The sequence below is a fragment of the Rhinopithecus roxellana genome, chromosome 18 (genome assembly GCF_007565055.1).
Source record: "Rhinopithecus roxellana isolate Shanxi Qingling chromosome 18, ASM756505v1, whole genome shotgun sequence".
In the NCBI taxonomy this organism is placed as follows: domain Eukaryota; kingdom Metazoa; phylum Chordata; class Mammalia; order Primates; family Cercopithecidae; genus Rhinopithecus; species Rhinopithecus roxellana.
Window position 1 is genome coordinate 45,911,484 of NC_044566.1, and position 238,848 is coordinate 46,150,331.

General features: G+C 40.4%; 1 protein-coding gene across 4 annotated transcripts; it reads right to left on the minus strand.

Moving 5' to 3' along the window:
• Positions 1-14,857: 14,857 nt before the first annotated feature.
• LRCH1 (leucine rich repeats and calponin homology domain containing 1) lies at positions 14,858-226,391 on the minus strand. 4 transcript variants are annotated; one of them, XM_010358097.2, is made up of 20 exons: positions 225,813-226,391; positions 126,449-126,593; positions 106,894-107,020; positions 93,728-93,833; positions 89,381-89,517; positions 87,459-87,586; positions 86,249-86,312; positions 76,280-76,385; positions 73,921-74,045; positions 69,566-69,633; positions 67,351-67,437; positions 63,466-63,555; positions 63,320-63,356; positions 56,782-56,835; positions 56,023-56,095; positions 52,958-53,062; positions 44,778-44,887; positions 38,861-38,998; positions 33,884-33,961; positions 25,960-26,257 (listed from the first exon to the last, which is right to left on the minus strand). In XM_010358097.2, the coding sequence occupies exons 1-20, from the start codon at positions 226,132-226,134 to the stop codon at positions 26,051-26,053; spliced, it is 2,307 nt and encodes a 768-aa protein (XP_010356399.1). In that variant the 5' UTR covers positions 226,135-226,391; the 3' UTR covers positions 25,960-26,050. The 4 variants fall into 4 exon arrangements, with proteins under 4 accessions (XP_010356401.1, XP_030778001.1, XP_010356399.1 ...); XM_010358099.2 differs by lacking the exons at positions 25,960-26,257; positions 52,958-53,062 and adding an exon at positions 14,858-17,385; XM_030922141.1 differs by lacking the exons at positions 25,960-26,257; positions 52,958-53,062; positions 225,813-226,391 and adding exons at positions 14,858-17,385; positions 179,515-179,758.
• Positions 226,392-238,848: the final 12,457 nt, after the last annotated feature.

Here is a 238,848-nt window from a genome sequence, read left to right on the forward strand (position 1 = left end):
AAAAAAAAAAAAAGTAATTTAGCCCAGACTCCTCACCTTTCCAGACTTTAAGCCTCTGAAGACATGGACTGTCTTTGTCATGTTCATTGTTGTATCTCTAGTGTCTAGCAAGTGCTTGATTTCTAGTGGGTATTTAATAACTGTTAGCTACAGAATAAGGAGGTAGGCTCAGAAAGGTTAAATGGATTCCCCATCATTACACAGCTATTTGTGGGATATTAGAAGACAGATTATCTTTTCTTACCTATTGAGCCTAATATATTTGTGAACATTGGTTTTTGGGCATATTGAGGCTCTCAAGAATTAAATAAGATTCGATCTGAAAATGGCTAAACAAGGAAACATTAATTTCATGTTACTGTAAACATGAATATTTTCCCATAGTCGCAAGCAGAGATTTAACTTGGTGAGCTCACCAAGAAAAGTAATGTCTCTGTAAATACCAAATTATTTTTCTTTAAGAACTTAATAGACACACTTTTTGAAGTAGATAAAAGCCAGTAAAACATGATAGAAGCCAGTAAAGCCTGGCTGCTTTAAAAATACATATTTTTTTCTGTTAAAAAATAAATTTTAAACATTCAATAGGAATGCATATTATGATAATTGAAGAAAATGACATTAGGTTCTTAAAGTTATAAAATTAGTATTATTTAAATACCAGTAGTCAAGGTTGAGCCCCAGAGTGAGCTATAGACAAAATGATTGTCATCTCAACAGTCTTGTGTCTTCTAATAAGGAAGATCATTCTTAAACATTTTACATGCTGGTAATTTATTTGTGAAGAAAAACAATTGTATTGTCCCTAAGATCATTTGAAATTGAGGTTTACACCAGAGAAACAAAACTAGTAGGAGATATATACATTATGATTTAAAAAAAAAAAAATGAGGAATCGGCATACCTGATTGATTATGAGGGCTGGCTAAGCAAGTCCAAAATCCATAGAGCAGCAGTCAGGAAGGGACAGGCACAAGCAGGATGGACTCTGCACATGGGCTCAAGCTGTTGTCCACAGGAGGAATTTCTTCTCTCCTGGTGAGGCCTCAGTCTTGCTTTTAAGGCCTTCTGATTAAGTGAGGTCCGTTGGATTGTCTCTTCCTCTTTAAAGTCAGTTGATTAGGGACTTCGATTGTATCTGCAAATTCCTTCATAGCAACACCTAGGTTAGTGTTTGAATAACAGGGGACCGTAACTTAGCTAAGTTAGTTTATCACTGTAAGAAAATAGTTGCTTTGCTTTTTTTTTTTTTTTTTTTTTTTTTTTTGAGACGGAGTCTCGCTCTGTCGCCCAGGCTGGAGTGCAGTGGCCGGATCTCAGCTCAGTGCAAGCTCCGCCTCCCAGGTTTACGCCATTCTCCTGCCTCAGCCTCCCGAGTAGCTGGGACTACAGGCGCCCGCCACCTCGCCCGGCTAGTTTTTTGTATTTTTTAGTAGAGACGGGGTTTCACCGTATTAGCCAGGATGGTCTCGATCTCCTGACCTCGTGATCCGCCCATCTCGGCCTCCCAAAGTGCTGGGATTACAGGCTTGAGCCACCGAGCCCGGCCTGCTTTGCTTTTTTGCATGGTAAATGCAAAACATTTAAATATGCATTAAGTAATTGCTGATGAAATAGCTAATGTTGGTAAAGAGAAAGACCTTTAGTTAAAACACAGAAATGACTGTTGAGGATAATAAACCAATACATTTGAGCTTGCTTTTTTGTGCTACAAATGCTGGCCTGGGGAGGGATGAGTCCTTATCAATGCCTAAATGTAACATAAGTTTCCCCAACTAGAAAGAGTTCCATCTCAATGTCTCTTATATTGTAAGGTTCCATCTCAGTGACCTAATTAATAATAAATAACCTAAACATTAACTCCCAATGCTTGTTTAGAGTGTTTCTAGAAGTCACCTGACAATCAGGTATAAAAGGAGGTAAAGGAATCTGACATTTCCTGGGTTATGTTCAATGTAAAACCCTTGTGAAGATTATGTTCTTGAAGAAACATAATACTGTAAAACTACTACCATCAAGAGTGAAAGTACAAGCCACAAAGTAGATGCAGATGCTTGCAATACATATATCTGACAAATAACTTGTATCTAGAATGCATGAAGAACCCTCACAAATTCTTAAAAACAAAATTTGGCAAAAAAAATTTTGTACTTAACAAAGTAGGACAAGTATAGCTAATGAATGCATGAAAATGTGCTTAATAAGACTGGGGAACTATGAATAAAAACTACAATGAAATGAAACTACACACCTACCTGAATGGCTAAAGTTCAGAAAATGGAAAATCCCACATGTTGATAAGGATACATGGCGACCTGAATTATACCGCTAATAAGGTGCACACTGGCAGGGTCCGCTAAAGTCTAGTTCAACCTTAGCAAACTGCTAAGGTCTAGTGAGGCTTCAGACCCTACTTGGCACGTCTCCTATAACCTTTAAATGCATGTTTCTGTACTTAACAGGAACATTATGATTATATGAGAATATTTAGAGCAACACCATTCATGATAGCCAAAATCTAGAAATAACCCGAATGTCCATCTATAACAGAATGAGTATAATTGGAGCATATTCATACAATGGAATATTCTACATGAATAAAATGAAGGATGCAGCAACATGGATGGGGTCTCAGCCATAATCTGAAGTGAAAGAATCCTGACACCAAATTATGTGCTATATAAATAACTTGGTGCCATTTCGTATCAGATTCTAGGCCAGGCAAAATTGATTCGTATTGAAGTCAGGAGGTGTTACACATAGCAAGGCAATGGAGGGGGCTGGTGGGGGCCATTCTGAGGGAGAGGCAATTGGAGCATGGCAGGAGAGAGTACTAGTGATGCTATCTTTCTTCATCCAGTTGCTTGCTACATGAGCATGTCCACTGAAAATTCATCAGGCCATGCACGTAAAATTTATAAACTTTTTAGTATGTGTTATAGTTCAATAAAGCTTACATTAAAAGTATATTAAGTAGTTACGCTGTGAGGATCATAAATATACTACTGCATGAAGAATGTAAAAACCCTGATGTTATTACAAACAATACTTATCTTGGGGAATACAATTTTCAGTGGCTGCATCATTTATCAATTCAAGTAATATTGTATCTCAAACCACTTAGAAGTGAAGGTGATGTGAAAAGTTGCTGCAAAAAGTGGCTGTAGGCTGGGCACGGTGGCTCACATCTGTTATCCCAGCAATTTGGCAGGCCAAGGTGGGTGGATCACTTGAGGTCAGGAGTTTGAGACCTGCGTAGCCAACATGGCAAAACCCTGTCTCTACTAAAAATACAAAAATTAGCCGGGTGTGGTGGCAGGCACCTGTAATCCCAGCTACTCAGGAGACTGAGGCAGGAGAATCGTTTGAACTCGGGAGGCAGAGGTTGCAGTGAGCTGGGATCGCACCACTGCACTCCAGCCTGGGCAACGAAGTGAGACTCTATCCCCCTCCCCCCACCAAAAAAATGGCTGTAGTGATGTTAGTGATATTAACGATGCAAATGAGTTAAGATAAAACCATGTCATAAAATCTTACAACAGAATATTTAATATTTCCAAGCTGACATCTCTCAAATATTTTTAAAGTATACATATAAAAACTGTGACAAGTAGGCATGAATTATATATTTTAAAATGTATAAATGTATTCGAATTAGTCAAACTTTTGGATGTTATCATTAGAAAAATGCAGATCCAGACCAGGTGCTGTGACTCACACCTGTAATCCCAGCACTTTGGGAGGCTGAGGTAGGCAGATCACAAGGTCAGGAGTTTGAGACCAGCCTGGCCAACATGGTGAAACCCCATCTCTACTAAAAATACAAAAATTAGCCTGGCATGGTGGCAGGTGCCTGTAATCCCAACTACTCGGGAGGCTGAGGCAGAAGAATCGCTTGAACCCAGGAGGCAGAGGTTGCAGTGAGCTGAGATCGTGCCACTACACTCCAACCTGGGCGACACAGTGAGACTCCATCTCAAAAAAAAAAAAAGAAAAGAAAAGAAAAAAGAAAAAGAAAAAGAAAAATACAGATCCTCTCATGTTCAAGGTTGTCTTGTATTTAGGTACACTGGGTATATATAGTATATAACAGATTACATTGTTTTATCAAACTTCTGAAATGAAAGCCACTTTAAAACAGCCAGATTTTTTTTTTAAGCTTTCATTTTTGAAGCCTAGTCTCCAATAATCTGAAGAATTGGGGGTTCGGATGAAGAAATGAAATGTCACCGTTGGTGTTCCAGTGATGGAGATAGCAATAGCAGTAGCTAAGAAGACATTGGCAGAGGTTACCAGGGGGAGGGGAGGGGGCAAGTAAAGATGCAGCAATGACCACAGCAGCACAGGGGACCATGACATAAGAACCATCCACTACAGTTGAGATGGAGGACGAAGTGTTAGAACCAGTAAGAGTTTCGTAAAGTGGCTAGAAATAATATAAATATCTCAAAATTAGTAATTTTTCTATAAGTCTATGTTTAACAAAAATTATTTTTAAATGATCCTATTCACAGCAGCAACAAAAAACTACCTAGAAAGAATTCAAACGAGAATTGTGTAAGACCTCTAGTAAATAAAGCAAGTCTTAAACAAATGGAAAGCAGTATCATATTAATGGAAGAAAACTCTCAATATTGTAAGGCTACAAACATACCCTACATTAATCTACAAATGCGATATAATCTTAATCAAAATCTCAAAGTTGTTCATGGAACTTGACAGGCTAATTATAAAATTTATATGGAAGAATATGCCAAGACAGCTTGAGAGAGAACAAATTGCTCTGCCAGTTGTCAAGACAGATTATAAGGCTGTGATAATTAAAACTGGTTTGGACTCAGAAGAGTTCAATCCATCAGAAAAGTCCTGCCACAGACCCACACAGAAATTTAGTGTATGTTAATGGCAATGTCTCAAATCAGTGAGGAAAACATGGGTCTTTCTGTAAATGGTGCTTCCAAATTATTTCTCGGCAGCTTTGTGGAGAAAGATATACAAAAGGAGGCCTGTGTAAAGGCGTGCATTGCAGGCTTGTTTGTAATAAATATGAAAACAACCCCAAACATTTAAGAATAAAAGTAAGTTGGTGAAAAAAATCACATAATTTGACACTGTTTACGTTTTCACAAGCCATCAAAACAATATGTATTTTTCTATAGGTACAAATATATTTCATGGGAAAAGTTCTGAATGGAAATAATGAGTTACTTCTGGGAAAGAGGAGGAGGGCACCAGAGTTGAGAATAACAGCCAGAAAAGCTTTATTTTTGGCGGATGATATCATTTTTACAGAAAAAGTTATTCATGTATATTTTCAGTTGTAAAATGTTAATTTTAAACACTAATGTTTATTTAGTAAGTGTTGAAAATCGGAAAGAACAGTGCTTACACTCATCTGTGCCAAGGTCCAGAAACACATCTTCATGCTTCTTACTTTGTTTGTATTTCTGAGAACTTAAGTTCTGGTTCAAAAACACATTGGAATTTACAAAAAAAAAAAAGAATTAACATAGCTTACTGTGTGAATAATGAGACTTTCAGGAGAAGAAACCCTTGTAAGGTCCTGCCTCCCAAAGGTACTTCAGGAAGGTCATTGCATCTTTCAAAGGCCAGTTCCTCATTGGAAAGCAGAGTAAATAAACAAAAACTCCTACGCTAACTCCCAGGGCTGTGTAGCAAGACAAGATACCCATATGAAATCTCTGTCATCTTATCCAGATGTTAGTGACTAGACGCATTCGGGCCACACTGAACTTCAAAGTGACCCATGCCGTCCTTCAGGAGTGTGCAAGACCATCCAATGGACCGGATTAGAGCTTCTGTCTATATTTACTTTTATTTCATCCTGTCATGTTAAAATTTCTATTTTTGTGCATGTCTTATAATATACATAGCATATTGGGATGCTAATGTATACAATTATAAATTAAAAGTCATATATTATGGGCGTGTGTGGCAAATGTGCCTCCCAAATTTCTTTTTAAACTTACTTTTTAAACCACAACTTTTTTTTTTTTTTTTTTTTTTTTTTGAAACAGAGTCTCGCTCTGTCGCCCAGGCTGGGGTGCAGTGGCCGGATCGCAGCTCACTGCAATCTCCGCCTCCCGGGTTCACGCCATTCTCCTGCCTCAGCCTCCCAAGTAGCTGAGACTACAGGCGCCTGCCACCTCGCCCGGCTAGTTTTTTTTGTATTTTTTAGTAGAGACGAGGTTTCACCGTGTTAGCCAGGATGGAACCACAACTTTTTGAGTAAGCAGAGACAACATTGTGAGCACCAACACACAGAATATCTATTGCGCTATTAAGTTTCTACTCTGCCAGTACCAAGAATGGTTGGCTATAGAAATAAATATTTTCCTCAAAGAGAGAACATAGTTTGTAAGTTTCTCATCCTTTCATAGCCCTGCTAGTCCAAGAGAAAATGTCTTTTGGTCATCAGAGATTTTTTTTTTTTAATTAAAGGAATCCATACTCTTGTATTTGGCTCAACTCTGGGACTCCAATCCGTGACCAGTGAATTTTCGATTTTATTTGTGTCTCTTTGGCACCAAGTGGCAGCCTCTGTCTCTAACGTCACTTAATGAGCTTCACTTTCTGGTGATAGTACGTAAAGAAAATAGAGTCCTAGCACTTTCTTTTTCGGATGATAATGGTATACTCAATTAGCCAAATAAAGTAACATTTTCATCTTATTGGGCTTATTGGAAAAATTCAAACATCCCTAAAAATGAGGCATGGGGCTGGGAAGTGGGTGAGGCAAGAGACTTTTTTTTTTTTTTCCAATTTATCCCAGATATTATTTCGGGCATTCTGGTTTTGCAGTGTATGATTGTGTGTGTGTGTGTGCATTTAAACCCTGCATTTAGAGTTGTAATATTGACCCTAGGCTGTTCAGGTGGTTGATTGAAGGCAGATTGCCTTATTGGTCATTACTGGTTCAATGGGATTAATATTCCTGAAAGAGGAAAGCCTTTTCTTTTTGGGTCTCTTCTGAAAACATTTGAGTAAAAACACTGCCACCCAGTGTTTCTTTTTGGAGAAGCACAATAAATATACCATGCACGCTTAAAAAGTTTTCTAAAAAGGATGAAGAGTATATCACCCATTTTCTTAGTTATATTCAAATAAGGCCTGACAGACTACAGAACATGCCCTGCTTTAAATGTAAAACAGTCTGGGCTCAGTGGCCTCCAACTGCAATCCCAGCACTTTGGGAGACTGAGGCAGGAGGGTTGCTTAAACAGGAATTTGAGACCAGCCAGGGTAATAGTGAGACACTGTCTCTACAAAAAATAGAAAAAAAAAAAAAAAAATTAGCTGGGTATGGTGGCGTTTGCCTATAGTCCCAGCTACCTAGGAGGTTGAGGTGGGAGGATTGCTTGAGCCCAGGAGGTCAAGGCTGCAGTGAGCCACAATTGCACAACGGCACTCCAGCCTGGGTAACAGAAAAAGACCCTGTTTCAAAAATAAAAATCAACTATTCCAGCCCATATCATGCTACATAATGCAGAGAGGCTATCCCAGATGTTGGAATGATTGATTTTCAAGCATGAATTCTAAGACAATCCTGCAAATATTCCAGACTTATGTAGTCATTCTGACCTGGATCATGGCAAAAAGACCAGGCTTAGGGCTTTGTCACCATTTGAATCCTTCCTCAACCTTTCTGCCACAGTCACAGTCGTTCTCATCCAGCCCTCAAGAAGTGCTCTCCAGGCCGGGCACCATGGTTCACACCCGTAATGCCAGCACTTTGGGAGGCCAAGGCAGGTGGATCACTTGAGGTCAGGAGTTCGAGACCAGCCTGGCCAACACTGTGAAATCCCGTCTCCACTAAAAATACAAAAATTAGCTGGGCATGGGGGTGAACGCCTGTAATCCCAGCTACTGGGGAGGCTGAGGCAGGAGAATCACTTGAACCCAGGAGGCAGAAGTGCAGTGAGCTGAGATCGCACCAGCCTGAGCAACAGAGCAAGACTCCAACTCAAAAAAAAAAGTGTTCTCCAGTACAGTTCAAAGCAGCCTTAGGTAGCAGCTCCCTCTTACAGGGTCCATATCTGGAGAAACCTGTCCTCCCGCCTGGTCTCTTTGCCCTGCTACCCCACAGGCGGTGCATTTGTCCACCTCTCCTCTTCTACCCTCCTCATTCCCAGGGGAGGGGAAGGTGGGCAAATGCACAGCATTCCAACATCTTTCTCTGAAAGTTTCTGGCCTCCTCACCTCTTCTTGTATTTTTCATAGCGCCTGTTGGACAGAAGTGGGATTTGCACCCTCTTTGCGATGAATGAGCACCTTGTTTTGGAAGGTGGTGGAACAGAGCGCCCATTACTTTGGGACCTCTGCTATAACCATAACATCGTTTTACACACATAAGTAAAAGAGAGCTAATGACAGTAGGACCTACATCCCAGGGTCATAGAGGATCAAATGAAATAACCCAAATAAAGCCTTGAGCTATTTACTCATCTTTTTTTAGTTATTAGATATTTGGTCAGTGACTTGGTAAACAGAGCAAGAGGTTACAGCACCATCGTTAAAAGTGTGGGCTCCAAGACAAACTCCAGGAGTTGAATCCCAACTATGCCACTTAGTATTCATGACATCTTGAACAACTGACCTCCCTGTGCGATGCGGATAATTGTAGATGCTATCTCACAGGGTTGTCGTAAGAGTTACAGGCATTGCTACCTGTACACCTCCTGAACAGTGCCAATTAGGTAGTAGCCACTCGTATTACTCAGGGTTCTCCAGAGAAACAAGATCAATAGGATATATATATATAGAGAGAGAGAGAGATGGATGACAGGGGATTTGTTAGAGAGATTGGCTCGTGTGACTGTGGAGGCTGAGGAGTTCCACAATATGCCATCTGAGAGCTGGAGAACCAGAGGAGCTGGTAGTGTGACTCAATCCAAGTCTGAAGGTCTGAGAAGCAGGGAAGCCAATGGTGTCGCTCTCAGTCTGACGCCAGAGACTGGGAACCTGGGGGACTGCAGGTGCAAGTCTTGGGGTCCAATTGTAATGTAGGTCCTATTGTCATTTTCTCTCTTTTACTTCTGTGTGTAAAAGGATGTTATGTTGGGTCTCCTTCTATCCTAGTTCTAGCAGGGGGCTGGAGAACTTGGAGTTCCGGAGAACAGGAGAAGCGGGTGCCCCAGCTTCAGGAGAAACAGAGAATCCACCTTTCCTCTGCCTTTCTGTTCTATCTGAGCCCTCAGTCGATTGGGTGGTGCCCGCCCTCATTGGTGAGAGCAGGTTTTATTTACTCAGTTCACTGACCCAAATGCCAGTCTCCTCCTGGAAACACCCTCACAGACACACCCAGAACTTATGCCTTACCAGTTATCTGGGCCTCTCTTAATTGAGTCAAGTTAACACCTAAAATCAACCATCACACCCTTTGATAAGCATTGGGTATTGTATTTAGTTTTCTTCATCACTTATATCCATGACTTCCCTTATTTAGATTCTTATAAGAAAAATGAAGTATTGTGGGGTCTTTTCATGCTCTTTCCCCATTGAAATTAGTATTTGTCTAATATGAGCTCGATAAAAGAGGTTTGTTGAGAAATGAATATTAAAATGCAGACACAGATTATTTTTTCAGGGGTACCAAGGTGGAAGACATAATCTGGAGGGGATGGGAAAAAAACTCACCAAAAAGGAGACATTGTCTTGAAGGCCAGGTAACACTTCATGAAGTCAAGAAGAGGTGAGTGGGTATTCCAAGCAGCAGGCATAGCACAGGGAACAAAGACATGGGAGCACCTGGAAAGAGGAGACTGCAGTGGCTGCAGCAGAGGGTGTTAGCAGTAGAACAGGAACAGTCTGGGAAGGGCAAGCATGGCACCAAAATCACTTGTGTGAGTAATAGTAAAGTGCTGAATATGTTTCCAGTAGGAAGGAGACATGGTAAGACTTGCTTTTGCCTCTCTCCTTCCTTCCTTCATTCCTTCCTTCCTTCCTTCCTTCCTTCCTTCCTTCCTTCCTTCCTTCTTTCCTTCCCTCCCTCCCTCCCTCCCTCCCTCCCTCCCTCCTTCCTTCTTTCCTTCTTTCCTTCCTTCCTTCCTTCCTTCCTTCCTTCCTTCCTTCCTTCCTTCCTTCCTTCCTTCCTAGGAGTCTTGCTCTGTCACCCAGGCTGGAGTGCAGTGGCGCGATCTCGGCTCACTGCAAGCTCCGCCTCCCAGGTTCACGCCATTCTCCTGCCTCAGTCTCCCGAGTAGCTGGGACTACAGGCGCCCACCACCTCGCCCGGCTAGTTTTCTGTATATTTAGTAGAGACTGGGTTTCACCATGTTAACCAGGATGGTCTCGATCTCCTGACCTTGTGATCCACCCGCCTTGGCCTCCCGAAGTGCTGGGGTTACAGGCGTGAGCCACCGCGCCCAAACAAGACTTGCTTTTTCTAAATATTGTAGCAGCAGAGAAGGGAGAAAGAAGAGGAGGGAGACAAGGTGACAAACGAGTCATTGACTACTTACCCAGGGTGAGCCGATGAGGGCAGGCACTAAGGTAGCAGGGAGGAAGAGGAGATGCTGGGGCTGAGAGATATTTCTGAGGGAGGATCCGCGGGGCTTAGTGACGGACAGAAAAGGACAGGAACACATCAGTGATCATCCTGACAGGCATCCTGATAGATCAACCTGATAGGTTGGGGAAGTTCTCCTGGCTGAACTTCCAGTTATTTCTGAACACTGAAATATCCTGCACAGTGTTTTCCAGCTTGGTTCCATTCTCCCCGTCACTCTCAGGTACACCAATCAGACGTAGATTTGGTCTTTTCACATAGTCTCGTATTTCTTGGAGGCTTTGTTCGTTTCTTTTTACTCTTTTTTTCTCTAAGTTTCTCTTCTCGCTTCATTTCATTCATTTGATCTTCAATCACTGATACCCTTTCTTCCAGTTGATTGAATTGGCTACTGAAGCTTGTGCATTCATCATGCAGTTCTCGCACCATAATTTTCAGCCTGGCCAGCATTTTCTTTCTATTTTTGTTTTGTTTTGCTTTTCAGCAATCCCTACCCTAAATTAGACATTAATATCATTAACGTATAGCCAATGTTTGTTTGGATATGCACACAGTTACATGTTTATCTTTTGGCCACTGATTTTTTTTTGGGGGGGGGGGTAGGGTTAGAACTTCCTTCTCCCTGAAATACATCATTCAGTGAAAGTGTGTTGATAGTGAATTAAGTTTTTGTCTCAAAATATTAAGTAATTTTCTCTGTTCTTTCTTTTCTCTTTTTTTCTTTTTCTTTCCTTTCTTCTTTCTCCTTCCTTCTTTTTCTTTCCCCTTCCTTTCTTCCTCCCTCCCTCTCTCCCTCTCTCTTCTTCTTTCCTTTTCTCCTTCCTTCCTTATTTCTTTCTTCTCTCTCTCTTCTTTATTTCTTCTTTCTTTCCCTTCCCTTTCTTCCCTTTTTCTTTACTTTTTTCTTCTTTTTCTTTCTTTCTCCTTCCTTCCTTCCTCCCTCCCTCTTCTTTCCTTCTTTATTTTCTTCCTTCCTTTCCTTTTCTTCCCTTTTTTCTTTTCCTTCTTTCTTCTTTCTTTCTCCTTCCTTCCGTCCTCTCTCCCTCTCTCTCTTCTTTCTTTCCTTCTTTTTTTTTTTTTTGAGACGGAGTCTTGCTCTGTCGCCCAGGCTGGAGTGCAGTGGCCTGATTTCCACTCACTGCAAGCTCCGCCTCCCGGGTTCACGCCATTCTCCTGCCTCAGCCTCCCGAGTAGCTGGGACTACAGGCGCCCGCCACAGCGCCTGGCTAATTTTTGTATTTTTGGTAGAGACCGGGTTTCACCGTGTTAGTCAGGATGGTCTCGATCTCCTGACCTCGTGATCCACCTGTCTCAGCCTCCCAAAGTGCTGGGATTACAGGCGTGAGCCACCGCGCCCGGCTCCTTCTTTCTTTTCTTTTTTCCTTCCTTCCTTCTTCTTTTTCTTTCTTTTTCTCTTTCTGTTCTTTCTTTTTTCTTTCTTTTCTTTCTTTCTTTCCTTTCGAGACTGAGTCTCACTGTATCACCCAGGCTTGAATGCAGTGGCACAATCTCAGCTCACTGCAACCCCTGCGCCAGGGTTCAAGTGATTCTCTTTCCTCAGCCTCCCAAGTAGCTGAGATTACAGGTGCACGCCACCACACCCGGCTAATTTTTGTATTTTTAGTAGAGACAGGGTTTCACCATCTTGGCCAGGCTAGTCTCAAACTCCTGACCTTTAGTGATCCACCTGCCTTGGCCTCCCAAAGTGCTGGGAGTATAGGTGTGAGCCACCACTCCCGGCTTCTCTCAGCACTTTAAACAGATTATCATTGATAGGCTTCTGATTGTACTGCTGAGAGATCTGCCGCCGTACTTTCTTCCCCCATAGGTAATCTGTCCTTGCTTTTAGAATTGTCTTTATCTGCAGTTTTAGCTCCCTCTTTAGAGACTGTAGGGAGTTCCCTAATTTTCTTATGATAAACAAAACATTAAAATAAGCATGTGTTTATTTTATTACACATTTCTAGGCGTGTTGTTGAGGGAAGTTTTCTTTGTGTGTGTGTGTGTAAATACGTCAGTTCTCTCTTGGGAGCTTGGCTGGGATACCTCTGTGGTATGAGACATACTGTGCCACCTCCCAGAGCTTTCTGCAGGGTGGGGCTTCAGTCACTCCCTGTGGAGCTGGTTTAGGAACACACCCTCTACTGGTCATCTTCTCTTTCCTGTAGTACCTCCTCACTCCACTGCTGGCTCCCAGTGCCCCTCAAAGACCTAAGGGCCCATGTCTTTATTTTAGGTCTGTATACTTGTAAAGGAAGCCTCTAAAATACTCTGTCAGTGCCTTTCCAGGGAACTCCACCTTTCCCTATAGTAAATAATACTACCCAGTGGGGGTTTGGGGGGTGCAGGGAATTTATAAAATCTAATATTAACAAGAAAAAAGGTCAATATGTGAAGTTGTAGCATGTAAAAATATGTAAGATGCCCAAAGAAAATATCTCAAAGCTTTAATCATTCCCTATAAGGTGGAATTCTGGACAATTTTCCCCAACTTCTTTTATACCTGCCAAAGTTACTATATTAAGCATGCATCGCTTTGATAAACAGGGATAAGATTCCAAAATAAAACAACAATATAGTAATATTGAATTAAATTCAAGGAGAGAAATGGCATTGAAAGCAGAGGCTGCTTCTTCAGTAAATCCCTTTTATCCTGCTTTGTGGTTTGGCCTTGATACGTTTTAGCATTCAAACTAGTCCAGACAGACTCAGTTGATCAGGTTTTAGCATGTGAATGTGCTTGCTTTTCTAGGTTTAAACATTCTAATAATTGCCCAGGAATTTTTTTTTACTTTAGGAACTTCAATTGAGTCAACTCTGCTGGGAAGTCCTTCTGTGCAGTGAGGGTACAGACCTGACCTAGCTGAGCCTCTACCAGGTGGGCAGCGCTATGTGTGGGCCACAAACCCTTGTGGTATATGAGGCAGGAGTAGTTCCTACTCCTAGGAGTATGTGGTGTTAAGTGGACAGTCCCTTGGTGTCCACTACAAATCTCTTCCTTACAGGGTTATGTAAGTTTTTGAGTTAATGTACGTAAAGTTTAATTCACCTCTTCAGTAGACACTGCTGCACTGTTCTAGGCATTGGCGAATCAGCAAAGAACAAAACAGACAAGCAGCCTTGTTCTAATGGGGCACACAGTTGAGATATAACACTTGACCCACAGTAGCTACTCAATAAATTACACATCTCCCTGTTGCTCCAGCAAGTTTAAGATGGAAAGTGTCTGTGAAGAGCTGGACTTCTGTAATATGTAGAGGGACAACTAAGATTTTGGGATTTGGCACAGTTGCAGCACCTCAAAGGAAAACACCATGAGCTACGTATAGAGTGTCCTAACTCAATAAGGGAGGATCTTAAATGCAACAACGGCCCTGACACTGCTCCCTGAAGGCCCTGCTCAGGCTAGCGGTATCTGGTCTGTGTATATTTTATGTGGGGTGGGATGAGAACATGGAAATGATCTGTTACTATTTTCACTTGAATTTCTCAAGGCAGCTGCTCTCTACCCAAGGTAGGCTAGCCATGTAGGGAAAACAAGACTGGCCCAGATCTAGTGGTGTAATGGAGGCTACCACTTCATTCTCTGGGTGTCAGATATCACAATTGAGAAGGGAGGCCCAGATTCTGTGGTTTTTACAACATGGGCCAACGAATCTTAAGTGTTCTCAAATACGCCCAAAAAACAGGTAGTCATCACCTGAACCCCAAATCCATCATAGCAAATTTGCTACTCCTGTTATGTTATGCTGTAAGTTTTAGTTTAGGAGGAAAAAGAAAAGAGTATCGTGAGGGGTGTGTGTGTGTATTGACAGATAGCTGGAGTCATTCTTCTGATAGCTATACGTGAATATACAGTCATGTATCACATACCACCACTTTGGTCAATGATGAACTAAATATACAACAGTGGTCTCCTAAGATTATATAATACCATATTTTTACTGTACCTTTCCTATGCTCAACTATGTTTAGATACACAAATACTAACCATTGTGTTACAACAGCCTACATTATTCAGTATAGTATCATGCTGCGCAGGTTTGTGTCCTGGGAGCAACAGGCCACATAGCCTAGGTGTGTGGTGGGCTATACTACTAAGTGTGTAAATACACTCTATGATGTTTGCACAATGATGAAATCACCTAATGACACATTTATCAGATTATTGTCACATGATGCATTACTATATATTCTTTCTCCATACACACATACATACATATAACATATACATATGTGCACATATACATATATATACATTACATGATTGTGTGTGTGTGTGTATGACCAGGGTCAACCTTTTTGATGGGTAAGTCAATCACAAAGTGGTTTGTACAAATCTGAAGTTTTAATGGCTGTTAAATAATAAAGGAAGGATATTTGCACTATATACATTCTGTCCACTGATGGTACTGTCGGCTGGCCATGCATTTTATTGCACATATAAACAGTGTACAAGGATCTTAAAGACGTCTTAGCCATACACGGACTGCATTTAAAAGAAAAAAAAGCAATTTTACAAGACTGAAGCCATTTACATTACACAGCCAACTTCAAGAAAATAATAAAAATTAATATCAAAAGAAATACTTTAATTTTGAAAAAAAGTCTCTCGAAACAATGATTACAGAGCTTCATGCCACCATATATACACATAAAAAAATATTTCAGGACCCCGCATTCTGAATGCCCGTGAAGGTGCAGCAGGCTAAATTCCTACTTATATAGTCAACTTTTGAATGTTGCTTAAACTGTATATACACTCTTTGTCCAAAATGCTTCTTTACATCATTATGCTATTTGACAAAACAGGTATTTGTGCAGTACAGAAAAATACTAAAATACATTTTAAGTTAGGTTAAAGTGCACAGTACATCTGATAGGAAATAACTGCTAGCTGCCAATCCAAATTTCTGTTTTCAGAAACCTCCCCCCATCTTCCCAAGAGCAGAGGGCAGCCGTTGTCTTGGTTGATGTTGCTCTGTGCTGACTGCACACTGAATCCTCCTCCTGTGGTGTCTTTTCTCTTGCGTCCCCCTCTACATTTGTCTTACAAACTGTGGCTGCTGCTGCTCTAAAAACTTCCAATGGCTTTTCAAGGAGGTGAAAGTGCAGTCAGCATTTGCAAGACTTAGAAAGGTTAATTACTGGGACAGCTGTGATTGCAGCGTGAGTGCGCATGCCTGGAACTGCCTGCAGAAGGCTGCCATGTTCCGTGAAGCCATCTGTGAATCTCTGAGAGCAGCATGGGTTCCATTCCTTGGCTGGTTCTTCTCTAGTCCTATTTTGTTGCACTTGCTCCCTCCTCAGCCACTCAGCCTCACAAACTCCACTTACTGCACCCTCCCCTTAGCCTGCCTTGGTGGTACTGCCCACAGGCTCACAATGACTCACTTCTGAGGTTTCACACCAGAGACTGTGAATCTTGCAGGATTTTACAGACTACTTGGAAAACCACCAACCACCAAATTAAAATAAAATAAGCACATCTCAGAATCATTTCCTCTTTTAAAACTGGCAGTTGTAAGAAGTGCTGGTTTCCTGATTCAGGTCCTATGTGCCTTAAGTAATTTCTGATACTCAGTCAAAGCTTCCCTTCAAATCCTTTTTGGTTCAACAATCAACTTTTTATCATCTCCACTTTCCTATACCATTTCTTCATTATCTACCTTTGGTGCAAAGCTCTCTTTAATGTAACCCAAGTTACAGTGCAAAAGTATACTTCAAGACACATGATGCTAACACTTATTATTTCTTTGTGTTAAAACGTGAATGTTTTGTGCATAGCAAAAGAAGTATGAATCCAAAAAATAATTGTTCACATTTTATCTTCAAGTTTAATATGTCTTTTTTTTTTCCATCACAGCTATTTACAAATAACTTTGGGGTGCTCTCTTGATTTTAGTCAGTTTGTTATATTGGGGGACAGAGGGCTGCTGGAATGTAGGAAACTGGATGGAATGCAGAAATATAAATAAGACCAACGTTCCACAAACCAAAGTGTCAATACTGCCTCCCCAGAAAAGTTGTGTCCCAAAAGCACCTGTTTTTTGCTTTTTTTTTTTCTTGGAATCATATACACCAGAAACATGATTACTGAGACCTAAACTACTGCACACCAAAGAGGATAGAAAATAACTCAATATTTATAATATTAAAATAAAGTGTTTAACCACAAAAAAGCAGTAATAAAATAGTTTCCTAATTTACAATTTGCATCCAAAGGATGAATAACAACTCACTAATAAATAATATTTATATAAATATTTTGTATGTCGAAAATAGTTTTTTAAAAGGCAATGGTCTCAAGAAACTTCTTGAAAAATTTGGTGGTGAAAAACCTGATTGTGCCCCCCTCCCCCCTTGACTAAATACACGATGAGTTTGGTTTTAATAAAATGAATGCATCTTGCTGCAAAACGGTTGTGCTTGGCATTTTGGTAATGGCAGTTGGTGAGTGTGGAAAGGATGAAGGAGGGTGGAAAAGGCATTGATGTGCTGCTCAGTTTTTTCTTTTTCTCCAGCTCCCTCTCTGGTTTCAAGATAAATACCTGTCAAGTCTTAAAGTCGGAGGTCGGCTCTGAAAGGTAGAAAATCCTCCCTTAGACTGAAAATTGTTTCAATGTAACTGGAGTCAGTGAAGTGACAGGCAGTGGGTGGCAGAGAGGGTTAAACAGGTGCCTGGAGCAGAGTTCAGGATCCTGGATGAGAGCAGAGTCTGAGCCCCCAGTGGAGAAGGGGTAGTTTCATGTGAATAGAGCCTTCGTTATGGTGATGTCTAGTAATGCTTGAATGGTAATGCCCACTTTGACCAGGCCTTTTTCTTCAAGAATGTGGTGGGGTAGACATAGCTTTTCCTAAAAGGAAAAAGAATAAAACATCAATGTTTAGATGACAGTACTCTCATCATAAAATCCTGCTACATCATTGATGAAAGTTAGGTTGAACACTCTGTAGTATGCCTGTTTGATCACCTAAGCCAAGTTCCTTCCTTTGCTTTCAACCCACTGCAAAGACCTTTTCTATGTTTGCAGAGAAAATGATGATTTTTCACACATGCAGATTGTTTCAAAAAGGCTCCTAATCACCATGAAGTCTGCAGATCTAAATATTTAAGAAAGCTTTACACTAAATAACTTGAGCTAGAGTCAGAGAGCACACATCAAGAATATAATAGCTTCTATTCTTATAAAGCAAAATTGCAAATAGCCCCTGACACATTTTAAAGGCACTCAAATATTCATTTGTATCGACCACACATTGTTATACTGACCATAGACCTTCATTTAGTTCATTTTACTTCCTGTGACCTCTGAAATGCAGCAAGTGGGTAGACTGGCAGCCTTTCTTCGTGGTTTATGAACAGTCTTTATAAATTGGTAATTATAACTACAGTCCCTTTCAAGACTCTTTCATAAAACTGTCAAAAGCACAAACGTCCTGCTACTCTCTCATGTTGCATTTTTGCTCTTGGGAAATGTCCAGGACATACTATTTAAGAAAAACAGTAAGCGTGAGTCACTTCTTCTGTGTAGAGCCTTTCATGCTCCACAAACCAGTTTACAGAATAACACAATGAAGTAATTTTCCACCATTGTTATTTCACCCTGGTCTGATATCATTCAAGGGAACTTCTTCCAGGGTGTGTCTCCTTGGCTGGGAAAAGACACCACAGCAAATATTCTCTTATCTACTTGAGAACAGTGTGTTTTCCACAGCCCAATGTTTGCTTTTTCTTTTTTCTTTTCTTTGACAGGTAAAAAAAAAAAAAAAAAAATTGCATTTATTTATGGTGTCCAACATGATATTTTGATAAAAGTATACATTGTGGAATGGCTAAGTCAAGCTAATTATCATATCCATTATCTCAGATACTTATTTTTTTGGTAAGAACACTTAAAATCGAGTCTGTTCTCAATTTTCAAGTACAAAATACCTTATGATGAACTATAGTCACCATTTGGTATCCTTTGACCAATATCTTCCTATCCCAACCTCCCTACCCAACCCCTGGTAACCACCATTCTACTCTCTGCTTTTGTGAATTCAACTGTTTTAGATTCCACATATTAGTGAGGTCATGCAGTATTTGTCCTTCAGTGCCTGGCTTATTTTACTTAGCATAATATCCTCTAGGTTCATCTATGTTGTTGCAAATGACAGGATTTCCTTCTTTTTAAGGCTGAGTGGCGCTGTTTCGAAGGAGAATTTCAGTGGGATCTGCATCCAGCCCTAGGTGATGGACTCACTGTTCAGCAGGAAGCCAATTGGTGTGCTCTGCAAGGAAGGGCTTCCTTTCACGTGACGCTTGCTTGAGGAACCAGATCTTCTTGCTGCCTCAATGCACAACTCTCCAAAAATTACCACAGACACGGGCACTCTGGGCTTTAAAGACTTTCAAAGGACATGCCATGACATCTCCAATAACTTGTTCCACTGTCTCAAATGTCAGTGGGTCTTAACTCTCTCACCATCTTACTTCCCTACCTTGTAGCAAATTCAGAGAACCTCAGACTTTAACCTAGGCCTTAACAGATGGCCCCATGTCAACAGAAGACAGTTGATTCTTTAAACAACAATTTTAACCATGATTTCATGTCACTGCTGTGTATCAAACTAGGATTATCTTGTCAATGGCATATCAGGTGAGCATGCAAGTTCATGCTGCCTGGCAATTTATTAGCCAAGTATCAACCTGAGAAAGGATGAGGGAGTTCTGACTGAGTTGTGAGCTGTGAGCCAGGCTGTTAATGATGGTGCCTCCTTTTGTGACATGGTGAGGGATGTCTGTGGCCAGATGACAGTGTCCAGCCTCCCCTGGCACCATCTGCCATGGGCTTGTGAAATCACTTGAATCTGGCATTTCATTGTTAAGGCAGGTTCCCAAGGGCAAAGACATGTCTTCCTCATTCTATTGGCTCTGACAGCACCCAAGTCAACATCTGGCTTTGCAGGAAATTGTAAATGGCTGTTAAGTACAGTTAAGCTCCTGGTGCCAGGTATTACTTGGGGAAAATAAGTCTTCACTTCATACCATACGTTAAAATCAATTTGAAATGAAATAAAGAGTTGGATGTTAAAAAAAAAAACTACAACACCCCTCCCAATAACATAAAGATGAATATTTAGTACTTTTTTCTGATAAATGGATGGGGAAGGATTTTCTAAGCTAAAAAAAGCATTATGAAAAAGTCACAAAGGAAAAGAGCAAAATAATTGATTACCTAAATATTTAAAGTTTCCATGTGTTAAAAAAAGAAACCTGATTAATGAGAAGATAAGTAACACTTAAAAAAAAAGTGTTTGCATCAAATTACAAAGGAAACAATGTGCGTGATGGCTCATGCCTGTAATCTAAGTACTTTGGGAGGCTGAGGCTGGAAGATCACTTGAGGCCAAGAGTTCAAGACTAACCTGGTCAACATAGTGAGACCCCCATTTTTTCAAAACAAAGAAAATCAACTGGGCACAGTGGTGTGCACCTGTGGTCCCAGCTACTTGGGAGGCTGAGGTGGGAGGATCATTTGAGCCCAGGAATTTGAGGCTGTAGTGAGCTATGAGTGTGCCACTGCACTCCAGCCTGAGCAATAGAGCCTTGCCCCATCTCAAAAAAAAAAAAAATTACAAAGCATTTTATATGACACATAAGCTCAACAAATCAGCAGGAAAAACACTAAGAAATTAATAGACCACTGGGCAAGGAATGTGAATAGAAATTTTTGAATGAGGGATTTGCTTCAGGCAATGCAGCAAGACATTTTGCTTTTCAACCTCAGCGTTCAGTTATGTGTAGTCTAGAATGTGCCTGAATTCTAGCAGTAGTATTTCCATAGAGCCTAATTTCTGCGAACAACACAGCTTATATGGAGCAAGGTGTCCTATCCTATGTCCTGAAAAGACAGTGGCATGTGTCCTCCAGTGAGGGACTGACCCCAGTGCCTGATGAGCAGTGGCTCCAGTGGCCTGCAGGGTTCTGAGCTGAAGGCCATGTGAGGGAAAGGCTGGGGGCTCCACAGAAACAGGGATGGAGAGGTATCGAGGCCCCAGCCTCCTGCCAATAGGACATTTGGACACTTCACAGACTGAGTTAGGTGAAGGGCACCCTCTTTCCCAGGCCCTTGTTTTTTCAAGCAGTGTTTCTCGCCTTCCTGGTCTCCACATTCCAAGCCAGGTGCAGAGTCCAAGATCCTCCCTCCTGCTTGTATGGCTAGTGATGAGGAGTAAACAGAAGACACAAAAAGATACCCCTCGAATTCTTCCTGCCTCTTTTCAGATCTCCTGAGGAAGCCCAGAAGTGCCCTCAGATTACTTTGCTGAGGTTGGAGGAATGTAAGAAGACTTGCACAGGAAAATAGAAACCTTATACAAGCAAGGCCATTCTGGTTATTCTATTACAGGATTGGAATGAAGACTCTGGTGGGAATTACACCTTGAGGTGCTGGCTGGAAGGATGGCCAAGGGGAGGCTTCCAACCAGGAGGCGTCCCAAGAAGGGGTCAGGGCCATTGCCATCACACCAGCCAGGACACTGCATCTCCCAGAGTGGGGATCCTTGAAGTGTGCACAGAAGCTGGAATTAGGAAGGAATCATGGTAGGTTTACAGCTGGATAAGAAATGACTCAGACGAGAAGGGCCCTCTAAGGATCAGGCAGGTAAAGTGGCCCTTCCAGCCGGCCCCTTGTTCATAACGGACTTACAGCAGAGACAGCTGTACCTTTATATTGACTTGAAATGAATTTAAGTTGCACTGTTATAGGATCCCAGAGATTTTTGTGGAGAACATGACTGCAGACTTTTAGTTTGCCCATGAACTTTTTTTGTTGGGTTTCTTTTTAAAGTACCGAGCAGAGTCATGAAGTAGTCTCCTGCATAAAAATAATGCTTCTGACCACCTTTGAAGAACTCATGCTTCAAGTTACTTCTCCAATGGTAGAATCTATTAGGTTCACCCATATTGCCTCATCCACCCTTCTGAGCCACAGCAAAAGAAGTTGGAAAAGACAACAAGCCATAAAGACTAAATGTTAACTTTCAAAACCTTCTGGGCTACCTCCTACATGCCTGGCACCAACACTACAGATTTGCATTGGTGATTTCTTTATGATAACCCTGCAAGACAGACATTAATATCTCCATTTCACTGATGAGAAAACTAAGACAGAGACAGAGTTCAAGTAACTTTTTGACATTAAACAGCTGGTAAGTCCTGGAACCAGGGTTTGAACCACATGTATCTTAGAGCCAGGGCTCTTTCCATAACACTATGCCTCTTCCCATAAATCCCTTACTTAATGGGTGAATATGTTAGGTCTGTGGTCATGATATAGGAAGAGGTCCCATGGCCCCTGGAGTGTTTTGATGGCAAGTCCCATCAACTTCAATGTCAGGTGGGACCAGCGAATCCTCAATTTAGTGACAGGGTTAGCTCTGCCACTCAGCTCATCTTATCCTGGCAGAAAACACCTGGTGGGAACAGGATGAGCCGTCACTGCCTGGCTCTCCTCCTTCTACAGTTTCTTATGATCCTAAGGAGATACACACTTACTTCTAAGCCAGCCACTAGCCTAAAATGGCATCATCCCACCAGCATATTTCATTTTGTTCAGGCTCCTTCTTATATATAAAGTCCTGGCACTACATTGTTTGAGCCTTAGAACTATCTGTGCGTTACTTTGATGTATGAGAGCTTTAAGTTCCTGCATCAGTTTCTTCAGTGTGAAATGCAGACCATCCAACATCTTACAGAGATTTCTTGTTGCTCCTCCCTGGATTATTTACTTTGCAACCATGCTACCGTCTAGTCCATCCTCTCCCTAGAAAACTTCATTCTCTACACACACATATGCCTCAACCCTAGTCCCTCTCCCCTCCCCACTCCACCTGGCTATTCCTACAACTTCACTAAGTCTCGGTGGAAACACCACCATCCCAGGGTGTGTTCATGGTCCCCTATTCCCCATCAGGGTCAGGTCTCTCTTCCAGAATCCTGCACCTGTTCCACCACAGGTCCTTATCACCTGAATTCCTCTTTACTTGTCTAAGGACCCACTAGATCAAGGGTTAGCAAACTATGGCCTGCAGGCTAATCCAGCCCGCAGCCAGTTTTTGTAAATAAAGTTTTATTGGCACACAGCCACACCCATTTTTGATGTATCGTCTATGGCTGCATTTATGGTACATAAGCAGAACTGGGTAATCCCAACAGAATCTGCATGGCACAAAAAGCCTAAAATGTTTCCTCTAGGCCCTTTACGAAACAAGCTTGGAGACTCCTGGTATAGACTCTAAGCTTTTTGAGGACCAGGTTATGTGTCCCGGTAACTTTTTTATCCCCAGGGCCTTGCAGAGATTGCTCATTCAGTATTTATGGAATGAATGAATGAACACAAAAATGAACAAAGTTGCAGTCAAAAGCCAGGAAACTAGACTCTGACCATCTTAAAGAAGAAAAAAAGGGCACATTCTATATACCAAATTGATTGTTTATTGAGAACTAATTTTGAAATATGCAGCCTAATTTTTAAAAATCAAGTCTTCTGAAATAAAATCATATTAAAGTATTTGTCACCTAATCCAAAACAACTTTCAGTTTCCTAAAATTTTAAAATATCATCCCTACTTTTTCCCCATAGGCAAAGGCAAAAAAACCCTTTGTCCTTATGACTCATTCAGGCATCTACATGGGTTTTTGAGAGAGAACCCAGCTCACCACGCACTAGTTTTAATTTCTTACAAACAAATAGCAGCAGGCTATCAAGTGCCTTTATTTATCTCTCTCATTGATGAAATTGATACTCAATTGCCATACATTGTAGTTCTGCAGGGCCCCTTTCCACCAGCCCCATTTCATAAGTGTCTCCTCCTAAAAATAACAAACCAGAAATCCACAAATAGAAAAGATGATTAGAAATTAGGTGTCACACATTTTGGAAATTCTGACATTGAGTGGAGAGTTGCCACCAGTTGGAGAAACTGGAGAAAGAGAATACAACTGGCTATTTCAAAAACAAAATGTAAATAGATACTTGGCTCCTTTTATCTGACATTGGAAGGGAATACTGAAAAAATGGTCTTTCTTGTGAGGAGGAGATTTAGTAAGCACAGTAAACCACTCAATGACATCCCTACTTCTCAGACTCTAAGGAGGTCAGCCAGGTATCCCCAGTCAAGCTGCAAGGGCAGGCATCTGCAGGCATCCAGTTAGCATATGGGCTGGTGCACGGGTACCTTGGAGAAAAACCACAGAGAAGCTTAATATTCTGATTAGAAATTAATGGCTTGGCAATGGACAGAACAGTTCATTCAAATTTTTGCCTAAAGGACTAAATTGATTGTGTTCTGCTAGTTACCATACTACTAATGAAAAAATATCATCCAATAAATCCCAAGAAGTGCAGCGCATTAGAGTACAGACAAATTAATGACACAAAAAAATCGAAGTGTGTCCAAAGAATACTTTGGATGCCAGAATTAAAATATAAACATCTTTTAATTTGTCTTTAACATGTTTTAATTGAACTGTCAACACTGAAAATTAAATCTACTCTTACATGAGTGTCCTACTCAGTTTTTATTGATATTATTTTAAGGTGGCAACCCAGTAAGTTTTTTTTTTTTTCCCATTTTCTCACCAGAAAGAAGGGAAAAACCACCACAGTGGTGACCATTAAAGAGAAGCCTCAATGCACTGCAGAGCTGGATGGGAATTCTGAGAGCTCATGAATACATGTATCAATGGGCTGATCAAAACTTGGAATAATCACCCAAAATGTGTTTATTAGGCAATTTATGGCTCAGGGTGCTCATTAGACATTGTACAAAGGGATTTTATTGTGTTACAGATTGAAGAGTACAAGATAGCACCAGAAGTAATTCAGTACATCTGTGGGTTATTCATATACAACTGAGGTTAATCAGATAACTTCCACATACCCTGTATTTCACCAATCAACACAAAGTCAGCAGCAAAAAACAAACTCACATAACTCAAGATATTGTCATGTAAAGAATGTTTCCTGTTAGCAAATCTGATCTGACTTAGTAGCAAGGAATCTTTATAAATATATTCTTCTAACTATGTGGGTCTTCTATATTTTCAAGTCCCCTGGATTCATGAAAATGTTCAGAAAAATAAGATTTTCTTCTTAGTAGCCATCTATGAGGGCTGTTTGCATCTTAATAAACGAGAAATTTATCTTGAGGAAGCGAAGTCCATCATCTCCCCAAACTAAGAAACAGGATTTGGCAAACAGCATGTAAAATAAGGAGGCTGCCTTGACGTTGGAACAAGGCCCTCTCATATTATACAAAGATACCCCTGAATCCAGGGACATTCTGGCTAAGATAAAATCCTTTTTTTCCTTTTAAATGCAAACTGATCACATTGCTCCAAATGCAGATATAGTTACTATATTATCCTTTGAGCTGAGTTAAAAATAAAGCAGTCTGCTAGTCAAATGTCAGTGAAAATCAAGGCTCAATGAACATTTCAAATAATCAGAGAAACTACCTTCTTCTAAAATGAGAGTAATCTTCTTCTCGACTCCTGCCATCATAACCCAAGCCCCAGGACCAAGAATGTTCCAAGGCTCATGGCTTTATTTGAAAATGAATAGAGTCGAATCTGTCACATTCTGGACCGGCAGTTATTATGTGATGTGGCAAAAAAGCAACAATCCGTTCCATTGTTCAAAAATAGAAATCTCTCTGGAAAACGCTTTTCCAGGAGCCTCAAGAGAAGACCTAACGAGGAGTTAAGCAGCAAAAAAACTGGTGTTTAAGTGGCTCCTCCACATGAGGCTCTAACAGCAACGACACCACCTTCCCCAGAGTGGGCTCTTCTGCACAGGGCAGAGTGGCTTGCCAGGGTGGAAGTTGGCGGCGACAATGCCCAGTGCCCTTCGCGGCTCCTTTTTTAGGAAATTAGGAGGAATCCAATCGAATGGCCATCAAGACAGTGTGTGTGCTTGTAGACGTCCAAATAGTATTTCCAACTTGGACAACAGTGGTATTATTAAAGCTTTGTATAGATCGAGTTGGGCCAAAATGTTAGTTTTCTGTCTGCCTTGCAAGGTGGCCCCTATACAGCTCAACGGCCCAGACCTGAATTAGAATTCTAGTTCAATACTGACCCAGAGGAAAGACTTCCATATGCTAAATCCCTGTCCTCAACACTCCTGTCTGGAATCCTCCTCCCCTCTGCCCAGGGCAGCAGCTCACCGGGAGAGAGAGGAGGAACTGTGTGGCACTGCTGCTGGCACTATGTGAATGAGGAAGCATGCGGTGTGCATATACTCTGCAGTCGTCACTGTTTTTCAGTAAGTGAGAGGAATTATACTAAACTGTATTCTACAAAGTTTGTGCTTCTGGAAAATCTGATTTGGTAACGTTCAGTTTCAAAACTCGAGAGATTACTGAAGACATGACAGGGATGGAAGTTTGCAAGGCAAAGGATCAAAGGGAGGAAGGACCCTGCAAAGGTTGAGGGTGACAGAGAACAGCGTTTGGATGCACGTGCAGACGTTATGCGGACAGAGCATTCCAGTGGTAAGTGATATAGACCAGCACTATAAAGAGAATATGGACAAGACAGAAGCCTATAAGGTCCCTGGAGCGGAGGGCAGAAGTTGGTGGTGGGGCTTTCTCCCCGAGTGCCAGCAGAGTGTCAACAGTCTTTCGAATGTGACGAAAATCCAACTGCAGGATGTCATACGGAGAGCAGAGGTCAGCCTATTCCGAGGGCAGCCATTAGAACAGAAAGAGACAGTGCATACAATTAAAAATACACGGAGGAACAGCTAGAAAGAAGCACACATTTTTGGTTACTAGCAAATGGCAGGAGTAACCCCTTATTTCAAGCAGGTAAGACCCTTTCATCATCAAAGATTTTTAAATCCATTATAATAGGAGAACAGTAGAATACCTATTTTGTGCCAATGGGTCAAAGAAATCCTTCACCCACAATCTGGCCACAGAGGAACGGCATATTCTGCAATTTACACATCATTCTGCCATTCACACAGTTTTAATAGTCAAGGGATCATGTGCTCACCAGTGGCATAAAAATAAGAGATTTTCACTTAGGACATTTAAACTTAACCTTACTAAAGGAAAAACTATAAAGCTGACAATGTAATCCCCACCCTTCCTCTTCATTCTCTTAGTGCATCTTTTACCCTGGTCTATGTAGACTTGGATATAAAGTAGTTCTCTCTGAAAGTTAACAGACACATTTAATTTTTTTTTCATTTTACGCTTGTTGATAAACTCTGGGGAATGCTAGTTCTAAGTATGTCCCTACATGTGTCAGAAAGTACATTACATTTCATATTTTTGCAACAACACATTAACCAAAAGTCTAGGGAAGGCTTCTTGGATGTGTAGTGAGAGTAGAGAGTAAAAGTACACCCCTACATGGAGTTATTATGTAAACTGCTTCACTACTAAACAGGTTTATTGGGGCAGGGGGAGTAGACCTCTGTGTTTTATCTACTCAACAGTCACCATGTAAGGAAGCAGAACACCTACTTCTCAGCTAACTGCAAACTAAGAGGCTCAGTTTTCTGCGTTGACTTTCAGCAGCCTATTGCTGTCAGAAAGCAAACAATTGTCTCATATGCTAAATTCCTGAACCAGAAATGACCCTAGTTTAAAATTAACAGGAATTATAATTGATATATTAGCAAGAAAGAAAAGCTGTGGTTTTGTTTTCAAATTAAACAAAGATTGAAAATATGTGTGATCTATTTCATAAATGCAGTTTTATTTACAAATTAGGTGAGGCATTTAAGACAAATGTTACGTATATTTTACATACTTTGCTACAATTTTGTCCTCTATTTTGGCCTGACTGCTAAGCAGCTACGCATCATGGAGCAACTGAAAGATATTTCTAAGTTAGAAGTTTTGCCTCACTTGTGTCTGAAGTTAGCTCGATACCCTCAGTTAAGTAGGAATACTACAAAATTAGGTTGGTTGAATAAGATTAAAAACGTTCTAATTTTCTTTTATTAATGAAGTTAGAGATACTCTTAACAAAATATTTTTAAGATGAATAAATCATGTTATATGTATTCAGATGTTGCATCTTTTCTCAGTGGATCTGGAGAAATCAAGCTATCACTGTTAGAGTTCTCCCAAGAATGAAAACAGCTACACATAAATTGGATTTCACTGGGAGACAGATGCTGCTCATGGATTAATAGATGAGGAAACATCTAGGAAAAGTTTTCTATTGCAATAAGAATTTTCTGTTGCAATGTTGAGCTTGACCAGGGAAATCCAAGCAAAGCAGTCATAAGACAGAAGGCTGATAGGCGAACTGAAATGTGATTTTCACAAAACTAATATTTTCATGTTAAAAGCAGACGATTCTGTATTCAGCAAGTATTTCAATCCATTTCCCAGAACTCTAAGGAGCATGTCTGGTCTGCTCTCTGGCAGCACCATCAGACAACTAGAGTCAGATCAACTTTGCAGTTTTCAGTGTACACTCCTCATGGGGGCAGGCAACACACACCATTGTTCTCATACAGGAAAAAATTTCGTGATGCCACAGACTCTGGGCTTAATTAAAGTGGGTGAGACCTAGAGTGACAGCCTATAGTGGTTAATTTAAATTAAATCACAATCTCTAAAGAAAAAGGAATGGATCTAAGACTGTCAGGTAGGCAAAAATCGGAAGCACCATGATGAATGTGTGTAGTGTGAGCTGCTGTGGCCATCTGAGAACTGCTCTCTGATTCAACCCTATGTCACACAGCCAACACTCACATTTCAGCCCTTGAAATGGGGCCATGAAGCAAACCTGGGCTGAAATTCCTAATTTCTGACCTGGGAGGTTCTGCCCTTTGTGCTTTCCAAAATTTAGCCTTACTGAGAGGGACGTAGAGATTATACTTTATTTCTTTATGAAAATTAAAATTGGAAAATGCTAAAAAGAAAGGAAATTTAAAGAGGCAAAATTTCACCATGTGTTTACAGAGCATTTGTAATCACTGCAAGGCATTTATAAAACACAGTTAATTCACTAGAGTCCCCAGAGGCAAGTGTGGATGCTAGTGCCCATTATAGTAAACAAAAGTCACAATCAACAAAGGTTAAGAAATTCACTTAGGTTGCACACAACCAGAGTGTGTGACCGACATTACTACTGGATCAGGTTCCCCAAATGCTATGGACACAAAGAGAAATGTAGATAGATCAGGCAGTTCAGGGTGTACTACAGTCTAAATTCTAAGAGCTAAACATATCTAGGCAGAAGTTTTATTTAAAACTTTGGAATGTACTTTACTAATATAATTTTAATATAAAAAGTCAATATGCTTACAAAGTATTTTTTAATCTAAAATATCTTAATACAAGAATGTTCATCATCATTCTGCAATCTTTAAAGCCATAATTCAGCAATGAGGTATAATTTGGCAGGGAGAGGAGAGAGGTGGGGAAGGATTTCCAGTCTTCTCCAAATATATGACAACTAATTGCCAGTTTTATGGACTTAGAGAAAGCTAAATAGGAATAGTTTAGAAATCAGTTGCACCCTTTATAGCTAGAAAAGAGCCAGATTGGCTGTTTTCAATAAATTATGAATTTAAAAGTTGATGTTAATAAAACAATAAACCTGTCTGATTATTCACCCTTAGAATTAACCAACATAAATGGAAAATTAAAATAAATCTAGTAATAAGAATCTCATCCTTCCACAAAGTGTAGTTATGATTTAAATTAACACTAAAGTCATTGACTTGGGGAAGAAAAAGAGGTATAAGGCTCAGAGAAGATAAGGGACCCATTTCTCTTATTCTTAAGATTAAAACAAAAACACAGTAGCTTCCATGTATAGATTGCCTTTCAAAAACAAAAACCTCAATCAGTGGTATGTGTAATTTCCTAAACCCTCACAACAGGTGTAAAGTGGGAACGGTATTACGACTTTCATATATAAAACCTTTAACACAAAAAATGCAAATATGAAAGTTACAAAAGATAAGGAAAACTCAGTCATAATTCCACTTACATTGACACAATCATCATCAGCATCTGAATGTACTTTAGGGTTTTAAAACTCCCTTTGGCTGACGCAGAAGCTCAAGGATGCCAAGTGACCTGCCCTTGTGCATGTGGAATGGAAACTTTCTGCTTCCTCCAGCACTCTGAGCTGCCCAGATAGGCAGGAAGGAGCCCTAAGCTGTCAAGGAGTCTACCACTGTCAGTTGAGTTGTTGCCTTTAATCTTCTTCTCTATCTTTTCTCTGGAAACAGTAAAGAAGATGAAGGGCTGAACATTTACACAACAGAGTACATTTCTATTCTAACTCCCCTCATCTAAAGAGGGCAAGTCTGTTAAATTAAGGACCTCAAGCCTTACAGAAGTTTGAGACCAAAGTTACCTATGTAACACTGAGTAGAAAAATTTCCCTGGTGAACCAAATACATCTCTATTTCCTAATTTTTTGATGCTTCATAAATTAGATTTCTTTCAACCTGAGAGAATACTAATAAGAGCCCTAAAATATCCCTAAATTTGGATCCATTTGAAAACCTCCAACAGTCAACCATGAACTGTACCAACGATGAACATGTAGCCAATCTGCTACATAGAGGTTAGAGGTCAGGAATCTCCAAGAGCACTCAGAAAAGTCAAAGGAAGCCCCAGTGTGTCCATTAAGAGCCTCAGGGGGTCAAGGCCTAATTGGAGTCAGATTCTTAGGTGATGCAAAAAAGATATCCCAAAAAATTTGGAAGCCCACCAAGGCCTGTCTTCAAGATCAAGTTGATGCTTGCACTAGAGGTCGAAGACAGCTGCGGAGTCTGACCACTAAGCATCAACACCACAAAGAGATGTGCGATGGTACGTAATGCTGCTTATAATCCTGAATGTAGCCAATGTGAAAATGTTGCATTTACGATTCAGCCACACCAGAACTACTGTCTTCTACCCTGTTGTAAAAAGTGGGCTTAAAATACTACCAAGGGCTGGGCACAGTGGCTCATGTCCATAATCCCAACATTTTGGGAGGCAAAGGTGGGAGGGTGTCTTGAGCCTAGGAGTTCGAGACCAGCTTGAGTAACATAGTGAGACCTCGTCTTAAAAAATCATAATACATTTTTTAAAATGTCATGGAGGGATAGTCTTACCCATTAACCTTTACGATTTATTCGGTGAATTTAGGTAGCATACTGCCTAACCTGCATAGATACATTTCCTGGATATTAGAGAAACTACAGAGTGGTTCCAGCTGCGGAAGCACAGAGAAGTGTGTCATGAACCATGACCCACCCTGGAGAAAATGCCTGGGACTGTGTTTATGGGGACTTCTAAAGAAAATCATTTATTATTCTTTCCATCCCATTTTCTTACTTTACATGTAATAGTTTAACTAAATCTGCTCAGCTACTGTATTCCATCTATATGAACGTGAAAAAATTATACAAACTGCTGACCATGACTTTGGTTTGTAGTTTCAAACTGTGATTCTATTACATAGGACAACAAGTTTTAGGCTTAAGAACACAGCTGTGACTTTTCAATATCTACAGGATGATTTATCATCGTCAATTAGATATTTAGCTTCTAAAATGCAGAACTCAAGATTTCTGTGGCTTGTGTGTGGTTAGATAAGTTATAGATAGAGAAGTAGAAAAAGCTGGCAAATTAGAGGGAGGTAACAACACTGACTACTAGGAAATCAATGAGTATTTTATTTCTCAAATATTAAGCTTGATGCAACAAGAAAAAGTAATGATATGGGTCCTCTTTTTTTTAGGTCTTTAAAAATGTCTTTTAAAATGTCTAATTGTAGATGGAGAATTTCTGCAAGTGGTCTCGTGATATAATGATCTTTTTAGTGTAAATCATCAATTGTACTGTGCCACATACACACTCAGACATCATTCCCTCCTAGGTAGTGAAGGAAGTATAAATATCTAAGGTGGGGTGGGGAAGTCATTTGGTCCCTCAACTTAGTGTCGTATTCCTAAGGTAAAAACATTTCACGTACTCTATGAGATGAAAACATGTTGTTTTGAGTATACAGGAAAATGCCAATTGCCTTGCAATAGGAATTTCTGATTTGTCACTAAATATTCTTCACTTACTTTAACATTCTCATTAAATAAGTTCAACTGTTAATACAGTTTTTGTCTAGTAGCAGTGAATTTAAATTCTAGTCACCAGTAAAATGCTATTGGATTATCCATCAGGATAGATATATATGTGTACACACACACACAGCAAACGTGAAAATCACCTTGGCCAGGCGCGGTGGCCCATGCCTGTAATCCTAGCATTTTGGGAGGCTGAGGCAGGCGGATCGCCTGAGGTCGGGAGTTCGCAACCAGCCTGGCCAACATAGTAAACTCTGTCTCTACTAAAAATACAAAAATATAGCCGGGCATGGTAGTGCACACTTGTAATCCCAGCTAGCCAGGAGGCTGGGGCAGGAGAATCACTTGAACCCGGGAAGTGGAGGTTGCAGTGAGCCGAGATCGTGCCACTGCACTCCTCCAGCCTGGCCAGGCGACAGAGTGAGACTCCGTCTCAAAAAAATAAAAAATAAAAAGAAAGAAAAAGAAAAAGAAAAAAAAGAAAATCACCTCAAGCCTTAAAAATAATTCCAAAAATATACTAAATGATACTAAACATAGTTAAATGGGACACTGCCAGAAAAAGATCATTTACTGCCTGGATTTGAACCTTCTTGGGAGTTATAAATTGTACATTAGTGCCAGGGGCATCTGGAGAAATGATGATAAATTTTGCTCTGGATTTTTATAGTAATTTAATTTCCTTTTCTCCACTTTAAAAGGAAAGCTTAATTACCAATCTTTACTCACAATAATTGGTTAAGCGCATTTCCATTTTATTTTATATTACTGTAAGCCAAAAAAACATTGATGAGATTTAAAAACCACAGGGAGTTAGGTCATAACCTAATGACCTAAAGCACTGATGAAGTGCTTTCTAGCACAGACACGAATAATTTATCATCTGAAGCTTGCCTGAGAGTTTTGATTCACACATGGGAAATCTTACTAGCCCATGACAGAATCGAATCATTAGAAAAGGTATGCAAGTGCGTTCACATACATATTCAAAGCCAAGAAATGTATAGGCAATAGTAAAATGTACACACACAATAGACACGCAGATTATAACATTGCTGAAAGCAGAATAGATCACAAAGACAGTCCATTATATAAAATTCACACTCTTTATAAAATAAATTTGTAAGCTTCCTTGTATTAATGTAGCTCTTAGAGATGTTTTAAATAATGCTCTTCCTCAAATAAGATGAGAAGCCTACCACTATCCCCCACCTCTGAATCCCACCAAGCTGAAAGAAAGGAAGAAAGGACAAAAAAAGGAAGGAATGATGGAGAGAGACAGGGAAAGGGAAAAAAGCCTTTGTCAATCTCAGTAATTCCTATCACTGAGTAGAATTATATTGAAATATAATTCTTTATATACTCAAAAACAGTATCTCGTGTATTTTTAAAATTGCTTTATCCCTGGGATATTGAGAAAGAAGAAATCATAAGAAATAAACTTCTATCAATTTCTGTTTATCACAATGAGGATAAACTTCTCAATTTATAAGGCTACTCCATATTCTGAGTGGATTGCTTCATGTCTGCCTAAGAAATCAGTTTATGTTACTAAAAGCAAAGTCTTTAACAGCCCGCAGCTATCTGCCTGAGGCTGAGGCTGGGTCTGAGGTCGGAGAGAGAAAAAATAGCAAACTACATGTAATTGAACTGCCTATTGGGCTCAAAGCAAACTGAAGGCAAAAATGAAATGCAAATAATTAACAAACCGTAAAGCAACACACAAACACTGCTATCATTAATGATAATGATTAGTGCTAATAACAATAACCATAATATTTCCAATGTTGATTTTTTTAATCCACATATGGAAAATACAGCTACAGGGAATGATAATCAACAATCAGTAGGTCTTTGCTTAAGAGCCTGGGATAAGAAAACCATCAGCTCCAAAATTCTACTCTATGAAACCTGAGAGAAGATTCACTTGCAGCCTCAGCAACTTCTGTCCTTAAGAGAATCAAGCGGATTAAAAATTTTTTTTCAAGTCTGAAATTTCACACTTACTTCAAAATCTTACATTATTTTACTTTCTCCTCAGAATTGAACATATTGCATAGTCATTTTAATTTCAGTGAAATAGAGTAATTTAGATTAAAAGTTTATATAATTTATTCAACATTATTTCTCAAGAAAGGTTGAGACAAAAAAGCAAGTGCAAAGCTTTGCATCGATTCAATGGTTCAAATTCATATATTAAATAAAATTTTTACTAGAACACAGTTATATGAAGTAAGTTTGATTTTACCTCTGGTACTCCTAATTTTCGGCATGCTTCCAGAAAGTTTTCCACATTTCTTCTGCATTTGGCCATGCTAAGTTTGGGCTATAAATGCAAATATACAGAAATAATGTATTATTAAAAGAGAAACCATTTTGATAACATGTTAAATTTTAAACTTTCTAAATGGCACAAGCAATACATGTTTATTGGAGAAAAAGAAGATAACACATAAGCAAATAGAAGAAAACAAAATATCACCCAGAAACATCCATCTTAGATTAAAAACTGTTGATATTTTAGATTATATTCTTCCAGACATTGTGTTCGTATGTGCATAAATATACATATATGCCTGTGTATATATAGATGTATGTATATCATGTATATACACTGATGCATATGCATGCAAAATTTTCTGCATACATATGTATATATGTGTATGTTTATACTGTTTATATATATGTACATACACACGTATGTATAGTTTTTATGGGATCATACTGTTGTGTAACCTGTTTTAGTTTGCCTGAAGTACACCATAAACATCACTTTATATATATATATAAATATATACAAATATATTTGTATATAAAGGGTTTAAATTCACTAGACCAATTAACCTCCTTCCCACCAAAGCCATGGATATAGAGGCAATATCACGGTAAACACCACTGAAAATGGTGGATGCTCAGGACTTAACCAAAAGCTTCTCACAATTGTATTAACCTTGGCCTCTGAGGTGTTGGGTGGGTAACAGGCACATTTCACATATATACTACAATTTTTACATGGTATGTTTTGAACACTTTGCTGCTAAATTGTAATATTCCTCTACTATTTTCCTTAGGAAAGAAAGCAAGAAGCATGCCTGATTCCAACAGGGTAGGCGGAGGAGCCACAGTGATAAAGACTGGCCTCATCCTGCTAATGTGAGAATGACGGGATTCATTCCATCTTACAGGAGCACAAAGCAACTATCCCCAAAATCTAATTGTACATCATTTACTCAATACAAAAAGAAAAGCCCTGCTAAAACAGAAAGCAAGCCTGTTGTCCTGTGAAACAATGTAAGTTGAAAGCTAAACAAATATTCTCCATCTTGATTAGGGAGGAAGTCACGTCCCTCACATGGGTCCTGCAAAGTCGCCAGCAGCTGCTTGGCTGGTTTTGCCCAACCCCTGGCATGTCTCAGGACAAGGCCACTGCATGAAGCCTTGTGCAAACAGAAGGAGCAGACCTGAGGAACACGACATGAAGATAACAGAATGGTCATGGACCTGGCACATAAGGTACCAAGAGGCATTTCATCATGCCGAGACCCCAGCGTTTGTCTCTGATTGTTTGGGCCCGTTATCTTCCTTCATTTACTTATGATTTAGGTGAGTCTTTTCTGAAACTCCAAAGATGCCCAACATCATTCCAAATACTTAGGTCAGCCCCAAAGAAGTTAATGGAGACTGTGTTTCAAGCTACAGAAAGATAATTCTCCCTCTTTGGGAGTGAGGGAGGGCGTCTTCGAAGATTGCTCCCTAGCTTCAGGTAGAAAAGTACCTGTGACAAACGCAATGGTTAAAGCTTCAACCTCACCACTGGTCCAATAATTAAAAATTACACCAATTTTACCAATTGGAATGCCAATGTTTTGCTTATCAAATTGTCAGAGACTGAAAAAAATTATTTTTCTAAGGAACAGTCTTTAAGCATATTGACAATGATAGTGATTTTGTTCACTACTATATTCCCTCAGTTTGGCATAAAAAATGGACATTAGTTTCACGAACGAAGAATTAGAATGCTTTTGTTGGTGATAATACTGGTAGAAAAGATGCTCTCATCCACTCCTGCTGGCAGACACAGTTGCATTTATTGCTTTACTACATACGGGTCAGACACCAAACTTGGTGCTCAAGATACAACTGTGAAGCCAAAGACAAAATCCCCAGGCTCACTTACCTCTAGAGCAGCTGGAAATATTAGAAAGCTAAAGGAAAGTACAGTATAATACAGGATAGTTCTTAATTGTGATGGGGTAGGCGTGACGGAAAATGAACAAAGGAAGAAACCCAGTCCTAAGGGGTTAAGAATGGTTTGTTTTCTGGATGCTGAAATACAGAAGGAAAGGGAGCTAGAGATGCTGAACAACCAAGGAGATCTGGGGGGCAGGTGGGACGCGGCTTTCTAGGCATAGGGAGCTGCCTGTGCTGAGCCTGGGGCGAACAGCAACGGCACAGAAGAAGGAAGGAAAGCAGGTTCCACGGCTACAGCATGGCTGGACCTGGTCCAAAAGGGCATCAAGATGCTTGGTGAAGAATTTTTGATAATTGGACATTTAGAAGTGGATATTTAGAAAACAAACTGCATTTCTAAAGAGGAAAACTACAATACAATAAAATAGGCTAAAATATGTTATAGTTAGTAAATTAGGCATTTATGAAGAATTTTAGGCTGGGCACTGTGGCTCACACCTATAATCCTAGCATTTTGGGAGGCTGAGTGGGGGGCAGATCACTTGAGGTCAAGAGTTCGAGACTAGCCTGGCCAATATGGTGAAAACCCATCTCTACTAAAAATACAAAAATTAGCTGGGCGTGGTGATGGGCACCTGTAATCCCAGCTACTCAAGAGGCTGAGGCATGCCTGAACCCTGGGGGCAGAGGTTGCAGTGAGCCAAGCTCATGCCACTGCACTCCTGCCTGGGCGACAGAGGAGACTCCATCTCCAAAAAAAAAAAAAAAAAAAAGAGAATTTTAATGACATGGGGAAATATTTAGGTTTCAATAATACATTTTAAAAATTACTAGACTATACAAGAAGCTCACAATTTAAAAAAACAACTTAATTTTACCCCCCCCAAAAAAAGGCTTCTAGTAAAGAAGACATAATGGCAAAAGCAACAGTGATTGGTTTTGGGTAGGAAAATAAAGAATGATTGTTTTCTTTTGCTTTCCTTTATTTTCTCTTTTTCACAAGTCACTCATTGTTTCCTATTATTTGTTTAATTTTAAAATTTTTATTTAAAAAAAGCAAAAAGGTGAAAACCAAAAGATTTCTAAAACAATGTAGCATTTTTCCTGAAGATAAAGGTAAATGGGTACACAATTCATAATGTCCTCTTACATCTTGTAAAACGATCATTATACATTGAAATTGCAGGCTCAGGTCTGTTGTGTCTGTCTCATAATTTGGGAAAAATTATTGAGAATCTGGCCCAAGGCTCAGACGACTTTATGGCAGTTTGGACCTCATTTGTAAAAGATACTGGAGGGTTTCGTATTGGATCATGGAACAGAATTTACTGTCCTACATGAAGGCTGCTAGAGGTAGATTTGAAAAAGAAGATAAATTGGTCTTTTTGTCCCCACTATGTTTCTGAGGCTAAAAAAGTGATTGAACCTTTGAAAGAAAAAATATCTTCAATATGATAGATAAGAAACTAAGATGAAATAAGGTCATTGGCTAATTTTTCCTTCTGTCAAGAGAAAAGAAAGTAGGACAAATCATGCCACTATGAGGCACTCCTGGGGACAGGAGAGGGCAGAGGAGCTTCACGTGAGCTTCAGCCCAACACACTGAGCCTCTTACATTTTATGAACATTGCACTTTTAGGGGGCTCCAAATTTCGAAAACTTGCCATACAAACACTAATGATAATAATGGCTTACATATATGTGTATATTACATCAAGTATCTTAATTCATACTTGCAAGAACATTTCCATTATAGAGAAGAGCAAATCAAGTTCAAGAGAGGATTGCCCAAAGTTGCATAGCCTTTAGAATTTTAATCCAAACCTTACATTCTTAACCTCTAAATTCTTCTGCCTCTCCTAACAAACAGCAAAAAGGGTGAGCAGAGATTCTTTTTTCTCTATTTGTATAAATCCTGTGTCGGTTTCAAGGACAAGTTTATCTGTGATTCCTCCACTTTCATCTGAACAACCATAAAACTGACTCTTTGGCTCTCTTCTAGTTCAAAACATGCTGTGATATCTAGGAAGAGAACCCTGAGTGCAGGCTCTATCTCCTCTACAGCAGAGATGAGGATTTGGGGGGCATTAAGGAGTCTCATTCATGTTCCCCTCCCCACTATGTCCCCCGCATCACCAATGAGTCCTTGAGTGCAGGGACTGATCAAGAAATTGTTGAAGTCATGACTGCTAACCAACCCCTTGACAGGTTATTCATAATGTTTTTTATAGAACGCACATCTTTTCAGGGCTATCCTAAAATCCTCGATGACGAATAGAGGAAAAAGATTCAATTTAGAAGAGAAGTTACCAACTAAAAGAAGCTTTCTGAAAGACTTGTCACTGTTTAAATAACCCCTTGGGAAAAAGAAATTTTTATGTTCCTATAGTCTTAAAGTTAGCACCTTGATCAGTCAATCATTAATTTCTTTTTCTTTATTTTTTTTCTTTTTCTTTTGAGACAGGGTCTCACTCTGTCTCCAGGCTGGATTGCAGTGGCACAATCATGGCTCACTACAGCCTTGAACTTCTGGGCTCAAGCAATCCTCCCACCTCAGTCTCCCGAGTTGCTGGGACCACAGGTGGGTGCCACCATATCCAGCTAACTTTTGTATTTTTCATATTTTTGTATGGTGTAGTTTTCTGTTTTTTTCCAGAGGCAGAACCCCGTCTTTACAAAAAAATACAACTCCTGAGCACAAGTGATCCACCTACCTTGGCCTCCCAAAGTGCTGGGTTTACAGGCGTAAGCCACCATGCCCGCCCAGTAAGTTATTTAAAGTGATTTGCTTGATATTGAAATAAAATTGTTTCTGTCATTTATATATTTATTTTAAAATAGTCTCTCATTTTACAGTGAAAATGTTGCTTCATTCAGAGCCACTGTTTCATTCCTTTTCCGCCTTATAATGGTTTGGGGCCCAGCGGAAAAGATTTGAGCAACGTCCTACTGACACCATTGACATCCTAAACCAACAACAGTGACCCCTAAAAGTCTGTTTTATATCAGTTAGTTTCCCTTTGGTGTTACTTACAACTGCTGGTGACGGGACATGGATGCTTGCAACCGACCGTGGGCGGATGTGGTTGACCAGATGGCAGAGGACAACACCATCCATGAGTGCTGCCCCCAGGTCTTCATGTAGACTGACCTTCAATCTCATCTCAATGCTCTGTTGGGGAAATCAGAAGGAAGTCAGTTGCTATGAACACTGAGGTAACTGTGGGTAAAATACATTCATGGGTATTTATGAACTGAGGCACTAATTTCATTATGGGAAATTAGGATAACAATGCCTAGAAAACAATGACATTATTTAACTGTTTCCAAACAGTATCAAAATCCCTCTTTATAAAAACAAATGTAGGTGAGTGTAAACTTTTTAATAAACGGAATGAATGGAATAATGGAATCACTTTTTGAGTGTGATAAATAAAAACCAAATCTGACTGGTTCAGGCAGTCTGCATGGGGCAGAAGAGGGATTAAGAAATGTTTTTCTCTGGCTAGCCACTGCGCCTGGCCAGAGAAAAACATTTCTTAATCCCTCTTCTGCCCCATGCAGGGATTACAGGTCCAGTGGCCAAAGTGCCTGTAATCCCAGCACTTTGGGAGGGCAGATCACCTGAGGCCAGGAGTTCAAGGCCAGCTGGCCAACATGGTGAAACCCTGTCTCTCCTAAAAACACATAAATTAGCCAGGCATGGTGGCAGGTGCCTGTAATCACAGCTACTTGGGAGGCTGAGGCAGGAGAATCACTTGAACCCAGAAGGCGGAGGTTGCAGTGAGATGAGATCACGCCACTGCACTCTAGCCTGGACAACAGAAAAAAAAAATGCTTTTATCTTGGGCAAGGCGTGGTGGTTCACACCTGTAACCCCAACACTTTGAGAGGCCGAGGTGGGCGGATCCCTGAGCTCAGGAGTTTGAGACCAGCCTGGGCAGCAGGGCGAGACCCTGTCTCTACCAAAAATACAAAAAATTAGCAGGGCGGGGTTATGTACACATGTGGTCCCAGCTACTTGGGGGACTGAGGTGGGAGGATGTCTTGAGTCCAGGAGGTGGAGGCTGCAGTGAGCCAAGATCATGCCTTGGCACTCCAACCTGGTTGACAGAGTGAGATCCTGTCTCAAAAAAAAAAAAAAAAAAAAAAAAAGAAACGCTTTTCTTTTCTCTTAGACTATTTTTAATTGATAAATCAATTTTTGTTCTTCTTTTAAAAAATTTAACTTTTGGTTTTTGAGATAATTCTAGATTCATACGCAATTGTAAGAACTAATACAGAGACGTTCCATGTACCCTTTGCCCAATTTCCTTCAACAGTAACAACTTTCAAAATAACCAGAATATTGACATCGACAAAGTCAAGATGCACAAACATTTCCACCAGCACAAAGATCCCTCGTGTTGCCCTTTTATTGACACATCCTCCTAGCTACTCGGAAGGCTGAGACAGGAGAATCACTTGAACCCAGGAGGCAGAGGTTGCAGTGAGCCGAGATTGCGCCACCGCACTCCAGCCTGGATGATAAAGCAACAATCTGTCTCAAAAAAGAAAATAAATTATAGACACATCCCCTTCCTTCCCACCCCGAAGTTCCTCTTCTACCTTGATCCCACTCTCCTTTCCTTCTGGGCCTCCCATGACATGAATGCTGGATCATTTATTACACTTCCACAGGTCCCGAGGCTCTCCGTCCACTGATTTTTCAATCTGTTTTCTCTCTGTTGTTCAGATTAGATGATTTCTGTTGTTCTCTCTTCTAGTTTCATTCCAGTTCTTTCCTTTATCATCTCCATTCTGCTGTGGAGCCCATCCACTGGGCTTTTTATTTTCAATAATGTATTTTTTAGCTCTCAATTTCCATTTGGTTTTTCTTTATGTCTTCTATGTATTTGCGGAGATTTTCTAGTTCTCTGCTGGGGTATTCTTTTCCTTTCCTTTGACCATGTGCATCGTTGTTCATTGAAGCATTTTCATCATGGCTGGTTTAAAAATATCTGTCAAATAATTCTAACATCTCTGCTGTGTTAGTGATGTCAGCTGTAGATTGTCTTTTTTTCCTACAGTTTGAGATCTTCCTCGTCCTTGGAATGATGAGAGATTTGCAATGGAAACCTGGATATTTTTGTATTATGAGACTCTGGATCCTATTTAAATGTTTTAGTTGTTTGTTTTTTTTTTTTTTTTTTTTTTGATACTGCTCTAGCAGGGGAAGGTGGCTGCTGCCATCTTGTTACTGCCAGGTGAATGTAGGCATCTGGGTTTCCCACTGGGTGTCAACTGGCCAGGGAGTAGGGGTAGGGGAAGGTGCCTCCTTACTGCTGAGTGGATGTGGGAATCCAGGATTCCCATGTGGTCTCCACTGAAACTCTGGGAGCAGATGAGCTTCCTTACTGATCAGTGGGGATGAAATTTCTGGCTCCTGGCTTGGTCTTCTCTGACACCACCCCAGCAAGGGGAGAAGTCTCACCTGACTCAGCCCTTGCTGGTGTGGGTGATGGGGGGACCACAGTATTTCCTGTGGTGTTCAGCTGCAGCAGCACATTTATGGTCTAAAACTTTTCTGTCTTGCTGGGCTGTCCCTTTCCTGGTTATTTGGTTAGAGAAAGTCGGCTTTTATTGTTGTTTTTCTAAAGTCTGTGCCCATTACTGTTTCTGGGTTCTCAGCGACTTCAGCTCCAAGTCTGGATACATGAGGCAAAAAGAAAGTCCCCTAGAGCTCACCACTATGGCGTCCCTCAAGTCTCAAGGACCCTAATCAGTCTGTCTTCTCTTTACCTTCCAGAATGTTCTTATGTTTGTTTCATTTATGTCTAGGGGTTTTAGGTGTACTTAGTGGGAAAAATAGGGAAAAGTATGCCTACTCCATCCTCTTCGAAGCAGAAGGAGACAAATCAATTTTCAGACCTTAACTAGGGCTTTTGCAACAAAAACTCCTCTTTTTTTTAAATTATACTTTAAGTTGTAGGGTACATGTGCACAACCTGCAGGTTTGTTACATATGTATACATGTGCCATGTTGGTGTGCTGTACCCATTAACTCATCATTTACATTAGATATATCTCCTAATGCTATCCCTACCCACTTCCCCCACCCCACGACAGGCCCCAGTGTGTGATGTTCGCCTTCCTGTGTCCAAGTGTTCTCATTGTTCTGGATAACAGCCTATGAAACGATGACTTGATTTGGTGATTTTAATAAATGGAAACTTGAAAACAGTGCATGTAATAGTGTTATATAAATTTCTTTCAGAAGTGTCCCGTGTGTGGACAATTTTTTTAGGTACTCTTTCAGGCTCTAATTTTATATCACTAAATTAAGCCATAAAATGATCACTATGACCCATGCTTAAGATAAAATTGTAAGATATCACTCCCTACGGGGAATATCTCAGCTTCTGATCTTATTTGCATAGATTTTATAAAGTTCACCTTCCCAGTTTACATTACATCCAGATGGTCCCGGCAAATGACAGAGGTTTGACTTTCTCTTTGTGTTTGCTGAATCACCCCAGTGGCTTCAAGTGGTGGTAAGAGTTTTTTTGTTTTCTTTTTAAAATTACTTCCTCCTGACTCTTTGCTAAACCATATAAAAAGTATCATCTGCTCTAACAAAGAGGCTGACCTATCCTAATTTAATTTAATGTGAATTTTGTTTCTAGGGCTCACTGCTCATTTGTAGAACTCATCGCTCTCTGAAACTGTGTTTATTTGTTTCCGTCTTATTTACTGTCTCTCCCCAGTAGATTATAAGCTTTGGAACAGCAGAGACCTTTTTGTTCTCTCCTACATCCATTACCTAGAATACAGCCTGGTAGAGAGTGACAGTCAATACATATTTTGCTAATGAAAGAAGATTTAACATCGAATCTACCTCCTCCAAGAATCTTTCTTTCTTTTTTGAAAAAATTTATTTTAGATTCAGGGGGTACATGTGCAGGTCTGTTACATGGGTGTATTGTGTGATATTGAGGTTTAGGCTTCTAATAATCCTGTCACCTAAGCAGTGAACATAGTACCCAATAGGTAGTTATTCAACCCTCACCCCGTCTCTCCCCTTTTGAAATTCCCAGAGTTTATTGTTTCCATCTTTGTATCCATGGATACCCAGTGTTTAACTCCCCCTTATAAATGAGAACGTGGTATTTGGTTTTCTGTTTCTGTATTAATTTGCTTAGGATAGTGGCCTCCAGTTGCATCCATGTTGCTGCAAAGGACATGATTTCGTTCTTTTTTATGGCTGTGTAGTATTGCATGGTGTATATGTACCACATTTTCTTTATCCAATCCACTGTTGATGGGAGCCTGAGTTGATCCCACGTCTTTGTTTCTGTGAATAGTGCTGTGATGGACATATGAGTGCAGGTGTCTTTTTGGTAGAACAATTTATTTTTCTCTGGGTATATACCTAGTCAACGGGATTGCAGCATTGAATGGTTGTTCTACTATTAGTCAAGAAGCTTTCTTAGACTCTTTTAGTTCATAGTTATGACACTTTTTTTTGAACATTAAAAACTCATGCAGCAATTCATAATGTGCTGTCTTTAATAGCTATTACCAATGTTTTCTTCCTTGGTGATTGACTCCTATACTGTTATTTAACCTTCCATATATTTAGGTATGATCTTCCTAACCTGACAAAAAGACCATGCAGGTAGACAAATACCTACAGAGTGCCCACTGGGAACTAAGAAATATGACAAGGAATAAGACAGCCATGGTCCCCGCCATCTCCAAGTTTAAGCTTCAGTGACACCCAGCACAAGACTTCCTCTTTGGTAGAAACTCAAATGATTTGCCTATTAGATAACTGAGTTAAAATCTCTGGTCGGTTTGGGGTATAAAGTGAGGATAACTATAAACATTTTTAAATTAATGTAATACTGCCGGGCACAGTGGCATGTGCCTATAATTTATGCCAAGCTACTTGGGAGGCTGAGGCCAGAGGATTACTTCAGCCCAAAAGTTCAAGGCTGCAGTGAGCTATGATCATACCATTGGACTCTAGTCTGGGCAACAGAGAGAGGCCCTGTCTCTTAAAAATTAAAAATTGGGTTGGGTGCAGTGGCTCATGCCTGTAATCCCAACACTTTTCTACTAAAAATACAAAAAATTAGCTGAGTGTGGTGGTGCACACCTGTAATCTCGAATTATTCAGGAGGCTGAGGTGGGAGGATTGCTTGAGCCCAGAAAGCACAGGTTGCAGTGAGCCGAGATCATGTGACTGCACTCCAGCCTGGGTGACAGAGTGAGACTTTGTCTCAAAAAAATACACAAATAAATAAAAATAAAAAATGAAAATTAATTTAATATTATTAAGTAAATAAATGACAGGGCATTAAACTATGCCTGAATTGAAATAGTGCCAGCATTTATATGTATGTATGTATTTTTTATTTACTACTATCTCATATATTCCTCACAAAACTCCACTAAGGTCAATTGGAACCATTCTTTTTTTTCTCTAAGAGACAAGGTCTCACTGTTGTCACCCAGGTTGAACTGAAGTGGTACAATCATAAATCACTGCAGCCTCCCATTTCTGGGCTCAACAGATCCTCTCACCTCAGCCTCCTGAGTAGCTGGGATTACAGGCATATGCCACCACGCCCAGCTAATTTTTGTATTTTTAGTAGAGATGGGGTTCACCATGTTGCCCATACTGGTCTCGAACTCCTGGACTTAAGTGATTAGCCTACCTCCACCTTTCAAAGTTCTGCAATTACAGGCATGAGACAATGTGCCTGGCCAAACCATTTTTTTTAGTACATAAAGAAACAGACTCAGCATGGTTAAGTGGCTTGCCCGACATCCAGCAGTCAGTAAATGACCTGGCTAGATTTGAAATTAGGACTGCTTGCAATGTTTCAAAGTCTATTTCTTAAAAATATAGAATGTTGCTTAAATTCTGAAAATTCTCCTTTAGTTACATAACATTTCTTGGGTACCTCACGAAGTTGTTCCACCAGCTCTTTCTCTTCTCTCATCTGCTCCATTTTCCTCCGGATTGTAAACTGTGGGTCTATAGATTCCAAATTTCTCTGAGGTCTTAGAAACACTATAATAGAAAGGGAAAAATGCCTTCATGTAGTGCCTTGTCACATAGGGCTATTCATATTAAAATCGAACAGTATTTTCATTTATCCAAAATAATTCATTTACCACTCAAAGAAACAAAGAAATTCCAAATCCACAAGAAAAGCCTGGCTCAAGTATTTTAAAAGAGACTACATTTTAAATTATACTAGGTTGAGTGGACTAACAAGCTGTATTTTTTGGTGATAATAAACTGAACCCAGCCAGGGCAAGGTCTGGGTCATTGGGACCGTTCCAAGTCACTGGTCTGACAGATGTCCTACTTCACTCATCTTCCCACTGTTTTCATTCTAAGTTTTTATTTACACTCAATCCTTTCATTAAATTCAGATAATTTATTTCAAATAAGGTTTTAGAATTGTTGTACGTATTTAAAAAAGCACAAGTTAATGTTTTTGTTGGCATCAAGTTTTTCATAAGCCTGAGTTAAGAACTAAGTGATGATTACATATTTGAGGGTGCGGTGGAAAAATTCTGCCTTCTAGACTGTCACTGACAGACTATCTAAAAAGTCAGCTCTTTGGAGACGAGGAAGGACTCCTTTTAGGAAGCCTGTCAAGATTAGAAGTAGCTGAAGAGCTCATTGTTGGCTTCAGGTTCTTGAAGTTACGAACTCCAAGAACAGTAACAGCGATGCTCCCTCTGAAATGAGCTGAGGAAACACATGCCCTTCCCTCTGAAGAAAAACATCTTGTAGAGACCGATCAAGAAGGTAAACCATGTGCTATGTATTGGAGAATGACTACAGCAAGAGTTTTAATTAATTTTTTAATGATCCAAAGCCCAGGGCAGATTTAAACTTGAATTTTTTTCTTCCTAGAGATTTTTATCCTTGCACCTAAGATGGAAGAAAGAGCTGTTCAGAGCCTTGGTTCCCCCATCCCATAGACTTTCAGATTGAGGTAGGGAGGGAAAGTCTCTTAGAAAATTCTGGGCAGAGAACTCCAATGTTAGAAATCCATACCACATAGAAGGCTGCACAGCGTACTGCAATTGCAAAAGTTTCAATCATGATCATTTAAACGATGCTGAATAAGAAAGAACGTGTAATATTTATTCTACCCTGACATACATTTCCTGTGGACCACTTTAGAAACTATTTCAATATTTCAGATTCCTAGAAATTAAATATGATTTACAAATTGAATACTTTGGATACAAAGACTTGAGTCCACTCGGTGTAACCAAAAGTCCTGTGCTCGCCTAACTACAATATTTTAATTTCCATTTGTGCCTTTGAACATGCATTCTCTTTCTCACATCTCAGTATTTTCTTTCTAAATTAGTTCTAAGATACTTGATTTCACATTCTGATGCTCTATGGAAGACGAGAAAGTTGACATATCTTAAATCGTCGACTTAGAGTTAATGGAGAAAGAGGATGATTTAAGGTACACAAGGCCTGTCGCCTTCTGGAATCTCAGAGAGGAGTCAGCTTGTGGCCTGAGGCCTCTGCTGGAAGCCACTGAGGGAAATCACAGGCAAAGGACACCAAAGGCAGTCACAGGAGGACTGTCACCAAGTCCCACAAAACCCAAACCTCACAGGACGTAGAACCAATTGCCTAAAAAGTAAAGCCAAGGTCAGTAAAAGGACAGAGTGACCAGGCAGGGAAAGATGACAAGTTCACAGAGAAAAGGAACTGAGGAAAACTCTGACAAATTAGGACTCATGGAAGAAACTGGAGAATGCATCACATTTTACACCATTTCAAGCAAAACCAAAACAGAAATATACAAAAAATGTAAAATCTAGAACTAATTTGCACCACCAAATTTACCAAAAAAAGGTCAAGAAATGCAGATACAGTTGGATAATACATATATATGCCAGCAAGGGGCGCCCCAACACCGTTTAAACAAATCAAATGTTTTCTTTGGAGCTGTTATTTTCCTTTGCCTTTTTTCTGGGGGGTAATCTTATCTAATAATATTTTCAATATGTTTTTATTGGCAGATTTCAATCTGAATATGAAACTATCAGGAAGTGAAATGAACCATGAGCTTTTGTTCAACACCACATTGCCTTATTAGAGCCCTATGTAAGATACCAGGATAACGAGATGGTGTCTGGGTTTTACTTTCCTGGCATCATTTTTAAATTTTGCATTCCTTTGTATCTTAAAAATGTAACATGCATCCATGGGCATTTGCTCTATGAATGTTAAGCAATCAAAAGTGTTTTAAAAACCAACTCAAATGTATTTTTTTAAAATGAACACTTCAAATACACACAAAATTATCAGAAATAATGACTATATCACTATTAGTTTTCTAAATGTATTCATTACTATGACATATAAGAGAGCTTAAGGCAATCTCTTTAGGCTCATAGTAAATCTACCAAGTACAAAAGTGCTTGGTTACTTTGCTGGGTTTGTTACAACAGAATGGCTTTACTGGAACCATTAAAGTACCTCTGATTAAATTACCTACAGTTTTTTCTTTTCTTTCAAGTCCTATTTAATAAATCCAGTGACCAGTCTGGGTCCAGGCTTCAGGAAATTGATCTACAAAAGAATTATTCTGCTTTTCCTTAATTTCTTTTTTTTTTTTTTTTTTTTTTTTGAGACCGAGTCTCGCTCTGTCGCCCAGGCTGGAGTGCAGTGGCTGGATCTCAGCTCACTGCAAACTCTGCCTCCCGGGTTCCCGCCATTCTCCTGCCTCAGCCTCCCGAGTAGCTGGGACTACAGGCGCCCGCCACCTCGCCCGGCTAGTTTTTTGTATTTTTTAGTAGAGATGGGGTTTTACCGGGTTAACCAGGATGGTCTCGATCTCCTGACCTTGTGATCCGCCCGTCTTGGCCTCCCAAAGTGCTGGGATTACAGGCTTGAGCCACCGTGCCCGGCCACCTTAATTTCATATCACTAAATTTCAAGAGCTCCTTTACTCAATCCAGAGGAATAAAAGTTTAACTTGAGGCCATGAGACAATATTAAGAAGCAGCCCCCACTATGAGCAAATCTTTTCAAGTAAAATGCTCCTGTGACTGCTGAAGTGTAAATAAGAAAAAAGATGGGTGAGAGAGCAGAGTGAGTGTGTGTTATGAGTGTGTTGAAAGAGATGAAGAGGTGGTGATTGGTTTTGGGGGGTGGGGGGGCGAGTGGAGAGACACAGTCTCACTCTGTTGCCCAGGCTGGAGTGCAGTGGTACGATCTCAGCTCACTGCAACCTCAACCACCTGGCTCACGTGATTCTCCCATCTCAGTCTCCTGAGTAGCTGGGACCACAGGCCTACACCACCATGCCTGGCTAAGTTTTGTGTTTTTAGTAGAGGTGGAGTTTTGCCATGTTGCCCAGGCTGGTCTGGAACTCCTGGACTCAAGTGACCTACCTGCCTCAGACTCCCAAAGTGCTGGGATTATAGGTGTGAGCCATGGCACCTGGCCAAGGTAGGCAATTCAAGATGAAGGAAAAAAATAAGTTCTGCTTAAATTAAGCCTATAGTTTAATTTACTGAATGTTGTATAAATAACATTTATTTTTATTTTGTTTTGAGATGGAGTCTCACTCTGTCGCCCAGGCTGGAGTGCAGTGGCATGATCTCAGCTCGCTGCAAACTCCGCCTCACAGGTTCAAGCGATTCTCCTGCCTCAACTCCCCAAATAGCTGGGATTACAAGTGCCCGCTACCACGCCTGGCTAAATTTTGTATTTTTAGTAGAGACAGGGTTTCACCATGTTGACCAGGCTGGTCTTGAACTCCTGACCTCAAGTGACCCACCTGCCTCAGCCTCCCAAAGTCCTGGGAATTCAGGCATGAGCCACTGCATCCAGCATAAATAACATTTAAAGAACAGAAAAGATTTGCACATATACGTAATTTATTTAGCAGAAGAGATTAAGCATGGAATCTGCAGAGTATAATGAAATGCTTATGTAGAATATCAAATTCATCCTCACAGATATCAGTCAGATTCCACTGATCTTTCCATTATTTTCTGCCTTTTCCTTCACTCTTTTCTCCATCCTCATCTCTGAGCTGGGAGTAGTAATCTCTGTCTTCTGTGAGCATATAAAATTATTTTATCTGTGTCTCTCCCATGGCACTCACCACTTTCTGTCTTACAATAGAGTGATATTTTGCTCCATTATGGATCTGTAAACGTTTATGTCTGTTTCCAACTTGTACCCTCTACTCCTGCCCCACAAAGCAGTGAGTGGGGCAGAATGAGTTTGTTGAATGAGTAAACGAAACAAGTGTTTCAAACACTCCCTCATTTAAAGCTCAGTCTATTTGGAGAGTGTCCTTGCAAAGATTATTCTATCCTGATAATCAGTCACCTGAGTTTTTCCTCTTATGAATAATCTCCTAAACTTAGTTTCCAGGTCTGAATGCATTAGACTCTGACATAAATGTTACATGAAAGCAGAGAGATTTTGGCTGTCTCTTTCAGAGCTGCATCCATAGTGATGAGCATCGTGCGTAGCACATAATAGGCACTCAGCAGATATTTAAGGATGTGTACAAGAAACCATTTACGTACTTGTTGTGAGAACATCTTTGAGTTAAGCAAAGAAAGCCCTGTGCTCTAAAAATTGCCGAAATGCACTTTCTCATTTAATTATTGCATGAAATGCACTCTTCATATAAGAAATACTTATACCTAAATTTAACTCAATGAGAGGAGATTCCTTCTCTGTGGAAACATGAAGTTTTAAAATTTAGCTCTCAACTTCTCTTTGGAAGTTAAGAACCTGAACTGGACATGATTTTTAAGATAGACAAACTCAAAGGCAGCAATATCTTGGCTTTGAAAAAATATCACGAACTTTAGATCCAGGCTACTGTGAATCAGAATTCTCACTAGCTGATTCATTCATTCCCTTCTGGTGCCTAAAATTGAACTGGACACATTCTGTGTCCTCAAAATGCTCACATTTCTTCTCTGGTCTTAGACAATTTACTTAACCCAGTGACTTTCAACCTTACTTGAACACCACATAACATCACATAAGAAGTAAAACAAATGACCAGTGCTTAGACTCAATGCTATACCAAATAAATTAGCATTTCTGACTATGGGGCCTAAGTGGCTATAGTTTTACAAAACGCCCAGGTGATTCTAATATAAAACCAGAGTCGAGAGCCACTAAAATGCCTCTTATATCCTCAGTTTCTTCATTTTTCTAATGGGAAAAATAATACCCATAGTGCAAGATTACTGTAAAAAATTAAGGAAAATATCTGCAAATTGGTACAAGATACATGGTTACTTCAGAGACTAATGTAAACTGGTCCATTCATCCATTCTCTGGTGATAAAGATTAATTTTCAATAAGTATAAAGTAGCACCTACAAATTCACTGCAAACGAAAGAGCAAAAATTACCCCAAAGAAGATAGAAATGGTTTTTAACTTCAAAGTGAAGTGAAGAGGAAAGATTCAATAAGAGGACACAGAGCAGTGGGAAAAGCAGAAGTTAAACCATCAGGTTAAAAACAGAGGTTAAAGCTGTCCCATCCAGCTCCGGGGGGGCCCGGACAACCCTACAGACAAACTTCCACATCCTCCTTCATCCACCTCATGGGGCAGAACTTTGAGGACTCTGAGAACTCAAACTCTCAAGGACCTTCTACCCAGGTTGCCAATTTAAAAATATCTGTTTGAAGAATAAGTTTTAGAGAAATGGGGAATTTAAAATGAGATAGAATGGGAATAAAATATTTGAAAGAATTTAAATAAAAGGATAGTTTTATATAAAGCAAGACAGTGAGCAAGGTTAAAAAAAAAAGGATAACTTTACCAAAAATAATAACTAAAAAGTATAAATAAAAGTCAAGTTACATTATGTTAGGTTGAGCTGGTAATAAGATGATGTTTATTTATAAAGGTTATTTACAAAGATAGCAGCCAATATTGAATAATGGAGAAAATATGAGGAAACAAAACTGATGTAATCAGCTTTGAAATGCCAAGAGAGGCCCCTGAGTAGGATCTTCTGCTTAAGAGGAACCAGTAAGAACAACATAAAAAGTAGTCTGTGTTCCTTTCCCAACATTAGCTCATAGACTTGTGAACATACAGTGCAGCTTCTTTAACTAAAAAAAAAAAAAAAAAAAAGCATTAGAAAATGTATTCAATCACAGGTCAAAGTTAAGAACAAAGAGAATGAAGATAAACATAAAAGTCAGATCTGGGAAGCTAAACAAATATTTGTAAAGACTATTGCTGTACAGAAAATTTTCTGTTGCCCAGGGCATAATAGAGACAAACTGCAAATACGAAAAAATGACAGTCTTCAAACATCTGACATGATCGACTGAACCATGAGTATTGAAAATGATGGCTTTATTATTATTGCGGTACAGCGTAACAACTGCATGTGAATTCCTGGAATTTTTACTCATAGAAAAAATAATTTAATAACTATTACAAGGTTATTTTATTTTTAGAAAGATTTCCACAATGACTATTTTCTATGGAAATTTAAGGATTTTTAATCAAATGAAGGCAGCCTGAATGTAGATGCAACAGAGATGATTCCAGAGTTAGGAACCCTGGCGCGGCTTCACCTCCACCTCAACCCCACATTGTGACCCAGGCGGCTCACCTCACCTTTCTGGTTTTAGCCTGTTCATCTATAAAGACAGTAATTCTACTGCTACATAAGAAGTCTAATTGTTTCCCAGCTTTTAAAAATAAAAAGTCCTTTGGTTTCAGATATCATTCCTAAGGAAATACCAAACCACACATAAATCTTTCATTCTAGGCTTTATTTCCTTTAAACAACATTAGGCCCATAAATAGCTATACTTTCTGAAAAACAAAAATGCCTCCCCTCCATTAGAAAAAAAACTTAAGTAAAGAAAAAGTTTATCAAGAAAGTTTCCATTTAGCCCTCTTCAACTTCCAAAATTTAAAACCGGATGGTATAAGGAGGGCCATTTGTTTCATAACTCTTGTTTTTTAATCCTATTTATTTTCAGTTTAAAAATTTAGAAATCTATGAAATATTAAATTCCTTTTATAACTACTCTGCCAAAGTATACATTGTCCTTCTCCATAAGGAAACTGTAGAAGCATTTTTGGTTGAATTTTAACCAGAAATCACAGCAAGTGTCTTAAATATATATATATTTCTAGGTATTACATATAACATACTTAGATGAAAAGAGAAATATTATCAGAAAACGTATCTTCCCATTGTATCTGCATTGTGGCTATACCCTGTACCTCACTACTCTTCCCTATAAATCACATTCTCTGTTTCATTTAAATTGACTGCAATCACTTTGTATTCTGAAGTAAAATGTTTAAAATTTGAAGACTTCAAAAACTAGAATGAAATTAGACTAGAATGGAGATGAAGATATACGTGGCATGTAGATCTAAATAATTACATTTTATTATAATCTCTTAGGCTACATAAGATTTAAAATTAAAAGATATCCACATGAATACTAGGTGAGTATCCTCGATTTTTTATTTACACATTTGATTCTCAGGCCAAGTTACTATCCTTGAATGTCAAAAAGATGAACTTATACTCAAGAAGGTATCAAAAGTCAAAACATGCCAATAATTTGGAAAAAAGAAGGCAAATGATTTATCTTCATTTTTAGAAATTTCTCCACATTAACATTATTTTCAATGTAATACTCTAGGATCAGCCATGCTACATTTTAATTACCTTAGATTACACGGTAAGCATAAATAATAAAATATCAAACTCTAAAACCATTTAGTTCAGATGCAGGAACAAGCAAAGATAAATCCAAATGTGCAAACCCCAAATCTTTGTAAACAAGCAAACAAACCAAAAAACCCAAGCAGAAAAGGGTAGAGAAGAAAGTATTATAATGCCTACCCCACATCCAGAATAGTCAAGTTAACTAAACTGGAGTTTGACAAACCGCTAGAGAACAATCCACATGCACTTTTCTGGACTTTACTTTCCAGGCTTATACATTATTTCTCGTACCAAGCATGCAGGTCAATATACTCTATCTTCAGCTGCACAGAGAGGAATGTTCAGTATACGCATTGGCTTATTAATGAGAACATTGGAGAATAGGTACAAAGCCACCTACCATTGTCACTGTCTCCTTCAGATGGAACACTGTAGCTAGAGCTGTCCCATGTCTGTGCCTGTGTAAGTGTGTTGAAGGAGATAGGAGGAAGAATGAGGGCTGGGTCTGCAGGGGAGCCAGAGAGCCAGTCCGCGTACAGTTGCACAAGGACCAGGAAAAACCAAAGGGGCAGCAGCATTTCACAAATGGCATAGGGTTTGCATGGAAATGAAGAGTGGATTTCATTTATATGGGGTTTAATTTCAAATGCACAATATAGAAGAATGAAAGATGGTGCATGGAATAAAAAGAATGATAAAAACTGAGTGTTAGTACCCATCAATCATACACTTTGCATGCAGTTCATATTGTTAATCTTAACAGTTCTGCAAGCCCACAGACTTAGAGTACTAATGAATCAGGTCAGAGGAAAGAAAGAGTACCCAAAGGTTAGGTAGATAAAAAGGCAAAAGACCCGCCAGATACCTTTCTCAAAGACTTTCTAAAAAACTAACAAAATGCGATTCACACACAAAAATATTGGTGACATAGAATAAAACTTAATATGTGTAAATATATCTATTATTTAGAAATAAAACTATTATAGAATCGTCATTTACCATTAGTGATTTTTTTTCTGCAAAGCAATGTCAACTTTCTTTTTAAAGACATCTGTAGGTCTATTGGCATGCTTTATAGATAGCTGAATCTAGCTAATTCTTTTCTCAATCCTGGACATACCTCTCAATACTGTTTTCAATATTGCTCAGTTAAAAAACAAAAGACAAAAAATGTTGGAGACTAGTACAGTCTATTTAACAACAAATCCAATTAACCAACAGAGATCAATCAATTTCAAGAACTTCTGAGTTGGTCACTTATGAAATGATAACAACTCTTATTTTTGCACTAAATATCCATATGGCAATTTCATATTTAGGAAATATCTATATTATTTTTTATTCAATCATAAGGCAGGGTCAGTAAAATAAACGGATATAGTTCTAGACATAAATATTTGGGTATGTGCAGTTGTCTTCGTTTGGGAGGAAAACCCAGAAAGAAATGAAAGAAACTGTCAGCCTACTCTAAGTTCTTATTTCAACTTGCTAATTTAAGCAGTCTGTTTTTATTTATAACACAGAAATCACATAAATCCACATACTTTCAAAATAAAAATCAACTGGCTTTAAGCATTCTAAAGCTACTCGATCAAAAATGGTTTCTATCTTTTAAAACTATATGCTTTCCAGTTAAGATTACTGTATATATTACTTTCCAGAAAATGTGAAAAATACATTTAAGCATATATACCATAATATTTTAAAATTATTAAATCAAATGAAAAAAATCTCCGTACATAATGCAACTTTTATAAAGTTCCAACATGTCACTTGATGATCCTGAAGATAAATAGCATTATTTACAGCAACCAAACTCCATAGAGCTTTCAACAACAAGAACAATTTCCACATTGGTTAGTCAGCATTATAGAAAGTCTGGAAGCTTGAAGAGGAAATTAACTTTGTTTTCTGCTATTCAGAATGAAAGCTCCATTTATTTTTCACTGCTACAAAGAATGTGAAATGGTTTAACAGCCCCAGTACAATGTAAACCCGAACTGTAATAAGTTCAGTTTGGACTCTATAAAAAGAATAAAAAAGTCACCAAAATAATTCTACAATTCCAAGTTATATATTCAACAGAATATTATTCTCTGAAGATCCATTCAACTTTGATTCGCTCAATTATACCATACTTTTAAATTGTGTAAAACTGACTGTGAGGATTAGGAGACAGTCTGCAGCTCAACATGAGGTCCTCAGTGCGTAAAGTAAGTCTCCTGGCAGGTCGTCACTGAAGGCACAGATGCGGTGTGCCTGGACTCACCTCCATTCCTCCCAGGACACACCTGAGACCATGGAAATGAAAACCCAGCCAAGGGCCTCAGCCCAGAACTGATCACATTTGCTTAGTTCCAAACATGAGAAGACCAGCCATTTGAGCTTTATTTCATGTAAAATTTGGCTCTCCATAAAACACTCACTAACCCTTGTCACAGTCAAGCACTTTCTCAAATGGCTTTTTTTCCTACGGCCTATTCAAACTGCCAGGAAACCATTACACCTGGCCGATTGTCACCCATCAATCAACCTGCCCCAAGAATGAAAAACATTTCCTTTATTAAAGAATCATCTTTGTTTTTCCTATGGGTGCCTTTTTGCAAAATATACACATGTATAACCTCTACTGTTGTCAAAATGCTTTGCTGGAGAATTCAAGAACATCTGAGTTCTCTATCAGCTTTAAGAGCTGTCTGAATTCTTTATTAGCACTTGCTTAAAAGCATGAGTAATAAGTGTAGACTAAATACCAAAGAGTCAAAAACATTAAAACAAAGAAAGACCTAAAAGAAGGAAGATTAGCAACAGAACTTCAAATAAATGGAGAAATCAGAAGAATCAATTTTTTCTATAGAGTGCTTTCTTTTCAAAAGCAACCATTATTTTGTACATTGCTATAATTTACTTTTGTGAATAAACTAATAACAAACTAAAATAAAATTGGTAATATAAGCAGAATGCTTTCTCAAAAGACTTTTTAAAAAGTAACTCCTGACCACTCATGCAAGCCTTGAAATGACCACTCTGTTATGTGAGTAAACACACAGAACCTACCAGACTCAGAAAGCAAATGAGGATGTCTCAGAAAGGAGTCACTTTCCAGAGGCAGGCTGCCCCTTAACTCAGCCGAGCACCAGGAACCACTGGGGCCAAAGGGCAGCTATTTTATCTTCCTTAGGTAAAAAAAAATCAATAGAGTATTTCGTCCCCGCTTACATGCTCCCACCTTTTTTCTCTTTGCTCTGATTCAAACGAAGATAGGTTATCCACTACTGAGAACACAGACTTAGCTGATTCACTGAAAACAAAGCTACAAACTCTGGCCTCCCCTAGCTGTAGATGCCAGCATTTCAGCTCAGCAGAACTGACAACGATGTGCACATTGATAATGTATACACTTAAAAGGCTCAAGAGAAAGCAATGAGTTATTTAGTGTAAGAATGGGCTGAGGTTTTCATTTACCTGATCGAGGCTTCAGGCCAAATGGAGTTGTGTTGTTTGTGGTAGGAGAGACTGCAGGGGAGTTCTCTCTAATCTGTGGTATTGGAAGGAAAGGAAATTAGGAAAAAAGTAAAAGAACAAAAGAATAAAACAGAAGAAGAACTACATATGGTTTTCTATGTTCAAGGATTGTAACAAAACTAACTCCCTTTTCACATTTGCTGCTGTGTGATGAAGTCCTGGCTTAAAAAAAATAAATCACCTTGTAAAGAAGTTAAGTGGCATAATCAACAGAATGTTGTTTTAGAGTGACCCACTCAATTTGTTTTGCCCATTTTAAGAACATTTTACAATTATGTGACACTGGCAATCCTCTTGCACAGGTGTGTGCGTGGGTGCGTGCACACACACACATATATCCACTTATATTCAAAAGAGGGCACATCTGATGAGGAAACAGATAATACTGAACTCAGTAATATTGAATCACACACTGAATCATTTATGGAGAACAAGACATTCTAAATGTTGCCTATTTAAGTGATCTTCATTCTTGTAAAGATGTTCCCACATTTGGTTTTTAAAAATATATCTCATAAAAATAAATACTTAATTATGAATAAGACCAGATAAAGCTATGATAGCCAATGAGAGTTAGACAGATTCCCCTAAAGACTCAATTAATTAATCACAAGTCTTAGATTATATATTTCTGTAAAAGATATTCCAATCCAGCCATCAAGAAACACCTCACCTTCCATGAATCTTCAAGAAACTTACCTCATTTGGAGAATACTGGCTCCCATTACTCTGTAATGTTAGATCACTTTGCACCTTAAAAAAGAAGAAAAAAGCATGGTATGTTCCATTAGACTGTGAGACTGTTGAGGCAAGAACTGCATCTTTCTTACTGCCATCATGTCCCCAGTCCATGGGTACACAATGTATATCTGCTGAATTAGTTAGTGTGTTCAGTAGCTAGGTAGACCATACTCCTATGTTCTGAAAACATGCAGCTGTATTCATAGAAAAATACATCTAACGTATTATACAAACTAAGATAAAGAATTTCCCAGAGCAAGGAGTTCACTCCAAAATATCTGTGGATGTCAGCTTACCTTGCTAGGTGACCAAGCTGCCTGCTGGTTCCCATCCTCATTTTAATTATGGTTTTTAGAAATGGCTCAAGGTAGTACTTCCTAAATATGCAGAATCACATTGGGAGCATTCAATAAATACACGTCTGGACCCCAAATTAACTGGGCAAATCTCATGTTGTCAGTTCAACATCAGATTACTTTGGCAACTACTGGTTAAGAGAAAAAATTATAAATTTTTTTTCTGTCATAAAATGTGCAGGATTTATAACTGGTCGTGGAGAAAAGTCAAGATGACATCCTGATTTCCAGCAGGAATGACTGGGTAGATGGTAGCATCACTGAAAACCATAGAGAATACAGGAGCAGTTTAAGAAGAAGTTGATAGTTATCAGTTTAGCTATGTAGAGAAAGAGAAATTTGTGGGGCATGGAGATAAAATCTGACTACTGGGGTACAGGGGGGAACTTGAGGCATGAGCTACAGGTTTCGAAGTCATTATTATATATGGGGTGCCTGAGTCCACAAGGTGACCAGATGGTCCAGAGAGACAGTGTAGAAGTTGAGGAACAGTGGCTGAGAGCAAAATCTTATAAAACCAGCATGAAAGGGACACATAGAAACAAGTGGCCCACAAGGGACACACTCTAGTTTCTTACCCAGATCTGCCTTCTTTATAAGGTAGTCAAGAACCCCCTGATCCTCCCTGATAAAAAATTGGGTGTTAGCTTATATAAACACCTTCATATATGCCACCAAATTATTGTACATTTAAGATGCCTGTTCCTATTCATTGTTGAGGAATGCTATTTACAAACCTTCCCACCTTTGACACAAATCCAAGAGGAAACCATACTTTTAGAATAAAATGTCACCTGCTAACAAGTAACTTCAGGTTTGATTCTTTCTATAAGCTCTTTCCTCTAGTTTGCCCTATCATCTCCCAGACTCTTCCCCGTTGATATTATTTATGTATGAGCCATGCAATTTGCAATTCTTCCTGCATGGATGACAGTGCCACCCACACTTGATGTGGACAGTCACCTAAAGTATGTTTAAAGTCAGATCACGTGATGTGCCACCAATTACAAACCGCTTCATAATCTCAGCCTCCCTTTTCCGTGTGGCTCACACAGAGCTGATTCCCCATAGCCACGTTGTCTTGCTCAACATAGCCTCCTGGCCACAGGGCCAAACACCAAAATGCCCAAAGTCTAAGTTTACTTTCCTCTCCTTAAACTCTACCCCTTCCCCAGTGTCCCTGAGCACCTAAAACAAGCACAGGACTGCAGACCATCTTATTTCTTCTGTAAATTTTTCAACATCTAAATCTTCTTACTCCCACATTTAAAAGAAATTAATTAAAGTGAGGGCAACTTCACAGCCTTCATCTTCCAGTCCTTTACACAAAAACAAGGCCGAATCTAGCACAGGCACTCAACAAATACTGGCGAATTAATACAAGGCTATGATGAAAGATGTTACTTTCTGCTTGAGTGAGACAGAAGAAAGAATATAAAAATAACCAAATCATAAGTAAAGATCATATTTTAGCTCTACATAATCCTTATCACTGGCCCTGTGAATTCACCATTCTCTTTTCTTTTCCTTGTGACTTCCTTTTTCCATTAGAGCCAGCTATTCCCCCTCCCTTTTTAAAATCATAGAGATGTGTCTCCCAAGGACAGATAATTGCCCTACAGAAGGAAAACAAGGAGTGAGAATTCCTTATGCCAAATACTCCTCCTTCAACCAAAAAAGAAAAAAAAAAAAAACCTTATGTTAAAATAACACAAAACATTGTAAGTTGGAGATAGAATAAAAGTATATATATATATTTTTTTGAGGTTTTCTGTCCTCGAGGGACTCCCGAAATCATGGACACAGGTATATATGCATTTTTAAAACTATGAGAGTGAAAGTTCAAAGACATTTTAAGTAGCATGCTAAAATAAAGGTGCTAAGGAAGCTTGGACCTGGTACATTCTGTGAGTACAGAGGAGTAATACAATCTGCCCAATTAGAGCAGAAAATTCACTCTGGAGGCAAGGGTGCAGTAGCTGGCTGGGAGGCCCTCACAGCACTGAGCACAGAGCCTATGCAGAGCTGTAGCTCGACACCTATGGGCTTAATGGCCTTGGCTGATGGAACAAACAGACTCATCATTAGAGGGAAAGCTGGGCTGGCCCAACTGACCAAATGATTGATATATGACTTGGAAGTCAAGTTTCCTACTTTAGGAGGATATTAGGCTTTTCCACATAATATAATGGTAGCAAGCATGGTTAAACTTCAGGAAAAACCCATGAAGTTTTATGAGCATGTGGAAAAGTGTCAGATGATTTTCAAGTTAGACAAGCACAAGGAAATGAATTTAGAGGAACATAATATACACCTTACCTAAACAATGGAGTGTTTGCAGCTATCAGTTAAGACCCAGAGATCTGTACATCAAATAAGCAGTACACTGAAATTTTGCTTACCAAAGCCTAATCCTTATCATTTAATTTCCTATCTCTTTCTCTTTCTTCTTCCCTCCCTTCCAGGAATCCTCACTAACTACTCACTGAGTTCCAGGTACAGCTGGGTCCCACTTTGAGTGAGAATGCTAAGTGTTTGTGCTATGCAATGAGAAAGACAAACAACAGCAGAAATAAAGAGGAGATCAATAAGTAGAAATCCATTCTGAAAATCTAGAACTGACTACAAAAATATAGTTCATCTTTGCTGATGGGAAAATGGGAGGAAGCTCTACATAAAACAGTCTTGGGCTGATATTAAGGAAATGTGACATTTAAACATTCTTTCCCAAAACACCAAAATGTTTAAAATATCAGTAGCAATTTCTAATAACCACTGGAATTGGGTGATTAGTAAATCAGTGCATGTATTGGTATTAGATTAAAAGATGGGATGAGACTAGGTGCGGTGGCTCATGCCTATAATCCCAGCACTTTGGGAGGCTGAGGCAGGTGGATCACCTGAGTTCAGGAGTTTGAGACCAGCCTGGCCAACATGACGAAACTCTGTCTCTACTAAAAGTACAAAAATTAGCCGGGCATGGTGGCAGGTGCCTGTAATTCCAGCTACTCAGGAGGCTGAGGCAGGAGAATTGCTTGAACCTGGTAAGTGGAGGTTGCAGTGAGCTGAGATTGTGCCACTGCATTCAACCTGGGCAACAAGAACAAGACTCTGTCTCAAAAAAAAAAAGAAAAAAAAATTACAATAAATTTAAAAGAAGATGGGATGAAAACTAGACCTAGACAAAACTATGAACTGGGCTCAGTCTATATTTAGTATATACCCATCCCTTAGTCCTTCCATACCCATTCATATTATTGGAAGCATTGCTCATGCACACATAAGTATCATGGCTGTTCCTCTTCTGCCAAGATCTGTTCTGAAGAAAAGGTTTGATGCAATCAGGCACCTCTAAGGTCTGTAAGCATGACAAGACTTAGTGTTGCCACTAGTCTACAGCATGAAGAGGCAATATACTGCAGTACGAAAGCAGGGCCAAGCCTTTTACATGTAAGTGACCTGGCCAGTCACTTGATCTTGAGCTTCAAATCCTGCATCGCCACTCAGGTGTGATAACTCCCACTTTTCACTTATACCTTACCTAGAATGTAAACTCATAAGTGTAGTAGCCCTGTGTCTTTAATGCTACTTTCTCAGTGTCCAGCGTGGTGCTTGAGACACGGGAGGCAATCGACGAATATTTGTTGAAGAAATGAAATAACGGTAACGTATGTAATATACAAAGCACATGGTCTGGCATGTAGCAATACTTCCTTTTTTAAAAAAAAAGTCAGGAATTATACATTTTAGAAGACAAAATTATTGGAATGACCATCCAATTGTGTATTAAAAATGTACGGGATATATCTTTATTCTAGAAGTTTTGTGTCTTTCTTGTGCTCCTGAAATCACGTAAACTGGTGGCCACCTATTTTACTAGAGTCAAAAGTGGGTCTGCAGCTGGATGCTAAGATGGTCTTGAACTATCTCATCACAGACTGCTTGTTAGCTGCAATGAAAAAATAAAACAGCAATTACACAGTGGAGAAATGGAGTCATATCTTGATTGGGTGATCAAATTAACATCACCAAAGACGGACAGATGGATCTAGTGTGGCACCAAATGTAATGCCCTGAGTTGGTCACAACATTACCTGTGCAGTATTCTAAATCAGAATGCAGAAGTTCAAACTAATCATGAGGAAACATTAGACAGACACAAAATGAGGAACATTATATTAAAAAGGAGGAGGTTTGTGTTCCTCAAAATTTCAAGGCCATAAAAATCAAAGAAAGGTCATGGAAATGTTCCAGATAAAAGAAGGTTATAGATACTTGACAATAAAATGCAGTACCTGCAACTAGATTGGATCTTACACTGAAAGGAAAAAAATGCTCTGAAGAGCATCATTAGATCAACTGACAAATTTGGAGGATGGATGATAGATTAGATGAAAATATGTTATCAACATGAATTTATGAAGATGATAACTGAAATTGTGTAAGATAAAAATCCATATTCATAGAAAATACACACTAAAATGATTAGGGATAAAGGACTACGATATGTGAAACTTACTTTCCGAAAAAGAATCGTGTGTGTTTCAGAAAAAGAACTGTGTATATAGAGAGAGACAGAGAGAACAAACATAACAAATGTGATAAAATGTTAATAGTAAATCTAATTTTACAAGATTATTTTTGCAAGCTTTTGTAGAACATTGCAAAATTTTTTTACAATCTTTAATAAGTTTAAAATTATTTTCACTTGATTACAGGTGGCTCACACCTGTAATCCCAGCACTTTGAGAGGTTGAGGAGGAAGGATCGCTTGAAACCAGCAGTTTGAGACTAACCTGGGCAACAAAGCGAGATCTTATCTCTACAAAAAAATAAAATTTAATTTAAAAAATTATTTCCAGATAAGAAGCTAAAAAAGAGGTTAAGTCTGCACAGAACCAAAATCAACCTCAAAGGAAGAACTTGATGAAATGGGTTCAGGGGAGACTGCAAATAAAAGACTTCCAATGTCCCACTATCAGGTAATTCAATGATGCCTCTACCCAGGGAAGAAGTGGTACAGTAATTCTGTTTAAAGACCACACCAATAACAATAATAGAGAAGCAAGCTAATAACTAACATTTAGGTACTCTGTATTAGGTGACATTTTCTGAATCAAAATTCCTAATTCGATCTTAACAATAGGTATTATGATCCCAGTTACAGTAATGAATGTTGAGAGAGGTTAATTAAGTTCCCCACAGTTAGCCAGTCTTTGAGATGGGACTGACACCTAATATAATTCCAAGTCACTGCACTTAACAATGAAACCACACTCTCTAGCAACATGGCTCTTCCTTTTATAGTGACACTTTCTTTTTCCTTATTTCTTTAACACAGAGACAAAGTTAAGAGTGTGAAACCACTTTACTATAGTACATGTGCAAACCCCTCAGTGGGGCATCAACTGTTGGTACAAAATCTTGGTACCTAAATTAGCCATCCTAAATCCATTCAGGAAATGGGTTGTAACCTATGTTTCACTCCCAGATCGCCAGCTCAAACTTATCTCTCTCTGACTGGGGTTTTGAGACATTCTAAGACATTTGAGACATTCTAAGCTCATCTCTAGTTTTATGTCAAAACTGCTTTCTTTACAGACAGCCACCCACATTTTACTCCATGTAACTCTACCGAACCCATCCTTAACCTGTCTTCAAATATCCCCACCAGGTTCTCTTTATGATATTCTTTTAATCCTCCTCGACATTCCCAAATCATTTATTCTTGGCTTTCAGGTGTTTTCTAGCTAATTTCCATCTGGCCAATTCCCAGATTTTTTCTTGGCTCTAAAATCTACATTGAATGGTCCTCCTCCAGGTTCCGACACACAAGCAGATTCCCTATGTACTTTAGTTGCCATCACTTGGCTCAGCAAGATGATCTGTGGTAAAAAAATCTACAGAATCTAATAGAAATAGTCAACTCTCATCTTTAACAGAGGGTGAGGTATAGTAGAAAAGCAGAACTAAAGAGGCAAACGTACAAACAAGTTGAAAAATGTGTCTCGAACAAATCTGAATATTGGCCTCATTAATAAAGATGTTTCACTCCCTGACAAATCTTTACATAATGTGGTGGCCAGTATTCCATGGCAAAATATTGCACAGAGTTCTGGTGAATCCACCAGCAGCCTTACCTCACACACCGGAGATGTTTCCAGCTGTATTTGACCACTGTGGGAACAAGGAAAGAAAAAAAAGATATAAAGTGAAATTTAAAGCATAAAAATGTCAATGTATTATAAAAAGAGAAAATATAATTTGTTATAAAAGGTAAGCATACTTCAGTGCAGAATCTTGTAATTCTAAGGCTTCTGCTGATCCCATAGGATATAGGTTTAAAACACTTCTCTCTGTCATATCTGTGCTCAATCTAAACAGTAGGAAAAAAAAGATATTAGTAAATTTATTAAACTTTTATTTTTAATAAATTCTATTGGTCTTATTCAGTTCAAATTTTTAATTTACTAAAAAGTTATGTTTATCTTTAGGATTAAGTGAGGAAAAGTCTACGATGGAAATTTCAAAGTGCATGATATTTTCCCACCATATGCCAAAATACAATATTTCACCTGCTACTGGTAATACAATCAACTTGTTTGTAATATAATAGTAATTTCTAATAAAATCAAATTTTTCAGAGGTAGTATAGCATATACTCAATTTTATTTTAGAACTTTATGAATTTACAGAAGAAGTCAAGTTGCTGAGAGTATTACATTATAGTGTATGTACCATTGGCATTTGGTTTTAATAGGGAGATATACATTGTATCTCTCACTTAAAAAAACACAAGCAATTTGATATGCATTTTTACTTCTGAAATAGTCTCACATAGTTTCTAAATTTCTGCTATTTTAAGACATGAAGTTTTTTTTTTCTTAAAGACCTATAAAGCCAGGAATTTCTGTAAGTTACATAAAAGTTATAAAGTCATTTTAAACAGGGGTGCGTTTATATTATAGAGGCCTGTGAAGATGCTGTCGAGCTAAGAATCAGAAGGCCTTGAGAGAAGAAGCCAAGATAAAGAGAACAGCAATAGCCAACTAAATTTTCTGACACATAAAAGGTAAACTTTTAAAATTTATTCCTACAATCAATGGCTTCACTAAAAGAGAAAAAATTCCTGGATCTATGAAATGTGAGATAAAAGAAAAAACACAATGTGTATGTAAACTTTTTTATTACTAATATTCAGTCCCAAAGCAGTTAGAAATAAATGACATGTTGAAGTGTCCTCTCTATATCAGACACAAAACCAGGGCTCTTCATGACTATTATACTGGCTCACAGAAATATTATACAATTAGATGTCATATTATAAAAATTATTTCAGGATACATAACAATGATCTAAAGCAGCCAAAGTAGTGCATTATTTTAGAAAGACAATGAAATTCACACAAAATTTTACAACATAGTATTTTAAAATAGTGCTCCATAAAGATGCGAATCAAGTATCACTTGGAAGGTTAGTTGGGACTGTTTTCTTCCACTATCTTAATATATTTCCTTCCATCTTATTTCCTTCTTAAAATCCATCTTAATATATTTCCTTCCAGTTTTTCTAAATTTCCTGCACAACTGGTACCTAATTCTATCTATATAATTGGGATCAAACATTGTGCGTTTTTACATACTTTAAAAAAGTTATACACTTTTTTACAAGTATAAAAGCCTTCTATGATATCACTAGAAACTTTAAAAAACATTATATTGGTCATATCACATTCCATCTTATCAATGAGTATAATATACTTAAAGTATCCCCAAATTGTTAGATAATTTCTTGTTCCAAATATTTGCTATTAAAAATACCTATCCCTCATTCTCTACCCCAAATTGTTCATGTCTTCTTGTTTCTTAGGATAAGTTCTTAGATTTCACTCCAAAGTTTTATATAGGTTTCTAGACTTGGTTACATACTAAGTTACTTCTGGAACGGTTTTGCCAATTTACTTCTCTACCAGCAGTTTATGTATTATTTCAAATCCTCATAACCCTAAAAGGTAGGTACTTGTCACCCCATCTTATAGATGAAGAAATGGGATGCAGAGAAGTCATATAACTTACCCAAGTTAACTGATGCTGCAGCTATGTTTAAAAAGTTTCTAGCTAATTCAAAGTCCGTTCTTTCCACAAGCCACCCTACTTCCTGATTCATTATCATGAATACATACACACGTACACATGCCTACATGTACTTACATGTATGAACAACCATACACATGAATGCATACACATAAACACACATCCTTTCACTAACTGCCCTGGCTCAGGATGTAGAATTCAGCTCTTTGAACATACCTTGATTAGGTACCTATGCCATGAGCCAAATATAAAGGAGAATTAACATGAATAATCATGTTTAAACACCATCATTGCCTCCCTCTAAATATAAAATAAAATCTCAGCTCCTTAACAGCGTCCAAAGCCGTTGCCTGCATCATTCTACACTGTCTCTGGTGATTCTCAGTCCTGGCTGCACATCAGAAGCACTGGCTGACTCCAGTCCCCAAAGGAAGTAGCTGGTGTCTATTCTGAAAAAGTTCCACAAGTGATACTGAAGCACACTAGGATGGAGAGCCTCTGTTCTGCCTGAGATTTCCCCAACCTGGCTCCATTCATTCTGACCTTCATGTCTTTACCTAAGCTTTTCATTCAATCCAGAATTTCTCTTTATCTTGAAATTGGCAGTCATTAAAGGTCCAGGCCATTATCCTATCCTTCAGGAAGACCAGTCCACCCATCTCCCCTTTTCCTGAGGTTGGGCACTTGCTCAAATCTATCATTTTTACCTCCACTTGAAGCACTTGAATCAATTACAGTTATTTATTTATTTATTTTTTTATTATTATTTTTTTCAGACACAGTTTCACTCTGTCACCCAGGCTGCAGTGTGGTGGTGCGATCTTGGCTCGCTGCAACCTCTGCCTCCTGGACTCAAGTGATTCTCCTACTTCAGCCTCTTGAAGTAGCTGGGATTACAGGTGCGCGCCACAATGCCCAGCTAATTTCTGTATTATTAGTAGAGACAGGGTTTCACCGTGTTGGCCAGGCTGGTCTCGAACTCCTGGCCTCAAGTGTTCTGCCTGCTTTGGCCTTCCAAAGTGCCAGGATCACAGGCGTGAGCCACCGTGCCTGGCCCAATTACACTTATAAATAACTGCTCAAGGCAATCTCTATCTATTCTAGTTTAAATTCTCAGAAGGCAAGAGCTGTGTCTTGTCCATCTTTGCATCCCCCAAGGTACACACTGCAGATCTTCCCATACTCCAAGCACTCAATCAATGTCTGCAGAATTGAAATGCTTTTCAAATCAATTGCAAAGGATTTCCAGTTGTACTAAACTGATCTGCCACTATTCTTTCAGGGCCAGAAATCATAGGTGGTATATTCTCATTAGCATTCTGGAATACACTAACCACCATTTTCATAAATTTGCAGAACCCAACTGGGATTGCTGCAGTGTGATTCCCATGTTCATCGTATAGTAAGACCACATCAGTTTACCAAGTCCTCTAATTCTCTAGAGATCATGAAGTTATTACCTGATAAATGAAACCTGCTATTGTTTAGCTGAAAAATATTTTGTCCATGGGAATTCCATTACCATTAGTTAAGAAATAGAAAAATATTATCCACATATCCACTGCCTGTGGTACCGATTATTGATCAAGGCAAATTCAGATTTAAAAATTATCCTGTATCCCAAATCTTTAGAAATATATTCTTCAGTTAACATATATTTGGCACTACCCCAGATAAATATACTACTACTTGATATACCAATTCTTTCCTTTTTGGAAAACGTTTTCTTTATATTTTTTATAAATCAGGGGTTTAAACTTTAAGCAATATAAAATATGTACTTTTACCATATTTTTGTTTTCTAAGAATTATACCAAAAATTCCCATATGAATTTCATGAGGGATGAATGAACTCAATAAAGGGTGGTGAAAGGAGAAATTGATCTCACTGTCTCCAGAAGTTTGACTCTTTTACTTTTGCATCTTGGGAAAACAGGCAATAAACATGACTTTTCTTTGTAAGTAGCTGGACTGGGCCAAAATTATTTGTGTAGGTATTTTAGGAATGTAGACAATGTACTCAATACATTAGTATGCATTATTTACACACGAAACCTGGACCGAGGAGACATACATACCCATTGGGATCTTGCAGCAAATCTACCGCTTCTCTCAGCTGCTCGATCATTGCTATATCCATGTCCTGATCTTTGGATGAACTTATTCTGTAACATGAAACCAAGCATAAGAATGAAAATGATCAGCCAGGCATGGTGGCTCACACCTGTAATCCCAGCACTTCGGGAGGCCGAGGCAGGTGGAACACGAGGTCAGGAGATCGAGACCATCCTGGCTAACACGGTAAAACCCTGTATCTACCAAAATTACAAAAAATTAGCTGGGCGTGGTGGCGGGCGCCTGTAGTCCCAGGTACTCGGGAGGCTGAGGCGAATGGCGTGAACCCGGGAGGCGGAGCTTGCAGTGAGCCAAGATCGTGCCACTGCACTCCAGCCTGGGCGACAGAGCGAGACTCCGCCTCAAAAAAAAAAAAAAAGAAAAAAGAATGAAAATGATCAATACAACATGAATATCATCTAATTTCTTAAAAAGCAAACTTATAAAAATCCATCTAACATATAAAAATGATTTTGACAGATTCAGTGCTATGGTGAACATGTGTTTGTACCTTGTGGGGTGGGATGCCAGAGCATGGTGCAAAGAGCCCCTGAGTAGGGGAAGCCCAGCTCTGCTGCAAAGCAGCTCACATAAGATGTTTATGCCTGTGCACCCCTAACGGCTCCTGTGCACAGTCAGGCAATGGCCTAGATGAGAGGCTCTCACAGTTGTGCTTTACTGGGTTCTAGGAGGGTTCATGAGGGGGATCAGATGGATGAGTCTGTACTACTTCTGGGCCTTCCAACTCCCGTTCAACCAGTTTGATTACTTTAATGCATATAGGGTTTCAGTGTGGGACAGTGGTTCTCAGTCCAAACTCTAGATGCAGCAAAATCATCTGTGGAGCTTAAAAACCATGCCAGGCCCTATACGTCCAAGTGGGTCTGACTAGGGGTTCAGGATTTTATAAAGCTCTACAGATAATCCTGGTTTACAGCCAGGGTTGAAACCACTACGTATAAGATTGAGAATGGAGTTTCCAAAACTTTATATAGTTTAAAAACAACTGCCTCTTTCCCTATGCTTCTCTGATTGTATAACCAAGTTAGGCCTCCGTGGTCTCAGTAGCATATCCAGTGAGTAGCTGGTAATACAGACAGTGACCAGAGAGGAACTTCCCAATGTTTTTAAAGGGCAAGAGAAATTTGATCATAGCAAACCCTTCCTGCTACAGAATGTAAGTCAATGACTTTCTGTAAGGAGAAAAGTTTTAACAATGGGATAAATCCTCACTAAGAAGAAAAACCCTACAAGGTATGATGGAGAGTCCACACCTGCCTCCCAGATGATAGAAATAAAAATCCTGGGAACAAAAACTATACTCTATACCACATAGTCCAAACTCAATTTCCCTGGACACAGTTCATTGTCTGATGGGATCACACACCCCCTCCCCTGTAAATCTTGCTAAATAAATATGTATACATATTTAATTATAATGTATTTAATTATAATATATAATATATATATTTAATTATAACGTATAAATAATATAAATAAATATGTATACATATTTATTTAGCAAGTAGAGTAGAAGGATTATCTGTCTGGTACAAGATTCCTTGGGTTCAAATGCTGGCCCTCTGTGACCTTGCGGCAAGATAATCAATCTCTCTGTGCCTCAGCTTTGTCATCTGTGAAATGGGGGACAAGAACAGAACTTATCTGTTGGGAGTGTTGTAAAGATGAAATGAGTTACGGCCTGTGAAGTATTTAGGACAATGCCTGGCACATGATGTTGAATAAATGCTAGCCCTGGCAGTTGGAAGTCTTGGGACCAGAAGTCTATGGTGTTCTCAGATCTTGAAGGTGATGACTTGGGGTAAAGAAGGAGATCAGAGCTACAGGTCACTTCAGGTCCAGCTGTTGGCTTCTTCAGGCAATTGTATGGACAGTAGAACCTCCCATCTAGAAATTCTAGCTAATTCTCTGAATCACATGACTACCCATAGCCTCAAAACAAATAAGACTCAAGGCCAAGGAAGAGGTTTGTACTGCCCAATATCATGACAAAAAGCATCGGACAGAGAAAAACTGGCAACTTCGTATCAATATTGTAAGAATGTTAGTGTGCCCACAGAAAAGCAGGTCAAAATTCTATCACAACAGAACTGCCAGTCTGCTTGCAAAGTGGATTTTAGAGTGATGATGGCTCATAACCGAGGCCTTGATACTCACATGCCCTCGGTTTGCCAGTGTACATCCTCTTCTATCCGTAACAGCTCTTCACAGTCTTCTGTCCTTGCCTGTGGACAAAACAGACAGGGTTCCTGAAAACCACTGGCTACTCCTCAGTAGTCAGGAGCCAAAACCTGCCCAGCCCATGTTTATAACAGTGTTATTCACAACAGCCAAAAGCTGGAAACAAGCCGAACAGCCATCTATGGAGGGATGGATAAACAAAATCTGGTATGTACATGCACTAGAATGTCACTCAGTCTTAGAAAGGGGGAAGTTCTCACGCATGCCATACACACAGATAACCCTTGAGGACATTATGCTACATATAATAAACCAGTCACAAAAACACAAATACTATACTGAATACACTTATATGAGGTGCACACAGTAATCAAATTCATCCAGACAGAGAGTAGAATGCTTGCTGCCAGGAGCTGCCAGGAGGGAACGAGGGACTCGTTATTTAAAGGGTACAAAGGGTCAGTTTTCTAGATGAGAAGAGTTCTGGAGATAGGCTGCACAACGTGAATGTAGTTAAAACACTCTGAACTACATGTACATTTAAAAAATGGCTAAGGTGGTACATTTTGGAAGTATTTTCCCATAATTAAACATTTTTTAATTTAAAAAAATGTGGCCCAGGACCACAGCATCTGTTAACTTATCATCAGAAATTTAAAGCTTCACCAGATTTTCTGTTGCCCTTTTAGCACCTCCTTGTATTGTGAGATCCCTCTCCTGGGCTTGTGGGTCACCTGTGAAGATGCATTCTAGTGTTTGTGACAGCAGGGATGTGTGTGTGTGAGTGTGCACGCATATGTGTGCAGTGGGGAAAAGAGAAAGTATAAAATTCTTAACAGAAAAGTGCTTCCAATTGCATCTAATAGTTTTCATGTATACAACATCCAGAATTCACTCATATGTTCTCTCTGCACCATCACCCCACTTTTTCCCAAAGCGGCACTAGTGGCACTGGCTATTTAGAAAGGCAAGTCCCACCGTGAGCCTTCCACAGGCCTCCTTGCACGTTCATCTCTGACACAGAGAAATGCTGCTTTAACCCAGCTGATGGCTAGAACGAAAGCCAACCTGAACAGGGCCACATTTTCCTGGCTAGGAGAGAACACCAGCCAAAAGGACCATTATTGGTGTCAAGGTTCTGGCATATCATTAACTAACTCGGGACTAGCCAGTCCTCCAGATGTGTTGTTAGGACAAGACTTTTCCCGAAGACATGGTTAGCTGCCCAATGCTGGACTCTGACTGGGAACACACTTGGACTTTTTCTATGGTGTTTACACTTTTCACGTACAATACAGTCAGTGCATAAATGACTGTGCCACTCTCCACACTCCAAATGACAGAAAAATTCATGGGTAAAATATACTACTAGAAATGACCACGACAACATGTTCTCATTTTGTTTTGTTGGGTTTCAACCATAGGAGCAATGGGTATTTCTTTTTAATTTTTTGTTTCAAAACTCTAAGTAGCCAATAGTATCAAATGTCTCTTTTTTCATTAGGCAAAATAGGCTTACTGGGTTGCTTTTGCTAAGTTAAATGGTTATACAGTTGATCCTCATTATCTGTGGATTCTGCATGTGTGAGTTTGCCTGTTCACTAACATGTATTTTTAGTCCCAAAACCAGTATTCGTGGCGCTCTGGAGGTCATCTGCAGACATCTGCAGAGTGGTAAAACATTGGAATCCCAGGACGTGTATGTTCCCAGATGAGGTGGAACAAGGTGACACTCTGCCTTCTTCTTTCGGCTCTCTTACTGTAAATAAGTGTCCTTTTTCACAGTCTAGTTAGTGCCATGTTTTCACACTGTTGTGTTTTTTGTTGGTGATTTCACTTTAAAATAGCCCCAAACATAGTGCTGAAGTGCTGCCTCGTGTTCAGAAGCCCAAGGAAGTTGTGATGTCCCTTACAGAGGACAATACATGTGTTAGACAAGCTTCCTTCGGGCATGAGTTACAGTGCTGCTGGTTGTAATGTTCATCAAACAATATATGTTAAATAAGGTATCGTTGCAATGTTCATCAAAACAATATGTATTAAATAGGGTATTTTTAAACAGAAATACACACCAAAATCAAGGTTATGTGTTGATCGGTTGACAAAAACGTAGTGACCAGAGGCTTGCAGGAACGCAGCCCTCTATTTCCCCAATGAGTGATGGCTCAGTATTGGACAATTCAGTATGCACAGTGATGTCATACAATACAACTGCTGTGAATAATGAAAATTGACTGTGGTTGCAAAGGTCCAAGATGCTTATTCCGTAAAGAAAACAGGATTATGCAAAGCACAGAACTCTGTTTTTTTGAGAAAGGGTCTCATTCTTTCACCCAGGTTGGAGTGCAGTGGTGCAATCATGGCTCACTGAAGACTCACTCTCCCAAGCTCAAGTGATCTTCCCTCCTCAGCGTCCTGAGTAGCTGAGACTCAAGGAGCACACCACCACATCCAGCTAGTTTTTGTTTTTTTGTAGAGATGGAGTCTTAGTATGTTGCCCAGGCTGGTCTTGAACTCCTGGGCTCAAGTGATCCTCCTGCCTCAGCCTCCCAAAGTGGGGGATTACAGGTGTGAGCCATTGTGCCAGGCCAAGCACAGGTTGAAAGACTTAAAGTTGATGGATATCGAGCCTAATATGGGCCTGATTTTCAATGCATAATTTTTCCTTAACTTGTTGTAGATGTTTGTTTATCTTATCATTAGCATTTTTCTTTCGATTTTCCAAGAGAAGCATCTTCCAGAAAGCATTTGCCAAGTTGACTTCCACACCCCTATCTGCTCCTCTAGTTTCCATCTACAGGATCCATTCTGTAAAGCAGCCACTTCCACGAAGTCCTTGAAATCTCTGAATCCAGGGAAATTTGCTTTTCTGAAACAATATGCTTTATTTTTACTAACTGCTTTGTTTCCTCTAGAACTTAAACATGGACATCTTCTTAACACATTCTTCAGGGTTTCCATCTTTACCTTAGATTCTTAAGATGAATGCTTGATGTACTCCAATTTTCACATTTTCATGGAAGAATCGTCCCACAGAGCTGAGAGATAGGGTCTAAGCTGGGGAAGCCCTGTAGAACCAGGGGCCTGAGAGGAATGTCATTATATTTGTACTTTAGAAAAATGTTTGGTGGCAGAATATAAAGAGAGAGAGAGAGAGTGTGTGTGTGTGTGTACACACATGCATGCATGCACAGGGGGTGCAGCATTGGGTAAGAAGTGGAGTGGGTGGGGTGGTGCCTGAAGTAATCAAAGTGAGAAACTATGAGGCTCAAATGAAGCAATGTCAATGGAGACAGGGGACAGAAACAAGGCAATGGGTGTGACCTATTTTAAAACAAGGATGTATGGATTAATGACATTAAATACAGAGAGTAAAGAGTTAAGGCTCTGTGTTTTATCCTTCTATACAACTTCTGTAATCTAGAAACATATGTCAGGTTCATCATTTTTATCTTGACGCCATAAACATGTGCTGAACACACCAAGGTCTCCTACAGTGTAAAATCCAGCTGTTTTCCTCTCCATTTCCTTGAAGGTGATGCCCAGAGATGTTCATTTAGGCTGGTTCCAGCCATCAGGACACAATGCCCAGAAAATAAGGATGAGTACTTAGGGATCCCATTCTTGGCTTCAGCATAATAACTCAGAAGTTACCTCAGAGTCACAATGAATCTGAATTTTACAAAAACAATAATCTTTATGATTCGTGGGCGCCACAACCTGAACCAAAAGGGCTGACAGAAACATACCAAGCACCTACTCATGTTGTGAAGTGGAACCTTCACTATCTGCTTCAGTAAAGCGCTAGTTTTTCTGTCCTCCCTGTGTTGCTACTAAGATGAAGGTTTTCCTGACAACTCGGCAACTTCACCTGCCCTTTCAATGCCTCAGGGCACCTACAAAAGTTCAGGAATAAGTGTCCTCAGAGAGATCTTTCCAAGAAGGAAAGGCATTCATTTCTCAATTTTGAAAGTCTCCACTTTTGTCTTTATACTACAAATACATTCCCAAGAAAAGGATTTACCTAGAACATGTTGAAAAGAATGTGAAACTATTTCAGCTTTTACTGCATGGTAATAGTCACACTAATGAGCTTGCCAATTTGTACGCTGCACTGAGTAGTGGAAAGAAAATCAGATCCATAAACAGACAAATGGAGAGGCACACAGGACATCAGCAAATAGGCTGAGCGCTGAGATGTTTGGAAGGCTTCAGACAGGGTGCAGCAAGCTGGACGTTGAAGGGGATGGATTGGCAACCTTGAACATAAATTGTAAGGTGCCAAACAGAAGGAAATGAGTAAAAAATGTAGTTGATCCCGAAAATCTTGCCTTATAGTTCATAAATTCCGAATGGAGACCATCTGCTCTATCAGTAAACTGGTCTCTTTCTTCTCCTGAGTTGGTGCTGTCACCCAACAGGGAAGGCTCCGGTTGAAATTCCTGATGAAATTCCCCTGTTAGGAAAATATAGAGAGAGACAGAAAGCATGACTTCTTGAACAGAAGAGCAAAACACAGCTCATCTTCAAATATCATCTAGTCACTACAAGTCTTCTGTGTTCCCCATGAAGAAGGTATACGAAAAACCCAAGTTTTCTCTTCCCTGCAGGGAGGAAAAAATAAAAGTAAAATAACCCGAGAAAGCCCCAAACTGAACTTAAAAAGTCAAGGCCTCTCTGGGCTTAGTACCCTATGAGAAAAATAAGATTTTCTCTTACTTTTTAAGGAATGGAGAAAAGAAAGTATAAAAGAGGGCTTTTTTGCCTTCAGTAATGTGTGACTATGTATTTCATATTTAAAATCCAAACAAATATTGAGCAGCTACTAAATGGCAGGTATTATGCTAAACATTTTAGGGATTAAAAAATCAGCCAAATCTGACTCCTGTCCTTAAGCAGCAAATAATCTCAAGGAAGAATGTGGGAGGGGAACTAGGCAAGAGCTCCAAATCATAACAGCAAAAGAAGTGTCTACGAGAAGGGGCACACAAAGGTGACAGCATGCCCAGATGGGGCACATCCTCCTAGAATGTGTTCCAGGGGAGGTGGGGACACAAAAGGAACACCCTACAGAACTCTTCCAACTGTTCTGAAGATGAAAAATAACCATACTGGGCCACCCTTTAACACTCTGAACCAATGTAATACCCACATCTAGATGAGAGGCGGAAGACCCACTGGTAACAAATTATGTAATTCTTTTATTTGAAAAATGCGCCTAAAATACCGCCTCCTATGGTGCATAATATTACTAAGTTTATATGAATTAATAAAGTGGCAGTTATATTTGTATATAAAGCATACAGCTATGTTTTTAGACAACATATGGTTCCCACGATAATCTCAGGTAAACGGAAATGCTAAACTTAAAAACCTAAGCATAAGAAGTGAAAGCAAACACTAAGGTTTGAATGAACTTAAACAGCTCTATCACTCATAAGAGCATATTTCAACATTTATGAGCAGATCTGTATATTAATCCAGTTCTACACTATTCATACATTGTGAAATAGTCTCTGCCACAAATGAGTAAAACTAAATGTTTGTATTTTCCTTAAAAGTCATTGGGAAACAGGGGCAATAAAAAAAATTGCCATAATGTTACCCAATGAGGGCTTCTAACCAAGATATGAAACGTCTTCAAAGGATCTTAAAGGCACACAAGATACAGTGTTTAGTGGTCATTTGATGACTATTAAAGAGCCACAGAATTTTCGAGCTACACTGGACCTTTGATATTACCTAATCCAATCATCTCATTTACAGGTAAGGGAATCAAGGTCACCTGACTGGGCCAAAGTCTTTTTGAACACACACCTCAACTACATTTCCCACCCTCACATGCAGTGCGATGTGGCCATGGGATGAAGTCTAGCTTATCAGTGATGGGCACTCCTTCCAGGCCCAGTCCATAAAAACCTCCCATGAGCAAACCTCCATGCTCCTCTTCTGGTTTAAAACAGATGTACATGAAAGTTTTGGAAGCCCTGTGTTAAAGATGGAGTCATGGTATGAAAGGAGCTTGGGTCCTTAAATCAACACTCAGAGGGGAGTTGTCTGTCGATCACTAACTCCATCTGAACTTAATTTGGACTGTGTTGAGCCACGGAGATTTGGGAATCTTCTATTTTACCGCAGCTAGAGTTTTCCTAACTAATATATCTATCACATCAGTATTTTCTTTCCAAGAATGGATTTTAAAAATTAGCCGAGCGTGGTGGCAGGTGCCTATAGTCCCAGCTACTCAGGAGGCTGAGGCAGGAGGACCGTTTGAACCTGGGAGGCAGAGGTTGTGGTGAGCCAAGATCACGCCACTGCACTCCAGCCTGGGTGACAGAGTGAGACCCCGTGTCAAAAAAAAAAAAAGAATTTTATCTAAGTCTTCAGAATGAGACTAGTTCTACTATGTACTGTAGTAAGTAGACTACACACACATCAGCTGTGTGACCAATGGCAAGTTACTTAAACTCCCTAAGCCTTGGTTTTCTCACCTATAAAATGGAGATGATTAGAGTATCCATCTTAGACTTTTCACTTTTAAATGAGATCAACTTCCCAGATGAACAGAGTGCCTGGTACATAGGAAATACTCTAGAAAGATTATCACTGCCCTATCTGTGCACAGGTTATTTTAAATATAACATTTGAAACTGAAAAGCAAGCACTCTCTCCATATTTTCATTCTCAGACCTTTAACGGGGCTAAGGCGGTGGCACGAGTCCTCCTTGATGATCTGTTCTTCTTCCATGATATTCGACATTGGCACATTGAGGCTAACAGTGTCTTCGTCAGAAGGCTAAAAAGATGCAGTGCACTGTTTAACTCAAGAGAAGTGTTATCAATGTAGATAAGGAGAATGCTATGTAATAAAACAACATCCTGTGATTCTCACAAACATCATATTGAATATAAGTTGCCAGATACAAAGGTCAATTCCACTTATGTAAGTTCAAAAAATGCAAAACTAATCCATGGTATTTAAAATTAGGATAGAAGTTGTTCTTGGGGTCGGGGTGGGGCTTTCTAGGGTGCTAGTAAAGTTCTGTTTGTTGAACTGGCAGCTGGTTATACAGGTGTGTTCGCATTGTGAAAATTAATGGAGCCAACACTTATTACGGCCTTCTCTGTGTTCTCTTCTGCTTTAAGCTGAAATCTTGTCCGGTACTGCTATATGGTTTGGATGTATGTCCCCTCCAAATCTCACGTTGAAATGTGATCCCCAATGCTGGAGGTGGGGCCTGGTGGGAGGTCTTTGGGTCATGGGGGTGGATACCTCAGGAAGGGCCTGTGCCGCTCTTGCTATGCGTTCATGTGAGATCTGGTTGTTTAAAAGTGCACGGCACCGGCCAGGTGCAGTGGCTCATGCCTGTAATCCTAGCACTTTGGGAGGCTGAGGCCAGTGGATCACAAGGTCAAGAAATCGAGACCATTCCGGCCAACATGGTGAAACCCCATCTCTACTAAAAATACAAAAATTAGCTGGGCATGGTGGCACGCACCTATAGTCCTAGCTACTTGGGAGGCTGAGACAGGAGAATCGCTTGAACCCAGGAGGCAGAGATTGCAGTGAGACGAGATCACGCCACTGCACTCCAGCCTGGCAAGAGAGCAAGACTCCGTCCAAAAAAAAAAAAATAGTGCATGGCATCTCCCCCAACCATGCTGCTCTCTTGCTCCGGCTGTCACCATGTGACAGGAAGCACTCCCTTCACCCTCAACCCTGACTTCTGAGGCCCTTGCCAGAAGCAGTTTCTGGTCACATGCTCTCTGTACAGCCTGAAGAACTGTGAGCCAACTAAACCTCTTTTCTTTATAAATTACTGACCCTCTGGTATTTCTTTATAGCAACACAAGAATGAATTAATACAGGTGCCTGTCTTATTTCTCTATTTTAGGCTGAGGAAGCTGCATCACATATATAAAAGTGCTAAAGAGAAGATGGCCGGATAGGAACAGCTCCAGTCTCCAACCCCCAGCGCGAGCGACACAGAAGACCGGTGATTTCTGCATTTTCAACTGAGGTACTGGGGTCATCTCACTAGGGAGTGCCGGACAATCGGTGCTGGTCAGCTGCTGCAGCCCGACCAGCGAGAGCTGAAGCAGGGCGAGGCATTGCCTCACCTGGGAAGCGCAAGGGGGAAGGGAATCCCTTGTCCTAGCCAGGGGAACTGAGACACACAACACGTGGAAAATCGGGTAACTCCCACCCCAATACTGCCCTTTAAGCAAACGGGCACACCAGGAGAATATATCCCACACCTGGCCAGGAGGGTCCCACACCCACAGAGCCTCCCTCATTGCTAACACAGCAGTTCTGCAATCTAACCACAAGGCAGCAGCGAGGCTGGGGGAGGGGCGCCCGCCATTGCTGAGGCTTAAGTAGGTAAACAAAGCTGCTGGGAAGCTCGAACTGGGTGGAGCTCACAGCAGCTCAAGGAAACCTGCCTGTCTCTGTAGACACCACCTCTGGGGACAGGGCACAGTTAACAACAACAACAACAACAAAAGCAGCAGAAACCTCTGCAGACGCAAACGACTCTGTCTGACAGCTTTGGAGAGAGCAGTGGATCTCCCAACACGGAGGTTGAGATCTGAGAAGGGACAGACTGCCTGCTCAAGTGGGTCCCTGACCCCTGAGTAGCCTAACTGGGAGACATCCCCCACTAGGGGCAGTCTGACACCCCACACCTCACAGGGTGGAGTACACCCCAGAGAGGAAGCTTCCAAAGTAAGAATCAGACAGGTACACTCGCTGTTCACCAACATTCTATCTTCTGCAACCTCTGCTGCTGATACCCAGGCAAACAGGGTCTGGAGTGGACCTCAACCAATCTCCAACAGACCTACAGCTGAGGGTCCTGACTGTTAAAAGGAAAACTATCAAACAGGAAGGACACCTATACCAAAACCCCATCAGTACGTCACCATCATCAAAGACCAGAGACAGATAAAACCACAAAGATGGGGAAAAAGCAGGGCAGAAAAGCTGGAAATTCAAAAAATAAGAGCGCATCTCCCCCTGCAAAGGAGCACAGCCCATCGCCAGCAACGGATCAAAGCTGGTCAGAGAATGACTTTGACGAGATGAGAGAAGAAGACTTCAGTCCATCAAACTTCTCAGAGCTAAAGGAGGAATTACGTACCCAGCACAAAGAAACTAAAAATCTTGAAAAAAGAGTGGAAGAATTGACAGCTAGACTAATTAATGCAGAGAAGGTCATAAACGAAATGACAGAGATGAAAACCATGACACGAGAAATACGTGACAGATGCACAAGCTTCAGTAACCGACTCGATCAACTGGAAGCAAGAGTATCAGCAATTGAGGATCAAATGAATGAAATGAAGCGAGAAGAGAAACCAAAAGAAAAAAGAAGAAAAAGAAATGAACAAAGCCTGCAAGAAGTATGGGATTATGTAAAAAGACCAAATCTACGTCTGATTGGGGTGCCTCAAAGTGAGGGGGAAAATGGAACCAAGTTGGAAAACACTCTTCAGGATATCATCCAGGAGAACTTCCCCAACCTAGCAGGGCAGGCCAACATTCAAATTCAGGAAATACAGAGAACGCCACAAAGATACTCCTCCAGAAGAGCAACTCCAAGACACATAATTGCCAGATTCACCAAAGTTGAAATGAAGGAAAAAATCTTTCGGGCAGCCAGAGAGAAAGGTCGGGTTACCCACAAAGGGAAGCCCATCAGAATAACAGCAGATCTCTCGGCAGAAACTCTACAAGCCAGAAGAGAGCGGGGGCCAATATTCAACGTTCCTAAAGAAAAGAATTTTCAACCCAGAATTTCATATCCAGCCAAACTAAGTTTCATAAGTGAAGGAGAAATAAAATCCTTTACAGATAAGCAAATGCTTAGAGATTTTGTCACCACCAGGCCTGCCTTACAAGAGACCCTGAAGGAAGCCCTAAACATGAAAAGGAACAACCGGTACCAGCCATTGCAAAAACATGCCAAAATGTAAAGACCATTGAGGCTAGGAAGAAACTGCATCAACTAACGAGCAAAATAACCAGTTAATATCATAACGGCTGGATCAAGGTCACACATAACAATATTAACCTTAAATGTAAATGGACTAAATGCTCGAATTAAAAGACACAGACTGGCAAACTGGATAAAGAGTCAAGACCCATCAGTCTGCTGTATTCAGGAGATCCATCTCACACGCAGAGACATACATAGGCTCAAAATAAAGGGATGGAGGAAGATCTACCAAGCAAATGGAGAACAAAAAAAAGCAGGGGTTGCAATCCTAGTCTCTGATAAAACAGACTTTAAACCCTCAAAGATCAAAAGAGACAAAGAAAGCCATTACATAATGGTAAAGGGATCAATTCAAAAGGAAGAGCTAACTATCCTAAATATATATGCACCCAATACAGGAGCACCCAGATTCATAAAGCAAGTCCTTAGAGACTTACAAAGAGACTTAGACTCCCATACAATAATAATGGGAGACTTCAACACTCCACTGTCAACATTAGACAGATCAACGAGACAGAAAGTTAACAAGGATATCTAGGAATTGAACTCATCTCTGCACCAAGCGGACCTAATAGACATCTATAGAACTCTCCACCCCAAATCAACAGAATATACATTCTTCTCAGCACCACATCGCACTTATTCCAAAATTGACCACATAATTGGAAGTAAAGCACTCCTCAGCAAATGTAAAAGAACAGAAATTATAACAAACTGTCTCTCAGACCACAGTGCAATCAAACTAGAACTCAGGACTAAGAAACTCAATCAAAACTGCTCAACTACATGGAAACTGAACAACCTGCTCCTGAATGACTACTGAGTACATAACGAAATGAAGGCAGAAATAAAGATGTTCTTTGAAACCAATGAGAACAAAGACACAACATACCAGAATCTCTGGGACACATTTAAAGCAGTGTGTAGAGGGAAATTTATAGCACTAAATGCCCACAAGAGAAAGCAGGAAAGATCTAAAATTGACACTCTAACATCACAGTTAAAAGAACCAGCGAGGCAAGAGCAAACACATTCAAAAGCTAGCAGAAGGCAAGAAATAAGTAAGATCAGAGCAGAACTGAAGGAGATAGAGACACAAAAAACCCTCCAAAAAATCAATGAATCCAGGAGTTGGTTTTTTGAAAAGATCAACAAAATTGACAGACCGCTAGCAAGACTAATAAAGAAGAAAAGAGAGAGGAATCAAATAGACGCAATAAAAAATGATAAAGGGGATATCACCACCGACCCCACAGAAATACAAACTACCATCAGAGAATACTATAAACACCTCTACGCAAATCAACTAGAAAATCTAGAAGAAATGGATAATTTCCTGGACACTTACACTCTCCCAAGACTAAACCAGGAAGAAGTTGAATCCCTGAATAGACCAATAGCAGGCTCTGAAATTGAGGCAATAATTAATAGCCTACCAACCAAAAAAAGTCCAGGACCAGATGGATTCACAGCTGAATTCTACCAGAGGTACAAGGAGGAGCTGGTACCATTCCTTCTGAAACTATTCCAATCAATAGAAAAAGAGGGAATCCTCCCTAACTCATTTTATGAGGCCAACATCATCCTGATACCAAAGCCTGGCAGAGACACAACAAAAAAAGAAAATTTTAGACCAATATCCCTGATGAACATCGATGCAAAAATCCTCAATAAAATACTGGCAAACCGGATTCAGCGGCACATCAAAAAGCTTATCCACCATGATCAAGTGGGCTTCATCCCTGGGATGCAAGGCTGGTTCAACATTCGCAAATCAATAAACGTAATCCAGCATATAAACAGAACCAAAGACAAGAACCACATGATTATCTCAATAGATGCAGAAAAGGCTTTTGACAAAATTCAACAGCCCTTCATGCTAAAAACGCTCAATAAATTCGGTATTGAGGGAACATACCTCAAAATAATAAGAGCTATTTATGACAAACCCACAGCTAATATCACACTGAATGGGCAAAAACTGGAAAAATTCCCTTTGAAAACTGGCACAAGACAGGGATGCCCTCTCTCACCACTCCTATTCAACATAGTGTTGGAAGTTCTGGCTAGGGCAATCAGGCAAGAGAAAGAAATCAAGGGTATTCAGTTAGGAAAAGAAGAACTCAAACTGTCCCTGTTTGCAGATGACATGATTGTATATTTAGAAAACCCCATTGTCTCAGCCCAAAATCTCCTTCAGCTGATAAACAACTTCAGCAAAGTCTCAGGATACAAAATTAATGTGCAAAAATCACAAGCATTCTTATACACCAGTAACAGACAAACAGAGACCCAAATCAGGAATGAACTTCCATTCACCATTGCTTCAAAGAGAATAAAATACCTAGGAATCCAATTTACAAGGGATGTAAAGAACCTCTTCAAGGACAACTACAAACTACTGCTCAGTGAAATAAAAGAGGACACAAACAAATGGAAGAACATACCATGCTCATGGATAGGAAGAATCAATATCATGAAAATGGCCATACTGCCCAAGGTTATTTATAGATTCAATGCCATCCCCATCAAGCTACCAATGACTTTCTTCACAGAATTGGAAAAAACTGCTTTAAAGTTCATATGGAACCAAAAAAGAGCCCGCATTGCCAAGACAATCCTAAGTCAAAAGGACAAAGCTGGAGGCGTCACGCTACCTGACTTCAAACTATACTACAAGGCTACAGTAACCAAAACAGCATGGTACTGGTACCAAAACAGAGCTATAGACCAATGGAACAGAACAGAGTCCTCAGAAATAATACCACACATCTACAGCCATCTGATCTTTGACAAACCTGAGAGAAACAAGAAATGGGGAAAGGATTCCCTATTTAATAAATGGTGCTGGGAAAATTGGCTAGCCATAAGTAGAAAGCTGAAACTGGATCCTTTCCTTACTCCTTATACGAAGATTAATTCAAGATGGATTTGAGACTTAAATGTTAGACCTAATACCATAAAAACCCTAGAAGAAAACCTAGGTAATACCATTCAGGACATAGGCATGGGCAAGGACTTCATGTCTAAAACACCAAGAGCAACTGCAGCAAAAGCCAAAATTGACAAATGGGATCTCATTAAACTTAAGAGCTTCTGCACAGCAAAAGAAACTACCATCAGAGTGAACAGGCAACCTACAGAATGGGAGAAAATTTTTGAAATCTACTCATCTGACAAAGGGCTAATATCCACAATCTACAAAGAACTCAAACAAATATACAAGAAAAAAACAAACAACCCCATCAAAAAGTGGGCAAAGGATATGAACAGACATTTCTCAAAAGAAGACATTCATACAGCCAACAGACACACGAAAAAATGCTCATCATCACTCGCCATCAGAGAAATGCAAATCAAAACCACAATGAGATACCATCTCACACCAGTGAGAATGGCAGTCATTAAAAAGTCAGGAAACAACAGGTGTTGGAGAGGGTGTGGAGAAACAGGAACACTTTTACACTGTTGGTGGGATTGTAAACTAGTTCAACCATTATGGAAAACAGTATGGCAATTCCTCAAGGATCTAGAACTAGATGTACCATATGACCCAGCCATCCCACTACTGGGTATATACCCAAAGGATTATAAATCATGCTGCTATAAAGACACATGCACACGTATGTTTATTGTGGCACTATTCACAATAGCAAAGACTTGGAATCAACCCAAATGTCCATCTGTGACAGACTGGATTAAGAAAATGTGGCACATATACACCATGGAATACTATGCAGCCATAAAAAAGGATGAGTTTGTGTCCTTTGTAGGGACATGGATGCAGCTGGAAACCATCATTCTTAGCAAACTATCACAAGAAGAGAAAACCAAACACCGCATGTTCTCACTCATAGGTGGGAACTGAACAATGAGATCACTTGGACTCGGGAAGGGGAACATCACACACCGGGGCCTATCATGGGGAGGGGGGAGGGGGGAGGGGGGAGGGATTGCATTGGGAGTTATACCTGATATAAATGATGAATTGATGGGTGCTGACGAGTTGATGGGTGCAGCACACCAACATGGCACAAATATACATATGTAACAAACCTGCACGTTATGCACATGTACCCTAGAACTTAAAGTATAATAAAAAAATAAAAATAAAAATAAAAATGTAAGAACCAAAAAAATAAAAAATAAAAAAAAAATAAAAGTGCTAAAGAACTGTAGTAGTTAAAAAGAACTGCTCTGTGTGATTTTTGGAGTAAAGCTTTGACTTCATAATTGGATTAGTTTTCTCTGAGGGTTTCCTTTCCCACAGTAGCTGATGACGTTTATTCAGAAAACCTATGATTCTGAAATATGGAGCCTGGTTTATTTTCCTCTGTCTCCATTTTACTGTTGCTACTTAGGGAATAGCTTTCCAAATCTCAAAAATCAGGAACCTCCATAAAACACATTTCAGGAGATCATGCCTTGCTCCGAAATTCTTGAGGTATGGTTTTCAGAGTCTGTCCTTGTTTACTTATGGACATATGTACAGATTGTTTAGAAACTGGCAGAAATCAGGCATGCATTTCATTCATTCAACAAATATTCATAGAGTTCCACACTTTCTTTCCTGTTCATCTTGATAAAAAGATGTTTTTAATTTCTCAGTGACAAATGCTAAATCAATCATGACAGCAGCCAAAGAAAAAGAACGAGGTGTGATCCCTGAACCCCAAAATGTGATCTAAATGGGAAGTAACATCACCTGACCATAGATGGTAAAATCTTTGCCAAACCAAGTGAAAATAGGAAGCTATGTAAGATAATTCAGAAAGCTTATCATTCTAAAAAATAAATTTCTTGGAGGTGTACTTAGGAAAGGAGGCTGTAATGTAAGACAAGGAAAGGCCAATGGGAAGATGTGTGCATTTTATCCTGTTGTATACAATCTTTTCTGTATTCCTTTCTCTTTCTACCCACCTCTCATCTTTTTTTTTTTTTTTTTTTTTTTTTTTTTTTTTTGAGACGGAGTCTCCCTCTGTCGCCCAGGCTGGAGCGCAGTTGCCAGATCTCAGCTCACTGCAAGCTCTGCCTCCCAGGTTTACGCCATTCTCCTGCCTCAGCCTCCCAAGTAGCTGGGACTACAGGCGCCCGCCACCTCGCCCGGCTAGTTTTTTGTATTTTTTAGTAGAGACGGGGTTTCACTGTGTTAGCCAGGATGGTCTCGACCTCCTGACCTCGTGATCCGCCTGTCTCGGCCTCACAAAATGCTGGGATTACAGGCTTGAGCCACCGCGCCCGGCCTACCCACCTCTCATCTTAAAAATTCAGCAAAATTCCAAAGATATGCATCTAATTAAAAGGCACTGAATAAATCCTTGGGCTCGTTTTAGAATGATATTAGCATCCTACTTATGCTTAAGTGAGAATAAAAGGATAATGAAGTTCTTTATGTAATGTTTTATTAATGAGTTTAATTAGCCTTAGAAGAGAAAAAACAGGGTCTGTTTAATTTAACAGAAAATATGCTTAGGGTGAGTAATTTCTGAAACAATGGTCCATTTGCGAGGATTTAGAAGTTGAAGAGGATGAATTAAAATGCAACTAAAGAAATGTGTTTAGTATCCCCTCTCCCACTGAAGCACAGTAATGTGCCTTCCTATGGGTTATTTTCTTTATTGACACTGGCCTTCTCTGCCTACCAACTCTTCTTCCTTTCAAAATGTTCTACATTAGAAGGATTTTTAAAGATAAAGAATCCCACTTTTTAATATACTGCTATATAGAGCATTTTGTGAAAAATAAATTCAAATACCTTAGCTACCTATTAAAATTCAAAGACTTGAGGAGAACTGGAGAAAGGTTTTTTCCTGGAGTCATACATTGAAAAAATGTGAGTTTCTTTGATGGGATAATTGGCCTATTAACTGCAATTTCAAAGAATATTATAATGTTTCAAAACTCAGTAACTACAGAAAGTAACTTCCCTCAAAAAAAAGAAGAGCACCTGATACTTTTCCTACCACTCCTTTCTAGATCGCTGAGGCCAAGAAGCTCCATTTAATGGTACGTTAGTGTTAGATTTTGGGGACTCTAATAGAGTACATGTGAGATAATAAATCAGTTATCAAAGCATTATTTATAACCACTACAGGAAGCTCTAATGTGTGAGGCCTGTTAGCTTACAAGTAACCAAACTTTTATCCAATTAACTGAACAGAACAGAACACAATCTAAGAGTTTGAGGAAAAAAACATTGTTATAAAAACTATAGCTACTCATAAATGCATTTCCTGTGGGTCAATTACTAACATAAAATGTACAGTTGATTCCTTAACATTTATGCATATGTATAACAATGTTTTTCTAAATTACTCTATTACTGAAAAATAAGCATATTTATAAAAGTGCTTCATGAGCACTTGCATACTACTTAGCCACTTTGTAATATTTATTGAGCACTCAATAATATTTTAGATAATGTGTAGGAGAGGAAGATACAGACTCTACTCGAGGCATTTACAAAATATTAAAGATGCAGAATAAGCTAACAACAGCTAATATTTATACAACACTTCGAGGATTTCAAATCGCTTTTACGAATATCACACACTCTCATACAAATGAATCAATGCCTTTTAACAGAAAGGAGTTCAATGAACTCCTGGGAGATATGTCTAGAAGTATAGAAGGAAAAGAATCTGATCCCTAACTTTACCTCGGTGGCAGATAATCGCTTATCTCCATTGTCACTTCCAACTCCCGAATCAGAATCCTTCTTGCTGAGATAGATGCCATCAATATTGAATTCATTTAAAAAAAGATTAAAATCACAAAGTTCACACCAAGATACAGCAATTTACATTATAATAATAATTTTGCTATGCAAATTTTTATTATTACTGTAAGGCAACAAATCAGTCTAGTATTAAAGAATATTAAGACATGAGCCTAATGAAAATCCGACAGTAGCACAGTCTAAACACAGTATAAGATAAAATTCTTTGTGTTCAGGGTTTCATGGATTTATGTTCTAATCAAGTGGCTTGCTCTTAGATGTTACGGTGTTTCTTAAAAATAGTTACCAATGTTCTTATTTTACTGAATCTAGCAAACCACATAACTGCTTTTACCCCTTAGGTTATGAAATGTGATTACTTTCAATCATTCTGTAAATTTTTATCCAGGGATTAAGTACATAAAACAGTGGATACATATTTTAAGCATTATATAAAAGTAACATTAAGGTAGTCAGAAATTTTACATTTACTTATGTAGCAAAAAGTGAAGGAAAAGATTTCTGCATTGAAGGCTTCTTAAAAAGAACCTGCATTTCTGTAACTGCGATCAGTGTGGGAACGTTGTTTTTTGGAAGCTCAAGGCTTGATTTATGCCACAAGAAGCTCTAGGATGTGTGAAAAGGTTCTAACATTTCCATTTGAAACAGCAAGTGGCAAAAAAACTACACATATTGTATTTTTAAAAGACCAAAACTAAAGCTTTCATTTTTTTCTTAACGTTGTTCTGGAGGCATAGTCAACATTAATAATTGCTAAAACGCCATGTCTGGGCTCAATATAGTTATTATGATAAGTAAAAAAAAATCCACATTTGTATTCTAGATCTTATTTATAAGTATATACCCACTTACACAGGAAGAACTGATTATCGATTAGGAGACAGTAGATGATATTTGAGATATACCAAAATATTCTCAATAGCATCAGTTTTTGCTTTCATATCCCAATAGTTTCTCAACTTCTTGTTTTAAACACAAATTAGGTGAGTAAAGCAAATCGTTTTGTTTTGCTTTGTTCTCTGTAGACACCATGGTGACTTAAAACAAACAGATTTTTGAAGTCAGCTACCTGGAGGGCCTTGGCCTAGGCAAATTTTAAACGGGGGCTTTGAATGAGGGCATGACTCACCCGTCTTCCACGTGCTGGTGTAAATGTGGCCTCTCCATGGTGTGGAGATAAAGGGAGTCAGCTGTCTTAATCTGGCATGCTTGTATGCTCAGATACTTAAATATGTGAACTTTGCCCTTTGTGCAAATCTATGAAGAAATTAATAGTAATCATATTCATTTTTCAATGACAAAACAAAATCTAAGTATCAAATCCTTACTCTGTATATTTCAATTTTCCCGATTTCATTTCAAGTAACACCCTACCAACGTACACTAAATCCGTCCTTAGAATTTTGGGAATCATTCCCTCCAAATTCTACTTCGAACAGAAAACCATGCTTAAGTAAATTTCCCATTTTTTCTTGCACTAAACTATAAAAGTCTAACAAAAATGTATTCAAGTATATACAGTATAAAAAGTATAAAGTCAGATGACCAGCCTGGTGAAATTCCAATTACAAAAGATGAGAAAAGCACAATTATTTTCGAGCCCGTAGAAAACAATTTGGAGCCTAAAAATAATTGTAGATTTAAGAAGCTGTTAAATTATTTAAAAAGAAAATAAACTTCAAAATATTTACATGGTTAAGCATCTGAAAGCATAGTACTTCATTTTTCTCTCATGCAGTTTAATATCTGAGCTTGAGACCTGTCTCTAAATAATCAATAACCATGTTTAAATTCCATTTTCCAGCTAACATTCAAATAAGGAAGATATGGCTGGGAGCAGTGGCTCACGCCTGTAATCCCAGCACTTTGGGAGGCCAAGGCGGGCGGATCTCTGGAGGTCAGGAATTCGAGAGCAGCCTGGCCAACATGGTGAAACCTCATCTCTACTAAAAATAAAAAAAAATTATCCAGGTGTGGTGGCAGGCACCTGTAGTCCCAGCTACTCAGGAGGCTGAGGCAGGTGAATCGCTTGATCCCGGCAGGCAGAGGCTACAGTGAGCCGAGATCGCGCCACTGCACCCAGCCTGGGCGACAGAGCGAGACTCTGTCTCAAAAAAAAAAAAAAAAAAAAATCAATCAGTGTACTCCATGAAAAAAATTCAAATAAAATGATAAATAATAAGACATTTAATTCTGGAGTTGGAGTGATTAGCATAGTCAGCCAAGTGCTGGTAAATAGATTTGATGCAGCAGAAGACAATTTATTGTTTCTCACATTCACTCAAGGGTTACCTGTGACTGTTTATAATCAAGTTTTATTCAGTATTATTCTCTTCAGCTGAGAATCAGAAAACTGGCCTTCGGAGAGCTGCTTAAGCACTATTGATAGCACTGGGAATCAGAAAACAATACCCCAAAATGAAGGCCTCAGAAGCAAAAGTTTTTCTCTGACCTCTCCTGCCCTCCTGCCTCTCGGTCCCATTCTCCCAAGGAAGGGAGCCTTAGAAATTTGAATCCCTCTTCCCCAAAGCTGGTCATAGAAACCAGAACCCCTTTAAAACCTCAAAATATTACTTGAACTTTCCCTCTGCCTTTCTGTGTAAAAACTGGCCATAAAGAAATTATCTGACCTCTCTTGTTTGACAGTAGGCCAATAAGAACCCCCATTCCAAAGAGGGTCCTGCCCCACACCCAGAAAGGAGGAATGATCCTCAGAGAGCCCAAGAAGAATCCAGAGAGACAGGCCCTGCTGGGTTTCCTCACTCAGTCTATTAACATGAGATCATACTCTTTGTCCAATCGTATTTCTACATGGCTGTCCACACTTTGTAAGCATAAAAATGGACAATTTCCCCTGTAACTTTGGGTCTTCACTCTGGAGGCTTCCACGTACATGTTAATAAATTTTGCATGCCTTTTCTCCAATTAATCTGCCACTTGCCAGTGATGAGTGATTTTCAGCAAACTTTCAGAAGGTGAAGGGGAAATTTTCCCTTGGCCCCTATAACAGCACATCCCATGGGGCATTGGCTTTGCTGCAAGACCCCTCACCTGTGCTGGAGGAGACTGCAGAGGATTATTCTCAAGTAGCAACACTTGCAGCTGCTTCATCTCTCTAAAACAAATTGGAATCACGAGCACTTTGTTGCAGGAAAAGTCAAACTTTACCAAGGGAAGATCTACTAGTTCTAAAATAATAGAAAAAAGAAAAAAAGAAAGAAAAAACCTTAGAAAGCAATCAGATTAATGGCTGATCATTCAATAATTAATGTTCTGCTTCTCAGGAAAAATATAATGGAGTATAATCAAAAGCAAGTTTTACATTAGGAATACATGGTGTGTGTATACAACATTTTACCAAAAGAGGGAAAAATCTTTCATTGTGTGCCCCGAAGTTTTAAATTGTTGTTAGTTCTGATAAAAACTGGAAACACTTGACATTTACAATATCTATTGTTTAAAAAGACTTTTTTTTTCAGCAAAAGAATCACGCAAGCCACATCACACAGGACATGTTTATGTTTTAACTTCAAACTGTTTCCCAGTAGCATTGGCTAGTCCGTGAGTAATATGTTAATTACAGAATATTCTTATCTAATCAATGTATCTGGGCTGGCATTATCCCAGAACTAGCTACACTAAATATATTCATGAGTTTTTCCAACCACATTTAAAAAAATAAATGTTATCCAATTCAGAATTTTCCGACAGGCCCTGTAATTCTGGTATGATAAGACTTTATTCTACAGCTTTTAAAAAGTCTTCTGTAGCTCCACTCAGAAGACAGAACATTACATTTAGCTTAAAATCCCCACCCAGTGGCACAGTAAACACTCAGTAATTTCAAGCATTCAAAGTGACATTGGCAGCTGCTAGGAATAAAGTCAAATATATGCCATAGAGCAAAGAGGCTAAGCCATGCCAGACATCTAGGGCGATGCAGGCAAGCCACTGAGATCTCTGTGTGTGGGGCTATGAAGGGTTCACTTCAGAACGAGGCCTCGGAACTTTTGTTATGGGATCTTTTAAGGACTCAAGGAGTTCTAAAGTAGAAGAAGGGCAAGAATTAGACAAAGAAGAATAACTCAAGGCACTGACCTGGAGTAAAAATTCACACTATTTCTCCTCTACCCCTACACTGCTCTTCAGTTTTCACTTTACTCAGTTGTGTTATGTCAAATTCCAGCAGGAAAAGATTCTAGTAACCAGTACCTCTCTCAGAATGTGAAGCACTCTGGGAATGTAAGGGACTGTCCTTGGTTCATACCTTAGTGAATTACTTTGTCTTAAAGAAAGGAGGAATGGAACTAAAATTCTAGAGAGGAGGCAGAAGAGCATCTAAGGCCACAGATTCCAAACTCAGGTCCATGACAGGTGGGCTGTGCAGGAGAAACTCAGGAAGTGTATTTTTGAAAGAATACAGATCCCTGGACCTGAAGCCAAGGGATCTGCATTTTTTAAATTGCCCTGAGTCGTTAGTTCATTGCTCAAACCCAGCTTGCCTCCCCTCTGGCAGGATGAGGGATTGACCTCAGGCCACACTGGTCCTGGAGGACACTGGAATCATGAAGTCAAAGGATAGGAAAAGCAAGATCCCCTTTCACCTCACAGCTTGTTTGTTGAAGAATTATGAAGACTCTGTGATAAGAGGAACACCTCCTAGCGGTTACCCCTGGCAATATCAACCTATCTCCGAGATGGTTAACTAAAGTTAGGTTAGCAAATCACTGGAAAAATTTAACTGGATTCTGGATCTTTAGCAATTCTTTGCCACTTAAAATGAAGACTCTTAAGACTAGAGGGCCAAGTTCATGGAGAACACAGCAGAAGAAAACTTACAGGTAAATAAACTAAGTAATGGTTTTATAATGACCATTTCTTTTCTAGTTCCAGTTTGGAACACAATTGCCATCATAGTTCAGGAAAACAAGAACCAGACAGTTTCACAACAATAAAATGAAGGAGAAAATGATAATTTTGCAACGCCAGTCCAGGAAAAGTAAAACAATGTCGAGTAGGAAAAGGGAGTAAGAAAAAAAGAAGCAGAAGAACAAATCCCACTCTCTCTCCCCACTGCTAAGAGAGGCAATGAATGGCTATTTTAATCCTCTGTTCATTCTAGTTCTAGAAAGAATAAAATATGGTCTTCTTATTGCAGTTGTTGTAGTAAAACCACGACAAAATTGATATGAGTAATTAGACCACAATTTTGTTTTGGTTTTTTTAATCCTCAAATTGAAAGCATACGAGGAAGGGTATCTAAAGAGGAAAAACATGTAAGTAAACAGGGAAAGTCTTCACAGTCACTTACTGAAAGTGTTCAATGGTCTTTTATCAATAGAGTTCTCCAGAGTGAAGCGAAAAGGAACTTGATAGGAAATTATTCTTTTAAAAAATGTCCAGTAAACTGAAGTTTTAGTTTTGAGTATATTTTTAAAATATCAAACCTGAGAAAACATAATTATGGAATAACTGATCTTTTTAAGGGAAAGGAATGCTTTTGAGGTAAAAAAAAAAAAAAAATGAGGAATCAGTGAGAGACAAAAATCTAGATTTTGTGAATATACTTTCTTTCCACGTTTCCAAACTATGACAGGCATTTGCAAAATGATCACATTAATTTTTCCTTTTGAAAATGAGAGTTCAATTATTTCTGACATTTTCACAATAATTAACATGAGAGCTTAAGTTTACGTGAAAGTTTTCTTTAACTCACAAAAGGTTGTATGCATATAAATTTGCTGTTAATAAGCTTTCCTTTTGTGTTTGCTTAAACCAAATACAAGTTTTGTATATCCAAAAAATGAGACTGTACTAGGACAAAATGAAAAATCAATCAATATTTTTAAACCAAGTCATCTCAAGTACTCAAGTAAAAAATGCTGAGTTTCTAATTCTGCTTCTCTAAAATGCTAGTCAGTATGAAGAAGGTGAAAGAGGGCAAACGGACCTGAACCTCCCATCTACAAAGCACATTACATTTTCCAAAGTTCCTTCCCTTTCATGAGATCCATTCTCTTGCCTTATTATGAAGCATTTCAAGCCAAAGATCAAGGTGCAGAGACAGGATAATTAAAATGAGGCATCCATAAATTGCTCCATTCGTGTCAGATTAACCAAATGCTGTTTCCAAATACTACAGGGTTTTGCTTTGAGAATTATTTTTAAATACATGTTTGAAATAGGCTAAGTCTAGAGACTTTAAACAAAAACAATGGAAATCAATGTGATCTCTGAAAACCAGAGTATGCTTTGGAGAAAGCATTCAGGGTTCCAGGACTCATCCGTTCATTCCTGATCCAGGTCCAAACCCAAACATGAAATGCAGAGCCACTACCCCCTATGAAGCTGCTTTCATGCTCTAAATGGTATGCAATTTCTGAATAAATACATACATCTTCCTTGAACTCTACACACTACCGGACAGACATACTACAGAAGCCCACGGCTGCAGAGCAGGGCTGTCTGAGGTCTCGGCGTTTATGCGGGGTGCTTGGGAGCCACGTCTCAATGGTGAGGTTCTGCAGCCACCACTGGTGAAACTTACCGAGACCACCAGTGAGACATTAGTCCAAGTATCACTCCAGCAGAGGCAGCACCCTCACCTCAGAAAAGATTCTAGACATTGGGAGTTCCCAACCAGTGCTCCCAGAGCCCCAAGGCTAGAAATCCTGACAGACACGATCTGTAGAACAAAGCATGTCCCCAAAATTTCACATTCCAAAACGTCACACACCCATATTCAAAACAATTCATGTCACCCCCTGCGATGGGCTGGCTTGAGTCCTTCCAAAATTCATATGTTGAAGTCCTAACCTCTATTACCTCAGAATGTGACTGCATTTGGAGATAGGGTCTTTAAAAGGGTAATTAAGTTAAAATAAGGTCATGAGGGCAGCTCTAATCCTTGGTGTCCTTGTAAGAAGAGATGAGGACAGACATGCACAGAGGGGAGATGATGTGAAGACCCAGAGAGAAGATATCACCCACAAGCCAAGCTGAGAGGCCTCAGAAGGAACCAACCCTGCTGGCACCTTGATCCCGGCATCCAGCCTCCAAAATCGTGAGAAGATGAAGTTCTGTTATTTAAGCCACCCCAGCTGTGGTTCTTTGTTATAGTAGCCCCAGCAAACTAATACACCCAGGTCTACCCCCGTGCCCCACAGCATTACCTAGGGGAATAATTTTGTTACCATAGCCCTTGACTAAAATCACAGCCTGAACATCACTTTTTTGTTATCTGCATGTGCAATTCAAATCCTAATTATTAGTAGTAGGCATACACACACATACACACACACACACGAAAAGATCCACCCTCTTCACAAAAGTAAATCCCCCCAAAAATAAAATAGTGAAAGTCTTCCATTTTCTTCATTTTCCCTCTTTCTTTTTTACCTTGTGGTAAAACTTTAAGGTAATTTCTTCTGACATTCAGTTCTCGTAGAGATTTCAACTGACCTATCTGCTGGGGCAACGCTGTGATTTCGTTGCAGCTGACATCCTGTATCAAAAGCAGAGAGAGAAATAATAAACATCTTTTTCCAGGAAATCAAGCATTTCATGTGAAATCTCCTTAAGGAATTTAAATATTTGGAAAACTACACAGGTACACTTTCATATTCATCTCCAGGTCCCTAGCATTAAGACTTAGCACAGGGAAGAAAAAGTTGAACGTTTTAAACTCCCTCAGAGGAGAGAAAAATGGAGAAAGGGTGGACATTAGCAGCATTCGGCAGCCGCTTCACCAGCCTCTGGCCTGCCACTTTGACATGCTTTGATTTTACTGAATTCTCACAACAAACTCCACTGGGCAATATTACTAGCCTAATATTTACAAATCAAAAAGTGGGGCTCTGAAAAGTTTAGCCAGTCGCCCAAAGCATGCAAGTGCCAGAGTTAACACTAGAAATGAATTAACAGCTCACGGTTGAGCCACTGTCCCCCCGTGCCTCTAAATAGAATACTACAATGCATCTTATTTTACCAAACTCTCACGTTTTGCAGTGAAAAACTAGGATATTAATGCACTCTTTGGATGTACTATTTATTTAAAATGGAGTTCTTCACCACAGGCTAGAAACCTTACAGCTGACCACCTTGCCATACATTTCACAAGCAATTCTCGTCTTTGCTTTAGGAAGCAAGTACGCAATGACGCCTTGATTGGAACCCCCTCTTGACACGTGCGAAATGGAGGCCTTGACATTTATAATCTTCTACATCCTTAGGATCTCTCTGAATCCCACTCTTCCTCTTGGCTCTGGGAGTTGTGCTGGGCTCTTCACTCCCCCACCCACCCCCAGCTACTCCTACAGTCAGACCAGTGCTCTCTCTTATAGCTGGGTGCTATCATGATCTCCTGACTGGTTTCCACACATCAGTCTTTGCCTTGGATGCATCCTTCACAGAGCGGCCACAGTGCAAATGCCATCATGCTGTTCACCAGTTTAAACACTTGTGGAGGCTCCTCAACAACTATAAAGTCCAAACTAGGCAGTAAGGCCAGTGTCTATGATGAGGTCTGTCCATTTCTCCAGCACCATTTCTCTGAATGTCCCTCCTCACAACCTACACTCAAGCAATGTTACTGCTTCTGGCAGTTTTCAGTATTTCATAATTCCCAAACTCGTTCATGCTCCTTCCCTGCCTGATATGCCAGTCCCCAATATTGTCCTCTTGTCCCACTGACACATTTTTAAAGACTTAATTCAAGCCTCAACCTCTTTCATGAAATCTTTCACGAGGCTTCCCCCACCTCTCCCACTCTGATCTAATGCCCAGGGAGACGCCACTTCTTCCTGTGTGGTTCTTTAGATAGCGTGTCACTGTAAGTTATTTGCTCACGGGTTTATATTCCCCTTTAAGCCTATGAGCTCCTGGGTGGGAGGGACCATGTCTTATTCATTCCATCCTCCCAGTGCCAGGTAGAGTGCCAAGTAAGGGATCAATAAATGTTGGATGAAACTTCTAAAATCCACTTATGGTGACACTCCATAATACTGTGGCTCCTTTTCCAGAACCCTAGGACCCAGGATGCTCCAACATACACACTAAATCCCATGCAGGTCCCACTTGGCATCACAGAACTAAAGATATAAATGATTCCAGTGAGATCAAGGCCTTAAATATCCCACTTTACTTTTGAACCTGCAAAAGCTCTCCCCTTTCACCACAGAAGGCAGCAAAGCCTCGTTTCAGAAATCTGTTTCACTTTCATTCAAATAAGATGAACTCATCATCGACCAATCCAGTGAACACCCCCAGGCTCCACATTTAGACCAGGCTGTCCACAACACAGTTGATCCCTGCCCTCTAACCTGGTCTCATCGAAAAGGCTTCAGGTAATCTATCAACCTGTCCTCGTTATGACGATGCTCAATGTATATCACCTGATGAAGAGGAACGGTATCACTCCTGCTAAAAAGGAATGAAGCTGTCCTCTATAAAGGTTGAGTGTGCACAGTGCAGACACCTCACCAAGCTTCTCTGTACAGCAGTCTGATGCGGGAGGTGGGGTGACATGGGCTGAGAGCACCACGTGTTTAGCGGTATCAGCCCCAACCACTGTTGCTGTATCCCTCCTGGCCCAGAAAAGTCACACACAAGTTTGAGAACAACACTTCTAGTGTTTAAAACAAAAACAGAAACAAACTTCACAAGCACATCTGCAGAGACAAAAACATCAAAGGATGTAATTACAGAATTAGGAGGTCCAGAGATTGTGTTCAGTCACTCTCAGCCCCTCGCTGAGTCAGTAAATCGCCCTGCCTTTCGGAATGCATTTCTACACAGGAGAAGAGAACAGTGAAATGCCATCTTTTCCCAATTACTGGGGCCTTTGCTCAGTCACAGGAGCCAACAATCAAATCCTTTCAATGAAAGCTTTCTTTGCCTTAACTAAGTTACAAATAAGCAAAAGGTGCCATTCCATCCTATTTTAAGAGTCCTCACACAAATACCACACAGGTGAGTCCTAGAAATGCAGGAAATCAAATCCTTCTATGGAACTCAGGACCAGATACAATCACTTTGGTGATGTTGTTGGCAGGAGAAGTGGGCGTGCTTGTGGGGAAGAATTAGAAGGAATGATTTTCCATCTCTAGAGAAAATGGATGTTACTGGCATCTAAAACAAGTTTTTTTAAGTCTTGTGAGTGACAGCGCGAGAAAGATCTTTATATAAATTATGGAAATCACCGATTTTCAATATGAAACTGACAATTTCCAGAAGCTTCAAAGACATAATTTTTTAAAACAATCTTTCTCTTAATAAATAAGGAGGGAGGAGAGGAAAGGAAAAAGATAAGATATATTTAAGTAGCACGTTATTCACAGCATGAGATGAAACTAAGCCTTATTCCATTTTTTAATGTGAACTATACTCACCTTGCTCTTTGCTGGTCATGCTTGAGTTAGCCAGGAAATCAAAATATGCTGTTTCTCTAAACGTAAGGTGATTTTTTTCCACTGTATGTTTCTAACATAATAGCTTTATTAAAAAAAATCAACTCCCCCTGGCGATATTTGAAAACTTAGTTAGCACTAGGGAAAATGGTCAATCAATTTACTTCAAAAAACTTCATGTAACGATAAATACAAGTTTTTTTCCTTCTGACTTACAGGACAGGACATCTGTAGACAATTCAAAACACAAAGTCCAATTGTCCATTCACATTTTGGAGGTTATATGGTGAAGGTCAAATTATTTTAATAGTACTCTGCACTGTTGTCAATTACTTCCCATCTGACAAAATAATGGGGGGAAAATGCCCAAGCAGATTTAGCACACAAGATAACATTTCACTATTGTGTAATCAATATTGTAGAAAATAATGCAAAACTCTATTCCCACAAGTCATTGAATCTTGCCACATTTTAAAGAGGTTATAAATTCATCACAAAAATAAAACCCCATGGGTCACTGTCTTAATTAGCTGGGGGATAAGGAAGAAGAAACAGGAGATAATAGTCTAGGTGTTTGAGGATAAAATATATCCGTTTTGAAAATGTAAAAGCAATATTTCTAGAATGGCCTTGTTCTCTAGAACGCTTTTGTTCAAATTCAGCCTAACATAAGGTATGAATTTTATAGACTGATTTAAAGAAGATACGATTTAGGAAAATGAATGTAAATAAAAACAACACTAATGCCTCACACTTCTGCAATTAGTAAGAATTTATCAGGTTATAAATTCCAGATTCAGTTACTTATTAAAATAGTCAAATGAATCCTTTCTGAATTTTCTATTAGCCCTAAGCTATGTCTTAGAGAATGATTCCAAACTTCAGTGAAATCATAGTACCCTATAGTTAGTACTCTAATACCACATACACGCAGGCAGATCAAAAAGAATCATGAGCATGTTATAAATATTTACTGAATTTATTCTTTTTGATACAGAAACAAATCTAATTATAGTAATATAAATATTCAAGCTTAAGTTTTTTATAGACCAGCCAGTCCAACTTTGTCATTTAGATAAAAAACAAAATAGAGAATTTGCACTGTGACTTAACACATACTGATTTTCCACGGGTCATCATGTTTTTACGTAACCAAAAAAAAAACTTTAGAAATAAGATTCTCTCCTCATCACAATAAAGAGTCTCTAGGAGTATTAAAACCATGTTGGAGATTAATATATTTTTGTTACTAAGTGCTGGTTGCTAACTGACCTTCAGAATGCAAAAATAACAAGGATTTAAATTAGCAGAATAAATTCAGGGATTATTAAACTAGGTTATGTTCACTTTCAGAAAGTAATATTGTAAAAAAGACTAGACGTTTTTGGTCTTTTGTTTGTTTGTTTTTGTTTTTTTGTTTTGTTTTGTTTTTTTGAGACACTGTCTTGCTCTGTTGCCCAGACTGGAGTGTGATGGTGTGATCTTGGCTCACTGCAAACCTCTGCCTCCTGGGTTCAAGCGATTATCCCACCTCAGCCTCCCAGCTAGCTGAGATTACAGGTGTGTGCCACCACACCTGGTTAATTTTTTTTTTTTTTTTTTTTTTTTTTTTTTGTATTTTTAGTAGAGACGGGATTTCACCATGTTGGCCGGGCTGGTCTAAAACTCCTGACCTCAAGTGATCCACCCACTCTGGCCTCCCAAAGTGCTGGGATTACAGGTGTGAGCCACCATGCCTGGCTGACTAGAAGTATTTTTTTAAGGAATGATGCCTAGTGAAAACCAACATAGGCCGGGCACAATGTTTCATACCTATAATCCCAGCACTTTGGAAGGCCGAGGTAGGCAGATTGCTTGAGCTCTGGAGTTTTAGACCAGCCTAGAGAACATAAGGAAACCCTGACTCTACAAAAAGATGTTAAAAAATTAGTCGGGCATAGTGGCATGCACCTGTGGTTTCAGCTACTCGGGAGGCTATGGTGGGAGGATTGCTTGAGCCCGAGAGGTCAAGGCTGCAGTGAGCTGTGACCATGGCACTGCATTCCAACCTGGGTGACAGAGTAAGAAGACCCTGTCTCAAAACAAAAAGAAAAAAGAAAGAAAAAAAAAAAAACATAGATGCTGTGTCAAGACGATCTTGGTTAGAGAATTGTTCCAGTAAGACCAGGCCACACACTGGAACTGCAGGTGGTATTTGTACAAGTGACCTTGCTCTGATACTTAGGTTTTCAAAAACTTACTATGGTAATACAGCTTGAGCTGTATTTTTGTAAGAATCTAGCTCTTTATTTAATTGAAAAAATGCAAACGTTCTGACAGAAACTGCAGTCTACTAATAATTAGCCTCCTATCATGTAGCCATGCCCTTTTGTGGAAGTGCATTTTGTATGACTCACTGTGTCACTTTAGGGAAATGTCTTACCCTTTCTGTGTCTCTATCAAAAGAACAGGTAAGGATTAAATAATTCTAATTATCCTCCAACATGAGGAGTCCATTTGCTACATCAGAGATAATGAAATTATTTTGGTTGAAAAACAGATATGTAACTAAATGCGAAATGTCAATTTTGATTTCTTTTTTTTTTTTTTATTTTTTTTTTATTTTTTTAAATTATACTTTAAGTTCTAGGGTACATGTGCATAACGTGCAGGTTTGTTACACATGTATACCTATGCCATGTTGGTGTGCTGCATTTCTTAATAGTAAAAAACCCTCAATGCCCGTGGTCAGAACTCACTGTCTTTTTTTTTTTTTTTTCTTTCCGAGATGGAGTCTCTGTCGCCTAGGCTGGAGTGCAGCAGCACAATCTTGGCTCACTGCAACCTCTGCCGGGTTCAAGTCATTCTCCTCCCTCAGCCTCCTGAGTATCTGGGATTACAGGTGCACACCACCATGCTCAACTAATTTTTGTATTTTTAGTAGAGGTGGGGTTTTACCATGCTGGTCAGGCTGGTCTCGAACTCCTGACCTTGTGATCTGCCCGCCTCAGCCTCCCAAAGTGCTGGGATTACAGGTGTGAGCCACTGCATCTGGCCAGAACTCCCTGTCTTAAAAAGAAAATACATTCATTTAAACTTGAAACTTTCTCAAGAAAGCTCTGGGATGACAAATTATCACCTTTCAACACCAGTGTCTTTTTCCAGAGCAAAACTCTGTTGCACAATTCTCCTAAATTTACAAACACATGGCCTACCCCACTGCTCTTCAGAAGAAAGGCAGAAATGGAAGCACAAAGGGGCTTGAGCAAACCCTGGGTTTCCAATCATCGCATAGAAACCAGAGGTTAGGAGGCGTCTCCAGAGACCATGAATGGACAAACAGCATGGCGAGCACGTGAATTTATGCCTCCACCGTTATCTCCCTCAGAGACTGGAACGCTGCCCATGCAAATAATGAAGAAGGGATTTTCCTCAGCACCTGCTCAGTAATCAATCTTTGAATCCAAACTCTCCACACAACCAAACATTTCATGAAAAAAGAATAAAAAATAGCATATCCAATCAAGGCCAGGAAATGCACCTTCCAACTAGTCATTTCTTGAGCCAGGCCTTGTGAGGTTTTTGATCAGAAAAGCAAGCATTAAATCAGTGATACTGTGTTCTCTTATGTGAAGGTAAGAGCTAGAAGACACGATTTTCACACACTGCGTAACTTCAGAGAGGACAGAACTGAGAAAAAAAAACATCTCTGGACCACAACATGTCACCATATACAGGGAACCAATGAGAAAACTCTCAGATCTTTGGCAAATGCCCCATAAAAGGCTCTCTATTTTATTGTGTTCTAACAGTGTGTTTGTTTTCACAGCTGCCTGTTAATTATAACAAATGGCATTTATACAGCATCTCTTAACAAATATACCTCATCCATCAGGCATGGTTTAGCAGTAAAAGAACCATGTTTTCAACATGTTAACAAGGTTTTAATGAGTAAAATGAGATCCAGCCAACACAAGTCTACAGACCCCTTCCCTGACTCTTGCTTCCACAGTAACAAAACATTAGTGAGACATTGACCATTTGTACCAAACCTTTTTTTTAGTAACATTTTCTTCCCACAACTTTAATGGAAAAACCACCAGGAGTTAAACCAGGGAACTCCAAAGAGAAAAATCACGGCCCCACTCCATGAGGGGCTTACAGTTTAGGTGAAGAGATAGTGCTGTATTGTGGTGAGGATGCTGATTAAAAAACCTGGTTTTGACTCCAACTCTACCTCTTCATATCCTTGTGGCTGTGGTGAAGCAATTCTAAAATTGAAACTTATTTGTAAAATTTAAACATGATACCTACCTTGCTGGCTTACTTTCAAGACTATATGAAATAATACACGTATACCTAGCAGAGTGCCTGGTATACAGCAGATGCTCAGTAATGTGAACGCTTTATCTCTTCCCTTTAGAGAAAGCACAGGCAGATAGACGTACCAAGCAACACATTCACACTGCTACAGCAGTGAGGCAACAGAGCATATAGAAGTCATTCAGAGCAGCCAAGGAGATCAGAAAGTTCCACATCATTCCCATCTGAAATGACCCTGGAGCAGCCAGCTCCACGGAGCTAAGATTCCATAAGTTTTCCTGCACCTGCAACAATGTGGAAATACACCCTGGCCACTCTTGTTGAGTCAGGAAAAGGACATCTCAGTAGTGTCTCTTTGTGGCTTCTTCATGGGACATTCCCTGCACAGTCTCAAATGGCAGGACAAGGCAATGACTGAATGGGAATGCATTTTTAAAAAATCTTATATAACTCTAATGTATTTAAAAAGATAAGACATCATTTTCCAACTCCAATTCCTTTCACAAAGTAGAAAGGACAACGGTTTTCTTGTCAATGGCTAAAGTTTTTTTATTTTTTATTATTTTGTTGTTTGTTTTTAAGTGACTGCTGACTCTGGAATGTTCACTCACACTTAGAAGAAAAGAGAGTTCACAATTCTGGCCGAGCATGGTGGCTCAAGCCTTCATCCCAATACTTTGGGAGGCCAAGGTGGGTGGTTCACTTGAGGTCAGGAGTTTGAGAGCAGCCTGGCTAACATAGCAAAACCCCATCTCTACTAAAAATACAAAAAGTTAGCTGGGTGCAGTGGTACACGTCTATATTCCCAGCTACTCGGGAGGCTGAGGCAGGAGAATTGCTTGAACCCGGGAGGCAGAGCCTGCAGTGAGCCAAGATTGTGCCACTGCACTCTAGCCTGGGCGACACAGCAACGCTCCATCTCAAAATAATAATAATAATAATAATAATAATAATAATAGTAATTCCATTTGGAATACTCTGAGTCTGATGTGAACAATTTAAAAATATTTCTTCTAAAATAGTTAACAAACAATGCTTGGAACCTAATAAGCTGAGACACTGTCTCAGCGCTGAAGCACTAGGTGGCTTCAAGTATTCTGAATGCTTGGAGGGCTCCCAAATCTTGTAACAAGCTGGTTAATTTGTGACTACAAAACAGAAGCCTCCCATGGCAATTCTAGAATTACTTCTGCCCCTCCAGGGAATTTTTTTCCCCCAATTCATAGCTTAAAATAATATGATATGGTTACCTATAGTAACACTACTATTTTAAGCAAAAAGATATGAAAGATAAGTGAGAATGGATGGAAAATAATCTTTTTTTAGACTGTGACCTTAAGCAAGACCACTCCCTCTTTGTGGTTAAATAATGACCACTTATTAAATTTTTACCAACTTCATAAGTAAATACCGTTTTTCCCAAAGATCACGCTTGCTCACACACAGGGTCAGGAGAGCGGAAAGAGCACAGGCGACAGAGCTGCCATATCCAGAAGGGTGGCCACTGAACGCCAGAAATGTGGCCAGTCCAATCTGTGATGTGCTTTCAGAGTTATGTACACACTAGATTTCAAGGACTTAGCATGAAGAAAAGCATCTAAAATATCTCATTAATTTTTTTTATATTATACAGGTGACGAAGTAATAATATTTTGGTTATTTTAGGTTAAATAAATATTATTACAATTAATGTCACTTGCTTCTTTTTTGTAAATGTATCTACCAGTGCTTTTAAAATCACATTTATTGCTTATATTATATTTCCACAGGACTGTGCTGGGTGAGGGTGTTTCAGCTTATGTTACAATTTAGCTACAGAGGGGTGACCTTCCATATGTCATGCACTGGCTTTCTGCCTCCGGTTTCTTCATTCATAAGATGTCAAGAGTTTGGACTAAATGCCTTTTACAATCCCCTATCGCTCTAAGATCCTAGAACTTGTGGGTTCAACAGTTATTGCTGGTGGAGAAAAGACATAAGAACCAGGTGAAGACAGTCCTGTAACTAGGATGTAGGGCCGCCCTCGTTAGAGCTGGGCCCAGGACAGGGTGCCCAAGAAAAGCACGGGGTGTCCCTTAGAGTCATCCAACAGCCAGTGTGTCCTGACGCTGGAGACAAGGCTGTTTACACATGTCAGCCCTGCAGCTGAGAAAGGGTATTTGAGGAAAGCCCTGCTCTGGTACAGGGCTGACTCTCAGGCTCAGCACATGTGCCACCTGCTAACAGATGAGCTAGCTGACACAGCTCTAGAGCACAGCTGACGGATGGCATGCGGTGTCACTTACACTCAAGGTTCATGGGACAGCACATATCAGCGCCAAAAAGTTCCAGAAGATTGATCTCACCCATGTGCCACCTATCTGCATGGGAACTCAAATAATGAAAAAAAAAATCAACTTGACAGCTTTATTCATAATTGGCAAAACTTGCAAGCCACCAAGATGTCCCTGAGGAGGTGAGAAGATAAACTGTGCAGGCAGTGGAATATTATTCAGCACTGAAAAAAATGAGCTGTCAAGCCATGGAAAAACATGGAGGAAACTTAAATACATATTCCTAAGTGAAAGAAGCCAATCTGAAAAGGCTCCATACTGTATGGTTCCAACTAGATGACATTCTGGAAAAGGCAAAACTATGGAGATAGTAAAGATCAGTGGTTTCCAGGGTTAAGGAGGGATGACACAGAGGATTTGGAGGGTAGTGAGAGACACAGGTCATTCTACATTTACCCAAACAGATAGAATGTATAACACCAAGAGTGAACACTAATGTAAGCTATGGACTTTGGGTGACATTGATGTGTTGGGATAGGTTCACATATTGTAACAAATGTTCCACTCTGGTGGGGAATGTTGATGACAGGGAGACTGTGCATGTGTGGGAGTAGAGGGTATGTGGGATATCTTTGTACCTTCTTCTCAATTTTGCTGTGAACCTAAAACTGCTCTTATAAATAGTCTGGTTTTTTTTTAAAAAAAATTGTTATTCATATTGTATTTGCAAGTCCTAACCCAAATTTTAGCAATGATGGATTTTGTGGCTATCAGATACCTAAAAGAAGCATTAAAAGAAAAAGAAGAAGCATACAACCATCACTTTCATCCAAAGCTGTCATCTAGGAAATTTTTGTTTCCTTGAACCAGTTAAAATGGCACCTTCTGAGTTATGTGGACAGCAAGACTGAGTCTTCCTGCCCTCACAACCCCATCCAGGCCCAGCACCTGAGGGTCTTCACAATCTCCTCCAGACATCTTTCCAGGCTCACCTTCCACCATTCAACAGTAACATTCAGCAAACATCTGCTGGGTGCCTATCAGGTGCCAGGCACCTGGGATACAATGGCAAGTTAAGCAGCTTTCAGGGTGTGGGGGGAGCTGGCACAGAGAAAGCCAAGTAAGGAAACAACCGTGATGCTATGAAAATTCAGTAATAAGTATGGAGTGCTTGCCTCAGGAGCACCTAACTCAGGCTTGGAGGATCTGGGAAGGCTTTTTGGATGAAGTGAGATCTAACTTGGCTAAGAACTAACCAAGAAAAGAGTGGGGAAAAAGAAACAGCCCATGATGGACGCGTGATATGTGCACAAGTCCGAAGTGAAAATGAACAAGGTGCATTCCCAGAAGGTAGGAACTTGGAGAGTGAAGGTGTCAGTGGCAAGAGATGAACCAGAAGATGTGAGCCGGGGGCTGACCACAGAGGGCCTCAAATGCCCTGTGAAGGAGTTGCCTGTGGCCTAAATCTAAGGCAGTGTGTGTGAGGATGGCGTGCCCAGCCCCATTCTATCTACCTAGACTTCAGCAGGATTCAACAGCTTCCCACTCCCAAGCATGACATTGACTTCTAGGATGTACTGCCTTTGCACGAGCTGTCCCTTCTCCTTGAATGCTTTCCCTGTCCCTGTCCCTGACTTATTTTTTCCTCCTAGGAAATCCCACATGGGCCTTATTTAAGGGGCCTCTCAAAGGGCTCTTCTTTTCCAAACCTCTCACAACCCGAAGACTGAATTAATTAATCATTCCCTGCCTTGTGCACATGCTTCTTGTAATAGAAACTTTCGGGGATGGGGTGGGGGAGGTGGTGGGCAGTGTCTGCTCAAATGAACATCTGTCTTCTTTCAGAATTACCCCCTGTGGTGGCAGCCCGACATCCACATCTGAGCAGCGCGACCATGTACCTTGGGCACAGCAGACTAAGTCAGGGGAGAACATCAGGCCAGATCTGCCTCTCACTTAGAACCCAGGGCTGAGAGATGCCAGTAGGTCTCTTGCTAGGTACTTTTCCTGGGAGAATATTTAAACTTGGGCAACCTCTGCTGTTGTATGGAAGAGGAAAAGCTGAGCAGAAAAATGAACCGTTGCCACGGTCCTTCACAACATTCCCATGTCTTGTCCTAGTCACTCGTGATCTGTGACCAAATGTCTTTATAGTAAGTGATCTGAGGGACCCCTGTATCCTGTAACCAACCCTGACTTTTGGTGTGAGCTAGTTGGATTGAGTTTTGGACAATGCTATCAAATAATCCATGAAAAAGACACTTTCTATAGCTCTAATGCCTTTCTATAGCAATATTAAAGACAAAGTTGACACATAGGTGACATGGGTGCCATCATTCTCCTAGACCAATCCCACTACAGACATGACTAAGCAGTCACAGCATTCTCTATCTGGGCCTCGCAGGCCAGCACCGTGGTGCTCCAGGTGGATCCAGAGGAGCTGGCACAAAAGACAAAACTGGCCGGGCGCGGTGGCTCAAGCCTGTAATCCCAGCACTTTGGGAAGCCGAGACGGGCAGATCACGAGGTCAGGAGATCGAGACCATCCTGGCTAACACAGTGAAACCCCGTCTCTACTAAAAAATACAAAAAAACTAGCCGGGCGAGGTGGCAGGCGCCTGTAGTCCCAGCTACTCGGGAGGCTGAGGCAGGAGAATGGTGGGAACCCGGGAGGCAGAGCTTGCACTGAGCTGAGATCTGGCCACTGTACTCCAGCCTGGGCGACAGAGCGAGACTCCGTCTCAAAAAAAAAAAAAAAAAAAAAAAAAAAAGACAAAACTTATCCACCATCAGTGTTCTAGAGTGGAATCTACTGGAAGACAGGTACTGTGCCCTTTTCATCATTTAATCCCATCAAGCCCTGTGCCTGACACAAGGTCGGGATGGAATAAGCCCAAGCCCTGATTGCTAACTCCTGTTTCTTCCTTCACCTATGTTAGCTCAATGGAAGTTTAGAAAGCATTCATTCTTTCCCAATTTAGAAGAAAGGTAAATAATTAAATGAGTAGTGAAAGAGCTGAAATAGAACAGTGCATCTCAGCTTCACACACATTTATAATCCGTCTCTCCTCATCTACAGCTTGTTTTCCTTTTCTATCCCTGGGGACACGGTCACATTTTAAACTTACATCGATTTGGGACAATGATTTCTAAAATCTCGACAGAATCAGAGCACCCTGTTCTTTCTGTCTTCTGACTTAACGTTATACCTGCATGAAGTGTGGCCTACTAACTTATTTGTAGATTATTTTGGCAGTTTAGCCACAATTTTTTATAAATTTATATGGAATCTGAAAAAAGAAGTCTAACTACAACATGATAGCCCATAAACTTCAGAAACTGCAAATCCTGCAAACTTCAGGAGCTATAAATTACAGGAAGCCGTTAAATCCCAGGAAATGTGTCTGTCACAGCAAAGTTTCAAAGCTGTTCCTGTCCCCACTTAATGTCTTTATCATATACCTGCCCTCATGCAACAGAGGCTCTACCTTGTCCAACTGTCACGAAAAGTTTTTCTGAATACCTTGATAGGCTATGATCAGTCAACCAACAAAAAAGAGCATCTTAAAAATCAGTAACATACCAACTCCATTAACTGTTTGAGCTGGCCTATCTCTTCTGGTAATGATCCAAGTTTGTTGTTACTCGCGATTAAGACTTTGAGAGGCAGACCACACAGGCAGGCAGGCAGGGCGGACAGCTGATTTCGACTGCAAAGACAATGCAACAAGAACACACGTAAACAGAAAGGCCACTTCATACTGTCTGTGAATCTGTTTTTAACAAGAAAGGAAAAAGGAGTGATCTGAGAAGACATTTTACAAATACAAAAAGTCCAATATACTTTCTGTATATGTGATAACTCAAATGACAAGTATGTAAGAAAACAAGATACCGTGTTTGTTTGTTTGTTTCTGTTTTAAAGAAGGGTATGGGCAGTTCTGAAAGAGACAACTTTCTTCAACACAAGGAATACCATTAAAGTCCCCTCTCCCCTACCCCCCCAACACCCCTACTCCCTCAGTCCCCCACCCCCTTCTCCACCCCCCCTACTCCCTCAGTCCCCCACCCCCTTCTCCACCCCCACCCCACCATCACTTAGAAGCTGAGCCCTTGGCCAGCCAGGAGGCAGATGGAGAGCACATCCTGAACAACCAATAGCAACGGGAAGCTAGTGCCAACTGCCCTCTCCTGACAATGTGTGCAGGAAACTCAGCTGGACCAAAGCAACCAGCACCACACAGGCATCATTTCATCCACTGCAGTAGGGATGGGAAAGATAATTTTGCTGCAACTCACAAAACCACCAGGCTCATTTCCAACATTTTGACACAGCTTCCTTTTGTTAAAACAAGGGTTGCTACAGTTAAAGTCTGTTTTGGTATCTGCAAGAGAGCTAATTAAAAGAAAAAGAAAGAAAAGTTGCTCTTCTGGCAAACTGGAACTGCAGCCCAGAGGGGTTCAGTTCCACAGAGTAGCCAAAAAAGTCTAAGTTGATGTCTCATCTCTGCTCTACAAGAAAAGGGTCTCTACCCAGAAGTTTCTGAACTTTCTATCATCAATGCTTAGTTTTCATGGACATGGAAAATATTGGATAAATAAAATCTACGAATCATCCTTATTATATGTCAGCCATTTATTCCAATTTCCTCACCCACAAAAAGCCCCTTTTTCCTGTTACCAAGTAAAAAGACAGATGGTTTTCAGTTTCCCTTTCTCTCTCTGCCCTTCTGGTGCTGAAGCCAACAACTACAGAGTGAAACATCTAAAAATCTGTATGTCATTCAGTGCAACTATTTAATGAAACTGCTGTGTGTTTGTGCACACATGCATAAAGTTTCAGAAGTTGTGTTCTTGTGTGAGTGTATTTATAGACATGCATGTATCTGTGTATGTGAGGTGGAGAGACAGACAGAATGGAAATACACCAAAATACTCTCAGTACTCCTCTTGGGGTACAGGTACAATGGATGGTTTTATTTCCATTATTATACTTTGATGTATTTTCCAAACTTCCTACAAGTGCTTTTATCATCAGGAAAGAAACATCATTAGAAAATGATAAATGTGACCTGGATATGTGTTACATGAGTGCTCCTATTTGTGAAAATTCTTTGAGATGTATACTTACGATCTGTGCATTTTTCTGAATATATGTCACTCTTCCATTAGAAGTTTGACTCCCCCCCTTCAGAGGGGGCAGGAATCTGGTTAACTGAAGGGCATCTCTACCTGATGGGCTCAAAAAAAGCAGGTGCTGTGCTGTGGAAAGAACCTTTCTAATCTGAGCACGCACTTGTCAACACCTTGATATCTCTCCTGCTTTAGGCACTCAATTACCCATTAACTATGTTTTAGCAAGAAAAGATACAGTCATATCTTCTCTCCATTGTGCAGATCCATGGAAAAAGCTATTTCCAGAAACAGGCAGATTTTTCTCTAAGAGGGTCCAGCAGAAGGAGGGAGGAGACTGAGAGCCCTCCTGGTAGGTTCCTGGCTTGCAACGCACCAGTCAGCTCTTCACTTTCCCTGGTTAGCAGGATTGGACCAAGGGAATAAGGGCAATGGGCCCGCACTGGCACTCTCTCCTGGTCTCTGGGGGTGGCGGAAGGGAGAAGCTAGGGCCAGCAGCCTGTCTTTCTGCCTCTCACGGCCCTCCCAGGGCTCTCTCTCACCAGCAGGGGCTCAGTGGGACTCTTTCGGCTGGAGGAGGGGGTCTTCCTGTTACCCTGCTGTGAGGGCTTTTTTCAAGCTCCAAAAAAGGCTCCTCCAGAAAAAAGAACTCGGTTTATTAAAAGGTTGCAAGTAAATAATTTGAAATGTAATTTGTGGTTGTGAAATATTTGTTAATATGCAATTTTCTAAAGTGAGGATCGGCAGATGAAAAATGGCAATAAGGTAAGTCTGTTAATGTGGAGCCATACATAAACCTCCTTTTGCAGAGGGGTAATGAGAACAAAGATCAGTATTTTCAAGAAAGTTCTACATTCCTATTTTTGGCAGAGTTAACAATTACAAGTTCAGATCTTTCTTATGTTTCTTTGCCTGGAAACTCAGTGTTACCCTCTTTGAGTTATCTGTCTCACTAATTGGTGCAGGGATCTAACCAGATTAGCAGACATGGAATCGGGAGAGTCATGCATCATACTACTTTAAGAAATACAAAGAAAGCTCTGCTCATTCAGATGTGTGAGTATTTGAGATTACATAGGTTTATTCTCACTGGAAATCTTCCAGGGTGGGTACTTACTTAAAATAAAATAAAATTTAGGCTTATGAAAACATTCATGGTCTCTTTGATGGGAATGGATGCTTTTTACACTAAAAGCTGCTGATGGAATGGCCTATCTCAAATTCATGTTCCATACATTTCTTGTTTACACTGTAGTTAATCATCTGTAGACTTACCAATTCACCATGCCAAGAATTTAGTCATCATACAGCATGCTACAGACCTGGGGCACATTTCTTTGACTTCATCCATCTGTTCCCTCTACTTCATATATTTTATCACAGGATGTTCCTGTATTAGTTGTAATTTCCCCAATAGAAAAAGGAAATACACATGCACACAAAAACCCATTTGCTCTCCAGCAAATATTTAGACAGGAGAGGAAAAGCTGCATTCCCTTTAATCCTCTACCCACTAGCAACCACAGCAGCAGCCTCAGCTTTTTGAAACCACTCGTCTGGCAGCAATTTTTCTCCAGCAAGTAAGTGCCTCAGGCCACAATCCACTATCGTACAACCCTGGTCTTCTGTAGCTTTGGTGCTATAAACAGGCCCTATGCTGAAAGAACGTTTGAAAATAAGGCCATATTGTATCTAACAAGCTACATCACCAGAGCCAAGTCTACACCCCACCCCTGCCCCAAACCTGTCTCTTGTCACTGTCCCTGCAGAGTCTGGGTTGAAGATCAGGGTGGGGAGGAAAGAGAAAGAGAGGGAAGGTAGTGGGCTTTTACCAGATCCATATTATTGTGAATTGTGAATGTTTCATCTTCCATTTTTTTCAGTTAAATGACTTCCTGCTAGATTCATTTGTCTATTTCATCATTTCAAGATGAAATAAGGTCGCCGGGCGCGGTGGCTCAAGCCTGTAATCCCAGCACTTTGGGAGGCCGAGACGGGTGGATCACGAGGTCAGGAGATCGATACCATCCTGGCTAACATGGTGAAACCCCGTCTCTACTAAAAAATACAAAAAACTAGCCGGGCGTGGTGATGGGCGCCTGTAGTCCCAGCTACTTGGGAGGCTGAGGCAGGAGAATGGCATGAACCTGGGAGGCGGAGCTTGCAGTGAGCTGAGATCCGGCCACTGCACTCCAGCCTGGGTGACAGCGAGACTCCATCTCAAAAAAAAAAAAAAAAAAAAAAAAAAGATGAAATAAGGCAGCTCAATATAATCTAAATATTCTTGGCAGCCTAAATTTGCAGGATACATTTATCTTGGCTTCAAGTACCACTATCCCTCACTTAACTCCTAAATTAAGGAATTTACAAACCAAATCACTTTTTCTGGTTTTACTTTTAGAGTATTATTTTGATGGATTTTGACTATGGCACTTATTGATGTCCATAATTTGAGTCTCAATCTTAGTATCTGATATTATTTATTATTGGTTTATCAAAAGGTTATTTTCCTTAAGATATGTGATTATAAAGACATGCTACGTTCTTACAGGTGATTTTATTAACAGAGCAGAATATCTACATTTTTAAATTCTACTGGAATATACCTCTGTATTTTCAGTGAATGGGTTCACTTAACAGAATACAGAAAATTATTTTCACTTAGAAAATAATTTATAGAAAAATTTATATAACAAATTTACTCAATTGACTGCTTGGTGTGGCAGAAAAGTCATCAATTATAAAAACCTTTCAGACTGTCAAGAGAATGCCCCTCCCAGACCACGCCAATTTTTAAGCAAGAAATAAAGAAAGGCCACCAGTTGTGAAATTATAAGACCCGGGTTCAAATACCATAGAGATGATTTGCCACAAATCAGGTAAATCATTTAATCTCTCTGGTTTTCTCAGCTATAAAACAGAGACGGTAAGACCTACCTAACACGACATTATAGATGTGAAAGTGCTTAGCCCAACACCACATCCATGTATAAAAATTAAACCTCACCCAGCCACTAATGTGGCAAAGCAGCGACGAGGTGACCAGAAAGAGCATAGGTGTGCTCAGCTCTATTGTACAGTCACATGTTGCTTCATGACAACGACACCTGCTTTAAAATGCTTCATTATGCCACTGTGTTATTGTGTGACCATCACAGAGAGTACTTACACAAACCTAGGTGTCTAGCCTACTCCATTGCTAGGCTCTATGGTATAGCCCATTGCTCCTAGGTTACAAACCTGTACAACAGGTTACTGTACTGAATATTGTAGGCAACTGTCACACAGTGTTAAGTATTTTTGTCTCTAAACACATCTAAACATAGAGGGTAACGTGTTACACTCAGATGTTAAGATGTGGCTACAACGCCTATGTCACTAGGCCATAGGAATTCTTCAACTCCATTATAATCTACACCACTGTCATATGTGGTCCATCGTTGACCGAAATGTCATTATGTGGTGCATGACTCATTTATTAATTTTACTTATTGTATATACTAATAGCTAAAATTTCAGCCACTTTTAAAATATGGTTTAATGATTCCCTCATTGAAAACATATACCAATTAAAAATAAAGATGATTGCTCAGACACGCCAGGGTGAACCAGGCTGGGCTATAAAATTTCAGGCCCAAATAAACCATGTATCTAATTCCAATCTGGATAACCAAGACTACAAGATATAATCCTACAAATGACATTTTCTCTCATCCTTCCTAAGTCCAGGATCCTGCCATTTCGCTGGAAAAGCATGAATATCCAGGGGTCGCAATCTCTGTTTACTACTTGCTTTCAAATTAGTAATGGAATTATTGATGTAAAGTCATCAACCATCACAGAACTATTAAGGAAATGACACAGGCCTGAATCTAGAGAGTCACAGAGAAAGCTGGGCAGGTTTCACAGCGTGGATACTCTGGGCTTACCCAATACTGAGTCTCAGCAAGGGAAGGGAGCTAGTCAGGATCCAGTCGTTGTTGGTTTGAATATTATTGTCTGTGCTTGGCACTTGACCTACAGTAAACAGCAATTATTTTACTTTAGCCTAGTAAGTTTCCTTTTCACAGGATACCTCACCTAATTTTGTTTTTATGCTCTTTTATGAATACCCTGTTAGCTTCTCATTAAAGGAGTAACTTTTTGCTGTTTTGCATATGACACCTGACTGTTGTCTTTAGGGGCACACAGTAGTGAACAATATCCGTAGAGAACCATTTCCTTTCTCCTGCTTGTTCCATTCTGAAAAATCCACCACGCCAAAATGTTTCACCCTTGTTTCCCCTAATGACTGAGTGCTTCCCCTTCATTGTCTGCCCTCCCCCTACATCCCACCATCATTAATTACATGTCGGAGACAATGAGCAACAACAACAACAAAAGCTTTGCTTTGAGTTGCCTGGTGACCACGGTCAACTGTAATTTGATGCTATAAAGCTAAAAATCAAATAGAGACTATCTTTACGCTTAAATGTAAAGCTAAAAAATAACATTTGACATTAATTTTTCGGACAGAGATGTATTATTATTATCTTATATATTTATATTTTACATAGACTCTTAATTAAATAATATACATTAAATCTGGGAGCCTACGTTTAAATCTAACTTTGAAAGCAATTATGCTAACTACAACCTGACTGTGGCAATCACTTGAAGACTTACAATGTTTTCAGACTAGAAAAACAGAATCATCATTTCAATTGAATCTGAAACCAGTCTTGAAAGCTACACCAATCAATTTCACACTCCATACACATAAAAGCCATGTTTTGAGAAGGTAAAGGATTAACTTTAGAAAAGAGAACTGCAAGAAAAGCAAGAAAACAAAACAGTGTCTAAAGTGAGTCTGAATTCAGGCAAATTTCTGCAACCGTCATTTATTTCACTGTGCATTTTCCTGTGCATACCTGCACCATATTTGGCCTTGTGCAACTGAACTGGTTTCCCACAATAACAGCCTATCTCCTCGTGAGTATAAATAAACCACTGCTCAAAATATTCCTTTATATATGTGTGTGTGTGTGTGTGTGTGTGTGTGTGTGTGTGTGTGTGTGTATCTCCCCAACGGTCAGCAACCAATGTAAGCTACCAATGTTTACAGTTAGATTTCAAAGGGCAGTTTTGATAACTCGCTCTATCTTATTTTCTCTCCTTTCTTCTAAGAGTTTTTCAATTCCAAAAGATCAAGGCCTATTTTGTGCTGTAAAAACTATTGCTTTAAATTTCCTCTATTTTAAAATGGAATTGAATGCTCAAAAGCAATTGAGCTTTCAAAAAAAGAGCGTTTTGGATGTTCAAAGAGAACTCAATATCTAATACCAGCAAAAATATTAATTTTTCAAACACTTTTAGAGGCGACAGTGTAGACGTGGGGTTTTAAGTATTACGACTTGTAGCCACCTAAGCTCTGGGTCTTGAAAAATACCACTGTGCAGATCATTGCTCCTGGCACACAGGAAACTGTCACTAAATGACTAGGAAAAATACATGGGCAGTGGAGAGAACTCTCCCACTTTTCGGAACTACGTTCCAGATGGAATCAACCCTAGTTTCCTACTATCAGGAAGGTATTCCTACTTTGCTTCTCTTCCTACCACCTCCCAAAGCCTAGAAAATATATACATTTTCAAGTGATTCTCCTGCCTCAGCCTCCTGAGTAGCTGGGATTACAGGTGCACACCACCACGCCTGGCTAATTTTTGTACTTTTAGCAGAGATGAGGCTTTACCACGTTGGTCAGGCTAGTCTCAAACTCCTGACCTCGTGATCTGCCCACCTCAACCTCCCAAAGTGCTGGAATTACAGGCCTGAGCCACGGTGCCTGGCCAAAAATATATATTTTTTACTTTAACATCTTTCCCCCATAAAAAAGGAAAGGGATACTGATACTGACTTAGGTGAGCACAGTCTGAGATCAATTTTTACCCAAGGACATTAAGGTAATAAAAATATTCATAATAAAAATTAAGATGCCTGAATATTGCCATTTACCATTTGAAGACGCGTTCCTCTCCATTTATTTCAAGAAATGTTTGAATGTGTAATATAGATTAATATGCGTGGATATTAGTGTATGTACATCCTTTTTTCCTACACATCCCTCCAAAGAAATGAATCTTCAGAGAGCTTCTATTGCATAACTTGAAAACTACTAATAACTAGATTCTTCTTTAGTGTTCTAATATTTTTACACAAAGAGGTTACTCTTTGCCAACAATACTAAAAAATCCACTTACTTTACTCAAATACTAGCTCTTTTGCCACTGTTTCTTAACCCGTATAGCAATTTGCATGATGACACAGCATGCCACAAAATTTAATTCAACAAATCAACAAATATTCCTTGGCTATTACGTATAAGGTACTGTGTTGGCGCTAAGACAAGTATTTGATTTATATTCACAACCATCTTGTAATATAAGTACTATGACCTCCCACTTTTCAGACACAAAAACTGACATTCAGAGAATTTAAATAATTCATTCTAAGCTGCCTGGCTAGTGAATGTCTCTGTGTTCAGGTTTGAAACCGGGTAGGTCAGGCTTTAGATCAAAGTCTGTGGTCTCCCCTCTATACAGCACACAGCCTTTTCTCATTTACTCTGGAATAAAAAGTATAGGTAAACCAGGAAAACAGTGGAAGGAGGGCACAGAATTCCAAGCAGCAGGCAGTGAGATACGGAACTAGTAGTTAATGATTGATTTATGTAAAAATGAATAGAGGAAAGGGGTCAAAGTTCATTTCTGAGATTTTGACCTGGGGTGCTGGAGAAAAACAGTAGGAGCATGAACAGAAGCAAGGATCGAAGATACACTAATTTGGAAAAGAAGAAAATGGGCTTAGTCTAACACATACTGGAATTTGAAGGTCACTAGGACATCTAAGAGGAACTGAATATTAGGGAACTGGGGAGATGAGGGCTAGTGCTCAACTGAGTCAAAGGGATAAAGAATATATTTGAGACACAAGAGGCATAAGGTCTTGGAGAGAAATTTAAGACCAAAGCTTTGGGGCATTCTAGCAATAAGTTGCAGAAAGAGAAATAATATCCAGATACTGTAATAGAGAAGAAACAGGAAGAAGTAGAAAAGTGACCAGGGAAGCATGTGACCAAAGACAACAGAGGAAGGCGCTATCATGTCAAATACTGAAAAGTCGATTATTTTCTACACCTGCTGAGTTCCTGCTCTGTCCAAGACCCTGTTCTAAGCTCTGAGAAAATACAAAATGTCTGTAAATCCTAAGACTTTATGTCTAACATGACTAGTCAACTTCTCTCCAATGATATCACCTACATCCTACCTGAACATTGATCATGTATTTTAAAAGTGCTGTGGCAGCAGATATTTCCTTCTGGGATCCTAAAAATCTAAGTTAAAAAACTTAGTGACTCCTAAGGAATACAGAAAGTAAGACTTCCTTTACCGATCTTATCATGCAAGGTGGAATGAAAGGACTCCAGGCTGGTCCTAAGAATTCTGTAAACAAATATACAAGAAAAAAACAAACAACCCCATCAAAAAGTGGGCAAAGGATATGAACAGACATTTCTCAAAAGAAGACATTCATACAGCCAACAGACACATGAAAAAATGCTCATCATCACTCGCCATCAGAGAAATGCAAATCAAAACCACAATGAGATACCATCTCACACCAGTTAGAATGGCAATCATTAAGAAGTCAGGAAACAACAGGTGTTGGAGAGGGTGTGGAGAAATAGGAACACTTTTACACTGTTGGTGGGATTGTAAACTAGTTCAACCATTATGGAAAACAGTATGGCAATTCCTCAAGGATCTAGAACTAGATGTACCATATGACCCAGCCATCCCACTACTGGGTATATACCCAAAGGATTATAAATTATTCTACTACAAAGACACATGCACACGTATGTTTATTGCAGCACTATTCACAATAGCAAAGACTTGGAATCAACCCAAATGTCCATCTGTGACAGACTGGATTAAGAAAATGTGGCACATATACACCATCGAATACTATGCAGCCATAAAAAAGGATGAGTTTGCGTCCTTTGTAGGGACATGGATGCAGCTGGAAACCATCATTCTTAGCAAACTATCACAAGAAGAGAAAACCAAACACCGCATGTTCTCACTCATAGGTGGGAACTGAACAATGAGATCACTTGGACTCGGGAAGGGGAACATCACACACTGGGGCCTATCATGGGGAGCGGGGAGGAGGGAGGGATTGCATTGGGGAGTTATACATGATATAAATGATGAATTGATGGGTGCTGACGAGTTGATGGGTGCAGCACACCAACATGGCATAAGTATACATATGTAACAAACCTGAACGTTATGCACATGTACCCTAGAACTTAAATAAAAAAAAAAAAAAAAAGAATTCTGTAAACAACTGCTTGCAGATTTTTGGCACCGTGATCAAATGTTCAAAGGTTGCCTCTGCTGAAAATCCCAGGCTGTTCTCTCCTCCTGGTACTGAGGTCACAACGGTCTGGTTCTGGGACTAATTTACTTGAGGGGCCACACCTCATAACAGTTTACTTAAATACCCTGAAGGTCACCCATTCAAATTATTGATTGAACAAAAGTAAATGAACTGCCCTAAAACACTAGCTACTGCTTCAGTGCCACCCCCCACAGCCACCCACACACAAACAAGCTCTCCCAGTTCTTAGGACACACGATCTGAAAGGAAACATTTCACCATCCCCACTGAATATCACTGCTGATATTCTTTTCATTCTTTTTGGTTTTTGCTACCTACAGACCTGTTCAAATAGTTCATGAAGGTGTACAATTCTTGTATGTGGTGATAAAAATCTGAAGTATTTGGGCTGGGCGCAGTGGTTCACGGTTATAATCCCAGCACTTTGGGAGGCTGAGGCGGGCAGATCATCTGGGGTCCAGAATTTGAGAACAGCCTGGCCAAAATGGTGAAACCCCTTCTCTACTAAAAATACAAAAATTAGCCGGGTGTGGTGGCGCACGCCTGTAATCCCAGCTACTCGGGGGGCTGAGGCTGGAGAATTGCTTGAACTGGGGAAGTGGAGGCTGCAATGAGCTAAGATCACGCCACTGCACTCCAGCCTGGGTGACAGAACGAGACTCGACATGTCTTGATAAATAAACAAATCTGAAGTATTCAGAGTATCAGAAAAAAATTGTGAACAATTTTGCAACAGGCAAAAAGAGTACCAGGTGCCTTGTCTAACGTACCTTTCCAGGTTATCTCTGCCTGCAGACCTGCAGATGCAAAATGTGTTACGATGGAGGTAATGTGAAGCCCCAAATTAAAATGTTAAATTTGCTGTACTTACTATAACCTTGCATACCAAACTTAGAAAACATATATTGTTTTCAAGCATATGTAGAATATTTACAAAATTAACTATACATAGCAAAACTTGACCAATCTAAATGAATCTATTTCAAACAGAAAATATTCTCTGACACAATATAACTAAATTAAAAGTAAACTTTTAGAGATAATTTTAAAAACTGTTCTATAAATATTTAGCCCAGGTGTGGTGGCTCACGCCTGTAATCCAAGCACTTTGGGAGTCTGAGGTGGGTGGATCACTTGTGTCCAGGAGTTTGAGACCAGCCTAGGCCACAGAGTGAGACTCCATCTCTATAAAAAAATTTAAAAATTAGGTTGGCATGGTGGTGCATGCCTGTAGTCCCAGCTACTGGGGAGGCTAAGGTGGGAAGATAGCTTAAGCCTTGAAAGTCAAGGCTGTGGGGGGCCATAATCGCACCACTGCACTCCAGCCTGGGCGATGGAGCAAGACCCTGCCCCCCACCAAAAATGAAAATAAAAAAGAAATTTAACACTCACAAGCCACAGAAGTAATACCGGAAAGTAGAAAAGACTGGGAGTGATTAAAAACGACTGCACAGCAAAACTTTTAGGAGTCAGTTAAAGCACTATACAGAGGAAAACTGTGGACTTAAATGCTCCTGTAAGAAAAGAAAAAATCACTAGAAATCAATGAGCAAAATATCTAAAATCAAAAGCTAAGTTTAAAAAAAGTTATTTAAACACACCATCTTCTATAAAAGTGGATAAAGAAAAAGAAAGAATGTACAAATTTATAGTATTAGAAATAAAAATGAGAACCAATTATAGCTACAGTAGAAATTTTAAAAATACAAAGGCCTTCTTTGTTTAAATACTTATTTTGTTCCCTTGGAAAATCCCTAATATCTATTTTCACAATTATAAAACTGTCCTAAGGAGCATGGAATGCAATAGAGATCATGTTCAACAAGATAACAGAGGTGAAAGTGCTTAGTGACCTATAAAATGTCAAAGAAATATATCCCATTCATTTCTATTAATTACGAAATAGTGTAGCCTAGGGATAAACCACTTTCCGATATCCTATCTAAAGTTAAGAGTTGTTGAAGGGCTCAGATTTGATAGTGTGATGGTTAAATCTTAAATCCTATTTAGCTATTAAGAAGTAGTGGTGGCTGGGCATGGTGGCTCACATCTGTAAATTCTAACACCTTGGGAGGCCAAGGCGGGCAGATTACTTGACCTCAGGAGTTCGAAACCAGCCTGGACAACATAGCAAAATTCCATCTCTACAAAAACAAACAAAAAACACACACAAAAATTAGCTGGGCATGGTGGTGCATGTCTGTAGTCCCAGCTACTAGTGAGGCTGACATGGAAGGGTCACCTGAGCCCAGGGAGGTCGAGGCTGCAGTAAGCTGTGATCACACCACTGCACTCTAGCCTGAGCAACAGAGCAAGACCCTGTCTTGAAAGAAAGGAAGGAAGGAAGGGAGGAAGGGAGGGAGGGAGGGAGGGAGGAAGCGGGGAAGTGGTGGTGGTGGTGATGATCCCCGAAATCCACACCTTTCATATATGTATGTTCTTTTTTTTAAAAAAAATTCTCTCTTCTTCTCTACTGCACTTGTTATAGGACTTGGTAAAGTGCAGTGTTCTTAGAGGATATATAGTAAGTTGATTATTGATGAAATGGCAATGTTTCACAGTGCTTTTTATCTGTCTCGTTAGACAAATAAATGCAATTTGGAACTTGTTCATTTAGGGCTGGCAGAATAAACTTTGACAATAATATAAACAAAAAAATATATACAATGGAATTAGGAGTGGGTATTTACCTCAGTTCCAGAGCACTAACCTGCTGCACAAAGATCTTAACAACTCTATTTAAAGATCAGAAACAGAACTGAAAACAAAACCAACAAATTCTGACAGTACTCTAGTTATCAAAGTCATAAAATCCCTTTTGTGTCGCTCTGTTCTTTTTTTCAATACACACACTGATCTGAAACAACAGCTATGATCTGGTGATATGTAATAATGGGAAAATCCTCTTTGGAAGTTATGCCAAGTATGAACTATCCTAAAAGGAATGGAATCTGATAAGAAACAGTCAATCATTCACACATTCACACTTCATAAAGCCTGTCAGCTACCAATGGCAACGGACATAATTTTACAGGCACAATAATTTATAAACACATTAATAATTTTAGGGACCACTGGCTACCGGTTCCACCTTGATAACAGACGCTCAATGAGCACTAGAAAAGGCAAAGCTTAAACTCCACATGGTTGGCCATGCACATGCACTGGATGACTCCAGTGGTCCCTTCCAACTGTGCTATCCTATGAAAAATGTTTTCAAATTTTAAGTCAGTTCACTTTCTTTTTTTTTTTTTCTTTTTTTTTTGAGACGGAGTCTTGCTCTGCCACCCAGGCTGGAGTGCAGTGGCCGGATCTCAGCTCACTGCAAGCTCCGCCTCCCGGGTTTACGCCATTCTCCTGCCTCAGCCTCCCGAGTAGCTGGGACTACAGGCGCCCGCCTCGTCGCCCGGCTAGTTTTTTGTATTTTTAAGTAGAGACAGGGTTTCACCGTATTAGCCAGGATGGTCTCGATCTCCTGACCTCATAATCCGCCCGTCTCTGCCTCCCAAAGTGCTGGGATTACAGGCTTGAGCCACCGCGCCCGGCCGTCAGTTCACTTTCAAACTCCAGTTCAGTTCACTTTCAAACTCCAGTTCAGTTCACTTTCAAACTCCAGTTCAGTTCACTTTCAAAGTCCAATTCAGTTCACTGTGTTTTTGGTGTCTTTCTGCTGAGCTGTCATTTCACAAAACAAAACCTGGCTACCAAAGACCAGTTCGAAAATATACATGAATATATACACTAAAGTTTTCTCATTTTCCCTTTGAATAAGGTAAGATCTTCATGAAAGAATGTGGGATACACATTTGTATTGAATGGAACAAAATTCCTCCTCCTTTCCAGTTTAGAAAAACACCATCAATTTTTTTCATTTTTTTTAGAGAGAAGAAACACCATCCTACAATTGAGACTTTCTTTAGAATTGTCAGTGCAGGGAGAGAAGACATTTCTTCTACAAGTAAGAAGAAATGTAGTTAAATTTAATTTTTAGTTCACAACAAAAAAATACAAAGTCTGTGTTTTCTAAGGCAACCCTAGCATGCAAGACGCTTGTCCCAATCCAAGATGACTCCTCAGTGTGACTCCCAAAGGAATGTGGGGATACTGGTTATAGGACCATCAGGAAGCTGGCTCTTTCTGCACATTGTTCAGCAGCCAAAAAGAATGCCAGGCTGCAGAGAAAGCAGCCAAAACAGATTCCTTTTATGGTGTGATAACATTTTGTTCAAGAGACCGCCCTGTTCTTTACAGGCAATGCTTCAGAACCCACTCCTAGTAGGTGGGGAGAGGTTGGGACTTCTAATGAATATAGCAGGCCTAGCTGGGTGTATTTCACCCTAGAAAAGTAACAGCACTCACCAAGAGTTCTGGAAGCAATATGATCAAATACTATACAGAACTTTCATTTCTTGGCAGCCGCTACCCGTGAGATGAGACTTTTTAACCAAGGTCCCTATTCTTAGATTCATAACACTCCTACTATTGCCAAGAGTTTTGCTAGTCTGGGTTATTTTATTTTCCTACGGTACATTTTCTTCATGAGGCTCATCAACAACAACCTCTCCAGCATCTTAAAATAGATTTTTAACTTTGTGAGGCTTTCCTGTGTAATTCAGGTTCAAAGTGTTGGTTCCTCTATAGGAACAAGTCTTGCTTAATCATTTTTATTGTTCTTGGCCACATTTCTTGGATTAAGACACTTTATAACAGGAAAAGACACAGTGGCACATATACTAAACTAACATAACCTTTTGTTGTGAACACCAAGAGGCAAAGATTAAAAGCCCAGATCCTTCAAACACAGGCTACATAAACAGCAATAAATTAATATTTTCCACAAACATAACATTTCTATCACGTGAGAAAATGTGAAAAATATGTAAGTGTTTTTAACTGCACTTCACAGTAAGGATTTTTTTCATGTGCTAACTAAATTTATCTCTAGTTTAGGACTAGAGGTTGTTGGCACCAAGCGGCCTTTTGACATTTAAAGACAACCTATTAGCCAAAAAGCTGGTTAGGCAGTGACATATCATCACCACCACCACCACCACCACCATCATCGTCATCATCATTATCATCACCATCATCATCATTATCATCACCATCACTATCACCATCAAATATTTATGGCTATTTCCTCTGCTGAAATACACAATATACTCCAGAGGTGTAATCAATTTTGAATGGTTCCTATGAATTCAAAGTAGCTTCATATGGCATTTCTCCTACTTTGGAATATACAAAATTAGGAATTTCTACATGTAATTTATTGAGAGGAGAAAAAAATCTAAATAGAGTGAGATCATGTTGATTTTAAGTATAGACAGACAAAATCTGTGAAAATTTGAAAAGCAGCTTCTTTGCACTATTTTATCTAACAAGTCTTTCTTCTCAGTTAATAGATATAAGAGGAAAATTTTTAAGTGCTACAGAAAAGAAAGTATTTTAGGGTACTTGTTTATAAAATCAGACAAACTTGCCTATTTGTTAAAGCTCTTTCAGATCATACTATACTTGATATCGTCTACCTTAAGTGTGAGCTCAAAAGTAATTTACAGTTTATTTAATTTTAAGAAATTCACACCGACTTCCCCATACGTCAAAATTAATGATAATGTCCTGCATTGATTATATATTTCTTTCTTGGATATATAAGTTTTGTTCTTTGGCATGCTATCCCATTCATAACTACTGCAGAAAAAAACACTAGATTAGCTCTTCTACAAAGCAGTGTGTTTACAGCATCCTAAGTCTCTGCATACTTTTCAAGTGAGGGGATTGGCAGTCTCTCCCCAAAGGCCAAAAGTCAACGAAGTCCACTACGTCCCTTCACCATACCCAACAAATACACATTTTATTTTGCTAACTTAATAATATCCAGGAGGAGCAGAAAAGACATGAAAAGGCCACAGTGGCTAACCCTGGTTGTTGTGGAGGAGACATCACGTCGTGATCACACACAGGCATGATATTCTGAGTTCCTCCTGCTTACCAGGCTTGGGGATGGCTGGGAGTGTGGTGGCAGTCTGTGGACAGGAAGAACTCACACAGACAACACTATCATGTGGATGATACTATTCAACATCTGAGAAGACTTCAAAACAATTTTATTAGATGACACTGGTATTTTCTAGATACAGCTATGTATTTGGAAGTAAACAAATGTGGCAGTCACTGTTTCAGATACTAATAAATCTTTTAGGCAAACGCTATATTGCCTTCAACATCAAATCACTCCCAAACTGATAAATATCTCAATTTCAAGGGTCCAATTCCTAGAAGACATGTTTCAACTACACCCAGTAATCAAACAGGAATTAAAGGCCTTGTAATTGAATAACACAAGAGGACCAGCTTCCTGATTAAAGATTATTCTCATTCATATTTTTATTTTATTTTATTTATTTATTTATTTATTTATTTATTTATTTATTTATTTCGAGATAAGGTCTCATTCTGTTGCCCAGGCTGGAATGCAGTAGCACAATCATGGCTCACTGTAGCTTCAACCTCCCAGACCCTCTCACCTCAGCCTCCCGAGTAGCTGGGACTACAGGCAGACACGCCAGCACGCCTGGCTAATTTTTGTATTTTTGTTTTAGTAGAGATGGGTTTCAACATGTTGCCCAGGCTGGTCTTGAACTCCTGGGCTCAAGGGATCTGCCTGCCTCGGCCTCCCAAAGTGCTGGGATTACAGGGGTAAGCCACCGCGCCCAGCCTACTACTTTATGTTGTACATTTATACTCAAGTAAAAAATTTTATAGGAAGTTTTAAAAATAATTTTATGTGTGTGTGCGTGTGTGTGTGTGTGTGTATGTGTGTATGTATGTATATATAGTATCTGGCTTTCAAAAAGTTTAGAGGATAGCCACACATTTTTCTTATATCTTTATACAATACCTCTAAGAGGTAAGCTTTTTCTCATATTTTCTCTATTTGTCAAATTCCTTCAAAGAGTACATGATTCAATATGGGAGAACAGGTCTCAGACATGGTATTATTAAAAGTAGCAGAAGTGGACAAAGAAAAACAGAACAAAAACAGAATGACCCACGTACGTGGGAGAAAACAGATGCAACCATGAAGCTAAAAATTACAGACTGAAAACAATATTTAAAGAGTTAGATGCTTAACAGCCTCTTTCTATATTCTTTTTCCTTTCCATTACCAGGAATTCATCACAAAACACTGCTTATAACATACCACATAGTCCTCTTCAGCCATCATCAGTTTCAATGAATTCTCCATCTTTGCCTTAAAACATCCTCAGATCCATACTCCAATGTATACTTCCTACCCATTTGAAGACAGCAATAATCTATTCTCAATTAGGTGTGACATGGAAACCAAAACCATTTTACTAATGTTCTAAAAATACAATATACATTTTAAGATTACATTATCTGGTATGATTAGCATTTTAAAATCCCTATCATCGTAAAAGTAAAATGTCATCTATACCCAAAAGTTTCTCAATGAACATGGACTAAATACAACAATGCAAAGTTAAATATATAGACTTACTGCATCCAGGACTACTAGCAGTGAAAATGTCACAGCAGGACAGGAGTAGGTAAGTAAACTGCACATGCTTTCCCCTGTATATGTTGGAATTAGAGTACAGATGTCTTAGGGAGATACTGATCCAAATTCTATAGACACCTATGCTTGCTGCACCAGGAAATTCCAAGGTTATTAACACCCTACTAAGTCAGAAACAGCAAGAAAATTCAAAATGGTCAGATAAGTCAGAAATCTGCAGAAGTGAAGATTAGATACATGAGCCTCCAGACGATCCTAACAGTAACCTACACCTTATTAACCAAAAAGAAGTTAAGGCTACTTAAAAAACTGCTAGGATTTTTTTCAACTCTGATAAAAAAACAAATGCACTTGGCCAGGCACGGTGGCTCACGTCTGTAATCCCAGCACTTTGGGAGGCCGAGGCAGGCAGATCATGAGGTCAGGAGATTGAGACCATCCTGGCCAACACGGTGAAACTCTGTCCCTACTAAAAATACAAAAAATTAGCAGACGTGGTGGCAGGCACCTGTAGTCCCAGCTACTTGGTAGGCTGAGGCAGGAGAATGGTGTGAACCCAGGACGCGGAGCTTGCAGTGAGCCAAGATCACACCACTGCACTCCAGCCTGGGTGACAGAGTGAGACTCCATCTCAAAAAAAAAAAAAAAGCACTTCTACAGAAATGCAACGGAAACTCTTTATTTTATTTTATTTTATTTTTTTTGACATGGAATTTTGCTCTTGTCTCCCAGGCTGGAGTGCAATAGCACGATCTCTGCTCACTGCAACCTCCATCTCCCAGGTTCAAGCGATTCTCCTGCCTCAGCCTCCTGAATAGTTGGGACTACAGGCATGCGCCACCATGTCCAGCTAATTTTGTATTTTTAGTAGAGACGTGGTTCCACCATGTTGGCCAGGCTGGTCTCAAACTCCTGACCTCAGGTGATCCACCCGTCTCAGCCTCCCAAAGTGCTGGGATTATAGGCAGGAGCCACCACACCCGGCCAGAAACTCATTTTTGACTGCAAGGAAAACAAGAGAAAACCAGTAATTTTCGGTAGCCAACTAAATCAAAACTAAATCAAAACTAAAAAACCACTGACATTATACCTGGTTCGTTGAACTTTCTGAACTTTGATGTCAGGTATATCTGTTACTCAACACAAGCCTTGCTCCCCTTTCACACCAACATGACACAACTGACATGAGAAAAGGCTACCTTCAGGCTTGCAATTGGGGATCTTGTATTCACAGTAAAGATAGATTTGATAAAACAGCTTCTCTCCCTCTCCTGACATCCCAGATATGGGGAAAGGATTTAGAATTTGACCAGAGCACCTAGCTGCAAAGTCTAAAACCAAGGCCTTGAAATAACCGATTTTCTTAACATCAGAGCTACTCAGGGGCATTAATACATAATACCATGTTGTACATAATCAATTAATGCACATTACTAAACCATGCTCAGCAAACACTGACCTAAGTTAGTGGGATGGAAAGATGGATAGCAAACTTTATATCTGGCTAGAGTTGTTCAGTGCTCCTCAACTTTCTTAAGAAGGCTTAAAGTGAATGGGCTCAATTAGTACTAGGTAGCAAAGCCCAATGTTATCAATAATTGCCAAAGTTCACCCAGGCTTTCTCTCTTTTTTTTTTTTTTTGATCCTTGTCTGTCCCAACAACCAAACTCTTTTTCACTTCCTTTATACTTCCTCCTCCAAAATCTACATGAATACTTGAAGACAACACAATTACAACCTTACAAATACCAAGAAGACAAAGAGAATAAATGATATAAATCATTTTTTTTTAAAAAAAAACCTTGTCATATTGACATTCAGGGAAGTCTTGCACCAAAAGCAGTATTAACAACATTACAAATTTTTAGAAAAGTTATTACTTAAAACATCTTTGTAGGATCTACATCAAAGGAAAATCAAGAATTGCAAAGAAGGAAAAAAATGGATAGAAATGAAAGCATAAGTTGTTTATTTCTTTCACTGAATTTGATTACACCTTTTACGTTTAACCTACCTCAAGTTCAGGTAAGTCAGCATCTGGAGATTAACGATGGCTTCAGGAATGACTCTGATACAGTTGTGATACAGATTAAGAATTTCCAGTGATACAAAATGGCACAATTCCATTGGAACTTCAACCAGTCTGTTCTTAGATAAATCTATAAGAAAAGGAGAGAGTATTTTCTCAATAAAATTTGAACAAAATCAATATACTTGTATTAACCACAGTTTTTCTTAACATTATACATTTTGACCAACATTATCATTTTTTTTTTTTTGCACCTCTGTTACTACAGCATTGTGATTTCTATTTCCTTTTTCTATTTCCTTGCCAAATTCTGGAACATGTGGGATTTGGAAAAGCAAAAATACCACTAAAACTTTTTAGCTCTCTAAAGAACGTTTTACTGTATCTAAAAATTATTTTATTTACAACTCATTCTACCAGACAAGTATGGAAAATGCTATCCTTTAACATATCAGAATACATATATATTTACCAAAATTATTAATTCAAGTTTGCTTTTTTTTTTTGAGAGGATCTCACTTGGTTGCCTGTACTGGACTGCAGTAGCATGATTTCAGCTCACTGCAATCTCAACCTCCCGGGCTCAGGTGATCCTCCCACCTCAGCCTCCCGAGCAGCTGGGACTACAGACATGCACCACCACGCCTGGCTAATTTTTGTAGGAACATGTCTTTTACATCCTTTATAAATGAACACATAACAGACAATAACCAAGTATTTTATTCACGAGAATTACTGAGAGCTTATAAGACTGAGATAAATTGTGTCTATTAAGAACTGATTCTCATCCTGGCTAATACGGTGAAACCCCGTCTCTACTAAAAAAATACAAAAAACTAGCCGGGCGCGGTGGCGGGCGCCTGTAGTCCCAGCTACTCCGGAGGCTGAGGCAGGAGAATGGCGGGAACCCGGGAGGCGGAGCTTGCAGTGAGCTGAGATCCGGCCACTGCACTCCAGCCTGGGCGACAGAGCGAGACTCCGTCTCAAAAAAAAAAAAAAAAAAAAAAAAAAAAAGAACTGATTCTATGAAGCATAATCAGCAGTAAAACTGGACACCACTGGGCAAATGTACCAAAGAAAGCAATCATAGTCCCCAGAACAGTGTAACCATACAGTATGGCCTACAGTATTACCATCCCAATGATAAAATTATGCAATAGTCCTTAATATCTTAACATCTAAATAGTCTTTAATATCTTAATATCAAAATGAATGAGAGACATGACTGTCAAATTCCATAAAACATAGAATATTAGGAAAGAACCACCACTTTTGAAAACAACTCAACAATAGTAGATAACCTCACCCTGTATCAGGAGGGACTCAGTAACTGAAGATTATCAGTAAATACGTAACATATACTTAAGGAACCATACCTTAGCCAAAGAAAACACAGAAAATGTAAATATGTCAATATCACAGATTAAATAGATGTTAAAGAGCCACCTTCCCTCCAATAAATAAATACACAAATAAGCAAAATCAGGACTAGTTAGCTTCAGAGGGACAATTCTAACAAACTTTTAAGGAATAATTTTGAGAATGATGGTTTCCAGCTTCATCCATGTCCCTGCAAAGGACATGAAATCATCCTTTTTTATGGGAGCATAGGGAATACAAAGATCTCATACTATCAAAACAATTCACCTTATAAACAGACCAAAGTAAAATAGTATGATTATCTTCAAGGATATGTAAAAGGCATTTGGTAGAGTACAATATTTAAACAACCTTATTAAGGGATATTTTATATATTTTACACACACCAGCAAAATGACACAAAAGAAGACATACAATTTATGATAATAGCAAAAGGGCAAAATCCCCAGCAAATCTTAGGGAATATGCAAAATTTATACGACAAAAACTTCAAAATGCTACTAAGGCAAAATTTTAAAAGGTGATGACAATTATCTCAATTATATCTGTATAATTTAAGGCACTTCCAATTTAAACAAAAAAAATACTTCCAGAATTTAAAAAATTTTTTGGGGGTTATTACACAAGTTGATTCTAAAGATCTCACGGTAAAATAATGTGAAAATAGTAAAGTATTTCTCAACAAAGAAGAGCCCTGAGAGGATGAGCTCTCCTGGATATTAAAAACACATCATAAAGCAATGTGGTGGATAGATGGGAAGGTCAATGGCATGAATTACTAAGATGGGAAATGGGTCAAGAGACATACATATGGAAATCAAGGCCATGGACCTGACTGGTAGAGGTCTGCACAGCAGAAGGTGAGCATCAGGCTGGCAAGTGAAACTTCATATGTATTTACAGCCGCTCCCCACTGCTCACATTACCGCCTGAGGTCTGCCTCCTGTCAGATCATCTCGGGCATTGATTCTCATAGGAGCACGAACCCTACTGTGAACTGTGCATGCAAGAGACCTAGGTTGCGTGCTCCTTGTTAGCATCTAATGCCTGATGATCTGTCACTATCTCCCATGCCCCTCAGATGGGACCGTCTAGAGCAGGAAAACAAGGTCAGGGCTGCCACTGATTCTATATTATGGTGTAATATAATTATTTCATTATATATTACAATGTAGTAATAACAGAAATAAAGTGCACAATAAAGTAATGCACTTGAGTTATCCCGAAACCATCCCCCACTCCGGTCTGGGGAAAAATTGTCTTCCACAAAACCGGTCCCTGGTGCCAAAAAGGTTGGGGACCACTGAAGTATGTAATAAAGGTGGCATTTCAAATCAGCAGGGAAAAGACACAAGGCCAGTAGTTTGAGAAAACTGAATAGCCATCTAATATGAACAACAACAACAAAAAAGATGACTACCTATCTCGTACCTTTTATCTCAATGAAGTCTAGATGAATGAGAGATCTGTGAAAAGCCGTAACAGCACCAGGACAGCATGGGTTGTGTTTATGATCACAGAATGGGGAAGGCTTTGTATGAATAGTATAAAGTGAGAGTGCCAAATTCAACACACACACAAAAGTATGGCATTTTAAATCAAAATCTTCACCATAAACATTTATGACAATCAAGGAATAGGGCAGGATGGAAAGTTCTACAATTCATAAACCCAATAGGCAAATTTTTTATATACAGAAAGAGTTTCTACAGTTGACAGAAATAAGACAAATCGTAAATAAGAAAAGAAAAATAGATATGAACAGATGGCTCACAGAAAATGATACACGAACGGCTCTTAAGCATATGAAAAAAGGATCAACCACACTCAAATTAGAGTGACACAAATTACAACTACATGGGATAGTATTTTTCATCTATTAGAATGGTGAATATAAAAAAATCTGATAAACACATTGTAATACTGAGGCCATGGTGATGTGAATGAAGGACATTTTTCAGTAATATCTGTAAATATTACAAATGCACATACACTTTAACCTAGCAGTCTTTCTTATCTACAGATATTCTTATACATATGCAAATGACCTATTTTTTTAGCCTGGTTCCTTTTTTTTCTTTTTTTTTTTTTTTTTTTTTTTGAGATAGAGTCTCATTCTGTCACCCAGGCTGGCATGCAGTGGTGTGATCTCAGCTCACTACAGCCTCTGCCTTCTGAGTTCAAGAAATTCTCCTGCCTTAGCCTCCTGAGTAGCTGGGATTATAGGCATACACCACCACGTCCAGCTAATTTTTGTATTTTTAGTACAGATGGGGTTTCACCATGTTGGCCAGGCTGGTCTTAAACCCTAGACCTCAGGTGATCTGCCCACCTTGGCCTCCCAAAGTGCTGGGATTACAGGCGTGAGCCACCACGCCTGGCCAGTATGCTTTCAAAGAGCAAAAGATGGAAAGCAAATAAAATACAGGACTGGTTAAGTATTAATATACCATTAACAAACATCACAAATATGCTAAAATTAAATCAATTGATATTAATAAAATATTAATTCTATTTTGTGTGATGGAATGTAATATTAAACATTATATTCCATAATGGAATACTAATACTATGCAGCCACAAAAATGAATGAGGCAGCTCTATATGTGCTGATACAAAACAAACTTCAAAATAGATTCTAAATGTTTAAAAAAAAAAACAGTTGCAGGACAGTGCATATAGTGTTTCTGGGTTTTAATGAATATTTACATAATTATTTAAATATAAGTAGATTACGTTCGGAAAGCTACACAAGAAACTGTTTAAAGTGGTTGTTTCTGGAGAAAGGATCTCTGGCTAGGCAGACAGGAGTGAATGGGAGGAAGACTTCTCACTGTAGATACTTCTGTGTCTTTAGAAATATCACTGCATTGCTTATTTGATTGTGATATGTAATATATACACAATATAACATATGTAATTGTGTGTATGTGTCTATACATATCTCTGTCTCATTCGCCCATCAGCATTCTTATTCTTTCTCTGCACAAAGAATTTCGTTTCACTTAAAAAGAATTAAGAGGCCAGAGCAAACTGTGAATTTCCTCATATTAAATTAAGGAAAATATTGAAGCAAGCCTCCTTTCACGAATGTTTAGAATCTAAATAGAAAAGAATTCCAGAAGTCACTTGAGTTCTTTCTTTTTGAAACACTTTACTAGCCGTAGTGATCTTGATGTGCTACACGGCTGGAAATTTGCCCAGGAAACTTGTATGTTATCGTTTCCTTCAGGTTCAACTCAAAGGAAGTTCCACTGAGGGTCCAGTTTACATTCCAAACTTTACCTTTCCTGAGAATGGCTAGAACTATACTATCTAATTGAATGAAAAAGATATAGAATATATGCGTGTAGAATATTTCAAGAACTACTTCAGGTAATGAGAGTGTTTCTGTGATTTCAGTGTCACTAATGTTTCTTTAAGCAAGAAGAAAATAGTATTTTTGTAGAAATACTGTCACATAGCTCTGAACCTTTTAAAGGACAACGAGGCATAAAATTAATAATAGAAACCACTCTAACCTGAGAGCAGAAGACTAGTTCTAAATCTACAACCACCTGAAATGTTTGAGAAAGTTGCTCAATTTTCTAGGCCTCTGTTTCTGAATAGGTAATATTGAAGTATATAAAACTAAATGAGTTCTAACATTCTTTTCAGAGCTAAGATTTATGTGAATAAGTCAAATTTATTCTGAATTCAAATATTTTAAGTCAAAAATATTCAAAATCCAAGAAATTTTGTTTCATCATCATAATTATTAGCAGCAGTTAAATATCACAAGAAGTTACAAAATACAAACCCACCAATACTGTAATTAAATATTGGCATATTATGTTAATAAATTTCACATTTCACTGTAGAATATATATTCCATCATATAATCTGAATTTTAAAAGTGTTCTGTTTTCAAACTTGGGAAAAATGTAATGGTAAGACAAGTGAGTTACAAAATGACTTACAAATTCAGCTAATATTCAATTCTGGGCTAAACTTACTAATGGCATCATTAATAACCATTTGCTAAAAATGTGCTAGAATACTGCACTAATTAGCGTATCGGTCTGGTATTTTCATTACTATTTACAATGCAGATTATATTTGCTCTCTCCTCTTCTTATCTTTTCCTCCATAATCTCCAGTTTTGAGGGGGAACTCTGGCATTTTTTCTTCCAAGTAATTTCTTCTCTGGCTGTCTGACTGTATCCCAGAAGCCGCTGTGCTAAGGGCTGGTGAGAGCCTCTCAAGGGATGAGATTAGTCCTGCTAGCTGAAAGGAAAAGGAGGTTTACCTGATACAGCCTATATTTTCCCATTATTTTAAGTTGTGTCTGATCTCTTTTAAATCTTGTTTTTAATTATGCTATTCTATATGTACTTTTTTAGGATTCCTTTCTGAAAGGAGCCAGGCTACACATTACACATTCATAAAGTTATAAGGTAACAGTGGGCTTCTGCCATGCCCAGGCCTACAATGCTGGACAAACAGGCAGAACAACTGTCCACCGAGTTAGTGACAGTTCACCTATGCAATGGGTCCCCTGTTGTCTTGGGTTTGTGTTACAATTTCTACATTAACAAGGATGAAACTATATTATAAAATCTACACACAGCTTAGACACTTTCACTGGCTATACAAAAACAGTTCCCCAGATCAGCATTGCCCAAGTTACAACAAAACAGAAAAACAGAAAAACAAAAGCTTTCCTTTTTTCTTTGTTTAGCTTCATTCACTCCGTGCTGAATTAGGTATGCATCCTCAATGTACACTAAGGATGGAGTATCTACGGAAATGGAAAACCACTTCAGGCCTACTTTCAAGGAGTTTAAATTTTGAAAAGTAAGATGAGGCAAACCAGAATGAAACATAAGGCAGGATGCCCTAATTGCGCTTTAAAAATGGTACAAATAAAGAGCTAGGCATTTGGGAGAAGGTAGATGAATGACAGTTGGCAAAGTCTGTCATGCATTGACCAATTCAAGCCCGACACTGGAGCTTCACATCTGGCACCTCATTTAAACCACTCCATGCAGCAGCAGTAGCCCCACCAACCTAAAGATGACAAAACTAAGACTCTGAAAGCTTCTGTCACTTATGTGACCAACGCCAAAGATGGACAGAGCTCCCCACACAAGACCACTCTTTCTCCATGGAATAATGCCAAGCAAGACCAGCTTTATTATCAGGAGGATACAGCAATTAAATCTTCACTGCACTTTTATGTGCCCAAAATTCAACCACAATAAAGTCAACATGGTCTTCGTATAAGCCCGGAAGGTAAGAAAGTGATGAAAATCACGGATGAAAAAGGAAAGTACTGAAAAAAATAGGTCGGCTGATGGGCTTAACTCAAGAAGTAACAACATGAAGCTTGGCTTGAATTGCTGATTGTATTAACCTTACATAAACACTATTTTGATGAATAGGCTTCCAAATATATGACTTGCTTTTTCTCTGAGTATCATTTAATCCTCAACTTTGTTAACAGAAGAGAGGAAGAGGGTGCAAAAAAAAAGGGCATGTTTGCTTTTTGATGCTTTGCTTAGGCTGATATGGAAATCATCTTGTGTCTTTGAGAACCCACCATGGGGAAGACACCTAGAAGGGAAGTGGAAGTGAGTCTGGATCAAGATGTTTTGACTCTGATAATCCAGAATAGATAATCTCTTTACAAATAGTGGGAGTGAAAGATATACATACATGTTCAAAATTTTTTCTGTCCTGATAACCAAGAAATAAAACGTCTGGTCCCTCTTTAAAGAGGAGAGAAAAAGAGAGAAAGGAAGGAATGAATCTAGGACTTAGTTGAATTAAAGACATGAGAGGGCAGTCCGTTCATGGTTCACAGAGATATGAGCATTCCTAACTCTGCCTTTGAAAGGGCAGAGCCATGCCGGAAGCACCACTAACAATGACAGATACATCAAAGTGTGAGTAATGAAGGTTCTCCCACTCAGGAAAGACAGAAAGAATAAGAACTCATAGATAACAGGAAAATGTTAAAAAGGCAATTAGTATCTTTGTCTTCAACGGCAACCAAATAAGAGTGGGCAAATGGGCAAGGGGCTGTGAAAGGTGGTAGGGTCTGAGTGACAGAAAGACAAGTAAGCTTTTAAAAGCTAGAGATACATGCTGATAAAGAATTTGTGTTTGTCTTTGTTATTTATTGCTCTAATTCTATTATCAATATGCTTGTATAGAGGTGTTAGTGAATCGGCTTATGAGCTATTTCCCTAAACAAAATATGCGTGTATTGTTTCTCAATCTTGTTGGCACACTGCAATCATTTGGAGAGTTTTTTTAACATCTGAAAGCCTGGGGTTCATAGCCAGAAACTTGGACATGAGGATTCTTGAGATGTCCAGCTGATTCCCAGTGTGCTATGGGAAAGCCAGGTGAACAGATGACACAACCTACTTCTGCTTTCTCTACCTAAACCAAGCCTCCACAGATGTTGCTGTCCTAAGAGCAGAGGTAGTTCCCAGAAAGGGTGTGGTTTGGATACCAGGCTAGTACCTGAGAAATAACCTAATTTAGGAAAGAAAATCTTAGCCAATCCGGAATTAAGCATTGCTAGGTTAGATTCTTACTCTGAACTCCTCAGTTAGTTTCTGATACAATCAGAGCAACAAGAATCTGACTTGGAATATGGAGTTTTGCATATTTTGAGTTGTCCATGATTACAGAAAATTTGTGGGGTTTTTTTCCTCATGTAATCCTCATCACAACCTAGTGAGGCAGGTGCTGTTACGATTCCTAATCACATGCAGGCACTAAACACCAGAGAGGTTAGGTAACTTGCCCAAGGACACAGAGTCAGTCAGTGGCAGAGCCAAGAACTAATCCAGTTTTGTGTGACACCAAAGTCCTGTCTTGAATCTACTGATTCTGCCTCATAGAACTGCATACAGGCAACATCAGTTGTTCATATGGGTATAGCTTGTAAAACAGACAAAAAAATGACTGACCCATTTCAGGTGCCTGGTCACCAGGCATCAAAAAGATTCTATAGCTCTGTACTAAAAGTAAGTGACCTCTGGCCAGGCCCCTAATATTTTCTCCAGAAAGAAGAGCACATGTCTTTAGTGCCACATATCCTCCATCCAACCCATGATGGGCATTGTCCTTTCCTGCTGGAATCCCAGCCTGGGTCTGGCTCTGCAGCGCGGAGCTGGGCCGCCACAGCTCTATCTGTGCAAACATACCTAGGCAGCAAACCGGAACCCCAGAACCACGTCCTCCCCACGTCCACCTCTTAATGGAAGCATTCACATGAAAGCCGAACAGCCAGAAATAAAACAATAAGAGTCACCGCTGCCAAGATAAGCTTTGCAAATCCCTAAAATAAAGTAGCCAGATGAATAAAAATAAGCAGGGTAGGGTAGAGAAACAGTCAATGGAATCTGGTGTGCAATCAGCACGATTGGAAGGACAGTGTTGTTTTTGTATGAAAAAGGAAAGTGGTGTCTCAGGAGGATCTGGACGAGTTCCCCACTCTCCAGCAACAACATCCTGAGTTATCAGCCACCACAGCCATCGAGCAGCCGTGCTGAGAACCATCAAGCAGCCGTGCTGACAGACCAGGACAGCTGGGAACCTCATTTGCAACATCTTGTTTCATGGTCCGAAGAGAAGATCTCATCTTGAAAGTCGAAATCCATACCAGTTCCACAGAGGAAGACCAAATGACACCATAAACATGTTATCGTGGAAATCTAATTTCAGAATCTTAGCACACATCATGATGTCTCAATAACTGGTTAAAAGGTGAATCTGTCACTTATTCGTCTAAAGCCCTGGCCCACCACAAAAGTGCATGGAACCTGCTGTTTTCCCAGTACTGAGGGGGCTGCTCTGTTATCTCCACCCTCTTGCTGCTCTTCCTAGGACCACTGCCTTGGTGGAGATAGTCCTTGGTAGAGGTAAGATCTAGGGTCATCTGCCCTCCTTGGACAATCCATCCCTATCTTCACCTAGGCAGGCAAGGGTCTCTCTAGAAAAATCTCAGCTACATCTTTCTATCCATCCTGAAATTCCTGTCTCAGCTCTGCAACATCCTTGGTGTCTGACCTTCACTTCCCACTCCTCTAGACACCCCACCCAGCCCCATGACTCAGCACCCATGGGGCACACATTCAGAACTGCCCTGCAGTAAGGGAGTGCTACCCAGCCAATAAAGCAGAACCCATGGGCTGACTCACCCCTGTCTCTGCAGACAAAACAACCCGATGCTTCCAGGGTTAAATGGGCAGAAATATTAAGCAGTTCCTTACAAGTTTTGAGTGAGTAAAGATCTCAGCCTGCATCTCTTAAGAGATCAACAAAGAAGTCAGGTCAAACAACAGAAATGTGATCAACCATTCTCCAATGTGAACCACGAGGTCCTCCCTGATCACCTCCTTAAAACTTCTTTCGTGACCATCTTAAACTTCTTCCTCTGTTCTACATTTTCTTTTTATCTTAGCACATAAATAACCTTCTAATACAGCAATGCAATTTAGTCATGTAGACAGATGTGAATTTTCTCTTTTCTCCTCCTAGAATGTAAGCTCCATGAAGATTAGGATCTTTGTTCATTGTTGTACAGTAAAAGCTTAACAAATATTCATTGAATTGAATATTTATTACTAAAAGTAAGTGAGCTCTGACCGGGTCCCTAATATTTTCTCCAGAACAAAGAGCCTATGTCTTCAGCATCATGTTTCCACCCAGCCCAAGATGGGCACTGTCCTTTCTTGCTGGAAACCCAGCCTGGTTCCAGGTCCTCAGGTCAGACAGCTTGAGTTCAAATTCTGGTCCCACCACTTAGCTGCATGAACTTGGAAGTAATTATTTAATTTCTCTATGCCTCAATTTCTGCATCTATAATATGAGGACATTAATAATCCTGGCTTCATTGAATTAGTGAAAGGATTGAATGGGATGATACATATAAAGCCCTTAGAGCAGTGCCTGCCACAGAATGAAGCACTCTAAGAATAACCACTATCATTATTATGATAGCTATTACTGGGTTCCATGAGACACAAACAAATAAATAATACTTCTGTACAATAAGTGAAACATCTGTAAGTTAGTTTGAAGGTTTCTCTTTCCACTAAATTAGTGCTCAACTTACCTAACAGTTCTCTCTAGCTCCATTCAATGATCAATGTATCTATTCCCTCACTCATCACAGTGCCAGTTGTATGTGTTTGGTTCATTTGCACCTTGTAAACATTAGGAAGAAGACGTGAAATGATGCATACAAAGCAGTTAGCAGTGTCTGGAGTTCAACAAATGACAGTTGAAAAATGAAATATAACTAGGACACCAGGTCTCATCTGACACTCTCCGAGTACAGAAAGGGAGACACACAGCTCATGACTTAAATTCTAGAGAGAAGTGTGGGAATAAACATGAGTACAGATTACTGCAGGGACACGGTTCCCAAAGGGTGCAGAAGAAGAGCCCAAAGAGCTTCCTGGCAAGTACAACACTGCTTGGGACTCTGCTCAGGACAGGGATCCTGAGACCCTGGGCAGCGAACAGGGGTCTGTGGTGGACCATCTTCCTGGCTGAGCAGGCTAGCAGCAGTCATGCAGATAGCATGAGAGGAAGGCAGGAGACTAGGGATTCTCTGGGGTGTGAGAGGGAGGGCAGAGGTCTCAGAAACTTTCCATTGTGAGGCTTTAGAGCTCAAATGGCCCTTTGCTAAATCACATGATTAAGTATTTGCAGTGTAACAAATACCTTGTTGCCTGACTAAAGCTGAGCAGCTGGTAACAGTCTCTTACCAGCCAGCCCACAGATAGTCTCTGTGGTACCATAATTCGAAGAAAACTAGTTACTAGTTAAGAGATCTGACAACTGCCGCAAGGTGAGTAATCTGGGAAATGCAAAGAAAATGAATCCCAAGGATGCTAAGGAACATTGACCTTCTGCATGCCCAAATTTACACTACCCTGGGATCAGAGGAGAGAGTGGACTTCTCTCTACAGGGAGACAGAAAAAAGGCAGAGAAGAAGGCTCCGTGGACTCTACGGCTGCTGCTTTGCTGGTATGTTACCATCATTTCAGGATTAGACTCAAGAATGAAACAAGGCCAGAAAGGTTTTTTTCCAGGATTTTTATCTTTGCTGGAAGCTTTTGAAGTCAAATATACCGTGAAACAGTGTATTACACTTCAGTTAACAGTCTATTAATTCTGTTAATCCTCAATTTCTTAGATTTTCTTTTATTAAATACTTCACAAATAACAAATAAAAATATAAGGAAAACCAAAACTACCCACGCCCCTTGCAAAGGTAAAGAGGATCTAGAGGTTTTGTAGTATACGCAACACGTTCACATATGTGATTGATTAGATGTCTCCTATTTAAAAAAGCCTTTTAGTGGCATATCAAACTTTTTTTAATTTTAATACTATGTGTAGTAAATAATCTTAGGCATGAGGCCATGTAAGATCTTCAGTTAGCAAAGATAAAATTATTGTCCCTCTAGGAGACTTGCTAATTTGGGATGGGAATGTATCAGTATATTTTTAAAGACTTCCAAGATAAAGAAATGAATCCTCCTTTTTACGTGAAGTAAATTATAGTTCCACTAAGCAAGATAACCACTACTCAGGTTTTTCAAATACTTATGTTAAACATAAAGTAGAATGAAGGCAATAGGCATCATTTTGAAGAAGAAATCATGCAGAATTCAAAATTTATACCATATGGTATTAATTACATCAGTAACTGTTTAATTTCAAACGAGGTAAAAATTCAAAAGCTATTCAAAGGTTCCGTGCCAGTTTTAACATATTGCTGAAGAAGTCAAAGGAGGAATCATTGCCACAAGTTTTATCCAAAAAAAGTAACCCTCAAAGATATTGCCAGCGACATTTTTAAGTAAATATAATTCAGAAAATTCAAAGCTACTGTAATATATTTAATGTCCCATAAGAAAATAAATTTTATATGAATCGATTTGCAAATCCATAGTAATTTTCTTGTATGTAATACAAATACTATAGTTGTCATAAATATTTTATATGTATTAACATGTCCACAGCAACCTAAATTACAATTTCATCTATATGTCCTTCTTGGAAACCAGATATCGTTTGGAGCAATGTTTAACTCAGCTTTGCTCTCTTTTGGATAAAATAAGAACTTGCAATTTCAAACAAAGCCTATAGTTTAGGAGGCTGAAGTAGGCAATTACACTTTTCTGTTTTGTGAAAGCCTCTTCTCTATAGTCATTCAAGGAATACTTGTTGTGTACCTACTATGCACCAGCAATAGTTCTAAGCAGTGGGCGAACCCAGCGAACACTGGCGAAGAACTCCTGCTCTCCAGAACTCACCCTCCAGTGGGGTGACACAAACACAGATGACAAGTAAAATGCATGCCATGTTACAGGGTGGTAAGTACTAGAAAGAAAAATAAAGAAGAAAAAAGAACTAGGAAGTACGGGAGAGGCGTGGCATCTTTAAACAGGGTGGCCAGGGAAGAATTCGCAACCAAGTGACGTCTGAGTGCAGAGCTGACGGAAAGAAGAGAGGAAGGCACAGGATCCTTGAGGGCTGAGCCTCTCCCCAGGCGGACAGCGAGCAGAAAAGCCCTAAGGTAGCAGCAGGGTGGCATACTGCAGGGACACCAGGGAAGGCTGTGTGACTCCAGCGAGGGAACAAGGGTGAGAAAATCAGAAAGAGAGGCCAATGAAGTCATGGAGTAGGCAATCACATAGTGCTTTCAGCCATTGTAAAAGTCTGCCATTTCCTGGCCATTGGACGGCTTGGAGTAGAGGGTGGCTCACATTTTCACAGGCTCTTCTCGCTAGATTTGTGTTTGGAATCTAGGGCAGACAGGGAGGCCAGGGAGGAGGTGACAACCCAAGCAATGTAAGAAGGCGGTTAGACCTGAGTGGCAGAGTGGAAGTGACAAGAAGTGGTCACATTCAGGTTGTATCTTTTGAAAGTAAAGCCAACCGTATTTGCTGATTGGATGGAGGTTTGAGAGAAAAACAGTGGTCAATTAGGACTCCCAATTTTGGCCTCAGAAAATGGAAGAATGGAGTTGCCATCCTCAGATGTGGAAGCCTATAGCAGATATTGTGGGGCAGGTCAAGAGTCACTCTGGAGATGCAAATGTTGAGATACCTATTAGATATGCAGGTAAGGAAGTGTTCACAGCTGGAGCTTGGGGACAAATTTTGGGAACTGTTAAGAGTATAAATGGCATGGCAAGAATACTCTAAAGTGGAGTGAGTGAAGATTAGAGAAGAGGGCCATGCAGTCAGCCCTGGGACATCCCAACCTTTAGAGGCAAGAAGAAGAAGAAGACTAAGAGGGAGTGGTCTGTGAGGAAGGAGGAAAACACAGGCCAACAAGGTCCCTGGAAACCAAGTGAAGACAGTGTTTCAAGGAGGAGGGAGTGCTCCACTGTGCCTATGGCTGCTGCCAGGTCAGATAAGCCAACGACTGAGAAATGACTGTCAAATCCAGCAAGTGGAGGCCACAGGTGACCCTGAGAAAAGCAGTGGAGGGGGAATGTAGGAGCAAAAGCCTAATGAAGGGTTCAGGAGAGAATGGAAGATTACCCAGAGTAGTCAAATTCACAGAGATAGAAGGTATAAAGGTGGTTGCCAGGGGCTTGGAGGAGGGAAAAATGAGGAGTTAATGTTTAATGGGTACAGAATTTCAGTTTTGCAAGATGAAAACATTCTGCAGATTGGTGGCTCAATAATGTGAATGTACCTGACATTACTGAATTGCACACTTAAGAATGGTTGAGATGGGCCAGGCGCAGTGGCTCACGCTTGTAATCCTGGCACTTTGGGAGACTGAGGCGGTGGATCACTTGAGGTCAGGAGTTCAAGACCAGCCTGGCCAAAATGGTGAAACCCCGTCTCTACAAAAATACAAAAAAAATTAGCCAGGCGTGTGGCACATGCCTGTAATTCCAACTACTCGCGAGGCTGAGGCAGAAGAATCACTTGAACCCAGGAGGCGGAGGTTACAGTGAGCCGAGATCATGCCATTGCACTCCAGCCTGGGTGACAAAGCGAGACTTCATCTCAAATAAAAAAAAAAAAAAGGGGTGAGATGGTAAGTTGGATGTTGTATATATTTTACCAAAATTAAAAGCTTTAAAAACTTTGCAAAGAGAGACTGAAAAAAGAGGAATAAGTTATGAGTTTAGGCAAGTCAAAGTAAAAGAGAGCAGATAAATGGAATGGAAGCTGAAGAGGGGCATGGTATGAGGGGAAGAAATCCGCATGTTTGTATGTTGATGGGGAATAGCTTGGTGGACAGTGGAAAACTGACGATTCAGAAGAGAAAGGGAAAACTGATGGAGTGATGTTCTTAAAAAGGTGGGAGGGGACCGGATCTTTCAAGTGGAGGGTGTGGCCTTCCCAGGCGCACCAACATTTCCTCCACGGCAAGGGAGACTAGCCAACGAATGCAGACAACTGAGAAGCTGTGGTGGCAGGTACACAGGGTAGCTCTTTCTGAATGCCTGAAAGCCCAGTTAGCTGAGAGGCAGGGACAGAGAAATGTTAAAGGTTTAAGTGCAGGAGAAAGTATGAAGTCGTGAACAGACTGTGCGAAAGTCTCTGCAGAAGAGAAAGGCAGTGTGAGTGCTGGGTGGCTGTAAAGCCCCCTTGAGTTAGTGGATATGAATTGAAAGTAAGACCTCTGGGATGGCCACAGTGCATACACAGACGCCTCACTGAAATAAATATAATTCACTGGGTTCACTTGGTTGTGTTCAGCCTTGTTACCTTTGCCTATAAAAATCCCAATCTTTATGGAGAGAATAATAACTTTTTTAAACTACTGGTTTATATTCTGCAGCTCTGGTCCCAGAGCACGTATCTAACTGGTAAGGGTCAAGAGAAGTCACTACCTGTAAGCGTGCTCATCAGAAAGTCACAAAGGCTGAAGCGAGGCTCACACTGGCTACGTGGTACCTTCCCAACCCTTCCCACTCCAGGAAAAACCACCCACACGTTCGCTCACTCACTCAATCATTTATGGATGTTTGCTATAAATGAGACATACCATGCTAGATATTAGAGACAGACATGGATAAGACTCAATTCACAACCTCAAGTAACTCAGACTCTGACAGGAGAGTGGGGAGACAGGTAAACAAGAGAAAATGTATGAAGAGTTAGATTTACATTTAGCAGAACAGTTAGATCTCAACTCTGCAAAGGTTGAGAAAGGCTTCAAAGAGGCATTGAGCTGTAAGCTGAGTCGCTGGATAAGTATTTGGAAGACTGCCAGGAAGGAGTGGAAAATTCACTCCAGATTACCAGGCACAGCCTGGATGAGGAAGGGAGGAAGGGAAGAGCTCTTTGAGAACTGTGATTGGCATTATGGCTGAGGCACATGGGACTGATGGTCAGTAGGGATCCATGAAGCCAGCTCTAGAGGCCATGATTACAAAGATCCAGGTGAGAAATGAGGAAGGCCTGAAATAAGGTGAAGATGGGTGGCACAGAAAGGAGGAATGGCCAGGCAAGACATTTGTGAAGTAGAATTGGCAGAGCTTCGTGTTCCCTTAAACATTGAAAGTGAGGAGAAAGGAAGAGCTGGCGGCATCTGGGGGTTTCTGATGTGGATGAATGACTGGAAACGTGCTAGTTGCTCAAAAGAAATGCAGAAAAAGAAACAGGTTTGGAGGTGATGATGGGAGAGGACAGTCACGATCAGTTTAGACTTTCATGCCTTGACTTAGGGGATCTACAGAGCAACCAAGTAGAGAGTATAATGACCACTAGATTGTGGGTCTGGAGCCCATGAGAAATGTCTTGGCTAAAATGCGGGCTTGGGAGATGCATATAAATAGTGACCACATGTGATGTTACCCTGGAAAAATGTGAAAAATGAGGAAAGAAAATGAGCTAGGAAAAGAACCTTCCAGCAGCTGCTACCATGAGGCCAATGCCTGTCTCTTTCCCCTCACAACTTCATGAAATGTGAAGGCTTGGCTCTATGGGCCATGGGCTAGGGCAGGAAGTCCTAAACCAAAATATAGTTTTATTTCCACTATAGCACTCTGCCCCAAGTGTTTATTACGCAATTCAATAATGATGACGGCATTCTGCTGATAGCCTGACTAACTGTGTATAATACAGGGACAGAATTTAATTGCTACATTATCACTCACTTTTTAGGAACCAACATGATCCATGCTTTAGAAATCAATATTCTTTTGTTATATTTAGGGTCACTATCAATTCTCAAAACAACAAAAATATTGTAGGCTAAACTACTATGCTGATTGAGAAGTTAGACTCCTTCCAGAAATAATTCCTTGGGTAATGTCTTTTCCTTAGCCCAAAAATATAAAACAAAGAGTGAACTGTCTACAAAGTGCCTGATTTTCCAGTTTTTAAAGTTCACATTTAGCTAGGGCAGCACCGATAAGAAAGACATTTTTTGTGATGGTGGCTGAATATAGTATATTCCATTGTGGAAGCATGAATTAGCCTAGAAATAGTTGATTCATTTCAGAGGATTTCTGCAGTCTTTTTTACAGATCTATTTGGAGCTTTTTGCTGAATTAAAAAGTAATGAAGTTGTTCACAATAAAATAGAAACCATTTCATATTACTATTTACCGGAAACTACAACAGAAATAGTTTATCTAAATAATTTAAGGAAATAGATTTAAAGGGTATATTATTTTCAAACATATCATTTCCAAAAGACTTAAATGTAGACAAAATGCTTATTCCCTTGAGACTTCTCTTTTTCCTCTCATTTTGATCACACAATTTACACATCTAGAATTCATGAATAACAATTGTTGCTCACATTTTTTTTAAAACAAGGGTTTTCTCAAAAGCTCTGAAAAGAGATACTGTTTATAGAATATATTCAGAAGTCTACCCTCTTCAAGCCTCTTTCACTATGCTTTGAACTTGAAGAGTAAGTAGGTTTTCTCTTTTCATTATCAATTGCCTTACAAACAATTTGAAATATAAATCTGTTAGAAACTCTCTTTTTCTCCCCTGAAGATCAAACTGTGTACTGGTCTCATGCTAAAGTGGACACAAAAATGATGAAAAAATTATCCAGTGTTACCAGTGAGAATTCTCGAGGTCTCCAATATGATTCAACAGGCAATAACTGTGACCACACAGGCATATGTATGGGACAGAGATATGGCACCAGGCTCAAAAATGCTTCTTAACTAGCAAATGGGGGATTGCCAGTACCACAAATCCTCATGGCCACCAACTATTATTAAGCACTTATTTTGTCCTGTACACATCAAGTGTTTCCTATGAATTAAGTCTTTTTTTTTTTTTTTTGAGACAGATTCTCGCTCTGTCACCCAGGCTGGAGTACAGTGGCACAATCTTAGCTCACTGCAACCTCTACCTCCCAGGTTCAAACAATTCTGCTGCCTCAGCCTCCTGAGTAGCTGGGACTACAGGCATGCACCACAATATCCAGCTAATTTTTTGTATTTTTAGTAGAGACAGGGTTTCACCATGTTGGCCAGGCCGGTCTCAAACTCCTAACCTCAAGTGATCCACCTGCCCTGGCCTCCCAAAGTGCTGGAATTACAAGTGTGAGCCACCACGCCCGGCCTGAATTTAGTCTTAATCTCATAACAATTTAATGGGAGTATTATTCCCACTTGCAGAAGAGGAAATGGAGACACAGAAAGGTAAAATAATTTGACCTCTAACATAGCTAAAAAGTGGACACGTCGTGAATGTATTTCGTGCCACACTGATTTGTACATCCAAATTAAAATGGTTAAAATGATAAATCTTATGTATATTTTATCACGATAAAAAATCACTAAAAATTATTATTTAAAAAGAATCGGCCGGGCGCGGTGGCTCAAGCCTGTAATCCCAGCACTTTGGGAGGCCGAGACGGGTGGATCACGAGGTCAGGAGATCGAGACCATCCTGGCCTACACGGTGAAACTCCGTCTCTACTAAAAAATACAAAAAACTAGCCGGGCGAGATGGCAGGCGCCTGTAGTCCCAGCTACTCAGGAGGCTGAGGCAGGAGAATGGCGTAAACCCGGGAGGCGGAGCTTGCAGTGAGCCGAGATTGCGCCACTGCACTCCAGCCTGGGCGACAGAGCGAGACTCCGTCTCAAAAAAAAAAAAAAAAAAAAGAATCAACAGCTAGATCCAAACATGACTCCCTATATCAAACTAAATTCCAGGTATGTTAAGAATTTAAGTTAAAAAAATAAATAAAAATTACTAGAAAAAAAAAAAGTAGAAAAGCTGAGATTCAAACTCAAGTCCTGTAGCTTCAAAGTCCATGCTACATACTAACGGTCTTCCACAAATTGCTATTTTATGGATAAAAACTACCCAAAGTGCTATTTTATAGACCTGCCTCATTACCATCAAAGTAAGTTTCTCAATAAGTCAATAGTGCTTCATGGCTTGCTGGGAAATATACAATGCATTGAGCACGTCTGGCTGCTGAACATGTGAGGGACAAGTTTGGAAGCCACCAAAAAAGCCTCAAAACTGCAACCAGTTGATTCGTTGTAAAGAGACAGTCACTCTCAATAAGCAATGAGACAGCACGGCAAGTGCACTGAGAACCTACTTTTGGAGCCTGTAGTTTGAGGGAAATGTCTGCTATGGAAAGGAGGCAGAAAATAATCACACTCGTGTTTTAAGAAACCACATGCATACAGCAGAGAACAAACAAAATTACAGTTTTCCAAAATACCTCAGAGTTGAAAGCTTGCAAAAAGCCTCAAGTCTTTACTGCAGATCTAAAATAGAGTTCAGACAGGAAGGGGTGGGGAGGGGGCAGATCCCAATCTTGAGGTCTCCAGACAAAAAGATTCCCAGATCTAGGGAGCACATATCTCCCCGAAGGCAGAACCAGAAGCAAGCCAGTGTGGGACTGCAAAAATCAAAGTGAAAACCAGATCTTCCCAAAAGCCTGCACTTACACAGCAAAGAGTTTAAAAATGCCTCACAAACAGGACTGCCCACCTTGTTTATTTTACTGTCTTTCATACATTAAGTTAATTGGTGTTTTCTCACCATTGTTCTGGATATCAGTTTAACTGCATTTTACAACGGAAGGAAAGCCAAAATGTACCTCTCCCCATGCATTCAAATCCTCAAGGCTCAGTATAATTTCCATTTAACAAACACTGCAGTCTTTTCCCAGTCCCAGTGTCTTAAGCCACACAAAAGCTTGGCAGAGAGCTGAAAGAGAAACAGAACTGACTGCTTGGTACGGCTCTTATCAAATTGAGGAACTTCAAATAAAAGGTAAAGGTACCTCGGATTCTTAAATAACCGGTCAGGCTAAAATAAGAAGACATATATCTTTAGACGACCCTGATTTGTGAGAGCTTAAGTCCACCATTGCTACATCTAAATTATCAGTATCACTCTTTGATTCTCTGAGTTTGCTGTGGAAGTAGTAATAATAAATAGTGATAACCTTCCATAATTTTGGAACCTAAGATCACAAAGAGAATGCCCATTTTTATAACTTAGAATCAACTGTCACAGGAAGGAAGAGAAAAATATTCTGCCCCATCCATCTGCTGTTCCACCCACTGATTATGCCTCAGGGACCCAAATCCTAGATGAGCTCTGAGACTTTCCATATGGCCATTATCATCAATTTTCAATGAGCATGCATTGCGTGTGGGGCAAGAATATAGCAAAAAAGAAAACTAAAGTCAATCAGTTGCCCTGTGGTTCCAAGAATGAGGTCCATTGACATCAAAATTGTTAGACTCACAAGCCCTAAGGAATCACTCTGTAATTTTCCCTTGCCCAGAATTCTCCCTGAGCCTCATTTTCCTTCCCTGCCTTCAGCTTTCCTTTTTCACTTACTTTAATCCTGTTCATTCTTTAAAGACCTTCTGGATTACCGCCCACGGGAGACCCCTGCTCCAGTCAGCTACAAGAGATGTCTACCTTTTCTAACTCTGTCTGGAGGGTGGACCTGGTTTGGGCTCTTACTCATTTAGCCCGGATATTGTGGTTCATGTCCATTCAAGGTTATTGGCATGAAGGAAGCAAATCTATCAAGTTACTCATAGGAAGTGACAGCGGACATAATACCAACCTGCATTGCTGGCTCCTCATTTGTGTTCCTGCTCCTATTCTCCCCCATTTCCCAGTCTTTCTGACCCATTCCCATAGGCTCAGAAACACACAGTTTCCCCAGCGGCAGAACCAGAGAGCCCTCCACAAAGTCTGGAGTTCCACTGAGCACCCATCACATGGGCCCTGAGGATGCTGGGGCTTGGTGAAGACAGAATCAAAGGCTGAGTTACAAGGGGCTCCAGCCAATGGCTCATTGGCAGTGTTAACCAGCTGCTCTGCATCATTTTCAAGCCTTTCATGGACTATGCAATTAGCAGTATTCATTGTGCTTATTTTATTTTTGATTGGCACACAAGAACATAAATACACATAATAATACACATAAATAAAGTGTATTTCCATCAGACTACTATGGAAAAGCTAAAAATAAAAATAACAGGTGAGATTTATAAATAAAAAACAGAAATGGGCTACAAACCCTGAGAAGACAATCAGTGTTCTTCGGTACTGTTTATTAACTGCAGAAAGGTGTCTTTTTCCCCCATAGAGGCCTCTATGCTGGTTTTATCAGTTTACTACTCTGCTCACTGATTTTGCCCCTAGGAAGCCCTGGAACTTTGCCATTGGGGTTTTCAAATGTTTTCTACAGCTTGCTAGGAACATGGCATTAAAGTTCTTGGGAGAGGCCCTCTGAGATACCTTTATTTAATTTGTGGAGTTCAGGGAGACTTGGCAGACCACTGTCAAATTCAGAATGAATAATATATTTTAAAATACTGTTAAAACTTACTATATGGATAAACCAATGGGTACATTCCATGATGTTTAGCAGCCGTAGTAGGGCTGGATGTTTTCTGTTCAGCTACAAGACATGTTTCTATACTGTGAATTTGACCGGTCATAGCGGATTGATGATGCCATAACTCGGGAGTTGGTTCATCCACGATTTGTCCCCACACATTACTGTTTTATATCTCCAAGTAACAGAAGCTGGATGCAAAATTCATAGTGAAGCTGAACAGAGCACCCCACACTGCACCAAGGTCCACTCTAACTGTTCCTGTCATGGTCTGAGCCTGCTGGGCCTTGTGTCTTTTTTTTTTTTTTTTTTTTTTTTTTTTTTGAGACAGAGTCTCGCTCTGTCACCCAGGCTGGAGTGCAGTGGCATGATCTCGGCTCACTGCAACCTCCGCCTCCCAGGTTCAAGCGATTCTCCTGCCTCAGCCTCCTGAGTAGATGGGACTACAGGTGTGCACCACCACACCACGCCCAGCTAATTTTTTTGTACTTTTAGTAGAGACAGGATTTCACCATATTTGCCAGGCTGAATAGACTGCTAAGGGTCAGGTCTCAAACTCCTGACCTCGTAGTCTGCCCACCTCAGCCTCCCAAAATGCTGAGATTACAGGCATGAACCATGGCGCCCAGCTGGCCTTGTGTCTTAGATGTACCTTGTGCATGATTCTCTTTGCATGATCTCATGCAAAGGTCTTGGTTTGTTTTGTTCTTGTCTCCCAACACTCACCAGCCTCATATTCTTCCTTACATCCCCTTCCATCAAGCAGCCCCATATATTTTCATGAGTTAAAGTCATATTTACCAAAGTGTATCTGTATATAGTAGGAATGTAGTATGTCTTCTGAACTGTGCTCCTGTTTCATGATGGTTTTCATTGTTTTTGTTAGTTCTGTGCTTGCAAAGCAGCATAGATTTAGAGTGGTTGGTCCCAACTTAATATTTCCCATAAGCCAGACTGCCCCAAAACAGTATTTCCCATTAGCCAGATTATTCTGAATGTATGATTTTGTAGAACATGAGGTTTCCAGGAGTATGTATATTGAATTATAGCAGAGACACCTGTAATGGTAATACAGGTCATGAAAACTGAGAAAAAGTAGAAAATAATGTGGATGACTCAGAGGAATTACATGGATCCAAAAGTATAAATAAAAAGAAAAGCTTAAAAAGAAGGAAGTCTATTCAGCCCTTCGAAATATGCCATTGCTTTAAGTGACCAACAACCAAGAACCATATCTAGGCAGGAACAGTGTTGCCAGACTCCAGTGGGAAAAGGACCCTGAACCCAGCATCCTTGTTGATCTTTGCCATATGTGTGTGTGCACGCACGCACTAAGGTAGGTGGACCAGGGCTGAGAGGGAGGAAGAAGAGGAGGGAAAGAGCAGGAAAACAGTAGGGCAGGCAGTGACATAATGATACAACAGAGCACTGGACAACATCCCCAACTCTGCCTCTAGTGAGTTTGCATAATTCGTTTAACTTCTCTGTGCCTCATTTTTTTTATCTGTCAAATTAAAATCTGGCCATATTTAAAACTCTATGATACTCTAAGTCGAAGGGTTAGAAACAGAACCATTCCTTTGTACTTAGTTCCCAGGAAGATGGGTAATTTAGCTTGTATCACTTTTATTATATTTACAAATACCAGCATACATAGAATCACACAGATGCTTAAGCCCCAAATGTTATTTACCAAAGTGTGGGCTTAATAACATTTGGGGCTTAAGCATTGTGTGATTACATGTCTATCAAATTTTGTGTATATACATATACTCTAAAACACTGGTCAATTATCTTTCCAATTGGTCTACAAAACCAGTAAGATTATTCCTAGTACATCTATGTGTAAATGACAGGACCAAAATGCAAACTTGAGTCCAGCAAATTCCAAATTTCTTTCCATTTCACTATGCTGTCTAAATAAAAGATGTAGGAGACATTTGAAAACACCCAACCATTCCTCAAACATTAATTTGAGGACTACTCATAAAGAAATTAAAGGAGATTAACACTACCTGGTGTTCAACTCATTTATAATAAAACAGGAAGTCAGGATACTATGAACCTTTTCATTTTGCTGTTTTTTAAAAAATCGTGCATAAACCTATTGATAAGGATGGTTAGTGAAAGAAAACAAAGAAAATATCAATGGTTATGTATTTGATATATTACCATATGTCCTCCTTCCTGTCTGGTCCTTAATTTAAAAGTAGAAGAGCAACAAAATTTCAGCAAAAATTGTATTATGCTACCAATACTCATTAGTCGTGTAATACAACCAAGGGACTTGCTTTGGAAAGAGCCATTACCACCCACCTTTGCACAAGAAAAGTGCTAAAACTGATCTGATGAAAATCAAGTCTAATATTACATATTTTACATATGTCATTACCAAGATTCCCAGGCTTAAAATTTAATTAAAAAGAAACATAAAAATATAAAGGAAGTGATTTCACACCACAACTCCTTATATAACACAGAATACTGCTGAATTAAGACCCATACATTAAGTACAACGGAAGATACAAAAATACCATAGTCTGAGTGGCTTAAACAACAAACATCTGGCTGTGTACAGTGGCTCACACCTGTAATCCCAGCACTTTGGGAGGCCCAAGGTGGGCAGTCACTTGATTCCAGGAGTTTGAAACCAACCTGGGCAACATGGGGAGACCCCCTCTCTACAAAAAATACAAAAATAAGCTGGGTGTGGTGGCACAGGCCTGTGGTCCCAGCTACTTGGGAGGTTGAGGTGGGGGAATCACCTGAGCCCAGGAGGCAGAGGTTGCAGTTACCTGAGATCATGCCACTTTGCTCCAGCCCAGGCAACAGAGAGAGACCCTATCTCAAAACAAACAAACAAACAAAAAAGACCAAAAAAAAAAACCCCACACATTTATTTCTCATAGTTCTGGAGGCTGAGGAGTCCAGGCTCAAGGAACAAGCAGATTCTGTGTCTGGTAAGGACCCCACTTTCTGTTTCACAGATGTTTTCTCACTGTGCCCTCACATGGTAGAAGGGGAAAGGAGTTCTCTGGGGTCTCTTTTATAAAGACATCCCATTCAAGTGGGCTCCACCCTCATGACCTAATCACCTCCCAAAGGCCTCATCCCCTAATACCATCGCCATGGGGGCCAGGATTTCAACATATGAATTGGGGTAGGGGGACACAAACAGTCTACAGTATTGTTCTAAGCCACTGTTTTGGGGTGACCTGTTCCACGGCAACAGACAGGTGGAGTACAGAAGTATGCAGAAGATATTAGAAGAGTATGGAAGAGAGTACTGCTAACATGGACCGAGGGAGTTGGGAAAGAAGTAAACACTTAAGCTACCCCTCAACGTGCCAACAGGGCGCCACTAGGCACTTGGGCAAGAGAGGGGGTTAAGAATCCAAACAGATAAAATGGCACAGCTGTAAATGTACATAGGTAGGTATGGTTAACACTCAGCCTAGAGTAGGGATAATGGCGGAAGTAAGGCTGAATAGACTGTTAAGGGTCTCTGTAAATAGAACCCCGGGGGCTGTAGGCTACTGAGGGTTTTTAAGTAAGAAAGTTAACAGGAAGAATCTCAATGGAAGGAAGATTACTGATTACAGAGAATCTGCCTAATACAAAATTTCACTTCACAAGTAAATGTTATTGTAACAAGGGCTAAAATGTATTTTGTAAAAATGGCTAACATATTTGGAGTTGGTGGATTAAGCTCACAATACAGAGATTTTCTCAAGGTGTTAATATGGCTTTTCTTTTTGCTTCATCCTTACTAAAGCAGACTGTGTTACCAGTATAAACAGCTGAATTCTAACTGTGCAAGGAGTCTCCCCTATCCCACCTGCCCAGTCTTCCCCTCATCTCAGGACATTTTCGAAACAAAAACCCTCCATACTTCACTGATAGCCTGTAAGACTTTTCAACTCTGTGGATCCCCTAAAATTCTCAGCAAGCTCAAACCACCATTTTAAGAGGCATTCATGTTCTCTCACCCATAAAAAATGAAAGAGCATTCCCTGAAAAATGGAATGCAATAGCCTAGTCTTAATGAGTAGGGATGGGTTAGGAAATAAGAGAAACTGAGGACTGCCAAAGTGCTGCCATTCTGAAACGAAGTTAAATGGGCCCTGGCCGATTCCCAAAGTGCTTTCCTTAATAAGGCATGGAACACTTCCCTACTCAAATCCACATCAGTCAAATCAAACACCAGAGAACAAAACAAATGAAGGAAGCTTTTATAATGGAGTGTTCTATTTTGTCCACAAACTTTATAATCTAATATAAATTCAGTCTTGCAGAAAATTTATTGCAAGTTTAAAACAGAGCCTGGATGCAGTGGCTCACACCTATAATCCCAGGACTTTGGGAGGCTGAGGCAGGAGGATCACTTAAGGCCAGGAGTTCAAGACCAGCCTGGGAAATATATAGAAACCTCATCTCTACAAAAAATAGAAAGATTGGCTGGGTGTGGTGGCATGTGTCTATACTTCTAGCTGCTCAGGAGGCTGAGGCAGGAGGGTCAATTAAGCCCAGGTGCAGTGAGCTATAACTGCACCACTGTATTCCAGCCTAGGTGACAGAGTGAGACTCTGTCTCTAACAATAAATAATAAAAAACAGAGATAGGGTACACAAATTATTCTTTGAGTCAAGAAAAGCGAGTGAGGCAGCAGTGGTGGAACAAATGATCAGATTGGCACAATTCCTAAGGAAAGATGACAGATTTAAACATATCCCTAGAGGAAGAGGTTGACTCTGAACAAACAAAAAAAGCACCAAAAAAGCGGCCCTCCAAGGATGAGAGACTTTATAAAGGAAGCTAGAGACTGGCCACTTTGCCTTACTGGTACTAAAAATCTAACATTTTATAGATGTTTTATTTAAGACTCTTAAATTAATCATATTTGTGGCTTTCCTTATCCTGCAAAATATTTGCCTTCTCCCCATTACAATCCTTTTATTAAATATTTGTCTTTCCCCACCATTACCATCTCTATGCCAAAGCCCCTACTCAGTCTACACATTCTAATAACCACAAGCATTATCTTTCACTAAGATTGTGCATTATTATTATCATTAAATAAAAAATTGCTCCCAAGATGAGGCAGGATTGCACTAAACACACCAGATGATAGGTCCCCAGCTCATATGGAAACTACAGCCCATCACCAGCTGCTCTCAGTGGAAGGATAATGTAAAGCTCAGCCTGAAACCACTTGCCCAATTATAGTGCATGCAAATGACAGACTGGCATCTTTTAACTACACTAAAAGCTTCCAGCCCAGCTTACTCTGGGACACGTGCCAGTGGGATGAGCTATTACACCACGGGTCTCTCCCCAAATGCTATTTTCCCAAAAGGCTTCAGCTCAGTAAGCTCTGAGCAGCACGACGCAACAGCAAAGCTGCTCTACTGAAATTACTAATTTCAAACTCTTTAAAGAAGCTGAAGCAAAAAAGTAAAACGTTCTAAATGGAAAAGCCAACTTTATTACAGTGCTTCTAACTGTTGCTGGAAAATCCTGAGGGCTGTCAGGTTGTTTGAATTAGCAAGTATATTTTCTTAGCTTTAATTCTTAGCAAAAATTATTTTCAATACATAAATTAGCCCCAAAAAATAGAATTTCTTTTTTCCTGTCACCTTACAGGTTCTCAGTTCCTTAGCAGGTCCCCTTGAATTTATTTAAACAGCAGCATTATTTGAGTGGTGCTAGTTGTACTAAAATAGTGGTACTAGTTTAGGACTGAACTTTCATGGAAGCAGGAAAAGAGTGAGGAAACTTTACTGACACTGGAAATACAAACCACTTGCAAGGGTTCTGCAAGTTAATGCCTGCTTCTAGAGACACTGTCAGGATTTGCACTGATTTTTAATGAGCTTCCACAGGCAATACACTTGCAGATGCTTGCCTGTTAGGAAAGATGCAAATTACACCCATCCAAGCTGAAGTGAATTAAAATCTATTTAACAGTGGAGACTGAACAACGATAGATTGTGTCTTATTTCCTTTGCAGGGTTCCAGTGTCACTAAGTTAATGGTATACTCTATTAACCAGGCAGGTGGCTGGCCAACTGGAATTCAACACAGAATATACAGGATACCTTGCCTCGGGACGGGGGTGGGGGGGAACCATAGAAATTAGTGGGCTTATTTGGATAAGTGCTTTATTATACAAATGTTTTATCACAAGGCTTCTTTAAATAGCAATTCCTCTTGGCACATTCCATTTATTTCAGTCTATTCGAGACTGATTTACACACAATCTTACATAAACATTTCTATTACATAAGGAAGAATAATGTAATGTTTGTTTTATGTTTGGAGTCCAGTGTCTGGAACACAGACATAATAAGCCTGTATCTTATCCATCTTTTAAATCCCTAGCATTTAAGAGTGCAGAGAAAGGACTAGATAAACGTCTGCAGGATTAAGAGATGAAAGCAAACGTCTCAAAACAACACCTCCTCCCACTTGATGACTATCCTTTTTTGTTATAATACAACATACAAAAAATAACAACTGTCTTAAAAATTATTTTTGCTGATTACAATGAAGCTACTAACACTCTTATTATACTGCGCTTTATATAATTGTATGATATCCAGGGTATTACAAAGTGAAATTTACTCAGTTGCAAACGCTGTAAAAGTCTGGTGTAAGATTTTCTTTTAAGAAATCTAGTTAGAGCAATGGGAAACAAGCAATGCAGAACCCCTTCCTGACTCACCTAGACTTTATCAAAGCTTTCCAACTAATGCCTTTCCCCAATCTCTCCCCTTTTCTAATGCCACTACAATTAACTCATTAAGATACAAATGAAAGCCTGTCACTCTCCTGCTCAATAACCTTTTATTGTTTCCTGCTGTCCCAGACTGAAATCTCAACTTGATTATATAGCATTCAAGCACCCTGCACTCAGAACTGAGCTCTAGCAAGTCAGCTGTATTTCCATTCATTTGACAAATGTGCATGGCATTTCCTACCAGACTCTAGGGTTAAGGCACCATTCCTGCCCTTAGGCCACTCACAGCTAAGTGGGAAAGATGGATGTATGAACAGACGCAGAAAATACACTATGGTACCTGCAACACACCTTCCACATGCTGGCAAAAGGCATTCTGCAGGCAGAGAAATATCTGCTTCACTGTATTTACGTGATATTGGCAGAACCCATCAGAGAGAGCAAGAGAAATATGAAAGTATCAAAAAATGTGCTCATACACATCCCTACTTTGGGACCCCAAACATCTTGGTTCCAAGGCATAAAACATGAAAAGTAGGGTCTTCTGGGAGGAGGTCAGCTGTGAGCAAGCAAAAGGACTAAGGCCCAGTCCCTATTCTAAGAGCCAACGATGACACCCAAAACAATAGCTTAAACACAGTCAGACTCAATGAATTAGATTACATCTCTTACATAACCCAAGGAAGGTAATAATATGTCCCCCAAAACATTTCAGCATGTGATATAAAGGAGTTAATTATCTTTAGTCAATGATTTACTCAATGTCTCTGTAAAATGAGAAAAGCTATGTTAACTTAGTACAGTCATACCAAAATTCAAATTAAATGCAAACCATGGGAATGTCCTACTGGAAAAGCAAAATTGTCCACATATAGTTAGGCCAATAGCAAGTCCCCATGGACTTCAGTTATAGAACTCAACACTGCTTCAGAAAAATGTGGCAGATCATAGCCAGGGCCCTTCTGAACTGCATGGCTCCCATTCTGATTAATGACCTAAACAAAAGTTTTGCAATTATTAAAATACACTCTCCCTTGAACCTCACACCTGTTTCTAGTGGAGAATACTATAGACTTTCATTTTACTCTATACTTTTCATTTTTTTTAGTGAATAATTGAACATAAATGCACACACCATGGAACAGTGGACATAGCATGTCCTCATTAGCATAAAAACAGGAAGAAGGCCGGGCGCGGTGGCTCAAGCCTGTAATCCCAGCACTTTGGCAGGCCGAGACGGGCGGATCGGATCACGAGGTCAGGAGATCGAGACCATCCTGGCTAACACGGTGAAACTCCGTCTCTACTAAAAAAATACAAAAAAACTAGCCGGGCGAGGTGGCGGGTGCCTACAGTCCCAGCTACTCGGGAGGCTGAGGCAGGAGAATGGCGTGAACCTGGAAGGCGGAGCTTGCAGTGAGCTGAGATCCGGCCACTGCACTCCAGCCTGGGAGACAGAGCAAGACTCCGTCTCAAAAAAATAAAAATAAAAACAGGAAGAAACTAATATGCTTTTTTTTTTTGAGACAGGGTCTCACTGTCACCTAGGCTGGAGTTCAGCGGCACAATCTCAGCTGACTACTACCTCCAGCTCCTGGGCTCCAGTGATCCTCCCACCTCAGCCTCACAAGTAGCTGGGGCTACAGAATAACATGCTTTTGTATTTGTAGTACGCAGAAGGATAAGCAAGAAACTGGTAATGCTGGTTGCTCGGGGAGACGTGAACTGAGTAGCTGGGGATAGGCCTGGGAAGCAGTTTGGACTCTATACCTTTTCAAACTTGCCAAATTTGGAAACATGTAAATGTATTACTGAGTCCAAATATTTTAACAATCAATTACAGATACTAGAATTACATTATCTCCATTCATAATTTAAATTAGTGCTGAACCAAAAGGAAATTAAATGTACCCTTTCCACTGAGCATGTATTTGATCCAAATATTGAAAGAAATAAAATGTAAAATGCAATTCTACATTTTGGAAAATGAGTTACTGGTAGTAATACAAGGACTGAGAAGGTGGGTATAGAATTGAGGACATGCTTCAACATAAGGAGCTATTTTAGCTAAAATTCTAAACACATGAAATCTACCCGGCTCACGATTTACTCCATCTTCCAAAAAACAACAAAGTAACAGCAGTAATCAAAGTAATGCAGTCCAACAACCCCTTCAACAAGTGTTCACCTTCCCTTCTGATTTCAAACACTGAACTTCATATGTGATTTCTTTCTAAGCATACGATTACCCTGACAATGACTTCTGTAATGAAGTATCTTCTCTTTGTAAACTGCTACCATCTCTCTTTGCCTCTGTCCTGCATTCTGGCCCTCCTTTTGAGACTATTTTACTGAATAATTCACTCCTTCATGGATTTTGTGAAAATTCTTCATCACTGCTTTAAACCTACCTTCTTCAACTAACAGAAATCAGAAGAAAAAATTTTAAATAAGAACATTAGGCCAGGTGTGGTGGCTCACACTTGTAGTCCCAGCATTTTGGGAGGTCAAGGCGGGTGGATCACTTGAGGCCAAGAGTTCGAGACCAGCCTGGCCAACATGGTGAAACCCCATCTCGACTAAAAACACAAAAATTAGCCAGGCGTAGTGGCGGGTACCTGTAGTCCCAGTTACTTAGGGAGGCTGAAGCACTAGAATCCCTTGAACCGATGAGGCAGAGGTTGCAGTGAGCTGAGATCGTGCCACTGCACTCCGGCCTGGGTGACAGAGCAAGACTCTGTCTCAAAAACCAAAAAAAAAAAAAAAGAAGAAAAGAAAAAAGAACTTTAGATATGAAGTTAGTCTGAAGTTCCCAAGAATCTGACAGGATTTTTCTAAAAATATTTGTAAACTGTGGCACCATCGCTAGAAAAGTTATTTCAACCTAAGAGGAATTCCCCTCCACTGCTTTCCCATAACAAACCCACATGGGGAAAACACAACTGAGGAAAGACAGAGCAGTAGCAAGGTTCCAAGTGACTAACAGAATTCAACTCCAAGCCTCCAGGGGCAAAACTCAAAAAGAAAACCCAAGTAGTGAGAAAAACGCTACATAAAAAAAAAAAAAAAAAAAAAAAACTCTACAAGTTCCTCCAAGTACACTATGTTTTGTAGTGATGGAAGTTGTTCTATCTTTAACTTAGGCCTTAAAGAAATGCCCATTGACAGCCTTCACTGGAGGAATACACTGTAGTGTAACATCCAATTCTCAACGTCATTTTCTAGGTCAATGCAGAAGAATTCTATAAATGAAGAAGGTTCTGTATTTATAAAGTTTTTTGCAGCCACTATTGAGGGAAAAATACCAATGCAAAATTCAGTGCAAGACAGCACAAAAGACAAATTTTTCTACACACCAGGGTTAACTTAAAATTAAAGTAGCTACACTTTCATAAACAGTTATGCCCCACACAACAGAGTCTCCACTAATGATGGACCACGTATGCAGTGGTGGTCGCATAAATGAAGCTGCCCTATACAGGTGTACCAGTTTTACTTTTTATGCCTTAGTTTTACTGTACCTTTTCTATGTCTAGATATGCTTACATACACAAATACTTACCATTTTTGTCAGGTAATGGGTACTGTCAGGTTAGGAGGAGAGGAAAATTGCCTACAGTATGCAGTATGGTAACATGCTGTGTAGGTTTGTAGACCAGGAGCAATAGGTTACAGCATATACCCTAGATGCGCAGTAGGCCACGCCATCTAGGTTTATGTAAGTCGATGGATGATGTTCACACAACAATGCAATGGCCTAAGGACATATTTCTCAGAATGTATCCCTGTCGTTAAGTGACACGTGACTGTATAGCCTGTAGAACACACTAAGGGTATCGTTATCAGGGTATACAGCTTATTGAAGATAGGGGCTGTATCTTATTTATCTCACTGTCCTAGTATCTAGTAATACCTGGTGCTCAGCAAATTCTCAAAACTATTTACTGAATGAATGAACAAATGAACAAAAGTAAAATGAGGAAATGGCACCCTATTATGAGAAAAAAAAAAATCTTTTGGGGCCTATCCTGAATGAGAGCTTTTACTGTCCTTCAGGAACATTCTTAAAAATTCTGAGAAGAGTTTTCTCATTCTCTAAGAAGACTCTGAGTAAATATGTTTGAGTCAGATCACTTAACTGCTACACAGAGATTGGATCTGTACCTTTCAAAGACAAGGGTTAGGCAAGGACCAACGACATCCAAAGTCCCTCTAGCGAAGAAAATGATGAGGCCTTCAAGGGACCTGCAGTTGAGACCGAGTCCCTGCGAGAACCTTGTTCATGGTTACAAGGCAGGGGCCCAGTATCTTAGCCTTCCTGGGGGAGCAAATACGAATGTGCAGCTCACATGACCCTTGATGATCTCCTGCTTCAGATATTCAGGCACCAATTTAAAAAACATTGTTGGAAGGGACCACACAGATGTGCCAATATCCTTATTTTACAAAAGGAAAAAGAGAGATTTAGACAAATGAAGCAACTTGGAAGGGACCACACAGATGTGCCAATATCCTTATTTTACAAAAGGAAAAAGAGAGATTTAGACAAATGAAGCAACTTGCCCACACAGCGAGTCAGTAACTGGTCCAGGATGACAACCAAGTTTTCCTGGCCCCTGATCCAAAGTTGTGTCTAACTCACACTCCTCTGCTCCTCTGCCTGAAATGAAGGGCTGACTCCAGGGCTATTCCCATCCAAAGCATCCAAGTATAAACCACCAAAATCACATCTTCAGACCTGACACAGGCTGTTTGACAGTTTTGAGCACTGTCTTACGCCATCTCTAAAAGGCACACAGAGAAAAATGCTTCAGATCAGTTGCCTTCATGCAGAAATAAGAGAGTCATTCTGGGGTGTGTTTTACCAATGATTGTTTACTCCTGTTTTTTAACACAATACTATTTAAAGTTCTCTGGGAAGAATTTGGAAGTAAGTGACTCAAGACATTACACTTTCATTTTCAGAAACTCTAAATAATAAACATCAGCCTTCACTGCCACCAGGAACTTGTATCTCACTGTGCTGTCAGGCGTATGACCAAGGACTGGGTTGGGGGTGCTGTCAGGTTAAGGGGAGAGGAAAAGTCATCTGTCAGACAAAGGTTCTGTTTAAGCTTATTTTGATAGCAAATAAATTATTTTTATGGCGCCATAGCATAAAAGTCTAATTTACGGGGCTCTGTTTCTGGTTTTTGCCATTTACTTTCAAGTTTTATTTTAGAAGTTGGTCTTGTGCCCAGGGAAACTCATCTGGGAAGAGAAAGTACTGACTTCAGGGCACAGGTCTTGTATTGTTCCAATTCACTAAATAAAGCCATTTTTCTTATCTGAGAAACTTAAACCCACTCCAGGATATTTTTCTTTTCCCAGTACACAGTTCAGCTGCCAAATGCATTACTGCATCATAATTCTAAGCCCCATGTTTACATTTCTAAGAAACAATGTTTAATTACTCTAGAAGCAAAATATAAGGGAGCTACTCAAATTGTTAACAAATCATAACCACAAGAGCTGCCTTGTACAGGGGTACAAACAGAGAGGAAAGGCAGTAAAGGGACAAGGGCCTATACGACATCTGGTGGCTTCTCGTCCCCAACACTCAAAGCATAATGCTTCCTGGGAAATCTTGCCATCAAACTATTCATAATGATAACTCATTTTTAAGACCATCCACACAGAGTATCACAGTTGGGCACGTCTGTACATGTCAGAAATATGGGGAGATAATACAACTGAACAATATCCAATCTTGGGGACAAAAACATTATGAAAACACTGGTGCTGAAAACCCTTTTTAGTCTTGGGAAACACGACAAAAGCAGGTCCCGATGCAGATCCATCATGAATATCTTGATGAGGGAATAGAAGGGAGCTCAAAGCTGGGTTTTAAAAAAGCAAAAATTGCTAGAGTTGCATCTTATGCCACTTAACCACGTGATACGGTTTGGAGGTTTTCTCCCCCTCCAAAGCTCATGTTGAAATGTGATCTCCAATGTTGGAGGTGAGGCCTAGTGGGAGGCGTTTGGGTCACCGGACGGACCCCTCATGAATGGCTTGGTGCTGTCCTTGCCAAAGCAAGTGAGCTCCTACTCAATGAGTTCACATAAGAGCTGGTTGGTTAAAAGAGCATGGCCCCTCCTCCCTTGCTCTCTCTTGCTCCCTCTTTCGCCATGTGTCTTGTCTGCTCCCCCTTAGCCTTCTGCCTTGATTACAAGGTTCCTGAGGCCTCACAAGTAGCAGGGCAGATGCTGGTGCCATGCTTGTGCAGCCTGCAGAACCATGAGCCAATAAAACCTCTTTTCTTTATAAACTACCCAGTCTCAGGTATTCCTTTATTGTAACACAGAACAGACTAACACGTGACGAAATAAACGTTTTTAAGAATAAGACTAAATTGTCAGCAGTAATAACTCAGATTAATTGTTACCTACCTAATTAATTCGTCAGTGAGGACAAAGACCCAGTGATAGCCCTGAAAAAGAATAGCACCTTCCTAACAAAATGTATAAGGTAGGGTGGCCGTGGAATGAGCTCAGAGTCCCAGCTGCCAAAATATCAGATAGTAATTCTGAAATGGTTTTCTACATTATAATACAATTCCAACAGGATTTTCTGAGTCACTGACTCTTCTCATGGGACAAAATGTTTTGATACTGCACCGTGATATACAATAGAGTAAGTCCTTCTTACGTCATTATTCATCTCAAATGTCATAATACCTTTAATCTGAGTCTGGCGCTCCCCAGCAGAGGGAGTTAACACAAAAATACATAAGGGAATTGAAACAAGGAGAATACACAGCATTCATTTTCAAGTGAAAAACAATGTCAACCAGAAAACCTGATTCATGATAAAAGTCTAGGTGTAATTGGGAAATAGTATTTACCACTAGAGATCAGATTTTATTAAAACTTAAAAAAAACGCTTCCTTAATTGTGCATGCTTTTCCATCTAAGAACAGTTTGGGTTTTTTAATATTTTATGAATCTGACATTTGTTTATTTTCTCCGCTAACTATCACACTACACTGCCTCAAAAGGCATAATCGGGAGGGGTGGGAAAAATGGGGAGATATAGATCAAAGCATACGAAGATGCAGTTATCTTGGATGAAAAAATCTAGAGTACCACACAAGTATTGTCGTTAATAATACTGCATAATATACTATAAATCTGCTATGAAAGTAGATTTTAGGTACTCTCACCACAAAAAAGAAAGGTAACTATATGAAATAATGGATGTGTTAATTTAATTGTAGTAATTACTTCACTAGGAATATGTATATCAAAATATCATGTTGTATATTTTCAATACATACAATTAAAAAAAAAAAAGGCCTATTAACGAAGGCTGCTTCAAGAGATTAAAAGCAACCTGGCTCACCTAAGGAAGTGTAGGAAGTGCTGATGAGGCAAAATAACCTACTAATGTTTTTAATGCTGGAAAGAAGGTGTTTGGATCAGGCCACTTCAAAAGCCCAAGAGTAGAAGATAAGAATTTAGAGGACATTTAGGAACATACCAGACTTAGAGAATAACTTCTGTGGTCACCCTGTTTATGTTGTATATGTTTGAGTGGTTACAGCTACAAGCTATCAATAACCCATTTCGAAATGGCTCAAGTCAGGTTCTGCAACACACCAATTAAATCAGAATCTCTGTGAGTAGAGCCCAGGCATCTGGATTTTAAAGCTCCCAGGGTGATTCTAATGCACAACCAGGCTGAGAAGTCACAGCTCTGGCCAATCATGCTTTGGGTCTCAGGTCTTAGACCACTCACCAAAAGCACATGGGAGGCTGAGTACCGAGCAAAGCTGAGGGTTTATCATTAACGAAGGGAAAGGGAGGGAGGGAGGGAGTTGTTGATGGCTGATGGGGAAGGAACAGAGAGTATAAATACAATTTTAGAAATTCATTTTTTAAAGAAAATTAAAAACCTGGTAATATTTGTTATGGTGATCTGAAATAATAATGTACAAATTACAGGTTTCTGCGGTTTTTCATTTGTTTACAACAAATCACATTATTCATCAATGCATACACACACACACACACACACACATATATGCTAAACTGGGAACACTTACGATTACTTCATCATTTCATTCTGTGACTTCCATAGGTTAAAATGACCATCTTTCTTAAATTTCAGTTCCTAACTAGCCAATATATAAACAATAAAATATGCAGCCTTAAAGATGAGCAAGGAGGTACCTTTGTTACTTTCAAAATGATACTGTAATCTGTTTTTTAGAGATCAGCTGCTTAGCCAGCAAGGCATGCATAAGGAGTTGGAAATTTCCTTTTCATAATTTTGTTTTGAAAACACATAAACAAACTCATTCAAAACAAACACTCCCAGCATGCTAGCTATACATTTTCCCCAGAAAATACAAAAGAGAAAACAGAACGGTCCTTGGAGTGTTCTAACTGACCTCATTCTAAGAGAGGTGCTTCAAAATTTAGACATATGAGCCTATCTCTCCAAACAGGCAGGACATTCAACAAAGCTGTGAGCTCTTTTTATGAATTTGCATTTGGAGCCGATAATAGAACAGGCAAGGTAGGACAGCATTATGTCAAGTCAAGTTACTTCTTGCGTACATATTTAAAACTACAAGAGGAACAACTATTCATAATTATTCTGCTCATTAATATGTTCATACCTTCACGACCATGTATACAAAATATATACATTTTATTGAAGGTATTAACTCTAAAATTCAGTGAACCTAAAGGTATTGCTTGCTCTATTTCACTGCATAACTAATAAAGTTTCTTTTATATATATTTAATTTTATTTAATTTTAAGTTCTGGGATACACGTGCAGGACACGCAGGTTTGTTACATAGGTAAATGTGTGCCACGGTGGCTTGCTGCACCTATCAACCAATACATTTTCATTAATATCTTTTACGCATTTTCATCTACCTTTTAGCTATATAACAGGCTGCCAGTTTTGTTTTGCTGAGGGGAAAATGAGGTCCCTTTAACGGCAAGATTTGCCATATTGTTTTTTAATGATAGCGACATTTAGTATGGAAAGAGTATCGACTTTACCTCCTAGTACTGAAAGCCACATACTGACTACCATGGCAAATGATGCCCTACGATCTTTTCCTCAGTTGGCTCTAGGGCAGTGCCCAACAGAAACATTATGTAAGCCACCTATGCAATTTCAAATTTTATAGTAGTCACATTTTAAAGAAGATCACATTATTTTAATAATACATTTTATTTAACCTAATGCATCAAAAATATCATCTCAACAATCAATCAACATTTTAAAATTACTTATTTTATATGATTCTTTTTTTTCTTTTTTTTTTTTTTTGAGACAGAGTCTCACTCTGTCACCTAAGCTGGAGTACAGTGGTGCGATCTCGGCTCACTACAACTTCCACCACCTGGGTTCAAGCGAGTCTCCTGCCTCAGCCTTCTGAGCAGCTGGGACTACAGGCGCCAGCCACCATGCCCGGCTAATTTTTATATTTTTAGTAGAGACGGGGTTTCGCCATATTGGCCAGGCTGGTCTCAAACTCCTGACCTTGTGATCCGTCCACCTCAGCCTCCCAAAGTGCTGGGATTACAGGCGTGAGCCACCATGCCCAACCTATTATTATTTTTAAATACAAAGTATTGAAATACAGCATGTATTTTGCACTTATAGCATATCTCAACTTGAACATCAAAGTTTTATTGGAAATCCTTTATCATAAAATTTAGAGATGAAAAGGTAAGCTCACATATTCGAGTTGTTCCAATCATATATATGGATATCAATTTTAAAGTTCTGATTAAAACTAAATACAATTTACAATTTCATTACTCTGTCACACTACCATCTCTCAAGTGTTTTTGAGCCAAATACGGCTATTGGCTATAGTACCAGGTATCTCAGCTCTAGACTAGGAGAGTATAATGGTGCTTGGACACCACCCTGCTGTTGTCCAGAAGAAGTGGTCCATACCCCAGCCAGAAGACCCGGGAAGGAAGCTGAGGAAGGAAGCTGTCATAGCTCAGGCCCAAATAATGTTCACTCCAAAGTGCACGGCTGAGAACAGCGAACCCTCACTAGCATAAATTGATGCTGTTCAGTAAGACCCTTGGAGGATCTGCATGAGGGATCCATCTCATCATGTGACCGCTGCAAAGCTGGTTCTCAGAAGCAAAAGCAACTGGGGACACTAGGACCGGAATCTTATCCTAAAGCTTCCTACAGCATGGTGTGATTAACTGAGATGAAAAAAAAAACGAAGGCCCCTAGAACCCAGCACCTCTAGAGCTGTTTCTAACTTTGGTTGTAAATTCCCTCCCAAATAACATTTTAGAGTCACAGTCACCTATTGAATACACATGCTAAGAGGATCAGTGATTATTCCGATAAATTACATTCTGTATCATTTTTCCTAAGCCATTTCCAGTCACTCTTTTTTTTTTTTTTTTGAGACAGAGCCTTGCTCTGTCGCCCAGGCTGTAGTGCAGTGGCGCAATCTCGGCTCACTGCAAGCTCTGCCTCCAGTCACTCTTATAAATGCTGCTTACCTAAATGCCCAGCAGTATAGTGGGTGGTGCAGAACATGTCAGACGGACACATATCTGAAAAGATATTGTGTTATCACATGTTTACAGCTATACAAATTCACAACTGCAAAAATATGGAACCAGCACAAACATCCATCAGTCAACAAGTGGATAAAGAAATAGTGATACATATACATATCACGGAATACTACTCAGCCATATAAGGGAATGAAATAATAGCATTCACAGCAACCTGGATAGAACTAGAGACCATTGTTCTAAGTGAAGTAACTCAGGAAGGAAAAACGAAACATCATACGGTCTCACTTATAAGTGGAAGCTAAGCTATAAGGACACCTATTCCCCCAAAAACCTACTGAAATAAAAAAAAAAATAGGAAAAAGATATTGTGTTATCTTTCGGGAGGAAGATTTGGGTGGATAATAAAATGTTACAAGTTTTTAAAGAAAAAATATATAACTATAGTGACCATAATTTTCCCCAAATTAAAAAAAAAGTGAATTATACAGCCTAAAAGAAGCAGAATAAATCAGCACTACCCTAGGAAATCTGCCTTTGAACACAAAACAGTGAGCCAAAAAATGTATACAATCACATACAATTACGTGTTTAAATGCAAGCTAATCTAAATGATTAACTTCCACATATGTTCAAAGGGAGACATCTTTTGGATTATCATTTCAAACTCTCTCTCAAATATTAATAAATCTTCAACAGAATTTAAAGTAAGGTCTAGAAAGTGAGCACTCCATTCCCTTCTCTTTCTTTTCATTTGATTTTGGTGGTGAAGCTGATGAACAGTACAAGGACCCAACTGCCGGCCATGACAAAGAGGAGAAAAAGAAAGTGGAGAAACTAGTTCCTGGAAACCTTGGATGTCACAACTCAAAAAGTTCAACCTTTTCTTCTTTATTCACATGCTTTCCTTCTATATAGATACTTGTTTAAGGCTTCCAGTGGGGCCCCTTCCCGCCCTTAGCCAGCTGTGTGTGTCTGGTAGCCTCTGAGCCCAGGCTCCATCTGGTCCCCCTCCCTTGTAGGCTCTAACCTCTCTTTCATGGACTTGCCACAGTTTGCTTTAGTTTACAGCTATAGATTTTTAAAAATTACTTAATTATTGCCAGTCACTCCCTAGACTGTGGGAGGCGGGGGACACCTCTGTTGTGTTCACCCAGTAAGCATATTTCCTAACACACACACCTTTACTCAGGGAGTGTTTAATAAGTCTTTTGGTTGAATGAATTAGTTTGCTATTTGATTAATAAATTTAAGACCTTTTTTCATTCTGAAATTTTAAAACTCTCTATGAGACCTTCCTTAAATAAAGCTTTCACCTTCTGAAAAATATATCAGTAGCTACGTGTTTATAAAAACGGACACTTGTTTCCTTGTATCCTCGTTGCCGGCAGTATCAAAATGTAGTTTTTAATCTTAGAGATTATGCAACTGAACAGCAGTGGATATGAGCGGTACACAAGCTTGAAGAAAACTGATGTCCACATCTTGGCAGTGGAACTGTCACCTCCCTAAGAATGAAGAATGTAGATACTTTGTTCAAGGCAACAATCCTGTAACTCTGTCCCAGAACAACATTGCAAAATGGTGAAGGCATATGGGCCTTGTGCTTCACGCCCACATATGGAACAGGTGACAAAGAGGCCGAGCACAGCCGAAGAGACACTGCTTATGACCACTCTGTGCAGAAAATGCTGACCTGCTTTTAAATTGTGTCAACAAGTTAAAGGACATAAATAGCTAAACTTGAAGTCAGTGAGCCTTTGTGGACATTAAGAAAATGCCTGGGCAGAGGCTGCTTGTACGTGGTTCACTCAAGGGTGCCATACAGCTCAGGAGGTCAATTACATGATATCATACACGCTTCCCCTCATGAGATGAGCAAGTGAGGGAAAAGCAAGTTCCTAACAGAGGATTAAATTTTGTTCTGTCCATTTTCTTTAAGGAGAATGTATGCAGTGTGTACTGCAGTAATTTCTAGAGAAATTTAAATTTCTGCAAAGTAACTTATGGAGTTAATTGTCAATTACATGAAAAACAAATCAGTTTTTAGAAACCCACTGCATTATACCAAAATCAGTCCAAGTTAAAAAGTTCACATTATTAACTCTTTTAGCAATAGACAAGCAAAAGTAACTAAATTTTAATGAGATCCTTTTGCAACTAAATTTCACCCTCTTAACTGTAGTAGTAAAAGAGGAAACAGGGTGAAGGAAAAAGGCACAGGTTATACTAAAAACCCTCTAATCTGTAAACTCAGGAAGATTAACTTGGTTTCTTTTCCTGCAGAAGGATGGATAATAAAAGTATGTTTATCAAATACTTGTTATTAAAAGACTGTATGACACTCTACTAAGCATTTACTTCTTTTTTCCAGAAATTACTCCAATTCTGTCTTATGGTCTTTTCCTCACACTGAGTGGAAATACAAGTCAATGTTACCCCAAATGACACATGGCACTGTCAGTGGAAACTATGATGGGCCACAGAAACACAGTGCATATGTCTCTCTTTAATTCCAAAGCAAATCAGCTCTAATGATGACAGTACCATCTTCCGTCTCTGTACCACATCTGGAGATCACACAAGAACATGTCTGCACTTTTCTGCCCTGTGACTCATGTGAGTGCAAGGGATTGGGAATCAAACCTGAACCTGGACTAAGAGAAATAAATGTTTGGACCCCAAGTTCTGGTAACTCTGGAAAGGCATCTGTGACCTATGATGGCTTTCACAAATCCCTGACTTGCTGGGTCATACCCCAGGGTCAAGGTGCATCCTCCACAGCTCCCGGCCTCCTGTTTTGCTCAGAAGGTGATTCATCACCTGTAAACTCTGGCTACAAACTCATCCTGAGGCCTTCCCACATCCCTCCCTGCCCTCAGTTCTGCTTCATACGAATCAGTAATTATTAACTATATTAGAGATGAACAGCCCCACTAGGCATTGCAGATCCTTCTCAGGAGCTGAAGTTCTCCATTACAAAGGGAACTGTGCCTCTGCGTCTCTACCCTTCCCTGCTGCACTCCTCACTCGCCAGGAAGTTGCTCACCTGGTTAATAGACGATAATGACAATCATCTTCCTAAGATGTCTGAGGTCCTCATATTTTATATTACACTTTCAATGAAACCAATACAAATGTTTAACATGCCAAATATACTATAAAATGAATGTGTGGAAACTGGAAATTTGAAAAAGAGACGAGTAGGGATTGGCTATTTCTCACAAAAAATGTCTGACTCTAACAATATAAATGAACAGAGTTATAGCCACGTGCACTAGTTCATGCCTGTAATCCCAGCACCTTAGGAGGCTGACGGGGGCAGATCACTTGAGGTCAGGAATTCGAGACCAGCCTGACCAATATGGTGAAACTCCATCGCTACTAAAAGTACAAAAATTAGCTGGGCATGGTGGCGCGTTCCTATAATCCCAGCTACTCGGGGAGGCTGAGGCACAAGAATCACTTGAACCTGGGAGGCAGAGGATGCAGTGAGCCCAAGATCTTGCCACTGTACTCCAGCCTGGGTGACAGAGTGAGACTCCATCTCAATCAATCAATTAATCAATGAACAGAGTTTTGGTCTCGGCTCCGGGAAAGTAATGGCTGTGTCTTCCATGAGCATCTTTTCAGAGTCTGAAAAGGGTCTAGGGCTGTGCACACTGGAGTACTCAAATAGACTCAGTCAGTGAAAAGTGACTGAAATATGCATTATTTCTCTCGCCTATGTATTCTTAAGTACAGGGGTGTGTGTGTGTGTGTGTGTGTTTGCAGAGTAGATGAAGAGTCTTCTTTTGATCACTGGAGAACATATAGAAATCGAATTGTCCTTAGCCTGGCACCATACGTGTACCTCTCTTCTTCCTTCAGGTCAACTTATAGCCCAACAGGAATAAAGGGAACTACACATTTCTAATGCAACTTATATTCGCTCTTATGGCCACTATAACAAATAACCACAAAGTTGGTGACCTAGAACAACACAAATTTATTATCTGACAGTTCTGGAGGTCAGAAGTCCCAACTGAGTCCCCTAGATTAAAACTCGGTGACAGCAGAGCTGCGCTCCCTCGGGAGGCTCACATCTCACCTTTTCCAGCTTCAGGGCTGCCCACATTCCTTGGCCGGTGTCCCCACATCACTCCAAACCCTGCTCCTATCCCATCCCCACATCCTCTTCTATAACTGCCTTTCAGAATGTGCCTTATGTGGGGCATACTGGGCAAATCCAAGATAATCAATCCATCTCAAGATCCTTAGCTTAATCACATTTGCAAAGTCCTATTGTCATGATAAAGTAACATATTCACAGGTTCCAAAGATTGTGACCTGGACATTTCTGGAGAGGTCATTATTCAATCTACCACACTAATTAATTACCTTTCATTGTTATCCATAGAGCCCATGATATTTTGAATTTTCATTCAAATAAAAATATAACTTTAGCCTACTTATGGATAACATTAGACGAAAGTCTTTTTGATTCATTATTCTTCATCATATGACCTGAGGAGTATCCTAAGTCCCACTTCCCTGCCTCAGTTACTCCACATCTAAACCATTAGTACCAGAAATGTTAAGTAGGGCATGTCGAATGTAATGCCTTCTAACACTTTAGATATTAAGAGACATTAACATGTATTACACATATTAGCAGTTTCTTACATTCCTGAAATCACTCAGCAGACAGTCTCAACTATCAAGACAAATCTGAAATCCAGCAGGGAAATAGCAATAGCAAATAATGCAGCATAGATGCCCTTCAGCAAATATTTACATCTGGGCACCTACTAAGTGCATGGCTCAGCACTTGACACTGTGGGGAAGATGATATAATAGAGAAATATGCCTAGTAGAAGACAGAAAATGTACACAGAAGAGAAAACAAAGTGGTAAGTGCTATACTGGAAACACACACACAAAGTGCCTCAGAGTCTGAGCTGAAGAAGAGCTGGTGAGAAAAGGCTGTTCAGGCAATGACATCACTGCAAAAGTGGCACTTGGGCTTGGTTTAGGTAGAATTTTGCTACAGAACCTTTCCAATTAACAGAAAGACAATGAAAGTCGGGTCCGGTGGCTCACATCGGTAATCCCAGCACTTTGGGAGGCTGAGGGGAGTGGGTCACCTGAGGTCAGGAGTTCAAGACCAGCCTGACCAACATGGTGAAATCCTGTCTATACTAAAAATACAAAAATTAGCTGGGTGTGGTGGCAGGTGCCTGTGGTCCCAGCTACTCAGGAGGCAGAGGAGGACAATCGCTTGAACTCAGGAGGCGGAGGTTGTAGTGAGGCAAGATTGCACCATTGCATTCCAGTCCGGGCTATAGAGCGAGACTCTATCTCATGGGGGAGGGATAGCATGAGGGGATATACCTAATGTAAATAACAAGTTAACGGACGCAGCACACCAACATGGCACATGTATGCACAGGTAACAAACCTGCACGTTGTGCACATGTACCCTAGAACTTAAAGTATAATAAAAAATAAATAAATAAATAAAAAGGAGGAGGAGGAAGGGGAGAAGGAAGAGGAGGAGAAAAAGGAGAAGGAGAAGAACAATGAATCACGGGGGCAAGAAGGTCCTCATTCAATCTAATTATTCATCACTTACGCACACGGTATTTCCAAATAAAAGAGCCTTGTTTCTATCTATATAAAGGTCTAGTCTTTGTTTTCAATAATCCCAAATTACAGAAAAGCACCAAAATAAAGTAAAACTTCACCCTAAACCTCACCACTCACAAAAAAAAAAAGGTCTCTTCCAGATATCTCTCTTTGACAATACTCACAAAACAGACCCCTTCCAACAGGTTTGTGTAAGAGGGTTTTTGGTTCACCACAAAATGAGTGGCAGCAAAGTAAGCCTGGGAAGGTGTCCTGCGTTTTCTCAGAATCTGTATTTGGCTATTTGGTATCCATCAATCACAGGTCAAGTTAACAGCCAAGCTGTGATCTCCCCTGTGATCTAGCTGAGCCACCTCCTTATCTAACTCTCAGCTGCTCAGCCCACATTTCCCCTGCCCTAAATCTCTCAGGGCCAGGAACTGACAGCTAAAGACCATCCCAGCCCCTAGCCAACCCCAAGCTGATTCCTCCGGTCTGCCTTGCCTTTTCCACAGAAACCCAGTAAAGGCTCTGGCCTCAGCTTTCCCCGACTCCTGTCTCTTCTTCTTCACCCAAACAGGTGCTTCTCCTCCTGGCCCTGTGTGGCATGGAATGTAATTAAAAAAGAAAAAATTAATTAAAGTAATTAAAAAAAGTAATTAAAAAAGAAAAAATCTTCTTTCTGCCAGGTGCTGTGGCTCACACCTGTAATTCCAGCACGCCTGCCAAGGCTGGAGGATCACTTGAGGTCAGGAGTACGAGACCAGCCTGGCCAACATGGTGAAACCCCAGCTCTACTAAAAATACAAAAATTGGCCAAGCATAGTGGCCCACACCTGTAATTCCAACTACTCAGGAGGCCGAGGTGGGAGAATCGCGTGAACCTGAGAGACAGAGGCTACAGCAAGCTGAGATCACGCCACTGTACTCCAGCCTGGGCGACAGTGAGACCCTGTCCCAAAAAACAAAACAAAACAAGAAAAAAGAAAACTTCTTTCAATGGCCTTGTCCCCTCTGTGTCACCATTCAGTCATCTCTGTAAGTTAAAATCCTATGGGTAGGAACAAGACAGAAGGAGGAAAATGCTATAAATATCACCTCTGAAAGTAGCAAAAAGTGACAACTGACAATGAGGAAGGATATCAAAAAGTTCCCCATGCACTCATGAGTTTTGTCATGCAGGAGTGTTAATGTAACTAAGGGCAAGTCCTACAGACTCTGAGTAGCCCAAGGGCACCCATGAATTAAAACCACAATGACCCATGTTCACAAAACGGTGTTGACAATGATGAGACTGAGCAAAGGTCAAACTGTATTCTACATGGTCAAAATAGATGTCAGAAGGTTAAGTACTTCAGAACGACTTACACGATTGAGAAAAGGTCAAACTGTGTTCTACATGATCAAAATAGATTTCAGAAGGTTAAGTACTTCAGAACGACTTACACACACACACACACACACAGGTTAAAATTGGGAGTTTGAGCATTTAAAGGATATTTCAATGACCTGAAACGTTAAATCGTCCTGGGTGCTTTTCCTCAATAGTTGGGGAAAGCTGGGCTCTGGAGTCAGGCAAAACAGGTCCTACTCCCAGCTTCATCACTCACTCACTGTGTGACCTTGGAGAAGTCACTTCATGTCTCTGAGTCTCCATTTCCTCTAATGAGAAAAGAATATTGAACCCGACAATATCTAAGATGTCTTCCAGCTCTGACATCTTATCTTTCACAAGTAATCTGTCATTATTAAACCTAGAATGTCAATTCTAATCACATATTTCACATATTATCACAAATTATAGGTTTGTTTTTACCTCATAACCAGAAATGTAACAATTTTTTTAGAAAGAAAACTGAAAGAGAAAAGAAAACCCAAAGGTCAAAATTATTCAAATCTCTCCTTAAGGAATTTATCTCATGAAGAAATACCCAACTTCTCCCTATCAGGATGTTTTGAAATCCCGGTCAAGAATCCCCAACAAAAATATTTACAAGCACATGAGAAGAAAACACATGCTTATGATTATTTTTATAAAAGAAGAAGAAAAATGAGGTGGAGGAAGGGGAAGGATGGGAAGAAGAAGGAAGAATGAGGAGGAGGAGGAGGAGGAGGAGGAGGAGGAGGCGGAGGAGGAGGAAGAGTGCCCTCATCTTCAGGCCTCTAAACAGAAAATAATCCAGAATTTTTTGTACCTCTGCTCTGGCAGGCCACAAGGAAGTTTTCAAAGTGGATATGGACGGATAAAAGGCACAAGGCTTCTGTAAAATAAATATATAAAGTAGCATGGAAAGAACACATTATTGTTCAATAGTCAGGAAGCTTTGGAGCCCAGCCCAGGAAAACACTCTGTAACCTAAGGTGTGCCCTTCCAAGTCTTGGTCTGTTTATAAAGGACTCAGAGATAATTCCAGACATGTGTGATTTCATGTCAATCCAACTTTCCTTAGAGAAAACATGTTTAAACTCAAAAGAATTAAGATTTGGAAAGGACAGATGACGATTATTTCAATAAACTTTTCAGTACTGCTGCATGCTAAGAAAGCAGATGCCTGCTGGCTGGCCTCTCCACACAAAGGGATTAATGGGTTAATTTCTTGAGGAACTAGCACCGTGACATAATTGGCTGTCAATTAGCCAGGCATCAATCAGATGGATTTTTCTCATCTGTTTAAGCTTTTGTTCATTATACCTTAGGCCATATAAAAAATATGGCTGAGAACATTCTCCCATGCCCCAGTTTCTCTCACCAAAGCATTAGGAATAGAAGAGTGTGTGTGTTGTTATGTTGATAATGTCAGTATCAACATGGTCTGTTCCTTACGATAAGGGTTAAAACTCTGTGGATAGTGTTGTGATGAGATAAATGACCTAAAATTACTTATGCTCTAACCTCACCTAGTTCAAAGCATTTCAGAAATACCTGTCAAATTTTTCTGGCATATCTCATTCCTTGGATAATGAGAAAAGAAACAAAAGGATAAACCTTGTAGAACATCAGAAACTGAGGGCAGAACAAAACCAACAAGACCTAAGCTCTGCCTGCTCCACTCCAGATACAATTTCATGTTTATTCCGTATCATGGGGAAGAAAGGCAAACGATTGAAAATTAAAATAACACTATCATTAAGTAAACTGTTCCAGGACTCTGGCCTAGTGTGTTCCTTCAGAATTAACTTATTCCACGGCCTTAAGCCATCCCCATCGTCCTATTCTGAGTGGCTACAGGGAGAAGGCACAGGCCCCAGACCCAGGAAGCAAGACTGCTGTGCTACAGCCACCTCTGTCACCCACAAGAAGCCACCTGAGGCTCTGAGACCTGTCCTCTGGCTACATCCAAGGCGCTCCTCACCATCCCCACCCCAGTTAGGGTTGCCAGATAAAATACAGGATGCCCAGTTAGATCTGAATTTCAGATAATAAACAACCTTTTAGTATAAGTATGTCTCAAATATTGCATGGGACATACATGTAGCAAAACAAAAAAAGTAGTTATTTATATGAAATTCATATTTAACTGGGGGTCTTGTATTTTTATTTGCTATATCTGGCAACTCTACCCCCTAATCCTTTCAATACTCCTCCAAAGTATTCTATAATACAAGGAGAAAAATAAATTCTGGCACAAAAACAACTGAGAGGTGCAGAAGAATCAACAGGCTGATTTCAAAAGAAGTTTGGCTGGGCATGGTGGCTCATACCTGTAATGCCAACACTTTAGAAGGCCAAGGCAGGAGGATTGCTTGAGGTCAGGAGTTCAAGACCAGTCTGGGCAACATAGTGAGACCCCATCTCTAGAAAAAATAAAAAATTAGCCAGGTATGGTGGCATGAGCCTATGGTCTCAGTTACTCGGGAGGCTGAAGTGGGAGGATTGCTTGAGCCCAGGAGGTTGAGGCTGCAGTAACCCAAGATCAGTCCCCTGCACTCCAGAACGAGACCCTCATCTCAAAAAAAAAAGTTTAACAATAGCAAAGGCAAATGATTTTAGAGACTACTGTAGTAACCAACAAAAAATAATGTTTGTCACTGAAATTAAATGGTATACCATCATTATTTGAAATAAACAAAAACGTCATTAGCATTCTACAGGACATAACTTCTTCTCACAGTACTCTGAATATTAAAGTATCCAATTAGAAAGGTGAAGGTAAATTTAAAATTGTTTCTAAACAGCATGTTTAAAACTACCAGTGCTTAAAATGGTTTCTAATACTATTGACTCTGTTACCTAGGGTAGCTGTAGTCTTGAAATTTATTGGTGCATTCAGTGTTAGCTCCCCCAGTTGTCCACTTAATTACTGGCTTTAGTGACACATAGGAATTCCCCTAGATTCTTTTCGGTTGTACACAGAACACCTCAGCGACACTAGCTTTGCAAACAACCCATTTGGGTTATGTAAGGAGGGTGGCTGACAGAAAGAGAACGGGGCTGACGGAGATCTCAGGGAAGACTTGAGTCAGGGTCAGGAGAAGGAAACTGGATGGTTTCCCAGCACCTCAGATCCACAGTGCGGCTCTGCTCTCTCCAGGGATCAGACACACCCATGCTCAGAACACAGGGCCATGCCAAGAAGAAATAAACTAGAGGCTCTCCGTATCTCTGCTCCATGCATACAATGAAGAAGAATTAGCCTTCTCCTCCCTAGATCATAGAAACCGCAAGAGGCACAAATTATTTACAGGATGAAGTCACAGGATGCAGATATCTTATTATAAAGATACAGCCATTTATTTGACAAGAAACGAGTTATTTATTTATTTACATTGACTGATTGATTGATTGATTGATTGTCCGGGTCTTGCTCTGTTGCCCAGGCTGGAGCACAGCGGCACCATCATGGCTCACTGCAGCACTGACCTCCGGGGCGCAATCCATCCTCCCACCTCAGCCTCTTCAGTAGCTGGGACTACAGACATACACCACCGCAGCCAGCTAATTTGGAGATTTTTTATAGAGATGGGGTTTTATCATGTCGCCCAAAGTCCTGGGCTCAAGTGATCCACCCAACATGGTCTCCCAAAGTGTAGGGATTACAGGCATGAGCTACCACACCCAGCCTCCATTTTACTTTAAAGCATCTATGCCCTTCAATTAGGAAATAAGAATAATGCTGAGCACTTTCTGGGTACTAGCCATTGTGCTAAGAGCTTCGCATAAATTTTTCTCAGTCAAGCCTCACCACATCCCTATGAGTTTTTTTAAATCCCCAATTTAACTTCATAGGCTAAATCTGCAAGAAGTTAAATAGCTTTTCCTAGACTACAGACATGGTAAACAGCAGGGGGCTGATTTAGATCCACTGCAGACTGACCCAAAAGCCATGTTCTTCACCCTGAATGGATTACCCATCCCCGATGAAGCATGTGTTCTGGGTGGTAACCATGACACAGTAAGCAGAAGCATAAACTATTCCAGGAAACTCTCTTAAATTTCTCTGGCCTTCAGTTACACAGTGAAGCTACATCATCTTCAAAGGTCCTTCTAATGTCCAAAAATCCAAGCTCTATTCAAGCAGAACCAAAAATTCCTCAGGGTCAACTATACATAGTTGCATTTAATCTACTGGACACCTCTGAGGCTTAGAGAAGTTAAGTGGTTTCCTCAAGGTTACCAGGCTACAATGGAAAGAGATGAGATTCAAATTCTGATCTTTCAGATCCATGTCCTGCAAGTCACCTTTAAACCATAGCTGGATCTATGATATTTAATTTATATGACAACGTCGCAAGTCAGTAGACATAAAAACGTTCAGGTTACAAATCCAACTTCAGAACACAAGCTATTAATTCTTAGGTTTATTAAACAAGCTCTTTTCTCCTGATAAAGAGAAAGCAGCTACAAAGTCCGACTCAGAGACTGGATATCAAGAGTTAGGCAGCGGCGTGGGTACTGTGATACAAGCCCAGCCTATAATCCTAACACCCCAGGCACTGCGACTCCATAACCCCCTACAAAAAGCAGCCCGGTCCTACATGATCATGACTGGGTAAAAAGAAACCCAACAGAGCAGGGCTTGGAAGGTGATTGGGCAGCAGGCCACTTAAACATTGCTATGGAAATATAATTAGACGCATTAACCTAAGACATTCTTCATTTAGGGTTTTGTGATACTTCAGAGGGAGCTGAGCCCCACCTGGATTTAAAAGAATTCGATGAAAAAATTCAGTTACAAGAGGACATTGAACTAACCTCAGGGGACCAGTCACTTACCCTTTAAAAGCACCTACATACCTATGATCAATGAAATAATGCTTAGTCATTCTCCTCTATTCATTAAGACAACTTTTTAAAAAACTTATAATCTTATCTTTCCTTCATTTAAAGAACCTTTTCCTGCAATTTGCCTCAAACATAAGTTTTTACACACAACATTCTCTACCCTCTAAGCAAGTTACCCCTCAGGTCATTCCACACAGTCTGCACATCTCTTTCTACATACACTTTGCTGTTTTCTGTAGGGAGAAAAAGAGGGACAGTGAGGAGAGGACCAGAGCCAAGGCTGATGCGTATTCTCCACACACGGCATCATGCTGCGGGCTCTGAGGAGTAAAAAGAAAAACAAACCCGGCCCTGTCCTCAAAGCATCCATGAGGAAGGCGATATTGTGCTGGTCTAAGTGACAATGGAGACCAGTGGGCCTGAGCCTTTTAGCAGATCGGGTGGGTTGGTTTGTGATTCCCATACTGCTGAGTTCCCCAAAGTATAGATCTGATTCTATGGAACACTGAACCTGCTCCGCAAGCCCCATTTCCCGGGGAGCAGCTGCCTGTAAAGGTAAAACTGAATACACAACCAGAGCTAACAGGACTTTGACAACCAAATTGCTTTAAAGCGCTAACAGAATCACATAGCAATAGGCTATCAGTCACGAGCAGAAAAGCTTACTGTTGCTAAAGAGCATGAACGACAAAAAGTTCTGTGACGCCAGTGCTCAGTGTTTGTTCAACTCATGATGAAATCATGGGAGTCATAAAATCAATTCAATGAACAGCATTTTATGTAACTTAAATGGAAACACATATCCTTAGCAGTAACTGTAAACATCTGCAACTTGCAACAAATACGTCAGGTTCTCTCTGTGTGTGTGTGTGTGTGTGTGTGTGTGTGTGTGTGTAAAACTGGTCAGGATGTAAAAAACTGTAAAACATATTTCTTACTGGGTGTCATAATTTTAAAAGTTTGAAAAATACTGTCTTAGGCTCAGTAGTAAATTTAGTTTTGAATAACTGCAGCCAAAGGGAACAGCAATTGTGACCCTAGGAAAGGCAAACAAAATGAATAAAAATAAATACTTCCTTAGAAGGACTGGCCATATGGTTCACAATCTTGACCCTAACTCTGTTATTCTTGGCTTGAAATAATCCAACCATCTGAGAAAACGACTGCAAAACACCTGAAAGATTTCAAGTGCAGGTGTCTGCAAGGCACACACCAGAAAAACAAATAACATCGGATTCTGAAAGACAGGAGGCCACCGTTCCCAAACCATAAAGACATTGTGAGAATAAAAATCTTTATGTCACTATGTTAAACAGCCTGGCTGCGTGTGGTGGCTCAAGCCTGTAATCCCAGCACTTTGGGAGGCCGAGGTGGGTGGATTACCTGAGGTCAGGAGTTCAAGACCAGCCTGGCCAACATGGTGAAACCCTGTCTCTATTAAAAATACAAAAATTAGCTGGATGCTATTTTTTTAATACAACAAAGCTATTTTTTAAATAAGCTATTTTAAAAAGCAATTTTTAAAATACAAAAATTAGCTGGGTGGCGTGAGCCACTGCAGCCGGCCAAATATCTTTATTTTTGAAAGGGCTAAAGAGTTAACACAGGAGAGGGCTAATACATTTACACCCTACATCTTTTCCAATCCCATTATGTATCTCCATAACAAATAACATGAACTGTCTTCATGGTCATTGATTCATTCATTTAACAAAAATGAATACAGCACCTACTAGGCTGTCGCCACAGTTCTAAGGTAACATAAGGTAAATTGATTCTACATGATTTGTTTCTACCTACACAATTGAGGGGCTAGAAACAAGGAAAATACAAATATTTCTGAAATAAAACTACTATTAATAAATGCTAAGTTTAATAATAAAATACTACTAAGTTTAATAATAAAACTATCATGATGGCCAAAATTTCTTGACATTGTAATAGTTCTTCAACAATATTATTTAGTTATAAATATCAGTCAGCTACCAAAAAAAAAAGTAACAAATGTTGGCAAGAATGTGGAGAAATCGGAACCCCTGTGCACTGTGGGTGGGAATGTAAAATGGTGGAACCGCCATGAAAATCATTATGGCAGATCCTTAAAAAATTAAAAATAAAGTTACCATCTGATCCAGCAATTCTACTTCTGAGTATACAAAAAAAAAAAAAAAAAAAAAAAGGAAAGCAGGGTCTCAAAGAGATATTTGCAAACCCACACTCATGGCAGCATTATTCACAATAGCCAAATGGTGGAAGCAACCCAAATGTTCATTGACATAAGAATGGATAAACAAAATGTGGTGTATACATACAATTAAATATTCATCAGCCTTAAGAAGTAAACAAATTCTGACACCTGCTACAATATGGATGGACCTAAAAGACATTATATAATACTAAGTAAAATCAGCCAATACTAAAAAGACAAATGCGCTATGCTTCTATTTATATAAGGTATCTAGGTAGTCAAATTCATAGAGATGGAAAACAGAATGGTGGTTTCCAGGGGCTGAGCTGGAGAGAGGGAGACGAGGAGTCTTTTAAAGGTACAGAGTTTCAGTTTTGCAAGATGAAAAGAGCTCTGGAGACTGTGCAACAACGTGAATATGTAACTGCACACTTAAAAACAGTCAAGATGGTAAGTTCTATGTGTATTTTACAATTACAAAAAATATATATCAGACAGTGTTTACCTTCAGGTTTTTTTACACCACAGAGTGTTGCCCATGGTTCTGGATGCACAGAACAACTTCTCAAGGATCCTGTGTAAGTTGAATCCAGGCTTTGCAGCAGCCTAAGCATTTCCCTTACCGAAAGCCCATCCCGGAAGTTCTGACTCGTTAATTCATTGTCTAACCAAATAGCCTTGCAAAACCATTTCCTCAAAACCCAGAGCAAGGCTATTTTGTTTGTGTTTTTTTTTTTTTTTTTTTTTTTTTTTTGTTAGTAGTGAAACTACAAAAGAAAAAGTTATAGAAAGATGGACAACTTTTCCCTTAAGTTTATTGAAGTTAAATTTTTTTTACCCTGTAGAATGTTGTCTTGAAATTGAATTGTTTTCTTTTGAACCTATAGAATATCATGCATTACAAATGTAAAAGTTTCTATAAATCTGCAAGTGTCTTTTCCCCCCAGACAAGCAAGTTCCTGTGTTGTCTATTTTTATACCAATTGTACACTAAACTGGGGCACCCCGGCTGCAAGAGGGCCAGACGAAACTGCCCCAGGGCTGCCCAAAAGAGGCCATTTTGCACATAAAGAAATAGTGTTGTTTCTGGAACTTCTGGAGGAAAGAGTACGCTGTATGCCAATTTACTCAGAAAATGCCTCAGAAACCGTGGAGTTTAAACTCTATTGTCATTTTATTGGGTGCCCGCCACCATGCCCGACTAATTTTTGTATTTTTAGTAGAGATGGGATTTTATCATGTTGGCCAGGCTAGTCTCGAACTCCTTACCTCAGGTGATCCGCCTGCCTCGGCCTCCCACAGTGCTGGGATTACAGATGTGAGCCACCACACTCAGCCCACACAGTGATCCTTATTATTCATGATGGTAGTTCTGTCTATGAAGTTGCCTTGAACACTGCCATAGGAAATACTAATCCTTAGCTTCCAGGGGAAACACAGGGTTAAGTTCCTACAAGCCTCTAGTCACAAAATTTTCATCGACCAATCAACTTACAACCTCACTTTATGTGTGTTTCTGTTTTAAAAAAAAATGCCTTATTTGATCTAAGTTGTTGGTTCATTGACACTAAACTCACAGCCAGCAGCACTATAGCCCATGCTTGAAGAAAGCTTAGCTAACACATGTATTTTTCCCTATACGGTACATCACAGCCTTCTTCCACTTAAAAACACTGGACAGGGCCAGGCGTGGTGGCTCATGCCTGTAATCCCAGCACTTTGGGAGGCCAAGACAGGTGGATAACCTGAAGTCAGGAGTTCAAGACCAGCCTGGCCAACATGGTGAAACCCTGTCTCTACTAAAAATAGAAAAATAAGCTGGACGTGGTGGCACATGCCTGTAATCCCAGTTACTTGAGAGGCTGAGGCAGGAGAATTGCTTGAACCTGGAGGCAGAAGTTGCAGTGAGCTGAGATCAAGCCACTGCACTCCAGCCTAGGCGACAAGAGTAAGAATCCAAAAAAAAAAAAAAAAACCCACTGGACAGCTCTTCAGCCCTATATTTGGGGAGCCATTTTAAACAGTGAAATCACCACGAAAAAGCACAAAAACGCAAAAGACATGGCACTGAATTGTCTGCATCCAGGACACTTGTTTATAGGATGAGAACTGAGGCAAGAGGGCAGTGTCACCTTGTTTAACCTCCGCTGGGTACGTGTACCTTGAGCTACTCAGATTTTTTTGCTGCTCTGTACATACCCACCAATAACCACAAGGAGCCCTCAAGTATGGATTTGAGGCTTAGAAATACATTTTAGCAAGTAGGCAAATTTCACAAATACAGAATTCTCAAAGATTGAGGATCAACTGTATTAACCAATTTGGGAATTCTCTTAGACCTAAACTTAGAGTAATAAATACGAAGTCTATTCAGACCTATCGGGGGGAAACTTTTTAAAAGGTCACTTGTAAATTCAAAGGCACTGAGCTACATACATGGAGCACTAGTTACTATCTTCCTGGGGGTGAAAGTGTCCTCTTCACTCCCCCAAATTCAGCAGGCAAAATGCTGAGCAAATGGTCGATCACCATGGACCTAGCCATGTTGACTACCAGCATTTACCACCTGGGTAACTTTGCGTGACTTTGATCCAATCACAAGTTGCTCCTCTTCCCATGACTTTCCCACAGTCTCCAAAAGGCACTTCCTGAAAATCATTCCCTTTGTCTATTCATGCCTTTAACATGTCATCTGAATGCAGCTTCAAGTTAGAATTCACGGACATTCTTTCACATTCTAACAAAGATGTCTCTGTCCCAAGATCTCTATTTCATTTCCAGATAAATGCTAAGATAAAATTCAAACTTTTTAAAATGCTCATTTTCCAATTTGCTATTCATAGCAGCATCAAGTGTCTTAAATCAGAAAAATGGAAACATCTGACAGACATACTGCAAGTACCAGATCCTTATAAAGTAACAGATAACTTTTTTTATCTCCTTGGAGAAGTAAAGATGCTTTGATTTATAGTCATGATCAGACTGTACCAAAACATGCTGCCTCCTTGAAGCAGGTAATATTTAAGGCCGCAATACCAGCTTTCCTCAGTGTTCATTAGGATCACAGTGTTTCTTCAGAGCTGCAGAAAACATTCAAAATTCACCAGCCCGACACTCTTATGTATTAGAAGAGATAAGTACTCAAGATGTGTTCCCAGGGAAAAAAACATTTTTGATCATGTCAACTCCCTTGTCCATGATAACCATCCAAACCTCAGCTCCTCCTCCTTTCCTTTGAAACTAAAATAGGAAGCACTGGTATGAAAAACTTCTGCTTTTTAAAGTCTCAAAACTAGTTACTTGGATTTAAAAGCCTTTTTGCCTGTTTACAACTAAAAACATTTTTAAGTATTCATTCAAGTTATGACCGATATGTTTAATTTTAAAGACACAGCTGCCATTCTTAATTACTTCCTCTACCTTTAACATCCCTTTCTTACATAAAATATTCAAAAACAAATGTGAGGCCGTGTTTTGGATTTCATGTGGCCGTTTCACTCTGTGGCCGTTGCCAGCAGAACTCCACATCTAGAACAACCAGTATGTGCCTAAGGCCTTTCCTGTTCTTTTTGTTTCCTTGAGTCTATTCCTGTCAGGTGCAAGCACTCCAGAAATGTCGAGTTATGACATAGGAACTCACACTGAGTCATAGCTGGAACTCATCTCTTCTGAGTTCACAATTAAAAACAAATGAAATCTAAAATTACATTGAAAACATAAAGGTAGATGGAAGTTTAAAGTGCAGATGTGGCTTCAGCCCCAGCTGGATATGCTCAGGGGGGAACAGATGTCAGTAATAAACCTAGGAGCGCTACAAAAGTTAGCTTATATCCATCACCAAGTGAAAAATGCTGACGTACACATAAAACTGTGCCCTGCCTGCTTTCCTACCCAGTCTGAGTGTGCAATATGGAAACAACCTGGAAAGGAACCCAGAAACCCTGTGGAAGTGCAGAGTAGGTCTGCACATCAGCGGTGAGGAAGTCACTTACCGCATGGCCAGGGTAGGCTGGCCATGCGGCACCATCAGGAAAGGTGGTTTCTTCTAACAGTTGGCACCCGGCCTATGCATCCTCTTAGTTGACCAAAGAAAGAAAACACGGAATCCGTGGTTACATTCATTCAAGTCTGCCACAGGAGAACAGGATTCTTGATGGGGTCTGGGGAGATGATAGAACAAAACTATAAATGACCAGGAATGGAATAAAATTAAACCTAAAGTGACCAGGGCAAAAGCAAACCTAGGAATGATCATCATGGTATTAATAATTACATACAGACCATAAACTCAGAAGAAGCTAGGAGAACACCCAGAGCCTGAAAGTTAGAGAAGGTTATAGCTGCTGTATTCTTTAGATGAAGTCTATTTATGAGACTTTCTTTATATAGCCTGTATAGTTACATAAACTAGAGTCAATCAGGTTTTTCTAAACTGCACTTTTGTTACTAGATCTTATTACAGTCTTCATATTTCAGAGCTAGATTAAAAAAAACTCATTTAGCCATATGTTTTATATGGAAAGCACTAACCATACACTTTGAAAATAAGGGTGACTTTCTTTTTCATATTTTGCAGCCAGGATATTTTATTCACCAAAATTACACAAAGCAGTCACTTACGAAGTCATATGAACTAATTCAGCCCCGTCAAATTGAGAAACTCTAAATACTAAATTCTACTGTACAATCTCAGCTGGAAGTCATCTCTCTCTCCACCAACCTTCCAGGGCACTTGGCACCTATCCTATAATGCAAACATTCTGTGTAGCTCAAGGAGGTGGCCTGATTTGACACATTCAACAGTGGCTAGAGGTCTAAGCCTCTTTGCTTCCGCAGGGAGACAAAGAAAAATCATTTATTATTTTGCAAAGATCCCTTCATTGAATTTTCTTGGGGTCAACAGCCCTTAGCAGAAAACGAGTATTCCACACTTGTTCTATAAGGTTCTAGAAGGTTGTTACAAACCTCATCAGCAAATAGTATTTTTTATATAACTTGCTATTAGCTTGGAAATGTACTACAGTCTCTGCTTATTTTCTTCAGTTGTTAAATATGTACTTTTTTTTTCACTGAGAGTAAAAGAGGAATCCAGGCAAAATAGTAAGAATATAGGTAAGAAATGGAAAGACCATAAATGTCTTGACTTGTTTTCGGGACTCAGACTGCCTGGGCTTAGCTGCCTACAATGCCACTCCCTGGCTCTCTGATCTTGGGCAAGTTACTTAACCTCTCTGTGCTTCAGTGAGAATAATAACAGTCGCTAGGACTGTTGTGAGATTTAAGTGGGTCAACCAAATATGTAAAACACTTAAAGTTGTTCCTGTCCCATAGTAAATACTATATGAGGGCTAGCCATTAGTTATTTACTATTAATTATTATTATTTACATGACAATATAAATAAATGGAGTGGGTAATCCCAAATCCTGTATCACTTGAAGATGTAATACTTGATCCATACTTACTGGCTCTCTGTTCTTGGCAAGTGACTTAACCTCCCAGGCACCTGGTACCCACCTCTCAGGGAACCTGGTGTCTCTCCTATGATGCAAACATTCTCCAGCTCAAGGAGACGGCCTGATTAGGTGTGTTCAACAGTGGCTATAGACCTAAGACTCTATCAACTGAAAATTAGTTTTATAGAGGAAATGATACCCAATAAAAGGACACAGGAAAGAAGAAAAAATGTTCACTTTTTCTTCTGCATCATTATTTGTGGTCCAACTTCACCAAAGCGACCACAACAGACAAACAATGAAATCAGATCAGAGTGAGTTTAGAATTCAGAAGAGCAGAAGAAACTGATAGAGATTGGGAGTCTCCCTGGAATGGATGTAGTGGTAGCACCAGCCTCACCAGGGCCTGGAGATTAGAAGGATAGATCCCACCTGGGCCAGCCTACTGGCAAGCAGCTGGAATGAAGGGGCATGCTGCAAACTCACAGACCTGCCTCCGGTTAACTAGGCAGCCACTCTCGTCAACACACAGAACAAATTTACTCAAAACACAGCCTCACTATTTGAGACTGTGGTTTATTCAGATCACATCAGATCATGGTGATGTTTCCCTAAAGTCACTTTGATTTCTCCTGGTTCTAAAATTCAGTGACTCTCTGTGTAGACTCTGATTACTGCCTTTGTCTTCTCTAGCATGACCCAATCAGCTACTAGGTACTGGGATTCCTAGAAATGTTTGAAGAATGGCATGTTCCAGTTAACCACTGACTAGAAAAACCAAATTTGTCTAGTCAATTCAGGATTCAGATCTCAAATGGACCAAAAAAAAAAAAAAGGAAAGAAAGAAAAAACCTCTTAAGGAAAAACATTTTTTTATTTCAAGTATTGTTGAAAAATGTTTGAAAATACACTGATGAACTTTGGTACTGAGTGGATGGAAGTACTGAAGATTGCTTAATACTTTTTGATGACTCAAAGCCTAAACTTCCATAGGATTTCAAAAGAGCTATAAATACAGAGCTAGCAATCCAAAGGAGGATATTACTCCCAGTTTAAAGGGAAGCAGGAAAGGCTACAATGGGGCAGAGGCTGGGACTGTGTCCTGAAGGGATTTGAACAGGTGGAGACTGTAGAGGGAAGGGACACAGGGAGGCAGAAGGTAAGGGAATTTTAGGTAGAGAAACCACACAAACTTACAGAAGCCATAAACCCCAAATCATGGTCTACATTGATTTTTTAATACCAATGCGAGAATGAAGGGATCTATCAGTCTAAAGAGGCAAGACGGGGCCAGAACACACAACAAACTAAGGAGTTTTGCCCATAAGCAGCCAGGAATCACCAAACATTCTTCAGTTTAAAGAACAGAGACTGGGAAGAGGATGACATGATCAAATGAGTGATGAGGCACGATAGAGCTAGCAGAAATGTAAATGAAGTGGATAACACTAAGTACCATTTAAAACATACTTTTTAAGTGCTTCACATATTTTACCAATTTAATCTCATTTTACAGATAAGAAATTGAGACCAAGGAATTAAACAGGTTTTTCCAGATCAGTGACTCCAGGATTCTTTAATAATGGCCATAGAGAACCAGTGGAGAAAACCTTGTTTTCTGTAAAGGACTTAGCACCATGTGTGGGACAGAGGAAATGCTCATATAATTGTTAGTTCCCTTACTTGCCCTTGCCGATTATGGGTTGGAAAGGAGAAATCCAGGAGCTAAAAGGTCAGGAATGCCACAGTGGCATATTTCACTGGGGCACTAATACAGGCCTTACATTTTCGGGGGCCATAGGCAGTTAACTTGGGATGTCGTCTCCTGAAAATTGCTGCCTATAAGCTGTGGCTGACTCTGACTCAGGAATACTCCTGTTTTGAACAAAAATGATCAATCCAAAGTCAGGAGACCATGATTCCTCATTAATGGGGTCCTCCACGAGGTGATGTACTTTAAAAAGCTACCCAACTCTTCCTTCCAGTGGAAAGATGGTAGGGGCTCAGCATTGCAATGCTGTGTTCAAAATGAGGACTTGAGCTACAGAATGTGTTGCTGGATGAGAAGTTTTGCCTATTCTGACAGTTTTAAAACAATACTCTATTTTTCATTCCAATACCATATGATACTAGGGAAGCCTTGAAAACCAGAAACATTTTTCACCCAAGTCCACGGCAAAGTTCAAGAATGACTCCACGGCTAATACTTAGGTTGCAAATAGATAAATGAGCTCCTCTCGAATCCAATGAATTGAATTGAAAAATAAAACTATAATTACAGTAGGAAGAGTGCAATAAAAGATGAAAACCCAGGCTCCATGCCCTTATTCTTCTTTTGTTCAAAACACCATTATTGGTTTCAAATATTCTTGTCTGTTAACAGGGGTTAATATCTTATTTGCCTAAAGGCAAGAGGCTTGATCTGATGGTTTTCTGGAGCCCCTTCCTGGTCTAAGAATTCTAATCTAATTTGGTTTTGCTAAACCGAGAGCTCTCTCTAAAATCATGACTTTTGTCTTAACTGCCTGCAGGAACCTGGGGGTTACCCTCAAGCTCCCACTGAATAAATGATACCTAAAGTAAATGCTGAAAACTGCCTTTCCTATTTATGAAGTGCTTATTCAGAATAATATTTCTTTTTTCTTCAAATTTGGTTAAAGGAGCCATTCCATTATGCTTTTTCATAAAGGAATCACATTGAAGTCATAAAAATGTTACTGGAATCATTTTCATTCCAACGAATTAGATATTAATGAAGGTTTATCCTTACAATTGAAGAAAGGAACTAATTTATTAGGAAAATGAGTAACACACATACATGCTCATCAAGGGACCCTAAAAGAAATACTTTCGTATGAAAGATGTGTTTTTATATCCTAAAATTATTTCCAGCATTTGGTATGGAGCCAAGGCAATTCAGTAACTTCGCCATTTATAGCAAAGTTTAGGCCAAGTTGCAGGGCACACAAAAAAGTATACTTGCTTGACAATTTAAGTCCACAGGGCCAATCTGAATGTCCAGGCAGGAAGGGACTTTATCTAACCGATATTCTGAGCTTTTTGAAAGTGAAGGAGAGTCCCTATATTTCCACAGGTGTATGGCTCGCAGAGCACTTACACGGGGGGGGAAAAAAAGCCATAAGCAATGAAAAATTAAGTTTAGAGAAGACACATTTTAAGACAGCTCCTAAAAGGGAAATCCAAAAGATAAAGAAAAAGGATAGTCATTGATATACAGACCTATCTTCTCACTTCATTTGGGAATATATGAAGGGAGTGAAAGTAGCTAAACTAGGGAAGAGAGAAGGTGAATCCACTCACCGTTTGAGAAAATACCTGCCGGCCACGCATGGACAATTCAGTTGTGGATTCAGAAAATTCCTTTCCCCATTAAATTTAAGATTATTTTATTTTATTTTATTTTATTTTATTTTATTTATTTTATTATTTTATTTTATTTTAGAGATAGGGTCTTGCTCTGTCACCTAGGCTGGAGTGTAGTGCTGGAATCATGGCTCACTGCAGCCTCAAACTCCTGGGCTCAAGTGATCCTCCTGCCTTAACCCCGCAAAGTGCTGAGATTACAGGTGAGCCACCATGCCTGGCCAAGAAGAGAGTTTTAAATGTTAATAAATTGGCCTGTGATAACACTGAACTATACTGGGTTTCAAGAAATCACAGAAAAAGCAACACCTCCCTGCTGTCAGCAACTCACAGAATGGTGGGCTAGACATAAACGTATACAAGGAAATTGCCACGTTGTAAGAAAATGTCCTATTAGTGGCACATACTCATGGCCATGGAAGAACAAAGAAGAGGAGATAGAAAGAGATGGGGTGAAGGGGGGAGGACAGGAAACCCAGTCAACTTTTAGTTCATGTCTTTTTAAATAAGGAAGAGGCTCTAATCAGAAGTTGACAAGTATCACCTTCCAATATTGTGACTTTCTCAATATCATAGAGGACAGAGTTTTAAGGAAAATCACTCTGCAAAGATGACAATGACTTTTTCTTAGTCTCCTCTACCTCATCTTTCCAAAAAAGATTAATTGAATAAACTCCAAACTTCTGGCCTAACTTCCAGTTTACAGGAAATCATGAATGAGAGAAACTGAATGTCCTCAACAGGAAACAATCAGGCACATCCTCCATGTGGGATGTCCTCCAAGGCAAGTGGCCTGGTCTCTTTCTAAAGTCAATGTCAAAAAAAAAAAAATTCCAGACATAGTGGCTCATACCTGTAATCCCAGCACTTTGGGAGAGCAAGGCCAGTGGATCACCCGATGTCAGGAGTTCGAGACCAGCCTGACCAACGTGGTAAAACCCTGTCTCTACTAAAAATACAAAAATTAGCCGGGCGTGGTGGTGGGTACCAGTAATCCCAGCTACTCGTAAGGCTGAGACAGGAGAATGGAACCCAGGAAGCAGAGGAGCTAATACAGCACCATTGCACTCCAGCCTGGGTGACAAAAGCAAAACTCCATCTCAAAAAAAAAAAAAAAAAAAAGTGAGAGAAGTGTTCTAGATGCTAAATTAAACATAAAAGAGTTTAGGACTATAACACGAATTGCAATGCATACACACTGTGTATCTCTGAATTTAGGGAAAAAAATAAATAGTCATAAAAGACAATTTGGAGACAACTGAATAAATTTAAACACGGACTGCATGCCACATATAATGAGAAAATTATCGTTAATTTTTCATATTTTGAAATGTTAGCGTCTTTATGTAGGACAATGCCCTTATTATTAGGAGACAGATGTTCAAGAACTTAGGCCAGGCACAATGGCTCATGCTTATAATCTGAATACTTGGGAGGCTGAGGCAGGAGGATCACTTGAGTCTGAAACCAGCCTGGGCAACATGGTAAGACTTGTCTCGATCAAAATAAAATAAAAATTAGCCAGGTGTGGTGGCATGTGCCTGTAGTTCCAGCTACTTGGGAGGCTGAGGTGGGATGATTAATTGAGCCCATTAGTTTGAGGCTGCAGTGAGCTACGATTGCACCACTGCCCTCCAGCCTGGGTGACGCAGTGAGACCTGCCTTAAGGAAAAAAAAAAAAGAATGTAGAGGGTAAGCATCATGACATCTGCTTACTCCAATTAACCTCCAACTGTTCAGCAAAAAACATATATATATACACACATCCACATACCTTCACACACACACATATACACACACACAACTAGATAAAGCAAATGCAGGCCGGGCACAGTGGCTCACACCTATAATCCCAACACTTTGGGAGGCCGAAGCAGGCAGATCACCTGAGATCAGGAGTTCGAGACCAGCTTGGCCAACGTGGCGAAACCGCATCTCTACTAAATATACAAAAAAATTAGCTGGATGTGGTGGCTGGCACCTGTATTCCCAGCTACTCGGGAAACTAAGGCAGGAGAATCATTTGAACCCAGGAGGCAGGGGTTGCAGTAAGCTGAGATGGCGCCACTGCACTCCAGCCTGGGTGACAGAGCGAGACGACTCTGTCTCAAAAAAAAAAAAAAAAGAGAGAGAGAATGAGAAACTAAATATAGCACCATGTTAATCAATTTAGGTACAAGATACACAGATGTGCTACATAAATTCTTCAATTTTTCCACGTTTAACATTTTATACAATAAAAAGCTGGAGGAGGGGATGAAATGCTAAGACCTTAAACATATAAAAAGAAAGTAAGAACATCTACAAGGAAATTTAAAAGAGTAAACAAGGAAAGTTATGCCGTATTTATCATGTAAGTAGCAAAGACATCTAATCAGGCTAATAGGTTACTTATTTGTCTCTGAAAATGGCTACCACTTTCAGTATCTCAGATTTGTAGGGGTTTTCTAGTATAATCTATCCCAGATTTACTATGTAAATAGAAAATATTTTATGACTTCAGATGAGAGCGAAACTATATGCTTCTGCTTTTCATGCTTTGGTGCACAGCATGTAAATATAAATGACTCCAAGATAAGTCCGTCAGGAAAGATCAAATAACTCGGTGTTTTTACAATTCTGTCAGAGATATATGATGGGATTTACCCATTAGAGAGAGAAATACAGCCTAGAGTTTGAACATTCCTCTGATTTTTCTCATATTAAATTATATTTAAATTTCCCATAATGCTAATAGTCTTAGCCCCAGCATCCCTTACATACTCTGTGGTACCACAATGAAATGGAAACCGTAAGAATAATTTCAGCAATTGGGAGGAGAATGCAGAGATTATTAATTTCATACACTGTGTATAATCAGAAGTGATATATGAATTTTCTCTGTTTCTCACAGCTCCTCTAACCCATGCTAAGATTATAATTTCAAGTCTATATCCCCACAGATGTTAAGAAGAATAGATTTATTTCAGCTTTTCACCAACAAAACCAGAGCAGGGGCATTTAATGAAGTTCATCTCCAAAGTTTATTATAAAACAACAGCAATAACAATAAGCTACTCTGTAATTTGTCTCTAAGTCCTAACTAACCATGACCATTAAAAGAAGCATTTACTAAAAAGAGACTTGTTCATCGATTCAGGACAATTGAATTTTTCCTGACTCAAACACTTCCTCTTAGGCATCCACAATTATGTTCCAGTACTCTAAGAGTACTCTTAGTAAGAAATTCTATTAAGTTTCTTCTGATACTTTCTTCTTTCACATACACGTAGTGTTATCAAAAGTGTCCTGAAAGGCTGTCTAATCTGCCTTAATTTGTCAGTGCCAAAAATCAGTTCCCAGGCCTCAACATTTTTCACTTAATCAGTACTATTGTTTGCACACTCTACTTGTAATGCAACTTATCAGGCTCTTGCAGATCGCATACAACATATGTCATTCCATTGGCTGAAGAAAGTGTGCCACATATACAGTCAAAGACAAAGAGGGCACCTAAGGCCATCTCTCCACTCTTCTCTAGAATCAGGGCTAATGGAAGTAAGAGATTTCACTCTGAACAAGTAGTGTCTGTAGGGTGCTATTTTTAGATCATTTACAACTCAAGCAACTTGCATTGGTAAAAAAGGTCCAGATTTATTAAGTCTCTTCTAGTATTTGTCATGAGCTAGATGATCCTTAGCAAACCATACAGCATCTCCAGGGTCTAAGCCAGAAGCCACTCCTGAGGTCATTTAACGGCCAACTCCTTTTCCTGATTAAGACCCAGTGAGATTCACTGTCTCTGCTGCTAAAACTAAGACAAAATCCTGGGTGAAATGAACCACATCTGTGCAAAAGTCTAATAAACTTTCCTGCTTGGAAAGAACCAATGCCAGAGAAAGCTGCTCATGCCAGAAAAATACAGCCACACATCCCAGGACCTGATCCTGGCCCCTAACCCTCACTGTTAAAGCTACAGTATCATTCCTTAACCAAGGGAGGGAACTCAATAAACATTAACTGAAGCTGGGCATGGTGGCTCACGCCTGTAATCCCAGCACTTTGAGAGGCTGAGGCCAGCGGATTGCTTTGAGCTCAGGAGTTTGGGACCAGCCTGGGCAACATGGCAAAACCCCATCTCTACTAAAAATACAAAAATCAGCTGGACGTTGGTGGCCGGTGCCTATAGTCCCAGCTTTTCAGGTGGCTGAGGTAGGAGGATCCTTTGAGCCTGGGGAAGTGGAAGCTGCAGTGAGCTAAGATTGCACCACTGCACTCCAGCCTGAGTGACAGAGGGAGACCCTGTCTCAAAAAACAAAAACAAAAACCTAACTGAATGAAGAAATGAACAATGCTCCCCTCAGCCTTGCTATGACTGTTTTTGGCTGCCAACCGCATGTGACAGGCAACCTCTGACCCCACATGTGGCCTTCTGTGAGACCTTCCTGGGCAACAACTATCATGCTAAATTCAGGAAAATGCACCACCTCTGTGGTCAGACCCACTGATCCTGCCCCCTGCCTGTCATCCTTTCTTCTTCTCTCTCTTTCTTTTTACAACCATTTACTTTGTGTCATCCAGGCGTTAACTCTTTCTAGATGCTAGACTGGCAATAAACGTGTTCCATTGCCATGTTCTTGGGGTTGGAAGCTGTGAAAAGAATGCATGGGGCTTTTAAGGTTATAAAACTCAAAACAAATTTTAAAATAAAACAAAAGTAAAAACCAATTTTAATGTGCATTTTTCCCCAATACTCATGACTGAGAATTGGGAAATTACAAAACAGGGAAAACTCTAAAAATAGACACCTGCAAAAATCACGCCCAAATCTGAATACATGGCTTAGATTTTAAAAGGAAAAAAAATTACAAAGACTTAAAGCACAGTCTTTGTGGTTTGTTCCTTCAGCTGGAAAGGATTTCTTAGTACCGTAATTATATTTATTACATCAATAGCTGAGGAAGGCGGGGGTGGGCGGGAGGAATGGCAACGTTCATTCTTAACTCCAGCAAATCCAGTTACATCCAAAAAGATCGAGAGATGTAATCTAAAGAATGAAAAGTACTTGAGTGAGCCACACATAGTTACGTAAAGCACATTCAGAACAACTAGTTTCAGATCACACTAATTTCTACAAAATTGGTGCAGGTTATAGAAATGCACTCTTACGAGTAGCAGAATTGCAAGGACCTAATACTTTCAAAACATCTTAACAAGTAGACTCAAAATGTTTTGAAATATAGGTAAGAAATTCTACCAAATTGTTCCTACTCATTTCTAAAGACTTATTAAACATGAGAGAGAAAGACATCTGTTCATTTCCAAAGTTGGAAATGTTTCCAGTTACCTATGAAAAATGCAGTTCTTTAAAGAACTACTTCTCAATGTCACTATTACCCCATAAACTTCCCTTTACTTTCCAGTAGTGAAGCAAGTTGAGAATTCTCTGCTCTTTCACTGCTTAGTTGTGCAAAAGTAGTTTGAGGAAGGAACTTCCACGGCAGACCAAAATACACTTCTCCATCAGTTCCCAATTGGCATACAAATTCCATCCATATTTTACATATAGCCTCATCTCAGGAAGATCCACTTTTTTTTTTTTTTTCGTAACAACTGCTGCTTTATAAAACATTATTAATAGATTCCATGTGGGTTTTGATTATAAAACTGTCATCAGACTGAAATGGCCATGTTTAAATTAAGAAACAAAAAAATGATTAAGTTCAGAGCACTTAAGAGGAAATCAAAGGGACAAAACCTTAAGGGACAAAAGCAACGCAGGTACAGATAAAGAGCCTAAGAAGAAAAACACGGAGTGCAGAGACCATCACAGGCTCCGACAGAAGCTGAGGGGGCTCTCCATCATCAAGGGAAAAGAAGGCGCCTGCATCTTTGCAACATCAGCATCACAAGCTACGCAACCCAGACTCAGGCCTACAGGTCTACTTGCCATGTGATAACAGGAAAAACAGGTAACTTTGATGTCTTATCTCTTCAAATTGTAATGTGCACACCGATCACCCGAAATCTTGTTAAAATACAGACTGATTCATGAGGTCTTGGGTGAGGTCTGAGAGCCTGCATTTCCCACCAGCTCCAGGTGATGCCAGTGCTGCTGGTGCATGGACCATAATTTGGGTAGCGAGCTCTCAAATCACATGTGAAAACACTGGGGTAAGGTTGCACGCTATGAGAAACAATGACGCTATATGTGTAAAGTACTTTCGATTTCCTGGGAGAAAGCCACCATGGACTAAAATTAGAATCACCCCAGTGGTGAACTGAACAGGACTATAATTGAAGTATCATAATTTTCCTATGTCTTTGAGTACAAATCCCATTGCCTAGAATTTCAGAGTTTAAAGCAAGTTAAAGTTTTCAGTTTTTAACCACTGCCTATAAAATATCACCTCTAAAACATATCGAGAAAATATTATTCTGTAAGAAGGAAAAACATGTGAAAAGTAAGTTTCCTGACCTCGAGGAGTTTAAAATCTAGGTGACTAAAGAAAGCAAAATTTCTTGGCTAGGTGCAGTGGCTCACGCCTGTAATCCCAGCTACTTGGGAGGCTGAGGCAGGAGAATTGCTTGAACCTGAGAGGCAGAGGTTGCAGTGAGTGGAGATTGCACCACCACTGCACTCCAGCCTAGGAGACAGAGTGACACTCCGTCTCAAAAAAAAAAAAAAAAGAAAGAAAGAAAAGAAAAATTCCTCAGTTGAAACAATAGCAAACAACACAAACACAAATAAATGATTGTGTTCAAAACTTTGTAGTAATCTAGTCAGATTAAATCACATTGATAACATTTACTCTATGCAACAGAAGAAAAACCTAGAGAAGTTAGTTACTTTCAATTGCCTAGAATCTAAAAATTAGATATCCTGTCCAGAGGTGAGTACTGACATTAGCACAGGCAGCCAGGAATCTGAAGCTATCTTTGGAGCCATATGTTCACAGAGTGGTTTCTGAGTTAGGAGCTTTCCAAGTTAAAGAGCAGGAGAATAGGTGTGCCTCAGAAGGAGAACAAAATTACACTATGACATACCCAATCAAGACCTCTAGTGCAGGAAGTAGATCATTGACTTAATTTATCAAGAAAGACATTTTGGTACAATGAGCCTCATTCTTTTCAATTTGGCCAGTAATCTCATGGGCTATATTTCTTTAGCACTCAAAAGCAAACAGAATATTAGTGCTTTCAGCATGCCTAGGCTATATTTCTTTAGCACTCAAAAGCAAACAGAATATTAGTGCTTTCAGCAGTGCCTGAGGATGGGCATGAGATTATAGCAAATTTCACCTGAAACTTTAAAAAAGAAAAGCTGGAATCGACTTGTCTTGGTAACCGTCAAAATTAAGCATTTAATGTTAGAACTGACAAACTTACAAAAGATAAAAAGGTTTTGTGTGTTATGATCAGTCCTTAGAGAATCTGTGGCAGAATATTTCTTGAGATTGCAATATATACAAACTGGATGGTCTCTGGCATTAACATGGATTTCTTGGGAACACATTTTTCAGAAATGTATTCTTTTCCTGCCTCCACCCTTGACTATATATAGAACCGCCGTTTGTTTTCTTACTGAGAGAGCAAGTCTTTGTGGTGCAAGGTGCTACCAGATTTAGAGTAGAAGCCTTTTATTCCTGGGCCCAGTAACCTCTGTGGAGAGCTTGGTAGCAGTTAACTGTTTAGCTCCATCAAAAGCAATATGTGGCTAGGCACGGTGGTGCACACCTTTAATCCCAGCACTTTGGGAGGCCAAGGCAAGCAGATGGCTTGATCTGAAAAGTTCGAGACCAGCCTAGGCAACATGGTGAGACCCCCATCTCTACTAAAAATACAAAAAAAATTTTTAAAAGCTGGGCATGGTGGTGCATGCCTGTGGTCCCAGCTACTGAGGAGGCTAAGGTGGAAGGATCACCTGAGCCTGGGAGGTTGAGGCTGCAGTGAGCTAAGATTGTGTCACTGCACTCCAGCTGGGAGCAACAGAATGAGACCCTGTGTCAAAAAAAAAAAAAAAAAAATTCTGTTCACCTCTTCATTAAGACATCCAAAGGAACTCATAAGCAACCATGGAGCTTCTCTTATTGATCTCAGCCACTGGGGAGATGAAATGGCGAAAAAAAAAAGATGAGAGCAACAGTTGTTCTTCCATTGGTAGGAGTGACTGGTAACAAAGCTCCTTTGTGTCTTTCGATGTGCTCAGATTTTTTAAAGTATATTTTTATCCTTCCTTTTTTAAACAGTCCTACTGCAACAGCAATCAGGTTTTTTAAACTGTCAAGATCATGAAATGAGTAGATTTCAGTTATGACCTTCATTTTCTTTTCTTTTTATCTATTTATTTATTTATTTATTTGAGATGGAGTTTCTCTCTGTCGCCCAGGCTGGAGTACTGTGGCATAATTTCGACTTACTGCCAGCTCTGCCTCTCGGGTTCAAGCGATTCTCTTGCCTCAGCCTCCCAAGTAGCTGGAATTACAGGCACCCGCAACCACGCCCGGCTAATTTTTGAATTTTTAGTACAGACAGGGTTTCGCCATATTGGCCAGGGTGGTCTAAAACTCCTGACCTCAAGTGATCCACCTGTCTCGGTCTCCCAAAGACTTCATTTTCCTAAATTAATTTTCAAAAATTCTTTTTTATTGCAAGGATGATTAATTATGGAATGGGGGGACAAAAAAAAAGGAGCACATGGGCTTGAGGAGGTGGAGTATTAATGGCAGTAGGTGGAATATTCTGAAGGTCAAAGTCACCTTTGTTGTGACTTTTGTCCCGCCTTTTCTCAGTTCAATATAAAGTGGCGAAGGACATTAACTGGAGTCAAACTGCTTGGGTTCAACCCCTGATAGGTCCACCTCTCAACTGAAAAATTACTTACACATTTGTGTTCCAGATTCCTCACATCTAACACGGGAATGAGAATGTCACACCTTTGCCTTATAGAGTTCTCATGAGACTTAGATGAAGTAATAAATTGAATGTGCTTGGAACCATGCATGGTCCAGCATGGTCCACTGTACATGTTCACTGGACGCTAGCTATTCTTACTGCACCTCTCTCTTTCAATTCCCACCTTTGAATCTTTTCTGTCCTACTTCCTTTATTCTAACCTATCAGTTCTTTGGTGGTTGCTTTGAATTTATTTCTGTCCCGGGCCTTCCCACCTAGCCTCACTTGAAGCCTTTTCCTAAGACTGCTCCAGGCTCAGTCAACATCATACTGCAACTGCACACAGAGGTCTAGGGGGCTGAGGTGAGAGAGAGGAGGCAAAAGCTCTCCTGCTGCAGAGGCTTCACCCAGGCAATGAAAGAAATGAGATTGAAGGAGCAAAGGAAAACCACACCTGCAAAGTTCCAAATGACACGATGCACTGGACACATGAACCTGCTTTCTGGTACACAGGGACTGTGTTTTACCTTATTTCATTAACCAAGGTAATGCTAGATCCATTGGTGAGGCAGTCTAGAAGCTTACCCAGTGATACATCCATTAACAAAGAATAAGTTCCAGCTACACACTTCAAATCCAAAATGTTATTGAAATACAACTATAACCACTACTAGTATTTTAATGACATTTTGGATTTGAAGAACAACACAGGCAAGAGCTCAGCCTTTGTGCATAAGCCCCTTTTCCTAGAACTGTATTAGAACCAACCCAGCACTGATAATTATATAATTTGTACCAATTTCTCTTTGGGCTGTGTTCCTCTTTGTTCCAAAAGCTCAGTCCCTTTGATATCCCTGCAACACATTTAAGCATTTCCACTTGGTCCACTCCATGTCAGACATGTCTTGCAAGTGACAGGTTTCTCCACTACGTCTTTGCTAATTCATCTACAGAACAAGAATGGCAAAAAGGGAAGGGACTTTCTTTTTGTTCTCACAAAAGAGTTTATCATACAAGCCCTGCTACAAAAGGTGAATCAACTGGTGGCTTGCAAGTCTTAAAGATTTGTTCCAGGTCAAAAAGTAAGTGTCCCCAATTCCCATGTTAAGGCTATTGGAGCAGAAAGCAGCGTGCATGACCCCCAAACGGTAGCATTATAAGAAAACATGGGTTCCTTTGTTTCCCTGCAGTTTTGCTGCAGTCGTTTCAACTGCACTGCTGGGTAAGATGCATACTGCCTATTACCCTTTGGATAATTTCATTCCCTCATTATCGCACATAGGATTCTAGTGAGGAAGTAACGAGAGAAAGGCCCTACAAGAAAAAGTCAAATAACTCTCTTCGCTATCTTATAATTTCAGATACAGGCAACAGTCAGGTTATAATTTGGTGACAAGAGATACGATCAGTTTTAGAACTCCTTCATTGAAAATAGTTCCACCAAGCTTTCTCAGAGCTAGCTTATTATCCAAAAATGAGTTTAACAGAACTTATTTAAAAATTAGAGGCGGTAGGAGGAGGACCTGGGAGAGGAACAAATGTTATAAACGGGTCTTGGGCTAGAAAACTCAAAAGAAATGTTCATGCCAAAATGCTCCTAGGGGTTCCCTTGCACATTCCACTTGACTGAGAGGTTTTACTTCTTCACGAGCCACTTTCTAAACCTGGCTTTTGCAGGTACAGACTGCAAGCCTTCTCAAGTTACTCTGAAGCTCCATGAAATTAACAATGTTACAGGCTAAGGTTAAGATCAGCCAACTCATGCTTTGACATTTTAAATTGTCAGATGACAAACAATTTGACAGATGCTTCTGAAACAAGATTTTTGTTGAAACAAGATTTTTGTTCAATTATTCAGATGTTCACATTACTCAGGTACATCAAGAACAAAGTAATCGGATGCCTTCCCATGATTTTACAGAAAGACAAACTCTGAAATGTATACACAAGGTGGCAAAAGCCAAAAAGTAATTCAGGAAAGATACTGAAGATTATCCACTCTTGTTGTGATTATTGAGGTGTTATTCACATTATCAGATTGAGTGTTAAACTCCGAAAAAGGAGCTGGTGACCCCATTCCTCAAGTCAGCTGAAGAAGTCATTAATGTAGGGAAAATAATCTTTTCTTTTTTGCCACCAACTGCAAATTTGGCATATATGGTCAAAAAGAAAAGAAAAGAAATTCCAAGAAAGAAAAAATAACTGCAGGCAAAAAGACACAATAATTTCAACCTGCCTTCTATTGGCAGCTTATTCCATGGAGTTCTGAGATGGTACACTTTTCATAATGATTAATATCTCTCTGAAGAGTTGGAAAAATAAACACTGATGTTTGCTGACAGAGCCAGGGTTAAACTGTGTTCTGTGGGTCCACGTCAGGTGGCAATCTAGTGCAACCTTCTGCACATAATCAGATGTCATCCACAGTCAAGCATAGTAAGGGCACTCCTGCTTGAATGAGGGACTGGACCAGGGTTCCAAAAGAAGCATTCCTTTGGAATATTTTGGTTTTAGTCCAAGGGCTACATACAAATTCTTGAGAATGCAGCCCTTTCCCTGCACACAGCGAGCCCCTCTACTTCACTCCCACCACCTACACACCAGAGAGAAACAGCCCAGTGTTCTTCATGAGGGAGTGAATTTTGTCAGCCTTAAGTCTTCTCTGAAGAGTTGAGAGGTTGCAGTCCAGCTGTACCAGTGAACAACATAAATAAAGGTAAGAGAATGCCTCTCCCCTCAACCCCACGAGGGCCCCCCAGGGCGTGCTTCCCTGTCCTTTCTGGCACGAAGGCCACACACACTGTACATCCCCCTCCCACAATGTAAGCATCTGACTGCATAATTCAAATGTCTCCAAATCCAAGCTAGCAACAGTTGTTTCTGCACCAGCTCTCAGGGACTGCCCCAGTCGCTAAGCTGTTTCAGTTCTCAAGGGAGTCCAAAAGACCAGCATATTATTTTTAGAGGGGATAAGGGAATTGAAAAACAGAAATAGGTTACTCTTAAGGAGAAGAACATGGTTACTTCTGGCTGAAATGCTGGTTCTTACCATCCAGCAAGGCACTTAGAACGCACGCGATTGTTAAATAGACAAGACAAAGACTTACTGTCTGTACATTACCAGGCTCCAGCCTTCATATTTTCCTCCGAATTTTAATGAGATCCTCCAGCTGCTATTAATGTGTCATCCTTTTGCTTCTGTGATGCACTAAAAGCAGCAATGTTTATATAAGGTGGCACCCAAGCCCAAGAACGGATGGGGAAGCAGGGCCATTGTCTGCATGGGAAGCTTCTAAGGCTGGGCAGTGGTATTAAGCCATGGAGGCTTTCACTATGCAGGCGCCACAAAGCACGCATCCTTTCTGCTCTTCCAAATTAAACACAGACGGCCACAGTTCCATTTGATTTTTAAAGCTAACCGCAGCCAGGAGATTTTGAAATGAAGGCTTCCCTTCCACACCTAATGCATCTCACTGTTGGAGGAGGAGGGGCAGGGATGGGGGAGGAGGTGCCACATGTGCCTGTGATTATAAGGGAGCAAATAAAGACACTAAGTTTTTCTCTCAGCCTAAGGCAGAGGCTCAATCTCTGGAAACTAAAACCAAAGCTGACGGAGATTCCCTTTATTGGGCACCACTGCCCTTCCACATCCCCCATGGCTATGCCACAGGAGCAGAACCAAGGAGAGGCTCCCAGCTCTTGTTCTCTAGCAATTGTAAATAACAGTAGACTGGAGGGTGGAGAACTCCTTAAAACCACCACTGGAAATCAGTCCCAAAATAACGATTTCCTTCTCCCTCCTTCCTTTCTTGCTGTTTCTTGTCTGCTTATGTCTTATAGTTACCAAGAAGCAGCATTTTGCAATAAGAAACTCAATACCTTCTCTCACTCATGCTACCAAAAAAAGGCTAGTTGCGGGTGCTTCCAGCTATCAGAATTCATTCATTTCATTCATTCCTTCTTTCAACACTATATCCATCCTGTATAACCCTCCACCCTTTTGAGTATAGGTGGGACCTGTGAATATAATGGGATATCATTCCAATTATTGTGTCATCTTAAATGGCAAAGGGATTTTGCAAATGTAATTAAGGTTAATCAACTGACTTTGAGTGGTCCTGAGTGGGCCTGACCTAATTAGGTGATGCTTTTAAAAGACGAACTGGGGGCCAGGTGCAGTGGTTCATACCTGTAATCCCAGCACTTTGGGAGGCCGAGGCGGGTGGATCACTTGAGCTCAGGAGTTCCAGACCAGCCTGGCCAACATGATGAAACCCCGTCTCTACTAAAAAATACAAAAATTAGGCCGGTCGCGGTGGCTCACGCCTGTAATCCCAGCACTCTGGGAGGCCGAGGCGGGTGGATCACGAGGTCAGGAGATCGGGACCATCCTGGCTAACACAGTGAAACCCCATCTCTACTAAAAATACAAAAAAATTAGGCAGACGTGCCGGCAGGTGCCTGTAGTCCCAGCTACTCGGGAGACTGACGCAGGAGAATGGCGCGAACCCGGGAGGCGGAGCTTGCAGTGAGCCGAGATCTCGCCACTGCACTCCAGCCTGGGCGACAGAGCGAGGCTCCGTCTCAAAAAAAAAAGAAAAAATACAAAAATTAGCCGGGCATGGTGGCGTATGCTTGTAATCCCAGCTACTTGGGAGTCTGAGGTGGGAGGATCATTTGAACTCTGAAGGTGGAGGTTGCAGTGAGTCAAGATGACGCCACTACACTCAGCCTGGGCAACAAGAATGAAACTCCGTCTCAAAAAATAATAATTAAATTAAATTAAATTAAAAGAAAAGAAGGACTGGGGCCCACCCTCAAGTCAGAGACCTTTTCCTGCTGGCCTGGAGGAAAAAAAGGCCACCATGACTTCCACAATCACAAGGGACTGAATCCTGCCAACAACCTCGAGAGCCTGGAAAAGGACTCCAAGCTTCAGATGAGAGAAGCCTCAGCCAATTCCTTGACTACAGCCTTGTGAGACCTGGGGCAGAGAATCCAGCCAAACTGTGTCTGGACTCCTGATCCGTAGAAACTGTGCAATAATAAATATGCATTATTTTAAGCCACCAAATTCGGGGCAATTTCTTATGAAGAAATGAAAAACTAATACAAATGCCAACATAGTCCTAGCACTGTAATGGAATGCTGGAGACTGTAAACAGAGAAGTGCAATACAGTTAGGTGAGTAATGATAAAGGGTAAATACAAAATTCTACTGAACCTCAGAAGGGAGCCTCTAATCCTGGCTGGGCCAAGTTGAGAATATTGAAAGGAAAGAAGCACGGCTCTCCAGTGTTACAAAGGACACCAAAGGAGACGACATGTAAAGCTCAGAGCTCTAATCAACAACAGCAATGTGAACATGTTGCGATAGCTTTCCTCAGTCTCAGAATGGTCTCAAAATATACACAGATCATCGGCATAGAGAGCGCAATTATTTCTGCTGAGTTCAGTAGCAACTGACAACTTCACTCAGGACTCCCAGTTATCAGAAGCCAAGGCATTTAAATGGTTTCACTTGGGAATTCTAACAAGTTTTCCCCCAACAACCTTAAGTCTATGGAAAAAATTAGAACAAGACATTCTTATTTAGGGCCTGCCTAAAGGGAGCACGAGTATTAAAATACGCTGCCGTGCATGAGAACCTTGCTGAAAGTGCCTTTGAGTTTCTTGTTTCTCTGGCTTAGGAGGCTGCCCCATAAGTTACATGAACACAAGGCTCATAGCAAATGTCTAATCCAGCTGGCTTTCTCCTGGTCGCCAGCAAGCCTCAAGCCTGCCACTTTCTTTGACCATAATCAGCATGTGCTTAAAGAATGCTGACTAATTCCAACGTTTGTCCAGGCAGGACACAGGGAGGTAAATCCACTGCCAAAAATAAAAATGCATTCCACAGTCGAATAGTAGGTCACTCTGAGATGATGTACTATTTGATACCGCTCCTGCCAATCCTGTGCTGCCGTTACTCATGCTCATTCTCTGTCCCTCTGGACTTCTCAATGGATCCTCTTCACTCAAGGACTCAGGAGCCTGCTTCACTCTCTCATTTCAGCCAAAAAGAGCTTCATACATGCATTTCAGGAAAAATTTACAGAGAGAGAGAAAGAAAACATGACTTACCTAACTATAAATTAGGCAATGGTTTATCCATCATTCAGTTCCATTTAAATCCATCCCACGAGCACACACTGATCTCTGTTTTCAAGGCATTGTCCAAAGTTGAGGAAGTGTTGCTGACATCTAGCCAACACAAGAAGCTGACAAGCAACAGCTCTTTGCAATGCTTTGAAAACCCCTTCCGGAGGATTTTTGCAAGTAGGAATGAGACCACTACTCGCCACAACACACACACACACACACACACACACACACACACACACAAATATTCATGCACAGCTTTTTTCAGTTATGCTGCAGAGCAATGTGTCCTTCAACTTAGAGAATCATTCGTGTTCACAACACATGAATGAGAAAGCCCGCCCATGCCCAGTTCTATTGCCAGAGCCACAAGGTTGCGAGAAGAGCTCTTTATTTAGATAATCACACACGCATCTTGTGGTTCTGTGATTCTAAGCCATGTGATAGGTTACCTCCATCAATGTTTGGGGTGCCCAGCTGAGCTTAAACTCCACTCCTAAAAATAATAATAATAATACGATCCTTTGTGCTGGTGATGATAGAGGGGACCAGCAGCACTGCCTCCTATCCAGAAGTTCCCTGCTCCTGTGGTCAGAGTCATTGACAATGTAGAACAGGAATGAAAGGAAGACTGGACCCTCATGAGGATTTTTTTTTTTTTTTTTTTTTTTTGAGACGGAGTCTCGCTCTGTCGCCCGGGCTGGAGTGCAGTGGCCAGATCTCCGCTCACTGCAAGCTCCGCCTCCCGGGTTTACGCCATTCTCCAGCCTCAGCCTCCCGAGTAGCTGGGACTACAGGCGCCCGCCACCTCGCCCGGCTAGTTTTTTGTATTTTTTTTTAGTAGAGACGGGGTTTCACCGTGTTAGCCAGGATGGTCTCGATCTCCTGACCTTGTGATCCGCCTGTCTCGGCCTCCCAAAGTGCTGGGATTACAGGCTTGAGCCACCGCGCCCGGCCGAGGATTTTTACCTATTAAAAGATGATGGTTCTTCTCCAGCAGGTATATTTTGGTTTGAACTTTTCATCTATCCCACTATCTATTGACTAAATGGATTGCAAACTTTTATTCCAATATTCCAGAATGTACTTACAGATATTTCATGTAAACCTCATCCAAAGACTAAACAGAATATTTATTATCACCACTGCCTAAAAGGATTTTGCTGTCTGATTTCATCCAAACAGACAAGGAAAAGATTAAGAAAAAGCAATAAATAGCCCATACACCAAAATGAAGGGAAAAAAAAAAAAAAAAAAAACCTACACACAAGTAAATTCCAGGCATCCAAAAATAAACAAGTGCTTCATAATCATTTTTAAGTTACATGTGTTGACTTTTAAAAAAACCTTTTAAATGATTAAAATGTGTTTACCTTCCTTTTAGAAATTTTAGAACATGCATATAATAGTTTATATGTTTGAAGAGGGAATAATTTAGAAGGAAATGCTTTAAAAAGTGGGGAAAGGGGATCTACAAATAATTAAGTCTTCAAATGGATAAAGAAAAAAAGTGGTCTTGTTTACCAGTCCACCACCCAATATAGTTGGAAAATGGCGCTTCTTCCTTGATGCCATCCAGCATGGTGTCCCCATTCTTCCCTTGCATTGACACTTAGCACCTTTGGTCATTATAGATCTCTAGGTTTCTCCTTCACTTGACTAGCTGGAAGCTCTAAAATGCAGGCAGCACCACTTGTTTTGTATTTTTTAATGTTAATTTTTTACTTTTTAATTTTTGTGGGCACATAGTAGGTATATATACATATTTATGGGGTACATGAGATATTTTGATACAGGTATGCAATAATCACATCAGGGTAAATGAATACCCATCACCTCAAGCATTTATCCTTCGTGTTACAAACAATCCAATTATACTCTTTTGGTTACTTTAACATGTACAATTAAATTATTATTAACTATATGGCCGGGCACGGTGGCTCACGCCTGTAATCACAGCACTTTGGGAGGCCGAGGCAGGTGGATCACCTGAGGTCAGGAGCTCGAGACCAGCCTGGCCAACATGGTGAAACCCCGTCTCTACTAAAAATACAAAAATCAGCCGGGCACAATAGTGTGCGCCTGTAATCACAGCTACTTGGGAGGCTGAGGTGAGAGAATTGCTTAAACCAGGCAGGCAGAGGTTGTGGTAAGCTGAGATCATGCCACTAGCATTCCAGCCTGGGCAACAGAGTTAAGACTCCATCTCAAAAATATATATATATATACACATATATATAATTATTATTATTACTATTGACTATAGTCATCCTGTTGTGCTATCAGATACTAGATCTTATTCATTCGTTCTAACTATTTTTCATACCTATTAACCATCCCTACCTCCTTCCCATCCCTCCATTTCCCATCCTCTTGTAACCAACATTCTACTCTCTATGTCTATGTCCATGAGTTCAACTGTTTTAATTTGTAGCTCCTACAAATAAGTGAGAACATGCGAAGTCTGTCTTTTTGTACCTGGCTTATTTCACTTAATATAATGATGTCCAGTTCTATCTATGTGGTTGCAAATGACAAGATCTCATTCTTTTTCATGGCTGAATAGTACTCCATTGTGCATATGTACCACATTTTCTTTATCCATTCATCTGTTGATGGACACTTAGGTTGCTTTCAAATCTTAGCTATTGTCAACAGTGCTGCAACAAACATGGGGGTGCAGATACCTCTTTGCTGTACTGATTTCCTTTCCTTTGGGTATATATCCAGCAGGCACCAAGTTTTGTTCACTCCTGTCTAGGAGGCACCCAGCATAGAGTCTGGCCTTCATGCATTCCATTCATTCATCTAGCCATGTATTCACTTACTCAGCTCAAATATTTACTAAGCTGCTACCATGGGCAGACACTGTCCTAGGAACCAAGGATAGTAGTTACATGAGAAAAGAGAAAACAAGGTTTCTCTCAGCATTTAATGATGGACAGGGAGAGTGACAATAAGGAAGGAAACGAATAAGTCAGAAAACAAATAAGAGTTAAAATGTATTGAGTGTCTCTCAGATGCCAGGCATTGCTCTGCACTCCTTGCATTTTCAATTCCCCAAAGCCCTCTGTGGCAGGTGCTATTATCATTTCTCTTTTATAAATGAGGAAACTAGAGCAGAGAGAGGTTATGGAACTTACCCAAGGTCACTGGGCTAGTAGATGGAGGAGTAGTTCACCCAGACTACGTGGTTACAAGCTACTGAGCACGCTGCTATCCTTGTCACATACAGTAACAGGCCATGGAAAGGGATGGGCTCATGGGCAAGCTACTCACACTAGATAATAAATATTTGCTGGATGGATGAATGAATGAAAAAAAAATATAGCACCACTTAAGTTTACGAAATGTGGCTGTGAATATAGAACTTTAAGAAAGCTTTTTAAAGTCTTTGCAATGTTTGCTTACCTCCTTTTGCCCACAATTGTGCACTACCCTCTTATTCTATCTCCCACATGACTGCACAAGTTAGGGAGATTTTGTTGAGTTTTTTTTTTTTTTAATTCGATCAATATAATGAAAACAGTCGTTATAAGTAGCTTCTTTCAAACTATACCCCTGTCCACTCTGAAGTATTCATATTGCTATGCAGAATTTGCTTTTAGATCACTCTGTTCTCCAACTGGCATCTATGTATCTTTCTTTTCACTATCTATTTTACCTTTTACTAAAAGCTGACACCATGCCATATATATAATAGGCTGTGGTCCAAATTCAAGTCACCGAGCTTAAAGTAGTGTTGCAGTAAGTCTCAGGATGGCTCAAATAAGATGATAAACATATTTGGTCTGGGGATTATAACTTCAGACCCCCTAGGCTTGTTTCTCAGGCAGCCTGGCAAAGAGAATCAAAGCCCTCCCCATAAAGAGCAGCAAGCTCCAGGCTGGGAAGGACAGCAGGGTCAGGGAGTCCCCAGGCATGGCCTGCAATGGGGGTACAAGGAGGAAGAGGAGTGCAGGGAGTGGCCTCAGCCCTGTGCTGGCAGACCAAGGGAACAACAGAAAGACAGCTGTACCGACAAGAGATATGTTCCCAGAGTAGTGACAGAGACAGATGCACATCCCCAGCATGGATGACAATTGGGAGCAGTGAGAAGACCCCCTCCTCTCCAAAAATAGCTCCCCGTCTCTGGGCATCACAGTTCAAAAAAACAGCCACTGCCTGCCTGCCTCTCTTTCTCTCTCTCCCCCTCTCTCTCCCTCCTTCCCTCCCTCCCGCTCTCTCTCTCTCTCTCTCTCTCTCTCTCACACACACACTCCAAGTGCCACATACTTAGAATTTGTTATTTTAGTCATCACAGCATCACAGCAACTCCGTAAGTGTTATTACTCTCACTTACTTTACAGATGAGAAATGAGAAGTTCAGAGAGGTGCATGAATTGCCTAAAGTCACCCAACTGCTAAGTGACAGAGCCAGAATTTGACCTTGATCTGTTGGACTCCAAGACCATTACCTAAACAGCTGTGATGGTTCTAAACCTCATGGACGGTCACAGCAAGAAAGGCATGGGAGCCAGTGAACAAAGGCATGGTGACTTGAGCAGTTTGGCATTTCATCATTCTGGGAGCGTGTTCATAGCACACACAATTCCAGGAAGCTCCATAGCCCTTGGAAATGATATGCCTAGCCCACTTCAAGAAAACCCGGTGTGCATCGGGGCCTATCATGGGGAGGGGGAGGGATTGCATTGGGAGTTATACCTGATATAAATGACGAATTGATGGGTGCTGACAAGTTGATGGGTGCAGCACACCAACATGGCACAAGTATACATATGTAATAAACCTGCACGTTATGCACATGTACCCTAGAACTTAAAGTATAATTAAAAAAGAAAGAAAACCCGGTGTGCAAAGCTAGCATTTCTCCAGTTTCTGAGAGCACAAAAAGCAACGGATGGAAGGCAGAGTTGGTGCTCGTCACCACTTGAATCTCTGGCGCTCATGCTCATGTGCATCACTGCGAATACCACTGACAACTGTTCTCTTGGCACACAGCACACTCAATGGAAACACTACTGATCAAACAAAAGTGGAGGACATATTCCAAGGCCCAGGAACTGCACCTGATGCAGACCCATCCTCCCTCATGCTGGATGACTCCCACAAACAGCTGAGATGCAGGAGATGCAGGAGATATTGGCGCAGTTAATGGAGATGTGTTTTGATCACCAAAAGTCTAACCTATTGTAACAATTGTCGGAACACAAAGGAGTTCCTTTTTTATAGGTTTGAGTTTTTTAATACTTAGTTACAATGAAGGGTAAGCTCTAGGGTGAATTTCAGTGCTCTGCAGATCCACCAATGGAAGGGCCCAGGGCAACCGACCATTACCTTTTACTTCTTTTTACTTCTATGCCTGAGAAAGGCAGTTAAAGAAAGGAGCAGTGAAGCTACCTGACTGGAGACAGCTAACCACACAGCAATTTGAAAATGTGAATGGGAATACTAAGTCATCTTCTCCTGTCTTTTAATTTTAGACACTCCTCTACTACAGTAAAGGTATAATCCCTCAAGTAAATCTCTCAAAAGATAAGAAATTCTGTGACTGCCATTCTGTTCATGTATCTGTCTCATCTCACCTTTGCTTTTACATTGTCTCTCTAAAAATCCAACATTCTTTATTTATGGTTCTCCTCTTCCCTACTGGAATATGTGTGATATGTTCATGCTTCTAACAGAATAAAAGGAACTTTTTTGTTGTTTTTTAATCAACCTATAACTAATTGAAAAGTTTCACTAATATCCACCTCTATGCTAGGCCCTGCAGAGAATAAGAAAAAGAAATAAAGAAAGTGTTCTTCATGCACATAGTGGAGCATCTCTAGGGGCAGAAAGACCTGGTTTAATTTTTATCTCTCCACTAATCAGCACTGTGACCTTGAACAAATTATGTAAACAGAGCCTCCATTTTTTAGAGATCTAATTCTCAGTTTTTTGGAGATCTGATTCTTAGCACATGATAAGGACCCTGTGAGATAATAAGCTAAACCATCTCAGTGCCAAGCCATAGCAAAGGCACAGTGAATGTCAGTTTCCTTTCTTTTCTACTCTCCTCAAGGCACTTGCAAGGAGTCAGCAAAGAGCAGTCAAACTCAAGTCAAACCGAATCCCAGTCTTGCCGCTTAGTAGCCATGTGATCTCAGGCCTTTCTCTCTGAGCCTCGATTTTCCAATCTGTCAGGTGGGAAGAAAATGTGTACTTACCTCCTAAGATTGCTCTGGGAATTAGCTGAGGGAAGCCACATAAAGTGGAGAACACAATATCTGACTCAATAAATGAAGCTATTATCATTCTTACTAGAGAAAAAAGACATGAAATTAAAGAACAATTAAGGACCAACTCAATCATTACAAACTCTGTTTTAGATAAAAAGACGAGGAGAGTTGCAGCGAGGGAGGCTGGCATTTGGGGCATCCTAGAAGAGGCAGGAATTAAAATTTTGAGATGACTGCTTGACAGGGACTGGAAAGCTGGGGTCTGTTGTTGTTTTGTTTTGTTTATTTTATTTGGCAAGTGCCATGAAGGCAGAAAAGGTACAATCGAAGGCAAAGCGGAGGTCTTAACCTGGAACATATGGGAACACTAATGGAAAAGGCAGCTGGAGCCACACAGGCCCTTGAGGGGAGAGAGAGGAAAACCCGGCAGGATAAGCAGGGTGGCGCCAGATACCAGAGGCCCTGTGGATCTGCTGCTAGGCAGCTGAGCCTCCGTGGGCAGGCAGGAGAGAGCCACAGGAGGGGTCTGGGCAGGGAGTATGCAGGATCACGGTGATTTAGGAAATTTGGAAGTGATACGCACATGGTCCCGGTGCCACAGGATACAACCAGGGGAGCCAGCCAAGTACTTCACTTTCCCCAGCAAAGGGCAGTTCTCTACATTAACAATGTACTTAGATCACTGAGGCTCAAACCCTGACTCCTAATTCTCCTAGTTACTTTTGCATGAGGATCTTAGGCAAGCTTCTTAACATCTATAGGCCTCAATTCTGCACATAAGGAAATTTAAGGGAAATGATACCTATTATTAGGCTCAGAGGAAAAATAAGATTGTGTCTGCAAAGTGTCTGACATCCAGTAGGTGCACAACAAATGCTTTCAACTTTGGACTCCATTAGCCAACTTCATCCCAGTGATCCCAGAAAACTTGGTTCAGCAACAGTTTTTTCTATCACTAAAATAAAATGCCATTTGTTAAATACAGAATTAGAATAGTTTATGAGCAAGACTATGTAAAGAGGGTTAACAAGATGTTTCGAAATAAGGAAAATAAAGATTAAAGAACGCCCACTAAAATAGAAATATCAGTGTTCTAATAGGAGGCATTGATTTAGCAATAAAGCCTCAGTTATTCTGTGTTTTAAAACAGCTTGTCAGTCAGGAATTGGCACCAGGCAGAAAGCTAAAAAGGTATTGGAAATGTTCTTCTGTTTAAGTTGGATAGTGGGTACACAGGTAAATTTTTAGTCTACTGTATCAAGGTATGATTTACATACAGTAAAATGCACCCTAAGTGCAGAGTTCACTGAGTTCTGACAAATGCATACATCTATGTTCTCACCGTTCTAAGACACAGAATGTTTCCATCCTCTCTGCACCTCTTCCCAGGCGATCACCTTTCTATATGCTTCTGTCACTATGCCTGTTTTATCATCATTATTTAAATCACGTCTACATAGGGTATGGACTCCTTTCTATGTATGCAGTATTTCATAATTTTTAAATTGATGCTGTATTTTACCAGCTAAAATGAAAAAGAAATGCCAAAGACTTTACTGAGAGGGTTTCTTGGCATTAAAGTTAAAAAGAGAAACCAGCCAAGCATTGTAATTCCTTCAAAGGACGGCAGTATGGGTAGCTGGTGAAATGACCAGGATAAGCTGGACCAATTCTGGATTCAATCTGACACAACTAGACATGGGTAGGTAAGTCACTTCACTTGTCTCCATTTCGCTTTATTCTTAAAAGGTGTCATCCACCACATCCCATGTGCATGGGGTGACCATATAACTTATCTAAATCATGCTGTGCTAAAAGAGGGTGCTATTAAGTAGCACAGGATGAGAGTTATAAACTCAGACTGTCCCTGGTAAACCTGGATTTAGGATGGTGCCATTTATAAGCACCCTCTGAGAGCACCTCTTATGATGTTCCCAGTGATCTATTATGTTCTCTAAAGAAAAGAGTGTTGCACAGACTTATGTCCAAAAGCCTTTTTTTATCCAAAGGTGATGGGGCTCATCCAATCCAATCTACCATGCAGTATTAAAAGATAACAGACAGACTGCCCAAGGAGAGAAGGGGTCTGAGACACAGAAACACAAGAAAGCATACACATGGAAACTATGGAACCACTTGAGAAAGACCAAGGCTGCCTGATGATGAAAGCACTTAGCTGAGTTATACTGTCTTTGTCACTCGGCCTCCTAAGAGGCGGGCATTAGGCGCTCTATCAGGACACATTATCTCAGAACTCCCATGGTGCAAATTTCATGCTGAGATACCAAGTCTTCATTAACATACTGATTCCAAGGACTTAGCCTGTGCAGGGGAGGATGAGGCAAAAGCAAGCCTTCACAGCTGCCGAGTGAATTGTTTAAAATCTATCAGATTTAGGCACATTTGTACTTACAAAGTTACAGCATAGCACCTTTTACAGTACTGTATAGATACAAGAAAGCCTTCATTGTAAATATCTGAAACCACAGCTAAGAGTTAATTACAAGCCTATAACCAATGGAATGACTGCTACAACTAAAATTAACTTGGACTTATCTAGGCTTTCTAAAACACCAGGAAAAAAAAAAAAAAAAAAAAAAAACACAAAATTGCCTAAAAATTGCATGCAGAGATTATCATCGTCCCCTCCAAGGGAACTGCACAAAGAGAGATCTATTTGCCCTCAATTGCACAGATTCCTTTAAGTTGGATTTGATTTGCACACACTCAAAAAAATATTTTTTAGTCATAATCTTGCACTGTCCTATTTAATCTATAAAATTGTAGATGTAATTAATGTATAGAAAGATCTTCATTACAAAATAAAACATATTTTCATATGTCAAACTGACGATTCTTATTACATAATAAAACAGTCTTTGGAATGTAAACATTTGTATTCTATAGGTAATGTTCTAGAAAGTAAACTTGGTTTTGCACTCGATGAAATTCATTCATTTCTCATTGGAGGGAAAGTAAATTTCAGTAAACTGTTTACAGAAAATATCAGTAAACTGTTCAATTAGGTCATGCGTTACAAAGTCTAACAAGAAAAGTTTATACCAAAGCTGAAAACCCAAATGTGCATCCACATTTTTTAATAACAGACACCTTGAAGAATTTTTAAAACTAGGAATTGTGACTTGCTTTAAAACACAATTCTTAGAAATGGAGCTGATAGCTGGTCATCACAAACAAGTGAGGATTAGGGCTGAAACTCCCCATGCATATACTTGGGATCTCTGAGCTCACTTTCGGATCAGTGGGAGAAATCACATTAGTCAGGGATCTGGATCCTACTCGGGGATGAACTCCAAAATCTCTGTGTCACCCCAAGGACCATCTGTAGAAATGCCGTAGGCTTGATTCTCATCTGCAAAATCTCCTTCTCTGGTCTCTTCTCCAGCTGTAACTATTCAGTGACACTAAAATAGAGGAGGATCCTGCACTTCTTCAACAACTGTTCGGGTTCCAATTTCGGCTCCGTCTTTACTGGCTTACAAATATACTCTGCCTAACTTATGGTAAGTCTCCTTCTCAGTAACAATGATCCTCCCAGCCTCACAAGGGTGTTCTGAGAACTGAACGAGGAACATTCCGAAAGACCCTGGACCCAGACATGAGTCTGCCCTGACAAACATTATTCCCCCTTCCGAGTTACCATATCAGTATCCTCAGGGAGATGTTGAAGCTATCACAAGGTTCTTAGTGAAATACCTTCTGACTGAAGTTCAAAATAAATGCTGGATGCCAGTAAAAGAGTGAGGGGCAAAAAGATAACAATTGAATCTACTAGATATTTATTTCTAAAGCTCAGCCTCCCGGTAGCCACTTCCTCACTTCTGGTAGAAGTGTTTGCTATTCATCTTCAGAGCATGTCAAGAACATAAAATTATTCACAAAGTGTTTTTTGCCAAGAACGTGAAGAGACTGTCAATGGTTTTTTGTTTGTTTGTTTGCTTGTTTTTTAACTTGGAATAGTTTCTAAATCCATGACAAGACTTCCGTAGAGGCTGAAGACAGGCACCCCAGACCCTCCTCTGAGGCCCCAGCCACCACTTCCTCACCCCTCCAATCTGGAGGCCAAAACAAGAGCTGGCCCCAGCACCCTTCACCCGAATACATAATGTGGCACAGGAGCAGGTTCCCCATTCTCTACTGTGAGAATCCCGAACGCACTCTTCTCTGCCAGGCTCAGTCCCCTCAAGGCTCCTCTGGCCCAGTAGAAGTTACTATTATTATTAATATTAATATTATTATTTTGGAGACAGACCCTCATACTGTCACCCATGCTGGAGTGCAATGGCATGATCTCAGCTCACTGCAACCTCCGCCTCTGGGTTCAAGCGATTCTCCTGCCTCAGCCTCCCAAGTAGCTGGGATTACAGGCACCCGCCACCACGCCTGGCTAATTTTTGTATTTTTAGTAGAGACAGCATTTCAACATGTTGACCAGGCTGGTCTCGAACTCCTGACCTCAAGTGATTTACCCACCTTGGCCTCCCAAACTGCTAGGATTACAGGCCTGAGTCACTGCACCTGGCCCCAGTAGCAATTAAATCAAACCTAAGAACGCCATTGAATTGAGGAATAAAAACAGCATGAAAACCCAGATGTGGTCTTGTCTCAGCTGCTAACTAGCAGCATAACCCAAAGAGAGTCATTTCACCATCCAGCCTCAGTTTCCCCCCATGCAATACGGAATAATGAATACCACCCACGCTACCATCCTCTCACAACTGCCAAAAGGATATCAATAACAGGCACACACACTGAAAGCATGTACACCCAAGCTTGCTGGATACTGAAGTTATTTTATTAATGTCACAGTATTTCTAGGAATTTAGTCTTTCTGCGCCTTATAACATTGAATCTCTTTTCTAAAGATATAGAATAATCATAATGGCAAAATCAGTGCCAGGCACTGATCTAAGCACTTGATATATGTATTCATTTGTTCCTCACAATAATTCTATAATTATTATCCCCATTTTATGACGAGGAAACCAAGACTCAGGGAAGCAAAGTAGTAGCCATGTCCTGGCACAGCAGGGACAAGGACCCAGCCACAGTTTGTGCTTTAGCCTCTATGTTAATGATAGGCTGACAGCTTCCAATTATTTACTTGACTGAAGAAGACTATGTCACACAGCCCCCATGGAAATTCCGGACAGAAAGTGACAGGTTTTCTAGTAGTCACTCACTCTTCGCCAGCCCTGAGCCCTGCTCCCGTACTATACATTAACCCGCGAATCAAGACAAACACTCACGGGATAAAGAGCATTTTCACTTCTAACAAATTACAAATCTGATGTTCAGAAAAGTCCACTAACTTGCCTCCAATTCCAAAATTAGTAAGTTGGGGAGATAATATAGAAGAAATATAAAAATTAAATAGAGAAGTGTCTAAATCCCTGCACACCTCCCTCAGATGAGTGGCTCCCAGGCCCACTCCTCCCTGGCCCGGTGGCCTTCCTGAGGTCCAAGTGGATCCCTGACTTACACCAATCCTTGTTTCCCAGCCGCTGCCCTACCTGACCAAGGGGTCTGGGAGCGGTGTGGGGAACCTCCGACCCCTGGCCAGAATGGCCAGAGGGGAGAGAATTATTTTCAAGAGGCAGAGGCCTTAGTCACAGCCTGATGCCAAGCTCTCCAGATTCGGGATTTCACGTTGGAACTGGGGTTGCCGTTTTCCAAAGAGACAATAAGAAACCACCATTAATAGGAAGGCCCATGTCTGCCAGGGTTAAACAGGCCTTCGTGGGTTGGCGGGAGAACCAAATCACAGGTTACTACCTTGTTTTTATAGGAAAATGCATGCCAAGTTGTGAAACAAAGCCTTGCTAGGAGAGGCTGACGGCCCCCCATTTGTGAGTCAGGGGCTGCTCAGCACACTCGTTTAGTATGTGGAGTCCAGTTGACAAGAGGCCCATGCATGTCCCCCAAACTACAGTCAAATCCTACACTAACACGTCTCATTTGTAACTAGCTTTAACTTGATCTTATTCTCCCCAGCTTTGGACCATCTGTTATTAAAAGTTTCAAAGCATTTGTTCTTTGGGAGGCCCACAACCTGGCTGGTTTGGGTAGGTTTGACCTGAGAACCCTATGGATGAGGGAAGGCTTTCCCTTCATCCCAGTGTCACCTCCTGGCTCCACAAAAACAACCCCTTGATGTGAGGCTGGGAGACTCTGCCCTGGCTCTGTGTACCCTTGGCCAAATGATTATACTCTCTGGGCCTTGGGGTCAAGGGAGAGAGATGAATGGATGGTTTCTACATTTCTAATCTCCCTCTTCAGGTTGCAATAGAAAGGCATTGCTTGGAATCATTGAGCCCCTTCTCTGGTTAAAACAGACCACGTAGCAAGCATTAAATGAGGTGAAACATCTATTACATACATTTCATACACACATTTTCATATAAAGCACTTGGAGCGATACCTGACATAGAATAACTGTTTGCTAATGTTAACTGTTGTTATTATAACCAATGTCCTCATAAAACTCTACTAGGTACATGCTATTATTATCCTCATTTGACAGGTGAGGAAACCGATGCATAGGGTTTAAGTCATCTGGCCAAAGTGACACAGTTTATAAGCGACAAGGCCAAGATTTGAACCCAGGTCTTTGAAGCTCAAGAAACCCCATTTTTAATCACTCAGCTGTACTTAAAAAAAAGAAAAAGGAAGAAAGTCCATTTAGCTAAGGGCTGAAAGGCTTTAGTGAAATAATACTTGTTAACCAGAGTACTATAAGGGTAAGGGACTTTCAGATACATAATTTATTGAATCATCATCCAATTCAAACTAGGTGGAACTATGCCTTTATATTTTTGGCTATGCTTCTTACAGGATAAGTGCTCAAAAGATGTTAATTTTTCATTTGCTAATTTCAAGCGATATTTGATATTATAAAACACCTGCCCATCTCCCTCAGAATTCACTATATAACTCATTGGATTTTAGATGTAACATTGCTTATCAAACACTTGCAAATGTTGGTGAGAAGTGACCCCACCTTAGCTAAGAAAAAGTGTGACTCTAGGGACCCACCAACCACCAAAAAGATTCCAAATCTATGAGAGATGGAGGAGGGGTCCAGACGAGCCGGTGTCATCCATTTGTAAGTGTACATGTGGCTCTTTCCCGGTTTTACAGCACATTTGAGGGCCCAGGAGCATTACCGGGACTCTCACCATGGGCGCAGGCATAGCTAGCAAGTGCAGGGCTAGATTCCAAGGACAGGCCAGATTCCAACAAACAGACCTGTCCTGAGCCTCCTGCAAGAGCAGCATTGAGGGCAGCCTCACACAAGTCCAAGATCAGTTTACACAGGCTGGGGGAGGAACTGCAGCTACCACCTACAGCAGGGGTGAGTCGGTGGGTGTTATGGGCTGAATTATGACCCCCAAAAGTAATGGAAGCACTAAACCCTTAGCACCTCAGAATGTGACTGTATTTAGAGACAAAGTCTTTAAAGAAGTAATAAAGATTACGTGAGGTCCTATGGGAGGGTCCCAATCCAATCTGGCTGATGTCCCTATAAGAAGAGGAAATTTGGGCTCACGAAGGGACAACAAGGATTTGTGCATAAAAAGGAATGGCCTGTGAAGACCCAGGAAGACAACCTCCACCTGTAAGCCAAAGAGAGGCCTCAGGGGAATCAAACCTGCCAGCACCTTGATCTTGGACTTCCAGCCTCCAGAACTATGGGAAAATTAATTTCTGTGTCTAAGCCACCCAGTCCGAGGAATTTTGTCACGGCGCCCCCTAGCAGGCTAATACAGTGGATGACGCTGAGAAGTAAAAAGATGCTGTGTGAGAAAAATCAGGTCTCACAGGAAAATCTGAGCAGATCAGTCAACTACGTACAAGTAGCGGATAGCTTCAGGGTAGATCCAGGATGACGGATGAAAAATGCAGAGACCAAGTGTAGGAAAGAGGAAAGGGAGCAGTCCATCAATGTTTTTCTAGCATTTTCTGTACTAGGCATGGAAGGCACACAAAAATCAGGAAAAGTCCTGTCTAGCTAAATCTCACAGGCCAGTGAAGGAGTAAAAAGGTTAAACATAGGGAAAGCATCAGAGGAAGGCAATAAAACAAAAACTGCCATAAGGAAAGAACGCAAAGATGGCTTCAGGTCCTGTATGATTCAGTGCTGAGATCTGCAAGAATGGGCTGATAGGGAGCCTGTTTGTTTCGAGCAGGCTTGGGGCCCAGATGAAATGAGAGTGGGGTCAGCAGAATCCTACAGAATGGGGAGGAGAAGGGACATGAGGTAAATAACTCAGAAAAGCAAAATGAAGGCAATCTAGAGGAAGAGCAAGCCAGGCAATGTGTTGATGGTGCTGTCTTTGAATTGCCATCATTGCCTGCAGAGATCAAGTGAGTTAAATCAGAGCTAAGCTGACTGAACCAGATCAGAAATATTGATGCTACTCCTCATGCTGTATGGCATAAACATCAAAAATAGGGAAGAATAACAGAGGAACACATCGTGTGCCAAAGCTATACATACCACACTGCAGGGGTCAGCTGTCAAAAGCAAGTCCACATGGGAAGCCAGAAGATTAGAAACACTAAGATGCGGGCCGCTTTCTGCCCATTTGGCAAGAAGAGTAGAGAGGAAATTCAAGACACTGAGCTGGAGGGCTCCTGCCCGGTTTCATCCCACACCTGTGTTAGGTTCCCACCCCCAGCAGAGGGACTGAGGGAAAAAAGCAAACAGCAGAGGGAAGAAAAGTAAACATCCAGGAAGATCCCAAAATCAAATAACCTGCCCCCTGATGACTTCAAAATGTTCCGTAAGAATTTTAGGTGCAGTCAGTTGAGCTGCCTTGGTACCAGCATCATACTAACACAGAAGCAATCATTTCTTCCCAAGGAAAATAGGAAGTATTTCTGTTATGCAAATCAAACATATTGTTCTTTTTTTCCCGCAGCTATATCCTCCTTTATGGCCACCGAAGGAGGATACGGTCAGGAAAAACAATGAACAGAAACCTGACTATAAAAGCATTTCCCTTCTATTGCATGGCTGGAATAAGCAAGGGAAGCCACATTGGCACAGTTCGTCAACTTTCTATTCATGTAAACAATCTCACTTTATTTTTGAATTACTTTATGGGAGGAGATGGTTTCCAAATGTACTATTTCTTGCTGCAGAATATGGAAGCAGTCTCACTAAACCCTTAAATTAGGACGAAGAATAACACAGGCATATTTCATGTTTGAGTCTATGTTAGAACGCCTGGTTTTCCTAAATTAAGTCTTACTTGGAATCCTGAACTTTCTTTACTTTTTTTCTTTTCTTACTATCTGAAAAATCATGACAAAATTCTGATGCAAAAAAAACTTTCATGCAACAAAAGACTAGTAGCAATAACAAAAGCGAGGCTTCCTACGAGTTGGGCATTAAAAAAGATTATTCACTATGGAAAAATAGTTGGGTTTTGTGCCTTACATCCTTGATGTGTTTATAATAGATTATAATCTTATAAGTTGAAATAATCACTGCAATTAACACCAAATTATCTTAATTCTAACAACTCACACAATCACTGAAATGGTTCATAAACTGGTGGAATTGCCATATCTAAGCTCAGGCCAATATCCAAGACAGAAGTTTTCCAAAAAGCCCAAGAAATTCTGAAAAGTAGCCTCACAAACAGGGTTTTCTGAGGCTTAGACAAAAATTCTAGTTACCCATGGCCTGACTGACAAACCTATAACCACCTTATATGGAGTTAATAATAGCATTTCTGCTATTTACATTACCAAGGCTTTGAAAAAGCACATGCAATACCACACCTGAAGGGAAATTACGGGCAGATGTTAAGAGTAAGTAAATGCTATCCAGTTGAAATATAAAAAGTCCTTAGATAGATATATATAGACAGATAGACATATATAGATATATAGATAGATAGATAGATAGATAGATAGATAGATAGATAGATAGATAGATAGATGGATAGACAGAGATAGATAGATAGATAAATATGGAGCAACAGAAATGTATACACAAAAGAGGGAAATAGCTTATGTTTAAACAAGCAATGATGAAGTTCAATAATATAATAGAAAAAGCCTATGTACATATACCAGATGGACAGCATGGGCAAAAGGAATTTGACTTCTGAATTGATCGACGTCAGCATGGATTTCAAAAGGCGTCTACCCTTTAAATGTTTATTCCAAAGAATTATGCCATGCCATAGGAAATTTCAGTTCATTACAGTAACACAAACACACACAAGTCTTAGTCAATAATTTAAATAAAAATTTTTAAATGACAGGGTGTGCTAATTTGTGGCCTAATATCAAACACCCACCAAAAATCAAATCAGATGTTTCAGTGACTGACAAACTCTCCAGGAGAGTCATTTCAGTGACGAAGGTCAAACCTTGGGCTGTTCCTTTATAAACTGGCACAGACCAAAAATTCCCAGAGGTTCCCTGGCCTATAATTGTATGCTATTATTCTAGAAGCACGATTAGTATGTCCTTGCCTTTTCAAGAAAGCAGCCTGTAATGCAAGCAATGAGAATAGCATGTAGGTTTGCAGAGACTTGTTTTTGGCATATACCACAGACATGTGGGAGAGCCCACCTACATGATTCAGAACCACTACAGGTATTGTCTGAGATGTTCTAAAAGCTTTTATTTGATGTTGGAATGTATCTATACCTTAACCGGGAAGAAAAAATGATAGTAATAGGGCAGAAAAGGTTATGAATCATAGTTTATGAATGGAAGAATATTTAGAATACATATAATAAAGGCATTTATCTGATAGTAACTACCACAAAAAGAGACAGGTATGTTAAAAACTACCAAATTGAATTCAATAGCAGAATGATAATTAAAAACTAGATATAACAATAAAATGTATGTAACTATACATTTTAAGGAAACACATGTGATTTCAAAAATTGTATTATATTTATAATGAAACATATTGATGGCCAAAATTATGAAATAAAGTTAAGTTGTTGAAAATGATTAGATTTCATTATCAGGTCTTCTGTAAATTCCAACGACTAAAGAGTGCTAACATCCCAAGGCTCTAGGATGGGAATAGGGTGTGGAAGTCAGCCTTCAAGAGATAAACCCACCCACAAATCTCAGAGAAGATCCTTTGAATCTGTACAGACAATTGAGAGAGCCAGCTCACACAGAGCCAGGGTGTTATTCCCACAGGCTGACAAATCCTAGGCTTCAGCCATTTCCAGAGTCCTCAATGAAAAGGTCATAAGAACCTTGTAGTCTTAACTCCATTATAAGGTAGGAGTTGGGTAGAAGAATATGACCAGAAAGACAGGCTTAAATGCTCTCTGTGTTTCTTTTATTCACAGAATCTTAGACTGCCAGGTTCATCTGATTGTTTGTTTGAGACAGAGTCTCATTCTGTCGCCCAGGCTGGAGTGCAGTGGCATGGCTTCAGCTCACAGCAACCTCCCAGGTTCAAGCAATTCTCATGCCTCAGCCTCCCAAGTAACTGGGATTATAGGCACCCAGCTTTTTTTTTTTTTTTTTTTTTTTTTTTTTTTTGTAGACACAGGGTTTCACCGTGTTGGCCAGGCTGGTCTTGAACTCCTGGCCTCAAGTGATCCACCCGCCTCAGCCTCCCAAAATGCTGGGATTACAGGCGTGAGTCACCACACCCAGCCAACTGTCAGGTTCTTACTCCACATCTTGGAACCATCCTTCCAAGAATCACAGAATATTCATAGGCACTTCTATCTAAATCCTATCCATCCTAGGAAACCTGATCCAAATCCCACCTCTGCTATCAAAGTCTTTTCTAAGCATCCTCATGAAAATGACCTTTTCCTCTGAATTCTACACACAACATCCATCAGTGCTACCTGGCACCTCACCTTGACCTGCCTTGGGCCTCAGCGGCTTCCTGGAACTGTTACTTAACATCTTACAGATTCCTGTATTGTCTTCTACTTTGCATCTCCTACAGAACTCTGCCTCACACATAAATGGGTATTTTTAATGGTGCACTTCAATATTCTTCCCTGAGTAAGCTCTTTGTTTCCCATATAGTCTTTGTTTTTTGTTTGTTTGTTTTTTAAGGCAGGGTCTCACTCTGTCGCTTAGGCTGGAGTGCAGTGGTGCGATCATAGCTTTCGCTGTAGCCTCAACCTATGGGCTTCCCACCTCAGCCGTCCATATAGCTGGAACTACAGGCATGCGCCACCACACCCAGCTAATTTTTTAATTTATTTACTTATTTATTTATTCATTTTTTGAGACAGAGTCTCCCTCTGTCGCCCAGGATGGCATGCAGTGGTGCGACCTCAGCTCACTGCAACCTCCGCCTCCCGGGTTCAAGCGATTCTCCCACCTCAGCCTCCTGAGTAGCTGAGATTACAGGCATGCGCCACCACGCCTGGCTAATTTTTGTATTTTCAGTAGAGACGAGGTTTTACCATGTTGGTCAGGCTGGTCTCAAACTCCTGACCTCAGGTGATCCACCCACCTCGGCCTCCCAAAGTGCAGGAATTACAGATGTGAGCCAGCATGCCCGGCCTAATTTTTTATTTTTTGTAGAGACGGGGTCTCACTATGTTGCCCAGACTGGTCTCAAACTCCTGGGGTCAAGTAGTCCTTCCACCTAAGCCTCCCAAAGTGCTAGGATTACAGGAGTGAGCCACAGCGCCTGGCCCAAAGTCTTTCTTGCTTAGAGCCAACTCAAAATGATACTAGCAATGAAACATTCCCTTCTCTCCTTAACAAGACTAACTTTCAACAATTGTCCTGCATGTCAAGTCTAAGGGCTTCTTTTTCATTTTCTAGAACCTCCTGCAATCATCCTGAGGCAGACACTTTCTTTTCTTACTCCTCTTTTCAATTCACTTTCAATTGTACAAAATACCCTTTTGAACTTCTTCATCCAAAATGACACTACTTAATAAATCAGCACCAAAAAGTTTACTTTACTCATGTGCAAATTTGTGTACTTCTTTTTCTTTGGCCCAACTGTATGCTTCAGATTATATGCATTACTAGTCATCATTTATGCTCTTGCTACAAGCCACCTCAAGTTGATACAAAGCAATCTCTGTATTTATAAAACAAAGATATTATATCTATCCTATAACTCATCCTACTTATCCTGCAAAATCAATTTATTCGTGTATCTCCCCATTCTCCAACTAGAATGAACTCCACGAGAAGGGATACTGGGGATTCTCTTTTGCACACTGTTGTGTCCCCAGTGCCTAGATCAGCGGCCAGCACTTAGTAGGGCTCCACACATTCTGGTGGAATCAATGCTGGTTGAATGAATTTCCAGGAAGCCTCCCACATTCTACCTCTCAACCCCTTCCCTCTGCTTGATGAGAATATGGTCAAGAACATGAATTAACGTGAGGCCATCAGGGTTCCAGTCACTGGTTGACCATCTCAGTAGAGGTATAATCTTCAGCATACTACCTCACTTCTCTCTGTCTCAATCTTCCCATGTGTAAATGAGGGTACGACTGGGCTCCTAGTGGGGACTAAGATCACGCAGGTAACGCATAGAGAGGCGCACCCAGTGCTGATAGTGGCTATTCTGTTTTGTCCCTTTCCATCAGTGACACCTGTGTCACTGCATTTCGTGGATCAGTCTCTCCCCGTTTTATCTATTAAAAGACTAGACGCTGACAACAAAACTTATTTTGATTCAAATAGAAGTAAATTAATAGGCTCAAAATGAGAGCTTGGATTTTTTTCCTATCAATAAAGTATATGCACTTGAGTGACAGCTTAGACATCTATTCTACGTTTTTGTTTATGTATGTAGCCTATCCACTCTGTTCAGATAGGCTACATTGCCCAGGAGTGCAGTTCTGCACAGGTGGCTGCCAGAAGCCTGACTTTTTACAAGGTGCAAACCAAATGGCCTGTATTATACAACAAAACAGTGAGAAAAAGCTTGCTCCACCACTCCTTGACTTAGAAAATGTATGAAAAAAAAATACAATTTGCCTCTTAGGCCTTTAAGGATCTTCATATGCCATTCTAATTTTTTTTTTTTTTTTTTTGAGACAGAGTCTCGCTCTGTTACCCAGGCTGGAGTGCAGTGGCCGGATCTCAGCTCACTGCAAGCTCTGCCTTCCGGGTTCACGCCATTCTCCTGCCTGAGCCTCCCAAGTAGCTGGGATTACAGGCGCCCGCCACCTCGCCTGGCTAATTTTTTTTTGTATTTTTAGTAGAGACAGGGTTTCACCGTGTTAGCCAGGATGGTCTCGATCTCCTGACCTCATGATCCGCTCGTCTTGGCCTCCCAAAGTGCTGAGATTACAGGCTTGAGCCACTGCACCCAGCCATGCCATTCTAATTTTAAGAGATATTCTTAAAGTAAATATAAGTCAAGGAGAAACCACTATCTTTATTTTAAATGTTACTACTCAAACTTTCAACTCTACTAGAACTCTTACATGTTGGCTGTGTCAACACTGTGTACACTGGAGGTAACTTTAACTCTTTATTTTGCTTTTTGGTCTTTCAAATAAGAAACTGTGCTCAATTAAATATATCTTTAGAACAAAGAATACCTGTGGTTTACACCTAGCTTTTGACCTGAGGCAAGGACGTTTTGCAGAAGCAAATATTTAATACATTTGGGTATTCTAATTTCATGTAAAATAACTAGCTACAATGAATACTTTTCTGATGGGGTTAAGTTTCTACAAACATAGGTTATATCCCTCCACTCCTCTTCCCCCAAATAATATTGTATTTTTGGATGAGGAATTAACATAAAGCCTCTGAATTTTAACCAGCTAGATTTTCCTGAGCACAAAACATGTGCAAGTGAGCTCATAAATAAAAACCTGCAAAACTCACAACTTAAGCTTGTCATAAACAAGCAAAGAGGAGAACAAGAACACTTTTCAGCATCCACTTCACATGGCAAGGTCTTAGCTAAAAGATGTGGTCCCTGCTTTTAAAAGCACTGGTCTTCTCAAAGAAATGCCAACACAGAAGACACATCAAGTTCACCTACCTTTGTAAATAATCCTTAGCATAACTGAAGTAGAACAACTATGAAACCCCCTTACTGAACTACACAAACCTATTATTATTGGTCATGCCAGCTCTATTTTCTGCAGATAAATCTAACCACTGCATAGCTAGCTCACGGTACACTCTATAGCAGAAGGGAAGTAAAATTTAATGTATTTTTTTAAGTTAATGATTCAGGCAATTCTTGGAATAACTTCCACTTGAGAATATGTAACTAAGATGTCTTATTGAAAGAGACTCCCCAGCTGTTGACAGCTCATCTTTGGAAATTCCCTCCTTTTTGCCGATTCCTGACTATCCCTAAATCCAAATTACAAAGTTTAATGACCCTGGAGAGCCATCTTTGCCTCCAGTGAACTCAGAATTCTATCTTAATATTCATTAAAGCTCTAGATAAATGTTTACTGAATTAAAGGGGGGAAAAGAACTGGAAACCTAGCCTCCAAAAACCCACCGCCTGCTCCCTTGCCCACTACAAGATTAAACTGGGTGCTCCAGTGCTGAGAGTCAACCCATCCAAGACCCAGGGGGTCTGACCCTGGGCCATGAGGCGATGACAGCCAAGAGGTCTGGGCAGCGGCTCCAAAACGGAGCACCCACTACCCTGGGAAATGTTGGGCGCTTGCTATGACACAAACCCTCCCCCAGGGAGCGGAACCGGATGGTCGGAAATCAAGTCAGTTCTGTATAGACCCTAAGGCCCCAATCCCATTCCACCACCCTCCTTCCTGTTTATAGATCCCGCTCCTGGAACTCCAACTACCAAAGAGAAAGCAGACGTTTTAGAAGTATGTAACACATGACGTAACTTGAAAAAGTTATGCTGCTTATTGGCGCGAGTTACAACTTGCCGGGCTCACACAGGAAAACAGGCTCACGTTAATTACTTTGCTTTTAATATGCCATGCCTTCCTTTCCCGGGGCCCCCACAAAGGTTGGGTAACTGAGAACCAGGTACCCTCGGTGGTAGGACCCAAACTGTGTGGGCGGTGAGCGAAAGGCGAGGAAGGAAGAGAGCCGAGCGCTTCCGAAGCGGCAGCCGATTCGGATTCACTACAAGCCCGGCGGCTCTTTTCCCGCACAGGCGCAGGAAGAGGAAGCCTGGGCACCTCTCAGGAGGCACCGAGTTGCCCGACAGCTGGGCGATGTCGCCGAGGGGGCTCGCGACACTGCGCCGATGCCCCTGGCTCGGCCGAGGGCGTGCCACCTTTGTCTGGGTTTCCCCACCAGGATGGGCGATGCCTCAAAGACGGCTTGAACTGCTTGGAGGCGCCGACGCCGCTGTCCGCGCTCGAGTTCCCAGCCCTGAGCGGGGCCCAGGAAGCCGACGCGGCCGCCTGAAACCTCCCACTTACACTGCGCGCACGCGGCGCGCCTGCAAGTCTCAGCCCCGCGGCTGCTTCCCCGGCGCGCCAGCCACAGGGTGGAGAGCCGGAGACCCCTGGCTCGTAGGCGCAGAGGCCCGGCGCACCCCTGCCCTCCTGGCACTGCACCGCCGGACAAGGCAGGGCCCCCATACCCTCTCCAGGGCCCGCTTCTTCCGCGCCCACGCGAGTCCCTTCTTCGGGAGACAACGGGCCGATGGAACCCCCCTCCCCCAGCAAGACGAGATCTCCGACTGTCCACCGCGTTAGGGAACGCACGACAGACACCCAGACAGCACCCACACCCCTGCCCACCCCCTCGGCCCTCACTCACCTGCCTGCACAGTGTCCGAGAGGTCGTGCCCGGGGGCTGCGGTACGGGGAAATTCCTTCAATTTCCTGGAGCTCAGGTTCAATCCCCCGGAGTTGGCCGCCTCCTCAAGCGCGCGCTCCAGACCCCGGTTCAAGGGCAGGTTAAAGCCCCCGCTGCCGCCGCCGCCACCACCCGCCCCGCCAGGGGCGCCGGTTCCTCCGTGGTGCTGATGGTGGTGGTGGTGGTGGTGGTGGTGATGGTGGTGGGGATGATGAAGTGGGTGCAGAGTAGCTACCGAAAGGGCCGGGACGAAAGGTTGGGGTTCGCTTCCCGGCGTCGCCATCTTCTCCCGGGCCCCCCCACCCCGCCCCGCCGCTCCTGCGGGGGGGTCACAGCGTTCCCCGCGAGGGGAAAACGGCAGCTCGTGCTGAGTGCCGCAGTGCTCCACCGAAAGGCGCTGGAAGGAGGGGAGGAGGGTGTGGGCAGGCGCGTAGAATGAGGGGCGGGCGGGGAGGCGGCCGTGGCAGCTCGGTCTTGAAGGTTTCCTGTCCCCGGGAAGCTAAGGACTGCGGCGGCGGCGGCGGCAGCAGCGGCAGCGCGCATGTGTCTCCTCCCGCCCTTGCGCCCTCCTCCCGGCTGCTCTGCCCTCCTCCGCCGTCTGCTCTCTCCTCCTCCTTCCCCCACGCAGTCTGTCCCGCCCGAGCCTTCCTCCGCGCCTATTCCGCCTGCCTCCGCCGCCCTGCCGCGATCCGCCCCGCAATCGGGGTACAGGGCGGGGCTGGACGTCTGCTCCGGGGCAACTCAGGCGCCGAACCTCTCTCTGGGCGTCCTTGTGCAGCTCAGGAGGCTTTAGGGGACTGGAGGTTGCCGGGGTAGGGGGATGATCTGAGAACACGGATAAAACGGCGGGAGGCAATGAATGGGATTTGAAGTACAGCGAGGTTTGGGAAAGGAGAGGGTTCTCTCAATTCTGCGAGTTATTCTGGCTGTTTAACTCAGAGATTCCCCAAGAGGTAGTTTCACTATGGGGTCATCCCTGCAGATGCCCCTGGCATTTGGGCGCTTACGATGAACCAGGCGCTGGTTTAGAACCAGGCGCTGGTTTAGGGAGCCTACGTAAGTTATCTCATTAATCCAGGGACCCCAGGAGGGCAAAAATGGTTCCCCTCAGTCTACAGAGGAAGTTAAGAAATGTATCTAAGGTCACCCCTGCAGTTAGAGGGGCGCTAGATTCGAGCTAGTGGCCCTCAGAATCTAGGGTTGCCCTCCTTCACAGTGTACCCTTGGGCCAGACGCCAGCGCCAAGGGACGAATACGAATGGGACAGAGTGTTTGCTAAGCGGCAGAAGAAAGCTACAGATATAGGAAAGAAAAACTCAAAATGAGGGCAGTGTTTATGGGGGACAGAAGACATTGTCATAGGAGAAAGATGAACTGGCTCCCCGAAATTGGGTGGTACCACGAGAGGCCAGAAAGCCAGTGACCCCAACCACCAAATCAGTCACAGCTCGAGTCTGAGCTGAAAGAACCATCGAAGTGTCCTTGTGCCCTTCTTCTTCCCGCTTTGGGGCATGGAAACGACCATGTCCTCTTGCAAGTGAATTCACGTTCTGCCATCAGCCACCCAGGGGCACCCAGGCCGATGCTAGCACACCAGGGGCGACAGAGAACATCTGACACCCTAAGAGCAGATCAGCTGGAAGATTAATAAAGTACCATTCCTTTCCTGAAGTTAAAGCTTCATGTCCAACTTTCCAGGGCCTTTATTTTGTCTCTATTCTTAAGGCTTGATTGTCCCCTATGAGCGACTTGCTTTGAGGAAAATGAGTCGGGGATGGGGGTCGGGGGGAGGCGGCGTGTCAAGCACGAAAGCAATGCAACCCTTGGAGTCGGGGAGCTAGTCTTTTAAGTGGTAATGCAGAATTGTGATGGCCTGGGCAACAGGCTGAAACTGGTGACTTCACGGACTCGCTGAAGTATGGCATGATCTGTGTCACTTGAATTGACTGCACAGATAGTCGCCCTTAATTCCTACGAGATTCTTGGCCCTGAGCAAAGCATTCTAATCTGCTCGGAGGAGACACGCGCCACCTGCTGGTATCCTCCCGCAAACCTCCCCTCTCACATGCCATTCGCCGCAGCCTTCCAGGCTTTTAAAAGCCAGGCTTCAACATTCATAACAATAATGACCATAATAATAAATGAAAGTATACTTTCATCACAAAAAAGTAACCAAATTTCCACTTTCCTCGAGGGAGAGGAGCAGAGAAAAACAAACTCCAGTGAAAAACAGAAACACAGAAAAAAAATCCAATTAAAAGAATCTTCAGCTGAAATCAGGTGGTAGTCTGTGTGATCGGCAGCCAGGACATTATTTGGGACGTCTTCTGGCTGACTGCAAATTTACTTCAGACTAAGAGTCGCTATGACGCATCATAGGAAGCATAAATTTTTTTTTAAAAGACCACAAATTCTTCTTTAAAGAAAATAATGGATTGAATATGAGCTCACGATTTGCTTTTTAACAAATGATCAGTGCCTCTGTTGGATTGACCTAGTGATTGTGGTTTGTTTACCCATCTATGGATTACTAAACTGTAAATTCCATGAAATAGGGACCTATTTTTTGCAGCTCTCCATACCTCAGAATTGAGAGGAGTACTTTGTATATAATGAGTGCACAATTAATATTAGTAATCAGTTAAGTATTGCACAATAGACCATGTGTTTAACAGGTTTGCCACTTGTTGCTATGTCCTTTTTTGTTTGTATAAATTTATGGGGTAATTGTTGATACATCTTTAAAGTTTCAAATGATTTCCCTGAATGAAGGAGTTTTTTCTTAAAATGGGGGAGAGTACCTGACCCTTGAAAATGATCTTGATTATTTCTAAACATTCAAGAAACTCGACAAGCCATTTCCCCTTGCTGTCTTGCTTCTTCACTGTTTCTTCAAGAAGATGGACATCTCTCTTTTGTTTAATACCTTGTTTACTTTTTCTGAAAACAGTACCCTTTTTCTATTAAGGGCAGGAATCAGGCCCTTTTTTAAAAATCCACTGCCTAGAAGATTCAACAAATAATGTTGTCTGGGCTGAGATATTTGATGTGACTAATAACATCAACATGAATTTCTCTGAAGATAAATAATATGTGTTTCAGGATTTTTCTATGTGAATCAACTAGTTGATGAAAAAATGACCCTGATAAAAGGAGAAAAAAATAGGACAATGTCCTGAGTTTTTCATAAACCTGAATGTATTTAATTTCAAGAATTGTATATAATTGTGAGGCTGTGCCTTTACTATTTTTTTTTTCTGGTGGAAAAAAAAAAAAAAAAAAAAACCAAAACAATGGTAACAATAAATTGTAGTGTTTTTAAGTATCCTTTTTCAAAAAAATAACAAAAGGAGGTTACTAAAGTCAGTTACCAATTATTTTCATGTATATATCTCTGAAATCAAAAACTCTGGGAACTACTGTACTTGCTGAGACCCTTGGTTTTCTTAAAAGGGAGTTAGTCATACATAAGTCCAGTCACCTGCCTTCAAGTATTTTCTGAAGCTGTGCTCACACCAACTACAATTTAATGTGGTGCTTACATATCTTTGGGGGAGTGTTGGTTTGTGTCTTCATTCCTGCCTCGGTTCTCATTCTAGAACTGACCGTAAGTCTGAAAAGAAGATGTCTGCCTTTACTTTCTTCTTCCACTTTTTTTTTTTTTTTTTTTAGATGGAGTCTCACTGTAACCTCCGCCTCCCATGTTCAAGGGATTCTCCCGCCTCAGCCTCCCAAGTAGTTGGGACTACAGGAGCCTGCCACCATGCCTAGTTAATTTTTTTTTTTTTTTTTTTTTTGAAGTAGAGATGCGGGTTCAACACATTAGCCAGGCTGGTTTCAAACCCCTGACTTCAGGTGATCCACCCACCTCAGCCTCCCCAAAGCGCTGGGATTATAGGAATGAGCCACTGCGCCTGGCCCCTTTACATTTTATTTATTTATTTATTTATTTATTTATTTATTTATTTATTTATTTATTTATGGGACAGGGTCTTGCTCTGTCGCCCTGGCTGGAGTGCAGTGGTGCAATCCCGGCTCACTGCAACCTCCGCCTCCCAGGTTCAAGCAATTCTCCTGTCTCAGCCTCCTAAGTAGTTGGGACTACAGGTGCACACCACCACACCTGGCTAATTTTTGTATTTTAGTAGAGACGGGGTTTCACCATATTGGTCAGGCTGGTCTTAAATTCCTGACCTCAGGTGATCCACCAGCCTCGGCCTCCCAAAGTACTGGGATTACAGGCATAGGCCTCTGCACCCAGCCCCTTTACATTTTTAAATACTTCATAGCTAACTACTGTCCAGATCCAGTTTTTTTTTACACTCTGTGCCCCAAACTCCCCAACAAAAAACCTCAACCCCCTCATAGAGGCTCATGCTTCCTTCTCTTGGAGCAAAGAAGCGTAGCTTCTAGCCTCTGGCCACTTTATTTCCCTGTTTTCTCCCAGATTAAAGTGGAGTTCTGGCTCCTAGACCAGGGAGACTTTATTTAAGTACTCCTTTCTATAGCAGTTCCTGCGGAATAAAGAAACTATAGAATCTATGCCTCAAGATAGGATTCTCAGAGAAGCTGGCTTCTTGACCATTCTCTGAATGACAATAGGGGAGCAGTCTGTGATAAATCAATAATCTATACTTTAGTCCTTGTTCTATCTTCATAAATATAATAGGATTTTGAAAAAACCTGAGGAAAATTTGGTTTGGACCACTGTGGATTAGAAGCTGATTGTAATGAAAAGAATATTTTGGTAACTCAAAAATGGAAAACCAAACATCATATGTTCTCGCTTATAAGTGGGAGCCAAGCTATGAGGATGCAAAGAGATAAGAATGATACAATGGCCGGGCATGGTGGTTCACGCCCATAATCCCAGCACACTGGGAGGCCGAAGTGGGAGATCCCCTGAGTCCCAGCTTCTGGGGAGCCTGAGGCACGAGAATCACTTGAAATGGGAGACAGAAGTTGCAGTGAGCTGAGATTGCACCCCTGCACTCCAGCCTGGGCAATGGAGTGAGACTCTGTCTAAAATAAAGAAAAACCAGAATGATACGTGGACTTGGGGGACTTGGGGGAAAGGGTGGGAAGGGGTGAGGGAGAAAGGACTGCACGTTGGGTCCAGTGTACACTGCTCAGGTGATGGGTGCATCAGAATCTCAGAGATCACTACTAAAGAACTTATTCAGGTAACCAGCACCACCTGTTCCCCAAAAGCCTATTGAAATAAAAATAATAATAATAAAAGAATATTTTGGCTTAAGGAGGTTGAGATCTCCTTAAATAAGTTGTAAGGAAAAACATCAGTGAGTAGTAGCAAACCCTCTGGTTCCTGCCAGAGGGTTGAAAGAGGCTTCTGGGTGAGTTCACTAGAAAATAAGGACCAAAAGGCATCAGCTAATAAGACTTTAACTTATAAAGAAATAGATTTTTAGGCCAGGTGTAGTGGCTCACACCTGTAATCCCAGCACTTTGGGAGGCTGAGGCAGGCGGATTCACAAGATCAGGAGATCAAGACCATCCTGGCTAACACGGAGAAACCGCGTCTCTACTAAGATATAAAAAATTAGCCGGGCATGGTGGCGTGTGCCTGTAGTCCCAGCTACTAGGGAGGCTGAGGCAGGGGAATTGCTTGAACCCGGGAAGCAGAAGTCGCAGTGAGCCAAGATCGTGCTACTGCACTCCAACCTGGCACCAGAGCAAGACTCCGTCTCAAAAAAAAAAAAAAAAATGAAATAGACTTTTAAATACCTGGCTTTTAAAAAATGCGAATGTAAATGTTAGATAACAGATAATACTAAAAAATAGCCTTACTGCGACTGGTTCGCCTAAATGTTTCACCAGTTCATTATATTATGTTATTGGTTTGTAACATAGGGATATTGTATTATTGGTTTGTAATATGATGAATACGTGAATTTAGAGGAACCAGTTATTTGTTTATTAATACAGTCATGCCTCCCTTAACAATGGGGATATATTCTGACAAATACATTTCAGGTGACTTCCTTGTTGTGTGAACATCATAGAGTATACTTACACAAACCTAAATGGTATATCCTATTACGCACCTGGGCTATGTATGGTATAGCCTATTGCAGCTAGCCTGTACAGCATGTTACTATACTGAATACTGTAGGCAATTGTAACACTGTGGTAAGTATGCATTTGCTTATCTAAACATATCTAAATATAGAAAAAGTACAGTAAAAAATTGGTATTATACCCTTATGGGACCATCATTCCATACAGTCTGTCACTGACCAAAATATTATGCGTTGCATGACCGTGCATCATTTAACTTGCATGAATAAACTGAAGCAGGATTATCCAGTGTGTGTGCCTCTGAACCTTAGTTCTTTAGGCTGCTAACAGGCACTATGCATAAAATTTTTTTTGCCGAATAAGTTTGGGAGACAAAGGGTTAATTTAAAAGTTTAGAAGTTGTTTTACTATCAGAATTCTCTGAATCCTTGATATGCTTATTTACATTGTGAACATGGAAGAAGGAAAGACGATTCACTGCAGTTTTCTCCTATATACTTGACCAATAAATCTCATCTTGCAAGACTGTTATCCATGGCTGACACTTTGAGAAACCCTGGACTGGGGTAATCTCTCTCTTGGATGTGTCATCTTTCAATCACTGATTATATTGCAGTTCAACTGATGAAAATGTACCTCCAAATCAAGATTTTAAGTACCTCTTCAGGCCTGTTGTTCATTAGGTGGACTTTAAAAGAACAAAAAAGTCTTCCTATTTGTATTTAAGGTACTTCGCATCAAACTAAAACAGTAATTTGCATGTTCCCCAGAGGCCTTTTTTAAGACTCTTGATATCATTACAGTGATATTTTCCGAACCAAAGGCTGTCATTAGGGGCTAGTCAGAGGCTCCCAGAGTGGTGGTTCTCTCCAGATTTAGCAGAAAATGCCCTCTGGCTACAATGGCATTAAGCTTCCCATACCCAGATGCTGTCACTATTCACATACACAGCGTTTAAACTTTAGCTGTCTAAAGCCCCAAGTTATTTCTCAAATCCTGCCAGTGCGACATTTAAAGAGAGGTCCTACCTGGACGTAGGAAATAAGGCTGGACAATGAGGCAATAGTGCAGAAGCAAAGGAACATGGTCATCTCATTCTATCTGTTGGCAAATCAGGTCAACAGGTAGCACAACCCACCACAGTTCAGAACTAAAACCAGTTAGGACTTTCTTCGATTTCTGGCTGCTGCAGAGAGAGTAAAGCCAGAATTAGTGCGGTCGGGATAAAGGACTGACCAGAAAGGAAGTTGACCCCAGTGAGGGTGAACAGTGTTGGAATACCTCATAATACCCACAGGGGAGTGTTACCTGCAGGTCTGATCACAGCCGCTGGAGTCCCAGATAACTCTTCTAAGAGCAAGGATCGGCTGGGCGCGGTGGCTCACGCCTGTAATCTCAGCACTTTGGGAGGCCGAGGAGGGCGGATCACGAGGTCAGGAGATAGAGACCATCCTGGCTAACACGGTGAAACCCCGTCTCTACTACAAAATACAAAAAAATTAGCCGGGCATGGTGGCGGGCGCCTGTAGTCCCAGCTACTCTGGAGGCTGAGGCAGTAGAATGGCGTGAACCCGGGAGGCGGAGCTTGCAGTGAGCCGAGATCACGCCACCGCACTCCAGCCTGGGCCATAAAGCAAGACTCCGTATTAAAAAAAAAAAAAAAAAAAAAAAAAAAGCAAGGTTCGTCTCAGATTATGCAAGTTGAAGCAAATCATAAATCAGTGCCTGGGGGATGTATGGCACAGCCCACAATGGGAGAATGCCCAGGAGGTAAACAAGACCCTAGTCCAACTGGCTAGGATTCAAGACAGGGCCCCAGGCATCATGGTGAGCCATAGTCCCATCAGGAAGCAATTGTCTAGCACAGAAAGTCTCTGCAAGGAGGGACAAGAAACTGCCATCAGTGATGGCTTATAGGAAAGAAAACTGGTAGAATGGGATGAGAGAAAGACTTCTCTTTCTCTGATACCTTTTTGTTCAGTTTTACCTTGTGCATCTATAATTAACCAACATAATAATAAAGCAGTTAATTAATTACATTTTTAAAATACTAACTCAGAAGACTGAGCTTGCAGCAATAGTCAGTGAAATCATGGGTGAGTCCCAAGGAAGATGTAAATGAAATGATACTCTGCAGGATGAATTGGAATTGAAGAAACAAGCCAGAATAGTGCTAACAGGGATATGAGGTGTGCAAAGGGTGCTTGGACTAGGATGAGGCACAGGGCATGCAGAAGGATGGATGGACAAGAAGTTTTTGAAAGGAAAGACAACAGAGTCAGCATTCAACAAAGATTTGCTGAACTGCTTCTAACTCACAGGCAATGTTTGGTGCTGGAGTTGCAACAGAGAAAGTTCTGTCCTTGTCCTGCAATAATAGTAAATGCAAGACACAAAGACTTGGGGGACACAGAAAATTCTCTGTCTTTGAGAGAGTAGTTCCAGGACAGTTTATCAACATCCAAACTGCAGAGGTAAGGAGAAGGCAAAAAAAGTAGAAAGAGTAGGTATAAGTTACTTACTCGAAGTGTTTGGGGGCTAGAGGAAAGAAAAAGATTAATAGTTGACTAAAAAGCAAATAAAGCAGAGAAAACAGGTTTAGTTTTTAAGATGGGGAAAATTTGAGAAGATTTGAAAGGAGAAAAAGAAAGAAAAGGCCTGTGGAGAAGGTAAGATTGGGGAGTCCAGGAAGAGAAAGTGGGATAAGGATGGATTGGACACTCACAGGTAAGACATCCAGGGAAAGAAAGGAGATGAGAAGGATTCAGGTGCCCCCTCTGATCCTGGATTTAAAAGATCAGGAGACCTGAGTAAGAACACTAATATGCCAAAGCGACAATTCAGACACTTTAGAGGCTGTATGCTGATGGGCCAAGAATCTGAATATATCCCATCTGCTAAGAGCAGAACAGGAGGTTGGCAGTGGGAAGGGAGATTTGTGAACAATTCACACCAGAAACTACAGATCAGGTGCCTGTTGTACTCAGAAATATTTAATCTTTAGTTTTCAGCCCTAATTAGTATATTAACCTGTCCCTGAATTATTGATGCTGTTTTTCCTCTTCAGTGTGCCTATTTGCTCATAATACTTCTATCGACTGCAAAACTAAATACTCCTCTAAAACATATAACTTGGTGCTTAAGATAGAAAAATTAACTGGCTCCTAGTAAGAGACCAGTTGTCTCCAAATACCTTTCTGTAGACAGGGACACACCAGAGTTCAGACACAGCCTGTCGGCTCCTCGGCCAGGGAGGCCTAAGGAATCTAGCCCAGCTTCCCCATACTACAGATTGGGAAACTGGAATAAATGCATGAAGGTGAATTACCCAATGTCATGCAGCTGGCCAGTGCAAAATGTTGCTTAAAACTCAAATGTCTGTTTCCTATACCGTGTTTTTTCTTTGTCCCTCTTAGTGGGAATAGAAGTCACCAATTATGTCACAACCTGCCATGCTTGGGGATCTGCTTGTGTCCTTCCATCAGTGGTTCATTTGCTTTCACTCTGAGTGTAGCTGGTTAAAGAGCTGTGCTCTAGGGTGCTGGCATACAGGGCTGATGCTGTGTAAGAACTGTGGTCAGAGCTGGTCCAAGGAACATGAGATGCTCTGACTAGTTGTCTCTGGGACAGGACAGGCCTTGTACCCTGGACAAGCTGAGAGGCAATGTGGATACCCAAAGTCCAGGCATAATACAAGGCCATGATTACCTGGTCTGCTTCATGTAATGACCTTTCAGGATCTTTTCTGCCATAATCAGAAAGGCTGGGTTCCCTGAACCTCTAGACCAGTAGCTGCAGAATATTTTGGGGGAGTGACAAATCCTTTGAAGATTTTTGACAAGAGATATAGCCTCTCCCCAGAAAAATTAATGCTATATCCTACACATACTGTTTTTTATATAATTTCAAAGGTATTAGAGACTCTCTGAACCCTCTAGGGCTGGTCAAGCATATAATCAACTCTGACTCTGAACAAATCTTCCCTGTTGAAAAAACATCTTGAGAGAAGTAGTTAGTTTAGTTAGTTCCATGAGACTATCTCAGAAACTATTCTACGTTTTACTTACAACAAGTTGTTTTCTCCTAAACCTCTGATATTTCCTTTGGGCACAGAAGGAATTGTGTGATGTTAGAATTGTCTTCCAGCACATGCGTAGCGGTTGGGTTTAGTTGAGGTGGTGCTGATGAGGAAAGGTCATCCGTGCTGACCCCAGGCCCATCTTTACCACTTTAAACTCCCCTTTCAGCCTCCATGGCTACGCACTACTTGCCTTGATCCTCACCCAGCCTCTTCTGATCGCCTCCCACGGCCAGGTTAGATTATTCATGTGTGCTCAGGCCGTTTCCAGTGTTTCTGCCATCTGGCTAATGATGGGACACCATATGTCAACAGCAGGGAATGGCCACCCACCTACGGGTTGGGGCACAGGCCTGCCCTCGTGAACAGCACGGCTGCCCAGTGTGTGGCTCACTTCCTAATGACACAAGGCATCCCTTGCATGAGTCTGCAAGTAGGACACTGAGTTCCTTTTACTCTGGGCTAAGTTTGTGGCAAATGGCATAAATGTGTTTGGGTAACATTTAAGTCATCCATCACCTTCCATATACCTAGAATTTAGAGTAGCTCAAGTTGTTTCAACATAGGAATAGATATTATCTAATTAAACAACCCATTACTCCTTTAAGTTAAAAATCAGGAGGCCAAGGCTTTACTATTGAGTTTATTGGCTACATTAACTGGATTTTCACTCAGCACCATCCCCCAGGGGCTCCAGATTGCTCAGTGAGTTGGGGAGGAGGGGAAAGAAATTTGTGAAGCCTGATGTCAGAAAACCACATTAGATACCTGTAACAGAAGCAGGGCTTTCTGTTTTCACACTTCGTTAGATGGGAAACTGGTAAGCATGTAGATTACCTTGTGTGGTTGGCACTGAAGTGTGTAAATATGGGGATGGGAGTGAGAGATAGGAGAACCTTAAATTTCAGATCCCCCAGATGGTGGATGGTAGCCTCATAATCTGATATGAGAGAGTCACACATCTTTCAGGTCCTTGCTACATATTATGTTACCCTGTTTTTCACTCACCATTTCAAATTATATGTGCCTTTTTTGTAAATGGGACTGTTTGGATCCAGATGGCTGCATTAAGCAATATCTCTTTCACTTTATCATATTTGAAAGTCCAAGAGATGGTCTAGGCTTATGATTTTCTAAAAATGAGGCCAGGCTCTTATTTGCTTCTCCTTTCAAACTTCCTTTTATTTTAAAAAATAATTGGAATGCAAATAAGAGATATTAAATGCAGGGCTCTTAATAATTGACTCTTCTTTTAGTCATTAACTATGGAATTAAGTAGGCAAACAAATATGTGTTCCGCATTCATTAGCCCACCCCTGCATAACTTCAGGGAGCTAAGAGGAAAACCGAGAGGGCTTTTATACAGGGGGAAAATCGAATGTGTAGCTGCCATCTGACCTAGTCCAGTTAGTGAGAAGAGTAGATCTGGCATTAACTTAAAATATATTTTTGCGAATTGTAATTTACATGCAAATTTTCTCTTTTTGACCTTGCCCTTGGTGTTTCCTTCAAATGAGTAAAATAATAAGCTTTTATAAACTGCATGATTTCATAAGATCACAAAAGTTCAGTAGAATAATGCATGCTATAGTTATTTCTTAACTACTGTGCTAATTAGAGTTCTTGAAGGCCAAGGTCATTTAAATACTATGTGTAATGGAAGGATAATTGAACTGGCAATGAGGAAGATACAGCCCTATTTCCAGCAAGGCCACCAGCCAGCTGTGTTACTGTGGCTAAGTTATTTAGATTATTTGGAGCTCAATTTCCACATTTGTCAAATAAAGGGAGTGAGTAGTGTGTGCCTAAAATCTCTTTTTTCTCTGAGATTTCATAACTTTCAAAATTACAGTTTGATCAACGATGTCAACTTTCTGCTCTACCAAACACGTTTTGACAGTGCTTCTCACCCAGAGAAAGATATATTTCTAATGTGTCCCCTGCCAAGTCAGAGTAGGAAAAATTACATATGGCCTAAAGCTGGCAGTAGAGAAAACCAGTAGCCTGAATAATCCACAAAACAAGTAATAATCTGTCATACAATCAGCTGTGTGAAATACGGCAAGCAAATTCAGTTGTAAAATTCTTAGGCATGCTGCTATTGCATATTTCCTATACTCCCCCTCTAATAATACCTTGTTTATATTGCACTGATGAGCAGAGACTTAATTTTGCAGGAAAAGGAACAAAAAATGTACAGAGGGAAATGAGAAGTGATGAAGGTGTAGCATCAGAAAAGGAATTGAGAGAAGGACTCTCCCAACCATCAATCTCAAGGGCAACTAATCAGCCAAGTGGGTTTAGGGGAGGTACAGAGGGGTGGGGATTTTCCTGCTGCTTGATATGCTGTTGCTGTGGACACCTAAGGAATCGTGATAGTGAAGTAACACTAACATTTGTTTGTTTTTGTTTTTGTTTGAGACGAAGTCTTACTCTGTCGCTCAGGCTGGAGTGCAGTGGTGTGACCTCGGCTCACTGCAAACTCTGCCTCCCAGGTTCAAGCGATTCTCCTGCCTCAACCTCCCAAGTAGCTACGATCACAGGCGCCTGCCACCACAGCTGATTTTTGTATTTTTAGCAGAGACGGGGTTTCACTATGTTGGCCAGGCTGGTCTTGACCTCAAGTGATCTGCCCGCCTGGGCCTCCCAAAGTGCTGGGGTTACAGGTGTGAGCCACCACGCCCATCCTAACTTTTGTTTCTGCTTATATTGACATACACATACAAAATACATTCTGCTAAAAGATCATTTTACAGGTAAAATTATGACTCTCATACACATATGAAATAAACACATAGGCTGGGCGCAGTGGCTCATGCCTGTAATCTCAGCACTTTGGGAGGTGAGGAGGGTGGATCACCTAAGGTCAGGAGTTCAAGA

What these genes read in the sequence shown, in the direction of transcription:
- LRCH1 (XM_010358097.2), bottom strand. Translation starts at nt 226,134, where the DNA reads ATGGCGACGCCGGGAAGCGAACCCCAACCTTTCGTCCCGGCCCTTTCG. An exon ending in CTGACTTACCTGAACTTGAG is followed by an intron (nt 107,021 to 126,448) that starts GTAGGTTAAACG and finishes TTGTCTTTGCAG; the next exon opens with TCGAAATCAGCTGTCCGCCC. An exon ending in TGGTGGAACAACTTCGTGAG is followed by an intron (nt 38,999 to 44,777) that starts GTACCCAAGAAA and finishes TTTCCCCAACAG; the next exon opens with AGCATTGAGATGAGATTGAA.